Here is a 237,732-nt window from a genome sequence, read left to right as displayed (position 1 = left end):
ACAAACGCCGATGTATATAAAACTTAAGTGGAAGGAAGGGGATAGGTAGTTTTTGATTACTTTTCCAAAAGAAGGTCATAAAAATGTGACATGCATTTGTATTTGGTCCTCCTGTACTCTACTGCAGTGGTCCCCAACCTTTATATTATCGCGGACCGGTCAAGACTTGGCAATTTTGCTGCTGCCCGGGGGGAGGGAGTCAGATAATGCTTCTGCATGTTGGCGTTCCAGCTGAAGCATTTATTTATTTTTTTTGCCCCGATTTTTCCTTTACGACAATCTTACAACGTCCTGCAGTGTGTGGTGTGTTACATGGTGGTGTGTTGAATATGGCCGATCTAAAATCGGGCATATTCAACATTGTCTTGGCCCAATTATCGCAGTCTGTGGGGTTTTTCCTGACTGAGCTCAGCCTGTTGAATGTGACAGGTAGCCAATCAGAAAGCGCGGTGACGTAAGAATGGAGAGGAATCCCAAACAGCTGACTTAGAGCAACTGAGAGTCCAGTGGACATCGGAGGTGATATGTGGAAATGTGTATTACTATATGTAAAGGTCATTTTTATACATGTTTATTATATGTGGTTATGTTTATTCAGTTAAATTGTTAACTATGAAAAAACATAACTCAACTCCAAATCATAGAGCAGCAAATAGAGCTTTTCTTTTTGCGTCTTTTATCGCTTAAAATGAGCCACAAACTATCACTATGTTTGATTATTCTAAATTCATGTATGGTATGTTGGGGGTTTTGCTGGATTTTCTTCTGGAATCGGGATGTTCGTGAGTGGAATCTGTTTGTGTGATGTGTTGCTCCTGCCGTGTAGCTGGACTCACAAACCGACCGAACCTGTTGGACTTTTATAGGCTCTGTGGTCACAGAAGTTTAGAAAATCGGCCCGCAATCCTTAAATCGTGCTCCAGACCTAAAACTCACAAGCTCTACTCCTCTCATCTCATCTCTCCACTGCCCTAACGCTCTCTGACTCTGGTCGCTATGGTAACGTTTACATATCCCTTCAAAACAGATACAGATGTGGCCACAAAAACGAACATTTTACTTTCGTGAAAATTTTAACTCACGATAACGACTAATGGAGCCCTGAGCTCGTTTCTCTGTAACCAGACGGTCCATCTGGGAGTGAAGAGAGACAATGACACCGGAAGTGTTGCTTATGCACAGGGTGATCGGTCTCAAGAAGCAGTTTGAAGTTTCATTGCCTCATTAACAAGCCGGTCACTGCATATAATGCAGAGCTTGGAACGTGGAAATCACCTACCGGGATAAATCCATTCTCCTGTTTCTTCTCTGGGCCTTTTCTCCTTCGCAAAGAAACTTTCCAAAGAATTTTATCTGTTTCTGACTCACTTTGCTGCTTGTGGCTCAATGTTGGCGCACAAGTCGTAACTGAGAGAATCCGGTTAAAGGATTTTCAAAATAAAAGATCCTCCAGACTCAAATAATACATAAAATGGGAATATTTTATTATTTCTTGCGCGGCCCGATACCAATTGGTCCACGGTCCGGTACCGGTCCGCGGCCCGGGGGTTGAGGACCACTGCTCTACTGCCTCCGAATAATACCTTCTGGAGTCGCCTACCAGCTAAATAAAGTCCCCTCCATGTGTAATTTCATCTTAAAGGCTTCAGAGCTTTGTGAGAAAATATTTGCGAACAAACGGCACCATCTTGGAGAACATCTCACATGGTACTGTTCAGTCCATCATTCATAGCATAAAAAGAAGCAGAAAGTCATATGTGCAAATGATTCAAGACATGGCTGGAGAAGCAGCCAAGAGTCCCATGGTACAAACATCTATAGCTCCAGACTTTTGAGCAGTGGATCTTTAGTAGTGTGGCCTCTACGGATAACATAGATATACATTGAAAGAAAACTATAAAACATCCAATCTGACTAAAAATGAGCTGCTTAGTGACGTCAGGACAAGAGTTTCACTCGGGATGTGCAAAGCTAAGAGAGGCATGTCCAGAAGAATTTGCAGCTGTGTTGCTGAGAAAGACGCTTCCGCGAGAAAGATTTGCGCCGGTAATCAAATTTTGAAACAAGGTATTATGCTTCCTCCATTTCCTGATTATTTACTGCTTTTGGTTGGTGTGTTACATAAAATCTCAATACAATACATTGAAGATAGTGGTTGTGATGTGACGAACTGAAAAAATTTAAAGGCTTATAAGTTCTTTCGTATTGTAGTAAAAGTGTTCAGGTAGACAGGATGGGTTGGCCGACTAGAACTAATGTGCATGTAGTTAAATTACATTTCTTCTCAATATGTTGCATGTTTTTTCTTTTTTTTTTGTGAAGTACAGTTATCTCAAGATTTTTTTGGACATGCTGTAGTGATGATGGCCTATTATGAAAAACATGTAACCCGGGACTTTACGTAGTTGTCAAATGTGTGTAGATCGTGTACATGTTGTTTGAATGACGCTCCTGGTCTTTATACCGAATAATGCAGACTTAGACTTTATTCTGTCTGTTCTAGAAATGTTAATAAATCATTGACATACCCATTTGTCTGTGAGTTCATTTCAGGCGTTCTGAAGTGAAAACTTGCACAAATCCGAATGCATTTAGTCTGTTAGCAGGGGTCTCAAACTCCAGTCCTCGAGGGCCGCAGTCCTGCAACTTTTAGATGTGCCTCTGCTGCACCACACCTGAATAGAATAATTAGGTCATTAACAAGGCTCTGGAGAACTGATCTACACAAGGAGGAGGTCATTAAGTAATTTCATTCCAGTGCTTTGTACTTGTGGCACATCTAAAAACTGCAGGACTGCGGCCCTCGAGGCCTGGAGTTTGAGACCCCTGTGTTAGAGGCTTATGTAAGAAATATTGTCAATTAAGGTTTTCTTTACATAGAGATTCTCTGAATAGAGCATAATAAAGAAATGAGGAGTGTTCACGCTGCAACAATGAATTACTTTTCACCTTGCAGATTGATATATATACTGTGTATATATACATATATATATACTGTATATATATATATATATATAGATATATATACACTTGATGTTTCATGGTAATTTCTGTTCAGGTAAACTGACAGTATGGAGTGGGTTCTCACGCAGACCCATTATGGATTTAATTAAAGATTAGGTGGATTTACATACTGATGTGGCCTCATCAAAAGCAAAAATAAAAAATTAAAACCAGTTTTTGTTGGATAAAGGTAGAATCGCATATAAGCGGGCTGAGTGGAACTCAAGAGGACCCTGTGGCTGTAGAGGCAAGCAGAATCATTTATTTTCCATTCTCTGTTGGCCACACTTCAGCCAATTCTAGTGAAAACGCATCCTCCAATATCACATCCATCATCGTTGGCTAAGTGATGCCAAATGATTTTCTTCTTCTCACCTCCTGTCTCCTTTTATCTCCTTTGAGTGTAGGTTAGTTTTGTACCTGAGCCCCAGGCTGCACTTTAGTAGCTAATTGTCTGCACTAGCAAGTGAAAGCAGAGATACCCAACTTTGTAATCAAAAGGTACTTATCAAGGATTCGACATGGAAGAGGAAATTAAGATTTTATTATGCAAGATGAAAAACCAGAAGAGAATGCCAGCTTCGGAAACCAATTATCAGTTTTATCAGAGATATAAAAGGTGCCTCTTGGATGAAAGTATTCTTACTTTCATACCAGCCACTTTTTGTAATCCTCAAATCAACTATTCTTCCCCCCCCCTGTCAAAACAAGTTATTTAGGGCTCTATATTTATGTTTCTGTGCATGTGAATCTTGACTTTCTTGTGGAAAACTGTTCAGCTCCACATTATTTTGGCTTAAACCCTCTCAGTGTTGGCCTCTTTAGTTGAACGGTGCCTAAACAGTTTAATTGTCCTATTGTTTAAAACAGCTGTGACGCGTTTGGGTATTGACCCTTTGCAACTATGTTACTTAATCATGCGAAACACCATGACAGGAGTATTTGAACGGAGCAACTGAGATTGTTTTGCTAAGTTGATTTTTACCAATATAGCAATGGTTTCTGATTGTTCAAGTTGAGCTAGTTTGTCTGTGAAAGTGCCACACCTAGTTGGGGTACGTAGACAACGGTATTTACAAAAGTTGGAAACAGCTAGCTTAGAAATCCACCCATACCGCCTCCCTCCTGATGTGCTGGTCAAATTGCTGACTTTGCCTCAAATCACACCACATGGTAAAATGGCAAAATACACACGACTTCTCTCATGTACTCAAGAATTCAACCAAACAATCAAAAAACTTGCTAAGTATATAAAAAAAAGATGAAATTAGGCTGCTGAAGATGAAAACGGTAAAACATATAAATAGATGGAAACAGGACTGGTGGTGAAATGGTGTCCCAGTCCAGCATGGATTGTGCTAAAAGATCAAGAATTGTATTGAAGAGTTTTGTTTTTGAGGCCTAATTTGTCAGCTTGAGGCCAAATTACCATTTGGTTATTTGAAGTGTGAAATTGTTACTTTGAGTATATATTTTTTAATTATTTGTTTCAATTTCTATTTGAGTAAAAAAAAATACAATGAGGCAATGCTGCTTTTACTTGGATACAACTTGCTCCTCTACCCAACTCTGTGTAAATGCAAATACTAACATCACTCAGATTTCTCCCTTTTGTTGCATTACAGTTAAAGGATGGAGACTTGAAAGGATTTTGTTGATGGTCAGAAAAAAAGGATAAGGTCTTTAACTTGGAATGTGGTAAACAGTGTTGGAGTGTTTGGTCTAATGATGCTGAGATAACTATCAGCTAACAGAGTGAATAAACAACAAAAGACAGTTTATACTGTGTTTATGATCGCATTTTCTGATTGCACTTCCGTTCTCATCCATTAGTGCCTGAAGCCCTGCCCTGCAGCAGTTAATTGCATTAAATGGTGAGGCTACAGCCTGAGATTGCCCCTGCATTTACTCATAATGCATTTTGAAATAACATAAATTAGCCATTTACAAACGTTTGGAAAAGTAGAGTGCTGTATGTTAAGACACATGGCAAACTCCAAATGACCCATTTGCTGCTGGCACCTTAATGCTTCTTTGCATTACGATTGAAATCAGTAATAGTATGCACACTCTGAGTTGAACGGAAAATGCTCAGCAAAGCCATGTGAGCCTCTGTTAAGATTGAAGAAGCTTCCATTCTGTAATAATTGCCCTTTACTCATTTCCTGAATCAGAAGTCAACTTCAGCTTCGTCCCTAATGGGCGAGCTAATCACTTTGTTTACGTATGACTGGCGTCCAACTTCCGACTCGGTTAATGCCTAAAGGGAAACTCTCCATTTCCCCAGGGGGCCTCCCTACCGTAGCACGCTGTCTGTGCCAGATCCACCTGTGGTTTCTTTTCTTCCATTTTTTCCCCCCTCCTAAATAAGCTCATTCATACGAAAGAGGATTAGGGCCACCGAAAAAAAAAGTCAGAATTCTGAGATTAAAGTCAGGATTCTGAGATTAAAGTCAGAAAGTCAAAATTCTTTTTTTTTTTTTTCGGTGGCCCTAATCTTCTTCCATACATTCATATTCAATTTGACACAGAAGCTGCGGCATATGTCACCGAATCAGTGACGGATGTATGTATTTGTTTTTTTTGGTTTAAAATAAAATAATATATTCAGTCTGACACAAAATCCCTGGGATATGTCACAGAAGCTAGAAGCTGCCGTTATTAGGCTGTGACTGGTCGTGGTTGCAGCAGGCCACTTTCTGGTCGTGGCATCCTGTGCTGCTGGGCCGCGGCAGCACGTGGCACCTTACTGTCACCGGAAGTGCCTCGGTAGCTGCCACTGCCACGATTTGAGCTCGGCCCTGCTGCTTCACACAGACCAAACCGGGATCAGGAGGTGGGACTAATGTCGAGCCGGGCTTCAGTATAATTCAGTTGAATGCGCATCAACAGATTTCTTTAAAAGGTCATAAAATCAGTCACAGACTCACTGACGCGCACGCCATACCTCACACCAAACGAACAGCATCTTTTATTGGAGGATTATGAGGAATTGAAACACATCCCACACAAGATAGAAAACTGCTGCTACGATAACAAACGATAGCGGATAGATTATTGAATTCGTAATTAGCCCCAAAAATTTCTTACAACACTTTAGTTTCTTTATCAGCCATTTGTGTAATTCTCTCAACACATGCAATAATCTGCTAGCCTGGTCTAGAGCAGACTAGCTGCACAGGATAAATCACCATGGTAACTTATGCGTAGTGCTTTTGTGAAACCTTATTGAAGCTTCATTAAGCCAGGAAATCCGGAAAATCCCGGCTTAATCTGGTATTTTAGTTTTGTGAAACAGCCCTCTTGTGTTGATTTTGTCTTTAAATACACACAGTAGTTTTAATTGCTGAAAAAATCACAATGTTTTTAAACAGCAAATAAAGTTCTTTCATTTTAAAGTGATGATTTAACTTTCATCTGTTGTGCAAGGCCTCTCCAAACTAATCTCCTGGCATGAATTTCAATCTCAGCCCATATTGATAATGTGCCTGTAGAGTATGTTAAATTAAAAAAAGTTTGGATGAAAGTCTTTACCATGACAGTTGTTACTTTGTCTTTCCAAGTGATTTGAATTGCAAAGAATTGTACACACTGATCAAGATACAGCTCACATATGATTTTCCCCTCCTACTTGTGACCGAAACTGAAACTCAATGCAAAAAGGTGGATAGCTTTGTTGAATTACAGTGAAAATTACAAAGAATGTTTTGTATCTCATTAAAATCCAAGGTTTGTTAATTTTAGATGATGTCTGCGTCACTGTCAACGTCACTGGCACGCTTTCACTACATAATTGTCATGTTTCATGTCATCTGCTTTGGTTGCCATGTGCGTTACACACGTACCAGATGTATGTTATTTCCTGATGTGGTTTTGTTCTTTTTCTCTTTTCACACACCAAGAGGCAAACTATAGAGTGTTGACGGATGCTCTGTTCTAGTAGCATAATGACAAACAAAAGCGTGACGCTAATAATTTGATTTCACTCTTTTCTGCTTCACACACCTCAGGTATGTATTCCTGCTCCCTGGAAATAAACATCTGCAACAGCTGCTGATGTTTACTTAAGAAATAAGCTTTGCTTCAGGCTTCCTTCACAGGCTCTGTTTTTGTACCCTTGGGCCTCTAGGAACCATGCAGAGGCATTTCTCCTATCTGCCAACACAAGTCCTGCCCCAGCCTGCGCATAACTCCTTACATGTAGATCATTTAACTTGTGAACCTTTGGAATTAGTGGAAACGGGCCCTGGGGCTGATCCACAAAAACTGGGACATGGGTGAAAGACATTTTACAGCCTGTAGTAAAATGGGTAATTACGTGTTTTATGACTGTCTGCCCACGGGCAGATGGTTTCCAAGAACCGAGTGTATTTTCCGTTTCGATTCAGAAGCATACATGCTTCATGTTTCTTATAATGCTATCCAGAGATAACTCCGCCTGCTACTTTCCACCATGTATGTGTGAGATCACATTTCTACCTCCTCCCTCTGTGTACTTCCCCTCCCTCATTGGCAGATAGGTCTCGTGTACGCTGCCGACCTGCTGCTGACATTTAAGTCGCAGCTGCTTTCAGGAAGTCAAAAATAATAAGAAAAAAAATATTAGGAGAAATTACAAAGACAAAGGTCCACGTACTTTGTGGTAATTGCTTTACTAGCTGGTGATGCTCTCACTCGTTGAGGTGGACAATGTGAGACTGTGGAGACTGGATTTTAAATTATGAGGATTTTTCTTTCTCTCTGAAGAACATTTTCTGACCAGCAGACTGAAGTTGTAACATCTGTGGAACGTGTTCCACTCCTTGGCAGGAAGACAGATTTTCTTCTTCAAACACACAACTCTGAACGAAAACAGGTGAGGCTATTCTTGACTAAAGTTATAAATGTGAAATATCTAACAGAATACTTATATATAAAAAAAAACATCTTAGAAGTAGTAGCACAAGGGTTAAAACAATGCTAATCTTGTTTTTTTTTAATGTTTCATCTGTTTGTTTTAATTTTAAAAAAAGCTTATTTTGTTACCCTAACAGAACCTTTTTTAACAGACACAATGCCTGGATTTATTGTGTGGTAATGTTTGATTTTCTAGTTTAATGTTTAGAAATTTCCAGAGGACACTTTGAAATGTCTCAGATTACAGGAGGAGGCTGTTTGAGAAGGATGAAGTTATTGATTTGACTTTAAAATTATGGCTTTTGCTTTGCCTGGTCAAGCAGTGAAGCTCTAAATAAGACATATTTCCAGTCTCTAAAAGAGGAAGCAACACTCATCTACACCTCAAACATTAGCACAATTATGAAACGGAAAAGCAGAATGTTGTTCTTGTAAAAATATTGCGCGACAAAACTCTGAGAACTAAAGACAAATGCTGGTAGTTTCAATAATTTCAATTTTTTTTTTTTTTTTTACATATTCTACATATTCTTGTTACATGTACTTTTTGTGTTGCTGAGAAACAAACTGGGTACGCAGGTGCGTACCCAGTTTGTTTCTCAGCAACACAAAAAGAATATGTAAATGTAACAAAATAATTTCCAACAGAATTTCCAGCCTTTGTACATGTGTTCATTTTTATATTTCTGATAAATTTGCTTTGTGATTTAAACACATAACCCACATCACCCCCCAAAATAAAACAGCCACACAGGAAATAGGCCAATTTTTGTAAAGGGGTAATACCAACGTGTGGTTAGTCACACAGTCTGATTATTACAGCTGAATGTACAGCTAGAGTAAGGTTTTACAGAAGTGATCACTTCAGTTGGTTAAAACCTTGCTGTAATACAAACATACAAGTTTCCAATGTGTGTTTCTCTTGGAAAATGATTTGAATGAATTTGTGAATCAAACCACCACAAAAGCAGCTCTGATGCTGCACGGATTCTCCGTTATTGGGTTTTTGGTATGTTAATTCCACTACAGGCGCCCTGAGCCTGTAAACAGAGCAGCACGAGCCAGATGGAGGAAGATAAAAATGGTCAGGAGATGAAAAATAAAAACATCACTGATCTCTAAGAAATGAAAAGTACAAAACATTTTTTTTTTAAAAAACCCCCAAACATTTCAACTACCTTTTTATTCCCAGAATCAACCCAATAATATTGTTTTAAATGTCTATGCAAGAGAGTTTTTTAAAGAATCGCTGGGCGACACTAATAGCATTTTTGAAGGGTCGGTATTGATGACTAAATCAGGAAGACAATAAAAACATCAATTTGCATGATGGGTCAGGTTTGCAATATTAAATCTTTGAGCCAGAGTCACCAACTGAATACGTCTTTGCCACTTCAAATTAAAGCTGGGCAGCGAATTAAACTGTCAGCCTGTCTCTGTGAGCATGCATTTAAATCAGTAACTGAATCTGACAATGGGTTGTTTATCTCGCCACAGAATTACAAATATGCACAGCAAAATTAGATTTAGCCTGCATTAGAGAGAGATTGATGGACACAACCTATTCAGACTCTGAAGTCTGTCTATGCTGCTGCTCGTAAACTAAGGATTTGTAGTTTACGAGCAACAAGAAAGAGCTTTTGTGTTTCAATTCATGGGGTAAAGTTGTGGAACAGATTAAATGAGGAGTTAAAACAAAGTCAAAATTTAATACAATTTAAAAGGAAATATAAGGAGGTCATTTTCACAAGATATACAGTAGAAATATGGGTGAGAGATAACACTAATGTGTATATGTAAATTGAGTCTAGTGAATATGAGTGTGTGGGTATGGATGTATATATTTAGACATATGTAAACCCAGATAAAATGGAAAATTAATTAACCTGTTTATTTTTATTTTTGATAAAACTTATGAACTCCTACCCCCTAAACTCACAATATTTTCAGATGGACCCACATTAATAGATCCAAAGTTTCTTACTTCTTCCTACTCCTTTTCGAGCATGTTAAGATGACTGTGGTGCAAAAAGATGTCTTTTGCATTCTTTGTTTTTGTGCATAATTTTATACTGCTATAATTTTCGAAATAAAGTTTAATTTCATTTCATGCTGTTCAGAGTGGATGGAAAGTTGCATTCAAATATTTATTATGTGACAGTAACGTGCAGCACGCCAAAAAGAGATGCACAACATGAAAACACACTTTTATATAAATGTGTTTTGTTTTCTTAATCTTTCAGGTGAACTTCCAAAACCAGACAGCGGCTGAACTCTGAGGACATGATGAACGTCACACCCACAGCAATTTTAGCCACGACAAATGCTACACATAAACCATGTGTTGATATCGAGCCGAGTCCTGTCAGCGACTTCCTGATGGCTGTTTACATCCTGGCTTTTGTCTTTGGCTTGACTTTCAATGTGCTGACTTTGTACCCAATATACAAGCAAGTAAAGCAGCAGAACGTTTTGGGGATCTTCCTGCTCAACCTGTCAATATCAGACTTGCTATTCATCTTCACCATGCCGCTTTGGATAAATTATTACCGACGGAACCATCGATGGGGACTAGGTGTGGAGACCTGCAATGTAGCAGGATTCTTCTACTACTCCAACATGTACATCAGCATGTATCTGCTGTGTTGTATCTCTGTGGACCGCTGCCTGGTGGTCTGTTACCCATTCCGCTTCAAGCCCCACCGTACATCTCGATACGCATGGGTCCAGTGTGCCGTAGTTTATGCTTTGGTTATGATCACACACATATACATTCTGCAAAATGACGAATTAACAGATGCTCATGATGACACATACAGCAGTGACCGTTGTTATGAGACCTACCCAATTAAGCGTAATGTGGCCATGTTTAATATGATCAGAGTGGGATTAGGCTTCATACTACCACTGCTCGTGTTGGGAGTGAGCTACTGGAAGGTGCTGGCCACTGTGGGGAAAAGTCCCGCCCTGAGTGCCTCAGCTAAGAGGAAAGTTTGTCTGCTATCCTATGGAGTAATTGGCATCTTCTCAGTTTGTTTTGCTCCCTATCACATCCTCCTCTTTGTGCGCTCACATGTCAGATTCTTCAACACAGAAGAAGTTCACTGTGATTTTGAACGTAAGATGCACTTCCCCTTCTCCAGCACTCTGGCACTGTCCAGCCTGAACTGTGTCGTGGATCCTGTGCTCTATGTTCTGGTCAGTAATAGTGTAAGAGATGAACTGAAATTTTGCTGTAGAAGTGATGAACAGAAAGGGATGGAGGACTGCAGGCTGACTTCGGGTAAAAAAGAAACATCTAAAGAGAGTGCTTTGATATGAAGGGTAGACGGACTGTGATGTATTATTTGTTTGTATGTACAATATGTATTAGCCCTTACGGCCTCAATTACAGAGTAACTTAAAACTGCTCATTCCTGTGATACAGATGGGAGTTGTGATGTAAAGAAATAAGATTGTATCAGATGTTTTCAGAAACATGTTCCCTCTTCTATGTGACATGTGAACCAGTTTAATTCAACTGAAAAGCTGAAAAACCTGCAAAGGGGAAAACACAAAAAGATAAAATAGCACCAATAACCATATACAGTAAGTGCACATACGCTTACACTTGTTATTTCAAGTGTTTTAGTGTGCATAATAACATACTAAAAAGTGTTATTATGCGCCTTTTAGTGTACATTTAATCTGCCTCTACATCTATTATCAATTGTAGCTAAACTGATTAACCTGAAGCTCAGAAATTGTAGCTTTACTTTTCTTGTTTTGCTTCAGAACTGATTAGCAGGCTTCCCCGAGGAATCTATTCTAGTATCGTGACTCCAGGTTTAGTACAGTTTTTCACTTGAAACCAGAATTAAAATCTGAGACAAAATCTGCTGGATTATCTGGGAGGGTTGTGAAAAAGGTCTGGTAGATTCTGAGATTTTCAGGCAGAGTAAGCAAATATTGGTTTGACAAGGAGTGTTAAGTCTCAATGCTGTTATTGAATCAAAAGTTGTTTTTTTAATGTGTTATTTATTTTGCATACACATGCAAACCACACCAGGCTGGTATTAGTATGTCAGTTTAGTATTTTTGCCCAAGTAAAAGTTTTTTTTTTTTACTTAAACTGAAAAAGTTGAACTTGATAAATGTGACAGTGCATTTGAAAAAAAGTTTGGAAATGTTTCACTTACTAACTTCAAAAATGTCCTGAACTTTTACCGAATGTGTGGACGTCTAGGCGTCTGTTTCTCCCGCTCTGCACAGTATGCATAGAGGAAGAAGGCTGTGAGATGTTTGTGTCGCATTGTAGTCTTTTGGCTTAATTGCTCCTGAGGCTTCTCTAAGTGGCAGACAATTTTTGTTACACACTTACATTGAACCAGCCTTTTTACTTTATTTTCATTCTGTGCACATTGCATATGTGTACCATGCAATTCTTGAAGTGTAAATAAAAGCATGCATGCAATTTCCACCACAAATTAATATCAAAACTCTTAAACTTTGGAGACCTGTTGCTGTGGAACCCCACACCCTCCAAAAACCCCTCTGGTTTGAACAAGTGCACAGTGTTGAGGTTGTTCAGTTTTTGCAGCTGGCATTTTAATAATTGTCAAATGAAGGTGAAAAACACTGCAAAGCCCATATGTCCAAGTACATAGTCATTATTTTGCGCATAAAGATAATCATAAATCCAGCACAGCTGTGCCACTGTGTGCCGCGCGTTTGTCAAGTAGGCGAGAAAAGTAATCAGGAAGCATGAGTGCATCTGAGTGTGAATGAGGCATAATTTTATTCCCATTTGAGCTGATCATTTGAAAAGAAGCATGGTACAAAAAAAGGAAGAGAGGGAAGAAAGGAAGAAATAAGGAAAAGAAAGCAAAAAAGTAAGAAATAAAGTTTATGGACTTATCAACTTTTGGCCCTGTATTAATGGTAGCTATTTCAGAAATTCTTCCAAGTTTAAATGTTGCATGTTGACCAGGATACAAGAGAAAGGCTGAGACAAACTCACATAAACAAACGTAACCTGTTTGTGGGATACAATACTCAGCATAACTAATCAAACTTAAACATACCGCAGACTTGTATTTATATACGTGTCACTTGGGGTTTATTGCCTCTTCCTTTCTGGCTTCCAAGGTGTTTGTTAAACCTTGCCGTCTAACCTATGTGTGAAAAACAGTTTTTTGACCATTTCCTCTTGCAGAATGCATGCATTTAAAACTATACTTCTGTGAAGAAGGTGTTTGTAATGCACTTCCTTGACATGCCATTAGTGATAAAGGCATGTCACTGTCAACAAATAAGACCTTTGTTAAGAGTTTACATTTGTAGCCCTAGGTAACTTGAATGTTATATAAGAAGTGAACATAATAAATCTTCCACAGGCTGAGTTTGATGTGAGGTCAGATGTGCTCATTTGAATTTTCTCTCTGAGGAATATAACACATACATTATCATCTGTGTAAGCTTTTATTCAATTATGAAATGTAACCAGTTAGAGTATAAAAATTAAATCAGATCAAGAGACGAGACTTTTTCTGAACACGTTGTATTCTAGAGGACCTTGTTGTTAAAAGATTTTATGTATTCTTGCGTCGTGTTCTTTTGTTGTAAAGAGCGTCGCTAAGAAATAAAATGCATTATTATCAATGTAAATGTGGAAGAGTTTTAAAGTAGAGAAGAAGAAGCAGAAGAAGAAGAAGAAATTGTGCTCACCACATCTAGATGCCTGTGTGCATTTTGCTGTTGCCATGACAATATTTGTATTAGCAAGAAATTAAACAACCGTTCCTGTCTGGGAAGTTGGCTGGTGACAGTAAATTTGCTCAGTTTCAGTTCACAAAATTTGCGTGTTAATTGACTCTTTCCCATCACGTCTTTGGTTATTAGAATTTCACAATATCTCTTGTCAATGTAATGTCTGAGGAGTCTGTCATTTTAGTTGCTATCAGCAGTAAGTGTAAGCTATTATTATGAGCCCCAGACATACAGAAGAATGCATGTGACGCCTTCCCGCACAGATCTGCTCAATTATGCTTCACAGCTCAGTCTCTCCTGTTGACTTGGATTCCTCCGGTAGATTTTCTACCGGGCCAGTCAACAAAGAGACGGAGACGTTTTGAATGATGGCATTGATTTTCGCCGCTGTTTTAAAATTGTAGTCTCTGCCTGTAGTTCTAACAATGACAGCGAAGAAAGTGAATGAAGCTTTTACAATCCGTGTTTCAAAAATTGAATTAACATTAACAGCCCCCTGGACAGAAAACAGAAAAAGTTGCTTTGTTTTATTTTATTTGTTCATTTTTGGCTTCCAATCTCTGTAAGTCATGAATCATGTCAGCTTTGGAGATAATAGACTTCAGTTAGAGTCTATGTTCCTTGGGATACACATAAGGATGCTGCTATTTTCTCGATACAGTCAATACTAAAGTAAAATGCTCTAAATGTTCCTACTATAAATATTTAAAGGTCAGTCATGACAGGAGTGACAGCAAAGTTATTTTAATGTTATTCTTAAAGAGAAATCAGTGTCAGCACTTTTCAAGTGCCAGAGATAAATACCGGGCTGTTCCTGATCTCTGATTAGCACATCTTTGGTGTGAAGAATCATGATATGTCTTTGTATGAACTGCTATGACATTATCATGAGTAAAGTTGTTTAAAGATGGCGCATACCTCTTTTTCAATGGCCCATGGTGAGGCGTTCAGTGTGGAAAAACTGAACCGAGGCCATTTGTGCATGTTAAAACAATCAACTGTGCTGTACGGATGGCTTACACATGATCTTTTTCACACTTTGCACCCAAACCAGACATACTCTCATGGTTTGGGTGGCCTATTTAAGATGCAAACCCTCCAGCTGCACTCTAAATTTTCTGCCTTCCTGCCTTCTGCTGCCAGCTTGTGCTTCTCCACCACCTGATCACCCAATTGGGGACGGAGTTCAGAGTATCTTTGCTAAGTTCCTGACATAAGGCAGACAAGCTAAGGGGAGTGGAGATATACTAGACTCTCCACAACATGTTGACCAGCCTGATCTTGAATTAATGAGATTCGAGCTCTAAACTTAATAAAAGGTAATAAAAACGTATTTGAACCTTTACACATTAGTTGTCTTATGAAATTATATTTATGCAAAAGCAAGGACACTAAGAGAGTTATGCACTACATGTAAGTTAAGAACAGCACAATAACTGTCCCTTTGATCTTGTAAATGTAAAGTTTGACAAAATTAAAGTTGCGGTCTAACAAAATTGAAGTTGTCATCAGACGTCCTGCGGCATCAAACACAGGTTATTAAAGATTTCTTTCTTTCTCCTGACTCAGCTTTAATGAGCCGCCTCAGGTTGCTGATGGACTCCTTGGTGAATCAATATGGTTTCATTGATTTGCTGTTATGACTCATGGCCTTATTGTGTGATGAAAGCTAGGTCTAAATGCGCTGTACAGACGAGCTATTCTTAGACATTATTTTTAGTGCTCAGTCAATTATTGTACCCTACACAAAAGTGCACTCAGAAGAGAATCATTTTTCATCTCTTTTTCCTCTATGCCCATCATAGTTTCTAAATTATACCTGATTGCTGTTCTCCAGCTGCTTGTTATGCTATTGTATACCTTTAATGAAACAGCAAGCTTTTGTAATTCAACTGAATTTACAACCACAAATCAGGGATGTGCAGTCAACAAACTAGCAATTAATCATCGTGATCATTGTCAACTAAGTTGTGTTATAAGTATTAAAGGCAAAATGTGTTTTCTACTGATGCGGTGACTGGAGCTGTGTGAAGTGGGCTTTTGAATGTAGAGCTCTTAATTGCTTTTGTGATATTGATCTTGTGTTGTAAGAAGATCAATACATTAAGCTTTGTTCACCAAGAGACACCCAAACAACCCGATCTATGATGAAGCTGCAACTTTTGCGTGGTATGCAGTAAGCAGAAAGCTACTAAGATAAGATAAAGCTCTATTATGCTCTCACGTACTGGAATGATGAATGATTTCTGATGATTTATACTGACGGTTATCAGCAAAAACAAACAGGGGTGATGAGGATGGCGCATCAAATACGGCACAGCGGGGCAACAATAAAGGTATAAAACAACTGGTAATAAATTATGCATATTCTCTCATCTAATCAAAAAATCCCAGATGGTGGTTGGTTGCTCACCTGCACTGACACCAAAATAAAGAAGGTTCCTATCAATGGATAGGATTCCTGTTTCAGCTAAGCTACAGTATATGCTCAAGCACACATAAAATTCCTCACAAGTATTTATTGAAAACCGGCTAAGAGGACTGATGAGCTCTGAGTGAAATCTGCTTTTCTCTATAGCCGCATGATGTCCCAGTTGATTATTCAGTATACTGGACAGTTGAAGCAGCAGCACATTTTTCACATTTTTAAAGGGGGCTGAGGTCAGTGCTGTGTGAGGCAGAAATTTAGAAGCTCCAAGGAGGAGCTGAGTCTCGATGAGGGATTAACCTTGTGTTGTATAAAGCTGAAAGAAAGTCAGTTTTACATAATATTCCTCCTGTAGCAAAAGTGAACAACAACCCCAAGCAGGCTGCCACACCAGAAATGGTCTTGAACTCAACAAAATCGATGTTATGGACTGACCACTGTAAAGCTCTGCTCTCAGTCCTGAGAAGCTTGTGGAAGCAAATCCAAAATGTTTTCCTTTGTCATGTAGATAAAAAGGTAATTCTACCAATAGACTGATTTAAACTCAAACAGTGAGAAAATTGCTATATCTTGCATTTTGTTCTTTTGCTGCAGTGCCACAATCTGGGAATTGACCATACTATTTCCACATTACCTCAGTGTGTGGATATGTTTGCTGTTACTATAATAAAAGGGGAATTTTGTTCATTGTCATTTCCCTATTCCAAATGCAAAAATACTTCCTACAGCAGATTGTTAACCACAAGCAAAGATTTTTATTTTGTTTTTTTCCATGGAATCGGAAAATACGATCTTCATAAAAAGGAGGCTTAATTTCTTTGCAGCAAGCATTTTTGGCAGAGATTTGTGCACATATGGTTAAGAGACTGTTTTTTTTTTTTGTTGGGTTTGGTTTACTCTTTTTTCTTTTTAACCTTGACTTTAAAGCTAAAGTGAAAAACTTTGACCTAAAGTCAAAGTTAAAATCATGTTGAAGTCATTGGTGTAACTCCATTTTCTGATTTTAACACCATGTGATCATGTTTACAAACATTTATAAGTTTTTCCAAAGAACAATAACTCTTCTTATTCCTTGTGTTAAATTGCAATTGTGCTTTTTAAAAAAAGTGTGTGTACTGTTTAACAGTAATCTTTTATAGATCTTGAATCAAACATTAACCACTGCGAGCTTTTATGCATAGAGGTCTGGTTTCAACAACCTTTGCATAATGAAAACCTGATGTGCCCCTCTGGACACAGGATAGAGATGATTTTAATACGTATTATACACATTTAGCATTTGGATGTGTTCGGAAGCATTCCCCCTGAGAAACCTAAGACGACTGTGACTCCCAGCATCACAAAGATTGTATCTATTGAGAAAAGCAGAATGAAGTCATTCTTTATTGCTTACCCGCAGTTAACTTGAAGCTGCAGCTGTTACAGATATTGCATTACAAACAGCAAGGATGACTTCAAGATATACTTTACGATAAGAAGATAGGGAAGAGAGATTTTTTTTTTTACCATAAACCCCAGTAGAGGATCTAAAAAACGTTTCTCGGGGGACCCGCTCTTCTAATTTCAGCTCAACGTTCCTAAACATAATTTTGAGTCCTTTTGCTAATAATCCATGAACTATCACTGCTACGCAGCCCTACTAAATGAACAGTTCGTTCATTATAAATGAGCTTTGTAGCTCATTTATTTCTTCATTAACTTGCTTGTTTGCATATTTCAACATTACATTTGAGCAGTTTCAGTATTTAGCCAAATCTGTAAAGCCTTTTAAAAACGTATTTACTTTTTTTTTGGTTAAACTTAATGTTTAGTTTTTAAATGCAAACATATTAATGTTGTCCAGTTTTGTCAAAATTTCTTAAGCTCCTTTCCCAAACATGTTCACTAAATGAAGGAATTTACAAAATATCTAGTTTATTGTTATGAAATTTAAATTTTAGGAACCTGCAGAGTTTCTGTAAAACAACTTCTGCTAAAACAACAGGAGGATGTGAGTAGGTTGTAAATTTAAATGAACTCAACAGTTCACTGTGAGTAGTGTAGTGTTAAAGTATTATCAGCTTGTAACAAACTGTGAAAGTAGGAGAGACAGTGTATTTTACATGCACCAAGTCATAGTTTGGCTTTAAATGTGCTGAGTAAGATGTTTGTTTGTTAGTTTTTTAAACAAACAAGCATTGTGTAATGCAGAATTAAACTGTCGACATTTTAATTCACTTCACAAAGTGAATGTTGACAGTTTAATGAATGTTTTAATGCCTAATGCTTTGGGTGATAAGCTCATGTTTGCTGACACTGAGCGCTCATTCAAATTCAATTTGCACTTTCATATCAAACTTCATAAGACAGGAAAACATAGCTAACCTTTAACTCTATAGTGGGAGAGTGGCTACACATAATTACTTATTATTATTAATAATGAATTTTTTAAATAACAAACATTAATAATAATAATAATAATGATTATCATCATAGAGGTAATGAAAATAAAAGAAACAATAGCTTCACATCCTAAATACAAAGTCTTGGCAAAACAAATCTTGATGAAACATACCTATTATTACGTAAACATTAAATTTCATAATTGATAATAGAAAAAAGCTACGCAGTGTTATTGGTATTTTAATGCAAAATGTATTTTTTCGTGTTTGAAAAAATACATGAAAACATCATGTTTCATGTTTGACAAAAATAATTACGCGTCTATGCTGGACTTGGATTATGTTTAAAAAGACAGTGTGTGTGGGAACTAGTAAATGTGGAGCATGTCAAAAATGAAAGAAAACATTAGACTCATATCAGTCTTAACCAAACTGAAAGCACCCAGTTACCTTGGCTTGGCCACCTCCACCCTTCATCGCCGTCTCTTCCTCCCCCTCACTGTTCTGTCTTGTCTATTCCTGCTTTGTGTTTGCATTACTGGCAGAACTGAGTAATTTTTTGCATGTTTGTGATTTGTTAATTCCAGTGAAGGAGCAGTGGTCCACCCATTTTCCTGTGTCTGTGCAGAAGTTCATAAGCCTAGTCTTAGTCAAGAGTTTGTGAAGCAACGTCTGACCCATATGCTTTTTACCTGCCTGCTCTGTTGTGACTCATAGAGAAGATTAAAAGTCATAGAGCTCCTTCTAAGAATTTTACTCTGTGCTTTGTGAAACTAATAACACAAAGTACACACAAAGCTAAGCAAGCAAAACAAGTTTTGTGTGTCTTTAGTACACGCAAAACGTCTTCAGTCTGTAACATCTGCTGTGTTGCAAGACAGCTATGTTCCAGAGAACTGCAAAGTAATGGCGACTGTGAAAAAATGTCCAGACAACCACTGAGTGGTTTCTGATGGCATGTCATGGTAGAAAAATCTTAAAGCACATAGATTTCTATGTTCCAGTGCATACCTCAGATTGTGTATTGTTTTCTACTGATGTGCTTTTGACTTTCAGTTTTAGATGTCAGCAGGTGTGCATCTGAAGTATTTTGTTTTTGACAGGGGGGAATTTGAGTTATGGACATGTGCAACACATTACCAGGTCATTAACTGAAAAATAAACCTTTTAAAGTGGATTCTGATATGTGAGATGTAGTTTTTCCAGATCTGGACCTCTTGACAGATGGAGGGAAAGTTCATGCAGCTTTAATTAATTTCAGTGCCACAATGTGTTTCTTTATTTTTTTTAATCATTATTAATTTCTCTCTAACTTCTTTACAGAAAATAATGTTACATTCACAAAGTTTAATGTATTTCACTAGAATTGTATGTGTTAGAACAACATATAGCGTAGCATAGTTGTGAAGCGAAGGTTAACTATACACAGTTTTCAGCATTTCTTTGCAACTACAAACAATAAAGGTGCTGCATGCATTGGTATTCAGCACTCCAAAGTTAATGCTATGGAATTACAGCTGCACGTCTTTTAGGATACACGTCTAGAAGATGTGCGCAGGTGTTGGTTGTTGTCTGCTTGATGTTGTCTTCCTCCTCAGCTCTGTCATTCACCTGATGCACCTGGGCTGCATGAGTGTTGTTTCTTAGCAGGCTGCTGCCACAATACCCGAGAGTCACTTCCTCATCAACTTACCTGCTTTAAAGGCCCCGGCATGCTTATTGTTTGCTAGATAATTAATGCTAATGGTAATTCTAGTTTCTGGCTTTCTATATTGTTAGTTTCTCTGGTACATATACCACAGCTTGGCTCGCACGCCACTCAAAACTTCTCCAAAACATTATCTTTGAACTATTTGGTGTTGCTTGTTCCACAGTGCTTTATGGTACCCCATAAAACAGTTGTATTTATGGAAAATGACATTTACATTGCAGTTGGCTTGGCTTGTGAAGGCAATTGGTTGCGCTGTTTTATTTAGGAGTATCAGAGTAAAGGGGGCTGAATATAAATGGATGCCACAATTTTTAGATGTTTATTTGTTAAAGAGAATATACTGTATCCGTTTCCTTCGGTATCCATGTTTTGTTGGAATAGGTTGGTAGTTATAACATGACAAAATGCACAAAAGGTCAAGAGATTTGAATACGTTTGCAGATTACTGAATGTCACTTTCCTTGGGAAGGGAGTTAATATTTATGATGAATAAGTAATTACTTGAAATGATTTGCTAAATGTTGCCACAAAGAGTTTCATATCATTACAGAAGATTGCAGATCCTGAAATGCTCATCGATATTTATTTATGATTCATAAATCTGCAAAGGATCTTCTTTAGAAAAATCCGCAATGAATGTCACAGAGGGACAACCACAATGGAAAATTTACAGTTTATTTTAATTTTATTGCTGATCCTGAAATGTTTACCGCCATTTATTTATGATTCATCTTCTTTAGAAAAATCAGCAATGAATGGCACAGAGGGACAACCACAATGGAAAATTTACTGTTTATTTTTACTTCCCTCTCCACCCCTATTACATCAACTGACTTCTATGAAAGTTTGATCTTCTTCTTCTCCTTCCTCCATTTTATTGAAACACTTTCTAACAATACTAAACAAATATTTATTTTCTCAGGTTACCAGGAAATAGGCATGGAAAGAACATTAGGAGACAGCCCCAACTATAATTAACATTTTTATTAGCAAATCTAGGCCACAAGTCTCCAACCGCGTCAGAACCAAGTTAAAATCACTAGATTAAAATCACTCTTTGTTAGAGGTGGATCTTGACAAGGAATTCACCGAAGAATATATTCCTATAAATCAATAAGAGGACTCCGCTGTCGGGCAACACGCAGCACGGTAATATGATTGTTAAAATGTAAGAGCTGGCGTTTGCGCCGCTGTCGATGGGAGCTGTTAATGCCTTTATGCTGTGCTGGGTGTTTCTGCTCCTACAGGTACCTTCACCAAATAGTTCATGTGTTTTGGGATTACTGTTGGACAAGCAGACTAGATATTCTTGTAATATTTTGGTAAAACCCCTTTCACTCTTAGATTATTCTACTCTTTTATTTTTGTGTAAAAAAAATCAAAAAACTGAAGTCAAGTAATCGTAATAACTTATTTTTCTGGTTTAAAAATGATTTGCCATAGGTGCTTTGAAACCATTGATCATGCTTGACAATAGCTCAGTAAGAGTGGTGTCACAGCAGAGATGCTTATGAGTGACTGTTCTGGTTATGCTCTGAATATTAAGATAAGTATTAAATGAATTTAGCTTCTCCAGACACATCCAAATGACTGTTTATCAACTCTTTATGAATCTGACATTTCGAACACTGGCATTGCAATCATTTGGATTTTTGTGGTTTTTTTCCATTTCCCTCATAACCTGAAAATGTACACTATTTACAAAAACAAACATTTCTAAATTGAAAAGATGTCACTGTGAAGTAAAAGCATCTAAATAAAATAGCACACTATATAAATAAAAAAAATAAGCCAGTTAATGCACATTTCATCACTAAATCAAGGTGATTTATAAGGCAAGCGAGGCAGAAACAAAAGAAAGAAAAAATACACATTTGCCATGTGTATAATAAAAGAAATATACTTCATTTGCACTTTTCCTCTTCTTGGCTTGTACTCCATATCTGGTGTGAAGGATTCATTGTTCAGCCTGCTTTCTGAAGTGCTTTTATCCATTGTCACTAGTCTGAGCCTCAGTCTTCAGCGTGTGTCTCCAGCCTCAGGGCTGGTTTATGCCTCTGCTGAGCTTTCTAAAACTTCAGTCAGCTGAATGTCGAGGCCACAAGCTTTGCTATTCAAGAAAAACACAGATATCCAAAAGGATGGCTTAAGCTGTCTTGTACGTCATCATCAAGCTTGGCATCATACACCCTGGTATAAATCATTGCCTGTTTGTGGTATCTGTGGTGAGACACAAAACAGGACTAAATGTCTTGAGGTTAATAAAAAAGCTGAAAAGCCATGAGGGAAAATGGTTTAAACGAACACTTAGCCTGTGTTTGGCATTTTCTCATATTTCTGAACGTCAATTTAAATGTTAGGATGTATCATGTGGCTTTGCATGACAGGAGCTGTTACTGAAGTCGCCTCAAACACTCCGCTCCTGGACGGCGCGCGCTCAACCATTTCCCCTCGACGACTGCGGCAAGGACAGAGGTAGCCTTTCAGATGCATGCGCACCTTGCTGTGCAGAGAGGCGTAGATGAAAGGGTTGTAACACGCAGAGCTCATAGCCACTAAATGGCAGCAAACTTGCAGGACGTTTATGTAGCGTTTCCCAATGATAAGGAACTCTGGGTCCAAGTCCAGCAAAAGGTTCAGCACCTGAACAATATGAGACATATGAAAAAAATTTTTTTAATTTAGAGTACATGAAGAGTAAAACATGATGTCATTTTGTACATAAATAGTTCAGAATTTTTATTGTGAGGTTTTGTTCAAAATTTCATAGAGCAATGGCATGCCAATGGTTATTTACACAGGAAATGGAGAAGAAGGCGATGCACCACTATGATCTTCCTGTCTGAAAGACGGGAGCATCTGAAGTATTTCCTGTGACTGTAACTGAAACAAGTGAGGGGGTGGATAAATCAACAAAGATAGTGCCACTTCATAGCACCATCAAGTAACTGTTACCTTCAGTTGTTATAAGAAATGCTGTATATATCAAGTATGCTGAATTTAATGCCTTGAAATTGGGTCTTTTTCTCTTTAACTTCTCTTTAACCCAGCTGCTGTCTTAAGCGATGGGGTCATTTGGACCCTGTGTGCACGGGACAACCCCTGCCCCACACTGGTGAAAGTTCAACAAGGTTTTATTATATAAACGTTTAATGTAAGCAAATACTGAGCTGTCCCCAGATGTTCTAACACCATGCAGTGTAATGAAGTTCTGCTGCTGTCGGGATTATGATCCAGGATGGCACTAGGAGGAGGGAAAGGTGATTAATAATAACCGTGGAGATACTAAATAATGAACTGATTACAAATGCTCAGGGCTTATGGGTGCTGAAAAAAAAAAAATCAAAGTTCCTGAAGAGAATCAGTCCATTCACAGAGGTTGGGGTTGACAACCTCTGTAGACCTAATGAAGTAGCCACTCGTTTCTAAATTACACACACAGGAAAAAACTGGATAATTTTAGAAATTTCAACAGAACAAATGTGTTTATTTTATAGTAATATTAAGTAACCTCAATGAATTTTTGTTCTCAGGTTGTAGAACAGAGAACAGCATCGAACCCAAAAGCAAAAAGCATATTTTCATAGTTCAATTATTCCAACTTGAAACATTTACATTTAGGAGAATGGGAAAATCATTTAAAGCCCAGTGAAATTAAAGAGACCAAAGAAGCTCATTTTCCATTAGCTTTATTCTGTTTCACTTGCAGAAACTATTTGCATGAAAGTAAATTAAAAATGGCCGAAGGACCCTTTCATATTATTTTCATTCATTATAGGAAAAAGAAAATGTTTCATGTTATTATTGGTCAAAGTCATTAAAACCCAATGAGGAGGGTCTAAAGAGTCAAATGTGTGCAAGTTTATACACTCCTGGGCTGTATTAGCTTCAGCCTGTGGGACCAAATATTACAGATTTCTAATAATTAAAGATGTCCGAAAAGTTACCTGATGCAGGTAAGTTATTGACCCCTAGTAGCAGAAATTAATTTAAAAAAAAAAGTCTTAAGTCCCTTTGAGTTTTTCATTCAAAAACCGCTTTAGCAGTTTAGAAGATACCAACACATTTTGAAGTGTCAGTGAGGTGATTGTATTTGACCACGGTAGTACTAACCTGTTTAACATAATCTGCCAACATCAATCAAAGGGTTACTATCTTTGACATGCAGAGATTATGCTTATGAAGATGATTTCCTCTTTGAGGCAATCAAGCGACAGCCCGGCACGATTGCAAATGTGTCTGTAGGCTGCATGGAACGCCACTGTTGTTGTGAAATGAGTCTTTCTCACCTGTTAAGCTTTGCAGCATAATCAGAGTGACCTTAAAATGATGTTCTCATCAACCACTACGCTGTGTAACTTCATCCTCTCCTTAGTCCTTGTAATAATGAAATCCTAATCTTTTAGTCTTCGTAGCTCATTGAGAAAATAGTGTCGGATTTGCAGACTCTATTACTTCAACATGGCTCTCGGTCATAAATGATGCAGAAAATCTAATCTCGCTGGCAAAAGTTTCATTTTTGGCCTCTTCCCTGCTGTTGTGTTTATCATTTGCCGGTTGATACCAATAGACGTAGAATGGAAATTTGATCTCCTGACATTCAGCTGAATCAGATAGAAAAGGGGGTAATAAATAAATAAATAAATAATAATAATAAACAGTAAACACTGGTAAACATCAAGTGGCTAGTTATTTGCTTTTGGTTTTGCTTGCTCGGTAATTACCTGAAGAGGCAGCCAGCACAGTGCAAATGCTAGCACTGAGGCCACCAACAGAGTAAAGGTCTTTTTTCTTCTTTGACTCCAGCGCTGTTGACTGCTGGATGCCTCCCCAGGCACTGAATAGCGCTTAAGGCTAACAGTGATGGCGCAGTAGGAGATGCTGACGGACAGCAGCGGGATCATGTAGGAGGTTGCAAGGATGAAGCAGGAGTATAACAACCGCAGATTGCCGCTGTCGGGCCAGAATTCCTCACACACCACCAAGTCGATCCCACTGGGACGAAGGTCCAGATAGCGAGTGTAAAAAGACGGAGGTGCAGCCAAGGCAAGAGACAAAAGCCAGACACCCAGAGTCACTGCACCACAGCCCCAGACAGAAATTCTTTTCCTTACTGGGTGAGCTGCGATGAGGAAATGAAAAAAAAAAACAAATGGAAATAAACAAGAAGGAAAGCATTAGGAACTTATTGCTTTCAAATCCACTTCAGAGAACTAATAATATACAGACTTGGACAAACCTGTTGGCTCTCCTGATCAAGAAGTGTGCAAAAAAGCCCTAAAATGAATTAATATTGTATTCCTCTATGCATATTGTCAAACTAAAAGGCTTAAAAAATCAAAGTTAGGAAAAGTTAGGTTTGAGTTAGGAATCCAATGTTAAGAAAAAATTAACATTAAAGAGAAGCACGTTATTCGTTTGAAATAAACAAAACTTAAGCATTTATTTTTGTTTTTGTTTTAAATTGATTAATATTTTCAGGAACTTCTAATTAGTAATCCATCACTTCCTGTAAATATGACTTGACATAAAGGCCCATCTGTTTTGACTACTGGTCATTACACTACATGAGCATCCATAATTATCCTGCCACTACTAACAATAAGGAGGATTTTGGTAAACTGCAGCATATAGTGGCATCAGGTCGCCATTACAACCAATAATTTAGTTTTAAAATTTTATTTAACCCTTATTTCAGCAGGAAATAAATTTTAAAAAACCGATTGAGATTAAAAACTGATTTTTCGATGGAATCCTGGCCAAGAGGCAGCAAGAAATACAACACAGAGCAATTAGCAATATGCCCACCGTGCTAACTGATTGATTTAGATTAATGCAGAAAAAAATAGTTTCTTACCAAACATCACAAATGTATGAATGAAATATGGTAAAGCTGAAAAGACTAAGATTGGGAGTTTAAGCAGCAAATACTCAAGATGGGTCTGGTTTTGATCAAAATACTGAAGTATGGTGGAGAATCTGAGATGCTGTGGGTCTTCCACTTGCAAATGTTCTCAGTACCTTGTTATATTATCAAATTATTATTTTTTATTTATTTTTTGTTATTTTACAATAAAAGATTAATTAATTTTAAGGTTCTTTAGGCATTTTCACTGGAGTAAACGGCAATCTTCTCTTAGATCAATACATTATCTACCATATTAATGTAAATATATAGCTTTATATGGTGCTTAGTTTCTATGCAGATGATATTTATTGAGTATATGCAATAAATTCATATTCCAAAGCATAAATGTTAAGTTATTTACCTACAACAATGTAGCGATCAACAGCAATGGCTGTGAGTGAAAGCACCGAGGCAAACACTGTGGCACACTGCAGCAAGGGCACCAAGTGGCAGAGAGGTTGTCCGAAAGCCCAGCCATGGCTGTCGAAGGCGTAAGACACAGTCAGTGGGACACAACTTAAACACATCAGCAGGTCGCCAGCCGCTAAATTACCAATGAAGAAGTTGGTGGCATTGTGGAGCTTTTTGTCTGCCAAAATGCAGGCCAACAAAAATGAGTTTCCAACACCTGCCACAACCACCACGAGGCAGTAGAGAGGCAAAAAAAGAGGTTTGAACCGTTGAAGAAGCTCCATCCCAACAAACATGTCCAGTGGGTCACTGTGATTGAGTCCTTGGCCTTTGTTGCCTTCTGGTCCTCCTGTTGCTTGAGTAACGTTTCCAGTCAAACCAAAGTCCTTATTCATAAAGATGTCCATGTCCATGCAGGTAAACCTTAAAAGAAAGGCAAAAATGAATCATTAATTACTCAAATTTGATGAATGTAATAAGTCATTATCAAGGGATTTCAATACCATGACTAGTCTGACTAAGTTAGAGTTATTGTATCTAAAATAAGACAGAATTAGTCACTATGACTACCTATGATGATTGCATGTTTAATGGGCAGGAGTTTTACTTTTATGGTTTAATTCTTGAACAAACATGTATGGCACAAAAAACGTCTGCAAACCTACAAGTTGCTCTGAAAACAGACCACAGGGATGGTCTACATTTTCATTTGTGACTGTGCATTGCAGGAGTGGGCAACTCCAGGCCTTGAGGGCCGGTCTCCTGCAACTTTTAGATGTGTCTCTACTTCAACACACCTGAGTCAAATAATGAGGTCATTAGCAGGACTCTGGAAAACTTGACTGCACTTGGGAGGTGATTCAGCTGTTGGATTCAAGTGTGTTGAACCAGGGAGACATCTAAGAGTTGCAGGACACCGGCCCTCGAGGACCAGGACTGCCCACCCCTGATTTAGAGGGTTCGATTGTGTTGTAAAGGTAGCTTGTTGCCAGAAGATGAGGCACAAGGCAGCTTGAGTTGCATCATGCTGTGCACATTGGCTGAGAAAAACAGAGTGCGAACGGGAAAATGGGCCCCAGGGAAGGAAGTAGCAATATCATAGACTTCCTGCCAGGGACGTCCCATAACATAGTTTGGCCCACAGACAACCGAAGAAACTCTCAATCCATTTGAGTGTGATATTTGCTCTGACTAACTATAAATGATAGTTCACCTATGAAAACTTAATGCTAGTTTAGTTTCTTATATCTCAGGTCTTCTGAAACAACTCGGATCACTGGACTTCAACTGCGGGACAAGACACATTTGAGTCAATAAGAAGTTTCCTGGTAGTATGAGGTGTAGCGGTATAGAGTGGATGCCCCAAATATGGAGACTGCTGACACGTTCCCTGCATTCACTTTGAATAAAAACCCATTATTCTACAACAAATTAAATGAAGAATTTTTGAGCCACATGCTCCTCGACTAGGTTTTATAACGACTGAAAGAGACATATTTTTCTTTACAGGTCGTGTAAAACTTATTTGTTTTGTCCTTAAGTTGCACATCACCTACAAGGATCTACACAGTCTGTTAGAATACCAGAAGTTTGACCTCTGGGTCACAAGAAACCAGTTGCCCAATGTTAGCTGACATCATTCATGGTCAGAACGACAGCAGAATACGATCCGCTTATAAAAAAGTCAACATTAATGTGTTTGTATAACTATGTTTCATCTTGATAAACAAATTCATACTCAGGCAGACAGCACAGGAGAATGTATAAATCCCTGATGCTTCTAAACATGCATACACACTGACAATAATTATTCACTTGCAGATCTTTTTTATGTCTAAATGAAACAGAGTTTGAGTGTAAACTCTCCTAGGAGATCATTTAAAATATTTGTATGACTTCTCTGGGGAGCGTTCTAATGTGAAGGATACATTTTTCTGCTCCAGTGCATCGCAACACATCAGATGCTGGAACATTTTACTCACTAGTGGATTTGCTTCGAAGAGCTGCCAAATCCCAATTCTGGTTGCTGCTGCGTGCAGTTGTTAGATATACAGTGAAGTGCACACCAGCAGAGAAATATAATGAAAAGTGTGAATTTATCAGGCCTTAAATGTAGTTTTTGTAAGCACTCATATCAAAGATTAGCTCAGTCCTTTTTAACATAATCCAGAATAATAAGAATCTTTATCTGCCGCAATTGTGCCGAGATGAAAGCCATCTCTTTCATATCATCACATTCAATTTAGAGCTCAACAACGAGAAGAGACGTGCTTGGAAATCTTAATTTAAAAATCTGCTTTCAAGAGCATTTGGCAGGAGATTTAGTATTAATGGAGGCATAATTGTGTTGGTACTCTATGACAATTTCAAGATTATTATTGACAATAAACCTTTAAAACTGAAACTTGCTAGTTCTCAAATATTTAACAAAATTCAACAATCTAGCATTGTTTGCGATTACTTTATATGTTCCTCGTTATTATTATTTCTGGCTCCATATTTGATGGCATTTTTCTCTATGACCAAGTCCATTCTCGTGAGGCACAGGACTGAGGTGGCTGCTCCCTATCGTCATGTGGCCTTTATGTTTTGGCAGTTAATAAAAGAGACAGCTGCAGTGGCTACAGAGTAAAAAGCCATCTGAACCTAAAATGATTTTCAGATGCCTGTGAAGCTTTTTTTTTCCCACAATTGCTCCCTTTATCCAAAACAAAACTGTGACCTTTACCCGTACATCAGTGTTTCCAACATGTTAAAATAAAAACTAAATTGACCTGTTTTTATTACTTTAAATTTACTCGAAGACTTAAGGATTGTGAATGTCAGGATCACCAGGATCGTCTACGGCTAAACAAAATGTGTGTACCTTGAGTTTTTCATTTGAGTAAAAAAAAATATATATATATATACTGTATGTGTGTATATTATAGTTACTATTGACAAAAAATTGTGTTTTGTGTTAAAACCTCCTGTGTGCGTTTATGCGGCTTATCTGTGTGTGTCAGGAACTCGCCATCAGGTACGCTGTGCAACGTTACTGTGTGCCAAGCGCATTGCATGCATGTCACCCGTACTTGTGTGGATTAGGTCTGTGCTGGTTTTGTGCACCACACGATGTGTGTTGGGCATGTGGTCGTGTGGGCCAGGTGCAGTGACAGTTTTGTCTTTTGTGCGCGCCCTCCGATAATCTCCTGCAGGCGCCCCTGGTGAAAGCAAGGTGTTTTATTTGACTAAGGCTGATTATTCCAAGCAGCACAAACATCCCTCACAACACAAACCCCTTCACACTAGCTGAGACATAATTATTAATCTACTGAATACAGATTGGTGCTGTCACTAAACAGATTATCCATGGACTAAAAAGGTTTGCAGCAGGGAAAGCATGCTTATCTGTGGACAGGATGTGTGCGTAGCTAAGAATGCAGGGCTTTTATTGGCACCGCTCGAGTGTTTTGACATTTTGTTATATTACAACTGCAAACCTCATGTTCCAAAGCATTAGGCCCTGTCCCTGTGGGAACTTTTTTTTCACCCTCAAAAACAAATATTTGTGGTAGTGCTGCAGCTGCTGCAGAACCTCATTGGTCAACTTCAAGAAATTATCTGTGCACCGTAATATTTCACTGACAAGCGAAGGCTGAGGAAAAAGAACATGTTCAGGATGCTTGTGTAAGGGTGAGACCGACAAACGGGGCCTGACGAGCCTCATCACCACAAACACATAATGGTGGCAGTATGGTTCTGAAAGCTGCTAAGAGATGACAGAAAGATGGGTGAAGCTGAATACAGAGTGAAGCAAAATAGGCTGCAAAAGACTGGAAACTGGGCCAAGCTTTATCTTCCAATAGAACAACAACTCTCGGCGTAATGCCAGAGATATGAATGGAATAGATTAGTTCAAATCATCCTTAACGCAGCTGCTTTGCAGAAGAGACTAGAAAAAATACTGGTCTCTACAAGTGCAAAGGTGCAGAGACATGCTCCAAAATACTTTCAGCTGTACCTGCTGCAAAAGTTGTTTCAGTCGGGCTCAACACAAATGCAGATCAAACTTTACAGTTTTATTTGTAGCAGTTTTTCAAATCATGCATTCTTCCTTCCACTTCGTAATTGTTTATCAATCTATTGTTTATGTGGAAGTCATAAACGATAAACATACAAATCCCAATAAAATGCACTGGAAATTGTGTCTGTAGCATTACAGAATGTTTAAAAACACTATAAGGGTCATGAATGTTTTTGTACAGGATAAACTTTAACCTACAAATCAGTTGTTTAAAGTAACAGAGTAACATTTGGGGCATTTTGTCTTCTTGCCTCTTGTGCACATTGTATAACTGGGGTAACGTTTGAAACTTTGGTAAAACGGTCCTCTATTTTTAATTTTTAAAAAAGGGATAGGTCTGTTGACTACATAAAACATATTCAATACATTTTTTGAAAAAGATTATTGTCAGGTTATGAGATTTCACCTGGCCAGTTCAGTCTGCTTTGAGCTCCTTTACGAATGAGCTGTTTTAAGTCTATGTCTCTATTATGCAAATAAGCTGCTGCTGGCTGTGCCTCCAACTCAGTGTTAGGACTTAATAGAGGTGAAAATGGCTGCAAGCAGATACTCAAATGTACAATGACACAGCTTTCACCCCTTCATTACAGAACGGTCAGAATGACCATGGGTGCGCTTTTATGAGCATTTTTTTTGTTTTCGTGGTTTTGAAAAGAGACATCCCCATTACATCCCTGTCTTTCAAGAATTACATCTGCTTCGCTCTTCTTGAGCACTGAGCTCAGACAGGACAGAACTTTCCTGTAATCGAAGTCTGTTGGTAAATCCTGTTGTCTACTGTCAGTAGTTTTCAAAAGAGTCCTTTGTTAAGTGATTTATGAAAACTATCATTTTGTTTTCTGGCAGTATGGCTGAGACGTTGCCATTAAAATGTAAAATGAAGCCAAGCAGCTCTGCTATCAGTGACTGGGAGAATACATGGCCATATGTTGTTCACCGCAAGCCAACAACAAAACACTAGTCTTTTCCAGCAGCCATTGTACAGTGTCTACATCAGTTAAACCAAACATACAGGTCTTCTAATAATGAAGTGAGCATAGTTCTGTGGGGATGATGAGGAACTGGGCTAAACTGGGGTTGCTAGGTAAAAGGTGAAGTGCCGCACAATTGTGACTTAATAATCCAGAGGTTTTTGAAACAGCTCATGTTCCAAACCCCAAAACACATTAACTAATTGGTTGGGTGTTTTGTTTTAGCCTTTGAACTGCTACTAGAAGCACTACAGACCCAAATGGAAATACTATAATGCATAGCGGGGCTGGTGCTGCGGTTTTGCGGGTTGCATCTCTAAATACTCATATTACGTAACTACTTCCAGTTTCACAGTTTTCTGGGAAAAACTGTGAACAATGCCTTCCTGTCTGACACTTGCACCATCCAGGCAAAGCAGGGCAGTGCTTTTGTGTAAGAACAACAACAAAGTGTCGGCCTCCCTCTGTATTTTAAATGAGGGAACATCCAAAGTAGCACAACATGTTTTGCTTCATGTTGTTTTCATCAGTAACATCCTGTAACAACACTGTATCAAATATTTATTAGCAATAAATGTACCTCTTTATGAGGGGAAATAATTTCACCTTCCCTTGAAAGCGGAAGCCGATTTCCTGATCTGATTGTTCTGGTAGAGTTGATTGTGTTGTTGATTGCAGTTCTGCTACATATTTTATGACTTGAGTATTCTTCAATATTTCTGTCGTATCAGGCTTCACATGATCAACGCACTATAAGGATAAATGGATTAAGTGTAACATGAGTAAACCTTTGTGTATTGGCTTTTCATCTCTGAAGACATTTGTGTTTCTGTTCACTTCAGCAGAAAAGCTCTTCGTCGTTATTTAAACAACATGGACTCTTTCACCTTTAGCTGAAACGAAACGTCTTTCTAAAAAGTAAGTTGGTTTAAGAGGGGTTTTTTTGGACATTGCAAATTGTTAGTTTTTTTCAAACAGTGGAAAGATTGTTGCCTTGAATGTACTTAACAGATGCTATGTTTTATGAAATGCTTTGAGTAACATTAAGCTTTTTTTCTGACTTATTTCAACAGGTTAGCTTATGTTATGATTATACATTTGGTGTATTTTTTCAAGAGATCTACAATATATGCAAGGCTTTTTGGTGCAACCAATTCTGTATCCATTACTTGTCATTGAGATCCACGCGACCCAGTATTGCAGCATTACAAATTATTTAATCTCATTCAAGCATATTTGTCTTCGGCCTTGTTGTCTCTACTAAAACAACTGTCCTACTGGAAGGCTACAAAAACTTTTCCTTGATAATTGATGATAGGAATTTCTTTTATTCTTAATTTCTTTTTTTAATCACTAGTATTAAGGAGACACTAACTATTGTCACAGGTGCAGAATTGTGTTCTTTCCAAATACTTTGTGCAATTTCATAGCACAATCACATAACTCTGCAATCTTCAGTTGTTAAAAAAACTCTGTACATATGAAACATTTCTTAAAAGAAATTTCACTTAACAAACGAACGCTTTGAAACTGGCTTTTGTCTCTTTAAGAAGCTCCTGCTCTTTCTGACACTCCGCCTTCAGAATGTCATGGCAACAATGTTTTTCCATTATGTTTTTGATCATCAGCCGGTGAGATTTTTTTAAAAATTGACATTAAAGTTATTTAAAGTGTCTGCTAGATCTTAGATCGTAATTTAATATATTTCTCTTTCTTTCTTGCAGATCAGATCATCTGAATGCATAAAGAAATATGTTGTGTAATTATTTGTGACAATTTAGATTCTATGAATTATAAGTTATTAAGAAGCAGTGATTTAATGCAATGTTACTAAATTGTACGAATTGGAGTTGAATATGACCAGTGACCAAGAGTGTTTGTAACACGAATCCCTGTGGAAATGGTGATAATAGTGCTGGCCAGACTTTTCTCTAAACTCCTAACTTCTGATGAACGATCGGTCTTTCAGTGATAAAGTCGGCTGCACAGACAAGTATTTATAGCTCTTTGCTGCAAATGAAAATGACTCAGATGAGTGATCAATTCTTAAACAGATGGACCCGCTTGAATGACTTAATATGTGCACTGCAGCGTCTCTGCAATCAGCGAAGGGGGCGGAAGTTAAACGGTTCTTCACGATCAATCCAAAACTTGTTGGTAACCATTACTTTCTCAGAATCGCTCCGCCCGAGAGCTGGCCGGGCCCGGTGTCAAACCAAAGTGTGTCTTTGATTGCTAATTTGTTATCCACATGTCGGTAATCCACAGCAGGAGCTTGCGCTCTGATCCCATCTGGTCTCCCAACATCTACCTTATCAGACAGCTTAGAAGGAACCCACCCTTGCCTAGTAACGCTGTTGCCATGGCCTTTGTGGAAATCATCCGGACCACACAGCTAATTTGCGAGGCGTGATGTGAATTGAGCACTCTCAAAATGCAAAACAGGAAGGACATCTACTGTTGATGCTCTCTCATCCTGCTTAGCTTGCTCTCTTGTATCCCCATCATTTTTTTCCACATTCATTTTTATCACTGTGTGACTCCACTGACATTTCCCTCTTTTGAGCACTTTGTTTGAATTTTAAACGTCCGTCATACAGAGTGTGCCGAGGCATCCAGACGGAGCTGGAGGCAGAAGTTGGATAAAAGTGAAACACAAATTAGGGCAAAGGTGAATCTATGCATTCCTAATGTGGTGACTTAATGCTTTCACTTACTGTCTAAATTGGGGATGTCAGATAAACAATCCATAATTTCCACTTAAACTTAAACTAGAGACAGTCTGCATATTAGAGTCAGCAAATGACTGAAATTTTATTCTGCAACTCTTCGCGTTTCTTCAGGTCTGGGAAAATAACGATTAGTTGCTGGCTAAATGTTATTTTCACCTGCCGACCATTTCGTTAGGTCAAAGCAGCCCTAGAGGCATTGGTTTATTTAAAAAAAGGTTAGGTTAATTTAAGAAGTTACAGTCAATATTTTTTTTGCCACTGATAAGTTGAAGCAGCACTGGAGTCAATAAACAAAAGCAGCACAAACAAAAAGCTTTATTATATCCTCAGTTTTACAAATTTCTTGGATGAAAATTTGATTACTTCAGATTATCTTGTTTTTGTTTTAGATTCACTGAGAGTAGCTGCTCTGAGTGTACAAATGCTTAAGTTTCATTTTATTCAGTAAGTCATAAAATCAGGCAAAAACCAAAGAACTGGGCTTTTATAATTCCTTTCCTTTTCTTCGTAGTGTAATGCCTTGTGATTGCAGTCTGTGCAGCACACAATAAATGTTGTACAATAAATGAATTCAAAACAGATAAAGTTGTTGACTTCTGTCATACATATTTTACATGTTTGGTGAAACATTCCTACAATGTAACTTTTATATTCTTTTGTATTTAAATCAGGCATTCCATTCTATTTTAAAAGTATCTCCAAATAGAAAAAGATATACAGTATATCTGTTCAAGAAAACCACATGGAAAGCCACCAAAGCAAAATCTGCAGGCAGGAATGCATTTGTTTTCTCTGGCGCTCCTTTGAAATGTCACACACAATCCTGCAGAGCCAGAACACCTTTAAAAATAACAAACGCTGCTAATCAGCATTCGTCTTAAATTGGTTCAAATTACAGAGTGTTTTATTATGGTAATCAAATCATTTAAAAGCTCAATTCCTCTAATTCATTTTTGCCTTCTACTTTAAACGAATGAGAACACTTTCTAACAATCAGTTGCCTCACAGAGAAAGTAATTATTTTTAGATGACATTTCAAACCTACTGTATATATTTTTAGCTAAATTCCAAAATAAATGATTTAAAAAAAAAAATATTGTTTGATTGTTTATGCATAAAAAAAACCCCTGCCAGTATTTCAGTATGTCATCAAAATAAAGATCTTACCTTTTCAAATTAGACAGAATTCCTTGTGTGCCTCTTCACTTTTTGCAAAAAACGCTCACTTTCTTTTCTTTTTATCCCTGTTGTGAAAAATCTCAAATATTATTATTGAACGAGCTCTTCCCGCAGCCTAAAAAAAGCCCACGTTCTGTGGAGAATCGGGGAAGAAGATGGTGTGTCTCACTTAGCGCTCAATGAGAGTGACAGGGGAAAAAGGTGGGAGAGGGAAGAACCCACGGTACATCTCTCCCTTCAAATCCTCACGAAATGTGCGCCCTCCCTCATTTGTTCCTTTATCGTGTCTGCATTTTTACACATTCACAAATACACACACACACACACACACCCCTACACCCACACACACAAAAGTGGCAACAGCCGGCTATTATTTGACCTCGGCTGGCAGAACGCCTGTTTTTTTTTTTTTTTTTTTCTGCTGTATTTGATAGCCTTGATTGCCTTGCTGAGATATCAACTACCTGTGGAGGAGAAAGAGGGGGGTAAAAAAAAGAGAAAAGAACAACCATGTGAAAGATGGACAGAATTGTACCGTATGTTCTCAGAAAGAACCTGATCTCTGCTGACCGCTGCTAAGAAGGCAGAACTATTGTAGAAGGATGCAGCTTAGTGACTGTGAGGAATAATTTAAACATAAAACGTTGGCAATATCTGCCACATTTTTGTCAGCTCAACCCTTTACTTGATGATTTTAACACTTTCAAAAGGTTTGTGTTTTATTAGGAAATATTTGTAAAGCCATGATGTCACCATTAGACTAATTTCTGTTTGCTCTCTCCCTCCATTGACATGAAGCCCACTCATGGATATCCTGCTGACTGCAATGAAACCATCACCAAATAACATTTGGACTGTTTTTGTTTTTCTCATGCTGCCATTTCCATCATCCCCCTCTCAACCGATGCTTAGTGTTTGAAGAGATTTTGATACTTTGTGCAGACATTTGCTCCACAGCTTTTATTTCTTCTTTTTTTCCTGACCGTTTTTCACCACTGCAATTTCGGGGGACCAATCCAGTACAAGATGGAGCACTCAATAGAACAACCTATCCTGGCAAGAAAAAAAAAACCCAACAACCCCCCACCAAAAACACATGAGATCTACAAGCAGAGGAGCAGAATAAAAAGAAAGAGATGTATGGGTTGGTGAATCTCAAAGGAAGTCTTTGCAGCTGAAAGAAACTGAAGGTTTGAGTTGTTTGTATCAGTAGAGAAGATAGCAAGCAAAAGGAACTTTCTTCAGCCATAGATGTTACATGTGTATAGTAAAGATAAACACATATAATCAGAAGGAACATAAACACAGGGTTTAGATGTGTGAAAAGTAAATGTTGAACGTTTTACTCTCGAATCAAGTGCAATTTTCTTGTTGCACACCACTGAAATTAGATGTCAGATAAGTCCTCATATGCTTTGTTTTTAGGAGGTAAATTGACTAAAGATTATATATGATTTTGTCCTTTGCAGGTATAAAAGAAAAGCTTTTAGCAGTTTGGTCTCAGATGTATGGGCTGGCATTTATTTAACCTTGTTATCAAAATGTTTTAGCTGTCTGTGCAGCTGATTGTCAATATAATCGCTGTAAGAGTTTCATAAAAGGGCGTTGGGTGTTATGACTTGTGTATAAATATTGCTTACAGGTGCAGGAGTCCTGAATAGATGTCATTTAGGCAAATCTAAATTCGTGTAAGTGAAGAACACGAAGACCAGCAGACGTGGAAAGAAACCTTGGTGGAGTGGGAATTCAAGAAACCAAGAATTTTTATCTTTAATAACACTAAGATATGTTTTTTTTAAAGGTGAAACAACAAAAAAAATCTTGAAAAAAATCTATACAGCATATTTCTTTTAATACCATGTATAATTTAGATTTGATTTAAGTTGTATAGGTTTTTGTGTCTATAAAAGGTGGTTGGATAAATTCCACTTGTTAAATGAAGTGTACAAAGCAACCAAAAGCATTTATTGGAACCATTTACTGAAATATTCAGTTTTTTTGCTACCACGTTATTTAAAACAAAGGAAAATAATAATAATAAAAAATCTGTCAAACTATTTTTGTGGATACAATCTATTTCCTCAGTGAAGTTGGTTTCCATTCCAGGTCAAAATGTGATCATTCAGTTCAATAAACAGACATGGTCATATTCAGATGTGAACACATCATTGTATATTTTTAATAATTACAAATGTTTACAAGTTATGGATTGTTGCAAAGCAAATTAAGAAAAATAAGTACAAGTTGTGGTCAGGATAAAAGAATCACAGTTTCCAACGTGTACAACTACAGTCACTGACCAAGCTCAAGTTAGTTTAGACTTAAATAAATGTTTAAATCACTTCAGGAAACTAGTCAGTAATGAATAACACAAAATAAAGAGCTTCTAAATGGATCAGTGATTTTCATTAGCGTTTAATGTAACATCCCTCTGGCTTTGAGCTGTCAGGTTTTTCTCTTTTTGCATTCTCCTGTGTGAGGTTAATTATTCAATACGTTCATTGTGCAGTCCAAATATGTCAGTTTAAGTGAGTTTAATTGAAGGTGTGATTGTGAATATAAGACCTTAATCTCATTTAAAATGAGTTCGATTGGATACTTTTAACAAGATAGAACAGACTTAACTATTGGCTATATGAACTGTGGTGTAAAATGTCATTGTGAAAATATCTTAGTACTATGAGGAAGGTCACATATAGGTGGTTTAAAAGTCTGCATCTGTCACTTTCTTTGTTTTTGCACAGCTTCACAACCGCCTTTAGTTTTTTAGCAGCATTTTGTTGTACAATTTGGAACTGTCCTGCTCCCCTGGATAACAGTGAGGGGGTGAAATCAATAAAAAGACGGATGGAGGAAAAGGTCTGATCTCTTGCAGATGTAGAGCCAGGTACCGAGTTCCTTTGTAAGTGTAAAAAAACGCCAGGAATGCAATTCGTCTCTGACATTTTGATTATTTTTGTTACCACTGAGAGTTAACCCCAGATCAGTCCATTAGCAGGGCCATCAGAGAGACATACTAGACAAAACACACACACACACACACACACAAAGACATTTTGAAACCACCAGTCAACTTGACATTGTCGCAGGACCCTAGAATACGTGGAGACACTAATCAACAGAATCTTCCCCAACTAAAATTCCTTTGAAAATGTTATTACAGTGAGGTGACAGTACTCATCACCCTGACCATAATGTGGACTACTTCATTCAGCATTTTGACAGCTACATATTGGTTAGCTGTAACTAAATGTCGTCTGGGTTGAAGACATCCAAACATTAAACAAGTGGTCTCCATCTGTGTACTGTAGGGAATGTAGATTTCAGTCTGATCTCTAAGATTTTCAAGATGCTGCTAACATTTTCAAATCCGTCATGTACATGAAGGATACGGCTGTTCTCGATCAACTCCATGAGCAAGACTATTGCAAGAGTCTCGCTCTATTTTGTAGTTTGAGAAAATGTCTAATCTGACTTAATGATAAACATCCCACTGATACTGAAAATAGATACTTTCAGTCATCTTCTTTCAGTAGCAACCTCAATCCCAAGTGGTGATGTTATCACTTCAGCTGGATTTTTTTCACTGATTGAAAGGGGGGGAAAAAAAAGAGTTTCCAACCACTTGATCGCTGCATCGGGACCTTTAAGCTGAAATTCATCCAATTCCAGTTACCAGACTATTTTTTGTGCATCTCTACCCGTAAGTAATTTGAAAGTTGTTTTAGCTGGTTAGATACTATCACCACGATAAAGTAAAGTGCAAGTAAATTTACTCGACACGATTAGTTGCACCCGAAACAATCAACCAAAATAGTCATAACAGCAATAATACAGCAATGTGTTTTTGTTGCTTCTCTGTAAATATACTTCCAGTTTGACAATAGACGGTATGTTGTTGTTGGCAGCTTTGCAAATGTCAGACGTACAAGACTAAACAATACATGAGCAACATCCTGCTGGTGCCATCCTTACAACTGAATTCTCTCTGCACAACTGGGTTTCTAAATGTCTGCAGCAACAGGTGATCTGAAAGATCACCTTCTATCTGAAAGATAAAAATATCTTTCAGATAGAAGGTCCAATGTGTGCAAAATAATCCACCGTGCGCCCCCTGCTGCTTGCACTTTCCCCCTGCCCAGCTCAATCTGACATGATGCAACAATATCAACTTTTTAATAACGAAATTTGAAAACAAGACTAATGGCAAACAAGATCACGTTGATTTACAAATGATCAAACAGGAGGGGGGACCTTGTCATGGTATTATCCGGTGACAAGGTGTGTCCAGTTATTTGCTTTTTAGCAAACTCACAAAATGTTATTATGTCGAGAAAATGAAAACAGAAGAAATTTGTTAGGGACAAATAGTCTCGCACACCATACAGAACACGCATTTTGCTTCTATTGTCAAAACAATTCACCACATTTTGGTTGGCATAGTTACCATTAAATTCATAGCCAACACGAAGAAAAGAAAGCAAACAGCAAACAAATTGAGTCCCGAAAATTAAATCCGTAGCCAGGGAGCGACATTAACATTGGTTCATCTTTAAGTTAAAACTCAGAAAGGTTATCTGCTTTAAATGTCATTTGGTTTGGAAAAAAAAAAATCAATTTTGCTTTTTTTTTTTTTTTGGCATAATAATCTTTTTGAAAATCCTCCTAAAATAAAATTTTCTCCAACCTGACCCTCGGTGGGTGTTTTAACCTCTGTCAAAAGAACACCAAAATGGTTTGTGGAAAATGTATAGCCTCTCCACTGTGAAATAATAACAGCCATACATCACACAGTGGTCAAATGATTTCACTTTACAGGTGAGTAAACCTCCTTTCCTCTCCAAGCGATTCTAGACTCCCATGCCAGCAACATCCAATAAAGGTTTTCTTTAACTCTCTCATCTTAGACACGGCTGAAGTGTGAGGTTCATGTGAGGTCTTGATAATTGTGGTATGTTTTTTCTTGATTACATACGATAAATGACAAACTCAGGTATAAATAGTGGGAAATGTATATACATAAATATACACCGCATATGTGTATGCATACTTTTCCACACACTCAAAACATGTTTATTTATTTATCTGTGTATTTATTTTTATTTTTTTTTGGTAAAAAACAGTTTTGTGACATCATGAATGTTGCTTCATTAAACAGCAGTACAAAATCATTACCGATAACGAAAGTGCCACTCATGATTTATTTTGGTTTTCAAAAGTTTTTCTAATTTACAAAGACAGTCAACATTATATTGAAGTCCTGCTTGGTTTTATTTTGTTTGTTTGTTATGGTTTCTTGTAGACTTTGCTATTGATTTTGCGCTTCTTTTTAGATGTTCACCACAGCAGCGAATTAGTTTAAAGATGTGACTTGGCCAACCCAATGTCAATTAAATAAAGCAATGGCTCAATCTGCCGATGTTATGGGCTCCTCCACAACCTTCAGGGCTTTTTTCATCAGTCCAAAATACACAACTGCTGCCTTGGAAAGCGCTGTGTCTGCCGCATGAACTCTGAAGTCATATGTGTAAATGTGAGTAGAGCCTCATTAAATGAAATCTGCTTTTGTGGTTTTTAGAGTTGAAAACTAGGCTACTTCACAGTATGTGCAGCGTTTGATTACCACTCAAATACGATATTTTCAGGATTCAACAGTGCGGCATGCCTACTTTAGTAAATGTCACAGACTTTCTAAATTTGCCCCTTAAGCACCTTCAGTAGCCAACAGTTTAGTCAGATTAGTCTGACTTCACAGCCGTCATGGTTCTTATCTGCAAATATCTGCAGGTACAAGAGGCACCTGACTGAGATAAAACTGAATGCCATGGAGAACTGATGATGATTTTTCTAACAAAAGACACCCAAAACCCTTTGGTTTGTGTTCTCTGGAAAGTTACTGCAGGATTTCACCAATGAAAGAAGAATAACTTTAGACTTCAAGCTTCGAGTTAAGTTTTTTCTGTTCCCTAAAAGTGAAAAGTACTATACCTACTCCTGTTGAGAAATCAAGAAATTATATAGTGAACCTTCAATCATTTTTATGTTTGCTATAAAGTGCGATATTTTCTTGTCATTTACAACCTAAGGCGACCTGCTTGTATTGTACTGAAGAATTTGGTCACAGTGACAACAAGGCTGTGTTTCCATCTTCATTAAGATGGATTGATTTCTTTTAAATGGTAATTATCTCCATGAACCACCTTAAATGTGTTACTTATTCTATAGCACAAAAACGACACAAATATTTGCTCATCTATCCAAATAATTACATTTGGGTGTTCAAATTACCTCCGTGGTTACAGCTGCACAAACTCCTGACAGTCAAGTTGCTTCTATCAATATTTATGACAGAATAGGTCGCTCTCAAGTGCTCAGGAAAATCCAGTAATTAAGATGACTGGATCTCTTATGGAGAGATAAGACCTCTCCATAATTCTCGTGGTTTAAAAAGAACGTTGAGCAGAGAGCAATTGATGTATCTGGTGACCCATCACATATTACAACATCATTTTATAATAATTACACCCTTATCCCTCCTGTGGTCTTAGCACGACTCTCAGGAGGAGGACGGCAAATGTCACTGTCGGACAGTGGAGAAGCTGGGGGGTCGTCCCACCGGACTCACAGATTCCAAAACCACATACTCTCCCCCCCAAAACAAAAAACTTGCAGAAGTTTTTTACTCTGTTTGCCTGCCTGTGCAAAGAGTAAAAATCTTGTGGAGTCTAAATGAAAGTTGAAAACCTTTCACATTTGTTTAAAAACTGGAAATATTTTAAGGTTTTGATTATAATGTTTTGTTTTAAAATCAATACAAGCTTTTTGTTCTAAACCAGGATGTTGTCTCACTGATAAGAAACAGACACTGCAGTAATAAACTGGACTTTTGGGCTGCATAAAAACATTATTGAAAGTCAGGTACTCTGACTCTCATCCTAAACACTACCAGGACAACATAGTGTCACTGTTTGTGTCAGTTTCAAACCCGCAAAGCAATAATCACCATCTCCTATCAAGAGATAGGAGGTGGTCTCAGTTTAATTTTCCGAGACTGCAGAGTTCCTGGCTAAACTTTAAAAAAAATTCTCACAAAAGCAAAAATGTTAAATGTGCAAATGTTTTCAAAATGTGTGCTCACGATTCAGGATCATGATTGCAACAGACAAACAAGGTAACTATGAGCACACAATGGAAATAAAAAGTAGTCATGCTGAACTGGCCGGCCTGTAGTTATGACTCATTCTTTATAAATACTATGTGAAGGATTCAACATGACCCTGTACACAATTACAGCTTAGATGTGTTCGCCAGAAGAATGGCGGGGGAGAAACCACCTGAAATACCACTCTATGGGGTGTTTTCAGAAGAGAAATACCAATATTGTATAAGAGATGAACGCTTCCAACTTTTTGTGAAAAGTATGTTAAGCCTGGAATGCAGGAACTTCCCTCCCTAACGTAGAATTAAAAATGAGTTGAATTACTGCTGTTTGTACTTTCTTCACTCAGTTTCATTGTGCTGAAAAAACAGAAAAACATCGATGGATAAAGTATTTAAAAATCTTTTAAACTCTGCACATTTTTAGCATTGGACTTACAGTTTCTGAATGTAATGTTTGCACAGCCTTATGTACTGAAAGCCACGGTGACAACATGAGGAGTCACCTTCCAGACAGAACAAGTGAATCAGCGAGGCTTTGTTTGAGCGCTGATGTGTTGGTGATGCTTCTGTTAGCTCAGGCACTGTTTGCTGCTGTTGTCTGTGGTTTAGTACCACACTTAGCTTAGAGGGCGCCCCAGTTGAGTTGGATTAAGCCAATGTCCTTTTATTTGTAGTGTCACTGCTTCAAAAACTAAGATAAAATATACAATTACCACTTCAGGAATTGTACAGTAGAGGAAGAAGCTGAAAAGAAATCACAGATATGACAGTTTCATTTGAAAACTGAATATAAAGGCATACACGATAGATGTCAGGTTCCAACTTTGGTGGATAGCAGTTCAGAAATCAGCTCTGGAGCCTTGTGGTCATTTGTTCATTTTTCTTTTCTAATTTCAACTATACATTTTTGATCAGACTGGGATCTTTTCTGCCAGGCCATTAAGTTGATATACCACATTAATTTTTAAAGGGCCTTTGTTGTGTAGTAATATGTATTATTATTATTATTATTATTATTATTATTATTATTATTATAATATAGACTTTCTTACCACCAAGCAGAGCTTTGATTTATAGAGTGGCCAAAAACAAGAGTTGCAAGATATGATACAAACCCATGTTTATTTCTTGTAAAAAGTAATAACTCCATAGTGCTTTGGCTTACAGAAAACGCCATACATCCACAAAGGTCTGGCCTTAGGTTCTCTGTAAGTAAATCTCTCTTAGGAAACAATGCTTTTTATTCTAGATCATTTATCGTTGTATTACCTTCCTTTCATCATCTACAGTCCATAACTTTGACCATCTGTAGCCGTGTTTTATTAACCTTTAAAAATCATTTGCCATATATACTTTGAGATTTGCATTTTTCTTCCTTTCACTTTTATCTTAATGCTCAGTTTCATTCTGAATGATTTCACATCCCAAGTGGGCTGTTAGGGCGTTAGGGCCTTAAAGTCAAAGTATATTTTCTGATCACTGCAGTGCTTAGGCTGGAACCACTTGCCAAAGAAGCAGCCACATAGCGAGTCGGGATCCATCCTTCTGCAGATGGATGGATCCCATGAGATCCCAGAGACACCCATGCACATCAAAACAAGACATCTATTTCTCTGTGGTCTAGTATTTATACCATCGTACCAATTCTAGTTTCTTTTGCTGGTAGACAAAGATCAGCGAGGGCTTCCTGTTTATTTTGTGTCTATGCAGCCTTATAAATAAAACTGCCATAAACTGTATGTTTCATCAACCACATGTGCCAGTTTTTGCTCTCCATTTGCATGAGTAACCCTTGGTTTTTCTCATGTTCATTTCTTAGACAACTTTTCATAGATCGACTGCAGACAAGAGATATCTAAGACATGAATATTGTCTATATATCACAATTTTCCCTTTGTCAAAATTTGCTCAAAACCTAATATGCTTGTCCGTCTTTTCTGCCTCTAAAACATAAAACTTTGAGGAAAATGTCCATCCCTCATGTCACTCACTAACAGGTACAAGAGACAATCAGTGCCAATCTTTTCACTTGTCAGTGTCACTTGTCACTATACCTGATCTTTGTGCAAAATTCCCACTAAACTCCATCCCCAGGCACTTTACAAAACAAACAAGCCAATTCAATCTGTTTCAGTACAACTAAGTGTCCAGTGCACTGAAATTCAATTGATCGTGTGATGAAATTGCAAAAAATAAATAAATAAATAAAAATAAAGTAAAAAATATCTAAGAAGCTCAGTTGATTGTAAAACAGAATCTGGCTACAAAGGTTTTGCAAAGCAAAGAAAGAAAAATTTAAAAAAATAAATTAAACAAGCTGCAAGCCAAGGAAATGACTGTAACTTATCCCATTTTTTTGACATGTCATTTCAAGAAGTAACTTCATTTTTTATTTATTTTTCTACAGAGTAAATCAGTCTGTTTTGATTTATGTATTTTTTTTGCCAATGACTGTTGTACAAACACTGATTTTGCTGTGATTTGATAGTTTTTAATAATTAGTAGTTTTGGACTTTAACTGTAGAAAGTGTGACTATGATTCACTGGCAACATTACGTATCGTTGTGTGAAACTACCTTCTCTGATTAGACTACTGTATTCTAGAAATGAACATCTGACATTTTCAGCACTTTATTTGCCACTTGACGGCATGACCTTCACATTGCTGCATTTCTATTTTCAGAAGGTTTTCATTCATCTTATTTCGGTCTTAAAGTCAAATATCACAGTTGAAGCAAGAAGATTCGTGGTGTGTCTCATTTTCATGTCGACCGTTTTTGTGTGATGAGGCAATCTGTTCACTCCCACTTGCTTGCGTAAAAAAGGGTAAATCTGTGTATCACAGACGGTGTGTGGTGACAGTTGGCTGGCTATTTGTAATACTGTCAGGGGTGAAAGGCTGTCAGAACAATGAACACCTCAGAAGGAATTGGCTATGATAATTATGTCAATTATCAGCTAATTTGAGGTGTGAGAGATGGAATACAACGATTTGGAGCTGGCAAAAAATTGAAGTATTGATGAAGAGTGTGTAAGTTGCACACTTCACGTATAAAAGCACCGAGATTACAGTTTCATGTGAAAGCAAATCAATAAGACAAATGTTTTCATTTAGAAATCACACATAGAGAAAGAGAAGGCTTTTTATTTGTATTCTCAGCTGCTTTTTCATTATCTGTGTGTTTTATGTTGTGTGACCACCATTTGAAAATGTGTGTGACAGTAAAGGTGTGTAAGTCATATGCATGTGGTATAGGTTTTTCTATCAAACATGTTTGTAGAATTAAACATGCAGACGTGGTAAAAGTTCTCCAAGCTTTGCTCTTAAAGCTTCATGAAGAAATGTTATTTAAATGTGTCTTCTTAAGCAAAAAGACTTAAATGTAAATATATCAACAAATAATGATAAATTCCCTTTGAGAAATCCTAGAGATTAAATTAGTCTCAGTCTTATTATTCTCAGAGAGCCAGCAGAGATTCCTGCAGCTTACATTGCCATCTTGTGGATTTAATAAATTTTTGTTCTCCTTTAATGCACTCAAATCATTGGCCTCTTAAATCTCATTGTGATTGAAAACGTTTTTTTTTTTGGAATCATACAAAACACACAGTTCGCTTAGCACTGCAAATACAACAGTAAAGTTCATCTAACCAGTCGTACTGCTTGTGTTATCCCATGTCTGCTTTTATTGGTTTATTAGCAGTTTGTAACAATCCTTGTAAGCTCTTACGGAGCATCTAAATTGTGAAACTCAGTTACCAAAATAAATAAATAAATAAATAAAACAACAACTGAATCAGCAAAAAAAACATTCAACTTATCAAGATTCAGCTGTAATCCCTGTTTTTCCTTGCTTATGCTGTTAGGTTAGGTGTCCATCTGGTCATAACTATAGTTGTCATGCCGATATTTTCCTGTCAGCCAACCTGCAATGCTATTGTACAGCTCATGAGGTATCATAACTCCAAATTATGGATTGTAAAACTCTTCTCTGTAAAATGGTGGAGAAATAACAGTCTCTTTTTTGATCTTCAGTTTTCCTGCTCTACACACTTTCCCTATTAGCTTTTCAATAGTAAGTAAATTGTAGTGTGATTAATTAAAAGATCAATTCTTGATTACATTCATTACTGTTTCCCATTGTCTCATATAAAGCTTAATTAAACATGATTAGTTTTCATTTTAAAAAAATCTCCCTGTCATTAAATGTGTTTGAATTTGCTCATTGAGAAAGGATTATTTCATTCTTTGGACAGGTTTTACATGAATTAAGAGAGTGATATTGACAGAGTGATTGTGATATTTATCTGCATGCATTAATAAAGTTTGCAATAGCTTAGCAGTGCTTCAACACATAGACGACACTTTGTATTTGAATTCTGTATCAAGCATATGCTGGCTGCTTCTTTGGGATTCAGATTAGTATCAGATGAGTAATTAGTAAACTTACTGGTGTCACAGTAAAAAGACAGAATGATTATCAGAATTTATTTATTTAGTACAACATACATTAAAAAAGTTAGACATAGAGAACATATTAAAAAAATTCTAAAGGAAACAAATAAAAATATTAATACATATATCAATCAATAATCACTTACACTATTAATTTCACACAGTCATGTTGATCAAAAAATATTGTTTCAATCAAGAAAAACAAAACTACATTGAGAAAAAAATGCACATTTTCATTAAAATATATTCAACAATGGAAACACAAAGTGTTGGAAAAAGATTAAGCGGTGAGAAATAAAGTAGAAACAATATAACAAGGACAAAAGTTTTAAAAACATTCTAACTTCAAAATCTAAGATAAAATATTGAGGTAATGGACATAAAAATATTTAGCATTGCTGAATATTTAGTGAATTCTTGACTAAAATTTGTGATTTTAGTCAAGTCGAGTTTCTTTTGTGTGCTATTTTTTAATGTATAAGATACCACACTAAAAGAAAAAACTGCAGCAGCCTAACAAATGTATCATTTAAAATAATTTCACTAGCTTCAGACATTTTACAACTGCGTTAAAGTACGTTATTTTTCCAGGCTTGGTGGAATATTTTGCCATTTTGACATAATGACAATAAAAAAGCACACAACAGAAATTAAAATATGTATAAAAAGAGTAATATATGAATAAAAATAATGAAAAAATGTAACATATCATCAGGTTTTACACAAAATTCTCACATCAGGTTCACATTTTTCTTATTTTAAACATACGAAGTCAAAATAAGAACCAAATAAAAGATATTTAGAATAACTCACTGAACTACTTGAAGAATATAAAAATTAATATGGCAATAAAAACTGAGTAAAAATAAAAGCCCCATTTTAGTTACACTCTTTTCTGCCAAAGACTTCTTTCAAACCATCTAAGGCCTCCTCTTTTGTGATCTTCGTCCAATCCTCTGGAAACTTTGCAAGCTCTTGCTTGTGTTCTGCTGCAAACTTCTCATTAAACCTCACCAACACGTACCTGTAGATTCAAGAACAGAATCTTTATTTCAGATTCGATAAGTGGTGACAAACTGTACATTTGTTCAATGTACTTTTAAAGAGTTATCTCAATGTTCAGCAATGCTATTGTAAAACTCATGAATAGTAAACACAGACAATACCTCCAGTAATTGTTGGCCTTTTGGCTGTTGAGGTCGTCAGAAACATCGCTCCAGTTCGTATCTTGCAATGGAAGATTTTTACATATCATGAATTCTGCGTGTGAGTCCTTGCTGGTTTCTGAGCTACTGAGATGAAATGGAGAACAGATGTCACGAGGCAGTATGCCTTTGGGTCGATGAAGCAGAGAGCTGTGTATCTCATGGTCAAGCTCTACTTTGTCACAAGGGGCCTTGCATAGAGGGCATCTTTTGTCACAGCCTCTCACTATTTGGAGAAGGTGGTCCTGCGGCAGAATTGAAAGGTCATTGAGAACCTCGAGTACATCCACATTTTGGTTGAAGTCCTGACTGAGACCTAAGTGCATTGTGGCCAGTAACTCCATTAAACACTTAACAAAGCAATCCCAATCTGTTGTGATGCTAAAGAGGGGACCATTTAGAGACTCCTTCTCAACGTTAATGTTTGCATCTTTCTCTAAAATGAGACAGACTCTCTCCAGCAGTGGCTTTGTATCACTGAGCACTCCACTGGCACCTTCTGTTGTTTGACTTACAGCTGCCGCAATCTGCCCTACAACTTCTCCAAGTCTTTGTTGCTTTAATTTACGAAGGCTGGTTGTGTCAGCCAAGTGAGCAACCACTGTGTCATTAATCTTTGTTCTTCTGTAGTCTTCATAGAACAACAAATATTGTTCAAAGCTTTCAAAGCAATCTTCATTAATCAGATCTTCCAGTATGCTTTGGTGGAAAGCATGTGGAGACTGAAACTGCTTAGCTTTATTCTCAATCTCCTTTGCTATTTGTATCCCCAATGGCTGATTGATATACGCTAAAACTAATGGTTTGATGACCATGGATATGAATGCTTGGGCCACCCTCTGGCACTGATCTCGTTTCCTAAACTGGTAAATGAACTCTGCTACGTACTTATTCTTGGTTTCATATATATATGTCAGAAGTTCTTTGTCCTTGCCAAAGCGGTCATGTAATTTTTGGAAATCTTGACATGCTGCATTGCACAGATGTATTTTTAAATCGACTTCAAAAGCTGATCGGATTTCCAATGACTTTTCTCTTAAACCATTTTCAATCATTTCTAACAGCTCAGTGATGTAGCTTTCTGAGAAATCTGCTGCTAAGCTGCATTTATTTGCACTAAACTTGTTGTATTCCTCTATGATTTTGTTCGCTGTCTTTTGAGCATCTAATTTTTGTTGCTTATTGTTGTCTTCAAGCATGTGTTTTAACCGGCTGCGATATCCAAAATGTTCATCACATACTTGGAAATTGGAAGTCTGCTTTTGGCCTACAACATTAAGTTTTTCCATGTGTTTCTGGAGGCCACGACTGATTAGATTCTGCCTCAGAACGTCTGCCACACTTGAACTAATGTCATCACTTTCTGAAGGTCTGAAGTCAAAACTGGAACACATCTTCTTCCACACACTCTCAAACTCCTCTTCCAGTTCGTGATCTTGAAGAAGAATATTGGTGGACTTGCTTGTCTCCACTAGTGCAACTAACTTGAACTCTTGCTCTCTTTCCAGTGATGTTTCAAATTTTTCAATTTGAGTCAAAGAACAGTGCGACTCATTGATTGTCTCCAACTTTTGCATGACCTCCTCAGAGGCTCTTTCCTGGAGTTTGTTCATGTTGCTCAAAAGCATAGGCATGAATGTTTCAGAATTCATTTTGAGATTTTCTTCTGACATCAGATAGCTTTCTGCTTTCGATTTGAGTTTGTGTACTTCTGATTTGACTTCCTCCTGCGCTTCTTTCTTCAACTCACTTAAAAGGGCATCTTGAGCAGTACCATCCAAAGCCTTTGTGGCAATGATTTTTGTTGTTGCCCCCATTAACCAGCTCTCCATGCTTTCCAGAAGACCATCTTCCCATTGGGAAAACTCTGTGCAGAGCAAAGAAAACCCTAAAGCCATGTTGATGTTCTGTAGACTAATGGAAAATGAATCACTTTTTACTGCATCCCACACCTTAGACAACCGTCCAATGAAATCTGACTCTTCAGACTTGGTTGAACATCTCTTTAGGGCTCCAAACAGGGTTTCCTTAAGCTTTAACACATCATTTGTGTATTGTTTATCAACTGTTTCAGAAAGAGACATATTGGGCCAAGGTCCTTTCACAAATGTGGTGCTGCTTGTATTTAATGCATAGTGATTGTTGACATTTCCTTTGTCTTCAGTCTGTAGCATCTTGCAAACATGCCTCAACTGGGAAGCTTGTAATACAGCGTCTAGGCCCTCATCTTGAACCAGGAGATTGCAAATAGGAAATACACCGCATTCTTTGGAGCGGAGGAGAGAACTGACCATGACCTTAAATGTTGTCTCGATCTCTTCGCCAGCATGAGGAGAAATGTTCTGGAGTAAAACATCACTTAATCCTATTGCAAATGTGGCCATCATATTGTCGTGAATTAACATATCAGTTTCAATTCCTCCTGAAGCTAAGCCAAGGCCTTCCACATCAATTAACAAAAGAAGATCATAATCTAAGTCTTTTCTGCAATCATCAGGGAGACTTAGAACAGCCATATAAACCCCTCTGCTTGTTCTTTTCCATCCCTCTTGGAGTTCAACACCAAACAGGCCAGACAGAACCACAGCATTCCTAGCGTGATGATTGCCTAGGATCGTCAGCACTCTGGTCCTCAACTTCTCTTGATGTAGGGAGTGGTTCAGCTCTGCAAAGATGGAACCCAGCCAGCATATGGGGACGTTTGATGCATCTCCATCCATTAGTTCCAGTGGAACCCCATGGAGGAGAAGATCTGCTGCAAGTTTGGGCAAACGCAACACATTCTGACTTCCACTTGTACGTGTGAGCTCAAAAATCAGCCCCATCTCACGGAAAAAGTGTTCAATGCCTAAATTGTATGTTTTTGACTCAAGAGACTGTGAATACAAGGCTTTAGCATCTTCACATGAATCTTCAAGGTACAATTGTTCCTCATTAGAACATGATAACTCTGGTGTGGACTCCAAATGTTGAGTGGTGTTTTCTGTATTATGCAAATGTTGCTCCTCCTCTTGTGTTGTTTTGATGCACTGAACAACGTCTGATCCTTCATTGTTTACTGGCTGTTCTTCAGTTTCCTCTTCAGAATCTGTACAGAAACTGTCACTATCTACACTGTTATCGGCTTCATGTTTAAGGTTTTCCAGTTGTTCTGTTTTTTCTGTCTGTGACTCTGGAAAACTGTTCAGTTTTTCGGTTTGTTGTAGTTGAAGCCTCAATTTGAGCCAAGTAAGGAAATAAGTCCTCTGAATTTTATCCTTTGTGAAAAGAGCGTCTATAAAAATCTTCATAGCTGGGGTCATTTTGTACCTTTTTAACTCTGCCAAGATGTCTTTCTTTTCTTCTTGAAGTTGGGGTTCAGTTTCTTTTTCTGATTTTCTGTGTTTGCTTTCCTCCTTATCTAACTCTGCCAGTTTGTGCCACAAATGCCCCTGCAAAGGGAGTTGTTTCTGTTGAAATTCAACTGATCCCTCATCTAAACCCTTCAATATTTCCTCCACTGTGGCCATTGCATTTTTGCAGACTGGGCTTTCATCCACATTTAGGCCAATATCCAATGCTAATTTTGCTGCTGCCTCAAGTGTAACGGGCTTCAGATTGTCTGGTACCCAACTTTTAAGGATTTCACAAAGGTTGTTTGCCACTTTCTCCACACTCAAAGTACTCCCTGGAAGCACAGACTCTTTGGGAAGCCATAAACATTCTTGAAGGCTCTGTCCATCATATCCCATAGTTGTGTTCTCTTCTCCTTCTGCGCCGTAGACGTCGATTAGGATGAGCTTACTTGCCATGGCTTTGCAAGATTCAAGGAGTTGTTTTTCTTTCTCCTTAAAGTCTCCACAGAAAATTATAACAGCCGATGATGCTTGACATACAAGTTTGAGACATCTCTCATGATGGCTGGCATCACCTCGTAAATTAGAGATAACAAAAGGGGCTTGGTATATATCTCTGTCGACATCTTCAGTGGGTAGATACCATCCAATCTCTACAAGGCCATTAGAGAGTCTTCGGGGAACTTGCCCTCCATCCATGCCCTTATGTATGAATATGTTTTTGCTTGATTTAGGTCCAGTCAGAACATAGTTAAGCACTTGTGACTTAGAGACACTGCAACGGCCAAGTTTTATACATGAAATAATTGGCAGAGGTGTGCTTGCCAAATTGCCATTTTGTACTCTGCCATTAGTAACCCGAGAGTGAGATCTCCATTGGCCCAAAACACCTCTTAACGGCCAGAGAAGGAACTGACTGGGTTTCTCTGGATCAGCGTTTGGTAGGACCAAAGGCACAGCAAACTTCCTCTGCATCATGCGCACAGTTATCTCCTGCTGCAGAAATGTGTCAGCAGATATAAAGACAGATGTAACCAGATCCAGGGGGTTGATAGCATTTTCTTCCAAACTGCTGAGTTTTTCCTCTGGTAGTTTGCCATCCTCATTGAAAGGGTCAAGCTGAGTCTGGCAACAAGTGCTCCGGGCATCTTCACTAAGCAGCCAAAGGCGTCTGAGGAAAGTATTTGGGAGATCTTTGAGGTCTAGAGGCTGTTTATCCTCCAGAGTCCATGCGTTGATATTTAACACTGATGCAGAATCAAGTTGTCTAGTGCTATAGGCCTCTAGGCCAAGCTTATGAAGAATCTCTGACTGGGCATTGTCCTTCAGAGGTCCTAGTGACAAAAAAAATAAAATAAAAAATTATTCAAGGATGTAAAAACTGTATTTTAAATTGCACTTGTAATTTTGTAAATTTAAACATATTTTTAATAATGAATAGAAAAATGTTGAATAACATATTTTAAAAGAACTCTACTGATTTAAATTGTGCATATTTTGATTTCAAACCTAGCAATACACTGAATTACTGTTTCTATTTTATATAAATAGCATATGTGACAAGAAAAACATCATGTTCCAATCCTAAATATGCACACATTGTGACATTTACAATCATAATAGAGTAGTTTACTGCAGTCAACTCTTAATCTCTGTTTTCACCCTGCCTAGGGTTTTAAATCACTAACAAGTCACAATAAGGCCGATTCATGACCTCAATTTGATGGCTAACTGAAAAGTACGAATATCTGGGGCATGCAGTTCATTCACAGTATTATACCACCTGATTTTAACTACAACATACAGGGCAAACGACTGTTCAAAAAACATACTTTTCTTTTTGCTGCTCGGTCTTTTGGTAAGCTTGAAAGACATTGTGAATGCCTCTGGGTAGCTTCACTCTCTGTCTTAAATTAGGTTTTCCTCCCTCATCTGGCACATCCGCTAGAGCAGGGGTGGGCAATCCTGGTCCTCGAGGGCCGGTGTCCTGCAAATCTTAGAAATCTCCCTGGTCCAACACACTTGAATCCAATAACTGAATCACCTCCTAAGTGCAGTCAAGTTCTCCAGAGTCCTGCTAATGACCTCATTATTTGACTCAGGTGTGTTGAAGTAGAGATGCATCTAAAAGTTGCAGGAGACCGGCCCTCGAGGCCTGGAGTTGCCCACCCCTGCGCTAGAGTCTGGGAAACTGGCTAGAAACCTGTGAAAAAAAATCAAAATGTCAGTGAAATAAATACAACAGCAACCACAAGATAGTAAAAAGCTTTGTTTTATTTAGTAGTAGAACAAATATGCAGATGTGACTTGGCTTGACATGCTGTCTTAAAGGAATGCTCACTTGGTATGGAGATAATGCAGAGGGCCTGTTTTACCGGATTTTTATCTTCCCGACCTGGCTCTAACCGCACATCTTTCTTCATATTTTACATAACTACAATCCAATGTCATCTGTTTCAAAAGAAGTGTGACATGCTGATAAGAAGAAATTTTTTTAGCGAGACATAGAGACTATGAGACGAACAATAAAACCGGTTACTCAGCAAAGACTTAATTAGAGCTGCTCTTAAGGTTTTGTTTGGCCACTGAAATAGCACACATCTAATGAGGAGGTCAGGAGAAAACATAGAAGTTAGTTAGTCATTCCTACTTATTGCACTTAGAGTACATATTTTATTTATTTTTTTGTAATTTTGATTATTATATCTTACGGATAAGGAAAGTCGTAAATTCAGTGTGTCGTAAATTTAGGCCATTGCATTTAATTGACAAAAAATATCTATTTTAAACAGAATTGTCAAGCTTCTGCGATCTATGTTTACTTCCGTGAGCTATATTCTTAGCTATAGGTGCTATTGTATGAATTGCTGCATGGAAACAATCTGTCTGCAGCATTGTTGGAAGCCCAGGTTGCTTTGATACGGGCTTCCAGGTAATGTGCATCCTTGTATCTGCTGTTTTTCATCTACCTCTTGACAAAAACTGATCGATTCTCTTTAGGTTCAGGTCAGATCAGGTTACTGGCCAATCAAGCTGAGTAACACCAGGGTCGTTGAACCAGCTTTTACTGCCTTTGGCAGTGTTGGCAAATGCCAAGTCCTGAAAATGAAATCAGCATCTAAGCTAAGCTTGTCAGCTGAAAGAAGTATGAAGTGTTCAAAAATCTTCTTGTAGATTTCTGTGTTGACTGCTGACTTCAGAAAACACAGCTGATCAATACCAGCAGATGACATGGCACCTGAAATCATAACTGCATGACAGTGACATTTTACACAAAGCAGATTCTTTACCTCTTCACGCTTCTTCCACTCTGAGACTTTGATGTCAAAATAAAATTCAAACCTTAACCTTTGCTAATAAAAGGGTTTTGGATCACTGAGCAACACGCTTGTTGTCCAGGTGTAGGATACACAAACTCCAGTTTCAGTCCACTCCTTGTAAAGTTCTAACAAATTCTTGATTTTGCTTGTCAATCCTCCGTAGGCTGCAGTTTTACCTATATTTACTGATTAACTTTTTCCTAACTCACTTATTTCTTTCTCTTAACTCTCTGAATATGAAGTTTTATAATGCATGAGTTTCACTTTTTGAAATAAGTGACTAAAAATAGAAAAACTTTCACAAAGTATTCTGCTCGTTTTAGATGTACTTGTATATTGTTTTGTATTGCATTCTTAATCATTCATACATTTCTAGCAGGTATTGTCTTAAATCAAAGAATTCTTACCCCGTTTTGTTTCTCCTGTGCCTCTGCTTCAGGGAAAGAGTCCAGACATCTGGTTGTCCCGTCACAAGTTAATTTATACCCATCGGTTCAGTGATGAAATACCCGCCAGCACCTCCTCTCTAGCCATACTGGAACAAAATGATCATTATTTACACCCACAGATACTGACAGAACACATTCAGGACCTGCAAGGAAATGGCATGCTTGCTTTTGCAAAAATTCCTTGCATCACAGGCTTGACACTTAATCTTGATAATAGCACAGGATTGCAGTCTTTCACAGCGCTGCTGAAATGTATTCAGTTGCCAAAAGGATTATCATTTCCCTTCAGGGGTCAGTGACAAGGCTGCAGTCAGTGACGCACTAAAGCCTCGGATGTGTGTCATCTCTCAGAGGAAGGTCTCTTATTACAGAAGAGGAAGAGTTAGCATGGCGATGGTTAATTTTATTCACTTATAGCCTTTTTTGTAACTCTACCGATCTGTCCTCAGATGTGAGCTGTTGTAGCAGAAACCTTTTTGCTACCGTACTTTAGAATTGCCAATTGTATTTGGACGGACAATTTTTCCACAGAGTTCAAAGGACTCGGCTGAAGTTTAAGTTTGATGAGAGAGAATGCCAAAGACTGAGATGTGAGTCCTGACTGAAGTGGCACTTTAGTTGCGAACACAAAGTCTTACATTTGAAACTCGACTCAGGCTCAGTCTCTCATGAATAATCTTTATCTCAGGGAGCGAGGGGTGAAAATAATCCAACAGGTGAAAGTTATTTGAGAAAATGATCAATGAGGACATCAGATCTTACCAAGTTCCAAGGGCTGATTGACACAGTGACATTACACATCTCTTCTATGGTTTCAACAAAAGGTGCATGAGTTAGACATCCAAGCTCATCTGTTATTATTTCATATTACAGCTAAACAGGAATCAAGATGTAGACAGCGCCTGAGATGTGCACATAATCCAGTTAGAAATTACATTTGTTTTCATAATCAGACTGTGAGCACTAAATTGTTCATGACAGCTTGTTTATGTTTATTGAAGCTATGTAATAACGGCCGCATGAAGCTTTTTCTTTCTAAACATGCCAAAAGAGATTTCAAAGCTGTGATGCTTAGGTCTAACTGAGAACAGTGGCTCCTTGTGGCCAACTGAAGTCACTGCAGCCTCTCAAGAGCAAAACTGAAGTACTGGCGCAGTTTGAATCCAATGTGAACAATTAAACTGCAGCGTTGAACATCGTCAGTCATGTGACAGGGGTGTTAAAAGCTTAAACACTTTGCTTCAAATGACTCCGACTCAGGAGGAGCAAGACAAACTCCACAGTGTTTGTCCATTAAAAACATCATTAAACCAAGATATTTTTTTGAAGTGAAAGACACTAAACAAGTTAATATACTTAACTTGTTTATGTGCTCACTGCTTAGTTGTCATTATTACAAGGATTTTTTTTTAAATAGAAGCACTTCCTGTTTCATACATTGAATTTGGCATTAACAGGTATCAACCTAGTTAACTTTAAACTTTAAACCCCAGCTTTTAAGTTGTTTGTATGTTTTTTCTTTACATGAACTGCATGCGTTAAAAAAGATAAAGATGATCATAAGTTAGAATTAAGGATAGCAATTTGGATTCATGGTATACATCTGGTTTGGTTTAGCCAAATAAATGGCTTGCTATCATTTTAAATACAAATGTTTCAGAACATTATGCAAGATTAAGTGAATAAACAGGAACTTGGGATCCGTCCCACTCACTTACACTTATGGAGGGCATTAATATGTCACAACAGCAAAGGTCAAGATTAAATAGAGAATAACTTTCCTGATGGTTCAGAAGGCCCATTTAGGAAGGCAACAATTTTGCATCACTCTTTACATAGGACATCTCCACTTATACATTGCATTATCAGTGGGTAAAGCTTTATAACTAAAGGCGACACAAAGAAAATTGTATAATATTTGCATTCGTAAATGCCACATAAAAACCCCCCACAAATACTGGAAAGCTGTACGTCCACCTGAGGGATAAGTGCTCTGCAGAGGAAAAGATTACAGCTCCTCTATTTCTGTCCTACAAAGCTCTTTAGCAGTCTTACCATTATGTGTCTGGAGCTGCGAGCGCGAGGCGTGTGTGTTTCATGAGCCTGAGAGACTTCTGCAAACGGACATAATCAACACTGTCTTCACATTGCCTTCCCCTGAGAAGTCCTCTGCTGAATTGCATGCCTGATTGCGCAGACTTATTTCTGCATGGACTTTTAACTTTCTGTTAGCTGAACTGAGGACTGCAACAGAAAGCCAAGACCTTAAGGAATATTAAAGACTCAAATAATAGTGGTCAAGATGTTGATCACAATGCTAACGGCCATGTATGTGATGGTGAAAGTTGTAGAATCGGTAAGCTGATTTTATTAACATATGACTTACTGATAGACTGCTAAAGATCTGTGTTGAGAATCGTAGTTGCAGCAGTTCAATGCATACAAAATACATATTTTCTCTTCTCCAAATAATTTCTTTATGGAACTGAATTTTAATGTGACTTGCTGAAGGAAACTATTGCTGCAACCATTAATTTATATATCTTGCAGTGAGTTGCATCAGTTTAAATCTGACTTATTCAATTAACATAAAAAAACTCTGTGTGATTTGTCAGATATTTGCAATAGAAATTGTCTTCCAAGAAATGGAGATTCACTTTCAAACTTCAGAGTGTTTCGAAAGGAGGAAGAAAACACTCAAAAGTAACTTCTAACCCAAGCCCCCTTCCCTTTTTTTTGCTTTTAGATTGGGGTCCAATTTGCACAGAAAGACGAACCTTTGCCTTACATGGTATCTCAGCCTTTGCCCTGGCAGGTTCACTCTGTCTCTCACAGCCGGAGGAGCAGCAAAGCAGAACAGGTTAGTCTTAACAAGCTTTCCGCTTCATTATTGCTGATGCTTTCTTACTACCCTCAGTTACCAAATTTATTTCTATGCATGTATCCAAATCCTGTCTTCTGGATTCCTTCAAAGTGTCTAGTCCACTATATTGTACATATGACTGCATCGGCTGCCCCTCTCTTCGCTTGGCTGGGTTTTCATTTTCATGAATTCCTCAGTCCAGTGCTCTGTTACTTTAAGATAAACCACGTTGAAAGTTCACCAGCCAGCCAGAGCTCAACGTCATAGAATGGCAGCTCCTCATAAAATCACAAAAGTTTGACTTTAGTGGGATTTGCACCACAGGCAGCACCAGATATGTTCCCCAGTACAAATATGTAATTAAATTATGGGCTAGAATTTGTTTACTTTTTGACATTGTACTCCACCACAACTTTGTGTCCATAAACACTAATGGGCTGTGTAACACAATAAAGTATTTTATTTGTGTATTTTTTAAATACGATTATATTTGACTTTAGAAAAAATTACTTTCAAGAGTCTGATGAATCGTTACCTATAAGTCCATGGACATAAACTGGACACCTGCAAAGTCTCAGTTTGCTATCAAGCTGAAAATTTTGAAAACGTTCTTGGGGAAAAAAACACACACACAAAAAACAAAACACATTTTGTCAAGCTTCAAAATATCTGATGCCAAATGACTGACAATCTGAATAATTCTTAGCACCTCTCTTGTACCTTTGGTGGAGTTTTAGGGGCCTGATTTGAAAGATACCTCTGTGATTGCTTGACAGCATAAGAAAAATAATTATGGACTAAATCTGACCGCAGCTTCATTTCACTTGTACCTGAGTGAGAGCAGAGTGCACACCTTTTTGTTAGTGTCACAAAACCGGTGTTCAAGCTGAATGCAGGCACCTAGCCAAATTTGCTAGGTAAGAATGCCAAGACGGGACAGTTCTCCCACTCTGGCTCCCCCGCCAGTTCTCCACTTGAGCTGTAATCCCTATCAAGAGGATTTGTGTGTGAGGTCATTATTCAAGCTCTGGATAAAAAAAGGGCACATGGGTAAAGTCACACATGCAGCTACCTGATGCAAAAAAGAGCAGCCCGTTTTTACGGCGTCAATGGATTCTACGAAAGCTAGCTCGATAAGCTATCCATGTGCTCAATCACTTCTGTATTCAAAAGAATGTGAACAATGTGTACTGCTACTTCCAGATAACTTTGTGTGTTTTTATCTGTTGATCAGATGGAGGCTTTAGTTTGTACGAGCTTTCTAACAGAGGTTTTTTGCTTTTGCAGTTTGACGGCTTCAGGAGGAACAGCATAGGCGTATATAGAAAGAGTAAGTCTCAGGACACTGACAGTTTACACTACCATGATTGGCTGATCTTTAAAATGGATTTTTGAATAAGCCCAACTTTTTTTTTTTTTTCAGATTAAAACTTATGCTAAAATAATAATAATAAAAAATCTCATGACACAATTAGTCACAGAATCACTCAAAACATTTTTTGGATTTCATCGTTATTTCCTTCAACTCTCTTGCTTCCTTTCATTCTCAGGCTCCTGTACCAGCAATGGCACATGTGGCACACCATCAGTTCCTCCTCTTAGCCCTATTGAAGTTGAAAAAGCAGCATCTACCATCCAGAACCACTTCAGGAAGTTCCAGCAGAAAAAAAACAAGACCGACAAATAGATGAATGGTGAGGGTTGGTGTGTTGCAGGTGCAGTTACTTTCAAAGGCTACAGGAAGCAGGTGGGCCATGTTGATTCACCTCAGATTAAACATAACAGCCTGTACGCTGTATACATGTATGCTGAAATTAGTTCTGAAAATATATCGCAGGAAACCAAGCAGTAACATAAAGCAGTAGCCTTTATGACAAACAAATTTTGTAGCGTCATTAAGAATTCAAGATGACAATTGATGTGAATTTGTGTGTCTGAATGAATGGTTTTCATGTGCATTGCTGCCAGGTGGACTGTTAAAATGTGTGTATTTTTTTAACATGATGTATGACTTGTTTTAAAAACGTGGCAAAAACTGTGAACATATTTTCCTTTCAAAGCATCCTTGTTGAATTTTAAATTCAGGATATAAATAAAATCGTCAAAGACTTTGTTGGATGTTTCTCTCTGATGTTTTCCTTTTTTTCTCTTTTATACTCATTTACGAATGTAAAGAAAATTGGCTTAAAATGGCTGGATTTCACAATCACATTAAACTCCAGCTCTTGCAGAACAAGAGGCGAGGGAAAACCTTATGGCAATCACCTTTGCACACTCGCTCACATACTGATACTCAAAGGCAAGTTAAGAGAGACAAATTTAGCTTGTGGAATCCCCAGAGAGAACTCACACATACACAGGGAGAACATGCACACAGAAAGAGCCTGGGCTCGGATTTGAGTCCAGGATCACCGGACTTCAAGGTAACAGTGCTAAACAGGTGCACCAAGACATTCCTGGTCTCAGTATGGGGCTGGTTACACTGCAGCGACACAAAATGTGATATGTATTTTTCCATTCTGACGACTTTGATCAGGAGTTTGTTATATATATTCAACAGCTTGTCTTGACAAAATAAAATTAAACGATGAACATGTTTTTACACGTAAGCAATTTCACTGAAATTTATTCGTTTTTGTCTCGATGAGTATGGTTTTCACAAACTTGCCATTTCCGACTTTTACTTACTTTACCGGAAAAAATAGAATAAACAATCAAGGTATGCGCAGCATACGTTTAATCTCCCTGTTATTTTAGCATTGCTACTAAATAGACCTGAAAAAATAAACATCATCACAGTTTATAAAAAGATAGCTTTATTGCACAAGGTTTTAAGTACTCTTCTTTTTTTCCCCCCCGCTTTTGTTTGTTTTGATAGAAAAGAGAATGTAGGGTTAAACACAAGCAATTGCAAACTGAAGCAATGTTTCCCAATAAAAGTTCAAAGAACAACTGCTGGATTCTTAAAATTCATATTTTTTTTATTAATGTCTGTTCATTTCACCTCTTCCCCTTTTTCTCTTTTATAACCAGGAAAATTTCAGAACATGCAACGCTGCTGCCCCTCACCCAAAAAACTCATTGACAAAAAAGGACCTCTAGATAAAAAAAAAAACAACGAAAACAAACAAAAAAAATCCTGTGAAGTAAAAACAGAAATAAAAATTAAAACTATGCAACAAAACGCCCAATAAAATCAAACAACATCATTAGTTAACATTGCATGGTCCATTCAGACATGTTGTATCTGGTCCATGGATGAGGATAAAGCAGTTATTTGTTTAATTCTAAGTTTTCATTGAATCTTCATCACATCACCTGTACTTCAGAGTTTACATTGTGCCCTGGTTGCTAGTGAAGATGTCGAAAATAGTAGTCATTTATACAAAACACTTTTCATATGTACACAAGTCCTTTCTTATGGTGTAGAAATCATTGTATAAAGGTGGACAAAGGCTACAGAGGAGGGAAGGGGAGAAGTTCTGATTGGTTGACAGATGTAGAAAAAAAAAAACACCGATGTAAAATATAGGCAGTATGCAGGTCAGTTTGAAAGCATGTTGTATCATTTTAAAGAAAAATCCACCTAATATAAATATAAATTACACATCATGTAGCTGCAGTTATAGGCATGAATTTGAGACATTAAATGACATTTTTTAATTATACGTTTTGAATTCAACATTCAAGAAATGTTGAATTATTATACAACACGTCTATGATGTAAAAATTTTAACTGGATAAACGGGTTTCCATGAACAAGGTCAAAATTACCCATTCATACTCAGACATACCATCAGACTACCACTAATATTTTCATAAACAATCCTAAAGTTGAAAGGGAAACAGTTTTCAAAGCCGTCATCGAGGTCCTGCTGTGATTCTGGGTGGATATTTAACATCTCTTTTTCTTTTGAAAGTTTAATTTATGTCCAAGTTTCAAACATCAACGCACAAATAATTCTTGTTCTTGTGGTCAAGTAGCTCAGTGTTTGCCTCTTCTGACCACTTTCTCCAGAGGCCACTTGGCCCGTCCATCTGGGCACCTAAAAATTCAATTTATGGAGCAGGGACCTCTTTTCCAGTTTGTGTATAAAGCTAACCTTCAAGAGCTGCTGTGACTTTACCTTCTTGAGGTATTTTACTTAGAGGAAGGTCATCGGCAGAAACTCAAAATACTGCACTGCCATCCACCCTGAACCATACAAAGTCATCTTGATGTTGACAAGCAGCATATGGTTTCTATGCAGCTACCAGGTGAGATTTTGCCAAACAATACAGAGGAGTTACGTAGATTTGAGAAAAGCCACAATAAATGGAAACATGTTCACCCAGATCCTTTTTTTTTTTTTTAAATCACTGAAGTTTAATGTTGTATTGTCAGTCCGTCTTGAAATAATTAATCTAAAGCCTAAAATTAATGGGATTTATACATTTATTGCAACCCTATTAATATTGCAGTTCTATTTTAGTGAACTTCCCAAATTACAGTGATTACAAAAAAAATTGGAAATAAATCTCAAATTTACACAAATTGTGTGAGTCTAATGAAAAAGTTGTTTTTTGGTTAATAGAGAAATATTAGTTCACACACCATTTCAATTTGCAGTTAAGATGGGGTGGAAATTTCTTTGAAAAGCAATACATTCACTTTAAGCAAACTGACTGAAAATTGGAGGGAAAGCATGTTGGTAGGATTTTTATTTCATCTGTCTAACCAAAATCCATATAGTTGGAGTAAGGAAGCCCTTTGGGGGAAAAAAACAGGCTTAATCCTTTTCCAAACTCATACTTTTTCTCAGGACAAGTGTTTGCATAACTTAAAATGAAAAAGGCAAGTAAATGCATCTTAACACTACGTATAGAAATCAACACATATCCATTCTTCAATTCCAAAATACATTTAAAAAAAATTAATTCTTACAGTTATCTGCAGTAATATCTATCACTGGCCTGGAGAAATACGCAACCTGCTTGTGTTCTTTAGTTGTAGTTTGGTAGTGGCGTTGAGTCTGTGAACACAAATATTTGGAAGGTACAATACAACAAACCACAAGAGGCTCAATCACTTTATAAGCTTTTCCTTTTAACCGTTTTCTTTTGCGACACCACACTTCCTGCACTATCTGAGACCACAATAAACCAGCAACACATCTCGCACTATATTTTCACTTTCCTGTGCTTGTCCTTCTCAAAATCACACGGGAGTTAACGTCTCATTTCTCGAGTCCCAGTTTCACCAGTAACTTTCACACCACTTTCGTTCTCTCCAAGGTCTTCCATCCACAGCTGTGCTACCCGTTTAAACCTCCCGTCTTCCTGTTTCGTTATCATTTAGTGTGATGCTTCACTCGGAGCGATTGTCTTGTGATCTTTTAATATATATTTTCAATTAGAACGGCTTTTATATGTCTCTGCTCTTTATTCATATATTTGCTATATATTTGAATAGAAATATATATGTACATACTTTTTTTTTTTTTAAAACAAACATATATGATATCTTTTTTCTATTGCGAGAGCCCTGATGTTACGTTTTACCAATGCAAAACTTTTGGAGCAACTCTTTTCTTTCTTTTTTTTTTTTTGGAACAATTATTGTTATGAGATTACAAACTTTGGGATAAGAAATGAAGAATGAAAACAAAAGAGGAAAAAAAACCCATTTCAACCATAGTATTAAAATGTAAATTCAAAAAAGTTGGAGAAACTTGATTTTTTTTTTAAGCAAATTCTTCAGATTCTTTTAACACTACATAATTTCATTGTGTGTTCATTTATTCAAAATCATACAAATACATTTCTCAAAAATTTGCTGAATGCGCGCATTCAAACCGTCACTGAAAGTTAAGCATTTCTGCACAGACGTGGATAAAGGATACCTCTTGTTCGGTTGGTCTGTCTTTGTCTGGCCAGCATGCTAGCAGTACATCACAGTGACACTGTATGAATGTGATGGGGGACGGGGCAGGAGGAAAGGAGAGTGGATGATGGAAGTGTTGTGAAGGCGACAGTGAAATGATGGGATTGTGAACTGCAAGGGAGATTCCTAAAAATATGTTTTATTTTTGTCCAGATAAAAGTAAATATAACTAAACAGGACCCTCTAATGCCTTGCAAAACTATAAATACTCCTTTAACTTTTTTCATATTTCCTTAGATGCGACCTCAAACCTGAATGTAGTTTTTAGAGATTTAATGTGATAAACCAACACAAAAGCAGCATATAACTGTGAAATGGAAGGAAAACGATACGCAGTTTTGAATTAGAAAATCTAACTTGTGAATATTTCAGCTCTGGATGTGTTTAATGTAGTTGTTCCACAGGGAGATAGGCTCAAGGGTCTTGCAACTAATCTCAAGTTTTATTCCTAAAGCACCCTGTACTTTTCTCAAAGTACAGGGACTAAACCCTGAGACACTTCCCTCTCCATGCAATGAAATTACATCCTAACAACACAGTTACCGTTATCCACAGGGGGAAATTCATATGTGCAGTGTTAGTTTGCACAGAGTTAAAATCTGGTCTCATCCCAAATTAACCGTCTTCAACAGAAACTGCCAGGATATCTTATGGCTTTCTTTAAGCAATGGCTCTCTTCTCATTCCTTGACATTAAATGTCAAATTTGCTAAATGGCAACTAATATTTGTCCTGGTAAAAGTGTTTTCACCTGAACTGTGAATCTCGGTAGCTTTTCCAGAGTTACCATTACGCAGGAAGCTCGTTGTAACTGAGCCAATTTGCTGCTTCTCCGATGATGCTCTCCTTGTCCCTGTTATCAATTTAGGTGGACATCCATGTCTTGGAAAGGTTTATGGGTGTGTTGTCTTCTTTTATGCTTTTAGATAACTCAGCTTTAAACTGCTCTGAAATTTTAACCTTGCCCTGTCAGTTGTGTTCCTTGGTCTTCATGTCGCTATTGGTTTATTTAACTTCTCTAACAAGTTCCGCACCGAGTAGCAACATGCCGTCATTAAATTATGACAAGTTAATTATTTTCTCATTAAGTCAGTTCTGTAGCAAATTGGTTCATTGGATTTTACTTGGGGGCATTAGCATAAAGCGGGTTGAATATAAATGGAATCCACACTTTTCACAACAATATACATAAAAAATTTTATAAATCTGGGTATCATTTTCTTTCCTCTTTACAATTATGTGCTACTCTCTATTGGTCTATTACCTAAAGTCTCAATAATTTTTTTAAAAAGTTGGCTGTTGCAATGTGACAAAATGTGAAATAAATAAAGGGGGGTGAATACTTTTGCAAGGCACTGCATTTCTAATCCTCAAATAAAAGCTTATGTCCTTCATTAGCATTTGTATAACTCACCTACACCATGTTGTTAGCAACAGATATCAAATCTTAAAATAAAAAAATACTAGAGTAAATTAAATTTAAATTGAGTTAAATTGTCAGCATCATCGTTATCATTCTGTGTTTTCATAGGTACAAAAAGAAAAAAAAATGGGGAGGGTTTGTTTTGTTTAGACACAGACGTCTGCCCGAGAATTCAGCATACAGATTGGTTTTAAAAAGGTCCATTGTTGGTGTGTGCCTGCCACATGTACACATATATATTTACACATATACATCCACACACACACGCCCGCACACCCCCACACTCACTCACTCACTCACTCACAACATTTCTGTTACTTGGATCCTTTCAAACTGTTTCCTAGTGCACATGGGGTTATACTTCCATCGTCTGAAAACAAACTTAAACCTTTTTGGATAAATAAAAAAAAAAGAATCTAGATTTCACTCAATGATGCTTGACATTTTTAGCTCCTCTTTCTATAAAATCTTCCATTGTGACCGCAATGCTGGGTCATCCATTGCATGTACAAGAGTCATTCCTCTGCCTCTAATGTATGGATCTATGATGGACTAACCTTACAGAGCCAAAGTAACACAGAGGCTGGGGATTTGTGCATACAGCAAAAGCATTCTGCCATGGCACAATGCTGAGATATGAACAAATCTTCCATCAGAGAACATAAAGGTTACATATTGTTTTTTAAAAAAAGAAAGAAAAAAAGAAACGTCAACACACATCTTAAGCAACCTGGTTCAATCTACAGCTGTCTTGTTATAGAAAGCAAGACAGTGCAAGTTAAAAGCATTTTGTGCATAAGTTCTGTGTCCTTGCCTGAAAATGAAGATAGACTGAACAGATAGATCATTTTTGTTTTGGCAAGTGATTTCCAGGGTGATTTAAAAAATAGAAAGAGCGAGAGAGAGAGAAAGAGAGAAATTACACAAATATAACGGAACACAATCAGGCAGAAAGAAAGGCAAGCCCCTGTGCTGTGGACACCCAACTCTGACCCCTTGAAACAGTTGTGTTGACGGGAGCCCAACCAGCTCCCTGCAGGCTGGCACAGCACAGGCACTGACGGGTAAGCTGTGCATGTGTATGTTTGTCACCCCGATTCACCATAGAGGCTCCAGGCAAACGCTGGCTGAACCAGCATTGTATTAAGAGTTACAGTGACAGGCCTCGCTATTGGCAGGCTACACCAGTGTGTAGGACTTGGAGTAGGCTCCTGACCCCCCATCCCTCTGCTTCTGCAGTCTGCCTAATCCCGAAGAGCTGCTCTCCAGGAGAGAGTCTCTGGATCCTCCCATTTTGGAGGAGGAAGAAGAGGCACCTCCAGGGGTCGCCCCTGAGGTCCCTGCTGCCCCACCGCCAGAGGAAGATGATGCGTTCCCTGCAGCAGCGGTGGCTGCAGCGGTGGCTGCAGCGGCGGCAGCAGCACTCTGAGCCGCAGAAGCAGCGGAGCCAGGCATGGTGAGAGTCCGCTGGGGAAGCGTGGAGCTGCTGGAGCTAGCAGACAAGCCTCCACCGCCGCCTCCTGTTGCTCCTCCAGAAGACGCCCCAGAGGAAGTGAGGTTTGACAGGCCAGAGTGGCCCATGGTCAGAGCCTGTTGCTTTGCAGAGTCCATAGTCACGTGACGGCCCTGGCTGTGGTACGCTCGCTGGGCTAGGCCACGAATAGAGGCTTCACGTGGTGGAACTACTGGACATGGGTCATGGTGTTCTGACTGCTTTCGGAAAAAGGGATCGGACTTCATGTACAGGGGCAGGTTGCAGTAGTCGCCTGGAGAGGAAAAAAAAAGCTCAAATCTAACTTTAAGATCTCGCTCAAAGCAAAAGGCTATAAATGTTGAATTAAAAATTATCCATCTGAAGAAAATTTCAAAGATTTTCAGTGGCAAATTATGTTTGACTGTGGACATAAGACTTGCTGTGGACAAGGTATTTTAAATTGGACCCTTGAAGATGGACAAATGATGGAAGATGGAAAAAGACCTTCCTGTTTGAAAGGCTCTGTTCTGTTAATCATATGACATTTCAAACAATGACTGGAACATTATACTGCATTTCTGAGTGGTTTGACAAAACCATTTACTGTGTCTACAATTTGTATTATGTCCTTGCTTGGTATACATCATTGGAATCTCGAAAATTCAGCTGTCTTGTTATAGAAAGACAGCTGTACATAAGAAAATGCAGATGTACATGGAAAGGGTATCAAAACCATAGCATAGCATAACAGTACATAAGAGCACTAATGGGTTATAAATACGAATCATATTACCTTATTTGCATATATGCATAGATACTCTAAAATAAATGGGAAACATTATGCAGCGGCCACTTACTCTTGGCGCGGTGTGGAATGGGCACGGCTACATTCTTGCCACGATCGTAGTCTTGGGGTTTGGGCGGTGAGGCAGTGAAACGGCAGATACCGGGCTCTGATGGTGTGCTCATAGACGTCATACTGTCTGCGTTGTCATTGGTACCTGTAGTCATCTGATCAGATGAGCTGTCGGATATAAAGCACTCTGTAATCTCAAATTTGGCATGCTGCAGGTGTTCCTCCAGCTTTGCATGCTCGTAGGCTCTTGCCAGTTCTTCGTAGGTGGAGGAGGCACTCTCGGTGGACACCATGCTGTTGCGCCCCTTGTCTGTGACATAAGAGAAAGTACATTTTGTCCAGTATTTTATGCACTCAAGTGCTCAAAAATCACATTCTCCTCCACTCCTCTGCACAGTTTATTTGATACTTGTTAATGGCTTCAAGTGTCATTTCACCCTTGTACCAACCTGTGTCCTGTGAGAGGCTGGCACTGTAGCTGTCACTCTCTGTGACAGTGATACCATGCTGAGAACCAACTGTGCGCCAGTCTGAAGTGAGAGTGCGGGCTGGCGTTGAAGCCTGACACTTGGTCAGAGTCCACTGACTGGAGTAGCGGTTCCTGATGCTGTGGGCTGACTTAACACTCTTCCTTGACACTGGGTCTGGTAGCAAGCAGAAAAAAAACAAACAAATAAATAAATGAGACGCACATATGAACAGACAGAGTTTACAGTCAAGAAAATGGATGAACATTTACAGAAAAAACAAAAACAAAAACCACAGCCTAACATTTGTGAACCAATATTTGTCCCCAATACCGTGACAAAAAGTTGATATGTGACAAGAAATTGAGCAGAAAAGCAGAAAATTTTCACAGTCGATGTTTATACCAATTACTCTATGATAAATATGGCATTTGCAATAGAGGTTTCTGGTAAAATGAACAGTGATGGAAAAGAACACATACTGGTTCCTGGTCTGATGTCAGACATGTCTATCAAAGGACCTGTGTTTTGGATGAGGGCAGGGTGATGGACAGAAACACCAGTGCAGAAGCTCTGAGGATTCCCAGTTTGGTTGAACTCTGTGTCTGTCACAGGAATAGTGGCCTTGTCATCTCCTACAACAAGTAAAACGAATTTAGTTCATCAAACATACAAAGTTCCTAGTAACTGTTATTAATATACAGACTACTTAATCCAGTAAATGTGAAACATGCACAACCTTCTCATTGTTTTTTTTTGTTTTTTTCTCTCTCACCGATTTGCTTGATGCCTTCTTTGTCCTCAATTAGCAGCTGCACTCTGGGGATGTCAATGTGTAGCCGTGGGCCCTGTGGAGGTCCTTTCACTGGCGTGTCAAAGCTGCGGTTGTTTTTACTAATTCAGAGAAACAAGATTAGCATACACGATCACCTGTGTCTTTCAGAAAATTCATAAAGCTGACTTTCAGGGTAAATTTAAGTTTTTTCTTTACATAAATCTAAATAAAATGTTGGAATTTGGGTCACAAAATAATGTATCTCACCTGATGAGCATCTCTGCCAGACTTTTGGCATCTAAGAGAACAGGAAATATAATATACATATAGTTATATACATATAAATAATTATTCTTTTATTTGTTAATACATTTATATAATAGCCACAAGTCATTGTGATATTTTCTCTGTGCTTCGACGGGTCTCTTAGATGCAAATGTCTTAATTTTGTTTAAATGCACAACGGTGCCAACAACTACAAAATAGGGCCATGAGGATCAAATTCTGTTGTTTTTGATATGGGATTTCAAGGAAGGACAGGACAAGCTACATGAGTCTCAATTTTGATGTATTTATATCAGCTCTTTGTCCTGTTTAGCAGGGCAGTTTCTGGTGTCTGTCACTCAGTGTTAAACTATGATTTATGATGCCAGCATAATGAAACTCAGAAAACTCCACTATAGCTTCTGGCTTGGGATGGCTACCCAAAGACAATAAGTGGTCTACCTATGGCTTTCCCACTGAAAACTTTGTTGGACATGATCCTGTAGAAAATATCTGATTTCCCGGATCTGTGTCCTAAATCTAGGATCAATCTCAAAAACGTCAAAGCAATTTATGCTAATATATTTTATTTTAACCTTAAAACCGTGACCACGTATTTTGTAAATAACCAACTAAACATTGCGTTCAACACAATGCATAAGTGATGATGGCTCAAAGAATAAGTAGCTGCTATGTTTTGAGCTGAGAGATGTTTCCACTTTGATCTTAGTCCATCTCCTACCAGCTGCTAGTCTGAAGTCTTCAAAACCACGTAATCTGGAGTCATCTTATAAAGACTTCTCCTCAGGCTTGGTGATGACACTCAGTAATATGAAAGCTGTAGAATCTGGCACCACTTTAAGGTCAAAAACTACAGGTACAAAACATTTAAGGTAAAAAACAAAAAAGAAATGGCGAAAGTGTGACAGCAGTATTTGAGCACTTTGAGATTGCTGTGGCTAGCCATTAGCTTCTAACTATACTAGGATTAGGACCTGCTTTAGAGTTTCTTATCAACTCCAAACTGAAGGGCTATTTCACAGTTTTTAATTAGTTTGGTCAAAACATTTTACGATGCAGGCAACTTGCAGTATATTCATTATTTGTGAAAACAACAAACTAAGCAATGTGAAAACTTCCTGGCATTAAAACCACCTTTGAATCAGTTACTGAATACTGAAATGGACTGAATAATACTACAATAACTGCAAATTCTGTGGTTTTCTATATTTCTGAAAACAATTTTTTATTCTGCCCCCAAAAATATTGCTGAAATCCCACGAGAGGAAATCAATGTTGCTGCACCAATAATACTAAATAAAACTGCCAGGGTAAGATATGAACTGCTTTGAACATTGTAACGGAATCTCACTCTGCTTTACTTTTACTGTGTTAATGCGTTTTCTCTTTTCTCACACAGTCACTTACCTCGGAGTCTCTTCAGCCTCTTCTCTTTGCGTTTCTTGCGAATGGCGACAAACAGCAGCGCAACCCCAAGAGTCACCAGAATCACAGGACAGCCAATTGAAAACAGCTTCTTCACATCGTCATTTTTTTCCAAGGGGGACTTAATGGGAGGAATGGTGCCTGTATACAACCAGGAGGATATTGGCAATGTCTTTTTTGTGACTGTAGTATTTTAGGTCGTACTGTTAAAATAAAATGTTGACCAAAGATAATCACTCAAAACAAACAAAGAGAAAGAATATCTACTCACTGCCATCATAGTTGGGTGTTGAAAACTGAGAACTCTGGTTGCCACAGCCAGCACTGTTACATGCTTTCATCTTCAACTCATACCAGGTGCCTTCACGTAGTTCTGCCAGAAACACGTCTGTGGTGGCGTTGTTGCGGACATGCTGCCATGTCCACATACCTGTACAAATGCAAACTTTCATCTCAAGTTCGTTTTATTTTACTATGGGATTACTTGAAAAACTGTCAATAAAGGCTGCACAATCTTGATAAATGTGTCCTTATAGATGTTTTTTTAATTTTTTTTTTTTTTTATCAAGAACATATTTAGTAGTTTAAAAAACTGAAGAACAAATGTTCCACCTTTTGGTCTGAATTCCAGTGTCATTGAGGTGATTGGACAGCCTCCGCTGGCCCAGCCCTGCAGGTTGAGGCGAGCATGGGTGGAGTTGACGTAGGTGAAGATAGGCTGGTCCTTGTTGAACTGAGGTTCTGAAAAAGCAAAACACCAAGATGGATCAATTTATATTTGTCTATTGGCATAAATATCATCAGTTATTATGAAATAGACCAGCATTGGTGGTAGATGAAGTATTTTTACAACTAAGAAAAATCTAAGAATCCAGTGCCTCGTCCTCACTAAATGGCCTTTCAGCGAACGTCAATAAGGGACTTGCCAAATATCAAACTTCAGGTAGTATCTTCACAAGGTTTCTCGCTTTTGCCATGATATTAAGTCACCTATTTTGCATCACGGCATGTTCATCTCCTGAACACAGACCTCGTCTCCATCCTAAAGTCTACAGTATGACTGCTGGACATTCCTATGATGTTTAAACTTTAGTGTAATAGTTTGAATACAAATTTGGCACCTTTAGAGATGAGGAATTTGTCATCAAGGATGAACCAGACATGACGAGGTTAAATTGTTTTTCTTGATCACATAACTGATTTCTTTTTATTTCCCCATGATGTAACCGAAGGAAGCAGTGTGTTACGATGCTGCTTAAAAATACACCCACAGTTCCCCTCTACTGCACTTCCCTCCAACTCTGCATTCTGTTTCTATACTGTCTGACAGAACCTCGTTAATGCTCTTCTTTTTAAGTAACTTATATAACGTTGAAATTTACTACACCGTTATGCCCTCCTTTAAAGTCACTTTGGATAAAAGCATCTGCTAAATGTAAAAACATAAATTAAGTCATCAAAACAGTTATGACATCATCATTCTGGTGTTCAGAAATTGTAAGATATAGCAATCTTGGTGAATCTCAATTTCTGGCTTTTACTAAAGAAATAAAAAATATCTCCATCTCTCCTTATTCTGGCATTTAGCACAGAGAAATAATTTGTGGTTATCATAGCTGTTCCGAAACAGGAAGTGTTTAATTAAATCTCAGATAGTAACGAAAAAAAGGCTATGTTTTATCATACAGTGCAAGTAATCATCTGGTTTCAACTACATAACTATATATATTCCATTCTAATTAGTTTATTGATTATGTCACTGCAGAGTATTTGCAAACTTTGGCTCTGGTCAGTAAATTACATCTGTTTAATCGTCTCCTGCTCTCTTTTTCACATAAACTGGGTTTTATTCCCAGCAAAGCCGTTCACATATTTCCTCACTGAAGTTGTCAGAAAGAAAAATGAGTCTTACTTTGAGAGAAAATGTGCCCATTAGGACTACATTTTTTCTTAATCATGGCCACTACCGGTGCTACAGGAAACTGGTGTTTCTTGATACGACATCTAAGCTGTACTTGACTATACTTACTGTATCTAAGCAATGGTAAAAGAGCAAAGTCATAAGGGACTGAATAAATTAGACTGCAGTTTTACTTCTATGCTCAACTCTGCTGCATCTCCAAACCAACACCTACTATAACACTTTTAAATTCAAAGTTCTCGAAAAAGTTACTGTGAATACATGGGTGCTTGTTTATGTTAATGCACAGCACTAATGTAATTATAATAAAGCTTGTGCAAAAATAAGTATAACTTTAAAACTAAAGTTACATGCTACATACATGATAGCCCAGCTTTTAAAGGGGATCTTCCTTCTTTTTTACCATGATATTGTTTTCTCTTTTATATGTCTGTTAATGTTGCTGTAAATGTTTCAGATTCAACTTTTTCTGCCGCTACCTCGCCCGTGGGTCTTTGCCTCAATGATCTCGCTGATGCGTCCAGCTCCAACGCTGTTCTTGGCAGCCAGCTTGACTTTGTACCAGGTCCCACAGCGCAGGTTTTCCAGTTTAAATGAACGCTCTGATGAACTGATGAAAACATCTTTCCATTCTTCTGTGTTATCAACAGAATACTGTAGCACAAAGCCTACACGGAAAGAAAGGCAAATAATACTCATAATGATCCTTGTTCTTTTGTACCCAAGTCAAAATATACATCCAAATGGACAACATAGTGATTTAATGGGAAATTCTAACAGATTTGGAAAAAGTTAGGGAATTAGTTATTCTGATCTGATTTTTTACATCACAAAAAATGGCATTTTATGAGGGGTATATACAGTTTTAAGATCTGCTAACTATGATTACTTTTGAGTGCTTCTTATCAGCCCCTTCGAAATGTTATGATGTTGGTACCTTTAGTGTCCACCAGATGGCAATGAAAGACTACCCTTTGCTATCAGTAAAATCCAAATAGACAAAGTGTTGCTGCTTTCCATCTACGCCGCCATTAGTTACCTACAAACGCAAAGCCTGGGATGATGCTGACTGAGCATCTATGCAAATGCGGGTTTGCAATATGGTGACTGTTTTTATAATCAGCTTCCTTGCAGAGCCAGCTCCCTCCTGCTACGGGAGTATTTCTATCTATCCTCTATCTGTCTTTGCCTCTTTTTCATCTGTATGTAATTATGCATATCTGAATCACAAAAAAGTGTCCACTCTGTATTTTGTACTGTCTGCTTTCCCCTCATTTTCTTTCTAACAGATGGTGTGACAGAGTCCGAAGCATTGCATTGGTTACTGCGCATAATTTGAGCTGTGTTTTGAAGTTTTAAAGTCTGCCACAGAACAGAATAGCACAGCTACAAAGCTGTAATAACGCAAGAAGATACTAACTTAAAACTGATTTTAAAAGAATACTGATTTTGCCACCTTATAGTATTTGTAAATCTAGTTCTCAGTACCTTTTCTTTATCATTCCTGTGCAAACTGAATGGAAAACTCAGAACGAGCATAAATGTTTACTTTTGCCAATTTAGAATTAATGCAGAAATGTTTGTTTATGGGAACCTTGAGCATTGCCTTGCACAGATGGCCTTACAAGCAGGTAGGCATTCTGGTATTCACAAAAGATATACAGATGGGATTATGCATATATGCAGCACAGAACGATGTATGCAAATACCAGAGTGTGGAGCACCATTACTCGAAATACAAAACTGCACGTCCAGCAAACTGTTTTATTGCTTTCCATTTGGATGTGCACATTGAATGCACAAGAGTTTTTCTATTCGTTTGCTTGATTTTCTGAGGATTTCTTGTAGGTTGGTTAATGGTATGTAATAAAAAAAGGGTCAGATTTGGGTATGATAAACACTTAATGAAATCACTTTTGAAATCATAGTTCATTCTTTTTTTATTAACAAATACTACACAAAATTAAACCCTGGACAAAGTTATACACAATGTTAGAAAATGACCACACAGCTGATGTTTGATGTGTCATATAGGTAATAACTGCAGCATGAAATCAGACAGCTGAATCTGCAACACTCCCACCACCCCTCTATCCTGACAAATGGGATGAACAAAGACAGCAGCTGAAACTTCATTTGCATGCATGCCCATTCAGCCACACACACTGCAGCCTTCCACACAAAGAGATCACCAATAATACGATAATCAGATAGACACACAGTCAACAGGGAAGCATAAAAGCAGGACACCACTTGATGAATTGATGGATCAAACAAACACTAAAAATGTGGCAGGTAACAAAAAACATCAAAAGCAAACAGTGATATACAGAAAGAAGACAGTATGAATTTAGTGGTGACTTTTTCATCACATATAATCAAAAAGTTACTTATCAAGTAATTAATTTCATGCATTGTACACAGTAAATCCATCAAACAGAGAAATACATTTTAAGGGTTTATTCCTGTTAATTTAAAGAAAAGGGCTTGAATGTAAAGGAAACCCAAAATGCAGTTTCTCAGAAAACTAGAATGTTACATAACATCAATAAAATACTTAAATTGCAAAACTGTCAGTCTTCTGAACAGCATGTCCGTGAACTGTAAATTAAAGTGCTTCTGGAAAGTATTTACATCGCTTCAATTTTCTCACGTTTCGTTATGTTACAGCCTTATTCAGAAGTGTACAAAGTCAGTCTTCAGAGGTTTCTGCAGTTTAAACGTAGTGTACCTGTGGTCAATTCAGTTGAATGGACTTGTCTTGGAAAGGCACACACCTGTCTATATAAGTTGACATCATGTAAGGCCAGGTCAGAGGTCAAACACCAAGCGTAAAATCAAAGGAATTGTCTATGAACCTCAGAGACAGGTTTGTCGTGAGGCACAAATATGGGGAAGGATCCAGAAATATTTCTGCGGTTTTGAAGGTCCCAATGAGCTCAGTGGGCTCCATCATTGGCAAAAGGAAGAAGTTTGGAAAAACCAGGACACTTCCTAGAGCTGGCTGGTCATTTAAACTGAGCAATCGGTGGAGAAAAACCTTAGTCAGGGAGGTGAGCAAGAACCTGATGGTCACTAAGTCAGACCTCCACCATTCCTCAGTGGAGAGAGGACAACCTTCCAGGAGACACAATCTCTGCAGCGATCTATTGATGAGGCTTGTAAGGTAGAACGGCCAGACAAAAACCACTCCTTAACAAAAGATAAAGTATTTTTGAGTTCAATTGAATTTGAAACCAGGTACGATTCCATCACCAGACCACCAGTGAAGCATGGTGGTGGCAGAATCATTCTATGGGGACATTTTATTCTATGTGTAATGAAACTCTATGCAAAGAAATTCACTTTCTGAGATGACTGGCAAAATATATTGCTCCTTTATGCAATATTCAAATTCTTTGAGATGTAAAGGTTAACCAGGGCAGGGAAATGAGAAGGGGAAAAGTATTCTGAATCTTATAAAATTGTAAGAGAAAGAGAATGTAAATCTACATTTAAAAAATCCAAAATCCAACCAAAATGAATTAAAACAAGGAACTAACTAAAATGGTGAGAGATAAGGAAAAGAAAACACAATAGAGAAATGGTCAAAAAGAGAAAACAAACTGAAGCTAAAAGCAACAAGAGATCACAACAGAAGCGATGTGAATACGTTCCGGATGCACTGCAAAATCAACGTCTCATCTCTCTCTCACTAACCCAGTCTGGTGTCTTGACTTGTCATGTCAGCTGAATTGATCATTACAATTTATCACTGTGTTGGGACAACACAAAGAAACCCTTCGTTTTAGTACAGCAACTCACCTCTGATGGAGCTGCCTCCATTGTCCCCTGGAATCCAGGCGAGAGTAATGGAGGAGGTGGAGGTGGTGGAAACGGTAAGACGAGGCTGATCTGGAGGGACTGTAGAAGAGCATAGAGAGTTCAGAGCCTGTTCTTTCCTGCTCCGGCAGAATCATGGCTGCTCATGAACGGCTTGATCAATAGATTCTTTTTTTTTTCTTTTCATGAATGCCACATGCTGCAGCTGAACCCATATTCTCATACCTTGCACCAAAAGGTTGACTATGATGGTGTCGAAGCCCAATGTGTTGGTGGCTGTGCAGGTGTAATAACCAGAGTCTTCAGCTTTGACGGATCGCAGGACCAGCGTCCCATTGGCCAGAATGAGGCGCTGTCCATCAAGAGACACTGGGATTGCTGTGTCCTCACTAAAAGAAGTGAAGAAGCGATTATAAAAGAACAGTGACAGATGCACAGTACATGGGAAGGATGCTCACCTGTCTTTGGTCCATTTGATTGTAGGTGTTGGTTCACCTACGGAACTACAAGGCAGACGCACCTCCTTCATCCAAGGAGTGGTTACCGTACCTCCAAATGACAAGATTTTGGCAGGGGCTGTTCAACACAAAGAAAGATTCAAATGAAAGAAGTACATTTAATATACGTATAGAGAAATAGCTTGAGGTGACTCGAATCTAACATACAAAGATGTGTGAATAGTTTTATTAAAAAAGTCATCTCTTTTGTAAGCAATTGGTACACTCTTAACTATTTTAATTATTCTGCTGCCTTTACTTTATACCTCAATTAAAACCAGAAATAAGCTTGGAAAAAAAGAAAAGCCATCCTTCATTGTGGTACCATAAACCCAAACATAAAAATATTTGCATATATTTACAAAGTTAATTAAATTACATATTAAAGAATAACTGTTTTGTGTTTTATTAGTTGGGCCACATTTATTGGTTCTCCTGGTAATACTTTGTGCAGCCTTAATTTGGTGACTTTGTGTGGGATGTATGAGCTAATAATTTTGATTAATATAGTAACTTCTTGACTTAAGCACATTTCTTAATATGCTTAAAGTAATGGCTGCATTTTTATAAGAGATGTTTATAAAAAATTATGCTGGCGTAATGAATGATAAATGTATTTATTTTACTTCTAGAATTTTTTTCACATACAAATCCCAGGAAATTCATAAGAATTTATTATGTTATCCATAAAAAATGAAGAAAAAAAAGATGATTATTAGAGGACAGAGAGGGAGCATAGAGGACACAAAAAAACATCCTCTCTGGTTGCCACATAACCTCTTTTTTCAGTGCTACTCCACCACCTGCTCTCTCTTTTTCTTTCCCACATTTGGCGTCTAAATGGTTGTGCTCTAGTGCACTTATGTTAAGGTTAAATTAGGTATTGACTATTCTAGCCTGGAGGACACTGTTATTTTACAGCTGCTGATCAGATGAGCCCGGCACTCACACCAGCAAGCCAGCAAACCTTTGCCCTCGGAGGTCAGAAGGATGAGCAGATAAAAGAAAACGGACAGTGCATTCATACAACTTTTTCCACCTTTGAATCTGAAAGCCTATTGATTAACTGTAACTGACACGCTCATTTCCTAAACACACCGCCTCTATCTTGTTTTGCTTGGGAGTTCTCTCCACTCCCGTTTAGTCATTTTCTCTTTCCCCTTTTGCCTTCCTCCTGTTGTCTTTCCTGCTGGCTGTCTCCCCTCCTGATCATCTCCCTGGCTGGAGGCATTTTATCTGGTGCACTCTGAACTCCAAAATCAATAGCACACCTCTGTGAAGTCTTAACAGGCAGTAGCACAGAAGGAATCAAGAGAGAAAAAAGAAAAACCTCGATACAGTGAGCCGAATAAGGGGCAAAGTGAGAAGAAGCTGAGTGATATGAAGAAAAAACATCCTTCAGGAATCGTTGCTTTTGTTTCAAACAAAGTCAGCAAGAGGTTTGAAGAGCAGCAACTACTCCAGACTTAATAGTGTCAAAGTGCTACATGAGAATGAAAGAAGATGCAAGCAGTGAAAATCAATTAACACAGTAGACTCAAAGTAAATGTGTCAGAAATTGCTTTTAACATAATTTTTTATCTTGTAAAAACACCAGATAATGACAACTTTCTGCTGTCTTTCAAAGTATCACATCTGTAAATAATGGACAATATGGCTGCATAATTTGAGAATCCTCTCCAAAGCATGAATTACATGCGCGGCAATGATTTTTAAAATAGCGAAGCCCTTTAATTTAAAGAAAAAATTGAAGTTATTAAATCTTTCAGACTTGTGCTTGAAAGAAAGCAATGGAGCAAGACCTCTGACAAAGTCAGTATCAAGCCGGTATGCAGATTAAAGTTCTTTCAACGAGATGCCGGAGAAAATTCAGAATGAGTTTAAATTACGTGGTGGAGAACAGCTCTGTACTGACCCTCATTTTTTTGCTGCTGGAAAGAAGGCTGCTATACTTTTTCTTAGCTCTGAAGGAAAACAAACGTGGCTCTTGGGTAATATTTTTGGTCATGAATAACATGGACACTCATTTTGACAAGCTATAAGAAGCATGTATGTGAAGCAGGCAACAGAAGACTTGAGCAGATAGCCAAACAAATTACTCACAAATATAAAATTTTTCTCTCTGTGTTGGTCTCTAAACAGCAGAAAAGCCAAAATAACTTTTTTCTAATTATTTTGCTGCATAACCATTTGAAAACTAAGACTAAATTTAGTTTATTACATTTTATTATTCACTAAATATCAAAAACCAACAAAAAACACACACAAAAAAAACATTACTACAAATTAAGTAAATACTGGGTTATGTAACTTTTGCATCAGTCACCAACTTATTTTTCTGCTTTAAATAAAAGCAATACAATGATTTTCAAAATTGTAGTTGTACATTTGTGTAAATAGTCTGATACCTTGAAAATGAGTTATTTCTACTTACGAGTAATCATACCACTAAAAAATTCCAACCGCTGCTTGCCATTAGGTGGAATATGTTGTGACTGAAATCTATAAATATGTTTAGTAGTCATAATCGATGTCACAGTGCCATGAAAGGCCTCACCCTTTGCAGCAGGCTCCACTGTAACTTTGTCGCTGATGTTACCGCGGCCGGCAGTGGTGACAGCAGCAGCCCAGATCAGGTACTGCTGCCGGTGGTTCAGGTGGGTGATTCGGTAAAGAAGTAGTTCTGGGTTAGCTTCATACTCACTTGGCAGCTGAAAGAAAGCAGACAAAGCATGGGGTCAAACATGACAGACAAATCTGGCGGCGTTATAAAATGGTCACTTTGTTCTAATACTCTGGGACTTGTCTAGAAAAAAAAAAAAAAAAAAAAGATAAAATAATCAAGGCTACAGTAAAATTTTCAGAGATAAGTGGATCTATCTCTGAAAAGTGAGCTGTGTAACTGGTTTTAGTCTCTCCTGAGGTTTAGGGTACCTCTCTACTGGGGTGACTGGTTCTGTGGGAAGAGTAGTTGTCTTGAAATCTGAAAGCTATAAACATGGACCAGACACTGAGCCCCAAGTGGCTTACTGATCTCTGTATTGTAGTACAGAATTATACTGTAAAATTTGTTTCTATTTAAAATCCAATTGGACATATAAAGCAATATATGGCGATTGGACCATTGCCAAGGTCTTGAGCCGGAAAAGGGTAGAGTGCCTTCTCCGGGTCGGGGGGTGTCCTGGCCCCAAGTGGAGGAATTTAAGTATCTTGGGATCTTGTTCACGAACGAGGGAAGAAGGGAGATCAACAGGCAGATTGGTGCAGCGTCTGCTGTGAAGTGGCCGCTGTACTGCTCTGTCGTGGTGAAGAGAGAGCTGAGTCAAAAAGCGAAGCTCTTGATTTCGCGGTCGATCTACGTTCCCACCCTCATCTATGGTCATGAGCTTTGGATCATGACCGAAAAAACGAGATCATGGATACAAGCGGCCGAAATGGGTTTTCTCCGTAGGGTGTCTGGGCTCTCCCTTAGAGATAGGGTGAGAAGCTCAGTTATCCAGGAGGGACTCAGAGTAGAGCCGCTGCTCCTTCACATTGAGAGGAGCCAGTTGAGGTGGCTCGGGCATCTGGTCAGGATGCCTCCTGGACGCCTCCCTGGTGAGGTGTTCTGGGCACGTCCCACCGGGAGGAGGCCCCAGGGAAGACCCAGGACACGCTGGAGGGACTATGTCTCTCGGCTGGCCTGGGAACGCCTTGGGATTCCCCAGGAGGAGCTAGAACAAGTGGCTGGGGAGAGGGAAGTCTGGGCCTCCCTTCTGTAGCTGCTACCCCCGCGACCCGACCCCGGATAAGCCGAAGAAAATGGATGGATGGACATATATATAGCTTTAAATTTAATTGCTTGAAGTGGTTGGCATGACTAGAAAATGACTCCAGCAATTTAATATAATTGCCCTGTACTTAGCTTACCAGACGTTGACCCGATTCCCTGTCCCTGGTAAAGAAAATAATTCCTACAGCATAATAATACCACCACCTTACTTAAATAATCAGATGACTTTTGAAGGCACCTTGTTTGCACTGGGTTTTACTCTAGATGACTGGAAATAAATACATACCACTTTTCAAATTCTCATTGTAAAATCATTAGATAAACTTGAATAATTTTTTTACTAATTTGAATAATGAACAACTCTTTGTTGGACTGTGTTACATACAATCCCAGTAAGACACATTGTTGTCTGTGTAGCTTGGCAAAATGCGATAATGCTGAAGCGGTACGGAAACTTTCACAGGATACAGTAGATGTGATGTGAAGGACTGAGTGAACATCATTGCTGTATATTTTGTTTCAACTGTGTTGAAGTAGAACAGATAAAATGATGAGACAAGGTTATAGAGGTTTGGGGGCATGTTACACTTGTTATAAGGCAAAACTGTCTGAATGTATAAAGCTAGAAAAGTGGGTAGAGATGGTAAAAAAAAAAATGATGTGAAGGTTTTACTGGGGGAAGGGAAACCCCCTTGCCCTTTCCTCCACCGTTCTCCTGGGAGGACAAACACAGATATGACAGAGCAAGACAACAGGGAACAGACTAATGAGTCAGTTGGAGATATCATGAACAGTCATATCTACAGAAGGGATCTTTGATGGAGGAGAGGCGAGGAGAGTCACATAAACAGAGAAGGAGACATGGCTATAAAAACACACATAGACTGAGGCACTGACACACAAATAGATGCACACACAGAGTGGCACACACGACCTGGAGGTGGATATGTAATTGCAGTGTGTTTAACCCGGCCATGTGTCTGCTGTCTAGACATGTACGCATCACTGTCCCCTCAGCACACACACATGCAATCCCACATTCACAGAGAGAAAAATCACTATTTTTTTCTTACTGCCAATCACGATTCTCCTACCCACCAATTATACCTGTATTCCCTCAACTCCTACTCCACACCTACTCTTCAGCTAACTCAGCCTTCTCGTGACACACACACACACACACACACACACACAATCCAGATGAACAGACACACACTTTCACACAGTTGTCCTTGGCCATTCAGTCCGTTTCTGTGCTTTCATCTATGAATAGAGTCATAAAAAGAAAACGACATCACAAATGTAACACATTTGAGCGCCGGCATCATTTCACATCTTCCATCAGCTAAATCACGTTTTACCACACCTCAGTGATTTAACACTAACTTACATTTCTGACAAAAGCAGCTTGATGAAAGGAAGGTTGTGATACAGGAGTCAAGTGGGTTGAAAAGTCAGAGGAAAAGTCACACGAGTAAGATCTGTGAAAGCTGCTGAGCTCAGATCTTTTAGTGCTGAATGGTGCAACGAAACCTCAGCTGGTGGCCGGGACATCAGTTTGATTAGTAATGATGGTGACCAGTCAATTGGAAATACTGAAAAATAAGACCTCTTCCAATAAGTATCAATGTTGTGGTAGCCACTGTTGAGTGAGCAACTAAGTCAAAAAGAAAACATTTTTATTTTCAGTTTTTCATTTGGAGGAAGCACAAAAGATATAAGAGCCATTTCAAGTATTACCAACATTTGCTAACCATGTTAAATGTACCAGTCACTTGTATAAGATTCCAAATTCAACTTACTATATAAACTACACAATTATTTGATCTGGTTTTTAATTACTCAAAAATGCTGTTTTATAGAGAATACTCTCCAACACCCAATGTCGTCTCTTCTTCTGCTACAAATAATGATCACTTACTGGAAAAAAAAAATTAAATGTTAATTTCTTATATTGTACTTCCTTGAGAGAATTAGGCATTGCCAGTACAAAGCTTTACAGAAACTGGCTATGCATTTCTGATTGGTGTATGTTTAGTAAGTACAATGCTTTAATCACATTTATGTCTTTCTTTTTTTTTACTCCCACGAACAAGTCATCATTGTCAAAATTACTGAAATTTGTCTCTAATGTGTTCGTTCCCTATTGTGTGTGCCATCCTTATCTGGTTTCCCTGCCTCTTTATCCAATGCACCATCTTTTCCTTTCCTTCGCCACTGCTCATCCATCTCCTCATTTTCCTTTGTCACCACTTTTCCCTATTATTCCACTTATCTATGCATCTATCCACAGATAACCCCATGTGTTTTCAACAGTTCCCTCATAATCACACCTCCCTTTAAATATTTCTCTGCACATTTGTCTCCATATCCTCTGCAGTGAGAGAAGGAAAAGGATGGATGGATGGATTGACACATGGAAGGATGGATGATTGTACAGTGTAGGTGGGAAAATCTTGGGAGGAAGGATTGACAGAGTGTGTACTGCTGTAACGGATATTAAAATATTCCTCTTGCGTGGAGATAGCGGTGATCCGGGGAACGATAGAGCAAGATAATGAAAAGAGGAACAAAAGTACTCCCCGCGCGGAGTGTCTGACCCCCTCCTTTCCCTCCCTCCCTCTCTCTCTCCAGTCGCACTCATTTACATAGTAATCATCCCAAACTCTGCATGGGAGCTTGGGAGACAGAAAGAAAGGCCGAAAGAAAGAGATAGATGGATAGATGCGTAGATATAAAGAATAATTTGTGAGGGAGGGAGGTAAAGAACAAGATGGATTTATTTTTTCCTTGAAAGGTCCGTGGGGTGCGTGCGTGTGCTTGGATGTGTATCGATGGCAGATGTATTTCTTGGTTTTGAATTCACACGGTCATAAAAAACATTAAACGCATACTGTGTATGAATGAAGCACTTTGTCCCTGGCGTGATAAATTTCAGAGTGTTTTTCTACTCAAATGTGTGCACCCCTGCGCGTGTGCGTGCGAGAGAGAGATAGAAAGAGTGGGAGTGAGAGTGTGTGTTTGCTCTCGGCTTGTTTTCCACCCAGGTTGATGAACAGATGAGGTTGTCCTGGCAACGTGATGAGACGCAGATATGTAAATGAAGCTGGAGGGTGAGCTTGCATGCACACACACTGCAGTATGAGGGGAGCTAATTTCACGCACACATCTTGCTGAGACTGCAGCAATAGGCCTCAGACACACACACACATGCACGCCAACAGCGAAGCACAGACACATGCATAGAAACTCAGAAACAACAAAAGCAGTACAGCCCTTAATTAAATGAAACTGCCACCATCCCCACAACATACAGAATGCACAACAGAAGGTCTTTCTGTTTCATAAAAAAAATTTTAAAATACAAATCTGTCCTTGCTTATTACTTAGCCACATTAAAGTCTCCCTCGTACCAGTTTTTAATCATTTATCAGTACTAAAATCCACCACACCCCTACGGTAACTCACCGGTTGGCCGGAACCAGAGCTGGAGCAGTAGATGGTGTACTTGCGGATGATTCCATTTGGTTTATGAGGGGGTAACCACGATACTACGACACTGCTGGCAGAGGAGGGCACTGCTTTAATGCCAGCTGGACGTCCGGGATCTGAATCACACAAAGAAAAAAACCCATCATCCTAAGATATTTACTCCACGTTAAAATATAAAATTTTAACTATCTTGATCAATTTTGTATATTAGTGGTATAAAATAAAAGAGTTTGGGAAAACAATATTGAAAAACAGTTATTTTAATGCAGTGGCTAAGCAAAAAGCTCAGCCACAATTACATGAGTCATGTAATTGTGGCTGATGTAAAAATGTGAACGTGTTCTTTCAGAGTCAGAATGCTCCAGATTTGATGATTTGTCCCCCTCTGGCCTGAGTCTGCACTGACCAATGGGCAGCGTAAGCTGCTCAAGACTGTAGTGATGATGGTGGACATCCAGACAGCACCCCTTCACACTCCTTCCCTCACAATCCTTAACAGCACTGTGTCTACTGTTGACTGTTTGTTTGAAACAAGTTGCAGTTAGTTGCAATCACTGACCATTAAAGTCTTTAAGTAAAAATATTATACAGTCCAAAAATCCTTGGTAAAATTTTTAAGAATAATGCACCAAATGATGTAATCGTCTTATTTTCTCACCATCTTGTAACTGAGTTGTGTAATGTTGGCTCACGATTTTATTTCAAGGCTGTAAACTACTTGTCATTACATTGATATGTCAGAAGCCATAAGAGTGACAGTACCAACTACGTTAAATGCTTGAGTGTAAAGCAGTAGGAGTCTTATGGAGGGTTGTGTGGTCTTTGCAGAGTTGGGATATTGGGAAGATAAATAATAATTAGCATTTTTAATAATTAGTATTTCAGCTTGAAATGCTCTTCCCTAAATATCCTTTGGCCTTTTCACAAAATTATATAAAATCAGCTCCAGCATGAAACCAATACTGCTGCAAAGATGAACGTCTCATTAAACTGTCTTGGCCTTTATAAACGGGGCTAGTCATGGCCTCAACAATGCATGCACATAAATTTGTGAAAAAGTGTCGGAAAACATTATACTTTGTAAAAATGAAATGCTGCTCACACCTCACACCTATCTACGCTGTTGTGTAACCAACGTCCCTGTTGAATAAAAGGCCTAACAGCTGTAGACCAACTTCTACTACCTCCATGTTGCTGTAGGTATATTAACTTACTCAGGCAGAAGAAGGAGGTATTTAAGGCCTTAGATGAAAGTGTTTTGTGAAAGTGGCTTCAAAATGTATAGAATATACAGAATTAAACATCAAAACGGTGTTGCTTAGACATTAGCAAAGATATTTTAGTAGTAAAATAGTAGATTAGTTTGAAATAAGATATGTTGGCTTTTGTAGAAAAACAGGCACAGATATTAGGTGAAACAAATATAGAATAGAATTTTTATTTTAAATTTTTTTTAACCAAGTGTCGTTTTCCAGCTGGTTTCACCACAGTTTTATTTTCTCTGGTATTATTAATAATTTGTTGTTCCATTAATAACTGTAAACTTTCTTATTAACACATATCCAGTAAGATGTGACACCTGACTCTGCCAATATTTCAACATAATATTTCCAGATATTTTACTTAAACAATGATTTACATTAAAAGCAAACAATTTTCCTTGCTTTATTTTCTCCACAAAATCATCTTATATTTTTGTCAATCTGCTGTTGAGCATCAGTGTTGTGCACAGATGTCATGCTGACTAGGATTCAAAAATAAACCTTTTGGTTTTAACAAGAACGGCCTTTAGTTGTGACCTTGCTCTTGGCATGATATTTGACCACATATGTAAAAAGTAACACTGGAAGTGAATTAATGGCAAAGATCACACTAATTGAAAACATTCAATTTAAATTAAGCTGGTAGTTATTTAGATTTTTAATAGCATTAGATGGGTAATAATTTTAATTTGGCTATCTTCAACTGTTCTACAGTTACAGCAAATAAAAATTAAATGCAATCATGAGATAAAAACCACAAAACTGCTAAAATGTAAGCTAAAAACAAAACAACAACAAATCAAAAAGAAAAAAGCCCGGGGTCTCCAGAACCTTAAAAAAACAACTATATAAATAAATGGCCATGTTAAAAGTTCTTATGCTTACTGTCCAGTGTGTTTGGGCATCCGAGAGACAGAAGCATAAGATGTCAGGCTGAGAACTGGCTGTTTGCACAATTTCATTGCAAACACTTTTCCATGTGTTACAGACAGAACCGAAGGCGAAGAGAAGGGTTAAGCCAAGAGAGACAGATAACGTTTGTGAAGAGGTTGCCCCTGGACTCAGTGTCAACACATATCAGGGGTAAAAAGACAGACTCCGACAGACACACTCAAAGACTAAGAAAATACACACATTTGAAGAGCTCTTGCACAGAGGCCAGCTCATAAAATGGAGATACGGTAAGGAAAAGAGAATAAAGGCCTTTTTTGAAATGACACTTCTTAGAATCTATCTCCCCCCTCCTCTCTAGCACTCCCTCATTTTCTCCATCTCGAGATGCCTGCCTCCTTCGCTGACTGGCCCCAGGGATGGAGAGGAGAGGCGGATACGGATGTAATCCACAGCCCGCCAGTGTAAGCACAAAATTAATTCTCTCTAAGCCACAAAGAATTAATCCCTTTCCTCTTGCTTTGTTGTGAGCTACTCGCACACAAACAATAATGAACGGTGCACACATATGCAGCGAAACGTGCACACCAACTCAAAGACTTGTCCACATGCAAAGACAGTTCTAACCCCCTCGATGCACACACATACCCACCCCTTCACACACACTGACTGACACCCTTAGGGTTCTTTGCAGCACACACTTTTTGGCTTCTTAATTTTCATTAGCACTGGTAATGGCATATCAGAGCACAAAGAGGTTGTTAATCAGCAACCTCAGCCTTACAAAGAGCCCCTCTGCACACGCTGGCTCCCTGCCTCCCACACTGCTGCCTAAACTGGGAGGAAAAATCCTTAAAGCTGTTTCAAAAAACAGCGTCAAGGCAAATGAAACATTATTGTGGGTAATTTAATTACCTGGCTTATCTAAGCTGATACACTGAATAAATGCAAACTTACAGTCTTCACGGGTTTGGATATACAGGACGTTGCTCCGAACACCGTCTCCGGCCTGGGTGAAGGCCAGAACCTGGATGCTGTAGTTGGTGAACTTCTCAAGGCCTTTGAGCTCCACCTGCTCCTTGGTGGTTGTAATGTTTTGCATTTCACCCCACTCTGGGGACAGGATTGGTGAAAGTCAAACTCTAAACTGAGGCATCAAATGATCACAGTTTGAGTATTTACAAGCTTCTCCACACACTGGCACAGAAAAAGACATTTTTATCTCTTACTTAAGAAACAGGATATTTCTTAAATCCAGAAATATAATATCATAAGTTTGAGTACAGTCATTTGGATGAGAAATAAAACCCATGTTTTAAATGAATATTTTTAATCACATCACTGTTGACAAATTAATTCATGCCATTGCTGGTAAAACTTTGTATAGAGTCCTTTTTGCCAATGGAACAGCACCATGACAATGTTCTTATATAGCATGGTTGGAACGCTATATAAGAAAAAGAGTGACATTTGACCATTTCTCTCATCACCATCATCATCATCTATCATCTCTTCTCTTCAGCTCGTAATACATATTCTCCATATGATAATAAGGTTTGGGGAATAACATGGACATTGAATGAGGTTGCTTCTATCTGGCATGTAATTTCTACGTAAATCTGGCCATTTGTTTTGACCTGGTCAAAACAAAACAAACATAGTCAAACAAAATTGACTATGTTTAGGTTTTTGGTATAGTGTACCAGATTTCTTTTATTAAGTCTCATCAATCCAGACTCCATTGATTTGTGTAATTTGCATAATGATTAAAAGTCACCAGAAACTGAGATCAACTTAAAAACACAAAAAATATAATTAAAAAGAATTATTTTGACAGACAGACAGTCGTACCTCCGTCTGGGAACACAGCCCAGAACACAACACGATATCCCTTCAGTACACCATGGAGAGTCATTCTAGGAGGTTCAGCCCAGTTGATCACCGCCTCATCTGACGTTACGGAGATGGCTCGTACGTTCTGAGGAGGCTGACTAGGCACTAAAGATGAGAGAGAAAGACGTACGTATTGCTAATGTGTCTTTAGTATTTAACCACATATGTCTAAATGTTTAACTAAAAATAACAGGTAATCACAAAAGGACTAAGGAAATAACCTTATGTTACTTTTCAAAACAAATAATTTATGGAGGAGTGACAATGGAGAGTACATGGTTTTGTCCAAGAAATAAACAACCGTACAGATGTGGTTGCACCTTTTCAGATTTTATACAGGTCTATACTAAGTGGAAAGTTGACCACAGATGTCTACACATAGGCACTTAATCAAAATGTCAACTATGTAATCAGGAAATCTAAGTTTTAATTGAGTAAACCCTGTTAACCACATGATAAAAGTACACAGCTAACCATAGTTGTTAAAGAGAACTTGAATCCATGTTGGGAGGTCGAAGCTTTACAAAATTTTAATTGGAATTGACCCCAAACCTCTGATCAGTGAATATTTAACTTAAACTACTGTGCCAGTCTTTGGTTTGTAGGAATAAGCCATTGTTGGTACAGAGAGAACAAGCAACACATATCGAACGGCCCCTGGTGCACATATGTAAAACAAAATGTTCACTCGAATGTTTCACAATGAAAAAAATACAATTTCACATCAAGAAAGGCAATATTGAATCATCCAAAACATTAAACGTGGCCAATTTAAAGGATACCGCCACAAAATTTGGCAATAAATCATTTTGATACACCTATTCGACATTTCCACATCCAACCTAGATTATGTAAAACAGAGTAGTGATTAAAACTTATTAAAACAACTACAACAAAACCCTGCCATGCTTCTACTTTGATGTATAGGATCATCTCTCTTTCTCCATACAAGCCCCACTCTGTCTCTTCTAGCCCAGGTGTCTTTGGTATTGGCTGCAACTGACCACCAGCCATTCAGGCTTTGAATTACTCCCACTGTTGAAGATGAACAGAAGTCAACTTGTGAACGGAGTAAGGACAGGAAGAGAGGAAGAGAGTTGACTAAAAGACAGCATGCAATCAAAGAAGGAGATGGTGCCAAGTCCACCAGAGAATTTCTCTGCAGCTGGTGGAGAGAGTAAAGGAAGTGAAGGGGGGAGGATGGAGGAAGGGAGACAGAAATAAACAAGGGTTAGAAAACAAAAAGAGCTTTGCATTAATAGATCTTTGAAGCTAATGATAAATAATGAGGATGCATCAAAAGATAGCCCAATATCCATATTTAGACCTTGCACAGAGGCAAAGTAAGAATTAGAATGCAGGCAAAGAAAGTAGACGCCTAAAAACATCTAAGATTTGGCTTTTGCTTAGCTGCTCAACAAATTCATACGTTTGTTAGAATGATTAGGAAAGAACAAAACAAGAAGAAGTGCAGATTTTTGGAAAACCCTGCTAATATATCGAAGGCCATTGTGGTCTAAATCCACAATAAGGAGTAGATGGAGAAAAGAGACAGAATATAAATGGGGGAATTGAGGAGGAGAGTTAAAAGCAAAGGGGGAGAAAGATGAAAAGAGGGAGCAGAGAGACAAAGCACTCAGCTGTGGATAATTACAGCAGGAAGCCAGGAGAGGGAAAGAGAGAAAGACAGACAGAGAGACAAGCTAATTCTAATTATTTTTAGTATGCTTGTCGGTATCATTATTATCATAATGGCCATCAATATCACTGTCGCCAGGGTTACAACCACAGGAAGGAACCAGGAGGTCTATGTCTCTTCTGGACCAATGAGGCTCAACCAACTGTGGACAATTATGCGACGCATGTGTTTATGTGTACTTGAATGTTTTGGACATGACAAAGAAATTTGAGAATTGGATTAAAAATAAATGGAAATATATAGTGCTCTATATTATTCAGAGCAAATGCATGAGTATAAATAAAATCATCAAAAATTGTGTTCTTTGAAGCCTGAACAAAAAAAACAACATTTTTTCTTTATGCATTCATGTGATGTTGCTTTTGTGGTTAAAAAATATCACAAGCTTGTAATGGTAGATTTCCGACAAAGACAAATATTACATTTTGGTTGTTTGGCAATGTTTTCAGGTATAAAATGTGGGACATTTTGTGGGTAAATTATCTTTTTTAGCCAGTAACTTTAAGTAATTTTCTATATTTAACTTTTTCTCTGCTCTTAGCTGGGCCATCTTTGGTAAAATTATTTAGACAGATTTTCAATCATTCAAACTGTAAGTACTCTATTTAATACTAGAACAACATTTGATTTACTGAGAACAAAACAGCAAAGCTTTAATATAAAAGCAAAACTGTTTCAAGACAGAAAGTACATGAGTCTACTGTCTCTCATCTTCCTGTCATGTTTTATATGAAGTCTACGTAGATCAATGTGTTTTTATTCCCAAAATATTAATGACAGTCTTTTTATGTGGCCAGGCAGAGTTAATATCAGCTGCTTTTTTTCACATGACTGACTGTGTGTGTTTATGTACTCAAGTTTTTTGTTTTAGTTGTGTGCTTTGCGCATTTTTGCATGGTTGCTTTTGTTGCTAGAAACGTAAAGAAAATGTCCATTTTATATTCTTTTAATAGACAAGAGTCTTGTCTTATCTAATCTGAAATCCTATTTGAGACACTTTCTAACTTCTATTTTCAGTTTTAGTGGTGCCAATGTCAGAGCTTCTCATCAGGGCTGTGAAGAACTCAGTGTTTGAATGTACATTTAAAAGTGTTAGTACACACAAAATAGTGGCATCATGACATCTTCTTGCAGAAGTACCAAAATAAAAGTGACATTTATGAAGTTAAACATACTCCTTGGAGTTCTGTCCCCTACATACATTCAGAATACTACTTTTACAAAGAAATGTTTTTAATGACAAAAGCATAACACTCCAAGCTGGTTCCCTGGCTGTGGAAAATCAGGAACTGGCTCTTGCATCGTCAAGGTTTCGCACTGTTACTGCTTTTGAGAATAACCTTAAATAAGGTGCAAGAAAGAAGGTTAATGGATTTTTATCAAATTTCTTGAAATATTGCACTAAAAAAACATTTTTAATGAGTCTGTGCACAACAACCACGTGAATGGTTGGAAGGCGCTATTGAGAATGACGCCTTTTGACATTAGTGACAATGTTGCATACCTGACATACACACAAAAGATTTTCAAATGCTGTCCCAAACTGTGTAATACTAGAAAACATGCCTTAGCAGCTCATTTAATCATTTGTTCACTCACTCAGAAATATTCTGTTTACCCCTCAGTAGTCAGGGGGCACAACTGCTTCTCCACATGTATTTACTGAGATCACTCAGTTTCCTGCAATGCACTACATTGTGTCTTTGAGACTATCTGTGTCCTTGGTGCAGAAACATTTGAATTCTAGCAGCACAGCATTTATCGTTGCCTAGAGAAGACGAGTGAGAATATAACAATTGTGGATTGCAAATCAGAGAATGACTTGACAGAGATTATTGTACAAAGAGAAAGCTAAAACAAGGGCAAACAATTGCAGTATATGTAGATCAGAGAAAAAGAAGAGTGGAGGTGAAAAGACTCATAGCGCTGGCAGATAAATGTTTATAATGATCCATGCTGTTTAACTTGTTTTACTACTGCTGGTCAACAATGGATCTGAATCCTCAATGAAGATGAATCACCAGTAATAATGATGACACCTGATGTGTGTTATGTTTGTGGTAAACCTTACCATCCTCCAGTGTTGTCGCATTGATCTCTGAGCTTGAAGGTCCTGTGCCTGCTCTGTTGAAGGCCTGGACAACCACGCCGTACTGAGCAAACTTCTTCAGGTTGTCCAGGGTGTAGACCTCACTGTCCCCAGTGGCTTTCATCTCAACAATGCTGTACTGGCCGTTGCTGCCAGGGCCATTCTCTCTGTAGCCGATCTGATAACCACGGATAACCCCATTCTGGAGCTCTTTTCTTGGTGCCTGCAGAGAAATGTAGCAAGAACAGAAAAAAGTGTACTAGTTATGGTATTTGGTACCTCCAGCTGCTATTAGAAAATGATTTCGTCTGGTGCAGTGAGACTAAGATATTGTAAAGGTTGGTGCTTTGAGCTTGCAACAAAGACACTTCTTTACTTGGTCCACCTTGCAAAATGAATGCATCAACATACCCCTACTTTTGCTACATTTGGTAACTTAACACATTGAAAAGTAACTTTAACATAAAAAATCCTAACACTGGCATCCTGTAGCTCAGACAAATTTTTTTTTACACTACTGGTGTTAGTTTATAAATCACTGAATGGCTTAGCATCACATTACAATAAAGATCTGTTGTATCAACCTCCCTGAAGACCTCTCAGGTTTTCTGGTTCTGGTCTGCTCTGCATGCCCAGAACCAGAACCAAACACAGAGAAGCAGCATTCAGCTTCTATGCACCACAAATCTGTAGCAAACTTTCAGAAAACTCCAAAACAGCTGAAAGACTGACTTCCTCTAAATCAAGACTAAAAACTCACATGTTTAGAGATACTTTGTACCATAATAAATGAAACATTGATCAACATACTGGACGTGTATTAATGAATTTGATCATTTCACTTGTCAAAATGTAATGTTTGTCACTGGTTTCTCAATTGTCGACTGCATGGTGTTTTGATAACTTTTTAATTTAAATTCTTGTGTTTTATGATGTTCAACACTGTGTTTTATGAAGTGCACATTTCAGCACTTTGTTGCTGAATTTATCCTATACAAATAAATTTGATTGATTGATTAACTGAATAGAGAAGCTTGCTTACAGGAGCAAAACTATTAAGGAAACAAGGTACATGTTGTATAAACTTGCCTTCCAGGTCACCCGGATACTTTGAGAGGTGACTGGCTGAAGGACGACATCCATTGGAGGACCATCAGGCTCTGCGCAGTGAAAGACAAAGTCAAAGTCTGTATCATTAATTCCCATTAAAACACAGTTTAGGGTTTTACTATTTGTAGTACATCTTATTTTTTTAAAAAGAATTTGAACCAACATAAATGCAAAAGTAAAGATAATGCCGTTCAGAAACCTACGTGCTTCTTCGGTGCTGATGGTGAGCTCTTTACTGGCCTCACTCTTGCCTATTGCATTGTATGAGAACATACGGATACTGTAGACGGATGCAGGGTGGAGGTCTACTATGTTGGCCTGATTGTTTGTGGGAGATATATTTCGAGTGGCATGCTTCAGCTCCCAAGTATCTGTCAAGACGAAAAATGAAATAAATATAATTTTAGTAACCAACAGTTACAGTAAATTATAAAATGCTCTGTTGCGTCAACAAGCAGTCTAGTTGAAGTTACCTGTCTTGTTTTTGTATTCAATGTCATAGGAGGTAATGACGCTATTTCCATCAAATCTTTGTGTCCATCGAAGATTCATGCTACGATCTTTTACTTCTCGCACTTCTAGCTCTGGAGGGTCTGGAGGCTCTGAGAAATTTAAGGAGAATTTAAGAACTAAATAACACAAACACACCAGATAGTGCAACAAAAAGTGGGGAAGTGTTAGCAATACAGTTTTTAATTTATATGTAAATATTGACTTGAATGAATACCTTGCACAGTGAGTTGGATAAGGCCTCGTCCTTCTCCATAAGAGTTGATGGCATGACAGGAGAAGAAGACTGAATCTTCACGCTCTGCTGGCTTTAGCTACAGAGAGAAAAGCAGAAAGAGAAGCATCAAAGAGACAAAACAACTCATTCACACTGCTGTAATGTTGTGTTGGGAAGAGTCTTAATGACTGTTTCTTCTGTGTGTTTGTTAGAGACTGTTCAGGTGACATTGCATTACAACATTAGTTGAAATTATGAAAATTTTTTGACGCCTGTCGTACATTTTGATTCACAATTTGCTGTCCAGCTACTAGGTCAAAGTTTCAAAGTTGTAGTTTTGTTAATTTATAATTGTTCATTATTTTCTAATTCTTAATGCATCAAGAATAATCCTCAAAGAACTCAACACAATATCAACCCACTGTACAATAATTAGTAAATACCTCTCTTCTCTTTACGGATGTTACTAATAATGTGAGTAGTGAGTACATCGTTTTAAAAATGTACTTTCAGTAGTTCTGTTTTAATTGTTGTTTAGATTTAATTACTTTATTCATATCAGAACAATCTCAATCCCATTACAAGAAGATTGGTAACATTATACTAAAAAGCAATATTAGATAGGTGAAAAAACAGCAAGATCTCTATATTCAAGATAAAATATCTTTTTATACTAATACTGTGTGAACTGTATAAAATTTTACATCTTTGTGATATTCCGATGTGATTGGTCAGACACTCAGACGCGCTAGTATGCTTTCTGATAGTTTAGGGGACTCAATACTTTGACGAGGCACCGCTAAGATTCACTATGTGTAGCCCAGCAATGCAAACCTTCACCACTTCACCCATCCCACCAAGGTAAAACCTCTAAATAAAAACATTTGTGGACAACAGGAAGCGTGAAAAAAATTAAAGTAAGCTATTTGTCAAAGATGTGAGTAAAAAACACACAGTTGTCTGATTTCATCAGCTAAGCGCTCTCCTATAAACAAATGTGTTTTACCTTGAGAGTAGACAACACCTCATCTGTCTTTTCATTGGGGCTTGTGGTTATGGAGTACCGGGGGTTGCGATCTGGGTCAATCACTGTGTCACCTCTTTCCCAACGGATGATGATGGGCCATTCTCCTCTGGCTGTGCAGTTCAGCTCCTTCACATGACCCTTTTTGGCCATGGTAGTGTTGGGGTGACTGGTGATCATTGCTGGGACTAATGGGAGAGAGGAAATCGAGTGTAAGATGAAAGGAAGGTGTGGGCAAATAGGTACAAGCAAAGGAAATCACTAAATAGATAGGGATGCTGGATGACAGAGATAAAAGAGGAATGAAAGAAAAGTCAAGAGTAAGTCAAGAGTACTAAGCAGAATTTAAGTGAAAAGAGAGACAGACATGAAAGAGCAGAGAGAGGTATAGGATAGCTGGCAGTGGAAGGAGGAGCTCAGAGTAACAGAGTTCCAATGCATTAGAGCAATCAAGAGCTGTGGTCATTGAGGTAAAGTCAATAAACCTCCTTTCTCATTCTCCAATAGTTAACATAAGGGGAGTAAGTGAATGAAGAGGCAAAAACAATACACTCCACCTTTCGTGTACGATACACATATTCCTCACATACTCAATCTTCTAAGTCCAACACGCGCACTCATGCCCACACACCCACAGTATCGATCTGACGAGGGTTCTGCTGTTTTGTTTTCATCACTTATTCATCCCACTCGCCGTCTTTTCCGCTTTTCCCGTTTCTCCGCTGAGCGAAACAGACAGAATTGAGGGAGGCAGAGGAGAGGAACGGTTTAATCAATAACGCTAACACGAGAAGGAGAAAGGAGTGCACTGGAGAGAGCGGGGCAGCCCCATGGATAGAAAAACCTGTTGAGAACAGTAGATGCAGTTATCTGCACCTTGTTTTACTGGATTGTGTGCGCAAGTGTTAAAAACTGCCAGATATCAAGCTTAACGTCTCTCTTGTGAGAACAGCTGAATTGCAAGATCAATGCACTGCAAGTTACAGAATACATTAGCCTTGGATGGTGCTGTACTTGATAGTAATAATCTTTGTTTTTGAATTTATGAGTGTGTGCACATATACTGTTTCCTTTTCATTTTTATACAAGGCTTGGAGGTTCCTGACAGGCAGAGCGGGATAGAGTCATTGATTACAGATAACGATCAAGCTCAAAGTCTTTTTGACTGTCTCAACACAGATCCCATGAGTCAAAAGATCAATGGCTCAGTTATCTTCTCACTGTCTATTACAGGTTTGCAAACAAACTGCTCTCACTCGGGGGTGCTCTTTTTTCCCCTCTGTTAATCGTCACCTCTGCTTCATCAATCCGAAGGTACTGCGAGCTAATTTATTGGCTTGATGGTGCAAGGATGCTAATAAAGCAAAATCAGAGCCTCCTAAATGTTCCATCTCTACTCCTACCTCGTTTCCATGTGTGCATTTGTATACTCACTCTTAACAGTGAGAACCATACTCTTGCTGATGTCCGAACCCACGCCATTGGAGGCCTGACAGAGGTAGAAACCTCGATCTTCCTCCAGTACATGTCTGATCAGCAGGGAGCCATTAGTCATGATCTGAATGCGGCCAGTTAGAGGAACCGGGTGGTACTGCTGTGGGTTTCCAATCCCAGCTGGACAAAAGGTGAGAGCCAAACAGGGAAGGTTATTGTAAAGTATTTTTCAGACAAATGTTGACAGAAGAATATGACACATGCACATCGGTATGACAGGAAGTTTATGTACCTAAAGCTCCTCTGGCGTGCTTCCACATGACCTTAGGAGGAGGGTATCCATCAACAGAACAGTTCAAGATTGCTGATTTGCCATAGATGCCATCCTGGTTGTTGGGCTGCACAACAAATCGTGGAGGAACTGGAAAATCATTTAAAAAAATGTGCTTCAGTACAAGTCAAAAGCCAATTAATTTCAATTTAGGTGAGTGTCAAAACTTTTGACTTGAGTGTATTTAAGATTCTGTGCGAGTCACATACACCATCATCTGCATTCATGTGTATGCATAGGCTAAAAATAAAACTTTGCTATTTTCTTTTAATGTATTGCAAATTTCTTAGCTGCTTTCACACATCTGTCCAGAGACGACATGTGAGGATGAAGCAGTTGATGCAGGCTTGTTTGTACTGTGATGACAAGCTGATTTTATCCAAGTACATGTATGTAGGACTGCTTAACCATCAAAAGATTTTCCATGTTGCTCGGCTTACAACAGACAGCCTTCATCTGATCTGAAAGTGTAGCAGTTTAAAAGTGAATTTGAAACCTTGAAAATATGAGCTGTTTTAGAAGACAGGAGCTCTTATCCTGACTCTGTTGTGAGTATCAACGCGCTACACCTTGATCTTGGAGACTGAGATCACTCTGGCCACCATCTGTTGTAATGAATACATGGATGCTTGTAAGTCTAGTCTACTCCACTTCAAAAATCTGAACAATAATATTAGCATTTGATGTAATATGTGGCTCCATAAACTCACAATTTATGTGTGAAAGACATTAAGGCCAATGAAAAATAAACAAATAAATCAAATTTATTCCAGATTTATTGCTTCTTTTTATTTCATAATTTATAAAAGGGAAATAGAAGTTGTTTTACATTGATTTTAAATACTTTCAACAAGACTTACAATTAATCTTTTTTACAACTAACTTTACAACTTCACAACTGACTTTACAAGGTAAAAATTGTTTAATTACAGCCACATTCACGATATACAGTACAGACCAAAAGTTTGGACACACCTTTTAATTCAATGAGTTTCCTTTATTTTCATGACTATTGACATTGTAGATTCACACTGAAGGCATCAAAACTGTGAATAACACATGTGGAAATATGCACTAAACAAAAAAGTGTAAAACAACTGAAAATAGCCCTTATATTCTAGTTTCTTCAAAGTAGCAACCTTTTGCTGTGATTACTGCTTTGCACACACTCTGCATTTTCTTGATGAGCTTCAAGAGGTAGTCACCTGAAATGGTTTTCACTTCATAGGTGTTGCCCTGTCAGGTTAATAAGTGGGATTTCTTGCCTTATAAATAGTCATGAAAATAAAGAAACCCCATTGAATTAGAAAGGTGTGTCCAAGCTTTTGGTCTGTACTGTAAATGTTAAGAATAATCTCTCATCAGCCTCACGGTGCCTTTTTATTTTCCAGCTCTCCTGAAGCTAATTTTCTAATTATACCAAATATTTTTGTGCCTATAGCCTTCTTGTTTGCTTACCTGTAACTGTGAGCTGCCTCTCTGTGCTGACAGTAGCAGCATCGTTGCTAGCGATGCAGGTGTAGTTGCCGTTGTGTTTGAGCGACACTTTGGAAATCTGCAGTGAACTCATAAACTCCTTTGTGTCAATGGTGATCCCCGAGGAGGGCACAATCTCCTGGCCGTCCTTACGCCAGGTGATTCGTATGGGCATGTCTCCAGATGACACCACACAGGCGATGTACATCAATTTACCGATGGAGGTTGGGGGAAAGTCAAACGGCTGGATCAGCGGGGGGACTAAAAGGGTAAGAGACAGAATAAATGAAAGAGAAAAACTGAGGTAAAGGAATAAGAAGAATTTTAGTTGAAGAAAAAGAGAAGAAGGTGCAATAAAAAGGGAAAAAAGTGCTCTTTTCAAAAAATCAGCCCATAGAATCACTTATTTTCTTCTGACAATATCATTAACATGTCTCTTTCTCTGTTAATAAAGTAATCTACTACTAATGATGTCTTGTGTCTATCTTCTTACCCTGATATCTTAAAGATTACAAACTTCCATCGACAAAACTTGGGCAACTAACCCACTAAACCCTCCACAGTGGCCCTCACCAACTCCTCCACTCCAACCCACCCTGCCCTGCTCAAGCCAACCCATAATAGCTGCTCTAATTAGAGCACCATCCATAGGGGAGAAAAACTGTGTTGGCATGGATACCAGCTGAGGTGACGCTGATGATTTGAAGAGGGGGATGACAATGGGGGCTGGGAGGGGGGTCTTGGTGTTTCAGCAGAGACATCTGGGAGATTTTATCTGGGCCTCATTAACATTCATCTAATTAAATCAGAGGCATGATGGGCACAAATTCAAGTAAACACATACCTACATCAACAAACAGCAAGAAGAATGTGCATATGCACACACATGTAAGTGGTAGCCTGCTCCTAAACTTAAACACTGCAGCATGCAAAACAAGGAAACAACAAAAATCTCACACGTCGAGGGAACGAACACAACCCACACTCACACTTCACAACTTCCTGGAACAAACATGTTGTTCTGTTGCAGCTAAGGACAGCACGTAACATTAGGAAGAAAAAATATTCACAACACATACTTTTCATTTATACGAACGCGTGCAATGAGCGAGGAGCACACAAAACTTATACAATAGCCCTCCTGCTCTCTTTAATTGCTGAGTGGCTGAGAGCTTGCACTTGGCCTCTCTGCCCCCTAATCAGGGGTCATTAGAGGGAATGCACAGAACTTTCTTTTTTCTTCTCATTCCGTTTCACTAAAACAGTCCTGCTTCTAACCATTCCAACAATCACTCTGTTTATGGCACTAAACCAAAGTAGATTAAAAAGGATCATAATTCCTCTTCACTAATTTGTTCTTTGTCACTGCTATGAATAATAATCCTAACAACCAACCTGATTGACAAATCCTTGATAAAAAACATTATGAAGTAGAAAGAACTTCAAGCATCCTGGAGCAGCACTGATTAACATATTCAAAAATGGCTTAACCTGAGACTGGGTTGAAGACAAGCAAAGAACTGATTACAAGTTGTCTCAGAGCCAAAGACAAAAGTGCACCATAACATAAAAGGTGAATGAAAGGTTTCAGCAGGCAGATCTGAGATTGCTGATCGTTTATAAAGTGAACAAGATTGAAGGACAACAATGGATTTCATAGGGGAAAAACATCAGAGGAAAAATCATGTTTTTGACAATTTCTTCGTGAAGGTAAAGTTAAAGGAATAAACTCCAGAAAGCTGAATCAAATCTGATGGGGTTTTCTTTTCCATACAATGCATTGTGAGGCTTTCAAGTGCTTAAAAATTATACATCAGTAATTACGTGTGGGCATTGTGTAAAATATTGTAAAAAAAACAAAACAAACTATGCTATTAAATACAAATATTACGCGTCATACATATATATGACACATCAGGCAAAATCCAATTTTTTAGCCCTTAAATAAAAATTTTAATTTGTTGTCCTCTCCCGGTGCTATGCAGATATATTTACATTATTTTTGAGTCAGTTTTCAGTCTGTTCATTTTTCTCTATTACCTATTACGTTTTCTCGCCTATTACATCACTACATTTGCTGTGGAAATGCTAAACAAGGGCATGGACTTCCGGCTAATCAGTTTTGCGAATCTGCCATTTTTTTTCCTCACAGTGATCTAAATACATTCATTGTCATTCTTGTTGCTCATTCATTAACTATGTCGAGACTTTCTTTACTTCATTCAAATTGTGGTAGCATTAATATTTTAATAGGTATCTGACATGCATGGACACTATAGTTAAACTACGCTCCATGTTGCAGGTAGTTGGTATGGATGACGAGTGTAAATACTGTAATAACGCCATTCTGATCCATTCATTTGAATGCATGGCTCTGCAGGTTCGTTGTCTGTATTCTCCTGCACTGGGTCAGATCCTGGCTTAAACATGCTGGGTTTTTGTTGACATCTTTATCTTTGGAATAAAAAGTTTCTCTTCCGGTAGATATCGCTGCTATCGGACCACAAAAATGACCAGAAGGGATAGAATGGAGCGCTACCCCTTGGATATGTGAAATATCTCATTCACATAATGTTTAAGTACATATAAAATGCTGTAAGATTGCAGAGATAAACTGTCTTTGCCCTTATGATGGGATTTGTCACATTAAACGCAAAGGACACACAGTGCTGTGCAAGGTCTAGTAGTGAACACATAGATGTTGGAGCTAGAGTCAGAATTATTCCTAGTGAAAAAAGATTTTGAACAACTTAGAACTACACTCACATGAAAATATTCACCACTCATGAGTACGTCACTTGAAAGTTAGAATAATCGAACTTAGTAGATAATTTAACTTCCCATGACTGTCAGAGTCACCCAAATCACCATTTGATTAAAAATTAAGATGCTAACAAAAAGAAAAGTTATTTAGGATGCTACCTATATGTAGCAGAGAGAGTGTCTAGATAAAATATTGTACTTATGTGTAGCAGCACATTGCATTTTGCACATTCAAATGGTCTATCTGAACTCCAACTGGATCATGTGTACGAGCAGAAATCATGTACAACCGAGGAAGTGTCCAGTTGTAGTGTTAGATGACGTTCCACACCTCCTTTCAGTAAGTCAGATATCATATTCAGTAGTGTCATCTCTGTAACTGACCTTTGACGGTGACATAAATGGTTTGTGTGATGAATAGCTGTGGCTGGATCAGCACGCTGCACACATAGGCGCCCTCATCCATGCCTTTCTGAACATCGCTGAGCTTAAGTGTCCCATTCTCAAACACCACCTGGAGAAGTATTATGAATGTATTAGCATGCACTGATACGTCATCAGTAACACAGAAGGGTAATTGTGAAGAGTATGTTTTTGGACTGTATGAAGAACATATAAAATCCCCTTATTTGTGTAGTGTGCATTATATTTTACGAGTTTAAAGTGGACCTCACCTGACGATGGTTGTCAGGCAGCAGAATTCCCTCCTTGTACCAGTTAATTGAGTAATAAGGATACCCAATTACTCTGCAGTTTATGAAAGTGTTTCTTCCTGCCACCGCTGTAATATTCTTCATAGGCCTAATCCTCGGAGGCCCTGATTTGGAGAAAGAGATAAATACAGATATGTGGGGAAAGAAAGAGAGGTACAATCAGAGAAAGAAAAAGAAAGAGGGGAAAAAGAAGATTATTAGTTTATGGTGCCAATAGCAGGTCTTGGAATTTTAGGAATAATGCCGAAAGGGGAGGTGGAAAAGGAAGGGAGTTGGGGAGAGGGGTAAGGAAAAAAGACAGAACTCAGACAAAAAAGTTTCGAAAAAAATAAATAGAAAGAGATAGAGGTTTAAGACATCTTATGATTTTCTGGTAAAATGGCATTTTAAATCTGGAGCTGTATTGGAATACCCGAATGAGGGCTATTGAAAATATATTGCATAAAATTGTTATGAGATGTGCCTGTTCCTCTATATCTACATAGACCAGAAGAAAGATTATCAATAAAGCTCTTATTTTTCTCATTCTGGAGAGGAGATGAGATTTTGTTTAAAGCTCTTTATCAACAAAAACAAAAAACAGAACTGACTGCATTAACTACAAAGACAAAAAAATCTAAGTAAGTGAATGTAGGAAAACTTACATGGTTTTTTTTTTTTTCTAGTTTATTTAAATATTTCTGGATTATTTAAAGGAGGTGGATCTATATCTAAGCCTAAGAATAGCAGTCTGTTAATTTATGCTGACTAATTGGTCCTGAAAGGTAAGACACCTCCACAGCAACTGACAAAGCAATTTTCAACATCTCAAATATTAATTTTTGTGACTCCCCATTTTTAATGCATTTTGTTTCTCTTGCAAATACCAACGTATGTTTTCTGTGCTGTTTTGTTGTCTATCTATGACTAATATTATAAAAATATACAAGAATGAATTCTATGAAATTTGCTGGAGTCATTGTCAAAGGAGAAAGTCACGAAATACTGTTTATACCTATCCATCTACAGTAGTAAAAGAAGCTCCCATGTTGGAGCAAAATGCTTCTTCAGAAAACATGCAATCTGTGTGTAATTTGACAGAAAACGTTTAGCATTTTTGGCAGCAATTGAGAGCCATCTCTCAGTCATCCGTCACTTCGTCTTTGACCTTCTCACCATTGTTCATCTTGTTTTTGCTTCTTCTGACACCCTCTCCTATACCCCTGCCATCTTTTGGTCTCTTATTTTTTTTTCTCTCCCTTTCCTCCTTCTCTCAGCATGTTCTGAGCTTTGAAGTCACAACTCTGACGAGTCAGAGATGTATTATTCAGGAGCTCCATCACATATATGCACACACGCCCATGCGAACGCACACACTCAGGCTTAACATAAATATGTGTTCAGCTACGTCTGTACATCTCTGTGAACTTGGTTGCTCAGTGAAAAGGATAATTTTAATAAAGCAAACCATAGTGAGTGGGAAAGCAGATTAGCATGATTGGGCTTTGTGAAGTCTGGTCGTAAGTATGTGTGTCAATGTATGTGTGGCCACGCCATTTCTGACAGTTTGTGTAGCATGGATGGCTAAAACTCTCTGACACTGGAGCTCATTCTCACTTCAATAATCTTTCTGGCATGTTTGCTTAGAGCAGACTTGCATGTCACAACTATACATCTCACCAAAAGGAAAAGAGACTGAGAGAAAATGAGAGAGAGAGAGACTGAGAGGGTGATACAGCTTTGTTCATTGGCGTCATTCTTTATCAATGTCATCCCAGACAACAGTAGCTTCATCCCTTCTCTCACCAAAGTTTACAATCAGCTGCTCCACTTATAAGAAGCTGTCTTCTTCTTTTAGTTCTCTTGTTTCATCCAATCTTCCTCGAGTACTTAATCATTTGTTTCCTTCTCATCTTAGGTTTCATGGGTGAATTTTCGATAATGGCTTCTTAAATTGCTATGACTAGATGTATAGCCAATGTACAGTCTGCTTTTAACTAATTTGAAGCATATATGTGTGTATGTAATATATTTTCTCATATTACCCAAACAAAGTGTAATGTACTTTATTGAGACCAACTGTAGGGCATAATTGTGAAGTCGAATGAGCCAGCAGTAGAAATATTTTTCACCGCAGCTAAAATCGCTAGTCCATTGGCACTTTACCATATTTTCACACAACAAATTTCCACAAACTTGTGACGTTCATAATTAGTTGATTCGATGTCAATGCATTCTCTTGCCTGAGCTATAAATACCTGTAGTTCCACCAGGATTACCATTGTCCTCTTGGCTGCTTCTCTGATCATTGCTATCCTTCCGTAGCTTAGCGGCATACATTGGCCATTTGTGTCTGAAATGTAGTGTTTAAATCAGGCCTAAAAATCCAACCTGACCCGAGCCCATACACATTGTGTCCAAGCCTGACCCAACCCAGCTAATTAACTCTAATTAGAGGCCTGAGACCAAAGGTAGTTTAAAATTCATCCAGATATCTGACTTTGCACTCTGCTGGTTTGTAAGTGTTACTTCCCTTGTTTTTTAGCTTTTGTTTTGCATATTCCAGCTCAACTTTCTCACTTGTTGTAAATGTAGGGTGAACCAAGTGCAAATCTTCTGGGATATGTGATAGGGGCCCAGCAGGATGGAGCCATGTGTGCATATACAAGCTAATACACGTCTGCACCTCATTTTCTTTGCTTCCTCACCAGGGTAACCTACTTTCTCCTCTATTTGTACTATTATAAGTAGATTAACACATCTTTATATTATGCATTCTTGTTTAGTTTTCTCTGTGTTGTATGCTTATTAAAAATGAGCCAAAGAAGCCCGAGCTCAACCACCAACCATATAATTTTAGCCCGACCGGTTTGGGCCATAGATCTAAACTCCACTAAAAAGATTCGCAGTTCTGTCGCTCTCCATTTTCAGATGTTGGACTAAACAGTGCTTATATGGTGATTTAAAATGGTTGTTCAAACAGATAGGTTGTGGAGGTATCTTAATTTGAATTGTGTATGCATCAACACTACTGTAAAATATATATGCTCAGAGATTTTGATTACATAAAAGGGCAAAAAAAAAAAAAAAATGACACAAAGAAAAAGACACAACAAATATAATTTCCAGAAAAAACAAGAAATAAAATTTTAGAAAAATCTAGAAATTTTAGAAATATTTATTTTTAGAACAAAATTAAAAAGGTGTGAAAAATAAAACTATATAGAGGAGAAAAGACAGACATAGAGCCAGAAATAGAGCAAAAGGAGGGTCCAGTAGAGGTTATTGGTCAGGGTAGGGTGGGGGGGGGATCAGGCTATGGGAAGCCTCTGTATGACTGATATTGAAAAGTAGACAGGCACCTCTTACGTTTATGCGCGCTTGGTACTCAGCACTACCAGCCGAGTTTCGTGCGGCGCACCGATACACTCCTCCATCACGAATCTGCGGGCTGCTGACGTTGACGAAGCTAACGGTGCTCCCATCGGAGAGCGTGTACTGGCTGGATCTCACACGTGACAGATCCCGAGCCACGGGCTCGTCATCCAGGGTCCAGGTGATGGTAGGCGGAGGGGCTCCTTTGGCAGCACACATCAGGGAAAATGGCTCACCAGGGAGCACCACTCGTTCGCTGAAGGAGGCGACAATACGGGGCGTACCATCTAAGACAAAAAATTATAAGGCAAAAAAATAAGAAATAGGAAATCACCCAACAGCGGTACTTTATTCCAGCTCCCATTTCTTCTAGGCCCTCGTAAAACACTTTGCCTGCACCATCAAGCAATTAGAAGAAAGTGCTTTGTGCTGTATATTTTGTGACATTTACCCACCAGCTAAGGTCTTTTAGGACTCTCTGTGGAAAGCCATGTGCAGTCCATATTTTTGTGGTTGTGTGAGCTGTCTGCACTGGCACAGAAAGTAAAACTCTTAGTAAGAGTTTAAGGCCAAACACAAAGTGGTAACAGAAAACAATGGGTATGATTATGAACTCTTAGGTTTTTTTGTTTTTTTTTAAGTTCTTTTTCTTCTTCTACTCTGAGTAGTGTTTCAGTGTATAAAACAGCACTTCTATAAATCTACAATAAAAGAAAAGTAAAATACAAATTATTAACATAATGATAATGACAATTGTACCAACAGTGAGTTTATTAAAAACAAATGGGGTTTTTTCCCCCTACATAGACAAAAAAAATAAGGTTAAATTTTTCATTATCTTATGTGATTTTAGGTTACTGGAATATAAGTTGATCTTTTAACAAATCTTTACAGAGATACTGGTAAAGATGTTGGATGTTTTGAACAGCAAAAATTATCCTTTTTCATGGATTTGTGCCTTCTCAAAATCAATAAATGAACATATTAGCAATCAACTGCATTAGACATTCACCTATAAAGCAAAGGTCCAACATTGTTCACCAACATTTTTTGTTTGTCTAAATATGTTAAAATACTGCTGAACTACTATATCATTGAGACTAAAAACAAACCCTTATTCTAGCCTTAATGCGAGTAAGATTACAGAACAGAGAGAAAATAGTTAATATTAGACCTTTTTTAATTTTTACCTTCCAGCAGTATGATGGAGAAGTCCTGGGCAGTCTGGCCCTTTCGTGAGGCAAAGCACTGGTAAGCTCCAGAATGTCTTTTTTGTGCAGCAGAAATGAAGAGTGTCTCATTGTGTGCTCCTTGGATGGAAAAGTGCTGATCAGGCATCACAGGTTCTGTGTTACGGTACCAGGAAACAGTAAAGTGGGGGGAACCCTGGACGGCACAGGAGAGGATTACTGTACTGCTGATCCCAGTCTTGAGGTTCTTTGGAGACAAAGTGACCCGCAGTGGTTCTAGAGATGAGGAAAAAAATAGATGACAATACCTTAGATGGAGGCAAGTAAGTACCTACATATTGAAGGAACAAAAGTTGGTATATGTCAGCATCCCAGGCACAGGATGGAAATTTTCTTATGAGCTACACTGTGCTGGCTAAGCAACACAAATCATATTTTGGTGTGTATTTCTTGTCTATGTTTCAGTTCCTGTGTCTGTCGGGGTGTGTGTGTGTGTGCGTGTGTGTGTGTGTGTGTGATTGAGATTGTGTGCTGAGCAGCAAGGAAAAACCGAGACAGGAAGACAGAGAGGGAAAAAATGTCAGTGAGCAATAAAGCAGCTGGTGTGATGAGCTGGGAGCTGCTGAATGTGTGTGAGAGCATGTGTGTCTGTATGTCACTGCATCTGCATGGGTAAGATGGGTTTTTTTTCACAGAATTAGTGCATGTATCTATGACTCCAAGACTGTGAATGTTCTACCATATATGATCTGTCACTTAAGGTTTGAGATTTGCACTGTAATATGGTCACTCTGCTCAAAAAAGTGTATAAAATACAAAATAAGAAGAGAGTTTTAAGCAATTGGGGTGTGGGACTTGCTGACTAGCTTGCTTTTATCCTCAATAAAACATAAAGAGTCCCAAATAATAAGTCTAACTTTAGGAGCTTGAAGTTTATATAGTTATACCCAAGCCTTAGAATGAGACTAAAGTCAAAATGTTTTAATAAAGTCATATCTACCCTGACTACCTACCTATAACATTGAGATGACCCGTCACCTCTTTGGAGCCAAAGCTGTTCGTGACTTCACAAATGTAGTTGCCACTGTCCTCAAGTCTTAAGTCAGAGATAGTGAGGCCAGTGATGCGGCGTGTCCAGCGAGAGTCAGCTGGCAGTGGTCGACCATCCTTCAACCATCGGATGGTGGGATTTGGATATCCGGAGGCAATGCAGGGCAGCTCCACGCTGTGTCCAACCTGCATCTCACCAGACTGGAAACTATCCAGCACAGATGGGGGGGACTCCTTAGGGTCTAAAAGTGATCACAGAAATGTGATTTTGATTCAGATTAATATGCTCATCAACAATATTCTAAGAGACCAAAAGTCAAAGCATGATGCATTAGTAACAAATGAAAAAGAAAACAAGTTCCTTTACCTACCCTTTACAGAGAGCCTGGCTCCATTACTCTGGCGGGTCTCTCCACTGTACTTGTGCTTTGTGATGCAGCGGTAGGTGGACAAAGCATCTTCCTTCTGCACTTCTGAGATATATAAAGCGCCAAATGAGGTCAGGAAGAAACGATTACCTGTAAAAGAGTGGAGAAGTACAAGCTGGTCATTTTGGTATACTGTCAAAGGTAATTCCCGCATGCAGTGTGCCCTATGTCACTCCTTTGACCTATAAACCATTGAGACATACAACCACTTCAGTGATGAAACCCATTCTGCAAAAAATACCTTCCGTGCTGTTACTTATAAAAACACATAAAAACTAAAAAAATATTGAGGATAACTGATCTAGAGGGATGGAAAGCTAGATTTTTTCACATACAGATTTCACAAATTTTTTTTAAAAAAACATCTGTAATTGAAGACAAATTATATTGAGGTAATTTATAGGACATTTTACACTCTTCTCAGTATACTTGAGCAGGAGTTCTTATATCCATGCCTCAAGGGTCAGTGTTCTGCAACCTTTAGATGTGTCCCCAGTCCAGCCTCCTCGGTATCCAGTAACCCATCTAAAAGTTGCAAGACACTGGGTTTCAAAGCCTAGATTTAAAGACTCCTGCACTAGGAGCTGGTTGTTTTATGCCAAAGAAGCATTCAAAAGGCTTGCTTTGTTTTTTGACATTAAAATTTTCTAATATGATCTTAAAGAATCAGAATTCCAGATGAAGTTATTTTAATGAAGTCTACAATCTAAACTTTCAGCTAAAGGTGATCAAATGCTGCCCAGAACACTTAAAAGCCTGTAGTTCTCCAATTTGGCACGGAATAAAAAGTTTTGAATCAGACACTAAGCTTAGTGTCATTAGCCACCATTAGGTGTGGAACAAGGGTTGTTGATGCTTCCACTGTGTCTTCTGTAGTTTTTGACAAAGGAAATCAAAATAAATTGTTTGAAATACCACATAAGCACACACACAAGTTATTATTTCTACCCTTTTTAGGACTTTATATTGGCTTCCTTTCATTTTTGTGGCTGTATTTATGCCTGACCTGTCCAATTTGTTGGAAAAATCGGCCGTAAAAGTTGAGAAATGATAAAACACACGCTAACAGACATCAGAGTAGTTATGAATAATTCTTTGCAAGCATCTGTGAGTATTTTTAGTTAGTTTTTCCTTAATGGCATACATGACTGTCAGCCAGAGCACTTACAATCATAAAGTTCACACACATGTGTTTTCATGTGAGTCAGACTGTTGTGCTGAGTGCTAAGCAACGTAAGCTGTAATTTCAAAGCCTGCCCTTTTGTTCCAACCTGGGTATTATACCTTATAGGATAATATGCACTTGGTGAGCGGAGCCCTGTGTAACACATTGCTACACCCTTGTCACAACATGCCTGAAGAAAGAAAGACGGAGCACGAAGGGGGTGATCGGGTAGGAGGGGAGTGAGAAATTCAGAGACTATTACAACTGAAGACAAAGTAAAGCAGCATAGAGGACATAAATGAAAATAGGCTTGTCAAGAGACAATGTGAAGGAAACTTACTCCACCACTTATCCATCAGTTTTATTCTCCTCTCAATGTTTTTATAAATACAAAAGCAAAACAAGTAAAAAAATAAATACCGGTAAATAAAATCACCATCAGGAATCTGGTATCCTCACAATTGTAGTTTAGTGTGGTATAGAGTTAAGTTATTACACATTTACACAAGCCAGTCAATTCAAGACATGCTGCCCACAACAAAGGTCACAAAAGTCTTACTTTGGTTAGTTTATTGAATTATCATTTTGTGATCAAACCCTAATTTGTTATCCCAAACAAACATCACAAATTAAGCATGACAGATGATTTCGATTTAAAAAAAAAAAAAGGATCCACACTTAGAGATTTTTATCAATTAAAGTAGCAATTAAAGACCTGTTGTCATAACATTCTACACTTCTCATACGGAGAAGCAGCATTACGTTTATAATAAAGTACTGAACAGTTAATTTATTTACATAAGTTTATTTGATAGGGAAAGACATACGACGGACAAACTGAACAGCAGTCCCATGTTTGCGTCATAGTGCTTTTAGCAACAGCTAATTCGCAGCTGTTGCTGCGTCCCTAGATGGGCTTTTAAACAGTACATCTTAAAACTATTAAAAATTGAAGTAATAACCATTTAAAATAGCACAGCTGTAACATAATGTTTACAACATCTACACAATCATGTACATAAGACATGATTGTGAGAAAGAACATTAAGTGTGAATACAGTTCTGTCTTGGACATAACCAGAGTTTTGTTAATCTGATTACAGACTTTAAATTGACAGGAAGTGAGTTCCGTACAGCAGATCCTCTCAGACAGAGCACTTTGAGCAAAAGTGGTTCTACGAAAGGGAACCTTACAATTTAAATTTAAAGACGCTGTAGTAGATCTGCTGTTACCCTGCAATCTCTGTATACAACCGTTTAATGGTGTAGGTGCAAATCTGTTTAAACACTTAAAAATCAATGATACTTGGAGTTGAAGAGTTGATGCAACAGGACAAGGTTCAGCCAGGTATGTTTCTAGTATGAACCCAACCTCAGCTGCATTACAAATTTGTCAGTGTCAGGGAACTCTTTTAATTGAGTGATAGGAATACTGAGAAGTCGATATTCAATAAAAAATATTGAATATATTGTTTATATAAATAAACCTTGATTTATGGATTTCCATAATTTCTTGCCCCATGTCTGCTCCCATTTGTGGTCTTATGGTTTTCTGGCCCTCCCTCATTCTGCCTTTATTTTGGCACAGCTTGTATTTAATTTCTAGTCACCGCCTATCCTCCTGCTGTCTACAGAGATGAGACACACCTAAAACAGTGGAGAGGGTGCAGGCAGGGATGAAGGGAGGCAGCAGTGAAGAGGAAGGGTCTGAGGGCCTACAGGGAGGAGGATGGCAGATGGAGATTGATGGAGGGAGAGATGAGAAGATAAAGAGAAACATGCCGCTGGGAGTGACAGAGGAGGGAGTGAGAGTGATGAGGGGCCTACAGACCTGAGAGCTGAACACAACTAAAAACAATTCTACGTCTTTCTCCATCTCGCCCTCCGTTCGCAAACCTCTCCTCGTGGGAGAGATCAATTCTTGTCTAGTCTGCCTACGCCTCCAGGAGTAGGCTGCTGTGGTTGAGTGTGTGTTTGTATGTGTTCCTGCATGTGTTTTTGTGTTTATTTTATTTATTTTGCTGTTGGAGGAAGGATGGGAATTTTGAAGTCTATCTCACACCTATGGGAGTTGCACAATCACTTCACTCCCTCCTTATTTAAAAAAAAATATTTACAGTTCCTTTAGTTCCCTCTTCTATTTTGCGTGCCGCCCTATAATCCTCCTTCTGCCCTCTACCTAATTCCACTCACCCCAACATTTACAGTGCTCTTCTTCCCCGTATTTCACGGGGTGGGGGTCTGTGAGTAATGGAATCAGTTCAGCTGATCTGCCTGAGGCAGGAAGTCATGCCAGGAGCAGAAGCCTCGGCTCGATCTTTGCACATTTTCTGGAAATCCACAGACATACATGAAAATAACGAGACAGAGAAACAGGAATGGAGAAGAAAGGGATCATGGGGCCCAGGAGTATCAATTGTCTTCCACAGAGTTTCTCCAGAGAGAGAACACCCCTCTTCCTAAGTATTGAGAGGTGATTAAGAAAAGTGCAGCTAAATGTGCACTGTGTATGGCTGCTATTCTTTTAACAAATTACTGTTAAGTAGGATAAATAAAAATAGAACTAGTAGAAGGAGCCAAAAAGAAAATGAAAAATCTTTAAAGAAACGTATTCACCAGGAAGAATGGACAAACCCCCAGATAGGAAAATGGTGCATATTTTAAAACGTTAACTAGAAGATGGACGTAAGGTAAAGATGGAAACAGATAACAGAAGATGTACGCAGGAAACAGTCATTCAGTGGCAAACTGAGCTGAAAAGGAAATGGCGCAAGTACCGGGGGATTCTTCTTGGTGCTGCCATGCAAATGAGAGCGGCGCTGCAGCTATACTAACTAACAGCAATTCACACTGTTGGACTCATCACTTATTAATGCTCCACAGCTCCCCCCTCTCTTCTCCCCCCCACTTCCCTCCCATCTCTTTCTCTTTACCCATTCTCCCTCTCTCGTGCTCTCGCCAGGATCTCTCTTTTTGTTCGCTCTTTCGCTCGCTGTTGCTAGGGCCTGGGCACTCACGTGACAGCAGCTGGGTAGGGGGCGCTGCAGTGGCACACGACAACGAGGGCGAATGTGCATTTTTATGCACTTAGCGCGCATGCACGTGTGTGCGGCAGAGTAACCTTCATTAGAGGTAAAAAAAAAAGAAGAAGAGAGGAATCAGCCATTTAAATGAAGGCGATGTAAATCAGAGGAGAGGAACTGCTGAATGGATCTGTTACTGATTCGCATGCCGAGACCTTAGGCCACAGAGGGGCTTGCCGCATCACTCGTTGCATAGTGCCACTTTGTTTTGCACTCTTGACTTCTAAAACACGTCCTGGAGTTTGGCACTGGTGCTACTGTCAAAGATTGCCTTCCATAGTTCAGCGCCGAAGTGACCACGGGTGCTGTGCACAGTGCAGGCCAGCAGTCGCACAAATGGACTTCTCAGAAATGCGCACTGACTCAAACACACACAATGCGTCTTACAAGCTACATGCTTGTACTCCAACTATTTCACAATCCACATTTAGAGTGTGCACCTAACAAACTGTGAGCCGAGCATTTTCTCTACAGAGATGACACAGCAATGGGAAGACAGTGGAGTACACCTACACATCCCTTATTTATTCGCCTGATTTGTCATGTTTTTTGTTTTTTTTCCTCTTTTCCCATTTCCACATTTTTCATTACAGATATGATTTTACCAATTAAGCTCCCTACCAGACATAGAATGTAAATGATTAAATATCTTGGCGATCCTTATCAAAGATGCATGCCTGTATTGACATTTATGCTGTCAGCGAATCATTAAAACTGTGTTAGCAGATGAAGTGGATCGTTGGTGCATACTTGTTTTTAATAAAAGATGTCAGGAAAATATTTAACACTGAGAGGCAAAGAATACCGTGTAGCATAACTCCAGGACTAGAACAAGTATATATAGCTTACAGCAATTTAATGGTAATATGTAGGAGCAGGCTTGCATCAAACCAATAAAATGAGTGTAGTAGAATGTTTGGCTTGAAATGCACCAATTCAGATGCCCAACACTGACCATTGGAAATAGCAATTTTTCTTGTTTGTAGATGTTGCCTGATTGGTGCTAAAAAGGTCAAATACTAAAAAATCATATTGTTTTCCTTATTTATTACATTTTTAGAAACACATCAAACATCCCTGTGTATTTTATGCACTTTTACATTGTCATAAAAATCGGATCAAGCTTAGGAATTTGATGCATAAATGGAAATACCATTATAATTAATATAGGTTTAAAGTGATATTTTAATTGAGGCAGCATGTTTCTTCTGACTGGAAGTTCAGTAATAGCATTGGTTTGGAGCCCAACTTCACTTGAATCTGACATGAAGCATAACCTGGTTTAGAGCTCATCACTAAACATACATTTATTGTTGGTAGAAAATGTCTTGATGTTGCATTTTCAGGTTTGCTGCTTATTACTTCAACTGAAACATATTTATTTTAAAAATACCAAAACTTACATGTCTTTAGATGTGGTAGCAGGGATAAGATCAAGTTAAAATTACTGCTGCAACTATATTTTAAAACCTTTTCCAAATGTCTGTTAAAAAAATGTGTGCCTACAGTTTACAAAAATCTACAGAACATTATCTGCACTTAGTACATGAACGATAATTATTCTACTTAAAAATCAACAACAACAAAAAACAACTGCAAAGGCAATATCAACTCATTACACAATGATATTTAAAATATATGAAGAGCTCTGATGCTGAATCACAAATTAAGAGCTGTTGTTTAAAAATCTCAATATTCAATGTCTCTGCACTGTGTTGGAATATCATTTTCTGAAGAATATTGCAGAAGTAGGGTGGATTGTCTGAGAGTAATAGAATATATTCTTATGTGGTTTAATTTATGAGTACTTTTAGTCCTGGTAGGGGAAGATAGTACCTTGCAAAAGTGACTCCTTTAGATTTTTATGTTTCTAAAACAAGAAATGTTTAAAAAGTCATATACTTTACTTATATTACAAACTCTGACAAGAGAGGCATTAAGAGACTCAAGCAATGTGAGCAATTTAAACATGGCTGGCATCCCACTTTAATGGCACATGTGTTGAGATTTGCCTGCAAAAATATATTTCTTTTCCAAGCAGCTATTCTTCAGCTGTAAAGCAGTGAATAAGGAAGAGGCTTTGAAATAAAGTCAGACAAGATCCCTGCACCTCTACTTCCTGGTAGGACTTCATTCCTTTCCATAGCTAATTTATTTCATAATTACCAAGGGCCTATTATGGTTGATTTGAAAGATGCGCTGGGAAAGCTTACTAAAAGCTATTTCATTTGAGCTCCTAATACTGTGTCTGAACTACCTCCTTGTGTTATGCATTACAGCAGACACCGATTACATATTATTGCACATCAGTCAGAGCTTGTCTTCATTTAGCCCAGAAAATTCGCTGACATTTTGAATTCCCTTTACCCATTTGTCTGTTCCCATCTAGTCTAGACAAAGATGTTGAAAGTCAAGCCAAAATTTCAACTACATTTTGACAACCGGTGACTTTACGCCGACAGCTCCTGCAGTCAAAATCTCATGTTTTTAAAGAGAAGGTTACGTAGACTTTTTGGAAGTGGGGAGAAATGCCACCACCCATCAGCTGGGACAATAGCTGATTACAATGGACACTGATTACTGATATTTGCCATACACTGATTACAATATATGATGACTGTGAACTGCAAAAACACAAAATCTCACCAAATATTTTTGCATAGTATTTAGTGCAAATATGTTAGTACACAAAGGACAAAATTAACTTACCGTACAAGTAACTTTTCAGCCAGACATAGTAGCTTTTTTAGGTCAATAATTCCTTGGCATTTATTCCATTAGCAGATTATTTAACTTATAACAAGACCTTTTTTCCTGTACAAACATTGTTGACCAAAGGGTAAAATTTACTTAAAATAAACTTAATTTCCAGCATCCAACGAAAGAGAGCTCTTCATTAAATATGCCCAATATTGTTTGACTGTGTATTTTTAAATTCCATTAAATGAAATTAAATTAGCTGTCATTTTCAATTGACACGTTTGTATTGATGAGGGAAATAGTATTTATCTGTGTATTAAGCATGAAGTGACTGTAAAATACTTGTGGAGAACTGCATGCGTGCATCTGTAGAGGATAAAGATTGGATTGTAATAAAATGTCCCCATCCTCCTAAATCCCCCTGCTGCCCTCTGTCCCTACCTGCCATATTAACACACCCATTACAAGGGCAGATGAATGAAAATGAACAGAGCTGTGGCGTGATTCCCTGAGTGTCAAATCAATACGGCTACCCTTCTTTCTCTCTCCCTCTCTTCCTCTGTCACCCTCCCAGCCCCCCTTCATCTTTTTTTCTCTGCTGCTATCATTTTCCTATTCTCCTCTCCTCTGTTGGGTCTGAAGAATTGGCATGTGTTTGACAAAGGGAAATCTACACCTAGTGACAATAGGCGCTCTCCCAGTTTGAGCCCCCCCCCACCACCACCCTCTTCCCTGGTTTCGCTCTCATATGAAATGAATGATGCTTGTCTCTATTTCCTCTCTATTCACATTCAAAGCAGCTAGAAATAGTGAAGTGCTTCTGAGAACGAACCCGATACAGAAAGAGCCACAAGGATGGCGTATTACCGGCGCTTTCTTTAACTCAATCAGAGACCAGAACCTTGCGAAAGGACCAGTAAGAGGTTAAGTCAAAATAATAAAAGAAGGTTAATAAAGAGGAAATGTGTGAATTTTATTGACTCATTCTTTCCATCTCCTTCCATGAGTCTGGAATTGAGGCAGAATGATTTCTAAAGAAAAGGCCAACAGACTCCTACTACATTCTTATCTTTAAACAAGTGTTACAGTTTTCAACTCCCAACCCTTGACCTTTTCATCTGCCAGCTCGATTACGTCTGTTTTCCACGGTTAGTTCGAATCAGTGATCTGAGGATGGCCATGGTGAGGGCCAATGGACCCATTTAAAAGAAACAAAAAAACCCCAAAAAACATACTTCACTGTCAATTCCAGCTGCTGCCCTCCCCAACACCACCAAGTCTCCTCTTCCTTTGTCTTTTACTCTGAGTATCTGATTCCTTGGTTTCTCAATTTCTCTCATTTTCTGATGCTGCAACTCTGGATCTGTTTCTATATTGGTTATTAGAAGGTGACACCCCACAGACCCACACACCCTTCAACTCATGTCTCAGTGTGGAGGGCTTGAAAAAGAAGAGCAAGAAGCAAAACAAATAAAGCGCAAATATGCACTCTTCCAAATGAAAAGATGTTTGTCTCAGTCCACCACCCTTGCTCTAGGGAAGGCCTCTAAAGAACTAAAACAACCTTAATCAGAATGGCCATACTATATATATGTAAATATACATACACACACACACACAAGAGGCAGTGATGTATGTTGTAAAAAGAAAAAAATAGTTAAAAAGGAGGTGAAATAACATAAAATGACAATTGTTATACACTGCAGTTTCCAAAAATTGCTACCTTTCCATAATGTCACACAGGCTGAAGTCAGACTAGTTAAATGTAACGCTTCCAAAATTCACATCACGTCAGCTAAAATTTGCATTTAATTTATTGTCTTTTTATAGGAGAGGTCAAAATAAAAGAGTGCCCATTTGTGAAGTGAAAGTAAACTGATAATGTTTTACAAATGTGTTGTTCGTTTGTATTAAATCCTGTAATGAAACCAGATTTCACTCAGCTGCACATCTTTTTAAGATATTTATTTATCTACCAGGTTTGCCCCACTAAACCATTCCAAGCTCTGGCTGTAGGTTTTCGGTCATTGACGTGACAATGAACTTCCACCTCAGTCTCAAATCATTTCCACCCTGACAGGGTGTATTCCAGTTTTCTTTGTATTTGGCCCAAGCCATCTTCCGATCTGTCTCTGCTGAAGAAAAGAATTCCCACAGCATGAGACAGCCACCACAATTTTTCTCTGTGGGGAATTAGCTGTGACCTCCATCAGCACAACAGATTCTCCCACATAAGCCATGGACCCCTGCATCCACATGAACCTCGTGTTACCTTCTCTGATTGGTCTGTCAGTTAGGGTGTCTTGGTTTGCAGTTGTCCCATATTCTTTCCATTTTCAAAAGATGGATTAAACTATTATGTGTTCAATACATATGGTTTGACTTATTTTTGCTAGCAATTACTCAACAACCAATCTGCTGTGCTCCTTGGTCTGAACAAGATGTTGGTTAATGACTCGCATGCACTGAATCAACCTTTGTTAGAAAAGCCATAAATATGCAAGCTGCAAGATGGCAGAGCTTGCTTGCCTGACAAGTAGAGCTAAAAGGTGCACCACAACATAAAATGACACATCATGTCATTTTGATTAGCTCTCTGTGTATCTACACAAAATGTATTCAGCTAAGTGTGCATTTAGTTCATTTTGGTTGCTAGCAATAGCAAATAAACACAGACTTCTGATTTGTCAACTTGTGTGTTTTTAAATATTTATTCCTGTCAATAATAGACACAGACATGCTTGACAGTCATGAGAAGGCTAGCAGGGCATCTCTAAGACCATGATGCACGAGCTAATTAAACTTTGCTAGAATGTCTTATTTCCGTTGTGGCAAAACACAAAACCAACACAATGAAAACTCAGAATTTACACGTAGATCTGCTTAGTTTCATTGTCATCTATCAAAAAGGAACTAGCATGAAAAAGCAAGCAGAAGATGAACTGTGGATGCTATTCAAAAGTGGCACTTAAAACCCGTTCTGTGAGCTCTAAAACTTGACTCCACTTTGATTTGTTGTGTACATGCCTGTGTGTACATGAGAAGGAGAGTGTGCTGACACATGTGATAAACTCTCACACAAATCAATAAAGCCTTGCCCATTGTAAAGCCATGTTCTCCTCGGTGGGAGTACTACAGTCCCTCAGGATGTAAGCACCACCCCTGTGACATATTCTGAATCTCAGAGAGCAGCGAGGTCAGTGGGGAGCAAAGCCTGTGCACGAATGAGTGCACCTTACACAGCAAGACATATGAGGGGGAAGGAGAAACGGGGGGAGGATTTGCGCTTTCCATCGCATTCCTACGGAGGCTCCGCTTGTTTGCCGGGCCACTTTCATGATGTCCCCTCTACACTGTTGCTGGGCATCTTGGCGACACAGACCCAAAAGAGGATGAGGAGGAGGAGCCTGCACACGAGAAGGAAATGAGGGGTGACTGGAAGCAAATAAGCTGCAGAGACAGATGTTGCAGATTGGAGCGGAGGAGTGGTGACATTCTTAAAAGTGGGTCCCCCAGACGTTGTGGGGAGGCCTGACGGGCCTGGAGTGCCTGAGGTACATTCTTGGAAAAGGAAAGGAGGAGGGTCATCACAGCAGAACAAGCAGCTATCTCTGCACGAGTGTCTTTCCGTCTCTTCTGCCTCACTGCCCTCCTACACTCTGTCCCACTTTAGCCCAATGTCACCGCCCGAGCAGGGGGGAGGGTGAACTTAAAAAAAAAATGCAGGAGCAAGAGAATGAGCAGGAAAGAGGATAAATCAAGACAAACATAGAGAAAGAATACAAAGAAGATAAACAAAGGGCAAACAGAAAATGATGAATCTAAAAATGTAATAGTTAAAGAGGATGAGGGGGACACAGATCCTCTAGCTAAAGGTCCATCACAATCTTAAGTTTTTAAGATTTCTTTCCCTCAGATCTGTTTGTCTGCCCATCACACAAACATATCGCTCTCAAGAATTATGTAGAGTTACACAAGCAGTCAAGCACACAGTCCCCAGTGCAAGTACACCTCTATGCAGACAGGCAGGACATGCTTCCACATACACACACACACCATGATGGCAAGTCAAGCGTGTTTTGCGGTTTTGTAGACATGGTCTCCTCGTGTAGTGATGTGTTATTCTTGGAGATAGGCAACATTATATGGAATACAAATATACTACAAACTAAATCTGCCACTGAGTATCAAACATGCAAGATTAGAGTACTCAACCCGCTGATTATTGCTACTTTTCATGTTCAACCCTTCGTGTTGTCGTCTTCTTCTTTTTGTTTCCATAGTCAGCTTTTAAATGAACCTAACTTAGCTGATTTCTCTTCAGGCAATCAATAAGAACATGTCAAAGCTTTCATAAAGCACATTTTAATACGTAGGTAAGACGTATGAAGAACTCTTGCTGAACCAAAATGTGTTAATGTTCTTAATAATGGGTGGTTGTCACCGTTAGATGGGTAATGTCTACAAAGAAATTGCTGTGGTTCTGCTTCTGACATTTCGAGGTTTACATTTATGCAAAAAGAGAGGTCAGTTAGAAGAGCCAAACCATAACCTTTAAATTGGATCACTAAGACCTAAATCCCAGTGAAAGCAAAACTTTGATTTGCCCTGGATAGGAGAGTGTCGATTAGAGAAGCAGCCAAGAGACCTACAGTTCAGCTGGGAGAATCTGTCATAAACTCCTTTGCAGTCTGCGACAAGCTATGCTGGACATGGAGAAACATTTAGACCAAATCTGAAAAGTTTCTCTTTATGCAAAATGATGTGTGTGGAAAATTGTACTCTACTCAATATTTAAAGTAAAACATAGTGGTGGCATGCTATTGGGGGTGTTTTCCTTTAACGGTGAAATCAAAGCTTGTCATAATTGCGGAAAAGATGACTTGAGCTAAATATTGGAAGAAAAACTGTATTATGTTCAAAATCTTAAAAATGTAAAAATGGGTCTTCATCCAGTCCTTATGGGGTTGAGTTATTTTTCAAAAGATTTTAGTGTTTACATGCGTGAAGCTGGAATGTGTAAATACCAAAAGACTTGCAAACTGTGATTGGAGTGAAAGGTGGTTCTACACACTATTGGCTGTATACACATGCATGCCAAATGATTGTCATTTGTATGAAACTATTTATCCTTCTCTTTCCATGTCATTGATGTTTACTGCATTTTGTTAGTCTTTTCCATTAAATTGCAATAACATATTATGTAGTTTGAGGTTGAAACATGACAAAATGTTGAAAGGAAATGAATCCTTTTGTAAATTGCTGTATGTCAATATGCAGCAGTATCTCAACAAAATGTCACCTTCAGGTAAAAATAATTGCAAGCCCTGACAGATTCATATTTAAGATTATTTACATTCAAACAGGAAGTTTGTTTCTGAAAGGAAATGACACAGGCCTCTCAAGATAAAAAAATAATGCAAAATGCCATGTTGAAGATTATTTAGATCCTTCTCAATGCAAAACAGCTTCTTGCACCATCTAACATGTGTTACAACTTTTAAGTTATATTGGGTGATGACTCCAAATCTTTGATGTTGAAAGGCCTTCTTGTCATCAACCTTTTCTTTCATTACCTCACATATTCACATATTCGGTCATGATCCAAAATATTAACAACATCCAGCAAGAAAAAAAACCCTTTGGTAAAAGAAAATAATTACACATTTCACCCTAACTCTTGTAGCACATGTTGGTCTGAAATGACTAAAAAAAAAAAAAAAAAAACCATTTTAGCAAGGACTGCAAGTATTTGTTCAACATTTAAGCGGGCCATATGTTTAAACCATGATCATTTTATGAGGTAGGACATCAGGTGTAACGTTAATAAGAGATGAACATGCAGTCAGGTTTTGCACAATCCACTCAAATCGAAATGCCATGGTGACTCCTCAGTCTACTGTTTGTGTTTTTGATCTTTTTGTCATATGGATGTTTTGGATTAGTGTCTTATCATACACACCTCTTAATGAACTTTCCAACCGTGTATACATATGAAAAATGCAATCTACAACACAGCAGAATGATATATGAAATCAATTTCCAGTAACATGTTCATATGTCTGATATTTTACTAGTTCTATGTAAAATTCCTTCCTCTTTCCAGTCTAACTGCAGTCTTGTAACATCAGTTTGTTGAAGAGGGAGGTCTCATCAAGGGCTGGCACTGCATAATTTGGCAAGAGGCAGCATCTGCCAAGGTCACTAAACATGCATGTGTGTGTGGCACAATCTCTGTTGTGTTGCTCAAACCCAGGATTTTGCATTTAAAGAAAAAAAGCTCCACAAACATTGACTAATTTAATATCCGAGTTTGTAAAGCTGGATGCAGAGCAGAGGCCATTTTTTGAGGGAATCTGCAGCATACAAACAGGCAACGTTTGCTGCTGCCACCGCTACTTATCTGTAAGTGGGCCAGCAACTGAAGCCGAACCTCAAATCACCGTAATGAGATAGAGTGATGTCCACATTTGCAAAGAAAGAAGAAGAGACGGTGAATGAGGATTTTAAGTAGAGACAGAGAAAGATGTGGCAGCAAACTATGTACAGTGGAAGCAGCAAAGAATAAGGGAGAGCCAGAAAGATTCCTCTGCATCTCTGATTTGGTTGGCTGATATTCATCAGAGCGACGGAGCACAGGGAGGAGTGGATGGAGTGAGGCAGCAACCAGGGTGGGGGGAAAAGTGGCAAAATAGAAAAAAAATGTGTATCTCTAAAAGCCATTTGTTGCTGTTAAGCTGTCCTGCTTGGCAGTGCTGCTGTCTTCTGCACCAACCACTTTTTATGAAGTTGACTTATAAAAAGCAAAACCTCATCTAGGGGGAGAAAATTTAAGAACAACGTACAATCATCTTGAGCATCCTTAAGATGTTTCTGCAGCTTAAAATGGAGTCCACCTGTGGTAAATTGATTTGATTGGACTTGATTTGAAAAGGCACACACCTATCTATATAAGGTTCCACAGTGCTGGTCAGAGGTTAAACACCAAGCAAAAAATCAAAGGAATTGTCTGTAGATTTCCAAGACAGGATTGTCTAGAAGTTCTTTGGAAAGACACAGAAAAATGATTGATGCTTTGAAGGTCCCAATGACCTCAATGGGCTTCATCGTTCATAAATGGAAGAATTTTGGAACCAGCAACACTTTTTCCAGAACTGGCAAGCCATGAAAACAGCATGAACTGGGGTGAAGCGCCATAGTCAGGGAGGTGACCAAGAACCCAATGATGACTCTGTCAGAGTGCCAGCATTTCTCTGTGGAAAGAGGAGAACCTTCCAGAATGACAAGCATCTCTGGATCATCATGCTATTGCGAGGAAAGAGGTAAAGATAAATGCAGCAACAGACAGAGACATCCTGGAAAAAAACTTGCTCCAAAGCATCTTGACCTCAAACTGAGACAGATCATTTTTCAGCAGGACAACGACCCAAAGAACATGACCAAGATCGCAAAGGAGAGGCTTCAGAATCACCCTGTGAATGTCATGGAGGGGCCAAGCCAGAGTCCAAACTTGGCATCATACTCAAAAAGACTTGAGGCTGTAATGGCTGCCAAATGTGGCTCAACAAAGTATTACGCAAAGGCTGTAAGTTCTTATACAAATCTTTTTTTCTTAATATGCAAAAAACAAAACTTTTTTCACCTTGTTTTGATAAGGTACTCGTGTGTAGAATTTTTAGGAAATAATTTAAACCAATTTGGAATAAGGCTGAAACATAACATGTGAAAAATGAAGAACAGTGAATACTTTCTACACACACTGTGTGACCTTTCACTTATGGCCCAAACCAACACAAATAGTGGCCATCCCATTCTCCAGACCGAAACCTAGAGCTCAGCTCAACAGAAGTAAGTATAAAAGAAGATCCAGGACTCAACCAAGCTCCAGGGGAAGAAGGGTTTGACTATCAGGTGCTCACCGATTCTTAAAGATCGCCTACAAAACCAAACTCTGGAGTAGAGCATTCTACATCTTCAAACAGGTCCACCAGACTTTCTAGTCAGTCCAAAGTTTGCTGATCAGTCTTGCCCGTCAGTCACTGAAGTCACTGATGTGTCTTACTTGGGGGTTTTCTGGGTATGCATCATTGGAGGGAGACCCAAGGCCAGACACAGAACATGCTGGAGGGACGATATCATCTTTATATCATCTTTAGTATTTTTGAAGAAAAGAACACCTTTTTGGGAATATTTTTGAATTCATTGACATAAAAGGAAGTACAAACTATTGTCATATAATTATTGTCTTATACTACTTACTCTCTTTGTTTTTTAAAGGTTTTGTTGGCTCTCAAGGCCTTTATTTGAAAGTAGTTCGACAGGAAACAGGGTAATGAGAAAGGGGGAAGACATGCGGCAAATCTCGCCAAGCTGGGAATCGAACCTGCAACCACCGTCACGAGGACTAAGGCCTCAATATGCGGGTCGTGCTTTGCCCCTGCGCCACCACAGCACCTCACTTACTCTCCTTGTTGACAATACCTGGCCATGTAGAGGGCAAATACTCAACGTGAACAAACAAGGTATTTGTAATAAATGCTGCCAAACAGAAGATTTAATCTGTTCCAAAACATTGTGAAATATTTTATTTTGAAAATGCTAAGCTTCAGAAACTCGAAGAGAAAGAGAAAGCTGGGAGGGCAGGATGGAGGAAGAAGAGAGGGAATGTGACAGAGTGGTGACAGAGAGAGAGAGCGAGCGAGCAGGGCACTCTGTATGTGTGTGTGTTGTCTGTGTGTTAGAACTGTGTGTGTGTCTGTGCTCGTGTCCCGAGGCGCAGGCAAACATTAGCTGCATTAAGTGAGCTGACAGGTCCCTCCCCATTACCACTACTGGTGGCCCAGGGAGGCAGAGAGAGACAGAGCAGGGCAAGAAATGGAAAAGACACTGTGGCTCCTATGAAATGTTTGTACAACTCAAAACAAATGTGTCCTCCTTCTGTGCACATGCAGACGCGATGATATAGCTGCTTAGAAAAATATGCCTCAACGTTGGCCACAATCATGCAAAAATGGCACTCTATGGAAACAATGATTACTGGCATAAAACACACACAGGAGCCAGAAAAAGTCTAAACCCCTGTTTCAACTCATAGGCAATGCATTTTTCCTCAGTGTACAGAAAAACACACTCTATGCATCATATATACTGACAGTGATTCACTGTCTCAGTACACAGCAAACACAGACTCGTGTGTATGAATATGTGTACTGCTAAAATATTGATTGTTGCCTTGTCTGGGGGTCAGGGTTAAAGACCTTCTACTACTCCCAGTCTTCTAATATTCCCTCACAGCACCACCAACCCCCTCTGCTACAACACGTACACAGAGATTAGTCCCTTGGGGGGCATTTCCATTTTTAGAGCATCTTAATAGCCTAATACTACACTTACTACAATGTGCCATGTAAAATGGCTGAGCTTTCTGTTAATACAACTCAGATGGAGTGTCGTTCATCATAGATACTAATACAGAAGACAGATCATTACACAAGTTTAGCTATTTTTTTTTCACAGCCGAATGGCAGGAGGTCAACTTTGTGACAACTCGGCTTCCTGAAAAAGAGCACCGAGGACAGTAATGAGATGAAGGAGGAGGAGAAGTGGCATAGATGTTGCAGAAAAAAGAAGTGCAGAGAGGGTGAAAGGGAAAAAATGGATGATGTGCAAAATAAGCAGGATAGCCAACTGGGAGGCAAAGAAGAAGAAAAGAAGGGAAAGACAGCAAAAGCAAAGGAGGTAGTTGACCCCTGGCAACACAGAGTTTCATTCTAGTGCAAGAAAGTGGGGGTTTTGAGGAGTGGGATGTTTGTTCGTGAAGATGTTCTTCCTCAAATGCAGTGTCTCAGCACTGTGGTCTGCATGCGTGAACAGATCGGCGTGTTTGTGTGTGTGTAATCTCCCCAGAGCAAATCCCCTTTTAGCCAAAGCAGGGAAGAATAGAGAAGAAAAGGAAAAGCCATCTTTATCCAAATCCAATTGCAGCTGGAAGGAAAGAGCGGCGCGAGGGAGGCAGAGGAGGAGAATAGAGGGGGAGAAGACGTCGTAATTTGTCTGAGGGATTACAAGAGGTGCTGGCAGAGCACGACTGCTTACTTTGCTTGTAAGCAGGCTTTGGTGTGTGTGTGTTGGGTGTGTATTCCACGACCTAACCCTGTGAATTCAGTGCGTTGTAAAATAAGCAGCAATATTTTCACAACACAAGTAGCCCTGAAAAAAAAATCTCAACAGGTCTTCTTACTTCAAGTAGACATTTGAGCCTTTCATGGTCTTTGAGAGCAAGCGAGCAAACCCTTTCAGTTTAGTGCAGTCTTCTTGTGCCACTATTATTCTTCTGCTTATTTTATTTGCCACATGTTGCGACTAAAATAAGTGCAGGACCATACCTCATAAATCATGCCCCATGCTGAGATGACAACCACCCGTTCCCCTAATGGTGTTCTTCTGGAGATCTAGTGTCTGCAGAGGCCACTGGAGTACAACAAGCTCATCGTCATGTTCAAGAAACCAGTCTGACATGTTGCTTTATCTTGACAGAAGTAGCTATCAGAAGATGGGTACAATGCTGTCACACAGACATACATATGGTTAGCAACTATACTAAAATAGGCTGTTGTGTATAAACGCTCAGTTGACATTTTGCGACCCAAACTGTGCCAAGGATAAATAGCCTATCCACCAGTAGCCTGTAGCATTTATACAAGACCAGAGGGATCCATCCCATCACGTTGTTTATGCCATTCTCACCCTATCATCTGAACATTGGTGCTTAAAAACAATACTTATCAGACCAGTCTGCATTTTCCCAACCTGCCATTTTTAAATTTGAAAACTAGCCTCACCACACTGCTCTTAGTTACCAGAAGCAGAACCTGATATAGTCTGTTCATGCTGAAAACCTTTGAGTCCAACAGGCTCTGTGTTCAGAAGTGATTGAGCAACTGTTGCCTTGTTTTGTCATATAAAACTAGTCTGCCAATTTTCATCTGACCTCTAACATCCACAAGCAATGTTCACCTAACAACTGCTTCACGCTGAATGTATTTTCGTTTCGTATCATTCTTGGCAAACTTTGGTTTTGTACAAATGCTATCCTAACAGACATCTTTCAATCTCTACTTACCTGAGAAGACCCTGCGTCATCGTCCCTGTTCCTGCCCTCTCCTGTATTGTGTCCTCCCTAACTTTGCTCTTTCTATTGCGACAATAAAGATTTCTGCACTTCTGCACAGAAATAAAAAAGGACTGGGTTTATTTTTAGCATGAACTAACAACAAAGGGATGCAACATGGCCTAAAAATACTAACATTAGTATTCTTGAACAGCTTAACGTAATATATCGGCATATATTAGCTAGTCCTCGTTTAGGTAACATTATCTGCAGTATTACTCAACTTACTCGGTTTGATAAGGAAAAAATTGTGCAGTTTTTATCTGTTTGCTGGCTCAGACTGGAAGCTGGAACATGTCTTCCCTCGCTGCCCCCACAGGTGTAAAATCAAAAATCAACGTCACAGCGTAAACACTCGTGATGCGTTTAAAGACGGCTCGGAAAAAAATGCAGGAGGCACGGGATAAGAGCAGAGCAGGGGACATGTCTACCCACAAAGCTAGTCACAAAGAATCATGGTGCTGATGCTAGCAGGTGCTGCCTAAACCCAGGTGAGGTTGACATGAGCTCGGCAAATAAAACACATGGAGTGATGCTGTCCAAAAAGTTTAAGCTTATTTTCACTGATACAATGTAGCGGTGCTATCAAATGCCCCAAAGAGACTGTTCAGCATTGAGAAGCTTTTCTTCAGTCCAAACATGTTGCAAATCCGTCGACAGTTTCTTATGAGAAGTTCAAGAAGCGTGTTTTTTGAGATGCAGCCAAATATAATGTACACATGGATGGATGGATGGATGGATGGATGGATGGACCTGCAAACAGTATCCATGTATAGAAAATGATTCTGTAAATGGTTACCAATTAGTCCTACTTTTGCAGATATGACTTGTGCTTTGGTACTAAATCAATAAACTGCGTCAAGGTAAACAGATACATTGATTGTTTTTTATATTTTAGATACAATAAATTAAACATAATTTGAAGGCATTTGTTGTCCAAAGCTTTGTTGAAAAGCACAACACTTCAGGGGGGAAAAAAATCAAGTAATTCATTTCATAAGATTAAGACTGTTGAATAAAAGAAAAGGGGGAAAATAGTCAACTACAGTAAGACGGCTAAAGAAGCTTTAGGTCAGAGTTTGGTTGTCAGTTTGATGCGATATAAACGTTAGAAACACATGAATTCGTACATCTGCCTGGAGCAGGGTAAGACTTAAGGACAGTGGAGTCAGATACGTGTCAGGGTAAAATAGCATCAGTGTCTTTCTTTGTTTTTGTGAGTGACAGTGATGCAAGGCAGTCTGCCTGAAAACACAGACATAAACCACGCAACAACACAAACATGCACTAATATGACTGCCCAGAGGCCTTATGCAACCATAGCTGTTTTGGTGTGACACACAGCATACACTGCACATCACATCAAATCCACAGCAGCTTCTTACCAAGAAACTTGTGGACCTCAATGACACATAGATACCCTGCTTCAACAAACGATGACACACTCCTACAGATATATTCAGACTGCAGTGACACACACATATAAAAAATATGTATGAGAGACCGAACAGTAAAATGAATTCACACTTCATATGTGTAAAATATCGGTCAGTGATATTGGGTAGTGATACATTATAGACAACAGGATTCTGTTTGTGTTTAATGGAAGCGATTGTAAAAAGTGAGTCATAAGCTTTGTACAGTGCAAGCAATACGGTTAACAAAGACAGTTTAAAATTTTGGAGCTTTTACATTAAAAATGTTGAGTTGTGTTAACATGAAGAGAATAGTTGTTACATAAATGTTGTACTTTAATTTTCCAATTTTTTTTCAGAACTGTAATTTCATTTACAGTAATAATTACCACTCAGTACAATCCAGAATATAAAACAATGATCTTCCTGACTCTAGGTTCAAACATGCATGCACAGCAGGATAATATGTTATTCCTGTTTGTTTACTCTTAATACTCTATGCAGTGAATGTTGTATCAATGATTCATCAATTCGGAATTAACTCACATTTTTCCAATTATGAATCTTACCTTCAGTCTTACCAGATTTCTATGGAAATATAATAAAGTACAATCAATCTTCAGACATGTTGCAAGTGCACTTACAAAGAGTGGTAAACATTGCGTAACTCAACTTGAGAAAGCTTCAATACCGAACGGATAAAATGCATGAAATTGTGCTCCGGGGATGTCTGAAAAACACATTGAAAATGCCCTGGAGATATTCAGTAGCACTGAATGTAGCAGTGAAAAGGGAAGTGGTGAGGTCGTGCAGTTTTACAAAGTAACATTGTCAACTTATACAAGAGACAGAGAAAATTTGTGTACATGAAAAACTAGTCTATCGCAGCAGGACCTCAGTCAGCAAAGGGGAAACCAGAAGAGAAATCTCATGCAAAATACTCGCTTGTATTTGTGTATGGCTACACATTTACACCGTGGAAAGAAAAGCTGTAGGATAATTATAGGATTAGGATTATTGTATATAGTAAATTGATTATGCACGCCCTCCTCCTCCTTTCAATGGGCTATTCAGCTGTCATAGAAAAAACAACCAGATAATTATCTTTTTGTATTGTTTCAAGTCACGAGATGCGATCTTGGTAATTTTAACTGTTTAGTGTAACAGAGCTGGCAATTGAGAAATACAGAATCCCTCTTCTTCAAAAGACAGAGCAGGAATTATGGAAAAGAAAAGGAATGGCTGCAGAAATAAATCTCACTGTGCTCAAAGGGATCCCAAGATTAGTTGAACATGTTGGACTAAATGTTTTAATGTTCCCATTAATTCTGATGGAAAATTATTTTAACATACAACCAGAGCTAATATGGAATATTATAATATTATCTACTATAAGTATTGTTTTCTTTACAATTTCTTGTTTGTGTTTTATATACTTTTTTGACATCTCTTTTTGCTTAGATATAGTTTTTCATTATTTTCTCTGACAAAGCAACAGGTAGGTCTTGAATGACTGGAGAAAATGGGTTGTGTAAGTTTCCCCTTTCTCCTCTTGCTCCTCTTCCAGTTGGATGGATGGAGGTGAGGAGTAAAAGAATGGGAGAACAAACGAGCAAAAAAAAGACAAAGAATGTAAGCCCCCACAGTAGCACTTAAAGTAAGTCTGCATTATTGATGAAGAGACAAAGGAAAACATTTATTTATCTTTGCAGATGTGAAGCTAAGGTGATCCCCACAGAGTTGGAGGAGGGCGAGAAAAAGAGAGTAAAACACAGTCAAGTGATAGAGAAAGGCCCTGTTGAAAGACAGATGTCTACAAAAACTTCAGTGTGTTTGTGTGTAAATAATATATAAGATCAGGGCTGAGATATGGCCTGTACATTTCCATGATCTGTTGAGGGATTTCCTAAGGGCTGACGGATCAAGACCACACCATGGAATTATTTATGAGTCTTAAACAGGCGTCACACCACTTTCAGTGTTCAACACAACGCTAAATCTGATGTTCAAGACCCATGGTCATACACTATCATTTTTTGTACTTAAAACAACAAACATAAATGAACACAGATGAGTGACTAGTTTTCCTCCACATTTGTTTTTACTCTGTTTTTTAGCATTTTATCAGACTGATTGTTTAACTCTCACATTTTGAAGAACACTCACAGAATCAAAGTGCAAACAAATCCTAATTATGCAGTCTTCCTGAACAACTTGTAATCCCAGCACTGCTGTGTAATATCATTATACCTGTGATATAGCGCCTTGTAAAGGTATTTATGCCTGTAGTGGAACTTTTTCTGATATGGTTACATAATAGCAATAAATTGTCATTTATTTTACAGGCATTTTATGTTAAGGGCTTAATCAAAACCACTGCTTAATTTTGATGTGAAATAAAAATGATAAATGATTTTCAAAGCCTTCTCCAAAGCAAGAGCACACAGTATAGTTGAAGAAAGACTGTGTTTTCCATAATCAAAGGCATGAATACACACCTTTAGAACACAATAGGGTTTTTTTTTGGTGTGCCACAGAATAATATTCTGACAACTATTAAAAGATTTGGTTCACTTCTTTAAAAAATCTGGCACTAAGTGTGGTGCATGTTTTGACAAATATAAATATTCTAGGTTATCTTGACCTTCACATTTTTGTGCCAAATGAAGACTCTCCTCCCTTTGGTCCTACTGCCATCTGCAGAAATATACCGCTCAGTAAGAAACAACCAATCAGAGCCAGGAGGAGGGTCTTAGCTCTCAGTCATGCTTGTGTAGGGGCTGCTCACACCCTCCCCCTTGGTCGCTGCTATGTTAAAGTTGCTTCTCCCCAGCAGAGCTGCAGGGTAGTAAGTATGGCCAACGATGAAGGCGAATAAACAGTTTTCCCGTTAAGGTAAATTGTTTCTGTGGCATTAGCGCACCTGCAGCAAACTGGCAATCTTGAGCAGCATGTAACCAAGCGACCTTCCTCTTCACTCTGATTGGTTATTTCTGACATAACAGCAACAACAGATAGCATAGGACCACAGGGGGGAGGTAGAGGAGTTACATTTTGTTATGTCAGGACATAGTGACAATTTTAACCAACAGATAAAAACATATTTGTTTTTATAAAAGTTACTGATTGCAGCTTTAACCTTTGATTATATAAGGTAAAGATGGTTTGTCAGACTTGACTCCAAATCTCAAATTCAAGTCAAGTCTAACGTTTTTATTTACAACATAAATGCAACCCTAGTCTAAGTGTCAGTACTGAGCCCTCATTCTTGGGGTAAAGTGTGTTTTTTCTTATCCCAGCGAAGGGATGCTTTTAAAATGAAAAAATGGATAGCGTTATCAAAATTCTAAAAATATTTTCACTTTTTATGCCTTTATCCATATTTATTTTTTACATATATATTTCAGTTTCAGTAGTGATGAGGCTTCATGTCAGCCGATCAAATCTTTCACAAGCAGGAACTTTTCCCGCACGTCGCATTAATCTGATGTTTGCTCTAGAAATGACCCATTGTCCAGCTGGGACAGATGGATTTCCTAGGAACTGACATGTGAAAGTGGCTGAGCCTGCATGTATGTACAGGCCGGATTTTATCGGCATGGCTATACATTGTGTGTATTTGTGCTTGTGTGCAGAGGGGGGCCGTTAGGGGATAAGCACTCAATAACAGCTGACACTGAGCTGCCCTCTGCTCTCACTCACACAAAGAACTATGATTATATTACTGTTTGACTGCCTGTCCCCTTTCCCTCAACCCCCCTCACAACACTCCCCACTGTCAGCCCCTATTCTGCCAAGCCCTGTGTGCTCTCCACAGCTAAGATAATTACCACTATTGTGTGTTGCACACACACACACACACACACCCATGCAAAGTGTGCCACGTGCTTGCCAGCTACCCCATCTGTCTCCGGCTCTCACTATCACTTTTTTTCTCCCCCTTGTTCCTCTGATCAGTTTTGTTATTGTTTCTGTGGCAACATTCACTCTCTGGTATGAAAGAAATCATTTTTACAGATGGAAGAAATTGGTGTAACTTTCAAGTTTTTTCACAGGTTAGTGTTACTCAGTCAGCAGTTGTCTCCTTTTGAGACGAAACATACAAACATAATCCACGGTTGCTCAGTCTATTGAATAGAGTGACATAAGCAATAGAAAGCTACATAAACTATCTGGCAGACTTATCACTGAATAATGATTACTGAATCGATATTCTTTTTAATGTATTATTATCCACTCTCCAATTCCTCTTCATCAGTCTTTCTCGTCTTCTTTAACTTCACTACTTAACAAGGAAGATGAAAAGCAGAGAATTGAGATTGAGTAGCTATTGAATGGAGAGTGGCTTGTGCGACAGTGGCGTCCTCTTCCTTTCTTCCCTTTTGCTTTCCCTTTCGTTCCTGCGCCGGTTAAACTTTAATGTGTTTTCCCCACTCAAGTACTCAGGGAAACTCCTCACAAATGGCTTTGGTTGCAGAAACACCAGAGTGGTTGTTGCGTGGCTTCGGTGTGTGTATGCTGGCATTGTAAGAGACTCAGATTTAAGTGGGCTTGTGGCTGTGTCTGTATGTGTGTGGTGATGTGTGGGGCAACAATATGATGTTGAAGTGGCGTTTACATGAGCGAGCGAAGCTGTGGACAAATGTAGCCGTTAATACAGAAACCTCTTTCTGCCATTTCTCCGTCAGTCCTTTTTTTTGTTGGCTTTGTTCATTTTCTTTTGCAAGCTGCAACAAACATACATTTGAGCAATCTAATCTCTCCCAGTATTTTTTTTTATGCTAATGTCCATCAAGGAAAAAGTATTTTTAAACATTCTTATCTTTGAAATTTTCTTCCAGGACTTTGATTGCTGAAAAACTATTTACAATAGTCTCTACATCCCGGCAACAGTTATACCTGAAGTTATTTAGACCCCTGGAAAATTTGGGTGTAAAGAATGTTTTAAAGTTTCCAATGTGTTTTAATTCCACTTTGATTAGCATTAAGATTTGAGCAGGCCTACAAGATTCTTGACTTCAGTCTGAAAGAGAATCTGTGGAGGGAGCCACAGGTTTGGATGATGGAAAGGTGGTTTTCCAAACTGAAAGACTTACTGCTAATCACCAAATATAAGTAATCAAAATATAAGTAGAAACATGCAAAGGGATGGTGAGGTTGGTTTCAAATGCAAAATTACTGTAAAGCCAATAACAACAAGTTCTCGTGCTTATTGAGAAAATGCCATTTTTCAGAAATTTTTTCTTCAAATTTTAAACTCCATTTAAGTTATTTTATTGTCTTTTGAGGGATGCCTGTCTTGCTACTTATAAGAAACAAACTCACGGTTTAAATTCTTTAAATTTGCCAGTTTGTAGAAACACCTTAAAATAAAAATTAAACTTTTACAGATACAGAAATAAAGACTGAAAAAGGTTGATTTTCTGTATTTGTTTTTGTCTTTAATCTTACAGAAAGTCACTAGGCGACATATTTTTACTTATCTGGTAGAGGAAAACTATTATTTTTAAACTTTCTCTTATTTCAATACAATCTAACAAGGCTTCCTTTGGAAGAGAAAGAAGCCCACATCTTCACAGATCCTCCACCATGCTTCACAGCAGTTGACCAGTCTCATTGTTATCTATTTAAAGGTTCAATAAACCTTTAGTAAATTCTATATATTCATAGTCTTAATGATTTACAGCAGAAAAGGTTTTTTCTGATATGCCTTCCAAAAAAGCCTCTTTGCATGTTGTTGTTGTGAGTTGGTGCAGATGAACGTCACTCCTTGCTGCTTTTCAAAAACAGGACAGTTCATAGGTGCAATTATGCTGAAGATTAGCTTGTTCTATGGCTTTTTGCTCGTCTTTACCAGGGGCTGGCATTAGGCGTGGAGGATGCAGTAATACAATCACTCCAGGTGAAAACCTTAAGACAAGCTCCCAAAATGAGGTTAACAGTGACTTCTGCTGGAGAGAAGGACAGAGACTGTTAATGCAGGCAAAACAAGATAGAGAGAGGGGAAAGAGGAGCACCTCCCTTAGCGGCTGCCATGTGGCTTTAGCCATCTGTTGGCAGAATCAAAATTAATTAGCTCCACTCATTACTAGTTTGCAAGAGTGCTGTGTTCTAAACCAGACACCAGTTCTCTAACTTTCTTATGATCACCCGTTGCCTGACCAAAACCCGTCCACACCTCCTGTTGCAGTCTGTAAAGTAAAATAAAATAGGATTTTGTACATTCAAGACCATAATCAGATTATTATTGAAAACCTGAAAAGGTCCAGCTGTGACAGTTGTTTTAAAAAATCCAATATAAGTGAAATGTTCCAGAAATCAATAGTTTATAAAACCAATAAAAAGACTGTGTGTGGGTGTGAGCAGATGTGGAACTGCCCTGTTGATGTAAACCAGTAGAAACACATGTCCAGTTAAACTGATGACGCTTTTATCTGAAGTGTAATGAGTATAGTTTATTATCAGATTTTAGAACGAGGCAAGTGTTGGACGGCTGTTTCACGTGTTTCTGATTCAGGCGCGTCAGATTTAAAGTAATGCTTCAAAAACGCATCTCTAGCTTTCAAAGCTGCTCCTTTTCCCCCAGCTTAAAAAAAGCTGTCAGTGTGAGGAGAGAAAAAATATTCTTCAGCTTAAGGGGGGACTACTAAATACTCAACTATTTTGAGACATTAAATCAAATAAACTAATAAATTTGCAGCTCAATAGTAAATGAGATTTTTGATAAATACAGTCGTGATGTGAAAATCTGCTGTATCATCTCATCTTGTGTAGTAGACACTACACAGAATATATAAAGATGCTATTCCAAATTTTACAGTAAATTATAATTACATTGAGCTATCTGATATTTACAGATCTTTTGATGTCATCTATTTGGACACACCTTCTTCACCCTTCGCCCTCCCTTTTTTTTTTTGCTCTCTTTGCCTTCCTCTGCCCTCTTATCCCACTTTCCTCTCTCTTCCTCGGGGACTGCTCTGTGCCACCACAGAGACGACAGATGGGACTCAACATCATTCAGAGAGGGGAAGGGGTGGGGAGAGAGAATAGGGGAAGGCTGCATTCATTATTTACATCACTTGGTATTGGAATATTAATGCTAAAAGCAATCGGGCAACCCTTCATTAAATTAACTAGAAATGTAGGAAAAGATAGGAGAGGTAAGATGGAAGGAGAGGAGAGGAAGGGAGGCAGAGGCACGGGAGAGAGAAAAAGGCACACTCAGTTAAATGGGTCCTAAAATTAGTGAAGCAAAAACACCTCCATTAAGAAAACCTCCATCTCTTTCCTCTCTTTTCCTGCACTCTAACGCTCCTCTCCTCACTCCCTTATTCTAAACACCTCTTTGTCCCTCATACTCAGAAAAATCACTGCTTTACCCTCAAGTCCCTGCTCAAGAGAAATATGCATCTCTTTGCTGTCCCTCTTAAGTGCCTGTTCAAAATTTAAACATGCTTATGGTGGCAGAATGTGGCTTTGGTCTCCATGTGCATCTCCCCAGAGAGAATTCCTCTGTCTTTCATTCTCAATATCACTCCCTCCTTGGCAACTGCTCTTTTTCTTTATGTTATCTCCCTTACCACTTACATTTCTTATTCCAACCTCCCTATCTCTCTTTTTCTCGCTACGTACCATTGACACATCGGACATACAAGTGCATAAACATCCAGTGCTTGCGCAAGAATGCATAAACGAACACACACACATACACACAAATGCATGCGTGCACATATGCAGAAACATGCAAATGCCAATTTGAAAGTCTAAAATTATGCATACAGGCAGTAAAGGAACACATCCAGATGAACGCATACTGACAGAACCAGAATGGCTCTCTGCTGCACAGCAACACATTGCGTAAATGCAAAACCACTCTCCCTATTAGTGGAAAGCTGCGACGTACTGTTGACTTCTGGAGAGGAAGCGGTACTAGTGTGTCTGCCAGTTATCTGATGCCACTGTTACCTGCCCCTCAAACTGTCCACAGCCCTGCACATACCCTGGGTAGTGCTCCATGTTTGCTCAACTTCAAATTAGACATTGTGCATGAAGAAAATATGTATATTCTCTATTTGGGTGAAAATGAAAGTCCAGAAAAGGACACAAATCATTTTGAAAGAATCTGCCATCCTTGCTTCTATTTTCATAATAGAAGATTCAAACTACATAATGACAATTTTAATCTATTAAAATTTAAACAACTCAATCATTCTTTACGAGGACTGCTTAGATTTACTTTACCACGTCATTTATTTTGTTTGTAAATTTCAACAGCATCAAATAGGATAAGAAGTGATAAAGAAAATGTAACCTGTCAACTGTTAAGTTTTAACAGGTCGCTTTTGATGTGTAATTTGAACCTTAATTGTCACTTCACTGAAACTGAATTTAGCAGCTCTATATTCTTCTTCTGGCCATGCAATTTGTTTGCAAGTTTTTGCTTTCCTATGTGTGTCCATATTACCTGCACCATTCGAGCACAAGTCTGGGATAAAATGCTGGCTTCTTTAAATTCCCCTCTTAAGACGGCAGCATAAACTGAATTAAGAGTTGCCACTGCAAACATTTCCATTTGCAAAACCCAGATATCAATACAAGAATGACAGAGAATGTGTATATATTCAGTATATACAAATTAGTCGAATTAGACTGGTCCATATGCTTAATCTGAAAATGCGGAAATTCAAAATACAACCTTAAATGAATTTTATTAAAGATTTTATTAAGGATTTTTAAAAAATAACAAATTTTTATGACTACACTCAAAATGCAGCAAACAAGCAGAGTATAGAGTACTGGCTGCAATGGCGTAAAGCTCTGATCGTGTCTGCCTGCTTGTGTTACACCTAAAGAAAGGAGAGACACATGATAGACCTTTCTGACAAAGCATCAGGTAACCATTTAAAAGCAAATGTCCTATTATTCCACATGCTGCTTTGATCTAAATCCACAGTGTATATTTTTTAATTCTCTGTTTTACCATTTTCCTCTTCTTATGGGAATGTGATCTATAACAGTATTTATCTGGTTTAAAAATCAAGTCTACAACAATATACACCACAGATTTAGGCTTTGGGAGAATTTGGCCACATCATGCTTCCATGTTTTACCGAGACGTTGTCCATTTCAATTTATTTATCTCGACAATTAACAATGTGGGTAATTTATAAGGATGAATGTCAAATTAAAAGTACCTTTCAAAAATGAACCTTTAAGCAGGTATTGTGCATAATCTTAATAAGCCTCCATCAATGTATTAAAAATGTTTTATATTGATCTGATGGATAATGCAATTTTAAATGCTGTGTTATTAGATAAAAGCAAAAACAAAAATCTTATAATTACCAGAAATAAGCGCTTGAAAACATCAGTCGCTTGTAATTAATCTACATAGTAACATGTCTTACTTGGAGAATTGAGTTCTTGAAATAATATCACTTTTCAATAATAATCTAATTTACTGAATATGACTGTAGTGTTACCTTCTTACTCTGCTTTGTATTTGCATTTTTAACATGGTAATATATTGTTAGGGACACACATCACAAATTAGCTTAGAAATTTGCTGTTGTGGACATGTAAAATAAATTCGGCAGCTTGTAGACCCCATAAATTTATTTCAATGCCTACAGGTAGAGTTTTCCTCTCTGTCTTTGTGTGCTCCAGCTTCTAATGTTATATCTAATGTACCACAGCGTGCAACAATTGAAGCCAGTATAATGGATTTCATTATGTAGAGAGGCTGCATGTGACACACCATGTATTTTCAACTCGGCTGCAGAAATATAGTCAACAAGGATGAATGAGCTGTAGTGCAAACACTCAACCGTCAATCTGTGCTCATACACAAGAGCTCTGTCCACGAGAACCGGCTAGGCGAGGGGGGTTACCGTGTCTGTGTTTGTGTGCGCAGGCGGCTGCAAAAAAAGAATGCATAAAGGCTAGAATGACGTTAAACTGAAATGTATATGAGATTCAAATGACTTCCTTTCTCCCTTTTTACCCTCCCTTTTCAACCCCTTTCATAGTTTTTCTTCAGGGAGCCTTACTCAGCTTTGCTTTAATGCAAAAACACTGGCTGCTGCTTCTGTCTCTCTCTAACAAAAGAGCCCATACAAATACAAACACGCACTTACACTATCATGAGGCTGCTGCATGTATGTTTACAAAAATATGTGAAATTTGCATTCCAGTTTTTATTACTAGTATTGAGGTTGATGAGGACTCACGACTTTCACTGAAAGATTTTTTTTGTTATTGTAAAAATATCTGTAACTTCTTTTTCTTTTTTTTTCTTTTTTGTCAATGGGGAGTTTGAGTCTTCTCATATTAAGCACCCTATTCATTTACTGGTATCCATATTAAAGATATTAGTTTTTTTCTCAAGTGTGTTAGAGTTTTAGAAAATGTTAATTAGTAATCCGAGTTCCTGTTTCTTTGAAAGATAATATGGCTGCTTCTTTCTCTTAAGCACATTACAAGAAGAGAACATGTCACTCAAGGCAGATGTGAAATTATCTTCAAGCAGTCCTCTACAAGAAAAAGACTACCCATCTAAACATTTAGAACAGTGTATAAATAGCTTAAAACAACAGGGACCCATGTTTATCTTGGTACAGCACCGATCAAGAAGGATCATATGAGAGGTAAAACAAAATAAAAAATAAAAAACAACCTCGACTGATCACTATTAGAGGTCATCATCAAAGAGCGGCATCAAGAGAGCACCAATTCTTTATAGCAAACATGATACACGATTTGCTCGCAAACACATTATTTGGACAAAATGGCAGAAAAGATGTTTTTTGCCTACCATTAGATAACTTAAGATGTATAGTTTGCCAAACATGCTGTGGCTTTACCTGGTACCATGTGCTCTGTTGATCTCAGAGTAATAAAAATGTGAAAAGTATGAAAAAAATTGACTAGCACACTGGATGATCTGTGGTGATGTGGGCCTGTTTTTCTTCCTACCGTCATAGAATGACCATAAACTCTTGTACTTCCTTTAAATGAAAAGCAGGTGATCTCTGCAGGTGTGAGTGAGACTGGAAAGCAGAATTCTGGATCATCAACAAAGATCGAGCAAAGTGGGTTGATCAAAGACCCCTTTCTCTGTATACTTCAGCATTGTAAAATAAATTGGGGCTCTACTACAAAAAGACTCATGTCAAGCTCTAAATGGTTTCTGGATCCTGGGAGATACAGACAGTAGTTCACAGGCTGTAGACAACAGAACCATCAATCACCTTCACTTCACATCACTGCATACATTTGAAGGGGAATGGATCAAATATTAAGGTCATGTGACCCTTTGCCAGGCTTCAAAGACAAACTGATACATTTATATAAAGTCCAAAATGGCAGACATCATAGACGAAAGCAAACATAAGGTTAAGAGTTTTTATTTTATGTATACGTACTAATCTAAGAGGACTTGTTTTTGTAAAATGCTGTTTTAATACATATTTATGAAAAATAACGTGACACATTTGAACAGCTTAAATAGTAAGACATTACCTGAACTTCAAAGTGTTTGATTTTCTTGTAGTTGGTAAATCAAAGAAAGAATAACACCTGATTTAGTTTCCTGTCTACTCATAGACTTATGATTTAAATGTTTTGCTACAACAGATCCAACATCTAACATTTTTGGTCATTTTAAGTGACTGCAAACTTCCTACCTTTCATTCCTCCATTTGAATAGAAACTTGTTTGAATTCAGTGGAGCTCCAACTATTACTCAGCTTAAAATTTCAGTCTGATGAAGCCAAGAGAACCAAAACAACTTTAAAAAGTGGCAGATTCTAAGTCCACAAACCAGGCACTCTCCTGCCTCAGGCTATGCCTTAAGGCAAACAAACTTGTTGGCCATGGACAACACTGACACTATCGCAGAAAGTAAAATGCATTTCATGCTGTTGAGACAGATAATGCAGTCCATATTAACCACAATAGCACTCCATGTGGGATGCAGTAAGAAATCTTTTCTACCTCATATAAACTCTAAGGTAAAGTAAGATAGGGACTTAGATCATGAATCAGAGTTTAAATCAACTAAAATATAGTATCAAGCAGAAAATAAGTCCAGTTTGACACCATCACCAATAAGTAGTGCTTCACACTATCAAAATGTTCAGAATTTGCAAAAATCAATAGCACTACATGGTAGTTTACCCCACCAATCAATACTGAACTGTAATCTGGTGGCAGATCAGAGGCGTTTCTACCAATAGGAGGTGCAAAAGACACGACAGCTGACTTTAATCTATTGACTACAAAGGAAAACACTCAACATGACGCCATCAAGGGAAAGCTAAATTCTCTATGATTCTTTAGAAGGACAAATGACTATAGATGCTCCACTACAAGCCCTCCAAAGCTTCTTGGAGACAATGCCAGCAAGAGTGCAGAACAGATGTCTTTCATCTCCAAAAGAAAATAACTAAACACAGCAGGCTGTGAAAAGTTTCCAGGATATTGTATCATTGGTTTTAATTGTGGTCTTTTCAGACAGAGACAAAAATAATTCCACAGTTTAGGAATTAAATTAGCTGAAATATAATTTATTTATACTCCCTAAATGTCAAAGTATGCTCACTTAAAACACACAAAAATATTATTCCATTTCTAATGTTGTCAAGCCTCACTGTCATGATGTTTTCAATGCATTCACAATGTTGACATGATTGTTAGACACTATATTCACCAGAGCGAAGTTCAGTTTCAACCTGTGAAATCGGAGCCAAGTTTCAAACGGTAGCAAACATGGGCATGGTGGAGCAGCATGTGATGATGTACACTCTGAGAAACTGACAAAAGTCAAGGCAGTGCAGGAGAAAAAGGGGACCTTAAAAAGGTTGGGAATGAAAAAGTAATATAATTTTTCTCATTGTCTTCTTTTTTACAACATGAGCTACATAGTGCCACACTGCCCTCAATATTAACAGCCTCTGTCATCAATGGCATAGACAAGTCAACAAAATTCATTTGAGTGAGCGCTGACGTTTTCACACACTATGTTTACACCACACAAACAAGACACTGCTGCAGCACTATGACTCACTAATAACATTGCTCTCCCTCTATGCAAACACTTCACTTACTTCAGCATGCTAGTGGTTAATTAAAGCTAAAAGTGAAACTGATGGTAAGACCTAGTTTTGGATCAACTTGGCTAATAGTCATCTGAGCACGTGGGGGGCATCCAGATCATTCAGCTGATCACCTTATGTCAAAACACAACAGATCAGTCACAACACATAAAATTCAGCAATTAATTTGTCACCCTTGATGCCAATACACATGCATTGTTGAAAATTGAACTTCAACCAAAGCAACACCATTAATTCAATGTTTTACCAGGATTAAATGTTCCAGATAGTCTCCTTAATGTCCTTAGATTAGGACCCAGGTAACAAATTTACAAGATGACAGCATACCTGGCAAGATAAGAAGCAGTGAGAATTCACCTTTAAAACCTCCACTTCACATAACCCAGCAATGTATTTCTTTGTAAAGAACAAAAAATTACATCTAGAATCTAAAGTTTCACATTTACAACGCTGGAAGTATTCGGTGCAAAAAAATTTGATCAGTATTAGAGGAGTAAATCATGTTTGTTTGTGTTGTTTTTCCCATGTTGTAAAGAGGGGAAGAAGAGAGTATGTCTAAAAATATGCATTAAACGCCAGTGAACTATTGACGGGTGAGCACTTAGATGCCAGCATATGTCTTGCGGGAGTCCTCAGGCCATAACATACATCCCAGAGAGCTCATTGATTAGCTATTAATAAAGCACAGAGATTCCATTGCTGACAGGGGAGCTCAGGCTCACACACACACACACACACACACACACACACACACACACACACACACACACACACACACATTTCGACGTACGCACACTCACAGCTGCACAACAGAATATAGAAGGTTCCCTGAGTTGAAAGAACAGGATAGAATAATAATATTAACAACAATAGTGATATAATTAGAAATTAAACAAGATGCAGTATGTCAAAAAAGACAGAAAACTGAGAACAGATAAATTATGTAAAAAAAAAGATAAACAAAAGGAAACATTTGCATGTCTCTCTATGTCATTGCACATTTATTTGCTACAGTTTTCATCCATTTTGTGCCTGATCCTTCACCCCAGTGCTCTCTTTCTCCATATACTCCTCCTCTTCTTCTTCCTGCTTCCTTTATGTCCCACTTCAACTACTCTGTCGCTCGCTTTCTTTCTTCTGCATGTACATCTTCAGGTCACGGGTCATTAAGTCAGCTCCAGCAGGGATATGTTGGAACAGGATATTTCTCATACTACCCTGCCCCCACGGCACTATTGAAACACAAATATGCATAAACACTTGCATCTCTGAAAATACATGTAAAAATGCTTGGTTCGTACTTATTCTCATTGCTTTTTTTTTTACACATACCTTTCATGTATTATTGATGTTGGTCAACTTACTCAATACTTAAGAATGCAATAGTGCATAATTTATTTTTGCACAAAATACAAATTTGGATGCAAACAACACTCGCATCTAAAAAGCACATAGCCTCTGAACAGAAAAAGTCATGTTTGGTCTGTCCTTTGAACAGACAGGTATTTCTATATTTTCTAATATTTTGAGGTTGTAAATCACATTTAATAGTTGTGCATTGTGTTTGGAAACCACACAATAAAATGATAGAATTTTATCTTTGCATCCACAGACAAGATATGCATGAAACCGATGTGTGTTTATAAAAATGAATCACATTGCATTTTCTTTGTAAAACAAGTAGGAAACAACATCAACATCTTAGAGTACTTTGTGAGGTAAAATCTAAAAGTGCTGATAGAGTTGATAGTGGTATTTGTGCATGCCGGCCCATTTAAAGCACTAATTGCACTGTGCTTTAGTAATTACAGATTACTAAAGTCCATCACACAATTGACTAAACACAACATAATAATCTTCAAGACTCTGTGGACTGACGGGACAAATGTCGAATGTTTTTGGAAGGTATTCATCACATTACTAACACAGCAGTTCTAAAAAAGAAGCCGTTTCATTATTTGAAACAAGAAAAAGTAAAAAAAACTTTTTTACAGCACCGTGTGTAACCAACTTTGTCACAATCAGGTAAAAACCTGGCTTCAAAACCACACACACACACAGCAAAGTTCACACACACACACACACATACAAATGTGCATATCAGAGCTTTTCTCCACCCTGGTTGTTGTGCACTGTCAAACAACATTAGATTGTATGAGGTGTCAGTGGGATAATTAGAATAACACGTTCGCTGCATTCTTCATTATATGTGTCATCACCACTTACTGGCTGAACTTCCTCACTGACACCACCCCAACCTTCAAACCCTCACACCCAAACAAACAATCACACCACCTTACTCCAACTTAACTGATGTCTTCTTTTTCTGGGGGTGGAGAAGTGGTGGTGGGGGGGTGTAGTCATGCTACCCATTAAAAATGGCCTCCAGCAAAAACCTAATTGTCTGAACTTACATCGTGTATTTTTCCACTAATTAGTTCCTTGGGAAGGCAGCATGATGCACAAAGTTGAGGAGCAGCAGCACGATTTCAGGAGGAGGGTGTTGGCAAGAGATCATGGCGGGAGATGAGTAAGGCTCTGACGTCGGCTCTGGATTTGGCAAAATATCTGAAGGCGACTCTGTCTGCTTTCGCTGTAATGGAAGGAAGCAGTGAAGCACGTGTCCACGGAGTCAAAAGAGATGTTGAAAACACCGGAAAAAACCCCAAAACAAAACAAACAAACAACAACACAGCTAGCAATGATCTCGGGCACAAAACGCAAGGACGGCAACAGTACAGAACGAAAGGCACGTTGGTCTGCGGGAGGTTGTGGGGGCAGGGGGGTGCGTAAAGCCCAGACAAACTCACACAAGCGGCCTTGCACACACCTTGTGGTTAATGAATAACTAACAAGCAGAAAGGAAAGGGAGCCTTCTCTTCTGAGTGAGGCCAAATGAATTCACAGAGGCGCTATGCAAATGTTCCCTGGGCTAACGAGACTGCCTGCATGATTGGAGTGCCATTGAAATTCTCCTCGTGCGCAGCCCTCTCTCACTTCCTACCTCCATCATATCCTCCTTCAATCTCCCTCCATCTCTCCCGCCATTTCAGTCAGAACGTCCATGTTCTTTCTATCTATCTATCTATCTATCTATCTATCTATCTATCTATCTATCTATCTATCTATCTATCTATCTATCTATCTATCTATCTATCTATCTATCTATCTATCTATCTATCTATCTATCTATCTATCTATCTATCTATCTATCTATCTATCTATCTATCTATCTATCTATCTATCTATCTATCTATCTATCTATCTATCTTCAAATCAGGTTTTCTGCACAGATAAACACTGCAGGTCTATCATTGCCTGGACAGCAGTGAATGCCCCTGTGTCTGACTCTCTCTTTCCGTCTGTCTCACCGACAAACACCCTCACACACCCCTACACCCTCCAGCCCACCCCAAACACACACACATACACCCCAGCGCACGCCCACAGACACAGAGTCCGTTCAAACAGAGCAAGCTCAGAGTCGCTCTGCACCTGTTCTCTCTGTAAAACATCCAAACACAAGTGCTGAATAAATAACCCAACCTAACACACATCACAGCCAGGTTCTCATACACAAACACGCACACACCACAGCCCATAAACACACATCAATAAGTAAACACCACCCATTTCCCCTCCCCGGTTACCCTGCTGCCTGCCCTCTTCCCCTACCTTTTACGTGAGGTATAAACTTCTCCGCTCCTAAAGGAAATCACACATAGATGTGTATAATGGTTAATGGTCAGACACTAACGGCAGATATAACAAAAGGACAAAGAGAGACACAGGAGAAAAGATGGAGGAACTTGTCAGATGCATCTTTAATGATTGGGGGCTTTAAAGCTCCTTCTCTTCTCCTTCCTTCTCCCTTGGGTGCTGGGGACAGCAAGAAAACTAAAACATACACCTCTCTCTTTATCCATCCCCACACCCTCTCATGCGTCCTTATCTACCTACCTAACTTATTCCATCGTCTCTCCATCCCGTACTCGCTTTGCCATCTGCATAATTTAGCATGTCATGCTTTTGTGCCACTTTATGTTCCCCTGTTTTCTGCTTATTCTGTGGTTTTTGAGCCTATCTCTTGTTCACTTAGAGGGCTGATGGAGTGGATGGAACAGGCCAGGCATTGTCACTTCACTATCTCCTAATAAGTGCCTCTAAAAAGGAAGGACTAGAGGGGAAGAAAGTTAGGAGTGGATAGACGGAGGGATGGAGAGAGGTAGCAGGCCTCTACAGAGAGGATACAAAATGGAGACTAGGGCAGGAGATGCAGCAGCTGTGGCGACACTGCACTTTACTCAGAGAGGCATGTAGTGCGTGTCAAAGAGGCAGCTTCAATCAGTGAACAACATCACATTTTATTCTTCACTTTCTTCTTTAGGGGAAGGGTTCCTTTTCTTTTTTTCTGCTAATTACCGTAGTTGAATGTTAAGATCAGTTCCTCTAACTCAATTTATGCTGCATTTCTGAAGGTAAGGAGGTAGAGTGTTGATAGTCAGTATTTCAGGTTATCTCCATTTCCGGATAATGGCTCTCTTCTTAGAAATGGCTTTGAGCAGATATCTACATCAATACCTATGTTTTTCTTCTGTTTTCTTTTTTTTTTATTCATTCACTCCAAAGATTTTTGTTCTCTAAACCATCAACAACAGACTAATTAATGCATAAATACTCTTGCAAACTAACAAAGACAACACAGCATACTGTTTCCACTTTGTGCACACTAAACCTTTTTTAAAATAAAATATATATATTTTATATATATAAATAAATTAGTCAAAATTGGAATTAGAAGGGCAGTCCTCAGAAAAGGTTAGAATTTTATTTCGGATAGAAAAAAAACAATCTCATCTAATCGTAGTGTGTGTAATACCGTGTTTTAGCCATAAAATGTTGGAAGCTTTGTGAGGGAGGTGACCACAGACAGTGCTTTGAAACATATGGTAATCAATATCAAAAACCTCAGTTGCTTATATGCAAATTTGCATGTACTGGAGTGTTGACGTGATGGACGCAATTAACAGTTTCAGCGAGGACAGGTTGACCGTCTTCCATCCCAGAAAGGAACAGAAATCACTGTCCTCTGTTTGCCGGTGTGTATGCATGTGTGTGAGCATGACAGAGGTGGAGCTGAGCGATGGTGATGCACTAATAAAAATCAAGCAGCGATGCATCCTCACACCTTCCTCATTCCGCCTGCCGGATTGCACCGGTTTCCATGGCGACCGGATAAAACTCACACTGTTTTAAGCTCCAACTGGAGGAGGAGATTCACACAGTCTCATACACACACACACACCCCCGTACGCAGATGAAGTTCCTTATTACACATCTGTCAGATTGTAGTCCTTCAGTTGCCTAACTGACAAGAAAACAAATGCTAATTTTATTATAAGTGACGGCGACACCAGCAAACCATCAATTAAACGGAGAGACGCAGCTATACGGAGAAGCGGTGCGAGAGCGGCAGTTTTGACAGCTGAGTAAAAACCACAAGAGCTAGTCTAAACACTTGGCCCTCCTCTGTTTGACTATCAGCCTGTCTGTCTGTAAATTTGTCCGTACCGCCCAACATTGCTCTATGTGCAGGCCACAAAGGCAAACAGATTTGGCTGTCAAATACTGACACGACACCCAAGAAGGGTCGAATCGCAGTGAGGCCAGCTGTCAGCAAACACCCTCCTCTCTCTTCATCAAAACCCATTCATACTCAGTTTTATTGACCAACACAGCCGTCTGTGTGACATATGTCATCTTGTCAAGCCGACACCTAGCATGCTCTGTCTCTAATAAATGGCAAAGCACCAGAGCATCTCGAGTGCTCAAGTGAAGGCTGAAAGTTGAGCATGCAACCAGGAGCTGATGGATGAAGGGGATGAATGGACGGATGGATGGAGGCATGCACGAACGCCTCTAATTGGAACTCGGTGTGGGTCAGTGTTTGTGTAAGTGTTTCTGTGCGGGGCCATCGACACAGGCCACCAGTCTGTACCAGGGAGGGAAAGAGATGAGAAGAGCCTTTGAGCCGAAGATGGTCGAAAAGAAGAGCACCACTGTCTTACCAATAGGACCTATTCATCAGCTGTGAGGAGAGAGGAGGAGGAGTGACTGAGAAAATTGGGAGGAAAAAATAAAGCTCCACAATGTCTTTAGATTAACATTTTTGACAGGATAGCAAAGCATGGTTTCATTAAGGATCCCAAAATCATAATTTCTAGAGATATCCGAACATTACAAAAAAAAAAAAAAAAAGGAATTTATCATCAAAATCTTTTTTCTTTGCTCTGGAAGTTATTTTGCTAATACTTATAATACTGATGATTTACAATTTTTGTTGTTTTAAGTAAAATCATGATAAACTTCACTGATCATCAAAGAGACAATTACAAGCTGTCAGCAGATAAACTTTGCAAAGCTTCATAAGTAAAATGAGGAACTACCGTACATGATTAACAAACGTGTTAACTTTTGCTCATGTTTGGACATAAGTTAGCTATAGACTAAACTCAAAAAAAGTGTTTTTTTTAAATATTTACCTTTTCAGGTTGTGATTTCAACAGTTTGCCTTGTGGGCCTGTGAAAACAAGAGGACTAGAAGGATAACTAAAACCAGAGTGGATCTTTGAGCCCTGATATGAATATATCACACTTAATTCCCTTTATTTTTTTTTAACTGTGACACAAAAAACATCAAGAATTAATGTGACTGCAGGTGATACAAAGAAAAATAAATTGTAAATTTATGTAAACAGCTTGGTAGATTTACAATTATTATAGCACTACTTGCTCATGTCCTATTTTAAGTGGAATAAAAGCTCTGAATCTGAATCTTGTGTTACAAATCTTAGTTAAAATCGTGCATCCACCTTATTGTTGCTGATTGACTGTGGATCCAACCTGTGTTAAGAAACAGAAATGCAATATGTTCTTATAGCTGATTGTGTGAGCTATAGAGAGCTGTGTTTTGCAATTTGGCAAAAAAAAAAAAAGTTTGTTTGTTTAGATAACAAACACTTAGTGATAAGTGGAATGAATTTGGGATGAGTAAGGGATTTTCCATCTGTTGTTAACAGATCAGATATCAAGATAAATGTGGTTAAAAGATCAAAATCGGAAGAGTTAGCAAAAACCATCTTTAAGTTAAGTCGTGACTTTGTCAGCAAAACTCCCCGGAGAAAACCTTTACCAGCACCTATAAAAAGTAATCATTCCCTTGGATGTTTTACCCTTATATTTCTTTTACAAATTATTTATGATGAATCAAATTTGGCCTTTTTGACAAAAAAAAAGAAATAAAAAGACGAAAAAACACTTTTTTAATGTCAAAGTGAAACCTCCATGCTACCTGACAGAGCTTGAAAAGTATTACAAAGCAGAGTGGAGAAAAATTGCAAAGTTCAGATGTGATTTTAGCAAAAGGTGCATAATCTAACTACTGCCTTGAATATTTGTGCAATCATTTAACAATCATTAAACTTTATGTTAAATATCTGTATTTATTTTTGTCATTTTGTACAAACCAGTTTCTACTTTAACATGAAAAGGATTTTTGTAAGTTTTTTTTTGTTGTTAAGGAAGCCAAATTTTGTTGAGCATGACTGATTTGCAAAAGCAACATAAAGGGTAAAACATCCAAATGGGCGACTGCTTTTTATGGGCTATATGGAATGGACACTACAGATTGCATAAAATCTTGGCATCTACATCCCTGAGCTCATAGCAAAACATTGTCAGCTAAAATACACAATGGAATAAAAAGCCAGCAGACTTAAAGTCATGGATACTATCTGTATTTCTCCTGGCTATATCACTGGAGTCCAAGAAGGGTTGTGTTGGGAGCTAACCCTAGATGACTTCCCGTTATCTCTAAGGTTAAGTACAGTCACCCTATGGAAGCAGCTCATTTTGACTATATGCATCTATTTATTTATCTTTGCAAAACAGTACATCCTTATTTCATTCTTTTAGGGTTAAGGTCTTTTTCAGGAAATCACTTATTTACACTTGTGTGTGTGGGCGTGTGTGAGTGAGGTAGAGGAAGAGAGAGGGAGAAAGAGAGAAAGCGACTATCCCAACATGCTTTTACTTGTTTATGTGTGCATGTTTTACCAAATGATCAATACCATACTCCCACTGAGCGCTTAGCACACAAACGTGATACACTGACTTTTACTAACAAAGCACACACGCAGACACACTGAGCTATGAGTCAAACAGACTTGCCTGGTCTCACCACTCTCACACTGAGAGATCCGTGACAAGAGAGAGGGGAATCCAACAACAAGCTTTATCGATCCAGACTGGAAACCCCCCTCGGGCCACACACATACATATACGCACCAGTGTTGAGTTGGATCAATGGGTGCTGCTGTGTGAAGGATAGAATTGTACAAAAAGAGGAGCACAAACACACCTTTATGCACAAAGGCGCATGCACTGTACAGAGACGAAGTAAGCACTCTGCATCAGAGAGGGCGATAAGGGGCAGAAGGAGCAAAACGTATCATCTGACCTGAACAGTCTCATCTGACAGCCTGCAATTTGGCGTTGCTCTATAGAGCAGACGTTAACACCATGCCACGCACACCTGAACACATTCACATTCACATGCACAAATGTCAATGCACACTGAAAGAATAGCTACTTGCAAGCTCAGTTTCAAAGTGATATTGCTTCTCCGTTGAATGATTTAAAGAAAGGATCATGTGGAGTAAAGAGAGCTGCTCCGAGACGCAGCAAAGATATGGCTGCTCAATTTTTTCACGAGCAGTGACACAAATGTATCACTCATCCGACTGTGTACCGTCTCAAGCTTTCTCAGTCAACATTCACACACCCACATGGGCACAAGTCGAGTTTCCTTTATGTTTTTATTAAGAGCACTAAAGGGATGGTATGTTTCCACAACATGTCTGTATGTATTTTACGTGACCAGAAATATTCCCAAACAGCTGAATTTGTCGTTTTTGAATGCAGAGGAAAAGTCAGGTGACATTCTTTTATTGAATGAGCGGCAGTGTGAAGCAATAGTGCTGATGCCGACAGGTAGAAAACCTGCAGTTTCTCCACAATTTAGTTTGACAACCCATGTAAAGAACTTTTAAACTATGGGAATTGTATGGTGAAAAATGTTATACCCAAACAAGCATTGCAAAAACAAAACATATTTATCACTGTAAAAAGATGATAACCAACATTTTGTGAAATTTCTTCATCTAATTTCTCCCTGATGCAAATAAAACACAACGAGCGAGTCATGACATCAGTATTTTAGCGATTGGCTGACAAAACCTGTCAAACTAATTTCCAACTGCAACGTAACGGCGTTTGGTGAATCACTGATGACAACTGTAGCCTGAATGTCCTACCAGGGATGATGGAAACGGTGTCTTTCTCCCAGGACACCACGCTGACGTACTCTTGAACAGCTGAAGGGATGAGGCACTTGAATACGGCAATGTTACCCCGCATGGAATGCTGGTCTGCCACTCGGACTGTGTAGGGCTCCCTGAACACTGGGTTATAGGAAAGAAAAGGAAGAATGTTAGTTATTTAAAGCAGCATTGTGTTTGTAACCCGGACGCTAATAAAAATGAAGCATCTTAATTTTTTTTAAATTAAAGTGCATCACGTTTGAGAAGCTGAAAGAGAATAGTTATAAAACACATCATCAGTTGAGAAGCAGCACATCAGATTATCTATACAAGTAGATACAAAAAGCTTGTCGCATTTTCATGTGGCATTGACAATTGCAACTTTGTGTTTTATTAAAATGAATGGAAACTAAATTTATAGAGAGCTAAGACCAAAGAAGCAAAGGTGTTTCTCAATTTGAACTGGTGTCATTTTAGGCACTTTTTAAAAAAGTATTCGTATCACTATAGTATTTTATTTCATCACCCTACAATCACAATTTTCAGCATCTCTTTTGGATCATCAGCATAGCAAGCAATTGGATGAAGTGAAAAAATATATAAATTCCTTTTGATATTAAAAAGTGAGACATGCTTGTATTTTAAGATTAAGAAGAGCAGATTACTAAACAGTGTTCAGTCTGTAATTCGTTTCCAGTATAAATAAAACTGTTCTGTAAAGAACCCGTATGTTTGTGTGAGAACTTTGTTGAAAGGACAGTACTATGAAAACCAAGAGCAAGCGACAAGTCAAAGAGAAAACTGTGGAGAAGGTTATTAAATATTATGTTTAACATTTCAAACATTTCAAAGATCACTGCTGAAAATTGAGAGCGTATGGGGTAACTTAAAACCTAAAAGAAAAACCTAAACTGCCCTTTCTGTGCTTTTGTAGGATGTGAGGAATCTTTGCAAATAAAAAAAGTTAAAGTAGTAAGTAGTATTCCATTTGTAGACATCATAATCTGAAAATTAGTGACATAAAATTTTCTAACTTGGGGAAAAAAAAAAAAGATTTTCAATGCCTCTTTTTTATGTCATCACTGTCCAGCCTCACCAAATGATGAATGCAGGGACAGATCAGAAAACAATGCGTTCTGGTGTTCAGTTTAACCACATTAGGACAGCGATGCACTTTTTAGCCCCAGACTTAAAGCCACAGTTTGATTGTAAGAAGGCCTGACTTTGAGCTGCGTTGGAAGGGATGCACAGTGATCGGCCCCTGGCCTTTTAAGGCGCAGCGCCACAGATGCTATGAGACGGCAAGGAGTGGAGGACCGCTCACAGCCGATGGAGCTGTCACATGCAGGCGCCAGGCATCAAAAACACACCCTCTGCTCATGGCAAGCCGAGCTCCAGACTACGAATCTGTGCCAGTGTACAGAAAGGACGGTAGTGATTAAGACGGGCCTAATGATGAAAACAGTAGCCTGTAGCTAACCAAATTATCTCTCCAGTTAATTCTGCCACATTTGGATTAGTGGAAAAATGTGAATTGTTGAATCAAAGCATACATTCATTAGATAAATTAAGTGAGGTGAAATTAAATGAATGGATTATTTTGATAAGAAGGAGAGACAGGTAGCTCAAGGGCACACCCACTGGACAGAATCATTGGTGTGTTGTTTTCTAACCCAAACTGTGGAGCTTATTTGTTTAAAGTTAACTCACTAGATTATTTTTTTCTCTTTGATGTGCACAAAAAGGAGAATATCTGACATGAATAAGATGAGAAAAACACAATTACAAAAATCAGATAGGGTCTAGACTGATATTGGGGACGGATTCTGGCAATCTATCAGCCGGGCCTCACTTTAGAAATTAGGACAGTAATGGCTTAACAATGTAAAATGTACACGCGCGCACACACACACACACACACATCAAACTGGGAGTGGCCTCACCCCTCCCGCTCTCTTCCTCCAGCTCTCCAGTGATATAATTAACGCCTCGCCTGAAGGCCAGTTTCCTTGGTCATTAATAATGCTTTCTGCCAGCCGCTACTGTCACTGGAACCCAGTGGAACCAAAGCCAATGTCCTTGTCGAAACGGTGGAGAGTCTTTCACCTTAAAGTTCGAGCTTTATTCTCCCAAGTCTTTTGTCTCATTCTATCTATTGATTTCACAGTTGTACTTTATTCATAAGCGCCTGAACCATGGACCCCGTCTTTCTTCTTTGGTGGCTTGTGAAGGAGCACAGAGTGTAGCGTATGTGTGAACCTGACAAATATTGATATACTTTTATTAAATTTAATTCAATTTTATCAAAGTTTTATTTAGGTTTTTTGTGTGTGCTGGTTTGACAATGTAAAACATTTTCGAGTATGTTTTTTTTATGTTTGAAGATTTATCTTAGAAAACCACTCTAGACTTCACAGAAACAGAGAGACAGAAGATTCAGTTCTTTGTAAATGTGTTTATTCCCCTTGAACCTCAATGTATATTAGGACTTCATTCGATAAGACGGCATAAACTTGACCATAATGAAGTAAAATGTGAACATTTTTAGGAATAAAACTGAAAAGTGTGGCATGCATTTCTATTCAGTCTCCCTCAATTAGTAATTTATAGACACGGTTTTCAGTGGAAAGAATTTTTCTTTACCCATTATTTGCAGAATAACTAAAAGACTAAGATGAGATTGAGAGCATCTGGAAAAAGTATTTTCTTCAAGACTTGCAGCTTATGTTTGACTGGGCAATTCCAACAAGTAATTGGCTGGCTGCACATTGAAAGTCATATTATGCAATGTGGTGAAATCCATTAATGTGTCAAGAGCCACAAACTGCTTCATCACAAAAAATGTCAATACAAAAAGCAAAAACACAATAATAATGCAAAGTTTCCCCAGCTTTCTGAAGCACCTGACAGATCTTCTTGCAGTATTTCCCTCTATCTAGCTACCGACGTCTTCCAACTAACTCCTTATAGTTGTGCCTGCTTTTGTTATTTTCAGAAGATGAACGAATGTTGTATGTTGTTTTAAAAGTTGAAAGCTTTAAATTCAAATTTCACATCTTTCTGATGTGATCTTCAAACTCAACAACGCTATTTGGAGTTTGTTTTTGAAATGAGGCGATCTTGGTTGACTTGCATTATATTTGGAGACATTGGAGACACACAATACACCATGTATTTTTTTAGGTTTTGTCAAGAGAAGTGGAGAAGTGAAGTGGAGATGACTGGTGGGACACCTGGATGTCCCACCAGATGACTGGTGGGACACCTGGATGTAGGCCGTCAGATAACCAGGCGAATCGTTTCTCGAAACCAGCTTAAACAGAGTTTACTTCAGTTCTGGACAGGGTAAATCCCAGCAGATTTAGGAAACTCAACGGACCCGTTAGACGGAGAACTGGTAGCACATCTCCCCTCTCAGAAGAGGAAGTACGAGAGTGAGAGAGTAGAGACAGAAAGGAGGGGGGGGGTGTTGCGCAACAACAGTTTCAACATGACAAAATGCAGGAGACAGGATGTAGATCATTTTGCCGCCACTTTGGTAACCAGAAGCAGAGCATCGACGAGAGCTCAAAAGCTAAAATAAAATAATCATTCTCATTAGGCCTTTGTTTGACTTCCTTAAATTAAACAACTCTAGCGTTTCATTGATGCCACCTAGCACTGGATCAATAGCCTGGATCGACACAAGAGCCTCAGCTGTTGTGACCGAGCCAATCCTTTCAATCATTTATTTACTCTCCTGGTGACCTGGCTCCCTTCTGTCAATAGAAAGTAGAATCCCAAATGCCCACTGAGGCTCTCCGAGAGTGTTTAAAATCAGCCTGACAGCTTGTAAATACTTGCCACAACGATGACAGATATCACATTTCAGTTCAGTGGAAGTTCATATCCAGTCAAGGTCACTTGTTTTACACTTCACACCCTTTCGAAGGGTGTTGCGCAACAGTTCCTTTACCCACTTGAAATCTGTCAAATAAGGTCTAGCAGCGACCACAATAAGAGGCCACTGTTGTGATTTGTTGCAAGTTATTCAAAGACCTTATAGAGACACGAGGGCAGCTTCCTAACACGATGTAAAATAGTCGGACTGATTTGTGTGTAAATTGCACTCCCCCACCCCCTCTTCGCATGCGCAGCAGAATTATTAGGATGTTACTGATGCCTGACTATAAGTAGCTGGGTTGCCAGGAAACGAGCTAAAACATGGGTCTGGGCGCACTGGGCGCACTGGGAGGCGAGTCTTGTATCACTGTCGCTTCAATAATTAACGACAGGGAAACCAAATACTGCATTTACTAATTTATAAAGCAAGCTGAGAATACGAAGAGATTGTGGAGGAACATGATGAAACACAAGAGATCCTAATGTACGTAGGTTTCATTACCAACTGAAAATGTTATAGATTAAAAAATAAATAAAATAAAAACAAAGCCCTCTTTAGAAACCTGTTTTTATGTTAGAAATACACTACCAGTTAGAGAAGAGATGCTGAGGACAAATTAAGAAAGAGGATCTATGCACACTCTTTCCAGAGCTTTGCAGTTTTGTGTATTTTAGCTGGAACAAAGAAGCGGTAAGGTTAGCCGCAACGAACAGGTGTCCTTCCTTCATTGTATTGTGTCTGTGTAAACAGCTGTTAGGTAAATGAAACTTAAAACCCTTTGACTCGTACAGCCCATTCTACCACAGCATTACTGCATGTGTGCACTGAAGTCTCTTGTTAATCATTTATGCTGGAAGTTATATGAAAATAAAAACGGACTGTTCTTTCATGACATTCAGTGATCAAGGCAAAGGGCAACTATTAATTAATCTTCTGTCTTTCGGATTATATGGATTTTTGGTTTTCCAACTGATGCCAGCAGAAAAAAAAAAAATATATATATATATATATATATATATATATTAGCAGACACAAGAATGTTCGGTGACTCTTCTGCTTGGCCTCCATTAATATGGATGCACTCAGGAGCGGAGAGTTTTGGAAGGAGTGTCCTATTACATTTAGTGTAAAACTAATTCAGCGTTTCAGATGTGCAAAGTCATGCTATCAGTCAAACATGATGATGGTGGTGGTGGTACGATGGATTCAGGTTGCATACTTCTGTGGGACATGACCTCTGCCAGAAAACTCTCATGGAGAACGTCAGGCTAAGTTTGTGATCTTAGACTCAAGCTCCATTGGGCTTTGCAGTGGAACAATGACTTGACATGCACCAGCAAATACACACCTGGATGGCTCCAGAACAAAAAAACAAGATGTTACAGTGGCTTACTCAAAGAGAGAGGTAATACTTTGAAAGCCACATGTTGTATTTACTCAATTTTTTCTCATTTTTCTCAATCTGACATCAAAATTAGTGTGCTGATCTAAAACATTAAGTTGGACTAAAGAACTAAAATAGAAGAGTTTTTGTCCGCGAGAAGAGCACAACACCTTGTAGATCAAATCAAACTGGACTTTGTGTAAGTGGCAAGATCTGGAATATATTTGTCCCTTTATGTGTGTCATGTTAGAATGAATGGATTTGTTTGTTGACACATTTGCCAGCTTTGTTTCCAGCAGGAAGAAGGTCCTCGGTTCAACTTCCGTCATTTTGAATGAAGTTTGCATTTTCTCCCCATGCCTGCTTGCTTTCTCACCAGGGACTTTGTGTTCTTCTCTCACAACCCAAAACCGTGCATGCTGGGATATTACCATGTGTGTTCCTGTCTGGCGACGTGTCCAGTGTGGACTCCGAGTAGTGACTACTAATGTCTTCCACTGGTATTTAAGTTTTCACTACCTGTCAGTGGACTCAAAATAGTTTAAAATGTCCAACAATAGTTCCTTGTTAATGAACATCAAAAAAAAAAAAAGAATCCACAGGATTATGGCTTATGACTTTTCTTTTCACAACGTAACTTTTATTTTGTTGTTATTCCTGGTGATAAGTCATTTAGAAACATTTACCTCACAGCACCTTCTTACCTACAGAAGCAGTAGGATTAGGATTTAGAAGCAGGACATTATGTGCTTTCATCCAATTTTTAGTCTGATGCTTGAAATTTTAAAACTTTTTTTTGTTATTTTTTTGACACTTCAGTCCCTAGAGTTACAAGACAGCATATACGCTCTATATCACAGCTTTTTTACAAAACAAAGCAAAAAAAAACCTAAAATGAGTGCTGAACTAAATTCATTTTGACTGAAATTGCATAAAAAAATTAAATAAAATTTTATTTTATTATTTTAAATAAAATAAAATAAAAAATCTGGGAGTTTTTGCCAAAAAAAAAAAGAGAGCCAAGTAAAAAATATCTTAAAAATAAAAAATAAAAAACCTACCCAGTTTGTCTTCTGTGAAAGTAAAGGTATTCAGACTGGTGATAATGTTATTATTGGACTACTTGCAGCATGTATGGGAGAGAAGGAAGAAAATAGGATAGGAGGAATAAAGAAAAAAATAGAGATGGAAAAGAGACAGAGAAGGAAAACCGCATGGATGGCGAGGAGGGGGTGGGGCAGATTTTTGTGGAGGGTGTCTCACTGCGACTTGTCAGCTGTCATCATTCTCGTGCACCACCTGAGACGGGGTATGCCACACCCCGGCGCTCATGCCTGGGTTGCCCGTGGCAACCACAGACAGAGGGTTTTCATGTGCACGCACGTGCTTGTGGGAGAAAGAGTGAAGGCGTGCCTTTGTGCTGCGTTAGGCTCCAGAGGTAATGAGGTGCTCACACATGCACATGAGCCTGGCTATGGAGCTGTAGAGTTGTGGTTGCCTCAGCATTTAATTGATTAATTGTTGTAATTATTTGGAAAGGAAGGTCACTTCAACGCTGAGGCTATCTGGAAGGTCACTCTGACGCTGGAGGGGCTCTCATCCTCTGGGGACCACATAGGCCATATGTGTGTGTTTGAGTGAGGAGGAGATTTCAGGTCCATTTTAAGAAATACATTTACCTGTGTATGCATGCGTGAGTTGGGGAGCTAATGACTGCCTCTTTATGTGGCTGCAAAGAATGAACAAATTCAACAATGTACGCGTGTAGCTTTTAATGTGACCCAAAAATCCACTTCTTTTCATCTTTCTTTTCACATCTTTATATGTCTGTGGCTCATCTTTTCTGCCAAACAACCTGGCAGCCAAAAATTGTGCAGTGAATGGCTCAGTGTGTGTTTTAGCATTTAGCACCTTGTAAGGACCATTTTTCTCCCAACAAATACTGCTTTGAGAGAACATATTTTGCCTTATAGAGCCCAAAGCCCTGCCCCCACAAAAGAAGTGCTGTTTTAGGGTTAATGGGTTAAGTTTAAGACTAAGGTATGAATTGAGTTTAGGTTAACTTTAGGGTTAGGCATGTACTGGTAATGGCTAAGTTCAAGGTAAGGGTCAGGGTTAGGTTATCAAGATGAATTAAAAAAATTAAATGGAAGTCAATGCAAAGTCCTTGTGAAGATAAAAAAAAAAAAAAGTGTGTGTTGGGGTGTGTGTGTAGTTTTGGGACTTTCCAGTCCATGGACAGATGGAGAGACTGGGAGACTAGCTTGCTGGCATGAGCTGTACACAAGCTGGAGTGGATGGGAGTCTGCTAGTTGTCTGTGCGAGTTCATAGGGGTGTGAATATAAATGTATAAATCTGTTGTATGTATACCTATATGCGTTACATTAATCATGCGTGTGTTTGGGATTTTTGACTGTATCTGCGTGTGTTTGTGAAGATGAGCAATAATGCCTTCTATCAGCATGTTCATCACTTCCCTCCAGCTCTGACCTTGGCAGGGAGCGCAGACGGGTCACTGAGCCAACTGTTTGTGTGGTTGTGGGTCTGTCCTCTAAAGAATCTAACTAGTTCACAGGGTCACAGTATGGCATTTTAGGACACTTGAGCAGATATTGGACCAAGATAGCTGTTTTGACAAGAGCTTAAAATTACTTCATGGGTTGAAAAAAAAGGTGGCATCATTTCTTTTCGATTTTATTCCTATGACTTTAATAAAATTTGTTTCAAATTGAAGATGTTTAGAAAATCTACCTTCCTTTTTTTTGTGGAAGGTACCAGCTGAATTGTTGCATGAAATCATACACACTGAGCTTTTCCCAGCTTGTCACCTTTCAGACAGGTCAGGGAAAAAGTTATAGAGAGGTTCACAACATGTTCATATCTAAAGCTTTTTTTTTTTTTTTAAGTCTCTCAGAGTACTGTTGAACTCATCATCTGATAGTACAAACAGAATGGCACCGAGACATTGGAGTCCAACTAAACTGACAGGTCAGGAAGGGACAGCAGGTGGTTTAGAGTTTGTGACTGTGGAAAAACTGAAAAAAACCCACTAAATTTTCAAGATTCATCCAAATTAATGGTGCTATATCCGTAAAACGTTTCATGAAAATTTTAAAGTTAAGTGAGCTTTATGTAGTGCCTGCTTTAACTTGTCTGCCCATTAAGGTTAGATTGGATAAATTGCTCTGACAAAAGCATTGCAGATTTGTTTTCTTCATTATGTTAAAACTCTGTGTAGTGACATAAAATATAATATTTTTATTAGTCATAAATCACCTCCTGTTTGTCTCCTGTTGAGGCAGGAAATGTGACTACATTATGACAAACGATATGTTTCATGTTAGAAAATCCAGCCTAAATGGTAAATTTAAGAGATGCTGGGTAAACACGGTCTCCAACCCATTTGCGACTGAAACATCAGCTCTAAAGTGGGGGTTGAATGTTTACAGTCCAAGCTTTTAGGGCCTCTTCATGTCAATCATAATGAGATTACCAAGCCAAACAAGGGTGTTACCGAGCTTGCTGTGGAGAACCACACCTAACTTTGGATGATAACCCATTAGCGTGCCCCGAATGACTATGTACGGCTTTAATTTTATTTCCAAAGTTCATGTTTTATTGGTCAATGTGATGGATACTTAGACTTTTCTTCACATTGTTGGAGAGTAATAAAGAGAGAGAGATCTTGGAACTGACATAGAAGACAGTTCTTTTTTTTTTTCCTGGTGAACCATTTCTGTGTAGATTTAATCAAATGTTTTGTATCATCGTCCCCATCGTCCCATGGAAAGCCCCGGTGATGACCCATTTTCAGTTTTCTGGTAGAGGCCAGCATATTCTCACTCAAAATCTCTTGGCGTTTCAAAAACGTTTGATGCTGTGTGCTTAACCGAGGTGAAATGAGACAAGTGCGTGGCGCACACCTGAGCTACACTAAAACCAAATGGGACTTTGCTCATGCTGGTCTCTGGCTCTGTGAGAGGTGGGCTACGCCCCTTGACAGGTTGCCAGTACAGTAGGACAGAAAAAGTTTTTTTTTTTTCCTGGCATGACTCCCAAACGTGTTGTTGGCATGTTTATGATATCTATTTGCTGTTGTGGAGTCAAAGTGACTCCAAACCTTTATTTGCTGAAGTTAAGTGAACTTTGTGAGATTTTGTTATGATGCTTTTGATTTTCTATGATGAGTGTATAAACCTGGATTTACCTTATAAAAAGGCAGAGTCAAGTAAAAGTCTTTTTTTGTCAAGATTATTTCCATTGAAATAAAAACATTTAAAAAACTAGCAACCTTAAAGCAAGTATTAAACATATTTTTAATCAAGTCATCATCTCTGTATTAAAAAGTTTGAATTTTTATTTGATACAAGATTCCAATGTTAAATTTTAATAACAAAGCAGAAAATTATGATTGACACAAACAAATGCTTGAAAACTTCTGTCTGTGTGTAATTAACCTATTTCACTTAGTGAAATAAGATTGTAAAAAGAAATTAGCTTTTCAACTTGCTGAATTTGTCTGCATGCGCAAAATGTCAGATTATTTACTTCACTTGCTTGCAGCTTGCCTGAGCCTCACCTGCTTTAACGTGGATGCTGGGGCTTCGGATCTTGCCCGCTTGATTCTCGGCGGTGCAGAAGTACTCGTTGTCGTGGATGATGCTGTTGTAAGCAGAGGGGGAGAAAGGGTAGAGCTGGAGGGTGCCGTTGGCATGCACGTGGCGTATGTGGGGCACGTCGTAAATGTCGTCTCCGGCAGCCAGGTACCAGCGCAGGACGGCATGGGGGGCGCCGCCCGCAGGGCAGGGCAGGGACACCCCCACCGAGCTGGAGAAGGTCACTCGCTGCAGGGAGGCGTTCACAAAGTACAGCCGAGTAGAGACAACATCCTCACTGTTGGCTGTTAGGGTGACAGAGACAGGGAGAACCCGTTAGAGGCGACTTCACGTACCAAACAAGTACGAAAAAAGACAACCACTGTTCATTTTTAAACAGCAAAAATGAACAGTGGTTTCGGATGTTCCCTGCGACAGACTGGCGACCTGTCCAGGGTGTACCCCGCCTCTCGCCCGGAACGTTAACCAGAGATAGGCACCAGCACTCCTCCTGACCCCTCTAAGGGACAAGGGTGGTAAAAAAAAAAGGATGGATGGATGGTTTAGGATGTAAAATTGGGTAATTTAGACTATCGAAAAATAGGAAAGGTAATCATTCTAGTTCATTCTTTATAAGAAAAATCTAACAGAGCATTTAACTCCTCAGGACTTTGAATTCTTTATGAAACTTCCACCTGAATAACATCTTGCAATTGACTCAATCCAGTTTCACAACTCTAAAGAAAAAGCTCAACAACCTTGGAGTCTCTTGACAAGAGATGCCTAAGAGAATTCTTTAAAACAGTAAGTGGCTTTATTCTTGTCACAATAGCAAGTAAAGTTGTGAAAAAAAGTCCACAAACTGTAAAGAAGAAACAGCAGATTGGTTGCAAATTAAGAAATACAACTTTTAGTCAAGGCAACGTAAGGCAGTCTCTTACTTTTGAAGTTCAAAGACATTGTCTAAGGATAAATGAGTGAAAATAAGAAAAATTTCTAACTAGAGCTGCACAATACCTATGGAGTCATACTTGTAACAATGAGTATGATTCTTATTCAATGGATCCCATTCCATTGAATAAGACATATTGATGGAGGAAGAATCTAATTGCAACTAATGTGTTTGCAGCATAACAATACCAAATGTTGCAAAAAAGTGCTTTGGCAACAATTGTTGAAACTGAATTGTTTTAAATATGTAAATTATAACAAATTTGTAGTTAGTGTATAACATATTTTAAAATAGGGGAAGTCAGAATATGCTTTCTTTCTCTACCTACTTATTTATGGGCCCTTGTTTTGTTTTCTTGCTTGGTTTTTGACTAAATTTATTTTATATGTGAAATAAAATCAATCATTTACTCAAAAGTGTATGTCTTTTTTGTATTTAAATGCTTCCTAAGCTTGACTTTTTTTTATTTGTACAATCAAAACTACTGGTAAACTGTTGGTCATTTTCTCTCCATTTCACAGATATATTAAATTACCTTCTTGTTTATTTGTTTAAAATATACAAAGACAAACTTGTCAAGCGCCTTAATTTGTCACTTGAATAGTGCTCATTCAGCTGCCCACAAAAAAAGTAACATGACAGAAAAAGACAATTGATTTCTGAACTCTTCGAGTTAAAACATTAGCATTGTTGTTTATAAATGAATATGAACTTGTTTTCTTTGCATTATTTGAGGTGTAAAAGAACTGCATCTCTTTTGTGATTTTGATCATTCTCTGTAAATAGATACTACATTTTTACTTGTGATTTCAGAGATTTGTTGTGAGTAGTTCATAGAATAAAACAACAATGTTCGTTTCACTCAAACATATACCTATAAAGAGTGAAATCAGAGAACAGATCAATTTGCAGCACTCTCTTAATTTTTTTCAGAGCTGTATGCTCATCAATTTCACATTAACCCAAACAACTTCCTTCATGTTCCAAACTACTGCAAATTGCTGCAAATTGTCTAATGCCATATGCATTTTTCAACCATCAGTAATGCAATAAGCTGCACCCACCCAACTCTGAGTAGGGCAGAAAATATATCACAACTTCAACCTATTTCTTCGGATTATGTCCTGTAAGCTAGGGGAGTTGTTCCTTGTGATTCTCCTGGCCTCAGCTAGGAGAATCTCTCTCTGTTGCTGTTTGAGTTAAGGAACTGGAAACCACACATGGCTCACTGTAAAGCAATACTGCCGTGGCACAGATTAAGTACGGCTAGCAGATACGCTTTTCATCCCCTCTCAAAATACCCTTATTCAAACTAAATTGGGGTATTAAGACATCCATGAAAATCTCTATTTCTGTGTATGTTTGGCTGGGATTATGGCGGGGAAAGGAAGGGAGGGGGGAACTGAGGATCGTAAGGAAGTGCTGAGCTCAGCTTGGCTGCAGGCCAGGGGGAGATGTGATGCCCCAAGCCAGAGAATTTTTTATTTCAGACATTGATACTTAATTAATTCCTTTTTTTCCTGGATTGTATCAACAATGCCTGGGTTTATTCAATCCAATCTTTTCAGTTTTCTACATCCTCAGAGAATAAAGGGGCTCGTTCATCAATTGAGGTTTAAAGACGGCGTTGAATTGCTCTTAATCTTAAATTTTTACTAATCATCTCCGCCATTGTTAATAGTAGTTGACAACTGCAAGATAAGATAAAGAGACCATGAATTTAGGTTCTCTTTGGATTTGAGTACAAAACAAAAAAGTAAAAAACTGTGGCTGAATGGTAATGCTGTTGCTACCAGTTGTTAAATGTTCTGACTGTTGCCTTAATTTTTAATCAGAATCATTTGGAGAAAATCAAGCAATACAAAATATAAACAAACATTTCAGATGAAAAAACAAAACAAAACACCAAAACAGTTTTTGTCTTGTATGACATAGTTGGACCAGAAATAATACATTTTCTACTACAATATATAGACTTGTTTATGCAGCTTTGTATAAAAGGGATATTTTTGGCCTTTATATTTGCTGTTCCACACACTGGAGCACCCTGTCAATTTAGTTTCTCTTTGCTTTGTTTTTAATCATATAAATATGTCATTTTAGAAGTTAAAACTGACCATAGGAAGAAGGAAGACTGTCACTGACATCTTTTAGTGGTTTCCTCCTTGTTTGCTCACGTTAGCATCCCTCATTAGAGTGTTGCTCAGCAGCACATTGCGGTGCTCTCCATGGTGCTGAAAGTGAAGATCGGTTTCCCTCAGAGCCTTTGAAAACGATTGACACCGAATCAAACAGCACCAATGGATTGAACTTGACCTAAATTCCTATTTTGGAAGAGAGTAGCTGCTACAACATTGTCTCACTATCTGCTTGTCATCTTTACTGTGCTCGTGCACACACATACATCCACAGGCCCATCCACATGCATCCGAGCAGCGATTGCATTTTTTTTTTCCACCTCTCTCTCTTTCTCTTTGTACTCCCCTGCCTTTGCTGTTGGCTGAGTTTGACATCAAAACTGAGCCAGTGATTTAACAATAACCTCTCTATCCCTTTGACATAACCTCACACAGAAAGAAACGTACACACATTCACTCTCTCAGTTGCTTCTGAGCACCTTTGTACCCGAGAGCCTCCTCCTCTCCCCTTCCAACCAACCACCCATATCCTGTCAGGAATAATGCACTCCTGATCTCTAAGTCAGCTGTAGAATAACACACATACACACACACACCCACGCACACAAAAACTAGGAAAGTCGGACATCAGTTTCCCACAGCGGTGTGGTTACAATGTGGATGAGTTAAACAGGAAATATTTAACACTTTCCTTCTGGCCATCAAATCACACACCGTCGCCGATCAGATAAGTGGCAGGAAAAGACCAGAGGTGCTGTGTTTAATAAATACAAATTTAGATGTTTTTGATGTAAAACAAAGCCATTTTAGACAATTTAAAGATTTTCTCACCTTAATAAGCCTTCTATCCTCTATTGTTAAACTAAAAGATAAACAAAAACAACGCTGCCACAAGACCTTCCGTTCTGGTTTTGTTGTACTTTTTTTTTTTTTTCATGAACAACAACCCAAACACACAAAGCCAAACAAGACTCAAACGAGAAACACCACCCCTACAGTGAAACACATCAGTCGCAGCATCATACTTTGGGATTGCTTTCTCTATTTTTCCTTTTGGAACAGCTAATAACTTTCTGCTTGAAGGCTGAAGATGAAGGGGGGATTTTGGGATGAGAGAGTCCCTAGTCACACCCCACAACTAAATTTTAAGATGTTTCCCCTTCAAGTTTAAACACTTGAATTAAGCTTAAACTGCCTCACCAGGATGCAGATTTGTTCTATAGTGCTATGCTAATCAGCTAATATTGGAACCAGGTGTGCTGCAGCAGAGGTGTGTCTAAAAGTTGCAGGACACCATGCAACCGTTGAGGACTGGAGTTTAAAACCACTGGATTGCAGTGAAGAAGATTGAACCTGTTCTTTTTGAAACACGAAGGAGGATATATTCTGCGAGGTGAACCATTAAACCTAACTTTTTTTATGTGTTTCTTGTTTTGGTGCATTTTATTTATTTATTTTACTAAAACATGTCTTAGCAATGCACCCCAACACATTCACACGTCTCCACTTGTTTTTGCTGTGGATATGAAAATGGAGTATGAATATGTATGCTGTAGAGGCAAGGATATTGCCTATGGTGAACCTCTATGCATAATGCAGCTTTTTGTGTCTCATCTAGATTCATTCAGGAACACATACACACACGCGCGCGCGCGCACACACACGCAGACTCGAATTCACACCATAACAATCATGTGGATAGAAAACAGGGCAATATATCCCTCACTATGCCTTTTCAACTGTTTTTTCCTTCAGTCACAAAGTCACAAAAAGACAGTTCAAGTTCAATTCATAGGAACATACAATATCTGCAAGTAGATTTTGGAAGCTCTAAACTATGCAGCTGCGTTTCAACTTAGAAGTTTAGATACTCTAATCATTTGCATTAATGTCATATAAACAGTTAAACAAATATGGACTGAACAGCTTTAGTATATATTTTCTTAATTCACACAGGTTCAACTCAAGCTCCAATCTATACATACATCCTTGAGGGTAAAACGATTCCTTGAGTGATTGGATTAAAAAATATCATAGAGAGACAAAGGTTTTCTGATTTGATGCTTTGCTTATTTTATATGGCTGTGTATTCTGCTGTAATGTCTTTTTAAACATGGCTTCATGGTTTAGGGGGACAGGTATTGAGCATATGCAACATGCAAGTATGTTAGTGAGGAGAAAACAGAACACTATAAGTTTTGGTCTCTGCCACCAAAGTATATCAGCGCAACATCACAAAGGACAATGCAAATGGATGCATTTACATCATCTATACCTGCTTATCCTTGCAGGGTGACTTTTACTTGTTCCATTCAGTAAACGAGCCTTTTCCTTTTTCAGGAACATTTATGTCTCTTATTCCACAAGTGGGTCAGGAAAATCTCTGAAATCCTAACAGGACTGAGTCACCATATTCATTTTAAAACCCCGACATGAAACAAATCTCTTTACTTGCCCAGGATGACACTACATCAACTTCTCCTTGTGAACAACAAGGTTACATTGTCCAGTGCTTATATCAACTTACCAGTCAAATGCAAAAAATCAATCAGCAGCTTTCCAGCTCGGCCTCTTCCAACATCCGGCTGCCACACCTTCCACACATCATTGTCCACATTCGCAGCCCTCACTGCCCAAGAAGCTGCTTCGCCCATTCCTGAGAGCTTCTTTGGGGAAATTGGCCAATAAGTTGGGTTCTTCTTACAATGTTCCCTTCGGTTCTGTCCAAGAATGGCATCACTGGTTGGAACACCCTATCATTTTCTGTACTGATCATAATAATATCTCTTACCTTCAGGAAGCCAAGCCCTTGAACCCTTGCCAAACAAGATGGTCAATCTTCCTCTCTCACTTTAATCCTCCTGCCATCAGTGCTCAGACAATATAAAACCAGATGCTCTCTCCAGACAATTATCCTCTGGTAAAGATCCAACCTTTGACACCATTCTTCCACCTCTTGTGTAGTTGGCTCTGTTCACAACTCCATTCTGAAAGCCCAAAGTACTGAACCTAATCCTAGTAACAGTCTCCCTAACTGGACTACAGTCCATTAGTTCACAAGAAGGTCCACATGCCATCCTGGTGTGGGATGTACCATTTCTTTCATCCAGCACTTTGTTGGTTGCCTACTATACACAGGGATGTAAAAGAGTACATTCAGGCTTGTCACATATGTTCCCACGTCCCAAACCCTAGCTCTACCAAGAGCTTTTGCAACCTTTGTTTGTTCCTGATCACCTGTGGTCCCACATTCCACCATTCTAGCCATTGTGGACCACTTCTCAAAATTCTTCCATTCCATCCCTCTGAAGAAACTTACTACCTCACTAGAAACCGCTCAGCTACTGGTTAAATACATCTTTTGGCCTCACAGGTCCTTTCTGATAGGGCCCCTCAAAATGTCTCCAAGCTTTGGGAAGACTTCTGCTCGGCTTTCGGGACCGAGGTCGCTCTCAGCTCTGGATTCCAGCCTTAGACTTTGAGGAAGCCCTCCTGCCTGTTCCCTTCCAGTCAGTCATCCTAGAGATTGCAGCTTCCCCAGGATTGTCATACCTCTGCAAAGTGCATTATCACTATCATCAGTTTGAATGCCTCATCTCTGTCCTCCAGACATTGCTGTACAACCTGGAAAAATCAGACCTCTGTCACAGCACTTTTGTGAAATATCAAAGAAATGTAAATGAGCACCCTTTAACACTCCCAGGTAGCTGATCAGGTTTGGGGACAATTCTTCTGAAACTTTAAGGGCTGCTTTTTCAATTATCTGGTTTCCAGAGTGTCAATATTCAACGGCCATATCTTAATTTGATTTTTTAATTGTTATTATTATTTCCATGCGTTTGACATCGTTTAGAAAGCTTAGCATCCACATTTTCAAAAATCTGTAAATAACTCAAAATGCCCCCGGGAAGACTCATTTCCTGGTTCTGGTATGGCCAGTCACATTTACCTCTTCCATTCTGTGTGGAAATCTTTAACCTTTTTTAAGATTGTCGCCACCTTTGATTGGGTCAGTAAAATTCCCTGAAATCATGACAACCACTGCTGGCCAGACTTAAAAAACCTGTAGCATGCAGTCAACATTTAATTAGACTGCATGACATCTCCAATTAAGACTCTTATGCTAAACCACGGACATTAGAGTGCTTGTGTTTTTGTAGAGTAAGGAGTGTAAAAGCACAAGGCAACATTGTCCCTCCAGGTTTTTGTGAGCACACTTTTGGGGTTTTGGTTCATTTTAGAAACTGCCATTTCAATTTTGTTGACATTTTTCTCGCTTTGATAGGAAGTGAATTTGCCCGAATGGTTTGCCTTAGGAACAGTACATCACACCAACTGGCCAACGAAGTGAGCGTGTTCAAAATAAACAAAATGTTCAGACAGAATGTGAGGCAGAGTGACTTTTTTTCTTTTCTCGCTTTTGTGCTGCATTCATCTACCAAGCACTCCACAATAAAGAAACAAACCGCTTGTCTGAGCACAATGATGATAGCAACTTAACTTTAAAGTGATGTGTAAAGGTTATTCTGCGGAGTTGTAAAAGCATAGACACAATGCGCTTCAGTCAAATCTGACGTTGGAGGATATTATGCATAGAAGATAAGACTCACTCATATTGTGAAGCATTTTCACAGAAGACTAGATGAGCTTCCATTTTAACTGTGTACAGTTTTGAAACAATTGTATTTTATTTGTATGTAATATAAGTGTCAGACTCATATAAAGTTCTACAAATTTGCCAAGCTGCACAAATCTCCAAATAAACTGCAAAGTTCATTTTGGGGACAAGACAGATCAGGAATAAAGTTGAGAAGTTTAAAGCAATGTAGGCTTTAAAATCTCACTGTTCAATCCATCATCCAGAAATGGAAAGAGGATGACGCTAGCAAGATAAGGCCGTAAACCTAGCAAGATAAGGCCGTAAACCTAGCAAGATAAGGCCGTAAACCTAGCAAGATAAGGCCGTTGACCTAAACACAGAGATCCACAGGTCAGGTTGGGGAATCTGTCCACAGGACAACTACTAATTACGCACTCAACAAATATGTTCTTAAAGGAAGATTGGCAAGAAGAATGTCATTGATAAAAAAAGAATTAAAAAAAACCTTAAGAAGTCCTGTTTGCCAGACGCCATGTTGGGGACAAAGCAAACATGTTAAAAAATGTGATTTGGTGAGTAAAGTTTGGTCAGAGAAAATTAAAACTTTACTTTTAGGCCAAAATGCAAAACGTCACGTGTGGTGGAGAACTAAAACTGTACAACACCACTCTGAACACACCGTATCCACTGTCGTGGTGGAAGCTTTATGCTCTGGGGAAGCTGGTCAGAGTTGAACATGGCTGCAGCCAAATACCCTGCAGTCTAGGAAGAAAACCTGTTAGAGTCTGCAAAAGATTTTAGACTGGGTTCACCTTTAAGCAGGACAAGGGCCCATGAACATGAAGCCAGAGCTATAGTGGAATGGTTTAAAACAAAACAGATTCATGTGTTAGAATGGCCCAGTCAAAGTCCAGACCTAAACCCAATCAAGAATCTGTGGCAGGATCTGAAAACTGCTGCTCACAAATGCCCTCCATCTGAACTGTCTTGAGCTTGAGTTATTTTGCAAAAAAGAATAAGTAAAAGTTTCAGTCCCAAGATGTGCAAATCCGGTAGAGACAACAATCTCTAAAACCCTTGCAAATGGAACTGAAGCAAAATAATGTTCCACAAAGTATTGACTCATAGGTGGCTGAATACTGTTACACTCCGGACTTTTCAGTTTACTATTTGCATAAAATGTTTCAAATCCTGTATAATTTTCTTTCTACTTCATAATTGAATACCTCTTTGTTTTGGTCATTTACATTAAATTCCACATAAATATATTTATGTTTGTGATTGTAATGTGACAAAATATAAAAAAATTCAAGGGCTATGAATAGTTTTGCAAGCCATTATATCAGTAATTAGCTGCATATTTTCCTGCTTTCTTTCAGAACAAATGTAATTGCTGTAGTATGAAACATCAACTCTGTGATGGCCAACGTGGAAGTTTTTTCAATTTTTCACAGACTAAATCATTTTGTAGATTAAACTGTCCTACTGCTTCAAATGGAGATAACTGAATAATTCTTTACTATTCACATACATTTTTATAGAATGAAATATTTCTGAATAAAAATAATTGAATACCAACAGTCTTTCTGAAAAAAATACCTCCAATAGTGTAGTACGGAAAAGGCAAATTAACAATGCGTATGATAACTAAGACAACTATTTTCTTTTGAAAACATTTCATAAATAGAGCTGACCCCTAAAATAACAGAACTGCAATATTCCCCACAGTGTCTTTCAATCAGTCTTCATGGTTTTGTTGGCGTCTAGGATTGTGGATTGGCTTTGTAAAATTTTGTGCAATTATTAATGATACATTTATTTCTCATCTTCTGTCAGTCTTTAGTTTTCTACACAGGTGATCATCTCAGCATCCTTCTCCATTACACTAAACCCTCTGCATCCTTCATTACATCTATGAAGCTTCTCTTCTCTGTAATTTTATTCTGAATATTTGCATTGTCATAATATTGAACATAAACCAAACTAAGCTTACACTGTAGGACAAAGCTGTTGCCTTCCTCACACTGGCCCCTCATGTACGGTCACGGGTTTCTACTTCTCAGAGGTTAACTTGAACCTTGCTCTGAGTTTTTCCTATAGCGCCTCTGTCATCCAATTAATGCAACAAGATGAGATTGGATTATTAACCTAGAAGAAGCATCAATGCCATTTTTTTCTGCCGTTTATTTTTACTCATTGATGTCTGTGATTTCAGATGTAACTGAGTAAAGTATTTAAAACAAGCTGAAGTCAAAGAAAAGGTTTAGGTCTGTAGACTCCTTTAAAGAAATGCAAAGTTTTCTGTCGTTAAGTATAGAAAACTTGTACTTAACTACAGTAGTTACTTTTTACCCCTTGCAGAGTTTGAGTGTAGCAGAATTAACAATTTTCAACATTTTGTTAGAAGCTTCAATTGCTAGTATAAATGAAAGCATCTCTCATTAGTATAATAACGTTATTGTATTTGGCAGGCTGGAAGAAATTGTAATGAGAAGTTATCAAAAGAAAAATAATGAAAAAAAATGTTTTTAAATAGTAAACCATGTTGTTGTTTTCTGTTTTTTTTTATTGCACATTAAATTTAGTTCAGGGAATGTGGTTGAGAACAAGGTGGTGCAGATCACCACATGACATTTTCTTTTAGCATTTTTTGGAGTCAAGAGTTGGTGCTTTTAAACCTGCGCACATAATTTCTGATTTCCCAGTTGATTTCCATTGAGTGCAATAATTATTTCAGCCCTCTTCCTTTTGATCGGGCCTGGATCCGGCCTATAGGGCCTGGGGTAACATTCCCATACATCCCTGAACTGAGTATGACTCAGTTTTATTTCCCCAATATGACAAGCAGCCTTCCAAATTATGACAGAGAAGAATGAGTGCGTCTCTCCTCCTTTCCTTTTGCTTACATGTATCCATTTATCCACCTATCCCTCTCCACTCCGCACTTAGACACGGGTTCAGGTGTGCTGATACGCAGCCAAACTAAAGCAACAAAAGGCCATCAGTGACGGGCAGAAAAAGGAAATGCATATAAAAAAAATATTTCAAGCAAATACCCTCAATTCTGGCGTAAAGAAAACACAAGAGGCAAGCAGATGATAGTGTGCCATATCGGGTGGCGCGGCGCTGCCAGGAAAATACGCAGTACTAATGCATATGCATGTATGATAATAGACCTTCGTCTTTCGCCATAAAATTGGACAATATCATCAAATAATATATTCTTAAAGGAGAAAAGCGATCAGATGTTTGATCCGTGCAAAACCAGAGGGAGCATGGCTCTGAAAAATCTACGGAAAAATTGAAGTTTGTTTTCCACTGCGTTATCTACATCTCTCCCATCTCAAGCACTCTTTCCGCTCCAGTGGCTGCTTGCAGCCCCCAACCCTCCTCCCATCACCACACATATACACGCACACCCATTCACATGGAAACCTACACACACACGCGCGCACACACCCCCACGATACATTTCGTTCAGTCACGGGACAGGGGAATGTACAGTGCGTAAAATCGAAATAGACCCTGTAATCCAATTACATACAACAAAAAACACCCCAGGAGTCCCCCCACCGCGCAGGTGCACCCCAGCAAAGGGCACTGCCAAGGCCAGCGACTACAAACATCTAACACTCAAGAAACAAACGTTAGTTCATATGAATAAACTTCTAGAATGGTATATCAATCATATTTAAGCATCCAGATTCAAAGTCGCTTGTCAAAGCAGCAGATTGAACTAAGATTATCTTGCTTTTCTTATATATATATATATATATATATATATATATATATATATATATATATATATATATATATCCTCACCGATTCTTACATGAATTCTTAAATGTTTTCGTTTTTTTTTTTTAAAGAAAGGGGAGAAAACGACTAATTATCTTGCATCTGCAGTGTTCAGAGCAAGGCCAATCAGTACAATGTAGTGGCACAGAAAATGGTGGATGAATAATTAGAGCAAGGATGATAACAACTGAGTCACTCCGACATTTTAGCAGAGGAAACCCAACTATAACTGGATCTTTCTCGCATTTTAAAACACCTAAGTGGAAAGCATCACCTGAAAATCTCCTTTATCTCATCAAAATCTACTGACCCTCTTTGCTCGGCTTTCGCAGGAATTAAACAACTAAGCAAAATCCTCAGAAACATCCATTTTTGGCACCTATAACAAAAAAAAAAAAAAAAAACGAGATAAACGGGGAAAGATGCTTTTACTCCTAACACTCCATTCTTTTCCTTCTGTACTTCCAACACACACATTTGCGCGCGCGCACACAGAGACTCAAACTCGCTCTCTAACATCTTGCTTGGACAGAAAAGATCTGCAAAAGCTTTAAACTTCTCTATCCACTCGGACTTTTCAGAGGAAACAGCCCCAGAGCCCCACCATCGGCGCTCTTCATCAGCACAGATTACTATCAGCCTCTCCTCCTATTCAACAGCCTCCATATTCACGGCACATTCTCATATTCATCATGCAAAATTGCTAATGCCACTGCTTTTTTTTCTTTTTTTGTGGTTGCAATAAGGATGCAGTTTATGCTCAACTTTATATACTTATGTTTTTTTATGCTTCACACAAATAAAAGTGATTGCTGATTTTTGTGTTCTTACTGTTCTCTTTGTAATTTATTTGCGCCTAATCAGATTAATCACCATGGGGGCATGCAGACGTTAATCCAAGCAGCAATTTATGATAAATTGATGGCTGATATAAGAATAAACACCTTCAAAACGAAGAGAAAAAGTTTCTTATCTTCTTCAAGCAGTGATTTGGAGTTTGGTGCGTGTTCTTTAGAGCATGTTTAATTCCAAATCCATCAACTAGTCAACTTCAGCATCTTTTTAGAGAGGAGGCAACATGCAGACAAGGCAAACACTCAAATCTCCAGCTTACCTTCTTGCAAAGAAAACAGCAGGAGTAAAGTTACAAGCCACATGCCATTAATAGCAGTTATATTTCACAGGAATGTTGTGCAGTCCCCCCCCCCAAAAAAGAAAAACGCACGGCGCCGCGTTCGCCCAGTCGAGGCTCCGTGCACAGGACTGGATCTTATCTCTGATGCTCCCCGGCGGTCTTCTCCAGCCCTGGTCCCAACACTCTCCAGCGCCGAAAAAGCGAAGAGCCGTGGAAAGAACCGCCTCTGCTCCCCTTTCTCCCCTCCCCTTACCGGGACAGGCTGCTGCTCGCTCCACCCCCGCTATCCAAATGATGCCCCGTGTATTGGAGAGATACAATGATAACGCACTGTTTAAAAGTGCGGGTGGGGAAAAAAAAACAAAAAAAAAACTCGCTGGAGACAGCACTTTTACGAGCAATGACCTGGCGAGTTCACACTCTAAACTGAGGAAAATCCGAGTTCAAACTAAATATAAACTCTCTTGCATGAAAGTTTAAAGAGGTTTGGGCTGATTTTCTCAATCGTAAAACAATCTTGAAACTGAGTGCGATAGTAAAACTAAAAAAGGACCATGAAATGTTAAAGTTCTAGGTGAGCTGGATGAGAGGAAGCGCAAAGATGCAGTCCGCTTCCTTCAAACGGAGAGACGGAACGCGCTCTGCGCTGCGTCCACAGACAGCGTGTCCTTTACGCAGATGATAATTCTGATAATAATGTTAAGAAAATAGTTATTGAGACCCAAATTAAGGAAAAAAAATTGAGAATAGAACCAGTAACTTTACTGACATGGGCTATAATTTAATAGACGTCTCAATCAGGGTCGCTCCAAGATTGTATGAGTTACTGGTGACGGAATACAGCCATTTGATTCAGGTGTGTTGGAGCAGAGATGCGTCTAAAAGTTGCATGATGGTAGCAGGACTGAACTTGGGCATCCCTGACATGCAGCTTTAAATAGCAGGTGTGAAAAGAGACGCATCCAAGTATTTTGCAAGTTCTGCGTCATGGAGCAAATTTGAATGTATAGCCAGCATGTTTCCTGGTCACAACGTAAACACTCTTTTACATTTGCAAGTAAGAAATGTTTATGGACCGGTAACCTGGTCAGTGTGTAGCCCATCTTTTAACTGTTGATGGCTGGGGATATGCTTCGCCACCTTGTGATCCACAACAGAACATCACCTGGCTCTTTGTACTGACCTCCAAGGAATACCTCACTTATTGTCATAGCAAATGTACAACTCATCTGATATATAACAGTCTTTGCTTGACATAAACTCCCAAACAGCTCTCTGCCTGGCTTAGAACACAACCCACTTGGAGGTATTTTTCTAACCAAAGTTTGTTTTTTTCTTTAACTCTAAAGGGTTAAAAAGGCAAATATTTAATGCTTACAAGTGCAAATACAAAAACAGTCAATGATAAACACAATATTTGAAATAAAAATCAATGGTCATCCACTTAATCCTTACAGGACTGGTGTCAATTTCCAGTGGTCATGGCAAGAGGACAGTACACCCAGAACAAAACAGTCCATCTTGAGGAACACTAGACAGATATCACTGTATCAAACAATTTGGATTGGACTGTTAACCTATCAGACATCTTTTTTAAATTTTGGTGGAAGCTGGAGTGAGCCCAGAGAGAGCTGAGATATGTGCATGGATAACACACATGTTCCAAACAGAAACTCTCATCTGGGATTCATATCCATGTCATATTTTCATCAAAACTAGTATCAACATGTTCAGGTTCTTGAGCAACTGCAGTTCATTTGTTTAAACTTGGAGCCTGTATGTGGAGGAAATGGGCAGAAAAGGTGTTTGATGCAGGATAACTCTGGATAAAAAGTTGGCAAGTCCTGTTGAGCCACCTCCTTTGCTCTTGCTATTCCTCTTTAGATATCTGTCTGGCTGTGTGGAGAGACGTTGAAGTTGGGGATGTGATTACCAGTTATATCCTCAATGGAGTAGATTATTTGGACTTTCTTCTTTTCTGTTTGGCCTTTTCTCTGCATCCTTAAAATCTCATTTTCAACTCCTCTGAGATTCAGGGTCATAGTTGAGGTGTTCTCTAAACGTTTGAGATGCTAATCAGCTGCTCCCATTGTAAAAAATAATACTTGTCATGCATATCTGGGACAACAAAACCGTCCACAGGTAAAAAGAAAAAAAAAAGTGTAGGTTTTAGGTGCACAGAATCCAAAAGCAGAGGGAATAACTTTCCAAACATGCAAAGTTATTCTGCAACTGAAAAATTAACAAGAAATTAACAAAAGCCTACAAAAAGAATAAATCAGGATTAATACAACAGAGCTACTTCAACATGCTGCCACCATGATCCTTACAATGTAAGAATCTTCTCTTAAAAATTCTAGTGTAGGCCAGCTTTCACTTTCTATGTGCATCCAGGAACCTTGGCTGTCCAGGATCCTGATCACATGATCACTGGTCAGCCACTGTTCTCTTCTCTGACGAGGTTTAAGAAATACTGATCAGTGCACACCAGGAGCTAGTTATGTATAGTTCTTAGCATAAAGGCTAATTGTCTCCAAAGTGAACAACCTTGATCTCTAGTGTGAACAAAATCATTGGCCAAACCACTGACTTTACCATAAGTAAACAGCAATATTTTGCCATCTTACCCATTTTTATTTTATCCCAAGGAAGACGTTGGTTGAAGAGTAATCAGGTCAACTGAAGGTAAAACAAAAAGTGTGCCTGTGAAAAATAATGAGTCAACTTTTTAGTCTCTCCTCCAAACCAACAAACTTATTTTCTTAAAACTCCCTAGCATCTGTCCTGATGGTACCAACCAAGCATTTGGGTTAATGAAATGACCCAGCAGGTTTTAGAGTGTAAGGCGATGTTTTGAGAGGCATAATCAAAAAACATTTCTTGTCGTTTAGTGGAGCTGAGGCAAGCTGTGGAGCCCTTTCACTCCCACTGAGGAGCCGCTGTAGTGTGCCAGGGAAGGAAGCAGATTCTGCCTCCACTCTTTATTATGTAACAGGTGGAAACCCACAAACCCACGCGATCTGTCTCTCTTTTTCTCTCCGACACACACGGAGCCAAAAAAACGGGAATACACAAACACCATGCAATAAAAGTGATATACACAGAGGCAGAGTGAGTACTTGTGTGGATGTAAATCTTTTGGAGCATCAAGCGCACTAAGTATAGTGTGGTTTGGCATTCTGATGGCATGACAATATTCATAAACAAAACTCCATGGTTTTTGTGATGCTTATGTACAAATTTAAAACCAAAATCTATACCTAATGTAATTGCTTTTATTTATTTGGATTGTAATACATTGACCAAAGTAAAAAAAAATATCTAAAAATAAAAATCTTGTCAAATTCGCAAACAAATTATAGGAAAATTATACCCCATCATTCTATTTTGTTCTATTTTTTATTTTTTTTGCAACGTTGCTGAAAAGTATTTTAAATTTAAAAACTGATCAGTTGTTTTCATTATAAATCTATCAATGTGCATGGTCAGAGCCAAGCAAACAAATGCTGCATCAGAAAATAGACAACCCTAGTCCGTTACTTCCAGTAAGTGTTGCAAGAAATATTAATTTCCGTCAATAATATTTTAGAATACGTCAGTATTTAATAATGCTTTCATGGCCGAATATTTTTAACACTAAAAATAACAACGGCAACAAAAAATAATAATAAACTGTTATGAAGTTTAACTAGGCAGAAAGAAACTGAGACACTCAGGTCAAAGCACACAGGTGATTAAGAACACAAAAATAAAACACCAGATGGAACAACATCACCAAAATAGCCAAAGTAAGCTCAAAGTCCAACAGATTGTGGCCAAAAACATTTGAGGGTTTGCAATTATCACCAGTTAGAATTTGTTAAGTCAATAAATCACAGGCGCTAGGTAGCCTGTCTGTCTCAACCTTTTCATCTGACTGTTCTTTGGAAACCTCATCACTTCTTTCCTGCATTCTGCTACCTCACTGTTCTTCTGCCGGCCCCAGAAACAAACAGGCCATCAGACAGGACTCAACACACTAAAGCTCTTTGCACAGAAGCATCAGCCATCTGCCTTGTATGATAACACACGAGGTCTGTCTCCTAAAAGCAATGTGGCAAGATGGTTAGGGGGATGACGCGAGTTGGTGTGACAGCACCAAGCAGGTTATGCTATACGTCAGCCAGTGATTGTCATGGGGACTGACAGTTTGAGCTCGGCCGGCCAGGCAGCCGGGCCAGAGAAAAAGCAAGTAGCTCCCGGAGAGCTCCAGAGACTGAAAACAGCAGTCCAGGACAGGCCCACCACACCCATTTCCTACTATCCCTTTCCATATCGCTATGCACCTCTGTTCTTCAACTGATAAGGGAGGAGGACATAAAGGATATGCAATAGGAAAAGTGGAAGGAAGAGAGTTTGTTCACTGAAAAACAGAAGGTCTTAATGTGTAGACAATCAGAGACACCCCTCAGGCGCTGCCAAACATGCCAGGATCATATTTGCATTGATGTGTCCAGTATTAATGCGTTGCCCAAAGCCCAGTGAAACGTCTGCAAGGTTAAAATTAGGAGGAAAGTGTGCATGGCTTTGCTGCTTAGCTCTGCGCAAGGTCACAGAGATCAAAACGAGAACGAAGAGAAGTGCCGGCATGGGAATGATGGAGGACAGTTTCGATTGGTGGAGCAAACTGAATCAGTTGATTGGTCAAATGGCATAGGTTGTGAATCCTTAAACAAATGGGATAATTTCAGGCAGAACACACACTCTAGAAACGCATAAAAGAGACCACAGATTGTTGTAGACTTTAGAGTTGCTCAGCGGGGCCAGCCTTTTCGTCTCCGCATGCTGCATTAGGCTAAAATGAATCACACACACACACGACCGTATACAGCAGCACGTTAACAGGAAGCTACCAGCCAATCCTGTGTTTGCCTTCAGCTAAGCATGCGTGATAGTTGTAGCAGAAAGTGTCTCAGCATATCTGAGAATGCGTATGTATGACGGTGAAGCACGGGACGAACATCTCCGGCTGTTCTCGTCGGGGATTCATTTGCTCAAACGTGGTTGTGTTTGCACAGGCATGACAGTACATGCACATAAGACATCAAGGGGTGTTAATTTATTCAAATGAGCTGAAGAGGATAGTTATGGACTGGGGTGAGGGGCAGTGGAGGTGTATTTTCTGTTGAAGGCGGGGCAAAGAGAGAGGGAAGCGGGAGGGCTTCAACCAGAATTCATGTCTTCATATTTTCTATTGCTGTTTTTCCCCCCCGATTTGCAAATGAGACCATCTGCATGCTCCAAGAGACGTGCAAGGTAAAAAGACAGACATATGTGAAATACGGAGAGCAAAACGAATATGAGGAGTGAAGAGATTCAGACGCAGACATAGCACCTTCCGACACAAACATCATGCCAAGATGATAGCCGTACTTCCAAGATGGCTGCTGCTGGAGGCGTCCTCTTTGGGACAACCTGGAGATCTGCTGCTCTTACTCCAAATTCGGTGATGCCTCAAAGTAGTTTTTGGCTTCAGGTTTCATTTTCAATAATATAAAGTGAAATATGCAATGCTTAGTAAAAACAAATAATAATAATAATTTAAAAAATGGTCAAATCATAGCAATTTGAATATGTTAAACACCTTAGATGCATGCCATATGCGCAGATATTGATCAGAGATATCTGGTGACACCCAGTGGCCATAGTTGAAGATGTTATCAATAATATGATTACAGCACATACTGACTTAGTTCTCTTTTGGCCATTAATGAAAAAGTTTTAAGTGACTGAAAGTAGATTTCTTGAACATTAGATCAGTGTCAGATTTTTGACATGTAATGTTATTTTTTAAAAATATTTCCTTAGTTAAAGATATTTGTTTCTCAAACTGTCCAAAAAAAAAAACATAAACAGACTTTGTTTAGGAATTTTGTTTTTATCTATATTTATAGTTTAGATTTTTTTAAGCTCAGTCTGCATGGAATACGAGTGACCCTGTGATCACAATATACATGGAGAGATGATTTTATGAATGTTTTTGAGTCAAAGATAAAAACATGTTTCCAAATATTAAGACAAAAAGAATTTTGTTGGCAAAACTGATGAAGTAGTGCAGAAAAATAAAATCTCATAATAAATCGATCTTTAATTGTTGCTGCAAATTCTCACACTAAAAGGTTTTGAGAACTGTATTCTTTAATTTGCCAATTTAAGAAAAAAAAAACTTTAACAAAATTACCAGTGTCAAAATTATCAATATTGCTTTTAAGGCTTTTACCAATAGCACAGCTTTGTTTGTTCCTACAACATTTCACAGAGTTGGAGCAGACAGTTCCTTTGCACAAGCTCTGTGGATCATTCAGACTTGTGGGTTGGGTCCTCTCTTGTGTCCCCTCTCCAATTCACCCCAGAGATTTTAATCTTGGTTTTGATATAGCCATAGAGGAAGGTTGATTTTGTGTCTGTTTAAACCCATATGTGTCGAATTTTTCAAATGTTTTGCATCATCTGCTGAAATATCCAGCAATGACCCATTTTTACTTTACTGGTAAAGACTAACATTTTTTTTTCTGGCATCAATTCTAAACAACCAGTTGGTATATAGTAAGTAATTGTTGTCATGGAGATGTGGTTTTTTTCAAAATGCCACTCTTTGCGTCAGTTTTCTAGCAGCTTATTTGGAGAATTATATATTTTACCTCCATTACCAACTTGCTCACTGTGAGTGGCGGCAAGATAAGCAAGGGTCCGCATTCAACCAAGTGATTAATAACGTCGGGCCCCTGTGTCACGTCATAGTTACTGTACAATGGAAACGCATGAAGAACTAGTGCGTAACGTTGAAATACAAAAACGTCAAACTCCATTTCAGTACTAAGAAATGTAGTCGAAACCGTTTAACAGCAGTATTTTTCAGAGATAAAGAAGTAATTACAGTGCAACAGTATTTTCATCAAATTAACCAGGACAAAACCACCAAGCAGCACTTATTTAGAAAAAAAAATATCATAGTTGCTCGTCTCTGTAAAATAAAACAGTTTTAACCAAACTTGGTTAAAAGATTAGTACCAAGTTTCATTGGAAGTGACAAACCGTATCTCACTGTATTCACTTGTCCGTTTCTAGAGACGTTGATAATACAAGTGAAGATTAATTTATTTTGAGGCTTTTTACACAACTATGCCAGAGATACCAACAACTGTGAAGCATGCTGCAAATCGACTTTGGAGCCAAGGCAGACTAAAAATCTGCAAGGGTGCAAGCTTAGCTGTGTTCAGTGTGATCAAAACTTTTATTCTCCTGCTGAGCCACATTTGATTGTTGGTGGGCAGGCACAACCTTTCAAACTAACCAATAAGACTATTCTGTCTCTTGATTGGTAATTTTGAAACGAGGCAAAGAAGCTTGGAGAGCAGTTAACTAATCAGAAGACTTAGTTGTTCAGTAAAACAAAAGACTTGTGCAGGGTTAGGAAAACAGAGTAGATTGTCTGAACATAGGCCTCATACATGCCAAAATCTGTCTGACAGAATGAAAGATGAAAAAGGGTTTAGCTTAACTACAACCTTACAAGGATGAAGTGGGGATACAATCACTGAAAGAAGAACTGTCTCAAACAGCCTCTCATTCTGGTAGTATCATTTGTTTAATAAATCTTTAAACGTTACCCATCAGCTCATTCTTAATTTATTTCTTAGTTACTAAAAGGTGAGAATGGCTCCGTTTGTTGAAGTTATTCGTCCTTGTTTCCTTTAAATTAATGCAACAAATGTGATTACACACACATCGTTGAACAAGACCAACAGTATACGAAACTGAGCAGCCATTCAAAGAAACTGCAGTAATGGGACCATTTAAAGAGTCGTACAAATAAGGGTCAAACAAACAGAATGAAACCACTGTGGACAGTCATCTCTTTGACTTTCTGGTCCGTTGCATAATATTAAGTCAACAATAAATGGTTACATAGGAAAGGAAAACGGACCCAAGACAGAAGGAGACGAGAAAAAGCATGAGCTGATGAAACGTGATCCTTTGAAACATTTCATGAAAATAGAACTAAACACACTTGTGTGCTCTTAGCTCACACCTTACCAACAATAACCAAGCAAACTCTGAAAGAATATAGAAACACGAGGTCAAAAAAAAAAAAAAAGCTAAAGAACAACATCTTGCTATTCTATTGCAATGCCACAAATTATTCTTTGGTAAATTACTTGCCATTTAAAAGTGACCAAAACCACACTAGTACGGACTACCTGCTTGTCTTTGTAGTACTGATGCAGGTCATTTGTGAGGTGAAGCACAAACTACCTGCATTTATTTTCAGGGCTGACTTGTGTATTTTTGAGCTCAAATTTTTTACCTTTATAATTGATATGCAATCTATAATCTAAAGTTTTTTTCCTAATATGGTCAGTGTTACAATATATTACAAAAGAATTAAAATCTCTTGATATTTTACAAATGTTGTCAAATTACAACCACAAATAGGTATGTTTATAACGCAACGTATAAACTGAAAATATGCATTTAATTGGGTTTTATGCAACCAAAACAAAGTAGTGCATAATTCCTAAGTGGCGGTGACATACACACGTTTTCGCCCCCACACCCATTTGAACTATAAATTTGATGAGTGGGTCATTTGTACGTTGCCCTCTCGACTGCAGTACCCCTAAATAAAATCATGAACAAGCTCGAGCAGTATGAACAGTTTCACAAGGCACCGCTGTTCCTCGTATGTCTTTAAGCGTTTCATAAAGATGCTAAGTAAGGAAGCGTTAAATGCCTCCACCTGTTTGCTTTTTGCAGGAAACTCTTGAGGCTGTTTGTTTTCTGGGCAGGCCTCTGAACAGTAGCCAGTCCCATAAAGACTCGTGGGAACTCTGTCTGATCAGCTCTCACACCTGTCCAGCATAATTTGCAGCAGTATGTGGTTCTGTTGCTCTCTAAACTTCCCCCTACTGAGGCGATGTTATCAGGTGGCTTCTCACGCTTACCTCAACTGAAACCCTGACGGAAAACAGCTGAAATTAGCCCTGGAGATGCTGCTGGTATCAGGGGTGGGGGTGAAAAACTGTCTACTTCACTACAAAGCAGCAACTTTTACAACTTCAATTTTTTTAATGAAGTTCATTTCGGGTGGGAACAAAGAGGAGTGACAGACAGAGATGGATGGAGAACTGGGGGTCCTTGGGACTCACTCGCTTGACAGCGCCTGTCTCTACTTGTAATGACTTATTTATTCTGGGGTTATTAATCTGGTGTGGTTTTTCTGTTGATATGATTTATATGCTTTGTCAGCTATGAAGGCATCATTAAAAATAAAAAAAAATAAAAAAGAGCCCCACGCCATCACGGATCAGCTTCAGTAGACTGATGTAAGTGCTTGATCCAGTTTTTGTTTAGTGACCAACGGCAACAGGAGATCGCTTTTTTTTTCTTCTTCTTTTTCATTGGGACCACAAAACATGACCCGTCTTCATTTATCTGATGAGCTTCATCTGTTCGGAGAATTAGTTCCTCTGTCGATGTTGTTTCCGCCCTGATGTTTTTAAACAAAACAAAAAAATAAATAATAAATGACATAGCTTGCACAAACAGATCTTTAGATCTCTGACCGTCCTTCAACAACTTTTCACTTGCTTGTTATTTCCCTCAGTGTTTCCTGTGTCTTCAAACAGGAGCTTGGAGTTTTCGGCCTTGGAGAGCTTTTGCAGCCGGTCGTGTTGTTTTTCTCTTGCCCAGTAGCCCCATCTTGTGTTTTCTTTTTCTCACTACCAAGAAGCCAAGCTCCAAATGCATTCTTTTTGATTTTCCTTGATTAAATTCTTTGGAATTAATAAATCTTTCAGTGAGTGAATAATGGGGGGGGGGGAAAAAGATCTTTTTCTATTTTTTTTAATAATTTTAATGTTATTAACACTGTATGTGTTGTTCCTTTGTAGCACTGACTGCTTGTTTACGGTTGTTGTGCTGATGGAAAGGGAACCTCTGACCCTGTCTCAAGTGTTGTCCAGCTTCTAACAAGCTTCCTTGCAGGATTGTCCTGCAGGAAGTTTCAACAATCGATCCACCAACTCTGACCGGCTTCTATCTCCCTGCTGAAGAAAAACATTCCCACAGCATAATCCCGCCATCACCTTTTCTCAATAGTATTTTCAGCAGCATTGGCTTACTTACACACATGGCAATTTGCATGTAGACATCAAAGCTGTTTCTAATCTGACCACAGCACCTTGCTCCAAGTGTTTGCTTTATCCCCTACATGGCTCATGGTAAGCTTTAAATGGGACGTCTTTACTGGGTTTTTTCCACAATAGAGGTTTCCTTCTGTTACTTTTCTATAAAGGGCCAGATTTGTGAATGTACAATAAACATAACTCTTTGCAACAAATTTACTCACCTTAGTTGCGGTTTTCTGCAGCTCCTCCAGAGTTATGGACCTTCTGGCTGTTTTCTCTGAGTGATGTTTTACTTGCCCAGTGCACCATGTCTTGGTAGGTTTGCACTATAGCCATGCTGTTTTCATTTCCGGAAGAGTGTCAAGAGAAGTGGAGTTTTGATGACTACACTGAGCCCTCTGTGAAAACTGAGGATGAAGAATCTGCATCTTCACATCCCAGACGAACCTCTTCTCTTTCTAGTGGATGAGGACGGCGAACTGCAGGAGGGTGATGGACTCCCAGCATGTGAAAGGTCTGACCTCGTGGAGGGGGTGTCAAGAAAATCCGAGCTCATCCCACTTCCCCATGCTGGAGATTTTAGTTTAACAGTAATAATAAATAAAGTTATCTTTAAAATGAATCACTCAAGTGACATCAAGGCCCAGCAGTAGACTTAAGTGTCAATAAAGTTAGTTTAACAGTAATAATAAATAAAGTTATCTTTATAATGAATCACTCAAGTGACATCAAGGCCCAACAGTAGACTTAAGTGTCAATAAAATAAATCTAGTTGTGTGTGTTGTTTTTGTCTCATGCAAACTTTGCTTTAATTCTACTTTTTTCTATCTAATCATAAGAAATCATAGTCAGTCAGAAAGAGTCATTAAACAGGAAAAGCAGGTTTCCTGGAAAAAGAGGAAGTTTCCAGCCTGCAGATTTATAAAAATAGCTGAGACTACTCCTTTTTTTAAAGGTAAAGTTTTAAAGAATGAAATCTAAACATTATTAGTAATTGGATAAGATTCAAAGTAAAATACTTATATGAATATTGGTTTACTTGTAATAATACTTACACTTATATTTGTGAGAACACCTACAAGAAAAACAAGTAACTGTAACTTTGGTATAAAATAATTAGAATCATGGATTATTCTTGGTTTCTTTTCAGAAAACATCTGTAATAACTCACATTAAGATTATAATAAGAATAATTAATAAGTTATGGTTATAAAATTATAAATGAATGCTAAATCAGAGAAGCTAAAGAAAATAAATGTGATATAAATGTGATTTTGACATTGAACTTGAAATGGGGTAAAAGGTTGTAAAACTGCAATTAAACATCACTGATATGTTGGAGGTAGATGGTAGGTGAAAGGTGACAGGAAGGGAAAAAGGGGAACTAACAGGAGAGCAGAGATGATCAGCACCTTATATGGAAACAGGAGGTTGAGCAACCCTGAGACATTGGCTCAGACATCAGGAAATGTCTGTAAGACAGTGATGGATATGAGATCATCTGTCTAAGCAGACAGCAGGCGCACCAGGGGGGTGGATAAACCCTATATAAGGTGGGTGCAAAAGAGGAACCTGTTGTTGGATCCTCCGGGCAGCTTCGAGCCAAGATCGAGATGGACAAAGAACTCTGCAGCTGAAGAAGAGCCGGGGCCACGGAGCCGGAGACTGTCCTGCACATGGAGACCAACCCGTCTGGCCCACAATCTGTGGCTTCGAATCGCACTTCTCTCATCGGCTGGGTTCAGACCCCAAAGACAAAGATGAAGACAAAGACAAGGAAGAAGAACTGGTGCCTTTTTTCCTGCCAGCACCAAGTCCTGTGTGACCTCACCATCCATGCGGAGAAGAAGTTCATCGGACCTACAGAGATCCCTGCCTTCGCCGATCAACATCTTCCTCCTGCTGCCACACCTTCTTCATCATCAAGCCAGGTCTGGGGTTCGAGACGCCAAACTCCGTCCGTCTCTCTCAAAGGTTCCCTTTTTTAGTTCTCAGTGTCAGCAGTAGGGAAAGATAGACTAGATGACTGATTTTACTTATTTGATTATTTCTGCTACTGAATTAAGCTGTACTGACCCTTGCAAAAATGCCTTACTAATAAAATATTTAGCATAAAGAAAATCTAAAAGATGTTGTGGACATTCAGTTAATGAGTCACCTTAAAGTTCTTTGATGGTTGTAAAATAGCTGTGATGTTTGATTCTGGAGAGGAAAAAGTGGAAAATGTTTTTAGGTTGCTGGTAGCCCATATTTAAAACATCATCCTTGGGACTCGCCCGAGTTACTAAAACCTACCTGGTTCAATAACAAATGCAAGTTGTAAAATAGAGAACGAGCGACCGTTAACAGGTGTGCTCTGTGAAACTAGCTGGCTGTAGGCTGCTCAGTCTGGCTAATTCACAGGGGGAAGAAGGGTGGGACACCTGGATGTAGGCCGTCAGATAACCAGGCGAATCGTTTCTCGAAACCAGCTTAAACAGAGTTTACTTCAGTTCTGGACAGGGTAAATCCCAGCAGATTTAGGAAACTCAACGGACCCGTTAGACGGAGAGCTGGTAGCACATCTCCCCTCTCAGAAGAGGAAGTACGAGAGTGAGAGAGTAGAGACAGAAAGGAGGGGGGGGGGGTGTTGCGCAACAACAAGAGGGATTGAAAATTTCTTCTTGAATTGTTCAAAACTGTGTGTATTGTTTAATAACCTGAACCTACTTGAAGATTCTCCACAGATTTACCTCTAACCTGTCTGCTGTGTGCCTTTTTCTTTATGAAAAACCTCCATGGCCTTCATGTAGCAGCTGTGTTTTAGATTAAATGACACAGCTGATCTCCATTAGCTAATTAGGGGATTTTGTTCAGGAGTATGACTGTACTGACACAGCACTGCCATTTTCCCACTCAAACACAGTAAAATAAATGTTCCATTTGCATTTTTGTCTGATTGTAAATATAAACAAGTATAAATCATGTTCTGTTCAAATATTGCTCTTTAAGGTGTAAAGAACACCAGTGTTAAAATGATCTATGTCCTCAGACGTAGTAACCGTAATGCAAAGCTAAAAATGACACATTCACATAAACACAACAGGTAGTTTTAACTCACAACTAACTACCAGTGCACTTTACTGCACCGAAACTGTCTATGGGGAAAAAACAAAACCTGCAGGTTACTTGATTATAGCTCTCGATGGTTATTTTAAAATTGTTAAATGAGGAATTACACTTACACTGAACAAACACAGAAAAGGGGAAAAACACAAACACCAAGAGCAGGCGAGCAGCTCATGAAAATGGAAGGAAGTTTTCTTTACTGCATTTAGTATTTGTTCTTTTTCTGTGTTTGAAATTCAGGTATCTTCTTTTTGCTCTTCTTCTTGTGGCTCAAGGAATCAGTGATTACAAGTACAGCGCATTTCGGTTACATATACTTTATTAATACAAAATGTTTTCATGTCACACACTTAACAATTGACAGTAGCATATTCTTGCATCCTTTTGTGTTTTTCGGTTGCTTCCACTGCTTGGCTCAGTAATCTTCTTCTACAACAGGTTTACGCTGAGGATGATAACAAATGTGTTAGATTTAATGTAATCACCATTAAATGTTAATATCAGCTTTTATGACCAAAACATTTTTAAAATAATTTTTAAAAATCATTACATCATTAATATTTTAAACCAGTGGCTTTCAACTCACAATCTAAAGGTGGTGGTTTCTATTAGGCCAACCAAACATGAAGACAAATAAAGCAGCTTAAATAAGCATTTCTAAGTAGAAGTAAAAGTCTCTAGTCGGTGTTTCATACTGGCACAGTCGCACAAATTTGCAAACCACTGATTAAAAATGTGATTCCCATTATGACCAGCAGATGTCCCTATAAATCCACGTGAGATTTGGACTTACCTTGGTTTTGCCACAGTTTCTGACCTTGTTACCTAAGAAGAAAAAGAAAATATATATATTTTTTTATTTGTATCAAAATCAAAACATCAGTTTATGGAAGCATTGCAGTAGCCAAGCCCCATAAACAGAATATTAATATTTTCTGGCTGCCTTTTAACTGCTTGTTTTGAAGCCAATGACGTCTTTCCAGCCAAAAACTGACTGGAGGAATCGAGATTCAACACTGGCATGTCACTGTTCTCTTTTTCACTATATGTCTTTAAAGGCCCAATCGTGCAAACCCGAAATGCACATACATAAGGTTGAGAAAGACTTACCAAGCAACAGAACAAAGGAAAGGAACACGACCACCCCGGCAAAGACCAGTCCTCCCACACGCAGAGTTTTATAGTCTGAAAATTTGCACAAAAAAACATCACCAAGTGATCACAATTACTCAAAGTCTGTGATTCTAACCCTATATTCTACTTTTCTCTTTTTATGCTCAATAAGCCTTCTGTTTTCCTTTAATTGCCCATTTAAAAAACTGCTTTTTTATGCCTTATAATTCATGCTGGCGATATATGCAGCACACTGTTCTGTTGTCAAATGTAGATTTCCAGGAAACAACTACTCACCGTATGTAAAGTCTGCATCCCAGTCAGTTACTGCATCTGAGCGGAGACAAGGAGTGGACACAAGCAGAAAACTTTAAAAAAATTAAGAAGGATGTTTTTAAAGTGAAATTATAACAGGTTTTATTTTACTTTCTAAGTAATCTATCCCTTGTTAAGCATAAATTAACTGTGTAATTGTTTATATTGGAGAACAGATCGCATCAATGACACAGAAAAAGTCATTAATAAAATACTACCTTCTGTGTCATTAGCTCGCTGCAGGTTTTGGCATATTTGCTTCCACTGTGCACAATACATTTAGCACCAACTCAGTATTAACTTGATAAACAATGAGCAACAGAATATGCAAAATGGAAGATGTTTATTTCCCTGCTATCCCTGACACAATACCACCTTAAATGGTGGGGGCTAGTGCCCGTATCAAAAATCACCTCAGTGACAAGGTACTGCAATGCTAAGGGATGCTTGCTTGTTTATGTTTATGCTCAAGTTTCAAAGAAGCAGAATAAAAATTGGATATCAGCTTGTGTGTAGCAAGGTAGGATTTATTAGTTTGCAGCTGTTTGTTGTCCTGAGAGTGACTGTGAATGCGTAATTGCACGGTGCCATGCTAAAGTGTTTTTCTACTGACTGTTATCAAGTGGTAATGAATGGCTTCACTCACCTTTTGCGGAAGACATGGTGTTTTGTTTGTGTGAGTTCTCTTGACTCAGCTGTACGAACAGAAAGCAAAAAGGGAAGAAAACTTTAATAACAAATACATACCGCATCCGGTGGGCTATCAAAATCCAAATTATTAAATCATTTATTACAGTTCTTTGTCACATTGCTGAGTATTCTCAGCAGGTTTGATGTCTGAATGCTTTTTCTAGGGGTAAAGGTGAAAGTATTTTTGGTTAAGATGGCCTTTATTTTCATTTTATTATACACCTAAAAGCTGTTGAAGTTCATTAATTTCAGCTTCTTTATTTTAGATGAACGCTCAATGAAAGGCACAGAAACTCTATACGGTGTGTGTTCTGACAAATTGCCTCATTAGGTTTCCTGCTGCAGCCACAATATGACTTCTTTGATCTTTGCTGGGAATTTAAAGAGGCTAATGGTATTATTGATCTTTTACTCTCCATTCCTTCTACAATTACCCTTGAACTACACACACACACACACACACACCCGCACGCACACACACAGAGAAAACCTTTTCATTCGAGCTACATCTTTTGACCTATAATCATTAACTCACAGATTAACAGACTAACATTTTCCTTGGCTGTCTCTCCTTTCAGCTGAAACCTCACTGAATTATGGACTTCACTGCTATATGTATTATGTGGCCTGGCCTTTTCCATTCACCAGTGAGCTTGAGGACATTCACCAAGGGGAAAGATGTTACTCATTAATGCATTATGGCTCCAATATTCATTAACCTTGAACCTTGAACAGTCAGAAAGTAATAGACGGAGTATGAAAAACTTAGCTGTGCTTTCCACAGTGTTGATACAAAGTGACTTTAACAAAGACGTACAACAAAAACAATCTCTAAAAAAAAGTGAAATTGATAAGAACATCCAAATGAAGTAATCTAAATTTACTTTTTAACATATATACCTATTTAATGCGTATCACTGGTTTGGAGAAAATACTTTTTACAATACATTCAAATTGTATCTGTCTCACACAAAATATGATGTCAATTTTGCTACGAAGAAACTCGACCCTTTCTTACACAGTTGTGATATACACTACACCTGTGAGCACCATAAGTACGAATCTGAAATAATTTTCAATGACAAACATGGTTTATTTATGAAATATTCTCACAAAACAAGGAATAACCTACCTGAGGTGCTGAAGGTTCTGTATTACCTCTGTCCAGGTGTGTGTGGGCTTGTGTGGGTGGTCCCGTCTGCAAGCCATCTTCCTAACTTACAGATCCACCCCCTTGCACACACATATACCTACGCACACACACATACACACACACATACAAGTTTTCCATTCCTTCCACCATACTTCAGTGCAACCGCTTGGTTACAAATTTACAGTCTCATAAACTTAGTGCAGGTATAGAGGAGAAGAGACAACCTTTGGAATCGTGAAAGAAAAAGAGGAGGTCGTTACAATCTACGTTGTTGCAAATAAAGCCCGTGCTGCTTCAAAGCTTTGACAGGTGAAACAACCTTGACTGACATTGATGGAGGGTCAGTGTCATCTTAATGCTTTCGAGCATAAAACACTCTGGAGAAAAGGAGATGTTTTACAGAAAGAAAAAAAAAAGATTAAAGGCACACTCTGTCTTTAAACACACTTTTATTCAATTATGCCAAGAGCACAACAGGTTGCTACACAACAAGGCTTTATGCAGGAGATGAACACAGCAGTAGTTGTACAGCAGTCTGTTCCCACTCTTTGCTTTAGCTCGCATTTAGCTACTTTTAATATAGACTGACACAGAAATAACACAGCTTTTGAGGTTAAACCTCTCAAACAGACCATCCACACTTTGTCTTTCAGAGAACGTGTAGTCATTTAAAAAAAAAAACAAAAACAAACGGTGACACTGGAAAGCAAAAAATAATAACAGGGAAAAAAAGCACTTCCCCTGCTTTAAAGAGCTTGCAGCGCTAGTGACTGCAAGTGGAGGGGAAGTTAATCACTGCCTGCTAGAGACCAGTTAATCCCAGTGGAGCCAGTGACGCAGCAGTGCAGTAGATATGTGGAGAAGAAAGGCAGTGACACAGCTGATGTGTGAGCTCTCTCCACTTCAGGTGGTTAAAAAAAAAAAAACACACACGACAGCGGAGGAGCCCGTGCAGATACCTGCGAATCCCGCTCAGAGAGCAGTGGTGAGATTGTCTTGTAAAAGGCTAATCACGTCTACATGGACAGATACACAGTCAGAGCAGATGTGATGTGTTCACAATCCTGCACACCAAACAATAAACATCCAGGGCCGGACTTAAGAAGAAAAAGGGACCAAGTCACTAACCTGACGATACTGTATTTTGGGGGTTGTTGTTGTTAAAGATGCAGTATGTAACTTTTTTTACAAAAAACGTGTTTAACTTATTTGATAAAACTGTCACTATGTCGTGATAGTATAAAACAGATGATCTGTGGAAAAGGTTAAGCTCCTCTGCCTTCTCCGTGAGGTCCCATTGCTACCTGCAAAAATACACCAGTCAGTCAGAAATAACCCATCAGAGCCAGGAGGAGGGTCTTAGCACTGTCAATCAACTTCATGTATGTGCTGCTCACACCCTTCTTGTTATCTGCTTTGCTACACCTCCTTCCTGACAAGGGAGCTTGCCGTGAACATGCATGCTAGCAAGCATGACCACCAACTGACGGCAGATAAACTGTTTTCTTGTAATTGTCAGCTGTTTCCTCCCCATTAGCAGAGCTGCAGCTCATACATCTGAGTGATTGATAGCACTAAGACACTCCTACTGGCTCTGACAGAGCAGTGCCTTTCTGCATTTGGCAGTAAGACCACATTTCTAGCATAGGTGGTGTAATATTTTGGGCCAACACGTCTCTTTTCAGCAGATAGAGTACATCTCTTGATACGCTGCAAATAATCTGATGAATCAAAGGGACACAAGCACCAAAAACCAGTTCAAAAATACTTGCTGACCTCTCAGTTGTGTTTTGTTATGATTCAGTTTGTTTTAATTGAACTGAATCATATAATAAAATTTGATTTCATACAATATAATATAGGGTCAGGTAAAAAAAAAAAAAAGATTTCCAATGGATAACTATTAAATTAGTTAATTGTGCTAATTGACTTACAATTTCAACACAATAAACTACACTCAAATATATATATATAAAAACATATGCTATGCAACATGTTAGTCACACTAAGTGTGTTTGTTTTTTTACTTCATTCATAAACTTTAATCTTTCACTGGAATGGATTTACCCTGTTTGCCACATACTCCTAAATCCAGCCCTGTACACACGTTCACACAAACACGCCTAACCATTCAAACACACACATAGGATATTTGACTAAATAGCTTATATGTAAAGTATTTAAATTTAAATACTGTATATATGCATATATCTTATAATATACATGAGACCATTTTTTTCCTCAGGACGGCTGAGAAAACGAGCAACAGATTCACGAATCCTAAAACCTAAAGTCAATTAGCAGAAGAACAATCAAACATCTGAACTCACAACACTAAAAACATCTCAAGAATTTATAAGACAAACTTGTGCCAAAGTTGCCACAACAAACTGCAGTGAAGGACTGTCACAGAAAAGGCACAGCATTTGACAAGAGCACTGAAGGACTACTCACAAAAAAAATTAACACCTGGCAAAAGATCTACTCACTTGTTACATTTTTAAACGGATACACCTTGTCCTCACCCTCCCGTACAACTAACTAGAATAAACCTCACATCGTTTTTTTGTTTTTTTTTTATATATATATTATTGTTGCTTCCTTTCAGAAACCGCTGATGTTGCCTCAGTTTTCTGCTGGAGTCTCTTTGGCAGCCGTTGCAGCTGAAATGGGTCAGAGAAATAGGTTTTAGATTCAGTACAGTGGAGTATGCCAGCTACCATGCAAGGTATTTATAGTCTGCAAAAAGTAGCCCACGACTTGGAAGGAAAACGATACTTTCTTTGTACAATTTAATAAACCAAAATGCGAAGAATGTGTCATGCATTTGTTTTCAACCTCGTTTTTACTGATTGTCCTTAGATAAATCCAGTGTTACCATTTGCTTTATATGTGCCAAATAGAGATCACCTGTATGTAGCTAAATTTAAGTATAAACACGGCTATTCTGTAAAAGGACTTAGAGAAGTTTACGGGAACAAACAGCATCATGAGAAACGCAGCAGACATGTCGAGAAGAGTTAAGCCAGATTTCTGTTTTAAAAATATATTCTACTCTTTGAAAATCCAACAGAGCACTGTTTAATTATTCAAAAATAGAAAGAAAATGAGAAAATCTGCAAAGCTACCAAGTCTCCTAATTAATTGATAGACCAGGCAAGAAAATAATTAGAAACAGCCAATAGGCAGTAGGGGACCAACTATCGGTCATGCACGCTACTAATTTTTGCTTTGAAGACAAGTACTAAGAGGAAAGTGATTGCTGAAAGAAAGCATAGAAAGTTCCGTGTAAGGTATAAGGGGATCAAGTCAATAAAGTAAAAAAAAAAATACATTGGATTTTGTGGCTGTTATGGGACAAAATGGGGTGAAAATAGTGTACATGTTCCATTAGGATTAATTCTTAGTAGAGGAAACATCAAATTGTATATGCAAAAAGGCACCTCCAGCCTGGATTTTTGTCATGTTAAATTTTACTTTGTCAACAAATTTGGTGACGTACAATTACATCTGACAGAAATGACTTTAACGTGAAGTAACTCATGACAAGGACTAAGAGTTTTTAGAAGTCAAAAGTGTCACCACTGGGACTGTTTCAATTGAATGCGTTTTGAAAGTCAAAAAATGCAGCATGTATGAGATTAGCTTTAGAAAATGATCAACCAACATTACTCTGTTCTTATTTTCACTTTGAGCAGCCAGGTTCAACTTATCGCTCAGCAGACTTCTACTTTATTTATTCAACACTTTATAAAGCTTGAAAATCGCCAATACAAGGAATTTTTGCTCACTTAAAGTAAAAGAAAAATCAAAAAACATTCAGATATAATTTTTAATGGCCTTTGATGGAATATGAAACTGGTTAGAATACACATTATTAACATATACTAAAATATATCATAGCAGTAGACACAATGTGTTGAAAGCTAAGAAAGCAAACTAATACTAAAGAAAAGGGGTTTGCTAAATTCAACACAGAATTTGTTATGTGTGTTTTGGTCGCTCTCAAAGGCATCAACTCATATTTATGTGATTGTTACCCTTGGTGACAATGAGGTTCTCCTCTTGTGCCTCCTCGTCTCCAGGCGCCCTGCGGAGAGAGTTTACAGGTTGTCGGCATAACTAAGTAATGATGGACAAAAACATTAAAGGTCTGTTATGACTAAGTTTTCTTCTTCTCTTCAACCCAGCAGAAACTCAGGCTTACCTGGGCTTTTGTTTTCCTCCACAGCGACATCGTCGACCTACAAGCAGACACAAATCATCACCTGACCTCTAAATATGTCATAAGAATAACATATCTCTTACGTTATCATAGTTAAGAGTGGGGTTAAAAATGTAAAGAAGTGCTAATATAATTACGAGGACAACCTGTGAGACCTTTACTTTTGATTCTGTTTGAAATTATTTTGAGTGCATGTATAGATGTGGTCAAACAGAGAAATCAGAAATCTTCTTACTGAGGATTAGAAGGATGCCCAGCATAAACAGGATCACAGCAAATGTCAATCCCCCAATTCTCAAACTTTCATAATCTGAAAAAAAAAGAAAAAAGAAATGCAATAATTTACACATCTTGTAAAAAAAATGCATTAGCTATTGATTTTATACATATGTCTGATAACACTTTGGTCACTCAGCGTTTGCAAGTCGTCTGCTTTAAACTTACCATAAATAAAAGGATTTTCAGCCACTGAATGCTCCTCTGTGAATGTATAGAACAAAGAAAATCTTACAGGACAAATAAAAAGATGCTCTTGTCTTTTGTGCTATCCTCAGTTACATTTTAAATACATTTCAAAGTAATTTAATGATATCTCTTAAAATACATTTTCAATGTATTTCCCACCTGTAGCTGAACTCATTTAAGGAGGATTTAAGAAATCGGCAGCGCCACAAAGTGTATTATACATATTAGCCAGAACGTTCAATTTTCATCTCAGAGGACACTCCACCTTGTGGTTGCTGTGTCCCCTACAGATGAATTCTGGCTAATTGCAAATCGGACCTCCTGCGGTTTTCGTTCTGCAGCGGCTTTACTTCTTCCCAGTCTTCCATGAATCCTTCTACAGATTTTTCCACCAAGCTGTGGATGTCTGCAGCTTCGAAAAGGTTTCTATTGGCCTGATGGCTGCTTCTCTTTTTAATGCTTTCCTGCACCAGCTGTCAGTTTGATAGCTTCTCAGCTATGACATTTTTTCCCCCCATTTTGTATAATAGATTGAACTGCACTTTATGAGATGTTCAAAGGTTTATAACCTAATCCTATTTTAAACTTCTCAGCACCTTTTTTTCTGACCTACAAGTTTTGTTTCTTGGACTTTATGATGATGATGTTTGATCACTATGTGGCCGCCATTATCAGATGTATTTATATTTAGATTAATTTACACAGCCGGATTGTATTTTCTAAATGCATGGCTCATGACGTCAGTCTATTATACAAGATTTTAATTTGGTGGTAAGAGCCTAAAGAGGGCAAAACAAATTATATTTCATATTTTTATTGGTGAAAAAAATGAAAATCATATATATTATTTACTTCCACTCCACAATGATGAACTTTGCTTTTTCTTGTTTCTTGTTTCTTTTGAATAACAACAACAAAATGGCGTATAAAAAAATCCAAAAAGTTTCTAAAAGAGAGCAGGAACATGCAGAGGCTTATCCAGTTTTTACCCCAAAGCTTGCCTATGTTTTCTTAATCAAATCAGGAACTTGTCTACATATACTACTTTAAATCAACTTATCACCTGAAATCCTATCAATATACATTGAGATTTGTGGCTGTAATGTTACAAAGTAAAACAAGTTCAAGAGGAATTAATGCTTTTCAATGCATTGTAGGGCATCCTCTTCAAAGCTAAGTATTTCTTAATAGTATGTTGGAAAAGTCTGTTGGACTTTTACCAAAAGAAATATTTTTTTCCCTACTAGAAATAAGTTAAAACCAGTATAAAAAACTGCCTAAGTCCAAAAACGCATAACAGAAACAACATCGGAGAGCCTCAAGAACAACTGATCAAAATAAATAATTTTAGCTGTTTTAATTTTGTCCAAAAAAAAAAAAAAAATCACTAATTTGGTATTGATATTTTTGCACTTTTGCCACTGTTTATTCTTGTGCACATGTCCTTATGGGGATGATCTTGAAACCAAATGTTCAGTTTTAACCCTGTCTGTAAATGTAGGGCACTTACCCATAACACTGGGGTCTGATTCAGCTGAAAAGCACAGACAAGATGAGGAGATTAGAGGAAGACCGAAGGAAAAAGAAGCAACACAGGAAAAGAGTTGGAAATGATTTGATGTATGTTTGTTTTCAAAAGTATCTCAAAATTTCACAGGTTATATGTTTAAGCAGAAAAAGACTATTTTATATATCATTTATTTTAAGAGACCTCACACATTGAGTGGGTGAGCCAGTGTGTACATGTGACTCATAAAGCCTTTAGGTGGTAATTGATATTTTGCCAAACATCTCACCCAGGCTGGCTTTGCTTTCCCCAATAAGCAACCCCGTCTGCCCAAACAGCGCCTCCTTATGGGTGCTTTGTGAATGTGCAAGCGTGTTTCTTTTTTTGGTAAGCAGGGGAGCACTTACCAGCTACACACACCAGGAGTGAGGAGAGGAAGAGCAAAACCGTTTCCATGGCAACTGTTGACAGAGTAAGAAAGAGTGAAAGGGAGAAGACATAAGAAACTCCAGTGAATGAGGTAAAACACACTGCTACAGCCATATACATTTGCATATGTCACTTGAAAAACATTTTTTTGATTGTTTTACGTGTTAATGCTTAAGGCGTAAATTCAAATTTATAATCAACAGGAACCAAACGACACATCGTCAGCCACGTCCAAACCTCTGGGGGTTGACAGATGTTTAAAAGCCCACAGATATAGTTTTTTTTTAATCCTGCATAATTATCCGTGTTTGGAGCCACACAGGTTCAGTCTCTTCCAAGCATACAGAAAGCTATAGTCCCAAAGGACAACACATAACCTTGACCTATTTTCATATAGACTGCTCAGTGTGCTCACACACGCATCCACTGTGTCTCATACCGTATGTGCTCTGAATCAACCATCACCATTTATATCTGACCTGTTTCTGGGATGAATTGGCCAAAATAAACCAATCCCCACATCGGCTGTCTCCACATATTGAAAAGAAAATTCTGAAGGCAATCTAAAGCCACACTTAGCAGGGCTTCACAGTTTAATTCTGAGGTTCCTGAAGGTTTTATTAAGTCTCCTGCTTTACCGTTCTTGTTTTAAAGGGTTAAACAGGTCGCATACCTCACCATTTGATTCACTGCAGGTCTATTTAGGTCCATTTGGCTGCTTGTCCTTTCTGAGCCTCATTACAGTATCAGCAGAAACAAATCATAAACATCGCACCGCTGCACATGTGCACTCACTGCGTCAGCCTTTTGTAAATAGTAGTTTATAAGCTCTTCAAACATCTCTGAAATAATGAAAGAAATACAAAAGAGAACAAACATGCTCCACTAGACTAAAGGTTTCTACACCTGATGTGTTTATTAAGGGAAAAAAAGAAACAACTATTACATACTTTACTTTGTTTACCTTCATTTATATTGACAATTATGTTCTGTTCTAATCCTTAATTCATTTTTTAGGTTAATTCCTGCTGCATATGAGTTTCCACCAAAGCATTTATATTAAAGTTACAAATAATTTAGTGTTTTCATCAAATTTGGAATGGACTAGACAGACACATCATTTTATAATTTATATGTAGTGTTCGATTGTCGACCTTATGAGCTAATCTGAATGATCCTATGTGACAGTGTGTCACATTTGCATATTTTAGGAGGTTTTTTGTTTTCACAGCAGATTTGATGACTGAAGGTTGTCCCCAAACTGTACATCATATATGTTCAATTCAAATAAATCATTTAACAACTCTTTGATCTTACATTTTATGTCATTCATTTTTTAGAACATTATTTCCAATTTATTTGGTAAATTCTAGTCCTTATTTAAATGTTTTTTTATGTGTTTTCCTGTAGTGCTTTCTCCTTCTTTAACTCAATTTTCTTCATTCTAAGCTTTATTTGTCTGCATAATAGATCCCTTTAAAAATCGCATCATTCTAACTGGCCACATCTGTGAACAGGACAATTCTGTGAAAATAATCCACCCGATTTAGAAAACACAGATCATTTGTGTAGCATCAGAGGCCGTTGTGTAAAGCGACTTCTTGCAACTGCAGATATGCATCTTGTCACTTCTAGTTATAGTCATGTTATAATGCAATTTTGCAATTACTGGGAACCAGAGCCATAAAGAGGCCATTTTTTTCTAGATGCTGCTTCTGTACTCACTTTTTTTGGTTTTGTTGTTGCAATGTCATATTTATTTTAGATTGAAAATTCACACTTGTTGCCACCAATTAAAATGTGTTGATTTTGACCACTAGCATTGCCCTATTAAGATAACACTTTGTGCATTTTGTTGCATCTCCATTGACTAGAATCCACAACCAGCCAGCACTGCTCCGATTCTGCTACCAAAATAAAACATAAACATATCAGAGTGGTATTATAATTTGTGAGAATTTTTAATGTATGTGACCACATTCATTCAAAAAGGCCTTAAACATACTTTTATATCCCTCTATTACACATGCAGCAGTTGTGTGAAGATATATATTATCCTACACATATTTCTCCTGTTTTTGCTTTTTTTCCTTCAGTTTAATCAATATCAAACACATTTTTTAAGCCATACAAAGTGAGTATAGCACTTCTATTTTTAAGTGTTGATTTAAATTTTCAAGGGAGAAAATCTACACAAATCCTCCTGGCACAATGGGAACAAAGTAATTGCCTTAATGCTTAAATCATTAATTACCTTTAATGAACCACATTTTTTTGGAAAGCTGAGTCTAATTTTACTAACCACACAGAGACATAATTAATCAACTGATTTAAATGAAACCTGTCTGACAATGTGAAGAAGGCAAAAAATAAATAGCAAATAGCAACACATCACATTTAACTTAAATAGATTCGAGAACATATGAAAATCTAAGTCACTGTTTCATTCATCAGAATGAAACAGAAAGAAAAAGAAAAACATTTCTAGCGCTTTGGGACTCCAATGAACCACAGTGGAAGCATTTCTCCACAAAAGAAGAAAACATGCAGTGGTGAAGTTTAGAAGGAGTGGTCGGCCCCTCAAAGTTACCCTAAGAGTGCAAGATTGACTCACAACATCTAAAACTCCACAGGCTTCAATTGCTTCAGTTACAAGTAAAGAACCTGGCCATAGATGGAATCCATGGCAGGGTTACAAAGCTAGCAGCTGCATACACAGAATACACACACATTTTGCTTAAAAACATCTTAATGATCCCTAAGACCTTTGGGAAAGTATTCTGTGGACTGATGAAACAAAAGTGAAAATTTTAGGAAGGTTGACATGACACAACATAACATGAGACAGCAATTCAAAGTTAAAATGGTGGAGGAAGTGAGAGGGGCAGTTTAGCTGAAGCAGGACAGAATTGATGGAAGAAGAATCCTGAAAAGAAAACTTTCCAGCCACGTATTTGTGACCTTAAGCTCAAAACACGCCTGTGTGATGATCCAAATCCCACCTGCAAGTCCACCTCCGAATGATCCAGGACAAGTTGATTGTTTCAGAGAGGTCTAGTCAAATTTCAGATATAAATCTCATACCAATGGTGGGGGTTATTCATAAAACAAATTTAAAAAAAAAACTCCAATGTGGGTGAAATGCAACAGTTGCGCAGAGAAGAATCAGGCAAGATTTCTCTGCATGCCATGTAAAATACTCACAATCAGTTATCACAAACACTTGATGGACATTGTTGCTGCCAAAGGAGGTAAAACCAATTAAGCTTGCTTTATTCAGAGGGCCAAAGAGCTTTTTCCATTTTCTGTTAGTCTTTTTTAAAATGTCCATCTTAGTGTACTAAATTTGCTTGTCTCCATGCTCAGAATTCCCCCACTAAGGGACAAATAAAGAACTAACCTATTCTATTCTAGACACTTTACATCAAAGAGAGGAGGAGAACGAGGTGGGGGGAAAATAACACAACAGATGGAGAGGCTTTTTATTTTTTTTTTTTTTTTTACAAGACAGGGACAAGGAGAGGGCAAGCAGAGAGACGGTCAAGGTAGGAGACATGAACCACACCCTGTGGTTCATGTCTGTTAAAAAACACACTGTCTGTTGAGAAAGCTTAGCAAAGGGCATTTAGGGGAGACACTGTCTGAGATGAGGACGGTGGAGAGGTAGTCTATTGTATAGAAGTAACATAGTGTATGAAATGTGAGAATGCATAAAATAATAAAAAATGATACGAGACTCATCGTTCACATGACTGGGGGAAAAGGAGGAGCTTATACAAGCAAGATGAAAATATTTAAGCTTGTTGATTTTTTAGACGTATTTAGGGTATGCTGGACAAAAACACATTTATACAGTTTTACATTTTTCTGGAAGAAACAAAAAGGTCATATACAGTATGATTTTGTTCCAGATAAACTACCACGAGCCTCACAATCCATTATCACAGCTGGTTTTAAAATAATGTCATCAGTAGTGGTCCTCTTGTGGTTGACCATATTTTTATTCCATTTAATGTAAATCAAACCAACGATAAGGAAAGTTTTCATTCATTCACTCCTTTCTTTCTTTTTGAATCTAGGATAAATAAATGGGTCACACTGGCCTCCATAAACCATGTGCAGTAACCTGCCCCTTTATATCCGCCATCATCATAATAAAAATGTTAAATCACCATGACAACAATGTGCGTCGTTCCAACAGTATCCAATAAGAAATCGCAGCTGAATGAGAAAGAGGAATAGATAGATGGTGGCCTTATATCAAAACACATGCAGGGACAATATATCAGTCAGTGTACATTTATAAGCAAAGAAAAAAGAAAAAAAGAGAAAAAAAACGGGTGTGGTCCACAGCTTTAAAATCAAAAGTGCAAGGTTTTATTTCTCCAAAACTGTCAAATCCTCCAGAAATGCACAAGTCAAATATGATTGGGAAATGAAGTTGATCCTACAAGGTCATCAATAACATTTACATCTATAACGAGTAAGACTATTAGCCTAAGCCACCCTTACGTGTAATGACATCGTCATTACTCTGGAGCAAAATTATTCCCATCAAGTCTGTGACGGCAGCGCATCGGTCCTCCCCAACCTGTGGATCATGTTCTGGAGGGGGAAACAAAGACACCACTCGTATCTGAGCTGGTGTTTCCTTTTCTGCGGAGCCCTGAGAGATTAAATAGAACTTGATATTTATGTCAAAAACAAAAAAAAAACAAAAAAAAAACGTACTCATTTGATAAGCAATCAGAGAAAGTCAATTAATCACGATGCGACCCGTGTTTTCTTGCGTGTTGTGTCTCGCCAGCAGACACACCCTCACGGTTTGACTGGAAGTGTTGTTAATTGAGTCCCTGCAAGTTATTTAGACCGCGGAGCCGCATTGTGCCTGCTGAATGTCTAAATGCACGTGAACACATCATTTCCCAGAAAACGTGCACGGCAGTGGCAGTGCAAGAAATCAATCAAATATGCGCTCATCAACTTACCTGTCGTTTCTCCGGAGGACGCTTGGGTTTGTATTTGTATAATATATCTCCGCCCGCGACAATCAGTGAATCAATCTGCTTGTTTCACTAACGACTTGGTTTCGACAAGACAGCTCATCTGTTTATATTGTCGCACAACGATCATGTAGACACGACTTCTCCTGGAAAAAAAACAACAGACGTGATGGATAACAACGTGGTTCCTGCAGCAACAGCTTTTCTCCGTGTGTTGGATCCTGTCGCTACCCTTTCTCTGTCTCTCTCCGTCTTTGCTCGCTCGGCAGAGACTGGTAATATATAGATTCCAGCATACGGATTATTCTTTTTGTCTCATATTTATAGCATATACTGGCGCATCACAATTAGAATATCTTCTAAAACTTTTATTGACAAATATAAAGGCTTAAAACCTTTATGTTGATTTTCAAGAATATGTCTTACAAAAATGGAAACCCAAAATTAGTTTTCCACGTAGTAATATTACATAACGTGTGTTACCACAGTTACATTGACAAAGTAATCCGACTATTTAGATTCATTTTCAAAAACCGTAATTAGTTAATTTATTGATTTTACCTCATTCTTTATTGAAACAATATAAATAGTAACACACAGTAACTTGGATACCTTTAATCTGGTTAGTATATTACTAATTTACTCGTTATTAAAAAGAAAGAAAAAAAAGAAGAAGAAGTGGCCTCACTTATTAAGGAACAGGATACTGGCAAGGCAAAAAAGGGGGGTTGTTTAGAGCGTAAATGTGGAGCTATTGAATAGTTTGTTCATGTCATGTAACAGTAAACGCATCCAACACATGACTGGCGACTTATTTTGCATGAATGCATCAATGCAGCGTGACGTGGAGGCAATCAGTCTGTGGCTGGTCTGCAGCTCGATTTGCGTTACTTTGGTCTGGTGTCCATCATCTTTTAATCAGACACAAAGCAGCAAAGAAAATTAAACTAATACGTTTGACAATGTTGACCGATACCTAGCCTGGTCAATGCCTTCCTAAGCAATTCTGCTCAATTCTCATCTCCCTTCAGTGCTCTGTCTGGAGTTTCTCCCATTGAGCTGGATTTCTCTGGTAGGATTTCAGCTGTGTTCATCAACGAACAGAAGGGGAAGTTGTGAATGAAGTTGTGAATGTCAATTTTATGTGCTAGAAGGACAACGGTGGAAGTGAACAAAGCTGTGTTGGCCCGACTTCCAAATATTGAATTAACATCAACAGCCATCTGGTCCGGCTCGGCACTTCTCTCTTTGCAGTGGGGGAACGTTGTTTACAGGTAAGCGCCATAACTTCAATCTAGTGCATTTCATTTGTCACGCCCAAGCAATTTGGTTTTAAAAATGTAAACGTGTTGTCCACACAGCCAGCAAGTGACTGCTTCCCAATAGATTCCAGACCTTTTGTATGAAGCAAAGCGTGGAACCAAGTTCTTGCGGAAAATTAAATCAATGTATTGACAAAGTCTCTCTGCAGGGAATCTCGAAGTGTTCTTAAACTTCCTGTTGGATGGCTGCACACAGTGGACTAAAGACAGGAAATGACATGGCTCCCAAAATCATCTATGGAAGCTTCACAATGGACTTAAAGAAATTGTGTGCCTCTCCAACTGTGGGAACTCATAAAAAGCAGAAAATAGGTGAACAAAGAACACAATAAAAACAAAATCCACAAAAATTTGTTTATATTCACAAAATTCCAAAAACATGTATCAAATCTCTTTGATTTCAGTATAAAGTAAAATGTACATTTCTAAACTGTAAACAGACAGACAACAATAAGAAGAACATACCTATTGACAATCTCTCTCTACATATATATATATTTATAAATTTATATTCCTTCATCATTTTTAAAGTCTACCTTTGATCAGTGGAATTATGATAATAAGGTCTGTCATTGGCAAAAATTAAATATAGAAAGGTGAGCCATTTTTGAAGCCCAGCTAATGTAAGAGTGAAACACCCAAAATCAAAAGTGCTACATTGATATTGAATCAACTTCTTTAATATTTATTATCTTTCTAGTTAACTTATCTTTCCCCCATAAGCCAACATGTAACCTTTTATATGATTGTTTTCAGTCTGTAGCTTCTTCTCATCACTATGTTGCAATTTCTTCATCAAACATGAGTTTGCAGTGCAGACTTCATTAGCCAGGCTGGACATGTAGGAGATATTAAGGTTTCACTTGCTGTGAGAGAAAAAAAAAAAAAAGAGGAAGCAATGTTAAAAATCAGTGCAAATATGAACATCAACATGGTCAGAAAAAAAAAAAATGTAATTCTCAATTCTTACCTGCAATTTGCTGTAGACCCAAGAAAGAACACTGCTCACTCTGGTGTAGACACCAGGCTTGTTTACGTCACCACAACCCGATCCCCAGCTGGTGAGCCCCACCAGGTACCAACGACTGTCTCCTTTACAAACCAAAGGTCCTCCACTGTCACCCTAAATCATACACATTAAAAGTTAGCAAAGACTGTTACCTGTAATTTTTGTGTCTAATCAAAAAGAGAGGGAAATTCACAAGAAAGTGTAATTTGCCCTGTTCTTTGCTTTTCACTGCTGTAGATGACACAGCAGATGACACTGCTGTGTCATCTGCTGTATTTCTGCCTCATATTCACAATAGGGTTAAAATAAAGTACATGCAGACACAAACACGGCCATCAAAACCACTAAACAGTGACAATTTACATCCATTTCTAAATGACTACTTTAGAAAAGACAGAATCTTTTCAGTCTCAAACACAGCAAAATACAAAGTGAAAGGCACAGAAATATTTCAGATGTCTAAAATTTTAAATATTGTTCCATGTGACACAGAATCCCTGGCACAATGTGTTGAAATGTTTCACAATCAAATTTTATATTTTGAATTTTCAAAAAAAAAAAAACAACTGGATTTTAAACTATTTCAAAAATTGTTTTCAAAAATGGTCCCTCTTTTCTTAAAACGTTTTAAAAAAAATTTGCTCCAGCTTTCAGCAGATGTTTTTTTTTTTTTTTTTACCTATCAACCATGATATGAGCAGCTTTGGTGTTGGAGAAGATCTCATAGCACAACAATGTTTAGGTGAATATAGATATTTGTCGTTTGATTTAGCACACACAAATAGCTTTATGAATTTACCTCAGAATTGACTGATTGTCATAAAATAGCCTCACCTGACAGGAATCTTTGCCTCCTTCCAATTTCCCAGCACAAATCATATTACTGGTCACTGCACCTCCGTATACCGATGGAGTGTTGCACACCTGTGTGCTAATGATGTCCACACTCACTTCCATTAGGTCCTTTGAGACGGTTCCTTTTATTGGAAACAATAAAAGTGAAATATGCAAGTAATGCCTAAGAACAGATATAATTTAATATTTGTGTGCAGTATCATAGCAACTGTTACAAATTTTTAGGATTTTATTTGACTACATTTTTAGATTATTCAAATAAAACAGGGCCTTCTCTCTCATGTCCGCAATGTCTCACTCAATTAATGATTGATTATGTAGTTAATATACAAGCTGCTGACAGATTATTTGTGTTCTTTTAGTGACACTGACATTTCTTTACTGTTCTACCCTCGCTTTTATGCAGCTTTCAAGTCAAACTCCACATTTTCAAAACCCGCTAATACGCAGACTTAAACAGCAGCACTCATTGTCAAAGTGACACACTTTGTTTCCAAAAAGCTATAACCATGCCAAAACATTTAAAATATGAAACAAAAGCCAATTTGTTTCGCATATGCCTTATTCAAAGGCAATTATTGCCTTCGAATAACACAATTTGCAATCAGCTGTATGAACTCTTTCAATTAATAATCACATAATGGACAAGAAAATACAGCACTTGCTCGTCAGTGTAGCCCAAGGGTATTTAAAGTGGAGAGCTAACCCTTCTCAGAGAAAAAAAAAAAAAAAAACAAAAACAGAGAACTGCTCCCCCCCTAAACTACATTTGCTATTATTTTTGTAAACATTTTGCTGCTTCTATGCTTCATGTTCTATTCATACGTTTCACTGATGTTGTAGGGTTTACTTGCTTTATCAATGTGCTATCATGTATTTAGTGAGATAGCAAAAGTATATTTTTCATTGAAACGAGTCACAGCATTTTCTTTTTTTTTTTTTTTTTACCAGATCCTGCCTTAGTAGTGCCAAAACCAGACGTCCAGCAACTGGTTCCCTGTGGAAAGTCCTGGCCATTGAGTGGAAGGCAGACTGGCTGAACATAATCTGCAAAACGAAGATGCATTTAACTTCAGTAAATTCATCAGTAGCTTTGTGCTTCCTTGAGGAAATTAAAGGACAGACAAAGTGTGTTTTATCAAATTATCAAAGTGAGACTAGATAAAGCTCAGGTTTACCTGCAAGGGAAGCACATTTTGCTAGTAAAGCATTAACAACACTGTACTGTATTCTTTTGAAAATGCAACAGACCTTCACAGGACAATTACAATTTTCTCTGAAGTTGTCTCAGGCAGTTTGTCCTGACAGTCAACTAAATTACATAATGGAGGTTATTTTTTACTGTGCCCATCATGTAAAATCCCAATAAAATACACACAACAAAGACATGGATGTTTTCTAAGACACCATATGTACTGTTTAACCTTACTATTACAATTTAGACACTTCAATAGCTGGAGTTTCCAGCAGTAGTGGCTTATTTTTGCAAAAAAAAAAAACAGGTTCCTAATGCTCCTAAAAATTTCTCAAAAAGTAGCACTAGAGGTAAAAATGACTCTCACCATTAAAAGTAACTTGAGATGTAAGCTTAAGAAGAGCAACGTCTTGGTCACTGGTCTTGCCGTTGTAGTTCTCGTTGAGTATGATCTTCTGAACCAGGTAGGGCTGAGTTAGTTTATCCAGAGACACAATTCCAGCATACACTTTCCAGTTTTCAGCAGAGAGGTACTCACTGTGGTGACAGTACAATACATTTTTCACCATAGAAAAAAGTTAACTAGTCACGGTTTATTTCAAAATCTCGGTTTTCCATGAACTCAAAACATAAATACGATGTTCTGCAGTTTTAATGTAGCTTACAGGTTTTACGTTGTGAACGATAGAGCTCACCGAGTGAAAAAGTAAGCTCTGCGGTAGGAATTTCTGTATCACTCACTTGGGGAAACAATGAGCAGCGGTCAGCACAAAATCCGGTGAGATCAGGACACCACCACAGACGTGGGATCCTTTGAATTGAAGCGACACCTGCCAAGGCCATTGACCCGATTTAGACACAGTGCCCCCAATGATCCGGGATGTAGCCGGCTGTTTGCCACAGTCTGAGGAAGAGAAAAGTGCATAGGAAAAAGATTTATTTATTCAAGGTTGATTTCATTTGTTTTTTTTCTTTTTTGTTCAGCTGCTGTAGAATGGTAAAAAGTTGGCCCCTTGAAGTTAGCATCAGTTTGTCTTTTTATGTTCTCGGTTGGTCTTATTTTAGTGACTCATTCACCACCTGTGTCATATAAACTTCGGTGGTATCAGTCCTTAGCCACTCCTTAGCATGCTCCTTCCTTCCAGGTGTCTCAGAATGTTTAGCCTACCTTTGATTCCCGCACTACAGTGTTTGTTTTGCTTTGCATGGCTAAGATATTTATGCAGGATTTTATTTATTTGGCTATTGTTGGCTTTCAGAGATGGCTTTTGCATATTCCTGTCACGCTGTAAGAGGAACTCTCCGAGTGTTACGACTTCATTCGTCAATAAAACATGCCTCTTGATTGACTGCAGAAAAACTGCAGAATGCAGCAAGAAATGCATGCCTGTTGCTCTAAGGTGCCTACATGAATGGTTGGTTGTTTGGTATTCATCTGTGCTTCCCTGTAATTTACTGGGAACTTATAAGTATACTCTGGTTCTCCCAGATTTTCCTCTGGAGAGGCATCACTCACCTCATAACCATGCAAAGTTTAAGCAGGTATAGTGAAAGGACAGATTAGTAATATTTAGGCCTGCATTCATGTATTGGACCACACTTGGACTGGCAAGTGATCGATTTGACAACTGATTTAGTTCTAAACTGGATCTAAAATGGTTTAAATTGTCCAGTACATGCAGAAACAGGTGGTTGCAGGCGGCAAGAACAACAAAGCAGTGAGAGAAGGCGTCATCTCAGCAGATGGGTAAGTAGTGTGGGAAAAAGCAGGCAAATAAAAGCATAAACATGGGCACAATTTTTTCCCCCTATAAATCATTTTAAACCTTTGCAGTCTTTTTTATAAGAGCTCCTATTCAATATTTACATTTCAAAACTATTAATGTGACAAGAAAAAAAAAAGTTAAGCGAAACTCTGGGAGCACAAGGCTTTACATGAGTTAAGACAAACAATGAAGGAAAGAAAATGGACGCTGTTGTGTGACTGTAGGAACAGATGGAGGCTTCTTACCCACACACTGCAGGGAGACGGTCTTGCCGTTTGGACAGGAAGAACTGCAGAATGCAGCAAGAAAAGCATGCCAGTTACCATAAGTACACGTTTGAAAGGAAACAGTTTGAGCATGACCTTATAAGCCAGTTTACCTGGTAGTAAAGAGACCCTGAACAAGAGAAGCTGAATTGCTGGTCAGTTTTAAAGCCTTGGATGGACTGGAATCAATTTCTTCACTTAAATAAGACCTGAAGAAGGAAAAATATATATATTCAGACAACTGAGAAAGCAAACCAGCCAACACAGCAGAAATTTCATCAAATCAGCCCTTGATTGGTGCTAGAAACTGACTCTGTTTCTGCCAAGCTGAGAGACGACAGCAATTTCTACAATTTTCAATTGAAGTCTAACCACACGGGCAACAGGGGAGGAGAAATGAAATGGAGCTCTGTGGGTATGATATAGTTTGCAGAATAAAAATCTAATTCTCACTGATGGCTGCTGTAACTGGATCTGATAGAGAGGTCTAAAAAGTACTTTAAAGAAGCCAAGGGATGTAAATGATTAATAAATCTGTCACTGTATAGTGTTTCTTTAAAACAGAAATTTGTTTACCATCTTAATCCGAGCTGTGAGCAGACACGGTCAGAATATTCCTTGTTCCAGCCACTGTAACACACTGGTAGGAAGCGTCCATCTTGGGCTGTTTTCACCTCCAGGCTGTTGCTCGTTCCGAATTGAACTATAGAAGACATGGAGCGAGTTTGTTTTTTGTTAGCTTGTTTTTATGTTGTTGTTGTTGTTTTTTTGAGAAAAGGTGCATTTAGCTTAGCTATCCACATTCTTTTGCACACATTTACAACCATAAACACGTCCTTAAAGAGACCCAACCACATGTCACACTAACTTTCAACTCTTAGCATTTGTTTTATTATTCTCATTGGTTCACAGTTTGAAAAAACGTTGAAGAGAAATCACTTTATAACAGTGTATTTTAATAAAAACCTGGCTGGTGAAGTCTGATTGTGTGCCTGTGTGTACTCACCACAGTTTGTTTCATCAGAGCCCAGTTGGCAGTCCTTGACTGCGTCACACTGGACAGTGTGGTTGGAGCAGGTGTCATGCTGAAGCAAAACATTGTTTTCGTCAAGATTGTGTTTGCTGTTGTCACCATACTCTGCGTCCGCTAATGCCTTGGTGCCAAAATAAACTGTGGACGTTAAAGTGGAGATTATTAATTAATGAAATGATGTTCAACAAAAAAAAAACAAACAAAAAGACAACAAAAACGATAAACTATAGTTTAAATGAAAATGGAACTTCTGTGTGTGAGAACAAGCTGTTACAAGCTGTGCACATGTTTTGTTTATCTAACTGGGTTTTCCCTGGCAACCAAATTGATCAAAACAATGTTACAAAAAAGTGAAGGGAAGACTTTGTCAACCCAAGTTCCTTTATTTGTTTTATTCTATGTGACCCGTTTTTATTACTGTATGACCTTTTCTGTGCAATGTGCTCAAACATTTCTGGGTAAGTAGAAACACTATTGCAGAAACCAAATGAAGCCCAGGATTTTAATGGGTTTTTTTATGTTGTGACTTTACACAGCAAAATAACTCTATGTACCTTTTCTAAAACACAAAATACTCATGCTACCATTAGCTTAGAATTTACAAGCAAATTTCACTTCACAAAAAAAACACTGAATAGGATGCGAGTTCATTGAAAACTGTCAGCTACTGTACATCCTTAAAAAAAGAAATTTTAGAGCTAAGCACGTCTCAGTTCACACATTGTCAGAAAAGCACCATTGATTTTTACAATGTGAACCATGTTGTACTGATGAATGGTTGTGTGCAATTTAACTAGGGGTTTGGTGTCGAGGTGAAAATATCCTGATGAATAAACCCTGATGCTATTGATTTTGTGCAAACTGAATTATTTACTCAAGTTAATAAAATAGACATGACAAAAATAGAGAGAAGAAGGAGCTTATGCATGTCTTCAGGCTGTGTGTGTGTGTCATGGTTTAAAATGGTATCAGTGTTATGTTGGAGGAGCCAATTAATATTTATGACTACATTCACTCAAGTACATGACTAGACAAACTTTACCTCCAAGAAATATAGCGACTCCCAGCAGAACAAGCACCAGTAGAACCGCTGCTGCCACCTTGTAGAGCTGAGCCTTGTTTCCACAGCAGTTATTTTCCTTCTTAGGCACTGGACAGAAACAGAGAAATCACAGATAAAAATAAAATTTAAAAAAATTTAAAAAACAGATCTTTATGGTTTAGACTGGTTTAATCTCGACAACTGTAGATTTTACTCACGTGAACTGGGTTCAGTAACTGGGGGTGAAACAACAGGTGGGGGATAGCGGGGGATATAACGGGGCTGGTTTGGGAGTGTCAGCCCTGGGTTTGAGCCATACACCACTTCTTCATATTGCCTGAGAGGGGGCTGAGTGTGTAGACCAGCAGGGTAGTAGGGAGGAGGAGGTGCGTCCTTAGGAAGAGACAGAGGAGAATGTAAAAAAACATGATATTAAATTGAGTTTGGTTATTAATATGGGATTTATTCTTGGGAAAGGAACATAGTGCTATATGTGATAAGCATAAGACAAAAAAGAAAACGATTTATGCTTGTCACTTGCATTTTGCTGCCAAGACTGATACCATAACATTATTTTTTATGCAAAGAACCAAACCATTCAAGAATATATTTGAATCCACAACGGAGTAATAAGTTTGAAACAAAAAATGAACGCATCTTGGCAACTAAAACAAGAGGTTTAGAAATTCCTTGGAGATTTTCTTTCTACCGCTTTCTTTTCCGTTCTCTTTTGCTCATGCGTTCACATAGCCATGTCAGAAATTTCCAACAAGAGCCTGAATCAATATTTGGATTTTTCAGAAAGATTGTGTGATGTCAGCATACAAAGGACATGAGATAAGAAGGAATGGAAAACTGAGACTGAGGATTGAAAAGGAGAAATTGGCATAGGCGTTCCAGCAAAGTTCACAAGGTTGATTTTACATAGCTCTACTTCCTGTTTCACCCAGTAGATGGTTGAAGTTTTGCTATTATGAGCGATGTTGCAACTAAAAATGGAAAGGTTGAAAAGAGAAGGGAAATATTTGTATGAGTAATTTTCCATTAGAGAAAGTTTTGCCATATTCTATTAGGAAACATGAAAAGTGCCCTACAAAAATATTTGTACACCAAATTTTTTTTAATTTATTGATTTTGTCACATTGCAAACACACGTCATGAAGTGAGGTTTTGTTGATGGTGGACCAAAACGCAGACAGGAACCGGGACGATGAATCATTTTTAATATTTTATTGAAAATATTAGAAAACAAAAATTTACAACGATTGATGGAGCTAAAGCAAAAACACAAATCATAAATGCTGGGGAAAGAAACCATAAGGAGGCAATAAGAGAACACAGAAGTGATGCGATGTGAGATGCGAGTAGAAAAAAGGATCCTGCGAGTAATGACTGAAATTGAGAAACTTAAATACTGAGGAGGTAGAATGCTGAACAAAAGACCTGAGACGATGAGCTGATTGGAGGTGCAAATGGAGCAAGCAGGAAGCAAACTTAGGAGAGGGAGAGAGAAAATAACACAGGAGACAAAAGAGAATACACAGGAACCAGGAAATAATTCTAACAATAAAGAATTACCAGACTAAAGACACCTAATAAAATCTAAGTAACAAAGAAAAACTATAAGAAATAAACATAACCAGAAACACCAAGAAGAACGGAACTAATTGAAAACAGGAACAAGACAGATCTAACAAAAATAACACAGAACAAAACTCAAAACAACCCCAGATATCACAACACATTGAATGTATTTTATGTGATACATCAACACTGCAGTGTATAATTGTGAAGTGAAAGTAATATTCTATGATGTTTATTCTTTCTGGATAGGCAAGACCCTCAATCAATACCCTATAAAACCACCTTTAACTGTAAGTGCACATTAAAAATGGCTCAACCTTGATCACACTGAAAGAATCGGAACAGCAGTTTTCAACTCTATGCACAAAGTTTTGGTTGGCTGTCAGTCTTTATGTTAGTTGAGTTCTACCAACATAAATGTTTTTAATCTCTATTCCTATGTATGTCGAGGGTCATTGTCCTGCTGGAAGTTGAACTTCCACCCAAGTATTAAATCTTTAACAACATCTAAAAGGTTTTCAAAGAGTACCCTGTATTTACCTCTATCCATTTTTTTCCCCACATGTGCAGTTTCCACATTTTAGCCAGAGAAGCCTGTTTACATGTGCCAAGGCAGTTTTCCTCTACACAAAGCACATCTCATCATCGATGTCATTAAATTAAGACTGCATGCAGCATCAAAGTAAGTGGGTCACATTGTTTTATCATGACATGTGTTTTAGTTTGACCCCTGTGATGCTGCCCGAGACTCCCAGGTCATCCCCAGACCTCCCATTCCAACCAGTTCCCCCCCATCAATCTGTACCAGTGCCCACTACCAACATTCACCTCCATCAATCTTCCAATCATCTCTGATCAGTTTCCATCCTAGCCTGATCCTAACCAAATCCAACTCTCAAAAATGATCCAGATTCATATCTTTTTTGCCTGTTCTTGGGTGATGCTGTTTGTATGAAAAGAATCCTCTGATGGCTTCACAAAACGGGTGTATTTACACAGAATAAATCACACACTGATACTCTTGGCGCTGGATCTTATTTCAGGGTATCAAATGGGGCTGAAGACAAATTAATCACAATTTTCAAATTTTAAAAAGTGAAAAATAGGATTATTCTCCTCTCGTCAAAAGATGAGTACTTTTGCATCACTGTATGGCTCACTGTATATATATGTCGATCTATTTAATGCTTTCTCTTTCTCTTCAACTGTTTCCAACACGTACTTTGACAGTAACATCGTTAATGAACTCCTGTCGTGAGATGTTTATGACTTTTCCTGTACGTGTTTATCAGAATATATGGGGTTTAAATGTGTTTTCAGAGACAACTTGCTACCTATGTGTGCAAAATCAAGGCAAGGAGATTTGACCAGTAAATAAGAAAATCCACCTAAAAACATGATATGCTTTCTTATTAAATCTATTTCACTACCGAAGTATTTTGGGACTATGGTTCTAATTTTATTTTGTTTGTTTTTTATTAGAAGCTTACCTTAAATCTCTGAAAGGTAAGATAACTTAAGAAAGTATCCTAGAAAAGAACCTTTCATAAATTCACAACATTTTACTGAGCCCCCATTTGTTTGCAGGGGAGTCACATGACAGTCAAATTGGAAACTAAAATTCTTTAATGTTTCATGTAATGTGACTCAGCCTGTTTGAGCACAAGTTGGCACAACTATTCATTCCCTCCTTAGCTTCAGTATTTATAGAAAGTCGTGAATGTGACCGGACAAGTTTGTGATATGTAGTTTCTCTGCTCTAAATGAGGTTTACTGTACACAACATCTGGTTTTGTTGCTTAGGGAAAACATTTCCCAGGTATTGTGTTTTTGCTGCATTCATAGAGCTTGGCTTACAACTAAACTCAAGAGTTAATTTTATATTTTTTCCCCATTACTTAAATGTTTGAACTAATTTTTTTCTTCAGTATTGTACTTTCATAAACTCTTCATTTTCTTTTAAATTATTTTAAGTCTTATTTTTCCTCTTCAAAAACTAGAACTTTGTGTGCTTGTAGCTCATTGTCAAGTTACTGGTATTCCTATCACAAAAGGTGTCAATTCAAGCTACATTTTCACATGTTTAATTCTATAGGTTTGTACATTAACAGGATGTGTTGTACAGTAACTACAGCATATTGTCTGGATAACTAAAAGTTGTGTTTCTTTGAGGCATTTGAAACTGTCTCCAAAATAAGTTACTGAAAATCCCATGAGAAATCTTACCAGGAAGACAAAATTGGTCTTTTTCACATCATAAAAAGTTTTTATCACACCCCACTTGGGTCCACAGACAACCAGCATTCTACACAGATTTAGACAGAGATTCTATCCAGCAAAACAAACACATCCACAATTCAAAGTGACATTTCAATTCTGATAAGCTTCACAAAATATTGAAGAAAAGATACAAATTGAGGTAAAAACCTACCGCATCTCTCTTTGCCATTGGATTTGGGACAGCAACAACTTGAGCGTGGAGGTAAAAGCAAGTGGGTGGAGCTTTTTCACAACCAGGTTATCTCTGTTGCAGCAATAGTCAGAACATGGTGGTGAAACATTAAACTTCTCTGTTCGTCTTTCTCCGTTTTATGTGAAGTTGGATTTTCAACAAACTGAAACATTAACTATAAGGGGTTGCTCTTTGTCGTCCCTCCTTATGGCCTCCCACTTCCTTTGAGCAGGTCATTCTTTGGTTCACAGAAATAGGCGTGCCCAGCAGTTTCTCACCTGCCAGGCCAGTCACACTGGTTTCACAGTGTGACTTTGCATCATAGCTCAGATTACTTGAGCTCAGCTGACAAAGACAGCCTCCATAAAAGTGCCAAAATGATTTTTTTTAAAAGAGGAAAAAAACACCTCAAAATACTGAATGGCGTAGCACCAAGATACATTATGAATTTGCTGTTTTATCAACCTTCCAGACCAAATCTAAAACAAACTTCAAGAAAACTGCAAAGCAACTGAAACACAGTTCATTTTAATCAAGACTGAATGCACGTGTTTAGAGTTTCTTTTGAATCATAATGAAATGTCAAACACATTTGATGTGTACAGCATTGATTTTAACAATGACACTTGACAATATGTCAAGTGTTGGTTTTCACTTTATCCATGAGTTTGACATTTTCACAATGTAAAACACTTTGAACTGCCATCTTGTTGAAATATGCTATACAAATAGCCTTGATTGATACACAAGATAGAAAGTGATTTTGTACAGTTAAAAATTGCTTGGCCCTCTCTCCAGGAGAGAACGGAAACTCAGTAAAGCCAACATGCAAGTCATAGTCCATTCACTGGGGGAAACAAGAAAACTCAAAGGCCACAGTCAGACTCTAAACCCAGAATCTTACCTGTTGTAAACAGCATCTTCATAAACAATTCAAATCTTGATCGTGGTTCTCAATTTTGGGCAACATTCAGCATCAGACACCGATACGTGTCTAACCAATTGACTGGGTTTCTTAATCAAACTCAAGTTTAATTTTAAAGTCTCGGTTCAGGAAGAGCCCATAATCATACCAGATGCTATTGACCACAGAGACAATGTTTAAAGGGGGGGGAATAATTGTACTCTGAAGAAAAAGATTAGGCTTTTCAGTTTTAGTTGAAAAAAAAATAAATGTTCACAAGTCAGAGTCCACAACTCTGCATCAGGTCCACAGCTAAGAGTCCACAGTTCCTACCAATTCAGGCAGGGCAGCTCTCCACAAAATGAGGTTCCTGAATCAAAGGTAGCTCACCATCAGAGTCCACAAAGATGTCAAAAACATAACATTCATTTGGTTGAAGAACACTTCAGTTTAAATTACAAGACAAGTGTAGCTAGAGCTAGAGCTTTGAGCTTGTTTTCAAGGGGAAAAAAACTAATGTACTGTTTCAATTATTTGTTTCCATCTTATTACACAAAACACAAACTCATTAAACAGTACAAACCTTGATTTTGACAGTGTAAATGGGTCCAAAGCTTGTGTTCTGGTGGGCACCTATTGTGGCTGGTATAGCGCTGAGCTAACAGGTTTAGCTTCATGACTGGCAGCAAAAGGAAAGTTTGATAAATGACTTTGTAGTTTAGTTAGATCAACAAGAGGTTTTACTAACTAATGAACACTAGGAACTCACCACTGTGTGTAGAAAGGTCAGAAAGTTTTAAAACCTTTCAAACAGACCTCTCAGTCAGACAGAAAAACTGAGGAAACAGGAAGTGACATGCCTCGCTGCCTCTTTTTTTATACTCTTCAGGGAAGCCACAAAAATGCAGTTTGGTAACCAGGTGCAGCTGCTGAACCGTGGATTAAGTGTGTCTAGAAAAGTGATGGGCCAAACCTTACTTGCTACTGACCCCAATAACACTAGAAACCTGTTCACTTTTTCTCTGAGAAAATGAAAGCTTTTGTTTTTTTTTTTATTATAATGACGTTGAGGAATATTACGTCGTTTTCCGAGTACATATCCTCACTTGCACCAGCACAGTTACCTTTAAGGTAACTGCTTACAGCTACAGGATATTCTCTTGAAGTTAGACCCAAGATTTGTGGGATTCCCACTAGTTGTATATTGCTATTACAATAAATATCACAAATATTGTGGTAAGATTTGAAGACTATGTTATCAACCCACCACATATATATATATATATTTAAAAGTGTTAGTCGGTTATTCATCACTTTTACACAAAGTTATTCAGTGCAGTTGCAAAAGGTTCAAAGAGCCACTTGCAATCCAGAGCAGACTACCAGTCTAGATACATGAAAAAAAACATGTATTGTTTTGTTTTTCTTTGGCAGTGTATTTGTTTTTAATATGTAAAATATGAACAAAATCCAGTTTGTAGTTTTCTACATAATATTTGATAAAAAAGTGAAATGTAATAATTCACTAATTTTAAATGAAAATCAAACAGCAACCCTTATTGATCTATTTGTTTATTCTTTGTTGTTGCTGCCGATTCATAATGAAAAAAAAATCAATAACCAAAATATGCTCATGAAAAGTGTTTTGGTGTTTTATTCATCTTTAAAAAAGGTAAATTTCCAAAGATAACCGATTTCCAAAATCTTGACCGGCCATCTACCACTAGAGGGCAGCATTACGTCGCTACTAGACATTATGTTTTACGCCCAAGACTGAATTTTATCAGAGTGATATGTCTGAATTAATAAAATCCATGCTGTGTACAGTTTTCTACTCTCTAGACACCAACAAAATTAGTGAGTATCTGGTGAATTCATATTACTCTTGGATCATTTAACTTTGTTGAATCTAAATGAATCTGAATCTAAAGACAAGTTATGGCCCATACAGTATATGATTATTATTTTGTATGATTATTAACAATGAGATATTTGTTCTATATCCACTTTAATAATTGTATGTCAGTATATGCAATTTTTAATGAGTAGATGATGTATAAATTTATCTGCAAAATGCCAGTAAATGAAGTTCATCTTGTGACTCAGTTAAAGGGGAAGTTGAATTGTTATCAGCTCAGTCAATTTAAGTTTTAGTTCTATAACCATGTAAATAGTTTTGGTATCAGCTGACCTTTCTTACTTTTTAACTCTCGATGCGTATTTCACCCAGGAAAATAACATATCAGAAGATTACTATTCAAAATCAGAAGCGTTCTAAAAATAATACTAATAATATGGTAACAGCAAAACATCTGCTGCAACTAAAGCCAGACCAAAAGTTTGCAAATCTAATATGTCAAAGCAAATAAATAAATAAATAAAAAGTGTTAGTGTTTCATAGGGTAATAGGGTGAATCATAGATCAAAATCTGCTGGAGCACCAGGGTACCTTTCCATAGAACAAAGCAGCTCTTACATCATGGACTGAAAGACTATTGAGCGAGAAGGAAACAGCTCCAAAACACCTATAAAAAGGTGTTGGCACAATAACATTTATGGGAGAACCATTTTTTTAAACTGAGAAAATTGCACCTAATATCAAGCACAGTGAAGGTAGTTCCACTTCCAGTGCCAGTGGTACTAGTTCAGAAGTGGAATAATAAAAAGGAAAAATCACAAAGTCTACAATTTCAAATCAAATCAGCATCTTTTGGACACTTGTACACTATTTAGTGCTCCAACAAAATAATGAATTCCATATGAAAAAAAAAATGGTGATGGATCATGTGGGATAACAGTAATTTTATAGAATGGCACAAAAATGAACCTTTCAGAATATAATGGTGCATTCTCAAAACGCAATGTATGAAAAATTAAATCTGTCAATTCTTAACGCTTGAGCGTTGACCTTTAATCTTAAATTTAAATGTTCCAGAGCTTCTGGTTTTGGTAAGTAAGATGGCCAAGTTAAGAGGTAAACAAACACTGTCACACTAAAAAGCCAAAGTTAAGCTTGAGCCTGAAATGGAAATGTCATTTTGATGAGTCATCCTGCCACCTTTCCAGTAGTTTTACTTTTTATTTTACATTGCTTGCACAAACATTGCCTAAAATGTAATTTTCTGTGATTGTTGTTAATATACATACCATACAGTAAACACAATGTTTCAGTCAACTTTTATCACTTTTTCTTCAGCATAATTTTGTAGTAAGATTTTGAAAGGCCCTACGAACACTTCAATCGTCATGTGTAAATCACGCTCTACCACCACTAGAGGCTGCTATGTTACATTCTCTGCCAATAAAGTTTGGAAGCCGTGGGGAAATCTCTTAGAACAAATAGTTAGTAAAAATAAAAATAAAAATCCCCCTTGTTTGAAAGACCTGTAGATAATCTCTGACATTTTCACAAGGACTACCCACATTTCACATTTACTCAGTATCTCTCTGTCCAAGCACAAGATAGAAATCAAAAAGTGACACCAGTGAGCAACCGACTGTTTTGTCTTTTTCAGGACTACTACCAGGAAGTAAAACTTTTTTAAAAATTCCATTTGAGGAGGAGGTGAGAAGCCACCTCTCTTTACTTAAGAGAACTGTTGTTTCTCAGAAATGAAAAGCAAGAGATTATATTGGAGAAGAAATCAAAATAAGTAAATTAAGTTCTGCAAAGCCTGAAGGGACTTCTCTACTGTTCTATGATTAAAATAATAATGAACTACTTTACAAGAATCACTGAATCACTGAAAGCTACAAATGATCAGAATACATTCGGGTCAGTCTGGTCTAATTTATGTTAGGTAAAATAATAGTTCTAGCCAATGTGCTGTTGCCAAAATTATGGATGCCCAAAGTCCAGTGATTGAGGGAAAATATCTTGTATATGTGTATTCAGCTCTGCAGAATACACATAGGCTTGGTAATGAGCAAATCATTTGGGCCAACAGTGTTGGAGAAGGAATACAAGAAAAAGCAGGATAGCATTTTTGGGGGGTGTTAACATATCAGCTTGGGTTTACACTCTAGGTAATGATAGCATGCAGTCTTCTGTTAGCACAGTGAATAATACTAAATACATTCTAGCTAACATAATGGTGTTACCAACATGTTATTATTTCCATATTGGTAAATCTGAACATGAATAGCAGATAGTGTTAACTACCGTATTTTTCGGACTATAAGCCGCTACTTTTCCGCTTTGAACCATGAGGCTTCTATCCCTGTGCGGCTTTTCTATGGATTTTTTTTCTTCAACCACCAGGGGGTTCTTTAGCAGGAAGTGGATCACTGGAAGTCAAAATTGTAAATAAAAGAAGAAAGTGCTAATTTTCATTTATAACAAGCACATGCTAGCAGCAGGCATCATGGAAACAACACGAGGAAAAAAATGTGCCGCTTTTAAGTTGAGGAGTATCGATCTGGCAGTACAGGAGGGAAATAGGGCCGCTGCACGTAAACTCGGCCGTGAACGAGTCCATGGTTCGGGTCCAATAGCAGATTTATTAAGGACGCTCCCTCTGCTGTGTCCTTCTGAAAAACCGACAGCGGCGGAGATACCAGCAGCTATATATATAGCTATATATACGGCTTATATATGTACGTTTCCAAATTTTTTTTTTTTAATTGTAGGTTATAGTAAGGTGCTCTCTATAGTCCGGAAAATACGGTACTGGTATTATCATCATGTTAATACCCGTAGTTACAAATAGCTGCTTATGCTAGCATGTTAAATGTACTATGGTTATGCTAACAAATTAGCCCAAACTAGCCTATCACATATGGAGAGTCATAATCACATAGCCTAACTTTAAACATTTAAAGTGTCACTGGCACAATAAAACCACTTACACAATGCGGAACTTGCTTGAATTAAGCCAGAATTAAAGATGAATAGTTATCATATTCATTACCATTCAGTGGCTCGGAGGAGACAGATGTCCGGTTCCAACCGTTCCTGCCCAGAAACGTTGGAGTCATTGTTGATTCTTGAACTATGTGGCTCAAAACAGGGTTGCGGTCTTTCAGTGGAACCAGATCCCTCTTCTGTTCTCCAAAACTTTTCATTGGAATAAAAAATTCCCTCAATAATCAATGGGGGGAAAAAAATAAAATTTTTCAGTTGCTTTGGTTTAGATTTTTTTTAAAAAAAGAAATTTTATTTTGCAGAATAGTTTTAGAAAAGGGGTCTCAAACTCGCGGCCCGCGGGCCAACTGCGGCCCTCGCGACGATAGTTTGTGGCCCCCGCGAGTTTGACATAATTGGCACTTTTCAGTGTTGTGTGCGGAGCTGAACGAACTTACCAATCACGGTAGAGTATATTGCTCTCGGGGTCGGGACATCGGCCGGGCCTATTTGCATTTTCTAGTTGTCATTATTTGCATGCGGTACATGCGCAATTTCCGCGGCCGCTCCCGCTTCACGTGCTTCAGCATCCAGTCTAGACCCGGAAGTTGCTGATCAGTGTAACGTAATTAAGGTTAGGCGCTGTAACGCTTGGGTTGTGTTTAAGGGAGGAGAGGAGGCGGCAGATTCGTCAGGACGGTCAAAAACTCACAACCACACTGGTACCGGGAATTCCACAGTGTTGTCCTTTAATAAATACGCTCTTCACCGACCTTACAAAGCCCGGTTGAACGGCTGCTATATTATCAGACATGAAAATTGAGCAGCGTCCAAACAACCCGTAACATTACTAAAAAGTTAGGGAGCTAACATGTCCGTCTAGCCCATTTCTCCCACGCTCTCTACAGAGAAGCCGTGGCGCATACTTCTGACATCATTAGCAATACTAGAAAATCTTAAAGAGACACTACACAATTACGGCTGTTACAGCGCCTGACTACGGCCAAATATGGTAATAGGCAATCAGAAAGGTTCGGCTGAGGAGACCGTGTGTGTGAATGCGGCCCAGCCTCACCCAGACTCTACCTCCAGCGGCCCCCGGGTAAACTGAGTTTGAGACCCCTGTTTTAGAACAATCTATCATTCACCAATTCATTTTCAGGATTCAGTGCACAATGTTAATCTGAATTAATAAAAGTGCTTCCAGCACTATTTAATGAATTGTAAAAGTATATGCACCAATAACTTTTTCACATTATGTAATAGTATAATGTACAATTTACAATGTACTATGCTATTCACATTATGTAATAGTGTATTACATTGAACACTATGCTAGCTAGTGCTGTTTTTTTATGTAACTTTATTTCAACACAGAGATTGCATAGCAATAAAGTGGAAAGTAGTTTTTGAATCTTTTTGCAAAAACAATAAATGTGAAGGTGTGGTGAGCATTTTTACTCAGAAACCCTTAGTGAATATTTCTTAGAACCTTCTTTTGGTTCTTTTCAGCTGCATGTCTTTTGTGGTATGTCTCAACCCTCTTTGAACATAATGGCTTGAAAGAAAACCAAGCTATTGTTGCTGCTGCTGTATGTTTGTATTCCTTTTTCTCTGTGTGAACCTGCACTCCAGTACAGTCTCACGTTTTTATACAGCCTCCAAAAGCTTTCTTCCAATATCAGCCTGTATTTATCCCCACCCATCTTCATTAACTCATACCAATCTGACTGACCTTCCTGAAGAAAATGATTCCATGCTGCTACCATCACAATGCTTCACTGTAGGGATGGTATTTTGAGAGTGTAAGGTTTCCTCCACAGACAGTACTGCATGTAGGCCAAAATGCACTGTGACCTGTTATGACCTGGCTTCCTTTCTACTTTTGCTGTGTCCCTACAAAACACGCAAGGCTCAAGGGGTATATTTACTTTTGCAAGGTACTATTTGTTAAGGTTATGATGTAATTCTGCATTAGAATAATTGTAATTTATGGTGAAAAAGACCCACATGGATCCAAGTAATGAATAAGAAGTAATCAATAACAAGTCTTCTGACACAAACATACAAAACACATCTGCAATGCAGCTGAGCATGAATGCGGTTTTTCTGATGTGGCCTGTGACCTGAAAATTCAGAGAGCATGCAATTTTTTGCACATAGTTATCTGCAGGTTAACAAAGTCTAAAATCCACCTTCCGGAATAAATTTGTATAGACTGTTTGTATTTTATTTCTGTAAACTTGTGTAGAAAGAAGTAAGATAAGACATACAAATTCCCCCCACAATGTAGTGCTACTTTTTATGAAATAATGATGAAAGTCATAAAAAAAAAAGTGAAAGGGATATTCCCAATACTTTCCCCTTTCCTCTGTTTTGTACAGTGAGATGGCAGATCAGCCTGTGCACTGTGACTATGGAAAGGAAAATAAGACAAAGAAAAGAGGAAGTAAAGGCTGAGAGAGGAGGAGAGATGTGAAACCAGAAACCCCGTCACTGATGATGTCACAGCAGGAAACTCATCATCTAGACGGTGGGAGGGAGCGAAAGGAGATTTAGAGATAGGTTTTATTTTTTTCTTCAGATCAACAGCTATTGCAGAAGAGAAAGCCGCATCGGCGCCTTTGATAGTTTTCTACACTGATAATGGTTTCAGTGATCCCTCACTGATCATAGGAATGAAGGACTTTGCTGGGAGCTGTTGAAGGATTCTGACTGAGTGTTTATATTCTTCTCAAGAGCTTGAAAATGGATAAGAAATATAAGCCACTGATTTTGGTCTTCCTAATCCTATTCATCGGACATGTTTCAGGTAATTATAACATTTACTGATCATAAATGTTAAGTCCTGTTTTAGATTTTAAAAGGTACTTGTCATACTGACTTGTTCAGTATCAGTGGATGGTGAAATTTGGTAATTTATAGTGGTAGTTAATACAGAGACTGTTTATAAGTTGTGAAAAAAAACAACTTCTTAAAGTTATTTTTACTTCTCCCAAACGTTGGTGGAAAATTATAAGTGGAGTAAAGATAGCATAAGTAAATCTTAATATATAAAGTAAATTTTTCATAATTTTTATTGATCACACTTTGACAGATATTTACCCAAAAAATAAATATCAGTGAATATTAAATAAATATGAAATGCTTATTATTAAAGTATGAGTTTGATGGCGAGGAAGATGTGTTACAAATTTAAACTCAACCGTACTCTTAAGTGATATTCATGACGTTGATTACTAAAGTTGACCTTAGTGTTCAATTAGAACATTTTCTCTTTCTTTCTCATGAATAGGACACACACATAGGAAAGGGTAATGCTCTGTTCCCCTTCTGAAAAAAACCCCAGAGCCAGTACCAGTCCTATGATTTGCAACCAGACTTCCTCTTTTTTTCTCTCTACTCTTTGCAAGAATGTTTAAAGATAACTCTTCTCAGCATAAATTTAGCATAAATGTACATTGCAGATGTTTCCTCTCTGCAAGTCATGTTAAAGCAATCAGTGATTGGAAACGCTAAAATGACTGTACAAGCAGATGCTTAGATTTTTACATGATTTTTTTCTTGAAACAGGAACAGCCATTCCACCGCCTAGAAATATGGAAGTGCATATTTCAGAAGATGAAGTAACGGTTCGGTGGGAAAATCCTGAAAATGCCCCATCAGACCCAGTGTATAACTTTCAAATAGGAAGGTATGTTGAAGTTTTAAATATATAGTTGTTTTCAGAGAGTGAATTGCAACTGGAGTTACACATTTCAGTAGCAGTTCAGCTTTTATAAGACTCTGTACCATCTCATTAGTCGCATTTTTCTCATTTATTGACTGGTGAAAATTCTGCCTTCAGGTATGGCACATCAGACTGGGCTAATGTATCCAGCTGCATGGGGATCGCAAGGAACTACTGCATCCTTACCACACATATTAAAAAAATAAAAGAATATACAATTTCCTATAAAGTCAGAGTTCAGCTCGTCAAAGGAGATCAACAGTCTGACTGGATATGGAAAAGATTTCTTCTAAATGAAGGTAAGTATTTCAGTTAGGAATGTATTAATTGTATCAAGATCAACTCAGCTTCAGTTGCAATAATTTTCAACATGTTCTCTATTCAAAGGTGAATTGCAGCCTCCTTCCTTTAGTTTGTGGGCTACTTCCAGCACACTTACAGTCTATGTCCATGAAAAGCCCATCTTGAGAGAAATCTATCCCTATGGAGTTGTCTACACGTTGTATTTGGAGGAAACTGATCGAGAAAACAAGGTGAGTCAGAGAATTAGACAGGACATAGCCTTCGGTAACCACAATATCACTTCAACTCACACGTCACTTATAAGCAGTAATAAACAAAATGAATATTGAGTAAAAGCCAGATACTTTACTCCAGATACGTAATTTTTCTTTTTTTTTTCTTTTTTTTTGGATTGCCAGACTACCACAGTTTACCTGGAAGACGATGAGGGATTGCCTGAAGGGAGGAAGAAGACTTTCACTGGTCTCCAGTGGGAAAAAAAGTACTGCGTCAGCGTCGAAGTCAAAGCCAATGGTCGTATCTACAAAAGCAACGCGTCTGCAAAACAGTGCCTGCTCCTCCCAGAGCAAGGTAAAGTAAATTGTTTACACTTACCAGTAATTTAGAGAACTGTTCAAAACTTTTCAAAATCTTTAACATTTTCAAATTTTGTCACGATACAACAACAAATTAGTTTTTAAAAAAATCTAGAAAAGCATATCATGAGTTTTCATTGAGCTTCCTTTACTCTAATATATATAGATCCATCAATGTTACATGACCTTTTGAAAAAAAAAGATGACTTATAATTCTGTATAAATATCTACTACAGAAAATTTAAGGTCATTTTTGAAAACCCACCATTTTATTAGATTTTAATATAAAATGTATAAGAAATATTCTCTTCTATAGGATGTGGATATTTGTGGAAAATGATGTAATAAGAAATGTGTATAGTTTTCAAAGTAATTACTTTTTATTTTGCAATAAGCTATGCAAGGGAAACACCAGACATAAGAAAGAATTTCTGCTGGTCAGATTAGACTAAAACTGATTATTTTTTTTGGCCTATGCGCAAAGTATTATACATGACTGAAAACTTACTGCACATCACTTGAACACACCATTTCTCTGGTGTAAAACATGGAGGCGACAGAATCATTCTGTAGGACGTTGGTCAGAGTTGATGGAAAGATGGATGAGCAGAGCAGCTTTGGAGGAATCTGCAAAAGTCCTGAGACTTTTAGGCAGAGGTTCAGGAAAATAACCCTAAGCATAAAGCCACGGCGAAACTAAATTTAGAATGTGTGGTGAGACTTGAAACTTGGTGCTCACAGATGCTTTGTTTTTCATAGCTTTTTTGCTATGACTGAGCAGACATTTCAGTCTCTTGAGAGCAAAGCTGGTAGTGACGCGTCCAAGACGCACCTCTTTAATACACACTTGTACCACTGAATTTTTGCATCAACAAACATGTTTCACAACTACGTATGCATTTGTGTTAATCAAGCACATAAAATTCCAACAAAATACAATGAAGTTTCTGTTTGCAACATTACAAAATGTGGAAAGGTTTGTTAATGAAGAAAAATTACCTGCATAAATCAAGATGATGTAATACAGGGAAAAAACATTCCCTAAAATTGCCTCAGTTTGTTATGTTTGCATACTTTTGCCTTGAACTGATCGGTTTGTAAAATGATTTTGTTTCTCTTCTTTCAGAATTTTACATAATAGCTGTATCATTCTTATCTATTCTTGGGGCCCTGATAGTTGTCGTTGTTGTGATCTGCATTCTGTTGGTTTACCTAAAGCGGCCTGCAAAAACGCCTGTAGCATTGGTAAGATTAAAGAAAAAAACAACAACTAAAAATGAAAATGGTTAAAACATGACATGGCTCATAATTTCTTTTCATCTTCTCTTCCCCCGCTTTAGAAATCCCCTGTGAGTGGCTGGAAGCCGCTTTCTGTCACAGAAGGGTCCATGGAGGTGGTCACGGACAAAGGATGGTTTCTTTCCAGTTACAGACCTGACGCAAAACCCGCAGTGACCGAGACCAGTCTTACAGTAATAGAGGATGGTGAGGAGGAGAACAGGAGGACCAGCTTGGACAGCGGGGTCAGCGTAGAGGCGAACTCCTCGGCAGACAACAGAGGACAACATCAAGAGAGACAAGAGGACAGCGGCTGCGGGAGCATGGGAAGCCCGGAGATCTCAGCCCACAGTCACACAGATTACCCTATGCAGGATGAAAGCATGGAAGCGGATGATGTCAGCAAGAGGGAGGACAGCGGGATGGGATTGGATTGCCCACACCATTCCTCGTTCTTGAAACTTGACAGCCAGGACACAAAATCTCTTGTCGAGACAGTCATTGTTGGGAACTACCGCACCCAGAGCCCGTCTGAGATGCAGATTCAAAGCAGAGGCAGTGAGAACATGCTAAAACAGATCCCTGCACACTCAGTGTTGGCTGACGTGGTGACGGGATACAAGCCCGGGCCGCAGTCCTGTATCTGTTCACTAACAGGCCAGTGCAGCTGGTGCCACAGACACGGCAGTTACGGATCCGAAGGAACCAAACTGTGCAGAGCAGTGTGTATCGAAAACGTGCTGCTTGGTGGGACAAGTGACCTGGTGGACTCAAGCAAAGTCGGTAAAACACACATGGACTCTCTTATAATAAATTTGGAAGAGTCACTTTTACATGTGTCTGACACATTTCCCCTACTGACATCAAAATACGAACAGGACAGCAACATGAACAATATATCCCTCTCCCTCTGTGACGTTCAGCTGACATCTGACTGACATGGTGTGGAATGCAACACTATTCATACATCCCTCCTGACATACACATCACACTGAATATTTTGAAACGGAAGTGAATAGGTTGCGAAATGCTCTGAAAGATTCAGCCGGTAGGACGAAACAAATCAAGTCGCACTCTGGTTTTAACCCAGGCGGGGAAAAAAACAAGTTAAATGGGAAAACTACTGACTGTTAACCATCCATCAGCCTTGTGAGCTTGTTGATTGAAGAAGTTCTTCAAACCTGCTTCTCTGGGTGAATCGTTGACTGACTAAACTGCAGATGCCGGAAATGAAACCGGTAGGAGGAGCACTGTGAAAAAAAACTGTGACAGTTACCCGCTTTAACATTTCACGATTTCACCTCCTCCGTCTATGACGTGTCGTCTTTCAAGTTCTTTTTTCTTTTTAATGGAGAACTGCTTCACGTACGCCTACAGTATTAAATGGAGTAGAAAAAGAAGCAAAAAAAAAAGGAGCAAAACGTTCATGTCCTTGTTTGCACTGATGTCTAACAGATCGCTGTTTTTGTTCAGCCTCAGCAAGTAGCCATCCTAGACTACATTCTGTTGAGACTACTTATGTTGTGTTTCTAAAAATAAATTTATTTATTTCATATTTCAAAACCATCTCTTTGGATTCTTCTAGAAAATTCCACCCATAATGTTCTCGGTCGCTGAGTAAACAAATGACACAACATTTAGGCAGGAAAACCCTGAAACAAAACATGTACGGGATCCCCAAATGCAGATGAACTACAGAAACCTGTGCTGTGGTTTTTTACACAACCTAAACTAGGAAACAAACACTTCCTCTGCACATACATCCACCGAGCTTAAAAAAAATTCCCAGAGCACAGTTGTTTTTTTGCCATGGTAAAAAGGAACACATTAAAACAGCAGGCCTTATTTTTTCCAGATACCATTAAAAAACATCATGTGACCTATTTCTTCTTATGTGCAATAAAGTTAAGAGGAAGTGAGACGATCTTTTTTGAAATGATGAATATTACAAAGTATTATGATAAATATATCTTGTCTGAATTACTCAAAGAGAGAACTGAATCATGTCTAGTCTGTAGTCTTCTGCTTAATATGTGTATTATATATGTATAATTATGGTACATTCTAGGTTTTTACATAAAGCTACGTCATAAAACTTTATAATCATTTCCCATTGTTTCTATTCAGGAAGGAGACAGTTTCTCTGTCCTAAAGTTGAACATCTTTTTGGGTAAAATGTGTGCTTTTAGCATGACAAAAAGCTAAATACCTTTTGAAAATGCTGATTGCTGTTAGTAAAAATGATCATACCCATAGTGTACTAAAATGGACCAAGCAGCCACTCAGAGAGGAAGAAGTCACCAAAATAAACCAAAATAAAAAGCCAGATTAACAAATTCGCTCATAAACAAAAAGACTTTTACTTTTTAAAGATATGCCCTGTGATCTAAATTTCAAATGTTTGGCCAAAACGACCATTTTAACATCCATCCATCCATTTTCTAACACCCTGGTCCCTAGTGGGGTTGGTAGGGGTGCTGATGCCCATCTCCAGCTAACGTTCCGGGCGAGAGGCAGGGGTTCACCCTAGACAGGTCACCAGTCTGTTGCAAGGCAACACAGACAGACAGGACACACAACCATGCACTCACACTCACACCTAGGGAGAATTTAGAGAGACCAATTTACCTAACAGTCACGTTTTTGGACTGTGGGAGGAAGCCGGAGTTCCCGGAGAGAACCCACGCATTCAAACTCCATGCAGAAAGACCCCTGGCCGAGAATTGAACCCAGGACCTTCTTGCTGCAAGGCAACAGTGCTACCAACTGCACCACTGTGCAGCCCCCCCGTTGTAACATATGGAAGAAAATGAGGGGATCTTGCAAGCTTGGAAACACCAGCTCCACTATGTAGGGGTGGCAAAATCACATTGTGTGGGTATTTTCTTACAGGTTGGGGTATTCCACTGGTGCATCAGCCAAGTAGTTAAATTCTTGACACAAGTGTGGATTAATTAGAGAAGCTGTAGCAAACCCTTTAGAACATACCTCTGTAGAATTGCACAGAAAACGCAGGAAATCTGCACAGCACCTCACACCAGCTGTCGAGCACAAAGGAAGGGGATGATTTGGGCTACCTTGCAGCCTCAGAGTTAACCATAAGCTCCTTTTTATTCTAAGATATTCCAGAATCAAATGTGAAGCCACTCGTGTGACAGTGAGAGCTTACCTAAAACATGGTCATCAACAAGACAAACACAACAGCAAATCTTAAGCTGTATAAGAGATAATCAAGGTATTGCAACAGTCTGCTCAAAATTAAAACCTCAACTAGGGTGAAATGCTGTGGCAGGAACTTAAGACAGCTGTGAACCTACAGAAACAAATGCCCCGAAACCTCAGCGAAGTGAGATGTTTTTAAGAAGAGTGGGCAACAATTCTTGCACAATGATGTGGGAGACTGATTAAGTCATACAGAGACTAACAACGTCAAGCCACGGTGACTAGATGGCTCTACAAGTTGTTGAATCACGGTTAGCCTTTTGCTGTTATCAATGCCTGATAAGGCTAAAATTGAACGTGGTGCGCATTTTTATTTTTTAAAAGATAGGATCAAAGAATTATAGAACCTTGTGAAGCTCATTTAATTCTTACAGAGAGGATGTCATGACTTCAGGAGATTAAGAAATAACAAAGCAAAATGAAAAAAAATTGTATGTCCCTAGTATTGCAATTTAAAATGCTGTAAGAAAACACAGTCAGGCTCAACTTTATGACCAGTGACAACCCACAAGTTGTCCATGTTGGTTGGACCCAAGTACAACCAACATGGTGTCGACTGTACTTGGGTCTCTCTTTTCATCGTTGTACCTGTTAAGGAGCGAAAACCATCCAGTTTGGTGCAATCTAACAAACAAGCTACTTTAGCTTAGATTGCTGAGAGCGTTATGTGTGTGTGAGGAGATGGTGCCAAATGTCATTTCATTTCAGTTTGTTGCTAACGGGGCAGCGTTTCTGCAGACTGGTCAGGGTTCCCATGCTTGTGCATTTAGACTTTGTTAACCTGCAGATAACTATGTGCAAAAGTTTGCATGCTCTCTATCTGAATTTTCAGGTCACAGGCTACATCAGAAAAACCGCATTCATGCTCAGTTGCATTGCAGATGTGTTTTGTATGTTTGTGTCAGAAGACTTGTTATTGATTATAAGTGCCAACAATGAATGTAACAATAGACATCAGAATGTGATCTGGACACAGATGGACACATGAAGCAATGGAAGAAGGTGGTCGGTTCTGATGACGGATGCCGTCCTTTTGTTTTGTTGTTTTTTTTACATCACACAGGTGCCGATGAAGGAAGAGGACTGATAACCTGAGGAACTTTTGGCAGCAAAATACAAGCCAGCAGAGACCGTGTGTAACTTTGGGCTTTTAGCCTAAGAACTTGAAATATACAGTAGGTTGCCAACATATTGTTCCCAGAGACCACAGCATACTTTTGTGCATCCTGTAAAGTTCATGTGTTGATAGATCGAGACTATCTTTGGAGAAAATGGGACCAACAAACTATAAGATATGTGGTCATAATGTTATGCCACAAGAATATGCAATATTTTACAACAGTGATATTGCTAATCTTACTTTATATTGATCAGAGGTATACTCACTGTAATCACTGTATTGGTGACTCTTGACCTACATTTCTCATACATGTTGACTCTACAGTAGAGTATCTGGGTTTTGACTAGGTGTGTTTTGAACAAGTTGCACATAGAAGTGTTCTTGGTGATATCCTGAAATTGGAGTTATCAGTTTGGTTTTAATTGTGTTGTAAGCTATTTATTTAGAAACACAATGTCATATGAAAGGCACATTTACAATTGTTAAATTATACAAGTGTTTGCAACAAACCAAAAAGTGAAGCACACATTATCACTTGGCTTTCTAGTCAACTTGAGCATGCAACTCTCCGTTCATGCATACCCAATTGCCACTGACTGCGAGCTGATCTGCATGGGTTGTTGCGGTTTATGTACAGATGCATTTATTTAATTTCTTTTTTTTTTTTTGGAACAGTGCAAATCAGTAGTGCCACAAATATGAAAAATGACTTTCCCCTCTAATACAGAATAGAGTAATGCCCTCACATAAACATAACATCAAACATTAAAAAGTACCATTACAGTACAAATATATTTACACATAATTATATTCTGCATAGTATACTGTTACATGGGATTTTCTGGTGTCAATGAATGCTTAAAGTATATTTAAATAAGGACTGTTTCACAATGAATTTTGAATTTGGCGCATTGTATCACTCAACTGTTGACAAGTAACAGCCTCATCCGAGTTTTCTAAGCCTGTCTTAATCTCCTTAAAGATTAAGACATCTTTAATCTTAAAAATCTTCATTTTTATCCTCTCTGACCGCTTTCTCACTCTCTTCTTGCCATCTGCCATTTTCCTTTTCTTTCATCCTCAGTATCGACCATATGCATAAACCCGAGCTAAAATATATTTTTAATAAGATTAGAAAGTTAATTTAGCATGTGCAGATGTGAAACTTGACTAGAGAACAAAATACCACCAAAGACAAACAAGCTCAAATTCAGCACGTCTTAATTTTTTGTCTAACTAGGGCGCACAGGCAAGGCAGGTAAGCTCAAACCTAATGAATATAATCACATAGGTATGCACATCTAATAGAAATATACTATAACTTAATACGATTTAATAGGATAATTCACTAATCCTTTGTTTTTAAAAATTAGTCCAATGCTTTCCTCTTTATATTTTCTGCATCTTTCTAATATTGCAGGGAAAGTTGAGTTTAATTTATACCTGGGTCTGGGTATATAAGATATGAGCAAGCGATTGTGAAACGCTTTTTGAAGGATGACCAAAGGCATATAGTAGTTTAAAAGGCAATTCTGCCAAATCCTAAGGAATGGTATGTAAAACCTTTGTGTTGGTCAAAGAAATTTTGTCTGTAAGTTGCTCTTTCAATCGTAACTTCTTTTTATACATTGTTGAACTAATTGCTTGATTTAAAAAAAATCAGTTTTTTGAAAGCCTTTTTATTGTTTTCAGTTGATGTAATAAACCTTCAACAATAAATCACTCAAAAAACCTAAATATTACATTCAATTTACATATACTATACAGACATAAGGCATTTGCTATCTACAATCGAAACCACTAATTCAGAATCCTTTTAGTATATAAAGCTATCACCGAAAAAATAGCATACCATGTAGGTTTCTCTTCTACCAAATAGGGAATCAATCCAACACATAAAATGTCAGAAATGAACAATAACATTTATTTTAGCCTTTGTCAAAACGATTGGAGTTCTGTTTTGAGACATCAAGAGCACAGATGTTTGTTTTTCACTCAATGCGATAGGCAACATCAAGTTACCCCACTGCAAACTGTTTTGAGGAAAAGAAAATCTTTAGCAAACAACTTCTAGTTTCGTTAGAGGAAAAACAGTGAGACATTGTAGTTCCACTAACCATAGAAAGTTTCAGATGGGCGGTAGACATGTGAATTTGGAGGGAAGTCACCCGCAGTTTATAAGAAAACTGATGTACCGGGTTCCTGTGGCTGAGTTGGTGAGATATTCTTCCCTTTGCCTCAGACAGTTACTATCAGCAGTGAACTCTGTCTCTTCTCCTCTCTGTTTCTCTGAGTGAGCATAACTGACTTATCATCACGAGACACCTCATGCTGTCGGTTTCTAGTGACACAAATCAAAACTGGCAATGTTAAATTGCACGACAATATCTATATACAGATGAATTGATTGCTTTATGTGTACTCTAGAATCAGAAGAGACAGCATTGGTTTTAAATTATCAACTGGAATACTTTTGCTTCAAGACAAAAAAAAGAGGAATTAAAGCTTTAACACAGTTATGCAAAGTTACCTATGCAGGAGTTACAAAGCAGAACAACATACAAAAATTAAGATGCGATCAAATAATGTCTTAAGTTTAACTACACAAACAGTAATGTAAGCTTTAAAAATAAGCTTCATGCTGCTTAAGGATGTGAAAAATGAGGTGGGCTCCTTTCATTGTGAAGGAGTTTTCCGAATTCCACAGACTTGTTATTTTACGGAGCCGCTGATTGTGAAGGGAGGTTTCGACTTTTTCAAGCCAACTTTGCTGTAAAGTCAAAACACAGCAATGTTGAGTGCTACCACAAGGCAATTTTAAATGAGGAAATAAAACTTGCATATACGGTTTTGAAAGAAAGGCCGAACAGAATAATGCACTTACGTGAGCACTCTGTCTTTCACTGTTGGCTCTGCAAAGAAGAAAGAAACATAATGGGAAAGGTTTTCAGCAACAAAGGATGACTGTAGTTGTTTTGCTTCCGTGAGTATAAAGTTGCATACTGGTTTCGGGGATTTAAATATTAATCCAAAATCAGTCGAAACACGCGTTCCCTTTCTGATTCAACTCTGGAAAGTGGCAAATAGCAGGGAGACGAGAATATTGTAAACTCCTTATTCTGATGTATTGATCTATCAAAAAAGATGCCTACAAGGTTGATTTAACTTAAAGTATTACACTTCATGCATCATGTGTTAAATGGTGTTGCTTAAGTGGTCTTTAGCTGTATTTTGTATGTGGTGGGTGATATTCAAGATGCTGTAGCCCAAGTATTATTCATTTTTATCTTACTTTTTTTCTTGCAGCACTTTTTCAACTTCTTGCATTTATACTTGCAGCAGAATTGCACAATGCCAATAGTAAAGAGGATTGCCAGGATCCCGAAGCCCACAAGGATCCCAACCGCTGCTGAGTTCACGTTGCTTCCTGTGAACACAAACACAGATGGCCTTAGACTGGTTAACGTCCAGATATCCTCTGAAGCGTGTCGAAAACAAACAAGTAAAAAATACATGCTGCAAGAGTGGCATCTGAGTGTTTTTGAACTTATAACGTCTTTCATTATTGGTGTTAATTTTTACAAGATGAAGTAGACAGCATGGGCTTAATATAACCAGTTTGTACATATTTGTTATTAATGGATACTTTATTAAGACAGAAAAACGTCTGTGGAAAGACAAAAACTAGGTTGTGAGTCAAGTACCATACTACTCCATTTATAGAACACATCTCAAGTTCCTCACCCTAACATCATAAAAAGGCAGTATATAAAAAAAACTTGCAATCAATGTAAAGGTAAATGATTGTTAAAATTCAGAATGTCTTGCTTGGCTGTAAGACTTAATGACACAGAACTGAATCTTTCTTAAAAGCTGGATCCTTACCACTATTCCCCATGCCTGTCAAGCCACAATGACCGCTGCTACCCCGTGTCTTTCTTCTCTTCCCCTCTTCCTGCCTGCCAAAGTTGAGTTCTGTCACCCACTTCTTTGACTTGACATAAGATTTTCAGAAGATTATGTTACCCTGGATCTGAAGAGCTAAAACGGAGAGCTCTCTTTTCTGTCTGCTTTTGCCTACGTCTTCTTGTCATGTCCCCATACCAGACATTTTTTCAAACCGGTCCATCTCCTTTGCTTGTCCTGCCTACAACTCACTCTCCCTTCATTAGAAAACTTTTAAGTGATTCTGATGGCATGTTGTTGTCATTTTTATGCTTTAAAAGCTCGTTCCGGAGTACACTGATACTGTGGTGGAAGCCTCTTTTTTTTGCCCCAGTTTTGAAGAAACCCCAGCTATGAACAAAACTAGAAACATCAAGGAAAGCAGCTGTACTTTTTAATCATCTGACCTCCATTACTACGTAAAGGTGGGCGTTAACACCTGTTTTGACAGATGACGTGGCACTCTTACAGGATAACTACGCTGTTGCTCTTTCTCATGGTGAAACCAAATTCAAAACAAATGACTCAGAAAGAAATATTAGTGCTTTTTACTAACTGACTCAGAAGTATACCAAGCAATGACTTCAAGTAAACAAGTCCCAAATTCATTTGTATCCAAAACAGATAACTGTATGGGTAAGTGATTTATCTTATTTATTGATCTTAGCACAGTGTGGCATTTTCAAAATAAACTGGCCTTCGTCTTCACTGCAAATGAACGCTTGTACAGATGTTTATATTTGTAATACAGAAAAAGGTAATGAAGTTGTTGCAATACAATGCCTTGCAAAATCATGCACAGACCTCAAACTTTTTCCCATGGTGTCATGTTACAACCACATACCTCAACAGATTTTACTCGGATTTTAATAACATAGCAACACTAAGTAGGGTCATTATCTTCCTAATCAAATCCAAGCTATGCTAATCTCCCTTCAGTGCTTCACCTGGGCTTTTTCTCACTGACTTGGATTTTTCCAGTATAATTTCAACCGGGCCAATCAGCGAACAGGAAAAGATCAATGGTCTGTGCTGTTTCATAGTTGTACTCTGTAGTTTTAGCCATTACAGAGGAGGAAGTGAACAATGTTGTTCAGTTTGTGTTGGCTACGCTTCCAAAAATTGAATTAACATTAACAGCCATCTTGTTTTCTTGTCTCAGCATTTCTCTCTTTGTAGTTTTTTTTTTTTTTTTCTTCTTCACAGAGCAGGCAATTTTTCATAACGTCAAACTGATGCATTACATCACGGAGAAACTTTAGCGATTGGGTAAAATTGAAAACATCAGAGTCCACGCCTCCAGCAAACAATCGTCCAGACCCTATGTACGTAGCAAAGCGTACGGAAAGGGACTGTTTTTTTTGTTGTTGTTGTTTTTTTTTAACCAGGATAGCTTAAATGTGAAATGGATGGGGGTAAAAAACAAAGTTTAAATTAATTTACAAATAAAAATCTGAAAATTTTTTTTTTTTTACCCCTCCAGGGGGTCTTTTGTGGGCTCTAGTGTCCCTTATATGACAGTGGGCTGACAGGAAACTGGGAAAGAGAGGGGGGAAGACATGCGGCAAATGTCGTCGGGTCCGGGAGTCGAACCCGCGATGGCAGCATCGAGGACTGAAGGCCTCCAAATATGGGTTGCGCTAACCCCTAAGCCACCACGGCACGCCCAATCTGAAAGTTTTGACGTGCATTTGTATCCAGCCTTCATTACTCGGGTGCTCTATATAAGGACACCTCTGCAGTGAGGTCATCTGTAGAGATCACCTCACTAGTAAAGAGTAAACTACACTTTTGTGTCATTCAGTCTCAATATAAATCAGTACAGCTGTTGTGTGAAGGTCAAAGGTTTGTTGACAAAATGTGAAAAGGTTCAAGAAGTTTCACTAGCTTTTCAAGGCCCTGGTGAAGTTCAGTAGTGCAGCCATTTGTGTTAGAGGAAATCCTCTGAGGTTTTTCCCCAAAATCATTTGACCTTGCAAAGTCATGTCACCTACAATATTACACAAATTCTAACTTAACTTAAAAATAAAAGGTATTTAAGCAAACGCCCCTGTTTATTTTACCTATGCTAACACATAATTCTGAAAGCAGTGAACGTTTTGGGATCCATTTTGAAAGTTTGTCTCCATAACTTTATGTTATGACTGTTTGCTAAATGCTTATTAAGGTTGTAACAGCTGCTAGATAGGTAGAATACATCGTCCTATATCATATCATATTGTGTGAATATCTCTGTACATGTTTGAAAGCACGTGTCAGTCATCAACAAAGCATATATCAGTACCGTGTGGTTGAGAGTTTCCTGTTATTTAAGTTTGGTGAGTAAGTCTGTCTCTGACATCATGGGCTTAACTGCAAAACACAAAATGTCACAAAGATTTCTGAAGACAATAGATGTCTTCATTTAATTGAGGATAAAGTAAAAATGTTTTATCTTTCTCTTACTTGTATAAGAATATAAAATGTTGCTGATGCAAACTTAAGTACTTTAACTTAAATACTTTTATCAGAAAAATAAACTGACTTCCAATTTTCCCCATGTAGGGCATGTTTGTGCTGCATCTTGACTTTTCCAAACTTCGAGTGGAAAATTTGAAAATTTATGGTCCAGCTCAACATCAAAACAGCCATGACATGCCATCTGTCTGAGGCAAAAGTTCAAAAGACATTTGATTACGCAAAAGCAGGTGCGGAATTTAGGTCCATGTAAACCAGGAGGAAGGTGTGAGTCTCTGGGTTCTGGCAGCTACGATCATCCTGAGGTTGCTTGTACGAGAACGATTTATGGGTCATCAGGTGCGAGTGGTGGAAGTTCAGGAAATACTGGAAGTGAGCATCTGGTATCTGAGATCAGTAAAGACTATCTGCTACTGTTTGTAACAAAGGCTCATTCTCTTCTGCCGTCCTGATCACTCACTTCTCAAACGTCCAACCTAGATTCCTCCCTCCTCCCTCCATCTCGTTGCCTGCGGTTGGTTTCCTATAATATCTTCACTGGATTAACTTTTATCCCAAATAAAAGAGTTGCCAGAAGTGTGACATCTGTCACGGTGTAACCGTTTGTTATGAGCTCAGTGTTGGCAGTCTGATACATCTGGCATGTGTGGCTCTTTAGGCCACTTAATAGGTTTAAAACTCGATTTTAATCCTTAATTGTAGCATGTTTTGTTTATTTGGATATAAATATAAGTCTGGTATAAGAATTGCAAATGGCTACTTCTACAATAAAGAGTTTCATAAAAATTAGGAAATAATCAGAAAGCCAAAATATAAAAAAGTTGAATAAAAATAAATGAGACAATAAATTGAGTTAATCTGATCTTCAATGATATGAATCAAATATGTCATTATTGCTATTTTAAAAACTGACAGAGAAAAGTGGATTTTGAATTTTCAGTCAAAAAGACAAAAAAAATGTTTAGCTACTGTGACCTCTGATTAATATCATACTAACATACAATCTATGTCAGTGTGAAAATGTCTGCCAATGCATGCCAGTCATAAAGATGAGGCTGTACACATTTCCACAGTCATTTTTTTTATAGATGCACCTGAAGCTTCGAGGGGAAAAGAGTGTGCACCACATTTTCATAACCACCTTTGTACATGAGGCCTCTGGAAAGGATCCATTGAGATTAGTCAGATATGGATGAGGAGGAAGGAGGAAGCCTACAAACAAGTCCAAGCTCCTTTATTCCCAAAGCAGTTGAAAGAACAAGAGACAACTCAGTCACAGGTATGACAATGTCTGCTTTACTCTGTGCTTGTGCAAACGTCTGATTGACGAATGTTAACGATTGATGTAGAACAATCTTTAGTCAGCAGCAACCTTGGATATTTTTAGTTCCACAAGTTTTATGGGAACACGCCTTGTGGAGTATCAAGCCAGTGGTGTGCAGCGAAGAATGTGGAAATGGTTTTCTGCTGGCAGGCCTCATCATGCTACATAATTCATTTAACAAGAAAAGGAGAACCAATGACTTCCACTTGCAAAGAAATGTTATACTCTGTGAGAAGGGAGAGTTTTTGAGGGCAAGCGGTAAACCTTATTTTTAATGGGCAGTATTATGTGTTTTCCAGGCACATAGTGCGATTTTATAACACAATCAAGTAACTATGTTAACTACAGTCGTTATAAAAATGCTATCAAATATGATAAAATAATTATTACTTCCTAATTTCACACCTTGAAATTGGCCCTCTTTAAAAACTCCTGCTCATTATTAAACTCCGCCTTCAGAAAGTCATCACAGCATAGCTCCTCTGTTAACCCTTTAATAACAATTTTACAACGTTGCACTGAGAAGTAGCTGGTATAGTGAGCTCGGCAGGTGCACGGTTCCACCAGGTGTTTGCCAATTACTGCAGGCTAGTCTGAAGAGGAGTGGGGGAGCTGTGGTAGAGGCGGGAGCTGGGAAATCGCAGCTCTAAGGAGGAGCTGTGCATAGCTGAATGGTTGCCATGGAAATTAAAGGGTTTCTGTAACATGCACAAAAGAATAAAGGCAACACTACAGGTATGTTTTTAATGAGGGAATAAACAATATTATGACATGATGTAAAGCTAAAAATGAAGTCAATATTACATAGTACTCCCTCTTTAGCAATTTCAACACTTTGCACAAGCTCTAACATTGCATCTTGCAAGAGGTGACCCACACTGACGGGTCTATGGCACAGAGGTCATGTTAGGCTTTTTTGTTTTTCATCATTTTGATTGACAGTATTACACAGTCAGTCAACTGTATCTCACCACTGACAGAACAATGAAATTAAGTGACTAAACGTAAATTATGAGCGCTTCACC

General features: G+C 38.3%; 7 protein-coding genes and 1 long non-coding RNA gene across 11 annotated transcripts; 3 read left to right on the top strand and 5 right to left on the bottom strand.

Annotated features, from left to right (window-relative positions):
• Positions 1-7,501: 7,501 nt before the first annotated feature.
• gpr184 (G protein-coupled receptor 184) lies at positions 7,502-14,992 on the top strand. The gene is made up of 2 exons (XM_027999342.1): positions 7,502-7,858; positions 10,143-14,992. Exon 2 carries the CDS (start codon positions 10,183-10,185, stop codon positions 11,218-11,220), a length of 1,038 nt encoding a protein of 345 aa, XP_027855143.1. The 5' UTR covers positions 7,502-7,858; positions 10,143-10,182; the 3' UTR covers positions 11,221-14,992.
• A 2,022-nt stretch (positions 14,993-17,014) lies between these two features.
• Positions 17,015-35,806, bottom strand: LOC114161329 (prolactin-releasing peptide receptor). The gene is made up of 4 exons (XM_028044549.1): positions 35,423-35,806; positions 26,437-26,909; positions 24,892-25,289; positions 17,015-22,810 (listed from the first exon to the last, which is right to left on the bottom strand). Exons 2-4 carry the CDS (start codon positions 26,897-26,899, stop codon positions 22,517-22,519), a joined length of 1,155 nt encoding a protein of 384 aa, XP_027900350.1. The 5' UTR covers positions 26,900-26,909; positions 35,423-35,806; the 3' UTR covers positions 17,015-22,516.
• Positions 35,807-47,070: 11,264 nt separating this feature from the next.
• On the bottom strand, positions 47,071-53,547 carry gvin1l2 (GTPase, very large interferon inducible 1-like 2). Its single transcript, XM_028044553.1, has 3 exons — positions 53,424-53,547; positions 48,218-52,925; positions 47,071-48,075 (listed from the first exon to the last, which is right to left on the bottom strand). The coding sequence occupies exons 1-3, from the start codon at positions 53,464-53,466 to the stop codon at positions 47,931-47,933; spliced, it is 4,896 nt and encodes a 1,631-aa protein (XP_027900354.1). The 5' UTR covers positions 53,467-53,547; the 3' UTR covers positions 47,071-47,930.
• A 2,094-nt stretch (positions 53,548-55,641) lies between these two features.
• On the top strand, positions 55,642-61,382 carry LOC114161952 (uncharacterized). Its single transcript, XR_003599111.1, has 4 exons — positions 55,642-57,716; positions 58,107-58,220; positions 59,511-59,553; positions 59,774-61,382. It is a non-coding gene; the product is annotated as an uncharacterized LOC114161952 (long non-coding RNA).
• Positions 61,187-172,520, bottom strand: dscaml1 (Down syndrome cell adhesion molecule like 1). 4 transcript variants are annotated; one of them, XM_028045646.1, is made up of 35 exons: positions 172,285-172,520; positions 159,667-159,987; positions 149,814-149,960; positions 107,732-107,878; positions 107,324-107,602; positions 106,311-106,586; positions 105,108-105,407; positions 101,728-101,870; positions 101,438-101,567; positions 98,273-98,551; positions 96,776-96,904; positions 96,484-96,663; positions 95,032-95,237; positions 94,026-94,122; positions 93,772-93,900; positions 93,502-93,669; positions 93,278-93,348; positions 92,171-92,411; positions 88,359-88,505; positions 87,465-87,620; positions 84,331-84,470; positions 79,648-79,801; positions 77,052-77,169; positions 76,819-76,982; positions 76,576-76,674; positions 73,251-73,439; positions 71,463-71,591; positions 71,122-71,280; positions 70,833-70,991; positions 69,408-69,438; positions 69,141-69,259; positions 68,848-69,000; positions 68,348-68,542; positions 67,900-68,208; positions 61,187-67,334 (listed from the first exon to the last, which is right to left on the bottom strand). In XM_028045646.1, exons 1-35 carry the CDS (start codon positions 172,325-172,327, stop codon positions 66,748-66,750), a joined length of 6,294 nt encoding a protein of 2,097 aa, XP_027901447.1. In that variant the 5' UTR covers positions 172,328-172,520; the 3' UTR covers positions 61,187-66,747. The 4 variants fall into 4 exon arrangements, with proteins under 4 accessions (XP_027901447.1, XP_027901448.1, XP_027901450.1 ...); XM_028045647.1 differs by having other exon boundaries at positions 68,887-69,000; XM_028045649.1 differs by lacking the exons at positions 149,814-149,960; positions 159,667-159,987; positions 172,285-172,520 and adding exons at positions 125,122-125,206; positions 125,859-125,959; positions 126,135-126,239.
• A 16,763-nt stretch (positions 172,521-189,283) lies between these two features.
• On the bottom strand, positions 189,284-200,760 carry fxyd6 (FXYD domain containing ion transport regulator 6). The gene is made up of 8 exons (XM_027998911.1): positions 200,468-200,760; positions 195,458-195,511; positions 195,054-195,077; positions 193,523-193,558; positions 193,314-193,388; positions 193,061-193,097; positions 192,894-192,943; positions 189,284-191,516 (listed from the first exon to the last, which is right to left on the bottom strand). Exons 2-8 carry the CDS (start codon positions 195,504-195,506, stop codon positions 191,479-191,481), a joined length of 309 nt encoding a protein of 102 aa, XP_027854712.1. The 5' UTR covers positions 195,507-195,511; positions 200,468-200,760; the 3' UTR covers positions 189,284-191,478.
• A 1,384-nt stretch (positions 200,761-202,144) lies between these two features.
• Positions 202,145-213,222, bottom strand: tmprss13a (transmembrane serine protease 13a). Its single transcript, XM_027998910.1, has 13 exons — positions 212,986-213,222; positions 209,189-209,363; positions 208,971-209,078; positions 207,902-208,066; positions 207,472-207,598; positions 207,009-207,104; positions 206,875-206,918; positions 205,605-205,767; positions 205,231-205,400; positions 204,617-204,715; positions 203,648-203,790; positions 202,775-202,927; positions 202,145-202,670 (listed from the first exon to the last, which is right to left on the bottom strand). Exons 1-13 carry the CDS (start codon positions 213,001-213,003, stop codon positions 202,656-202,658), a joined length of 1,476 nt encoding a protein of 491 aa, XP_027854711.1. The 5' UTR covers positions 213,004-213,222; the 3' UTR covers positions 202,145-202,655.
• Positions 213,223-221,321: 8,099 nt separating this feature from the next.
• On the top strand, positions 221,322-226,202 carry il10ra (interleukin 10 receptor, alpha). Its single transcript, XM_027999586.1, has 7 exons — positions 221,322-221,565; positions 222,327-222,447; positions 222,601-222,782; positions 222,871-223,016; positions 223,185-223,356; positions 224,488-224,606; positions 224,702-226,202. The coding sequence occupies exons 1-7, from the start codon at positions 221,502-221,504 to the stop codon at positions 225,575-225,577; spliced, it is 1,680 nt and encodes a 559-aa protein (XP_027855387.1). The 5' UTR covers positions 221,322-221,501; the 3' UTR covers positions 225,578-226,202.
• Positions 226,203-237,732: the final 11,530 nt, after the last annotated feature.

Source organism: Xiphophorus couchianus, chromosome 18 (assembly GCF_001444195.1).
Source record: "Xiphophorus couchianus chromosome 18, X_couchianus-1.0, whole genome shotgun sequence".
NCBI lineage: Eukaryota > Metazoa > Chordata > Actinopteri > Cyprinodontiformes > Poeciliidae > Xiphophorus > Xiphophorus couchianus.
This window is presented reverse-complemented; position numbering and strand designations above follow the sequence as displayed.

What these genes read in the sequence shown, in the direction of transcription:
- gpr184 (XM_027999342.1), top strand. Translation starts at nt 10,183, where the DNA reads ATGATGAACGTCACACCCACAGCAATTTTAGCCACGACAAATGCTACA.
- LOC114161329 (XM_028044549.1), bottom strand. Translation starts at nt 26,899, where the DNA reads ATGGACATGGACATCTTTATGAATAAGGACTTTGGTTTGACTGGAAAC. An exon ending in TGATCGCTACATTGTTGTAG is followed by an intron (nt 25,290 to 26,436) that starts GTAAATAACTTA and finishes TCCTCATCGCAG; the next exon opens with CTCACCCAGTAAGGAAAAGA. An exon ending in TGTGCTGGCTGCCTCTTCAG is followed by an intron (nt 22,811 to 24,891) that starts GTAATTACCGAG and finishes CATATTGTTCAG; the next exon opens with GTGCTGAACCTTTTGCTGGA.
- gvin1l2 (XM_028044553.1), bottom strand. Translation starts at nt 53,466, where the DNA reads ATGTCTTTCAAGCTTACCAAAAGACCGAGCAGCAAAAAGAAAA. An exon ending in ACCGAGCAGCAAAAAGAAAA is followed by an intron (nt 52,926 to 53,423) that starts GTATGTTTTTTG and finishes TTTTGTCACTAG; the next exon opens with GACCTCTGAAGGACAATGCC. An exon ending in AAGGCCAACAATTACTGGAG is followed by an intron (nt 48,076 to 48,217) that starts GTATTGTCTGTG and finishes TTGAATCTACAG; the next exon opens with GTACGTGTTGGTGAGGTTTA.
- dscaml1 (XM_028045646.1), bottom strand. Translation starts at nt 172,327, where the DNA reads ATGTGGCTTGTAACTTTACTCCTGCTGTTTTCTTTGCAAGAAG. An exon ending in GGGTCATCTCAATGTTATAG is followed by an intron (nt 106,587 to 107,323) that starts GTAGGTAGTCAG and finishes CCTCATCTCTAG; the next exon opens with AACCACTGCGGGTCACTTTG. An exon ending in GGCTGTGTTCCCAGACGGAG is followed by an intron (nt 87,621 to 88,358) that starts GTACGACTGTCT and finishes TCCTGTCCCCAG; the next exon opens with AGTGGGGTGAAATGCAAAAC.
- fxyd6 (XM_027998911.1), bottom strand. Translation starts at nt 195,506, where the DNA reads ATGGAAACGGTTTTGCTCTTCCTCTCCTCACTCCTGGTGTGTGTAGCT. An exon ending in TGAAAATCCTTTTATTTATG is followed by an intron (nt 193,389 to 193,522) that starts GTAAGTTTAAAG and finishes TTTTTTTTTCAG; the next exon opens with ATTATGAAAGTTTGAGAATT. An exon ending in GGAGGAAAACAAAAGCCCAG is followed by an intron (nt 192,944 to 193,060) that starts GTAAGCCTGAGT and finishes CTCTCTCCGCAG; the next exon opens with GGCGCCTGGAGACGAGGAGG.
- tmprss13a (XM_027998910.1), bottom strand. An exon ending in GCTGCTCATTGTTTCCCCAA is followed by an intron (nt 205,401 to 205,604) that starts GTGAGTGATACA and finishes CTGTCACCACAG; the next exon opens with TGAGTACCTCTCTGCTGAAA. An exon ending in CACTACTAAGGCAGGATCTG is followed by an intron (nt 203,791 to 204,616) that starts GTAAAAAAAAAA and finishes TTCCAATAAAAG; the next exon opens with GAACCGTCTCAAAGGACCTA.
- il10ra (XM_027999586.1), top strand. Translation starts at nt 221,502, where the DNA reads ATGGATAAGAAATATAAGCCACTGATTTTGGTCTTCCTAATCCTATTC. An exon ending in TATAACTTTCAAATAGGAAG is followed by an intron (nt 222,448 to 222,600) that starts GTATGTTGAAGT and finishes TTCTGCCTTCAG; the next exon opens with GTATGGCACATCAGACTGGG. An exon ending in AAGATTTCTTCTAAATGAAG is followed by an intron (nt 222,783 to 222,870) that starts GTAAGTATTTCA and finishes CTCTATTCAAAG; the next exon opens with GTGAATTGCAGCCTCCTTCC.